This window comes from Podarcis muralis, chromosome 3 (genome assembly GCF_964188315.1).
Source record: "Podarcis muralis chromosome 3, rPodMur119.hap1.1, whole genome shotgun sequence".
NCBI lineage: Eukaryota > Metazoa > Chordata > Lepidosauria > Squamata > Lacertidae > Podarcis > Podarcis muralis.
In genome coordinates this window covers 12,572,488-12,860,845 of record NC_135657.1, presented here as the reverse complement: position 1 = coordinate 12,860,845, position 288,358 = coordinate 12,572,488, and the positions used below count along the sequence as shown (strand labels likewise).

Sequence of the window (288,358 nt, the reverse complement as noted above, 5' to 3'; positions counted from 1 at the left end):
CCTCCAAAGACGGAGACTCCACCACACTCCTTGGCAGCAAATTCCACTGTCAAACAGCTCTTACTGTCAGGAAGTTCTTCCTAATGTTTAGGTGGAATCTTCTTTCTTGTAGTTTGGATCCATTGCTCCGTGTCCGCTTCTCTGGAGCAGCAGAAAACAACCTTTTCCCCTCCTCTATATGACATCCTTTTATATATTTGAACATGGCTATCATATCACCCCTTAACCTCCTCTTCTCCAGGCTAAACATGCCCAGCTCCCTTAGCCGTTCCTCATAAGGCATCGTTTCCAGGCCTTTGACCATTTTGGTTGCCCTCCTCTGGACACGTTCCAGTTTGTCAGTGTCCTTCTTGAACTGTGGTGCCCAAAAAACTATCAACTATCATCTCATCTTCTACGTGCCTGCTATGCTAGCTCCCTAGCAGCAGCATCACTGACATTTACCTGGAGGCAGAGATGGTGGGGAGATCAGGGCTAGGCTGGTACACCATCAGAAGCAATCTCGTATAACCATCAATCAAAGCGGGTTATACCAGAGAACTCTGTGGACTATAGTTCGGCCAGGGAAATAAGTGCCTTCTAACTCTCTGCACCCTCCACAAACTACAGCTCCCAGGATTCCTCGGGGGAAACCATGACTGTTTAAAGGGGCATAATGCTCATTTAAATGCATAGTGCAGATAGGGCCCATGTCATACTCAGAGTAGCTCACTGTAATCAATGGACTTCAATTAGCCATGTTCCATCGATCGCAGTGAGTCTTCTCTGAGCATAGCTTAGTCAGATGTAGCCCATATTCTCTTAATGTTCTGTGCAGCTTGCTTCGCTTTTAAACTCTCCTCCTACAACTCCTTTTTTCCCCCCTGCCATCAGCTTCTCAAGCATATTTCTTCTGACGATTGCTGTCAGAGCTTGGCATGCACCATAGACTTGTAAACACCGCTGATGCCAATTTAAAAATGCTTCCTCGTTTGGTTGGTGGATCACTTCCCTCTTGTCTGAATTACCCAACTCATTAGATTGAATTAGTGCTTAATAACTGCCGAGTCCTTACCAGCATGGCAGCCGTTTAGGAGTCGACGTGCAACGCCGTCGCTGAGGCTAAGTGTGGCCAAAACCTAATACATTGGAACATTTATCGATCTGGTTGTTTTTCCACTTTTAATTAGAAATTGACTCTTTTTTTAAGTCATTTTACATTAGCAACAAATTGGAAGGATGCACAGACATCCCTCCTGGCCAGAAGAGAGAATACCTGCCAGACTATTTTAAGATTGCATTAACAATATGATGATGCCTCCTCCTGCCAAGAATACTTAGCAGATGACAAGGAACAGATTGATCTAGTCCCAGTCATTTTGGTGACCAGGATAAGGATAGGGAACTGTAGAACCCACTCCCAAAAAAATCCATACTTTGGTTGCAACCATAGTTGGCAAGCACTGGAATCATGGAGTTTAGGGGTGGAACTCAATGTTGCACAGAAGCGATCATTCCATCAGTGCAGAATGAAATAATCCACCTCTTTCCCCCATGTGTGGTTCTGGGGGTTCTCCCAGCACGCCAGTCTTTGGGTGCATAGGAGGGGGGGAGCCCCACTGCATCAGCAGAACTCACTGCGATGGCTCCTACTATTGGAACTATTTAGATAAATCTGGCCCCAGGTGTTTTGAGATTCGACACTATTAATCCTAGCAACAAACCGGGAGACGTCTATACTTTTAACGCATTTCTTGTTTTAGTGGACACAGCGAAAGCCACCAACTTGCACCAACTTTTTAGAAAGCATTACAGGCAACCACGTAGAACCCAGAAATGACTTTTTTTAAAGGAAAAAATGGCCGTAAAAGAGCCCAGAAAGGGCAAAAAAAGCAGCAAAAACAGCTCTGAGCAATCCCAGGAACCCTTGCACCGACCGTTGAGGACTGTGGAGAGTTGCAGTTTGAGCAAGGAGGTTTGGAGGGAGCGATTGTCGTGAGTTTGGCATCCGGGAGCATTGAGTTTCAGCAAGGGTCATCCTGAACACTTCCCCACCCCCAAAAAGTCACCATAGTGCCCCCCACCATTTTGCCACTTGCAAATGGGGCAGTGAAATAAAGGTTCCATATCAGCTGCCCGTGCCTTAACTCAGCGAAGATAACCATTTAAAACAGATGGCCCAATACGTGCCCAGATATATCTCCAGAAGTGCCACATTTGCAAGTGCCACATACTGTTCCTTGCACACTTGCAATAAATTGTTCCTTTAGTGTGGTACCAGCTATTCCCTGGAACTCCCTGCCTATTGATTTCAGGCAGGAACCTTCACTATTGTTTTCTGCAGCTGCTGAAAACACTCATATTTAGGCAGGCCTATCCAGATATGTAATTATATTACGTCCTTTTGTTGTAAACGTCTGTCAGTTTTATCTATGTCGTGAAAAAACTGCCTTGGGCCAGTTTTTCTCTCTCAGCCTATCCTACCTCACAGGGATGTTGTGGGGGTTAATGAGGAGGAAGAGAACCATGCATGCCACTTTGATCTCCTTGAAGGACTGGTGGGGTATTATTGCAATAAATAAATATACCTAATTGCACAAGCATCAGAAGCAACAATAATGCAACCTTCTACCGAGTGGAGTTTTTATTTTATTTTTCTTTCTATCTATCTTTTTTGGGTAGCGTTGATTACAAAGCCAGCTTTTAACCGATAGTTGTGCTGCCCTTTACACATCAGAGGCAAAATACTGAAGTGAGGCAGATCAAATGAAATGAATTACTTTTGTGCAGGGAGGTCTAAAATGTTCACAAATAACATCAAAGATACAGTGAAAGAAGAGGCCACGTTTACAATGAAGCTGTTTTTACAAAATGCAGATCATAAAAAGGGACAATGATAGGACAAGCTTCTTCTTCTTCTTCTTCTTCTTCTTCTTCTTCTTCTTCTTCTTCTTCTTCTTCTTCTCCTTCTTCTTCGATCACTCGTAGCCGAGTAAGATTGTCTTCCTTGAACACAGTCTTAACAGTGAGTCCATAAGTGACTGGGGAGACCAATTCTGGATCCACACGTCCTTCCACAGTGGGGACATAGGTTTCCAAGCGGGAGTTGATCATGGTGAGGGTTTGCCAAGCATGCCTTCCTCTTAGCACATTTCTCCCTTTTGTCCTGAGTTCTTTGAAGTGTCTTCAAAGCCTATGACACCTTTGGTAAAGGCTGTTCTCCAACTGGAGCGCTCACAGGCCAGTGTTTCCCAGTTGTCGGTGTTTATACTACTTTTTTTTCAGATTTCCCTTGAGAGAGTCTTTAAACCTCTTTTGTTGACCACCAACATTGCCCTTTCCATTTTTATGTTCGGAATAGAGTCATTGCTTTGGAAGACAATATTCAGGCATCTGCACAACATGACCAGTGCCAACGAAGTTGATGTTGAAGAATCATTGCTTCAACACTGGCGATCTTTGCTTCTTCCAGTACACCGGCATCAGTTCGCCTGTCTTCCCAAGTGATGTGTGAGCATACAATTATTGAACCAAAAAGAGGCATTGCCAAGTCCAGGCATTGCCAACCTGGTGCCCTCCAGGTGTTATGGACTACAATTCCCATCAGCTACAGCCAGTGTAGGTGCTTCCAGAAAGCCTTCAAACAAGGCCTGAAGCTAACAGTTCCCCCCCCCCATTCCTCATCCCCCAGCAACAGCAAACTGCCTCTCAGCATGACAGTTGAGGGTCCATTTAGCTGTCGCCCCTTAATTGCATGGCTTTATATCCAAAAGGAAAACAGTGTAGCTCCGGCATAAAGGGCTATTTGAAAACTGAAGAGAAATTGCATAAACGGACCACGTCACCTCACGACAAAGGTGCAGGCCGGCTTGACTTGGGAGATTCAGGAGCGCACGTTCAGAGCAATGAGGGGCTGCGGTTGGAATTATAAACAAAAGGCTGTTTTTCTTCTTCCCTCCGCTGGAGATTAAGTGAAGCAGAAAAAAATGTTTCCAGGTGTCGTGTTTTGAACTGACCTTCCATGAAAGAGAATTTGCCTGTGGGCTGTCATCACGACAGAGGAATCCAGTGGCTTAGCTCTTCCTCCCTTTTCGAGATCTCTGGCTTTGAACTGAACGCTGCAGTCGGGTTACTGCGGTGCCATTAACACCGATAGCTGTGTGGTAAATTGGCTTTCATGTGGTAGATTGGCTTTTGTGTGCCATGCCTTCGCTTGGCTTCCAGCTTGTTATAGATAGGCTAGGAGGTGTGGGGGACCTCAGGTTCGGGGACTGAACATGGCCCTCCACAATTATCCATCAGGCCCTCAGAAAGCTCCCCAGGTTACACTCCTCTTTACAACCTCCCTTTTGACTTTTTGGAATGGGTCCTGGAACTCTGATCATGGCTCTTGCTTGACTGGTTAGAAGAAAGAGGAATGCATGCAAAAACTAGCCCACTGTACAAAGGTATTGTTGCAGACCTGGGGTAACAGAGTTTGGGGGTGCAAGGGCACCCATAACTGCTAGAGTTAGTGAATGTCAGAAACTAATAAAGGGACTATGGAGAGAACCAGTTCTCCCATTCAGGAACTCTCTGGGAGCAATGTGCATAAGAACACAAGGAGAACTACTAAGGGCCAGGCCATTAAAGAACAATTGGCCATGCAGTTGCTGTCCTTCCCCCACAGCTGAGTGTTAGTTAGAAAAAGAGATAGAGTTGGGGGGTTTTGGCAAGGTGTTCTGGAAACAAGAATGAGAAAGTGGGAAGAACTCCATGTGGTACTGGCTGGAAAAGGCTACACCAAGAGACCAGGGGCCATGACTGGCTGCTGCTTCGGTCCCCAGCTTGGTGAAGCTGTGAGATTAGCCATGAGGGACATCTTCGGGGTGTAATGCTCTGCACCCCCTCCATTGAAGACTTTAGGTGTCAATATGTGTAAATATTTCTTAAAGGCATGACAGTTTCCACCACGCCTCTATTCCCAATGGAAACACAGCCCTGGGTGAGCACTTGGAACCCCTTGGTATTTTGCTACTACTCGCCAGAGTGTTAGAATTCCTGGCTCCGTGGTTGCAGTCATGGGATTTTTGTCTTTCACATGACGGTATATGTTTTGACTCCACAGAGTGGGAAGTGACAGAGACAGGATGTTTGTGTTACTGTGTTCCGTGGGGACTATTGTCCTTTGTTCTTTTTGTCTTTGCTGTCTGATGCTAGAGAGAGAGGGAGCCATGCTGCAGCGCTCTGTGTGTGTTTATATGTCAATAAAGTAGATTAGCCAAAATGCTGAGTTGCTGCACAACTGCACAAACTCTGCAGATCCCTAAGTGTGCCGATGTCTGTTGGCATCGGTCGCTGTGATGTTCGGGCAGAAGAAAGCTTTTGAAGCTCCCGAACGGAAGACCAGGAGAGAGTGAACATGCCAGTAGGGCATGTGTCTCTGCCAGGGTCCTACTCGAGTGTAGGCTGAACTCCTAACACAGAGATCAGGGGCGGCACACAACCTTTGCAACAGTATTTGATTTGTTTATTTCATAAAAATTATAAATGGCTTGATTGTAGAAAACTTGGAAGCAGTTTACAAAAAGAACGAGACAGCAAGATTATTAGTAAAAACAATTTAAACAAATTAAAAACCAGCAATAAATGGAAAAACCAGCATTCTAAATAGGTAGGCTTCTCCAAACAAAAATGTTTTCAGCAGGTGCCAAAAAGAATACAGTGAAGGAGTCTACCTGATATCAATAGGTAGAGAGTTCCAAAGTTTAAGTTCCACCACATTAAAAGATCGATTTCTTACCAATGCAGAATGGAAAGGTGACAGTTGCATTCATTGTTCCACTCACCTCCCTGCCACGTGGCCCTTGGGAGGCTGTTTAGGAGCGAATGTGGCCCTCGGAGTGAAAAGGCTTCTCCACCTCTCTGCTTGGCTTTATGCAGCTGCTGAAGAGGTGGTCAGCTGGAGCCCTAGCAGGACCATGGCCAGAGTTAGACTGAGCAAGGATGAACCAATGAGCTCCCAAAGGTGTTGGCGGCATCAGTACTGGGCAATACCACCTGTTATTTCTCAATTCAATCAGCCCACCATGACAAGGGACACCAGAGCAAATGCCAGGAGATATCCAAGCCCCCTCTGATCCCAACAGGAGCATATACGCCCAGCTGCAACAGAAGACAATCAAGGAAAGAGGATATAGCTCAGTGACAGAGAACATGTTTGGCATACAGAAAGATGCTGATTCAATCTTGGGTGGCCTGTACATCAGCCTCTAGCATGGAAGATAGAACACTTTCCACACCAGACGGGTTGTTTCCAGGGAGGGCGTCAGAGGAGCTATGTCAAACAGGGGTGACACTGGATGATGTTTTAGAGCTAATTGACAACTTACAAATTAACAAGTCAACAGGACCAGATGGCATTCGCCCAAGAGTCCTTAAAGAGCTTAAATGTGAAATCGCTGATCTTTTTGACAAAATATGCAACTTCTCATTAAAATCAGCTTACATACCAGAGGGCTGGGAAAGAGCTGGTAATGCAAACACCAGTTTTCAAAAAAGATTTAAAATGGAGAGTTGATGCACTGCAAACTGTCAGCCTAATTCCTGCCCTTGGGGGGATTGCTAGAGTTCCCCACTGCATAGAAGAAGCCTTGCTCATGACAAATCAGCATGGCTTTTGCAAAAGGCAGTATCGCTTCCCCAAACTTTAGAATTATAGGCGAAGCCTATAATGATAGTGAATGTTGGAATAGGACATGGGAGACCGGGTTTCAAATTCCCACTCTTCTATGAAGCTCACTGTGTGACCTTGGGCCAGTCAGTATCTCTTGTCCCAACCAGACTTCACAGGGTGGGTATGAGCATAAAATGGGGAAGGGAATCATGTATCCTACCTTAAGCTCTGGGGGGTGGGGATGGAGTGAAGGTGATATATAAATGTAATAATTAATAATATACACTTGTAGATATCCCAAGCATTTTTAGGAAGGGCCTTGCAGAGCCCAGCCTTTGCATACAGAAGGTGCCAAGTTCAATTCCCAGCACCTGCAGGAAGAACAGGGCAAGATGCAAATCTGAAACCTTGGAGAGCCTCTGCCTGCGTGGACAGCGCTTATTGCAGATATTATTAGTATTGTGCAGTCTGAAGCGACTGGATGCATAAAAACTGGCTCCTTTTGGAATGCAGCATTGTCCAGACCCATTAGATGGCTCAAAACTCTACTTGCAGAACTTTCTTCAAGAACAGAACAAAAACATCAAAGATGTGTCCAAATAATTCCATAAGTCATCTTGTGCTGTCCAGAACAGGCACAGCATCTTAGAAAATAGGAAGTACTTGAAACAGACCTATAAGCAAAGGTCTCTCTCTATTTACAGCCTCCAATAGCCTTCATTTACCTCCTCACTCTCACAGAGCCTAGGAACAAGGACCAAAGGCAACTCCCTTTCAAAATGGTGATGTGCAATTCAATACCTTAATCACCTGATCTAAGGTTAAACACTCACATCAGAGCTAGCAGCAAACAATAACAACAGTTAATTATCAGCTCAGCTAGAGCTCAGAGAGAGCTGCTTCTAGCTTAGTATGCTCCAATGGAATTTTCCTATGTTAAACCTTTAGCAACATACATGCAGATATTACAGTGTGAATGAAACATTTTTTGGTCACTACTGGAAACAGGATGCTGTCCCGGACCAACCTCCAACCTGAACCAGCAGGGTCCTTCTTGTGACCTGGAGTGCTCCAGGTTTGAGACTCATAGGGCCTGGAGGTAGCCAACAGCCCTGATTAGAAACAGAAGAAGAAAAGGCAACACTTGGGCAATATTGAGGATTCCTTGATAATCGTGTAATCTCCTTTCCCCAGCATTGTATCCTTGCAAAATCAGGTAAGCTTATCTCTCCAAAATGCCAGTGTGCTACTGAACACTGGGGAAATTAAAAGCATGGATTGCATGAGAAAAGGTGTGTGTGTGTGTGTGTGTGTGTGTGTGTGTGTGTGTGTGTGGTGACTTATGCTGTTTGATTAATCTCATCACTGTGCCTTGGGAAAGGAGGATTATCAGGCTGCCGTGACTCTGAACGTGTGTGGGTGAGTTCATTCTCTCCCCCACCCCGCCGAAAACCCTTATGCCAAGTTCAAATGGAGCAAAACAACTTCAGAGTCCTTTGCACATAAGCAGGAGAGGAGGGCAAGGGAACTTCTACAGCATCTCTCTGGCTGCTTCTCGGGAAATGTTCCAGAGAGAGAGCATTTTCTGCCTCAGGCAATCAGCTGCTGATGAACACTGAAGATGCTGCTCCAACTTGTATCCACCCAGAAGAGCTCTTTTACAATAATGGCACTTACTTTTGGAATCCTCGCAGCAGCCTTCTCCCACCTTGGAGATTTGGCATGCACAAATAGTGCTTGCCTTTCTTGCCACATGCCTAAAACCTATTTGTTTTGGAACAGGCCATTTCTGATCAGCAGTAATGTTGCCATTAGGTTAGGAATGGGAAAGGAATCTGATTCAGCTAAGGGTGCTATTCATTCATCATTTTATTTGTATGCTGCCTTTCCAGAGTTAAAACAAAGCTCAAGGTGGCTAATAATAATAATAATAATAATAATAATAATAATAATAATAATAATAGTATAATAATTTATTATTTATACCTGGCCATCTGGCGGGGTTTCCCCAGCTACTCTGGGCAGCTTCCAACAGAATATTAAAATACAATAGTCTATTAAACATTAAAAGATTCCCTAAACAGAGCTGCCTTCAGATGTCTTCTAAAAGTCTGGTAGTTGTTTTTCTCTTTGACATCTGGTGGGAGGGCGTTCCACAGGGCGGGGGCCACTACCAAGAAGGCCCTCTGCCTGGTTCCCTGTAACTTGGCTTCTCGCAGCGAGGGAACCGCCAGAAGGCCCTCGGCACTGGACCTCAGTGTCCGGGCAGAATGATGGGGATGGAGACGTTCCTTCAGGCTTACAACGCGACAAGATTTACATAATTACCAACATAACAAAAGTCATAAACAATAAATAAAAAACATCAGAAAGCACACAACCAAATGGAAAACACATTCCACATAAATCATAAAATCTAAAACAAAGAATACTGCATTAATATCAATCGCAATTTAAAATGACATAGATAAAAAATAAAAGCAATTTAAAAACAAAAACAAAAACGGAGCCCTCTCTGCCCAGTAATAGCAGCATTCCTTTGTGGAGCCTGTCAGGTCCCACCCCAAGCCAGATGGAGAGAAGCAGGGCAGGGCCCTTTAGGCTCCCAGCAGGTCAGTCCTGTTGTCAGGGGAGGTGGTCTGCTAGATGGTTTTAAAAGAGGGTTGGACAAATCCATGGAAGATATCAATGGCGCCTAGTCATGATGGCTATGCTCTGCCTCCATGGTCAGAAGAAGTGTGCATGTACACTAAAGCTCATACCAATAACAAACTCACGTAGTTGGTCTCTGTGGTGATCACAAGACATCACCTTGCCAACAAAGGTCCGTCGAGTTAAAGCTATGGTTTTCCCAGTAGTGATGTATGGAAGTGAGAGCTGGACCATAAAGAAGGCTGATCGCCAAAGAATTGATGCTTTTGAATTATGGTGCTGGAGGAGACTCTTGAGAGTCCCATGGACTGCAAGAAGATCAAACCTAACCATTCTTCTTTTTTTTTTTTATAATAATTTTTATTACATTTTCCAGTTACACATACAGCAGAAAACAGAAAGAACATAGAAAGAAAAAAAGAAGAAAAAAAAAAGAAAAAAAAAGACCCGACCATTTCAACAACTTTTTTCAAATTTCTATCGGACTTCCCCACATCTCCCGCCTAATGCATTCTTAGCAATAAAATTTATCAGCAAGTTGTACCCTTGTTTCGTGTGTTTCTTTGTACTTTCAATTGCAATTTAAGTTTAAATCCCTTATTCTCCATTTACACTAGAAATATAGCATATTATTATTTTTGCACGTTTAAACTTTGGTTCTTTCATAAATATTATCCAGTTTCTTATATAATCCACTCCCCTTGCTGGAGCTAACATTCCAAGTCATACGACATCTCAAAGTTCATATAACTTATAATACTTTTGCAAATAGTCCTTAAATTTTTTCCAGTCCTCTTCCATTGCTTCTTCTCCCAGATCTCGGATCCTGGCAGTCATCTCAGCTAGTTCCATGTAGTTCATCAGTTGCGTCTGCCAGTCCTCCAGTGTGGGCAAATCTTGAGTCTTCCAATGCTTAGCAATAAGAATCCTTGCTGCAGTAGTGGCATACATAAAAAAAGTTCTATCCTTCTTTAACACCTTCTGACCGACAATGCCCAGGAGAAATGCCTCCGGTTTTTTAGGGAAAGTGTATTTAAACACCTTTTTTAACTCATTATATATCATTTCCCAGAAGGCCTTCACTCTTGGGCAGGTCCACCAGAGGTGAAAGAATGTCCCTTCAGCCTCCTTACATTTCCAGCATTTATTATCGGACAAATGGTAAATCTTAGCAAGCTTGACTGGGGTCATGTACCACCTGTATACCATTTTCATAATGTTTTCTTTCAAGGCATTACATGCCGTAAACTTCATACCGGTGGTACATAACCTTTCCCAGTCCTCAGCCGTGATGTTATAACCAATGTCCTGAGCCCATTTTATCATGGCTGATTTAACTGTCTCATCCTGAGTGTTCCATTTAAGCAGCAAGTTGTACATTCTCGATAATAGCTTGGTCTTTGGTTCTAACAATTCTGTCTCAAGTTTCGATTTTTCCACCTGGAATCCTGTTTTTTTGTCTAACTTAAAAACCTCATTAATTTGGGCATAGTGAAGCCAATCTTGCACTTTGCCCTTTAACCTTTCAAAGCTCTGCAACCTCCAGTTGTCTCCAATTTTTTCTATTATTTCCCAATATTTCGGCCAGCCGGCCTCCATATTGGGTTTTTTCCGAGCCTTGGCCTCTATTGGTGATACCCACCTCGGAGTTTTGCTTTCTAATAAGTCTTTGTATTTTTTCCAGACCATAAATATTGCTTTTCTGACAATATGGTTTTTAAACATTCCATGTGTTTTTGCCTTGTCATACCACAGATACGCATGCCAACCTAACGAGTTATTAAAGCCTTCCAGATCTAGGACATCAGTGTTTTCTAACAAAATCCAATCTTTCATCCAGCAGAAGGCTGCAGCTTCATAATATAACCTTAAGTCCGGCAGGGCAAACCCCCCTCTCTCCTTTGCATCAGTTAGTATTTTAAACTTTATTCGGGGCTTTTTGCCCTGCCAGACAAATTTAGAGATATCCTTCTGCCACTTTCCAAAACATTCCACTCTGTCCACAATCTGCAAGGCCTGAAACAAAAACAACATCTTTGGCAAAACGTTCATTTTTATAGCTGCGATTCGGCCTAACAAGGATAGCTTCAGTCTTGACCAAATTTCTAAGTCTTTTTTAACTTCTGACCAACATTTCTCATAATTATCTTTAAATAAATTCAAGTTCTTGGAAGAGAGATTGACCCCCAGGTATTTCACTTTTTTAACAATATTTAGTTCTGTTTCCTTCTGAAACCCTTCTGTTTCAGTAGCTGTCAAATTTTTCCCTAGCACCTTAGTTTTTTGTTTGTTCAACTTGAAACCCGCCACCCGACCAAATTTCTGGATCAGTTCCAAAACTCTTTTTGTACTAGATTCTGGCTCCTGTAATGTTAAAACCAAGTCATCTGCAAATGCTTTCAGTTTATATTGTTTCACTCCGACCCGTACTCCTTGTACCTGCCGGTCCTTCCTTATCATGTTCAGCAAGACCTCCAGGACTGAGATAAACAATAAAGGGGACAGGGGGCACCCCTGACGTGTTCCTTTTTCAATCTGAAGTTCTTCTGTCACCACATTGTTCACTATCAACTTAGCTTTTTGTTCGGAATAGATTGCTTCTATTCCGTTCTCAAACCCCCTTCCCACTCCCATCCCTTCCAAATTTTTCTTCATAAATTTCCAAGAAATATTGTCAAAGGCCTTCTCCGCATCAATAAAAATTAACACTGCTTTAGTGTTAATATTTGTTTGTAAAAGTTCCAGAATATCGATAATATTCCTAGTGTTGTCAAACAAATGTCTACCTGGGAGAAAGCCTGCTTGGTCCTTATGAATTACTTCATTTAAAACCTTTTTAAATCTATTTGCCAAAATGTCTGCAAATATTTTGTAATCCACATTTAGGAGTGAGATGGGACGGTAGTTCTTAAGTTGAGTCTTTTCAGTCTCCACTTTAGGTATCAGTGTGATGAATGCTTCTTTCCACGTTTCTGGTGCCCTCCCTCCCCCCATAATCTGGTTACAAACCTCCATTAATGGTTGTGTCAAATAGTCCTTTAACATCCTGTAGTACTTGGAGGTAAGTCCGTCAGGGCCTGGAGATTTGCCTAGCTGCATGTTCTGTATGGCAACCTCGATTTCCTGTTGTGTTATTTTACAATTCAAGATTGTTCTCTTCTCTTGAGATAGTTCTGGTAGGCCATTATCTTTCAAGAACTGTTCTATCTCGGTCACTTCCTCAGGCCCTTGGGTGTACAGTTTTTTAAAATATTTCTGGAAACACTTTCTAATTTCTCCCGGTTTCTGGATGTTTTTTCCTTCAACTTCTAAGTTGGTAACATAATTTAATCTTTGTCTCTTTTTCAACTGCCAAGCTAACAGCTTCCCACATTTATTCGCAGATTCAAAAGATCTTTGGTTCATTTGTTTGATTTTCCATTCCACTTCTTGGTTAATCAATTTCATATATTGTGACTGGTGAAATTTAATTTCTCTTAAAGTCTCTTTTGATTTTGGATTCAATCTTAATTTTTTCTCTCCATCTCTAATCTTCTCTAATATCTTATCCTTTTTCCCATTCCAAAGTTTTTTCTTGATCGTGTTTTGTTGTATCAGAAACCCTCTCATAACAGCTTTACTTGCGTCCCAGATTATTCTTTTTTCCACCGAGGTGTTGAGGTTAATTTCAAAGTAGTCCTTTAAAGTTTTTTGGGCCTTCTTTAGAATCTCTTGATCTCTTAGCAGGTTGTCATTCATTTTCCATCTGAAGGAGTCAGCAGTAGTAAATCTCATTTCCATTTTCAGAGCGTTGTGGTCGGAGCATGTCTTTGGGCAGATTTCTACTCTTGTGGTCTTAGGTGCCAGCCCTCTAGTTGTCCAAATTTGGTCGATTCTTGTCCAAGACAGGTGGGCCTCAGAAAAGAAAGTTCCTTCTTTACCTAGGGGGTTTCTCGTCCTCCATAGATCAATCAAGTCCATATTGTCAGTTAGTTCGAAGAAAGTTTTTGGTAGTCTTCCATCTTTAGTCAAGTTCTGGTTCTGTGACTTATCCATATAGGTAGATACCACCCCATTCATGTCTCCCATCATAATGATGTTAGAATAATCCAGATAGTCCAGTAATGTCTCATGAAGCTTCTTGTAGAATTCTGATTTCCCCTCATTTGGTGCGTAGATTCCTAATATCAAAACTTTTTCTCCTTGGATTTGTATTTCAATTGCCAGGATTCTTCCTTGTTCGTCTTTAAACAAAAATTTTGGTGATAGATTCTCTTTTGCATAGATCACCACTCCTCTCTTTTTAACTCTGTCTGATGAGATAAATTCTTGGCCTAATCTTTTGTTTATTAACACTTTCCTGTGGAGCCTGGTCACGTGAGTTTCTTGCAGACAAATTATGTCCAAATGTTCCTTCTTCAAAATATGAAAGATCCTTTTGCGTTTTTCCGGGGAGTTTGCGCCATTGATATTCCAGCTATACAGCTGTAGAGACATCCTGTATCAATCTGTTGTTGCTCTTTATGGGGTGTCTTCTTTCTTGTCTAAATCCGAGGGTGCTGGCTCTTTCCCAGACTCAGGTGGGGGCCAAGGGACTGCTGTTCCCTTCTGCAGGTCTTCTCCGTGGTCGTGTAGAAACTTCTGGCTATCCTCTTTCGTTTTGATTTTAATCTTCTTTCCTTTGTAGTTAAATGATAAACCTTGTGGAAACTCCCACCTGTAAGGTATTCCGTTGCTTCTCAAAAGTCCAGCTAGGTCAGTGTAGTTAGATCTGAGATCCAGTAGTTGTTTAGGAATGTCCTTGTAGATTTGTGCTCTTCTGTCCTGGATCTCAAGTGCTTTATTGAAATGTAGGTCAAGTAGTTTGTCTCTCTCTTGCTTGGTCCTTAAGATGATCAAACAATCTCTAGGTCTGTCTTTCTTGGCAATTCTTCCCAGTCTAAATGCAGTTGTTATTTTAAAATCTGTATCTTCCTCTATTCCCCAGAATTTAGAGAATTCTGCTGTCAAAAAACCTGTCAAGTCCTCTTTCTCAATCTCTGGGATGGAGCGTAATCTCAAATTATTTTCCCTGTTTCTCAGTTCCACCATAGACAGGTAGGCCTGCTGGTCACTAATATGTTTGTGAAGCGGCCTTACTTCTCCTTTCAATTCATCCACTTTCTGAATTGCTTGACCTGCTTTTTCATTCGCAGCCTCTGCCAATTTCCGATTTTCAGATGTAGCGTCCTTTAAATTCCCAATGTCTTGTGAATGCTTAGCCACCTGTTCAGAAAGTTTGGTGATTGAAGATGTAGCTAAGTCAATTTTTGCAGTTTGGTCATCAACCTTTTTGTTCAAAATTGCAAATTGTTGTAGCATTTCCTCTAAAAAAGTGCCAGATCCCCCTGCTGCCATATCCTCAGTTGTTGGCTGTTCAGCTTCCTTAGATGGAGCTGTTGTTGAGGGTACAGCTCCCTGTAAGACAGCAGGGACTGAAGATCTGCGAGCCTGAGAAATCAGAGTTGTTTGTACTAATTGGCCTTTTCCTGCTTTCGACGCAGCTCTTGTTTTTGGTGGGCCACTCATTCCACACCTGTCTTTGGATTCAAGGTCAAACTGTCAAATGTTCCATGAGAAAGACAGCCTCAAAGTAGATAACCAAACCACAGAGAGTCAAAACAAAGTTGGTTCTCAGGAATTTGTAAATCCCAAGCTCCACTAGAGGGAGTGTTATTGCAGCTCAGGAAAGAAGAAAGAAAGTTTCAGACGCCATTAAAGTTCCTGCAGTTAAGTAAATTAACAATAGTCCTTAAAGAAAACTTTTTTCCACTGGCAGGGCTCTTTCAATATTGCCACAATAGTTTTTCTGAAGATGCAAGATACAGTTATTTAATTGTATCCACCAATGATGCCTCTATGTATCCATTTCAACTTTGTATATATATCCGCAAAGCAGCCTTTTTCCCCTGCCAGCCCGGGACTGGGGTTTTTAAAGTTTTTAGAATCCAGTAAAGAAGAGGGTCCTCAAATAGAATCAACACAATAGCAGATAGAAAAATAAAAGCTTGCCTTTCCATTCAATTACTAGCTCCACCAGACGCATGCTACTTCCCATTTTAAAGTCCCTTTCTATTGCTTCCAGCTTGTCAATTCCTTTGCCTTTGATCTCTAAGCACTACCGGGAGACGGACTTCCTTTTTCTCGTCTCCCGCTTTCAGCCAAATTTTCAATTTACAGTCCCGAAATTAATACTCTTCTTACTCACGAGTAAATGATTTAAAATCCAATTCTTAAGGAAGAAAGGTCGGCGCTCATCAGCAACAGCCGCGCGGCTTCACTCCCGCAGAAAGAGCGATGAATCCACAGCACCGCTTCCCCTCCGCGCTTCCGGACCCCCTTACGGGGACCCTTCTTCGTTTTGGGGGTCGCTCTAGGTGCCCGCCGGATCCCACGGCCACGAGCTCACTCTGCTCGTGGTTTATCTTAATGGGTCGTCGCTTTGCCGCAGCGAACGACCCTTTCCTGCGGAGCCCCTCTTCGCAGCGCAAAGAGGACCGCCATTACTTATTTCGCGCCGCCTCCGGAAGTCCTCCAAACCTAACCATTCTTGAGGAAATCAGCCCTGAGTGCTCACTGGAAGGACAGATTGTGAAGCTGAGACTCCAATACTTTGGCCACCACATGAGAAGAGAAGACTCCCTGGAAAAGACCCTGATGTTGGGAAAGATTGAGGGCACAAAGAGAAGGGGACGACAGAGGACGAGATGGTTGGACAGTGTTCTCGAAGCTACCAACATGAGTCTGACCAAACTGCGGGAGGCAGTGGAAGACAGGAGTGCCTTGCGTGCTCTGGTCCATGGGGACCAGAGTCGGACATGACTAAACAACAACAATGTGGTGATCACACAGGGTCCCCAGACATTTAACAGGCTATTGATCCCTGTGCCACCACTGTGCTCGCTTCCCCACTGCCACCAACCAGTTACTCTCTCGTAAAACACTGAGTCCAGTCAGTTGTTAAAAGTGAACCAAAAAACCAATTTTATTTTACAAACATTAACAAGTTTATGGTTTCTCAGATAATATCCCTGTCAGTATCTTAACTTTAGTTTCTTTACTGGCCTATACCTTCCTAATACCTTCTGACTATCTCAACTGTTTGACTGACTCCTCTTAACAAATTCTCTCACTCGCTCACACCAGACTAGCCCAACCCACAGACTTATCTTCTCTGTCTCTTCTAACTCCAGTCTTCTCAACAACTCTAACTCCCTAAAAAACCTCTGTGCTTAAACCTCATACACAGTTAACTCTGCCCCCTGGGTTCCCACTGGTTAGTCATTTTACAATTAGTTAACCCTTTCCTTATGAACCCAGTATGATGTCACATACATAGGAGGGCAAAGGCCACAGTCTCTAAGGTGCTACTGGAAGGAATTTTTTTTATTTTGTTGTGTCCATGGTCAGAGGCAGGAGTGCTTCTGAATACCAGCTATGGGAACCACCAGTGGAGAGAGGGCTCTTGTGCGTGGGTCCTACTTGCAAGCTTCCCACAGGCATCTAGGTGGACCCTGTGAAAAGAGGGTGCTGGACCCAGCAGACTGTTCTTATGTTCTTAGGTATCCTGGGGCTCATCCAGACTTCCTTTTGCATGCTTTCAAGCTTTTCCATGCTTTCAAGCTCTGCATCCAATCAGTTTTTGTTGTTGTTTTGTCCTGGCGCTTTCTCCCAAGGAATACCCACATTTTGCTACTGAATCAGAGGAAATGGCCAGTGGTATTTTTCTTTTTAAGAAAACGTTTAGGGCTACTCTCATTTTGACTCAAGAAAATCACCATTTTATAGTTCAAATCAGGAAAAAATAAATACAGTAAATGGGCAGAAGTACAAAGAACATGCATTACCTCATATTACACAGCCGACAGCTCACTGTAACTTCCACATTGGCATGAAGAAGAAGAAGAAAAAGAAGAAGAAGAAGAAGAGGAGGAGGAGAAGGAGGAGGAGGGGGGGAGGGGGAGGAAGGGGAGGAGGGGGAGTTTGGACTTGATATCCCACCTTTCACTCCCCTTAAGGAGTCTCAAAGCAGCTAACAATTTCCTTTCCCTTCCTCCCCCACAACAAACACTCTATGAGGTGAGTGAGGCTGAGAGACTTCAGAGAAGTGTGACTAGCTAAAGGTCACCCAGCAGCTGCATGTGGAGGAGTGGAGACGTGAACCCGGTTCACCAGATTACAAGTCCACCGCTCTTGGAGAAAAAGTTTTACAACTTTAATGGCGGACTTGAGATTTCTTACATCCGGCTTTCTGTCTCTTTGTTGTCTCTAACTTGGAAACTTTTAACTGCTCCCTCTTGAGGGCTAAGAGGGGAAAAAATTGCAAAGTACCTGACTAATAGTGGGATTTTCCATTGCAAGTTTTTCCTGTGAGAACGGCCTTGGGATATGAGTGGCACGGCAGAGGAGATAAGAACCAGATCTAAAGCTAAACTAACACAAAAGAAAAGAGGTTCAATCTCTGGCAACACAGTGCCTGCACCGGATAGTGTGACAGCAGCATCAATGGAATCTATGACACAGGCACTGCTTAAAATAAATCAATCCCTAGAGGCCTTAACAAAGCAATCCACAGAAAACTCAAAGAAATTGACAGAACTTACAGCAAGATTGGATTTAAACACTACATCAGTGGCAACAAATACAGAATCTATAAATAGACTGATCCAGGAATCTTCAGAAACGAGGAAAATTGCAGAGAGTGCGAAATCTGTTGCAGGTGAGACACAGGAAAGACTTGTGCCGATTGAGAAAAAGGTGAATGAGCATGAAGCGGCCCTCTCCTTACTGGAATTACAACGGAAAGAACGGAATCTGAAATTTAGACAGGTTCCAGAGAAAGAAGAGGACAATCTGGCGGAATTTCTCACAGAGGCAATTCTGGAAAATTGGCAAGGAGATCTGGAGGAAGATGAAGTGGAGATAACAACTGCTTTCAGACTTGGTAGAAAGCAAAGTAAGAAGTCAAGGGATTGTCTGATTACCTTTAGAACCAAAGAGGAAAGAGACAAGATACTGAACCTTCACTATCAAAAAGCTTTGGTGATTGGAAACATTCAAGTCCAAATCTTTAAGGACATCCCTAAATACATCTTGGAAGTGAGGACTTTTTACAGAGACCTTGCCAATTTGTTGAGGAAGAACTTTATACCCTTCAGGTGGGAATTTCCACAGGGGCTGTCCTTTAACTACAAAGGGAAGAAAGTAAGAATAAAAACAGTACAGGAGAAAGAGTACTTTTTGGAGAGAAACCTAGAGGACCTACAGAAAGGTACGGTGGACTTGGCAAAAGAAGGACAAGGATTAACACCAGAAGGAGGAGGGCTAACGGACATTGCAAATCTATCATTTGGACTACCACAACCGCCAACTGAAGAGGAAGAAAAGCTTGGAGCAGTCGGAGGATCAAACATCTAACAAACAAAATGTCTCTGCAACTTCTAAGCTGGAATTGCAATGGTTTGAACCATCCCAGAAAAAAACGACAAGTTTTTCATATTTTGAAAAGGGAACAACTGGATCTGATATGTTTACAGGAAACTCATATAACCAGAACACACAGGAAACTGTTGGTGAACAAAAGATTAGGACAAGAATTTATATCTTCCGATAAAGTAAAAAAGAGAGGAGTAGTGATTTATGCAAAAGAAAAATTGGACCCAAAATTAAAATTTAAGGATGAAGAAGGAAGATATCTGGCAATTGAAGTACAGATCCAGGGGGAAAAATATTTGATAATTGGAATATATGCACCAAATGATGGGAAGGCAGAATTTTTTAAGAAGTTGCATGAGACTTTACTAGACTATCTCGACTGCAAAATAATAATGATGGGGGACATGAACGGAGTGGTTTCTACAAATATGGATAAGGCACAAAGACAGACAATATCTAAAGAAGGAAGACTACCAAAGACTTTCTTCGAGATGACGGAAAATATGGACTTGATTGACATTTGGAGAACAAAGAATCCTCTCGAGAGAGAGGGAACTTTTTTCTCGGAATCTAAAATGACATGGACAAGAATTGATCAAATCTGGGTATCTAGTGTGATGGCTACAAAGATTAAAAAAGTAGAAATCTGCCCAAAAACCTGCTCCGACCACAATGCTGTAAAGATGGAAATGAAAATGACAACAACTGGATCCTTTAGATGGAGAATGAATGACTCCTTATTTAGAGATGAACAATTCTGTAAAAAGGCCCTAAAGACATTGAAAGATTACTTTGAGATAAATTTGAGAACAGATGTTGAAAAAAGAACAATTTGGGACGCGAGTAAAGCCGTGATGAGAGGCTTCCTGATACAACAGAATTCAATCAAGAGGAAAAAGCAAAATGAAAGGAAAGAAAGAATTTTAGAAAAAATGAAGGAAGGAGAAAAGAAGCTGAGGTCAAAACCAAAGTCTCAAGAAATTTTGAGAGAGATAAAATATTACCAGACGCAATATATGGAATTGACAAATCAAGAGATAGAATGGAAAATTAAACAAATGAGACAAAGGACTTTTGAGTCTGCAGACAAATGTGGGAAGCTCCTTGCATGGCAATTGAAAAAGAGGCAAAAATTGAATACAGTTACCTGTTTGGAGATAGAGGGAAAGAATATTCATAAGCCAAATGAGATAAGTAATTGCTTTCAAAGTTTTTTTAGGAAATTATACACACAAGGGCCAGTGAACGAACAAGAAATAGAAGAATTTCTTAAAAATTATGGACTACCGAAAATTTCAGAACAGGGCAAGTTGATTTTGAATGAGAAAATAACAGAACAAGAAATAGAGGAGGCCATTCAAAAGGCACAACTGGGAAAGTCTCCAGGACCAGATGGATTGACGGCCAGATATTATAAAGCTTTGAGAGAATGTTTAGTGCAACCACTGAAAGAAGTCTGCAACGAAATACTGGAGGGGAAAAAGGCACCTGAAACGTGGAAAGAGGCTTTCATTTCACTTATACCAAAGACCGAGACTGAAAAGAATCAGGTTAAGAACTACCGCCCGATATCATTATTAAATGTGGATTACAAAATTTTTGCAGACATTTTAGCAAAAAGACTGAAGAAAGTATTGATAGGCGAGATTCATAAGGATCAAACTGGCTTTCTCCCGGGAAGACACATGTCTGACAATGTGAGGAACATAATAGACATTGTGGAACTACTGGAAATGAACATTAACAGAAAAGCGGTTTTGATTTTTGTGGACGCGGAGAAAGCCTTTGACAATATTTGCTGGAGTTTTATGAAAAAGAATCTCCAAGGGATGGGGGTAGGCCAAGGTTTTGAAAATGGTATAGGTGCAATTTACTCTGAGCAGAAGGCAAAGCTAATTGTGAATAATGTGGTAACGGAAGAGATAGCTATAGAGAAAGGAACACGACAGGGATGCCCTATTTCCCCTCTACTTTTCATACTGGTCCTGGAGGTTTTGTTAAATATGATTAGAAAGGACCAGTTGGTTAAAGGAATTCAGGTCGGAGTGAGAGAGTATAAACTAAGGGCATTTGCAGATGACCTAGTTTTGACATTGCAACAGCCAAACACTAGTACAAAAAGAGTTTTAGAACTGATCGAGATATTTGGTCAAGTTGCAGGATTTAAATTGAACAAACAAAAAACTAAAGTCTTGGAGAAAAATCTAACAAATGAAGAAAAAGAGACATTCCAGAATGAAACAGGTTTGGAGATAGCAAAAAAAGTGAAGTACTTGGGGGTGAATTTGACAGCGAAAAATGTGAATCTTTTTAAAGATAACTATGATAAATGTTGGACAGAAGTTAAGAAAGATTTAGACATATGGTCAAGGCTGAAACTTTCCTTGTTAGGCAGAATTGCTGTTATCAAAATGAATGTATTGCCTAGAATGTTATTTTTGTTTCAGACATTACAAATAATAGACAAGATGGACTGTTTCAAGAGGTGGCAGAAAGACATATCGAAATTTGTTTGGCAGGGCAAAAAGCCAAGAATAAAATTTAAGACATTAACAGATGCAAAAGATAGAGGGGGTTTTGCCCTGCCGGACTTAAGACTTTACTATGAATCAGCAGCGTTTTGCTGGTTGAAAGATTGGCTGCTACTCGAGAATACAGACATTTTGGATCTTGAAGGATTTGATAATAGATTTGGTTGGCATGCATATATATGGTATGACAAGGTAAAATTGCATAAAGGTTTTAAGAACCATATGGTGAGGAAAGCTTTGTATAATGTTTGGATAAGGTATAAAGATCTGTTTGAAAGTAGAACCCCCAGGTGGCTGTCACCAATGGAAGCAAAAGAGGTGAAAAAATTGAATATGGGTTCTAATTGGCCTAAATATTTTGAAATTATAGAACAAGATGGTGAAAATGTAAAACTGCAGAGTTTTGAGAAACTGAAGTTTAAGGTGAGAGATTGGTTACATTATCGACAGATAAATGAAGTATTCAAACAGGACAGAAAGAAAGGCTTCCAAGTGGAGAAGTCAAAACTAGAAACAGAACTGTTAGAACCCAATACTAAAAACCTGTCAAGAATGTACAACTTGCTGTTGAAATGGAATACTCAAGATGAAATGGTGAAATCTAGTATGATCAAATGGGCACAGGATATTGGGCATGGCATTGAGCTTGCTGACTGGGAGCAGTTATGGACCACTGGTGTTAAATTTACGGCATGTAATGCCTTAAGAGAAAACATTATGAAAATGATCTACAGGTGGTACATGACTCCTGCTAAGTTAGCAAAGATCTATCATTTGCCCAACAACAAGTGTTGGAAGTGTAATGAAACGGAGGGAACTTTCTACCACCTTTGGTGGACCTGCCCGAAGATTAAGGCTTTCTGGGAAATGATCTGTAATGAAATAAAAAAAGTTCTGAAGAGAACCTTTGTTAAAAAACCAGAGGCCTTTCTCTTGGGCATGGTGGGCCAAATGGTGTCAAAGAAGGATAGGACATTTTTTATGTATGCTACTACAGCAGCAAGAATTCTTCTAGCAAAGTATTGGAAGACGCAAGATCTACCCACGTTGGAAGAATGGCAGACGAAGGTGATTGACTATATGGGACTGGCAGAGATGACTGGCAGAATTCGAGACCGGGGGAAAGAGGCGGTGGATGAAGATTGGAACAAATTTAAAGTTTATCTCAAAAACTGTTGTAATTTGGAAAATTAGGGGCACAGAGTTATGAGAGATAAAGAACTACAGTTGTATTAATAACTAACAGAAGTTAAATGTATGAAATATAACCAAGTTTATTATCAGAGGGTTGCTGAAAAATCTTGAAACAAGAATGCAGAAAAGGGGTGGTATGGGGAAGTCGATTTTGTGTTTGTTTATGTTTATGTTTTTGCTTTGTTTTTTCTATATTTATGGAAAACTAATAAAAATTTATTATAAAAAAAAAATACAAGTCCACCGCTCTTAACCACTACACCACGCTGGCTCTCGAGGTTGTGGGCACTGATATCTTCCCTCCTACTTCCAACTCCTACTTCACACATTAAATGCTAGCTTCCGTCTGAGACTCAGGAAACACCGTGACAGGAAAGGAGGCGGCCATCGGGGGTAGCAACAAAACTGGCGATTCACCGTGCTACAGAAGAAACTAAAAAAAAAATTAATGTTAGTTTCTTCTCCCGTTAGATTCACAAAATGTTTAGGGGTATGCGTACCCCTGAGTCCCCACAGAAAAAAGCACTGCAAATAGCAATCCACATAGATGAAATCCAGACTAATATTCACAAAGAAATGGGGGCAGGTTGGGCAGGATGGATGCTGAGCTATACTTAAAAGGACAGTATACAGTTAACTTGCTGTTCCTGAATTTAACAAAGCTATCACCTTCAAGTCCTGCTTCTAAACACCTGGAGGCATCTGGTTGGCAGCTCATACAAATGCTGGAAGAGATGGTCCTTGGTTTGATTCAGCAATAGTCCTTTTAGATTAATGGCATGGAGGCTGTGCATGCAGTTTTGCCCCTGTTGACAGCAGGCATCAGGTTAGCTGTGGTTACTACAGAGCTATTGTGATGTCATGGCTAGAGCTCTGGGCTAAGATCAGGGAGTCAAAGGTTCAGGCCCCCACTCAGCCATGAAGCCCACTAGTTGATCTTGGACCAATCACTCCTAGCCTTACCTACTTCCTTGGGTTGTTGTGAGGCTATACTTGGATACATAGCCCTGGGCTTCTCATACAAAAATGTAATAAATAACCTGGTAACCTGGTGAATGCTAATTACGGCTGCTTTAAGTCTCAGGCTGTATATTTTCAATAATAATAACATCAACAACAACAACAACAACAACATATTATTTATATCCCACCCATCTGGCTGGGCTTCCCCAGCCACTCTGGGTGGCTTCCAACAAAATATCAAAATACAATAATCCATCAAACATTAAAAGCTTCCCTAAACAGGGCTGCCTTCAGGTGCCTTCTAAAAGTTGTTCTCTTTGACACCTGGTGGGAGGGCGTTCCACAGGGCGGGTGCCACTACCGAGAAGGCCCTCTGCCTGGTTCCCTGTAACTTGGCTTCTCGCAGTGAGGGAACCGCTAGAAGGCCCTTGGCACTGGACCATTTTCCTTTTTTCTTTTTTTTCAAATTTTTTTATTGATTTTCCAGATTTTTCACACAGAAAAAAGAAAAAACATGACAAAACAGACAACAAAGACAATAAACTAAGCACATAAGAAAATTATTACTTCAAATACCTAAATCTCTTAACATTGGTAACTGACTTCCTGGAATCCCCTCTATCTGAATTTCATTATATCACCTGTATAACAGTTCTCCAATTTCATATTTCTAATAATATTAACTCCTTTCATTAACTAACCTCTTCTCCTTTATTATTATTCTAATCATTAATATTTACTACCACATATTCTTATTCTACCCCTAAGCCTATTTGTTACTTCCAAGAATTTTCTATTTATCTTATATTACAATATATAGCTAAATATTCTTTAAATTTCTTCCAATCCTCTTCTTTCTGGTCACGGATTCTTCCAGTCAGGTCAGCCAGCTCCAAAAAAACCAACATATTCATCTGCCAATCTTCTATTGTTGGTATTTCTTGCGATTTCCAGTTTTTGGCTAATAAAAGTCTTGCTGCTGTACAAAAACAATCTAACATCTTTTTGGAGCAATTCCAGTCCTATTATTCCAAGTAGAAAGCCTTCTGGTTTCTTAATAAATGTATTTTTCAACATTTTTTTCAACTCATTATAAATCTTTTCCCAGAAGTCTTTCACCTTAGGGCACATCCACCACATATGATAAAAAGTACCTTCTTTTTCTTTACATTTCCAACATAGATTATCATTTGTAAGATAGATCTTTGCTAATTTCCCCGGGGTTAAGTACCATCTATACATCATTTTCATAATATTTTCTTTTAATACAGTACATGCAGTGAACTTAACCCCTTTCTTCCACAACCTTTCTCAATCTTCCAACATTATATTGTGTCCAACATTTCTTGCCCAATCAATCATCACTGACTTAACTTGTTCATTCTTTGTATGCCATTCCAACAATAAATTATACATTTTAGAGAGATTTTTCACATTGGTGTCTAACAATTCTGTTTCCAATTTGGATTTTTCTATCGCAAAACCAATTTTCTTATCAAGCTTATACAATTCATTAATCTGGTAATATTATAATCATCCATCCAATCTATCTTTAATTTGATCAAAGGCGCTGGACCATTTTCAAGCAGTCCTTGATCAACGAATGAGTTCCTGATGAGAGCCAGCAATGACAAGAGATTTCCTTCTCATTTGTATGCCCACAAACATCAATCTCTTCCTGACCAATAACAGCAGAGTTAACTTTTAAAAAAAAAAATCGAACTCACTGATGCCTGAGAGAAAATGTAAATCTGAGGGACTCTGGATGAAAGTTCGCAAGAGTACAAAATGATCAATGGCGCCGAGAAACACTCACCCTTAAGTAGAAACATATATTTTTATATCCAGCTGACTTTCACTTGCTATCGTATTACTGAAATGAAAATGTGTTTTCATTCAAGCCAGCCGCTCATAATCACCCGCCATTTTTCAGCAATCTTCAGAGAGGAACAATCTGTTTCAAGGAGCGAAATGAGGAACCACTGAATAACTAGCTGATTGGAGAGGCAGAAATGTTTGTAATATATACGGAGGGCTTTTTTGAGGGGGCGGACGCTTTAGCAAAAGAAAGAGCGTTTTGAGAAAACATCAGTTGATCTAAGTTCTTTCACAAATGGAGCTTTGAGCAAAGTAGGGTTTCTGGCCAAGGAAGTTATGGGTCACATACAAAGCCCTATAAAGGCATGGATATAGTCCCTCCATTTAAATCAGTTAGTCTACCAGATCACTTAAACTTGGTCCTCAGCCCTCTCCTTAAAGCATACATCCCCAGCTTCAATCCACAAATATCCACACAGCTTCCAAAGGTGAAGTTCAACAAGCTTACCTTCACAAACATCAGCCTGTTTCAGCCTTGCCGCACCTACCAATTTCCAAATGCTAACTCAATCACCTTTTACCCACCAGCTCCTGCCAACTTGCTCCAGCTTCTGACATGGATATGCCTTCAAGCTGCAACCTCACTCAACTAGAGAACTTGCCTTCTCATCTCTCCACAGCACCCTGCTACTAAATGATCACCTCCTTCCATCTGCCAGTCCACCTACCTGTGGCAGGAGAACACCCAGCGCTGAATGTCCCTGTGTTCTGATAGGGAAGGAAAATGCTTTGCCCTTGGCTTTCCTCCTTCATACCCACTCAGCTGGCATGTGCTTTTGTGACATCACAAGTGTTCACAGCCAATGGCAACAGCTGGGGAGGCATCATTAAAACCTCCTCAGACCTCACAATGGTGGGCGCAGCTCAGCAGGGCTTTGTTCATTTGCCTGTCTGCAGCCCACCTCTTCCCTGTACTGACAACCAGGGAAGGGCACACCATGAACCCGGGGATGGGGACATTTTTCACTGACGCTAAAGAAAAGCAAAAAGAAATCTCTGAGCTTCTTCTTGGGTTGATGATTAGCTGTTGTTCTCTGGTAGATCTGACAAGGTGTTTAACTATAGATCACATGGGAGGCTACTGAATTGCAAACCTGCCATCTTGGAAGGGTGGTAGCTGGAATCTTTTTTCCCCCGGACTCTGTGGGATTAAGGATGTAAAGCTCTTCATGAGCACCCAGCCTCAGGCTGTAATGGGGGCTGGAATATGGGAGAGACAGAGTTTTGATCTCAATCCTGTTTAAAGTTATTTCTTAAAAGATGCTGAGCCTATGCTTGGCTAAGCATGTGTTTTAGGGAATTATCTGGATGTATCTTTGACGTTTTTGTTCTGTTTTGGAGAAAGCTCTTCAAGTAAAGTTTTGAATAACAGCTAACGGGTGTGGACAATGTTTCATTGCAAAAGGAGCCAGTTTTTTTGCATCCAGCCGCTTCATGCTGTGCAATATTAATATCTGCAATATCTACACCCCACGCCATCTCTCCATCCATTTAAGCAAGGAGCATTATCACAGATCAGGCAAAACCACTCAAAGAGAGGTAACAGCAAAGCTGGTGAGGTGCTTAGTTTGGGGAGAGTCCCAGAGGGCCGGACAGAGTGGCCCTCAGCCTCATGGCAAAATGGTTCTTCAGAAGCTCCTCTGGGTCCCTTGGTCCAGCTGGCTCAGGAGCATCTACCGTATTTTTTGCTCACTTTTTCCCTCCTAAAAAGTAAGGGGAAATGTGTGTGCATCTTATGGAGCGAATGCAGGCTGCGCAGCTATCCCAGAAGCCAGAACAGCAAGAGGGATTGCTGCTTTCACTGCGCAGCGATCCCTCTTGCTGTTCTGGCTTCTGAGATGCAGAATATTTTTTTTCTTGTTTTCCTCCTCCAAAAACTAGGTGCGTCTTGTGGTCTGTTGCATCTTATAGAGCGAAAAATACGGTACATTGACTAGCAGCTGCTATCCAGGGATTCAGGTGGAGAGTATTTCAAGCCTAGAGAGGTCAGAGCTTAAACCTGGGACATTCTGCGTGCAAAAGAGATCCTCTGCCACCGAACTATGGCCCTTCCCCACAACTGAATGACATGTGCCCACTAATGTGTAGCAATGCAACCCCCTGGGATTGGGTGTATGAAAGAAGGCAGGCAGGTGTGGGGCTGGCTGAAGGTAGGATGAGCTTGGTGGGGCAGGTGCCCCATTCATCCTGATGGCCCAGCCTCTGCTGGAGATAAGCCAAAGGAGGCAGAAGCTGGATGTGGTTGGATTGCTGGGAGTACATTGCAACAGCGTTCCATTGACATCGCAGCCAAATTGTACAAATCCGGAGACCCTTATTCACGCCAACACATCCAGAAAAGCAGGTCATGCTAGTCACCCAGAGAAGCAGCTACAATTTCAGGCACTTATCCAAACAGAAGAGAATCCCCCGACCTTTCAAGGCTGACCCATCACCAGCCATGATAAATGGCTGCGCTGTCTTATAGACACAATGCACTAGCTTTGCGCTTTCCACTGCCTTGGTCAAAGTGGATAACTTATGGTCTCAATTCTCAGCGTCTCGGGCAATAAAACATTCACTAAACTCTTCCCTTCCTCTGATGTTTTGCAGGCACCGAAGACAGCCCTGGTCATGAGTAATGGTGTGTCTCGCCGTCTGGGGCAAGGAGGCTTTGGTTAGTTCAGGACTAAGGTTGTTTGCCTTCCTTGAGGTTCCACATGGGTCAGGCCTGAAGCGTGTCTGCAGTCCCCTCTTCAGAACATCAGAGTGGTTTATGTTTTCCCTGGATTAGAGCAGGGCCCATTTCCAAAAGTCTTGACAGTTGACAATCAGGGAATGGTGGTGATGAATGTCAGGTTTCCTAGGCGGAATCTGCTGGTGAGCAAGCTTTGCAAATATAAAGTGGATTCCAATCTAAAGCAAAGGGCTTCCAAGCTCTGCATATTTCAATTTTGGAGTAAATGACACGGGTGCAAGCCCCTCTGCTCATCTCTCCCATAGATTGGTGTACACCCAGGTCTTTTTAAGAAAGAAAGAAAGAAAGAAAGAAAGAAAGAAAGAAAGAAAGAAAGAAAGAAAGAAAGAAAGAAAGGTGCCAGAACTCACATTGACGTTGTTACAGCCACACTTTTCAATAAGTGCCACACATTCCCCCCAAACATTTGAAAAATAAAGGTGCTGGTACCGCAGAATAGGGACGCGGGTGGCGCTGTGGGTTAAACCATTGAGCCTAGGACTTGCCAATCAGAAGGTCAGCGGTTCGAATCCCTGCAACAGGGTGAGCTCCTGTTGCTCGGTCCCTGCTCCTGCCAACCTAGCAGTTCGAAAGCATGTCAAAGTGCAAGTAGATAAATAGGTACCGCTCCGGCGGGAAAGTAAATGGAGTTTCCAAGCGCTGCTCTAGTTTGCCAGAAGCAGCTTAGTCATGCTGGCCACATGACCCGGAGGCTGTACGCCGACTCCCTCGGCCAATAAAGCGAGATGAGCGCTGGAACCCCAGAGTCGGTCATGACTGGACCTAATGGTCAGGGCTCCATTTACCTTTACCTTTTTACCGCGGAATAAAAGCACTGTGCATACCCACCCACCCACTCATGAGAAAGTACACAGACACACACTTTGTTCTTCCAAAGGAGCTGGCTAAAACTTGGATCTAGGAGAATTACTCTAAGCAACTGAAAGAGGAAGCTGGAAAGAACATCGCTCTTCCATTTTAAATAATAAAATGGCATTGCCCATCCAAAATGGAATGCAATGATAAAAACAGGGCTACGCACAGTCCCTCTATGCACCTCATTACTTCCATACAGTCATAGGAGCCAACTCCTAGGAGCCAAGATCCCTTCACCCCGCCCCATAAAATATTTCAGAGAGCTGCCCCCCCCCAAGTGGATGGGCATTGCCATTCAAATAGTGTGTGTGTGTGTGTGTGTGTGTGTGTGTGTGTGTGTGTGTGTGTGCGCCATGTCATGTGATCAGTTATGTGGGGCAGGGCTTACCTTCATAAGGCACCTGTAACTATGAATAACCACGATGGCTATGCTCTCCCCTCCACTGTTTGAGGCAGTGTACATCTGAATGCCAACTGCTGGTATTCAGTTATTCATGGACACCTGGTTGGCCACCAGGTCGCTGGACGAGATGGACCACTTGCCTGATCCCCCAGGGCTCTTCTTACGTCACGTCAAGCATTTTGTAAGAAGTGAGAAATAGATTCACCACTGAAGGAACGGCACCACCAAGTTCCTGGCCTTCAGCTTGCCCACTTCCTGCCCAAGATCCTTGCTTTCCCTGGGGCATGAGCACCCAGCAGATTGGATCCCAGAGCTATTGGAACATTTGTCCCAGTACGTTTCTGAGCACAATTCAAAGTGTTGGTGCTGACCTTTAAAGCCCTAAACGGCCTCAGTCCAGTGTACCTGAAGGAGCGTCTCCACCTCCATCATCCAGCCTGGACACTGAGATCCAGCTCTGAGAGCCTTCTGGTGGTTCCCTCCCTGTGAGAAGTGAGGTTACAGGGAACCAGGCAGAAGGCCTTCTTGGTAGTGGCGCCCGCCCTGTGGAATGCCCTCCCATCAGATGTCAAGGAAAGAAACAACAACAGTGGACGCTCAGGTTGCGAACGTGATCCGTGCAGGAGGCACGTTCGCAACCCGCAGCATTTGCAACCTGCAGCGCCACATCTGCGCGTGCACGGGTTGTGATTCGGCGCTTCTGCGCATGCGCAAAGCACAATTCAGTGTTTCTGCACAGGTGCGAGCGCCAAAACCCGGAAGTAACCCATTCCGGTACTTCTGGGTTCGGCGTGGTGCGCAACCCAAAAATGTGCAACCTGAAGCGTCTGTAACCCAAGGTATGACTGTATCTGACTTTTAGAAGACATCTGAAGGCAGCCCTGTTTAGGGAAGTTTTTAATGTTTGATGTTTTATCGTGTTTTTAATATTCTGTTGGGAGCCGCCCAGAGTGGCTGGAGAGGCCCAGCCAGATGGGCGGAGTATGGGTGGTAAATTATTTTTATTACAGTGGTGCCCCGCAAGACGAATGCCTCGCAAGATGAAAAACCCGCTAGACGAAAGGGTTTTCCGTTTGAGTTGCTTTGCAAGACGATTTTCCCTATCCCGTCTTGCGAGTCTTGCGATTTTTTTTTCGCTTCCCCCCCTTTTTCTAAGCCACTAAGCCGCTAATAGCCTTTTAGCCGCTAAGCCGCTAAGCCTTTAATAGCCGCTAAGCCGCTAAGCCGCTAAACCGCTAAACCACTAATAGGGTTGCTTCGCAAGACGAAAAAACCACTAGACGAAGAGACTCGCGGAACGGATTATTTTCGTCTTGCGAGGCACCACTGTATTGTTATTGTCCTAGATTTCATGGCTATTTTGTTCCAGTTCAGTTTGAAGCCTGTGGAGAGGTATTCTTCCTTTCTGTCTCACGCACACACACACACCTTCCTACACCTAATTATTTGTAGGCCGCACGGATCTCAACAGCCGCCCCATCTGCAAAGGCGCCATGACATTCTCCCCGAGCTACCTGTCTTTCACACTTAATTTTCACACCAATGTCCCCTCTTGCTGAGAACACCAGTGCGCTGCAAGCGCACCTGGAGCAAAATAAACACACCGCGTCTGGCAAACAAAGCAGGGGAACATATCCATTAATAGCTACACCTTCGCCATTTGCTTTATCTCTGACTTGCCTGGATGGCAGAACAGATTAAAGAAAAGGGAGAAGACACCGTCCACCCCTTCATGGTTCAGTGTTTCCTAATTGCTTCTGCAATCTGCCATGACATGTCACCCTACTCCGTTGAGGTGCAGAATATTACAGAATTATTTTCGTTATTTTAGTGCAGTGCTTGACAGCTACAAGCCTAAGCAACTGCTTTTGTTTTCTCGAGACGAAGAGAGCTGTCAGGGGCACGATAGTTGGTGCCATTGTTTCAGGGACACGGGCATGAATGTTTGCTCTCTCTCTCGAGATCAGTTCCTGAAACCTAGGGAGCCATCAAGAGCAGCTTTTTCTTCTGTCTCCACTGTCAGAGTTGCTAGGAACTGCCGATGGAGAGAGCAGTGTTGCATTCAGGTCTAGTTTAGCAACGCACACCTACAGGAGCCCAGCAACAGCTAGTAAGGGGAGAGGCATGTATACCGACCCTATTCAAGCGGGACATTCTGGAATTACAGAAGCCATCCCAGCTTCTGATTGGATCCCATTATGTCCCACCTTTCAGTCCAACGCTCGGGTGAGAGTCAGCTGCCTCACACCAGAGTAGCTGACCAAAAGAATGAGCGTCCCGATTTGGATCTCTTCCCCCACCCAGGATGTTGGAAGGTATGGGCATCCTGGTGAACGAAGGATTCACTATAGAGGAGGGGCCTCTGCTGAATGCAAGGGTATGTGCTTGTCATGCAGTGTCTCGGGTTACAGTTACAGTGGTACCTCGGGTTAAGTACTTAATTCGTTCCGGAGGTCCGTTCTTAACCCGAAACTGTTCTTAACCTGAAGCGCCACTTTAGCTAATGGGGCCTCCTGCTGCCGCTGCGCCGCCGGAGCACGATTTCTGTTCTCATCCTGAAGCAAAGTTCTTAACCCGAGGTACTATTTCTGGGTTAGCGGAGTCTGTAACCTGAAGCGTATGTAACCTGAAGCGTATGTAACCCGAGGTACCACTGTACATCCAAAAATTCTCGGCTAAAAGGGCTGGAGTGAAAGAGACTTCTCTGGGCCCTTCTGCAGGGCTGCCATACATCGGGGTTTTCACACACACACACACACAAACAAACAAACACACAGCACATCTTTAATGCGTTATAGACATGCAACACCAGGTGGTGCTGTAGAGCAGAAAACTTTTCTTTGCGATTTTACATAGCACTTTTTTTCTGACTTATTTATAGCGTGTGGTTTTGTTCCTCCAAGTGCTAAGGATGCGATTCCAATCATACCTGACAGTTAGTTGCACTTGCTGATGCGAATGGTATTTGGATTGGATCAGATTGTACGAGCACGGAAGAGGAAATTGGCTCGGTTCTCACTAAAGTCTGAACATACCTAAGTCACCCTTTCTGAAACAGTATGCAAACTGGGAGGAAGTGGTGGGGGGGAGTTATCTCTCTCTCTCTCTCTCTCTCTCTCTCACACACACACACACACAATTTCAAATCTAATACCAATATAGATGTAGGCTGCATTAGAGTGTGACAAGAAGAGAAGAAGAAGAGTTTTGGATTTGATATCCCGCTTTATCACTACCCTAAGGAGTCTCAAAGCGGCTAACATTCTCCTTTCCCTTCCTCCCCCACAACAAACACTCTGTGAGGTGAGTGGGGCTGAGAGACTTCAGAGAAGTGTGACTGGCCCAAGGTCACCCAGCAGCTGCATGTGGAGGAGCGGAGACGTGAACCCGGTTCACCAGATTACGAGTCTACCGCTCTTAACCACTACACCAAGAGACAGAACTGCAGAACCAGCTTTTCCAGATGCGAAGACTGCAAGCCAGCAAGACAGCAGGGGCGTGTGGTCAGTGGACATGGGGGACTAGGCTAGTCCTCTAAATGTTCCCCTGATGCCTCCTTTACAAAATCCAGGAAGTTTCTGCCCAGCTGAGGGAGGGAGGCCGGATGCTCATACGGACAACATCAGGATATCAAGACGTCATAGGCACGGCGACATTGCCCCCATTGCCCTCGCAAGCTGGTGCCTCTGGCCCTAACTGTTCCTCTACAAAAGAATTCACCGCATGCCACTGCGAGCCAGCACCAGGTGGATGAATTTAACCGGCATTTCTGCCTTTTGCAATCGCTCCTTAAGTCTATAGGCCAGTGGGGAACTGATGCATTCTTTTCTTCCAGGAGTATATTTAAGCACAGCTGGTTCCTTCCACAGTCACCACGGACAGTTTAGCAGTGACTACGCAACCCTTTATTTCCCAGAGCAGGGTATCGTAACATTGTGAACCATGCCAGCCTGAACTACACGGCAAATAATTATTCACCTGTTGGTCAGGAAAGCTAAAGCGATTCTTTTTTTAAATCCCCAGAGAGAGAGGCCCTTCCCCCAGAAGACTGGAAATTCACAGCTATATCTAAGGGTTGTGGAGAATTATTTTCTACACATACAGTCACAAAACACCCTCCAACAGGTGCTTCAGGGAAGATCTATGGGGAGTGCTTATCTAATGTCAAAAGACAACAGCATTACCAACTCTGCTTGTTCTTCCACCTCTCAGTCCAAAAACACATTGCACAGAGCTTTTTCCAGGGAGTTGGCACATTGCGTTTTTAAAACTTACATGCCTCTCAATTTTCAAAATACACTTGGGATGCTCCCAGACTGTTGCTGTTCTGTGGGTGCGATTCAATCACATACCAGCAAATTCAGGTTGTGCAGTTAACGTGCATTTAGTGTCCTTGTGCACCCAACAAGCTTCCAAAACAAAAAACCTTGTTGTGGTAAGGAAACCAATGGAAAAATAGCCTTGAAAATGTGGGCTAGCAATTGCTAGATGCAATGTCATGCAACCAGCCAGTGTGGTGTAGTGGTTAAGAGCGGTAGACCCGTAATCTGGTGAACCGGGTTCGCGTCTCCGCTCCTCCACATGCAGCTGCTGGGTGACCTTGGGCCAGTCACACTTCTGTGAAGTCTCTCAGCCCCACTCACCTCACAGAGTGTTTGTTGTGGGGGAGGAAGGGAAAGGAGAATGTTAGCCGCTTTGAGACTCCTTAAAGGGAGTGAAAGGCGGGATATCAAATCCAAACTACTACTCCTCCTCCTCTTCTTCTTCTTCTTCTTCTTCTTCTTCTTCTTCTCCCCACTAGCAAATCAGAAGGAAATGCTCAATATTTTCCAAAAAAAACTTTGTGCAAACAAATCAGGATGAATGCTCACTAAAAAGACCATCTGGAAGCCTTCGTCTTCCTCTTCTTCTTTTTCGGCGATCACTCATAGCCAAGTAAGATTGTCTTCCATAAACACAGTTTTAACAATGAGTCCATAAGTGACTGTGGACCCACACCTCCTTCCACAGTGGGGACATTGGTTTCCAGGCGGGAGTTCATCACGGTGTGGATTTGCCAAGCGTGCCTTCCTCTTAGCACATTTCTCCCTTGCGTCCTGAGTTCGAGTGTCTTCAAAGTCCATGAGACCTTTGGTAACGGCTGTTCTCCAGTTGGAACGCTCGCAGGCAAGTGTTTCCCAATTGCTAGTGTTTATACTACATTTTTTAAGATTTCCCTTGAGTGAGTCTTTAAACCTCTTTTGTTGACCACCAGCATTACGTTTTCCATTTTTAAGTTTGAATAGAGTAGTTGCTTTGGAAGACGATAATCAGGCATCCGCACAACAAGACCAGTCCAATGAAGTTGATGTTGAAGAATCATTGCTTCGACACTGGCTAACAATTGATAATGTCATGACAGCATTGTAACATATCAAAATCCTCAATTCCAACTCCAATCATAACGTCAAAATATCTTTTCTAAAAGAAGAATTCCAAAACAGCCATCTGACTTCATAAATGGCTAGCTGCCAGTTCAGGGTCCTGATCCAACTCTTCAATTTTCCTTGGCCCTCCAAAAACCCACAATACTAGCAGTGGCAGGGAAAGTAATTTTTTTTTAAGTAGCTGCAGGGTTGACAGATTCCAACACCCTAATAGGAATGTGAATAGCCTCCTCCTGATCATTTGATCAACCACTTGATGAATCGAGGGAGTGGGTACTTTGTGCCTGCATGTTCATGATGCGCCCACTTGTAGCCACACCCACCAGTGGCCTGCTGCCCCTGGGGGTGGAGTCAAAAAAGTTCAGCCACACCCACTCTGATTAATAGCCTTCTGCTTGGTCCTTCGTTTTCAACAGGCTAATTGTATTTTGCTTGCTTATTGCTTCCTACAAAACATCTCTGAGTGATTTAACAATAAGAAAACATCAACAATGAAAAAATATACAAAATGATTTCATGTTGTTTTAAAAACAATTTCATAACAAAAACAGTAACGTCATATACGTAAAAGACAAATTCGCATTCAGTACAGACACAGCCTAATGAGTTGCTTCCTGTTCAATCACCCTGCCTTTAGCAATCCTGAATTGCCATTAATTAGTCAGTTCTTGTCCTGGGGGAGGGGCCAGTCTCCGTTTGCAATTGCAATCTTAATAAATAAAATAGGAGAACACAAACTGACTAATTAGGGGCAATTCAAGAATGGCGTGGCCAGGGCTATGAACAGAAACTAATTAGCTGTTTTAAAAAGAAAGGGGCAAGGATGATTATACCAATTAAAGGGATATTTTGCAGGAAGAAGCAAAAGCTAAATGAGGCTTCCTTCTGAGCGAATGTTCCTACCTTTGGATGGGGAAAGTTGCACCACATTTAAAACACATTCAAAGCGCATACCAACTCCAAGAATTCTGGGAGCTGTAGTTTACCTATCACAGACCTACCATTCCCAGCATCCTTAACAAAAATACAGTTCCCACGATTCTTTGGGAGAAGGAGGCGGTGCCTTAAAGGTCTGGCGCATGGGTAGGCAAACTAAGGCCCAGGGGCCGGATCCAGCCCAATTGCCTACAAAATCCGTCCCACGGATGGTCCGGGAATCAGCATGTTTTTACATGAGTAGAATGTGCCCTTTTATTTAAAATGAATCCCTGTGACAGGGTGAGCTCCCGTTGCTCAGCCCCTGCTCCTGCCAACCTACAGTTCGAAAGCACGAAGTGCAAGTAGATGAATAGGTAAACGGCGTTTCTGTGTGCTGCTCTGGTTCGCCAGAAGTGGCTTAGTCATGCTGGCCACATGACCCGGAAGCTGTATGCTGGCTTCCTCGGCTAATAAAGCGAGATGAGCGCCGCAACCCCAGAGTCGTCCGCAACTGGACCTAATGGTCAGGGGTCCCTGTACCTTTACCTTTACCTTTATCTCTGGGTGATTTGTGGGGCATAGGAATTCGTTCATTTTCCCCCCAAAATATAGTCCAGCCCCCCACAAAGTCTGAGGGACAGTGGACCGGCCCCCTGCTGAAAAAGTTTGCTGACCCTTGGTCTGGTGTGATCCCAGCCTAAGTGTCAAATGGAACCACCCTTTTAATTCTGCTCTCAGCCAATTGCAGAAAAGCAATGACTCATCAGCGCTAAAGGGCTTTTAGTATGCAAATAACTGTGTTGGTTGATAGGCTGTCGTCCCAAACATCTGGATGTGTTTGTGCCATGTTGGGAAAGGTTGCTCTAGCCCAGGGTTTGCCAAACGTGGGTCTCCAGCTGTTTTTGGACTACAACTCCCATCATCCAGAACCAGTAGTCAAGGATGATGGGAACTGTAGTCCAAAAACAGCTGGAGACCCAAGTTTGGGAAAGCCTGATCTAGCCACTATAGAATACTGGTTTCCAGAGCCTGCAAATATATTTAATGAACAGATTTATCAGCACTTTTAGAGGTTCACCTGACCTGATTTCTAGGAGCACCACACCCCAGGTTTACAATAGCATATTTTATTTTTATTGTTGTTTCATCCATTGGGCAAGAAGAAGAAGAAGAAGAAGAAGAAGAAGAAGAAGAAGAAGAAGAAGAAGAAGAAGAAGAAGAAGAAATTGATTCAAGCAACAGTCCAATAAATACTAACTTAATCAGATACCATGGAAGAGAAAATAAGGGAAAATAAACCCAAAAGGCTTTCAATAGAGACAACTGCAGCCTTCCAGCTTTGGCTCCAGTTTCATTTCTCGTTCACTGGATTAATCAGATGATCATCTGCTAGAGATTATCGCACCCACCTTTCCAGAATCCTAATTCATTTCCCAATCAGCATATTCCTCAGAAAGAGGAGGTAAACAGAAGAGGCCGACTTGCAGACTGTGCCATTTGAAATTGGCTTTTTAAATGCATGGTGAGAAAACAGAAGGCATCTGAAGCAAATGTGGAATGCTCAGAAGCCAGAACTGTAGCACCACCGCCACTCCATCAATCATTTTGTACTTTCACGAGATCTGCCATTTTGTCTGCCCTGCCAACCACGATTTCAAAGTCATTTACATGCATGCTCTGACATGCTTCTGTGAATTAGCTACCAGGCTAGGTTCAAGTGCTGATACTGATGCACAAAGCTCTATGGAGGTTGGGAGAAGGACACCTAGAAGATTGGCTCGTGACCTATATACCCAACCAATCACTGCATTCTGCAGGAAAGGGCATCCTGCAAACCTCATCCTATCAGGAGGTTTGTTCCTGCATTGCAGGGGGTTGGACTAGATGACCCTTGGGGTCCCTTCCAACTCTACAATTCTGTGATAATATTGGAATCAGGCCCTACCCCTTTCCATTACATATCAGACAAGCACCTTCTCTGTTGTCCTCTCAGCACCTGCCAAAGACACCCCCTTTTCAACAAGCCTTCTAAGTGGAGATCCCCTTGGTATCTGGATTAGATTTGAGCTGATCCTATACATGTGCTGTTAGCTTAAATCATGTTATTATATGCGTATGTAATTATTTCTATACAGTGGTACCTCGGGTTAAGAACTTAATTCGTTCTGGAGGTCCGTTCTTAACCTGAAACTGTTCTTAACCTGAGGTACCATTTTAGCTAATGGGGTCTCCCACTGCTGCCGCGCAATTTCTGTTCTCATCCTGAAGCAAAGTTCTTAACCTGAGGTATTATTTCTGGGTTAGTTTCTGTAACCTGAAGCGTCTGTAACCTGAAGCGTCTGTAACCTGAGGTACCACTGTATAAGCAAATGTTCTAGCTGTTTTTATTCTGCACATGTTTTTATTCTATTGTAAGTCACTTCAGGGTGCCTCAGAGGAAGCGATTCATATATGATTACAGTCATACCTCATGTTACGTCCACTTCATGTTACATTCTTTCAGGATACATCCTGCGGAGACCCGGAAGTACCGGAAAGGGTTACTTCCAGGTTTCACTGCTCACGCATGCGCAGACGTGCAAAATGATGTCACGCGCATGCACAGAAGCGGTGAATCGCGACCCGTGCAGAAGCGGTTTGTGTTCTGCTCATGTTACGAATGGGGCTCTAGAACAGATCCTGTTCGCAACCAGCGGTACCTCTGTATAGTGTTCATAGAATTGTGGAGTTGGAAGAGATCCTCAGCATCACCCCCTGCTATGCAAGAACCTCTAACGTAGATCATCTCTGACAGATGGCCATCCAACCTCTACTTAAAAACTCTACAACCTGCTGAGGGAGTCCATTGCTGAACAGCTCTTACTGCCATAAAGTTCTTCCTGATGTTTAAAGGTAAAGGTACCCCTCCCTGTACGGGCCAGTCTTGACAGACTCTAGGGTTGTGCGCTCATCTCACTCTATAGGCCGGGAGCCAGCGCTGTCCGCAGACACTTCCGGGTCACGTGGCCAGCGTGACAAGCTGCATCTGGCGAGCCAGCGCAGCACACAGAACGCTGTTTACCTTCCCGCTGGTAAGCGGTCCCTATTTATCTACTTGCACCCGGGGGTGCTTTCGAACTGCTAGGTTGGCAGGCGCTGGGACCGAACGACGGGAGCGCACCCCGCCGCGGGGATTCGAACCGCCGACCATGCGATCGGCAAGTCCTAGGCGCTGAGGTTTTACCCACAGCGCCACCCGCGTCCCTTCTCCTGATGTTTAGCTGGAATCTATTTTCTTCTAACTTGAAGCCATTGGTCCTCCGGAGGAGGAGAAAGCAAGCTTGCTCCATCTCCCACCTGGTAGCCCTTGAGATATTTGAAGGTGGCTCTCATACCCCTCTCAGTCTCCTCTTTTCCAGGCTACACATACCCTTCAGTCATCTAGTCCAAGTCCCTGCAATGCAATGATGGTGATGATGGCGTTTGGTGGCTATTTAGGAAAGAATAAGATGATGCCCACTGGGCACACATCCCCCAAATGTTGATTTGCTTACTTATTCTTCTTTCTATTTCTACCCCAGCTTTCTTCAGAGGAACTCAAGGTGGCCTGCACGTCTCTCTCCCTCTCTTCCCCATTTCAAGCCCCACAACAACCTGGTGAGGAAGCTTAGGCCGAGAGACAGCAAGTGGCCTAAGGTGACCCAAGTGAGCTTCATGGCGAAGTGGGGACTAGAACCCACATCTCCCAGGCCTTAGCCTAACACTCTAACCACTACACCACACTGCTTGCAGCAGCTGGTCACGTCCCCAGGCTGTACCCTGTGCAAGAGGCCAACATAGATATTAAGTTCCTTCACGGAGTTCCTTCAAGCAAGGTGGAACCCTGATCTAGGACTCAAATGGAGAAGGCCTACACACAGAGACCCTGTATACATGCAGGTCCCCTTTTGCACAATATACAGCTAGGGACATAGAATTAAAGAAGGTGGAAGGGACCCTAAGGATGATCTATTCCAACCCCCTGCAATGCAGGAATATGCAGCTATCCCATACGGGGATCAAACCTGCAACCATGGCATTACTCTACGTGGGGCTGCCCTTGAGACTGACCCAGAAACTCCAGCGGGTGCAGAATGCTGCGGCGAGACTCCTTACGGGGTCCTCCATGCGGGATCACATTCACCCAGTGCTATACCAGCTGCACTGGCTCCCGGTGGAGTACAGGATCAGGTTTAAGGTGCTGGTTTTAACCTTTAAAGCCCTTTATGGCCTAGGAGCCTCATACCTACAGGACCGTCTCTCCTGGTATGTCCCACGGAGGACCTTACGATCTTCAAACAAAAACATCTTGGAGATCCCGGGCCACAGGGAGGTTAGGCTGGCCTCAGCCAGAGCCAGGGCTTTTTCGGCCGTGGCCCCGATCTGGTGGAACGCTCTGTCACAAGAGACTAGGGCCCTGTGGGACTTGACATCTTTCCGCAGGGCCTGCAAGACAGAGTTGTTCCACCAGGCCTTTGGCCAAGGCACAGCCTGACCCCCTCCTTTGGCAATCCTCACAGAACTCTAGCCCAATGGTTGCCACTAATTTGATTTGAACTGATTTTATAATGAACTGATTTTATAATGTTGTAGTATTTTACTGTTGTTAGCCGCTCTGAGCCCGGCTTTGGGTGGGGAGGGCAGGATATAAATTATTATTATTATTATTATTATTATTATTATTATTATTATTAGCACCACACTCCAACCAACTGAACTGTCCAGACACGGCCAACAGGCACACTGATACCAGAATGCATGTGAATGGGAATGATCCTGCTCTCCCTCAATGCTTCATTGAGTAACTTGGAGTCACGGTGTCCCATCCCAGTATTCATTGCTTATCTTTGGCTGAATCTAGTAATCAGGTTCTTTAATGGCTGTTTTGCTGCTGTTCAGAAAGGCAGCCAGAGAGCTCCACCTAGTGCATGCATAGCCCCAGTAGCTTCCCACAATAGCTTGCTTGATGGAATATAGAATTCACTCTCCATTAGATGATGCTAAAACATGGTGGGGCTGACTGCCTTGCTCGCTTTTGCGATTGCAGTGCCTTTTACAGACCACAAGGCAGAGGCCAAAAAGGACATATCGTTAAGGTTAAAGCCGTTACAGCTGTGAAAAACTGGTCAAGCAGAAGAAGATACATTTATGAATATCTTTGCACAGGTGTTATCAGTATGCAGGTGGCACACAGCTCAGTCTGTCTCTTTCATCAGAGGCAGGCGAGGCTGTGGACATCCTGATTCAGGGCCTGTAATGGACTGGATGAGGGGAAGCAACTGAGGCTCAACTGTTGTAAACAAACATTGCCCTTTTCCCTTAAGGGGTATCCAAGAGCCCATATAGAGTCCTTACATAGGTTCCCTATTGGTAGGAGAAGATAACAGAGGCCAACCAGAGAATATTGAGAAGCAAAGCAGCTAGTAAGCTTGATCTTTATTGATCTGTTGCAACAGGGTGCTCCCCTCACCCACAGGAGAGGAGGAGGAACCCAGAATAATAGCCCACAAGGCCTTATAAAGACTTTTGAAATTGCCCCCCTGTAGATCAAGACCACCCCCAGAAACATCATGCATACGTCACAGAAGGGGTGTAACCTAAGACCATCCCCCAGATACATCACACCTACATCACAGAAAAGGCGGTCTAAACAGAAATTTGAATGTTGTTTTTCTCCTGTTGTTGTTTATCTCTGGTCTGGCAGGTCACTTGACTGGATTTCCTGGGGAGCCTGGCTAGTCTTTTGTAATGATAAATACTTAGTTCCTGGGTCAGGTCACAGGCTCACACCCTATTCATATCTTAAATGTGCCCTTAAGACAGGATTTGTGAGGAAAGAGACAATGGGGAGGTTTCCCACTTTGACCTTGCAGAGAAAACATTTGCTCAGTTTAGGAATCAAAATGGTTCCAGGTCGGTCTTCCTGTGATGATCTATGTACGTGCTTGGTTGGTACACTTATGAACGTTACCATATATCTAAGACCATAAAATTCCTATCACAATATACAACCCAGACAAGACAGAAGCAAAAGTGGTAGCAGGTCACCTGCCCTGCATGCAGAAGTTCCCAGACTGAATCCATGTCCTGGTGAGCTCCTGCTTAGACTACTGCAATGTGTCGTACATGGGGCTGCCTTTAAAAGCAATACAAATACTACAGTTGGTTCAAAAAAGAGCCGTAAGACCATCAAGTCCTACATGCTGACAACTGAATCTGGAACTTTCTGCATGTAAAGAAGATGTTCAACCACTCTGCTATGGACTTCCCCCAAAGATTTGCAGGGAAAGCTAATCTTTGAGAATGTTGGTTTCTCAGCCATGCAAGGTTGTGTAAGTCAAAGCCACACCTTGAATTGGGCTGAGAAACAAAACGACAGGCAGTGTTGAGTATAATTGGTTTAATTGACACAGAAATGAAAGATGTGTGTATATTAATGAAGGTTCAAAATGGAAAATGGCTAAATGTAGGGTTGCCATATGTCTGGAATTTTCTGGACATAGTCGGTATTCAATCCTGTTAAGCAGTGTCCGGTAGTATAGATTTTGCAGATGTTCATTAAAAAAATACTTCAAAAGCTCTTTTGGGGGGTGGGGTTGAGATTTTGAAAAGGAAAAAAAAAGCACTCAATGGCTTTCGTGTCTGAATTTTCACTTGCCAGATTTTCACATGAAATATTGCAACCCTAGCTAAATGTGTATTGCTAACACTGGGGGTTTTCCACGGTAATTATCTAGCTGAGTTGATGATTAACTAATTGTTTTCTGCTAGGTAACATGTGAGTGTTATAACCTTAGATCAGGTGACAAAGGTATTGAGTTGCAAATCCGCCATCTTGAAAGGGTGGTAGCTCTTAATCTTTCTCTGAGCTGCATAGCCTTAGGAAGGCTAAGGCAGGCTGGAATGGGGGAAAGAGACACAGTTTGGATTTTTTGGGAATTATTGTTTATTTCTAAGGAGCTGAGCCTGTGCTGGGCAGCACAAGACATTGTATGGATGTTTTGGGTGTATATTGGATATTTCAATTCTGTTATGAAGATAGTTCTGCAAGAATAAATGGGAGTAATATTTTTTATTGGTCTGGACAAGGATTCCTTCCAAAAGGAGTCAGTTCTTATGCATCCAGTCACTTCAAACTGTACAATATTAAAATCTGCAATAGTGCAGGCAGCCCAGCACCAGTCCAAGGCAGCGCACCATGCAAAACATTGCAGGATTCTGACCTAGAGGTTGCCAGTACCAAAGCTAAGCTTTCCCCATCCAGATACTCATCTTCCAGAACAAAGGCAATCTACAATCATGACCATTTGATTGATTCTTTGAATGGCTGATTTACGGATTCAGAAGATTTATTATGTTCTGCCTTTCAGCATCAAGTAATGATTCTGATTTACCATGCAGGGATAGTGTGGGGATTAAAACCAGACAGTGGGTGTGAAAGGCTTTGAAACTGCTAACCAAATGTTAAGTGTTAAGTATTATAATGAAATGCTTCTGAGGCAGCTAGAAATGGGGAATCAAACCATCAAAGAGGAAAACAATAGATCTTCAATAATAATAATAAAAACAGCGATAAAAGCGGCAAGAATAAAAGCGGGAACATCACAGGCATGCACATTGATAAATACAATAATAAACAGAAGTAAATGCAGAAATAAACAGCAAGGCAGGGAAAATAATCTAAATTTAAGCTGGAAGAAATGTGATCGTTTTTACGACATTTAGAAGAGAATGTATCAAGTGAAAGTCAGTGGCATGGTGGGGGAATATCTTTACAGTGGTACCTCGGGTTAAGAACTTAATTCGTTCCGGAGGTCCGTTCTTAACCTGAAACTGTTCTTAACCTGAGGTACCACTTTAGCTAATGGGGCCTCCCGCTGCCGCCACGCCACCAGAGCACGGTTTCTGTTCTCATCCTGAAGCAAAGTTCTTAACCTCAGGTACTATTTCTGGGTTAGCGGAGTCTGTAACCTGAAGCGTCTGTAACCCATGGTACCACTGTATTAAAAAGGTAAAGGAACTTCTGACCATTAGGTCCAGTCGTGGCTGACTCAGGGGTTGCGGCGCTCATCTCGCTTTACTGGCACAGCTTCCGGGTCATGTGGCCAGCATGACTAAGCTGCTTCTGGCGAACCACAGCAGCGCACGGAAACGCCGTTTACCTTCCTGCTGGAGTGGTACCTATTTATCTACTTGCACTTTGCCGTGCTTTCGAACTGCTAGGTTGGCAGGAGCAGGGATCAAGCAATGGGAGCTCACCCCATCGCGGGGATTTGAACCGCTGACCTTCTGATTAGCAAGTCCTAGGCTCTGTGGTTTTACCCACAGTGCCACCCGCATCCCTCCACCACTGTATTAGGACCAACCAAAAAGTTTGGAGTATCAGAGAAGACTGAAGGTGTAATTAGACTGGCCAGTGTGCCAAGTAGATTTCACTGAAAGCTGTGGATACAAAGAGCTCCTTGAATTGTAGAGCTGAGTGGTGTAGTGGTTAAGAGCGGTAGAGTGGTGTAGTAGTTAAGAGCAGTAGTCTCGTAATCTGGTGAACCGGGTTCGTGTCTCCGCTCCTCCACATGCAGCTGCTGGGTGACCTTGGGCTAGTCACACTTCTCTGAAGTCTCTCAGCCTCACTCGCCTCACAGAATGTTTGTTGTGGGGGAGGAAGGGAAAGGAGATTGTGAGCCACTTTGAGACTCCTTCGGGTAGTGATAAAGCGCAATATCAAATCCAAACTCTTCTTCTTCTTCTGAAAGGGAACCTCCTTCTACTATGCAGGAATCACAGCTAAAGAATCCCTGACAGATGGCCATCCAACCTCGGCTTAAAAACCTCCAATGAAAGAGAGTCCATAGCCTTCCAAGGGCTGGTTGTCAGAGCTGGTGGGAAGGTAAGCTTGGTGCCCTCCAGATGCTATTAGACTACAACTCCCATCATTCCTGATCCCACCAGCCATTTTGTTAAAGGAGGGGCGGTGAGGGGCAGGGCCTGTGGGGAGAGGATGGGGCTGGGGAGGGAGAGAGGGTGGCCTGCAGGGAGTCTCAAGGGCCACATAGAGAGGCCACATTTGGCCCCCAAGGCCTGAGGCTTCTCACCCGTCCTTTCATAGATTATATACTGATCTTACGACAGCACATTTGCTGAGTTGTTGGGGAGACTAGGCTTTCTCATTCCTCACCTCCGATATAAGAAGGTGATGTTTTCAACCCACTGGCTGGCTTGTTGACAGACTCTCCCTGTTTTAATCATTACCCTAAACTCTCTTTGCAATACCTCGCTGCTGGAACCTTGTGTTTCGACCATCCTTGCCCTCACTTCTGTTTAATGCAAGCCATACGGAGAGGTCCATGTTGAAAATCCTGCTATCTGATCTGGCTTTCCAGATGGAATTAGCGGAAGCTAAGGGTTTGGCACTAAGTTTCGTGACACTGAGCAGGCTCAATAGATGCATTTGCTCCTATGGGGGGGGGGAGCAGGAGGGGTGAATCAATAACAAGTCCTGGCCAAAAGCACTTACTTCAACTCAGGAATTTTCAGTGCAAACCTCAGCAGACTCATTATCGCCATGATCAGATTCTAAAAGCCCAGATCTTGTTTCCCCACACACCCCACCCCTTTAATTGTTTCCTAGCCGTTAAAGGCTCGATGTCACCACCAGATCGCATCTTATCTGTGCACCTCAGTGAATGCAAACTTCTTCCTCCAGGAGAGAGGGATGGTAAACCCTTTCATGGGACAGCAAAGGACTGGCTTGGGATATTTTTATACTTAAGACTCCGTTTTGCCATGAAACATCTCAGTTGGTCACACTTTGTAGAATACTTCTCTGTGATTGAAATGCCCAAAATGCACACAAAAATCCTGGACATATATATAATATTAAAGAAGGAAATAAGAGAGCACAAAGTAAACCAGCCAGGATCAGCAGAAGCCATGCGAGTATTTTAAAGTCACCCGGGCATATTTTGGTTTGTGATAATGTCCTGGTGAAATCCTAAATTGCCGGTGGCGCTGTGATCTAAACCACAGAGCCTAGGGCTTGCAGATCAGAAGTTCGGCGGTTCAAATCCCCGTGACGGGGTGAGCTCCCGTTGTTCGGTCCCAGCTCCTGCCCACCTAGCAGGTCAAAAGCATGTCAAAGTACAAGTAGATAAATAGGTACCACTCTGGTGGGAAGATAAACGGCGTTTCCGTGTGCTTCTCTGGTTCGCCTGAAGTGGCTTAGTCATGCTGGCCACATGACCTGGAAGCTGTCTGCAGACAAACGCCGGCTCCCTCGGCCTATAGAGCCAGATGAGCGTGCAACCCCACAGTCGTCCGCGACTGAACCTAATGGTCAGGGATCCCTTTACCTTTTTATACTTCAGAACACTGAGGCCACATCTGAATCCTAGAATCATAGACCCAACCCCCTGCAATCCAGTAATTTCAGCTAAAGCACCCATGACAGATGGCCATCCAACCTCCGCTTAATAACCTTCAAGGGATGAGAGTCCAACACCTTCTGACAGAGTCTGTTCCACTGTCAAATAGCCTTCACTGTCAGAAAGTTCTTCCCAGTGTTTAGTCGGAATCTCCTTTCTTGTAACTTGAAACCATTGGTTCGAGTCCTACCCTCCAGGGCAGGAGAAAACAAGCTTTCTCCATCTTCCATGTGACAGCCCCAAATATATTTGTCACATGGAATGTGGAGCAAGCTTGTTTTCTGAACCATACATTTACGGGACTATTATACCCCTTTAACCGTCATGGCATCCTCCAAAGAATCCTGGGACCTCTAGTTTGTTAATGGTGCTGAGAGTTGTTAGGGGACCCCTGTCACCTCCACAAAGCTACAATTCCCAGCATTCCCTGGGAAGAATTATCTATTGTTAAACCACTCTGGACACTAGCTCTGTGAGGGGCAGATCAACTGCAGGAGTCCTTAAGACTCAGTCCTGGCAATCTATAGCCCTCTTATGCACACCGTTCAGTGGTATCACCTCTAGCCAGCGAAGGAGGTGAGGAAAGACATACGCCTTTCTAGGACGATCACCAACCATTAGCTCCTAAGGCAACAGGTCACCTGTACTTGGCCCTCTCTTTAGTCATGCGAAGGCCCATCCTCCCAGCCAAAGGGAATCTGCCGAGCTAAACAGAGTCAGCAGCTAAGCTACCGTATTTTTCGCTCCATAAGACACTTTTTTCTTCCTATAAAGTAAGGGGGCTTGTCTGTGCGTCTCATGGAGCGAATGCGTGCTCCCTGGAGCTGAATTGCGCAGGGGCAAAAAGCAGATCATGCTTTTTTTCCCTTCTTCTTTTTTTTAAACAAAGCCGCTGATCGTTTGCCAATCGGGGAGAGAGATAAGGGACGCTAGAGATAAAGGAGGCTGCCTGGGAGAGGGGGAGGTAAAGACAGCAAACTTACAAAGGGGGGAAACAGGAAGACTAAAGCAATAAGGAGAGAAATTAGAAGAAAAGGAGGAGCAAAAATCTGCTCCAGCTAAGGAAAAGACACTAAGGCAAACAAGAGGGAAGGGAGTGTTGAAAGGAAGCAGCTGATCGGTGGGATCGGGAGAGAGATAAGGGACGCTAGTGGAGGCTGCTTGGGAGGGGGGGAGGTAAAAGCCCATGGATCCTCAGGATTTTTACATTGGCTTACCCCAAATTCACCATCAGATCACATAGCATGTCCATGGCTACAGCCTGCACCAAAAAAATCACACATCCACTGTTTCCTGGGGCTGCAATGGTGCAAAAATGTGGTTACAAAGCATGGATCCACATGGATCCTCAGGATTTTTGCATTGGGTCACCCCAAATTCACCATCAGATCACATGTCTGTGGCCACAGCATGAACCACAAAAATAATATATCCACTGTTTTGTTCAGGATATTTTTTTTCTTGTTTTCCTCCTCTAAAAACTAGGTACGTCTGATGGTCAGCCGCATCCTATGGTGCGAAAAATACGGTAAGTCTTTAAGCAGTTTCTCTGCAAGCAGCGTAATAGGGTTGTGGTGTGGCTGAATGATCCTTAAGAGATAACTTGAACCACCCTCCAGAGCAAGAAACCTCACTGGCTTTCAACAGAAGCTTGACCCAACCCCACCAAGAGAGAAGGGAACTTTTGACATTTCAATCCGGCAGAAGTTTAGAATATTTCCTCACTTGGTGCCAAAGAATAGGAGCAATTTTTTCCCGGGAGCCAAAGGAAATTACTGGAGGTTTCTAAGGAGAATGCCAAGCTTTGGTCTATTACTTAGATTATTACCTTGGGTGAGGCATTTTCTCAGCCAGCAATTTCAAAGGTTTCTGGGCCGCTCTGGAAGGAAGATAAGTCTTCATAAAGCTGATTGACACGCCAAGCCATGTGCCTGAAAGCAAAGTGGCAGAATGGATTTCAAAACAGAGATCAGAACATTGTACCCTAAAATCAGCGCTGACCTCTTCGCACCGGCTTTCCCCTTTGCTATACTAAAAAAGGAAGCCTTTAAAAACCGGCATTTCAGGAGCTTTCAAGTCATAGAGAATAATATGTATCAGCAAAGACATCTTGTGTTGGTAAAGGGATGCCATGGGAAAAGCAACGTCCATGGGTCAAAAGGGCAATGACAGAGCAATCCTAAGTGAGTTAAGCTTGCATAAAAAGGTAAAGGGACCCTGACCATTAGGTCCAGTCGTGGCCGACTCTGGGGTTGCGGCGCTCATCTCGCTTTATTGGCCGAGGGAGCCGGCGTACAGCTTCCGGGTCATGTGGCCAGCATGACTAAGCCGCTTCTGGCGAACCAGAGCAGCGCACCGAAACGCCGTTTACCTTCCCGCCAGAGTGGTACCTATTTATCTACTTGCACTGGCATGCTTTCAAACTGCTAAGTGGGCGGGAGCAGGGACCTAGCAACGGGAGCTCACCCCGTCACAGGGATTCAAACCGCCAATTTTCTGATCAGCAAGTCCTAGGCTCTGTGGTTTAACCCACAGCGCCACCCACGTCCCTTTTAAGCTTGCATAGGTCACCCCTATTCCAAACTCCATTCAGGAGCAGAGCTGCTTCCAGCTGAGTCAGGCCAAGCAGCACGGTGTAGTGGTTAGAGATCTGGACTTGGAACTGGGAGGCAAAGGTTGTGATCCCCACTTGCCCATGAAGCTCACTGAGTGATCTGGGGCCAGCCACTGCTTCTCAGCCTAACCTACCTCAGAAGGTTGTTTTTCTGGGGGGGGGGGGGAATAAACGAGAGAACCATGTGCACTGCCTTTAACACCATGGAGAAAAGCTGGGGTGTAAGTGTAAAAATATCCAATGTTCATTCAAAACTTGCAATTGAACGTCTCTTTAACTTTAAAATTTTGATCTATATCAGGATAGACGGCATGGTGCCCTGCAGATGTTGTGGTCAGGGATGTTGGGAGTGTAAGAATGCGTATAGATGCCAGGAGAGGATATATTTATTCGATATTATCCTTCCTTCCTCACGTTTGTGAGTTCAGCAGAAGGCCATAGCCCTTTGCAGCTTAAAAGGGACTCTTAGGTAGGCTAGTTTTAGCCGTTTGGTTTAAGTAATCCAGAACGCTTTAAGGCAGACTGGATTCTCCTGGTATTTCCCCTTCAGAACAATAATCACACAAGCAGTCTTGTAAAAGGTAAAAATGACATTTACCCACTTGGTGTTTCTGGCTGAAGGATAACAGACACAGCAGCTTTGTTCAGGCAGGCTTAAAATGGTAATTCAGTTATACTAACACATGCTTTAGTCTAGCACAAGATGGAGTCTGAGCAGTGTCTCAGATTTAGCATGTGTTCCACATTGCTGGAACAAGGTCAAAGACCAAAGAGGAAGCACCCAGCCAGGTGAGAAGATCCGTATAGTTAAAGCCATGGTTTTCCCAGTAGCGATGTATGGAAGTGAGAGCTGGACCATAAAGAAGGCTGATCGCCGAAGAATTGATGCTTTTGAATTATGGTGCTGGAGGAGACTCTTGAGAGTCCCATGGACGGCAAGAAGATCAAGCCTATCCATTTTGAAGGCAATCAGCCCTGAGTGCTCACTGGAAGGACAGATCCTGAAGCTGAGGCTCCAATACTTTGGCCACCTCATGAGAAGGAAGAGAAGACTCCCTGGAAAAGACCCTGATGCTGGGAAAGATTGAGGGTACTAGGAGAAGGGAAGACAGAGGACGAGATGGTTGGACAGTGTTCTCGAAGCTACCAACATGAGCTTGACCAAACTGCGGGAGGCAGTGGAAGACAGGAGTGCCTTGCATGCTCTGGTCTATGGGGTCACAAAGAGTCGGATACAACTAAACAACTAAACAACTCCCCCCCTACCTGTCAGAGTTCTCTCTAGCAATTTTACAGGAAAATGCTGTGAGCTTCAGCTCCTATCATGTGCCTATCTAGCAAACATGCATTGTTGGTTTGACTGCATTGTAAATATACTGCAGTCAACAGCAGGTTCCCCATTCCTGGACAAGCCAGGTCCTTGCTGGGATCCACCAGATCTCTCTTTTTTCATACTCTTTCCGTTCTTACATTTTGCAAACCACTCAAAGAGTGCAAGGAGGTAGCATTTCATAAGGCTGACGATTTATAATCTCCGAAACAGCCAAACCTCCATATTTAATATTTTGTGGCAGCACTTTTATGTTTTTACGCCAGCCCTCCCATCATTCATAAACATGACTGTCATTATTCAGCTTGAACATTTGCATAAAAAAAACACTACCTGCCTCAAGTGCTTACAGGTTAAAGTCTCAATGAATAAGGGTAGTGAAATATGGGTGTTCAGGAATCCATTTGCATTATGCAAACTTAAACCAGATTTCTGTAAAAGAATTTGGTAACAAAAGTTCCATGGGGGGGCAGAAATAACTCATGAAAATTTAATCTGTTTTTTTAAAAAACAACAGGATGGAGACCAACTTTTTAAATATAAGAAACAATAAATATGCATAGCGCATGAAATTTTGATGACACGCTAACTTAATAGCTTGAGAGGCAGACTAGATAAAGGTATAAATACATTTTAAAAGACAGAATAATTTGATTGCCACAAATATAGCTCACGTTCATAAATATGTTTTGAGTTTCTCTTGCTTGTCTCTAACAAAGCCGACTGCAGGAGGAATACAGCGCTGAAAATAGCAAAAAAATAAATAAACCCGCGCATTGAAGAGCAGCCGTGGTTGACTAAATGCCAATTAAAATTCAGCGGTGGAATAAAATCCCATGTAACAAAATATGTGGGATATAAGCCTGCCAACATACACATACAAATTGCCTTTCTGGGTCAGACCAAGGTTTGCCTAATTTGGGGGTGGGGAACCTGTGAGGATGGTGAACTGATGTTGTAGGACCCAAACTCCCATCAATTCTAACTATTGGTCATGCTGGTTAAGGCTGATGGAACTGGAGTCTGAACGGCCAAAGGTTCCCCCCCAAAAAAAAAAAATATCCTAGAAACTATAGTTCATTACGGATTCTGGGAACTAGAGCTCTGTGAGGGATGGAGTACAGTTCTCAAGTTTTTTTGGCTGGGTGCTGTAATTGTTTATGCAGCCTTAGTCAAGTTCTCATATTTTCAACCGCTGTCGGACTTGAAATTCAAAAGTAAGGACGCGGGTCGCGCTGTGGGTTAAACCACAGAGCCTAGGGCTTGCCGATCAGAAGGTCAGCAGTTTGAATCCCCGCGATGGGGTGAGCTCCCGTTGTTCAGTCCCAGCTCCTGCCCACCTAGCAGTTCGAAAGCACGCCAGTGCAAGTAGATAAATAGGTACTTCTCCGGCGGGAAGGTAAATGGCGTTTCCATGTGCTGCTCTGGTTCGCCAGAAGCAGCTTAGTCATGCTGGCCACATGACCCAGGAGCTGTACACCGGCTCCCTCGGCCGGTAAAGCGAGATGAGCGCCGCAACCCCAGAGTCGGTCACGACTGGACCTAATGGTCAGGGGTCCCTTTACCTTTAAGGCTTATCCCAGCATTTTGTACTGGGAGGTAGACTGCCTCTGAACATGCAGGTTTCATGGTCATATAATGTTCATTCAGCATCTTGTGAATCGCTCTAAGATATACAGATGGTGGGGTGGTATATAAATTTAATTAATAATAATAATAATAATAATAATAATAATAATAATAATAATAATATTGCAAGGAGTTGGTCTTCTAGGAACTCCCTAGAAGCAGGCGTTGGGTAGGAATGGAAGAGAAAATTAGTTTGGTTCAGATCTCAATGGGAACATACCAAATCTGTACTTTCTGAAACACTTTGCAAATCGAAGAACAGCTATCCTTTGAAATGGACACTTTTCTGAATTTTTTTTATGCAGTTCTCCAGCAAAAGAGTGTGTCCATAAATGTATATGTCAGGAGGAGTGGAAAGTATGCATAAAAATGAAGGTAACATGTAAAATACATTGCATTGGGGAAATTGCTTGCAAAACACATACATATCACGCACAATTGCATACAAAGATATGTGTATTAGGAGAAATTTGTTCTAAAATGCGGGTGAATTTCCATGAAAATGCTTTTCTTAAAAAATAATGCAAACTGATGCAGAAATGTGGAGGCTTCAACTGGGAAAATGAGAAACAGAGAAACTGAAATCGATAGTTTTTTCCATCCATATGGTCACTCTTCCATCTTAGACGCCTGCTAGAATACTTTTTTATTATTATTACAAGTCCACTCAGACATATAATTTAGTTTTGCATACATGTTTTATTTTTTATTTTTTCCTGATTTTATCAGGGTATTTACCTATAATTATTTTAAATGATTTTCTGTTCACCACTTAGGAGATTTGTTTACTTTTGTTAAGCCATTTATACATATTTCAAAAGCGGGGTGGAAGCAGTTATGGGTTTAAAATTCAGTCCTTCCCAACTAGGCCTCGTCTCCACAGCAACCAGTGTGTGAGAAAGAAGAATCTAGGAAGCCCTCTGAACATACAGCCAACCTTCCTGAGCATACGCACCACAAAGTTTGACCTTTTCCTTCTACATTCAAAGCGCAAAGCCCAGCACACACACACACACACGACAGCCATGGAGAATTGTCTAGCTATTGTGGTTATTGCTGCATTTACTGTGCAATGCACTGGGGTGTTTTTTTTTATTATATTGGCATTCACGGGCTCTAAACTGCATTGTGTTTTTTAATGAAGAATGGTATATTTAAATATATATTGTTGGCACCCGTCTCTCTCTCAAGAGACAATGGAGTGCGCCTCCGGGGGGGGCGGTCAAATCGTTGGATTAGCTGCACCAAAGTGACTTTCCTGGGGCGCAAGCCTGGGGAGTGTGTATGGAGGTCCTGGGATGCCTGGACGTCAATGTCAGGAGCTCATCCTACACTCGAGTAGGACCCTGGCAGAGACACATGCCCAACTGGCATGTTCTTTCCCTCCTGGTCGATCATTTGAGAGCTTCAAAAGCTTTCTTCAGCCCGAACATCACAGCAACCGATGCCAACAGACATTGGCACACTTAGGGATCCGCAGAGTCTTCGCAGCTTGCGTGACAGAACTCAGCAACTCAGCATTTTGGCTAATCTACTTTATTTACATATAAACACACACGGAGCACTGCAACATGGCTCCCTCTCTCTCTAGCATCAGAAAGCAAAGAGAAAGAACAAAGGACAATAGTCCCACTTCACGGAACACAGTAACACAAACATCCTGTCTCCGTCACTTCCCACTCTGTGGAGTCAAAACATACATAGTCATGTGATAGACAAAAATCCCATGACTGCAATCATGGAGCAGGAATTCTAACACCCAAGAACCCGTTCTTGGCTTCCACATGTTCCAATTGGAAACCCACAGCCTCAAGAGCGCCAACTTGGGCCCCAGATTATGGGTGCCCAATGGCGCCCATGATGTAACATTACGTTAGCATGCCACAGCAGTGCTTCCAAGACCTCCAACACAACTTCCGTTTTTCTACTGGAAATCATGTTGGAGGCTTCGTAGGGCCTCAGACTTCACCTGGGAGGTCACGTCCGGCTTCCCGATGCAACTTCCAGTAGAAACTGGAATTCACGTCAGAGCCATGCGGTGTGGGTGCTGAGCGCCCGCAAAAAAAAATTGTGGGAGCCTAGGCACCCAGGGCCCCCTAGAGTTGGTGCCTGTGCACAGCATAACAATGGCCAGCAGTGGTCACCACGCCTCACTTTCTTAAAGGAAAAACGGTGTAAGGTCAGACCAAGGCTGGGCAGGGAAGCAGAACTGAGCTGAGCAGAAAATTCAGTCTTCCTTCTTTTCCTTGTCAGCTCATTCTGGAACATTCTGTGAATTTTTCCTGCCTTTTTTTTTTTTTTTTTTTTGGCTCTGACTCTCAGCGACGGAGGACCTTGGTCATTCCACCCTGTTTGTGTGGAGCTGCCACACATGCGTAATTCCCACAGGAGCGTGCGCGGTGCGCTCCTAACTCTTTGCACTGTGACAGAAATTTCAATCCTGAGGTGGTGGAGCCGAGGGCAGGGCAGGCAGATATCTATCTACAAAAATATTTTGCATATTGCTATGCCACAGAAAAATCTCAGAGAGGTTTACACACAAAAAAAAAAACCCATCCAATAAAAACCCTAAAGGTAATTAAAATAAGACATCAATTAACTATTGCGGAAGGATGTCTTCTTCGTTGCCTGCAGAGGAATAGAAAAGTTTTCATCAGGCATTTAAAAGTAGGCACAGAAGTTGCCCACTAAATCCCTCTTGGTAGATTATTCCACTGGACTGGACCAATGGCATAAAAGACTCCGTTTCTCATTGTGACCAAATGGCCCTCACCAACTCAGGGAATAACCAACGGAGCTCTGAGATATAAGGGTTCAAGCAATCCCTGAGGTACCCTGGACCCAAGCTGTTAGGACTTTGTAAATCAATACAAGACCCTTGAACCTGGACAGCCAGTGCAGCTGTTTCAATGATGGCGTCGCATGTTCTCAATCCCTCAACAATCTGGCCTCCATATTCTGTGCCAGCTGGAATTTTGAACAAGACCCAAGGGCAGCCCCACATAGAGCACACTACAGTAGTCCAGCCTCAAGGTTACCAACACATGGACTACAGTGGTCAAGGAACCGCCATAGTTGGTGAACCAGATGAAAACAGTAAAAGGCCTCTTAATAACATTTGGGCCTCTTAATAACAGACATGTATTCAGTACCCCCTGTTGTGGTTCTGGACAGCCAAGAGTTAACACTCCAGAAGCTGATAAACTGGGTGAATTGCCCACATGACCCGGGCATTTTCCTTTGATCTGTGCTCTGTGGGGGCTGAGCTCTCTCTGGAGAGCAGTCTGTCTATGTGAGCAAGGTAGTTTTGTTTTTGTTAGAGACAGAAAGCTGCAAGCATGCAGCTAGATTCTGTAGGTGTTTCTTTTCTGTTTTTGTATGCTTCTAAATAAAGAGTGTTTATTACTAAATAAAGAAAATAAACAAATTAAATAAATAAATAAATAAAGAGTGTTTATTACTAAATAAAGAGTGTTTATTATTTAGCCAACCTAGCAGTTCGAAAGCACGTCAAAGTGCAAGTAGATAAATAGGTACCGCTCCAGCAGGAAGGTAAACGGCGTTTCCGTGCGCTGCTCTGGTTTGCCAGAAGCAGCTTAGTCATGCTGGCCACATGACCCGGAAGCTGTACGCCGGCTCTCTCAGTCAATAAAGTGAGATGAGCGCTGCAACCCCAGAGTTGGCCACGACTGGACCTAATGGTCAGGGGTCCCTTTACCTTTAAATAAAGAGTGTTAGAATAGAAGCACTGGTGTCGAGTTGAGTTATTGGCGACACCACGTCGACACAGACAAACCATTTTACGCTGCGTGTGAACTCTGCTATCATCCAGCAACTGAGAAGAGTGGCAGCGCCCGAGTGGAAGCGTGTGGGCGCCATTGGAAGTTTGTCGGAGTGGCAATAAATCAAATTCATTATAGGGCCATTGCAGCAGACTCAGTGGGTCAAGGGATTTACGACCCACAAACTTTAACACCCCCAAACCCTTCAATTGCCCCATTTTTAGCAGGACATCCTGGATTTACATCCAGGCTTCTGTTTTGAGGCTGGACCAGAGAGGAGCCCTGCCCTCGCCTATGTGGGAATGTTGAGGGATGCAGGGGAGGATATATTGTCTAAGATATCCTATCCCAACTTTACAAGTTCAACAAAATTAGCAGAGTTAACATTCCTCTTTTTTAAACACACACACAGCAGATAGCTTGCTCAGACTCGTTAGAGTCTCTGTAAACATTTCCTGGTATTTTCCCCGTTTAATCCCTCCTAAATTAAGACGCTACACAGTCTTCTGCAAAGTACGGTGGTATCTTGGGTTAAGTACTTAATTCGTTCCAGAGGTCCGTCCTTAACCTGAAACTGTTCTTAACCTGAAGCACCACTTTAGCCAATGGGGCCTCCTGCTGCCGCTGCACCGCCAGAGCACAATTTCTGTTCTCATCCTGAAGCAAAGTTCTTAACCTGAAGCACTATTTCTGGGTTAGTGGAGTCTGTAACCTGAAGCGTATGTAACCTGAAGCATATGTAACCCAAGGTACCACTGTATAAAACGTTTACTCACAAGTAATCATCTGTTCATGGAGTTTTCTTGGCAGGGATACTGGAGTGGCTTGCCGGTTCCTCCTCCAGGTGGATCACGTTTGGTCAAAACTCTCTACTATGACCTGTTCATCTTGGGTGCCCTGCTCGGCATAGTTCATAGCTTCTCTGAGTTCTTCAAGCCCCTTCGGCACGGCAAGGCAGTGATCCATGAAGGGGACAGTGATCCATGAAGGGGTAGAGACATCACCTTGCCAACAAAGGTCCGTATAGTAAAAGCTATGGTTTTCCCAGTAGTGATGTATGGAAGTGAGAGCTGGACCATAAAGAAGGCTGATCGCCGAAGATTTGATGCTTTTGAATTATGGTGCTGGAGAGTCCCATGGACTGCAAGAAGATCAAACCTCTCCGTTCTGAAGGAAATCAGCCCTGAGTGCTCACTGGAAGGACAGATCCTGAAGCTGAGGCTCCAATACTTTGGCCACCTCATGAGAAGAGAAGACTCCCTGGAAAAGACCCTGATGTTGGGAAAGATGGAGGGCACAAGAAGAAGGGGACGACAGAGGATGAGATGGTTGGATAGTGTCTTCGAAGCTACCAGCATGAGTTTGACCAAACTGCGGGAGGCAGTGGAGGACAGGGGTGCCTGGCGTGCTCTGGTCCATGGGGTCACGAAGAGTCGGACACGACTAAACGACTAAAGAACAACAATCATCTGTTCACACAAAGGTTCCCAGAAGGCAGACTTAAAAGGTTAGAACATAGTTTAAATGTGGTGGCTATCTCCTTATGGGAGAAAGATAATAATAATAATAATAATAATAATAATAATAATAATAATAATAATAATATATTATTATTTATACCCCGCCCATTCTTCTCTTGGCCTGGAGCCAAGGGTGCATCTTAGTAGTGCTGTTGTTAAGATAGCATTGATAGGGGCAAGAGAGACAAGATGGTCGCCAGCCTATAGTTCTGGTTCTTTCTACTTCAGGAGAGGCCACGCCCATCTCAAGTTACACATGGGAAGTTTCGTCTCAGTCCTGGAAAGCAGGACGTTCCGGCTGGAGGACTGAGACAACCTTCATGTCTACTCTAGCAATGTTGTGTTTGACTGCACCTGATTCTTACATCCCACAGCCTAGCATGGTGGAAAGGCTCCAATTCTGGAGCTTCCAAGCTACACACCTGCAAGGGTAACTTACCTGAGAACCACCCACCCAAAGAGCTTCCGTCTTCCCAAGATGCAAGCACTCATACGGAAAAGGAAAACAAATTCCCACCCCACTCCCCTTGCCATTTTTGAGTGTCCCCCCTGCCTTCTGAGGTTTCGCCAGAGGCCGCAATGAAAGCAACAGTTAAAATATTTCTCCAGTTACTGAGGGGGAAAGCCTGCGGTATCTTCCACAGTCTCCTCTGAGCCATCCGTTCTAGTGCATTTTAATTTCAGTTTATCTGTTTGGTCGTTTAACGCAATGAACCAGGCATCGTAAACACACTTCCCACCAGGAAACCGAAAGCCGCCGATACACTTCCTCTCCTGAAAAGGTTTTAGTTCAAGTTCCTGAACAAATCAAATCAAACCAACACGGCAGGTTTTCACCTCCTTTCTCTAACATACAATAATCTTATTTGGAAAGCGGCTTAAGAGGGGGTAATGCGGGAAAGAGGTAATACTCCAACGTTGAATGCTGTGTGAGAGAGAAAATCAATTAAAGTGCATTTGAATTTCATTTTTCCCCCCCCCCTGTGTTTGCAGAAAGTCGCCCTTTTACAATTAGCCTTGATTGCGATCTAATTGTGAATGCAAATCATTTTTTGCCTTTTTGTTTTGCATTTATTTGGAACTTTTTATACGAGGGCTAAGTGGGAAATAATTAGCATAGGTAAAAAGCAGGCCTATATGATGGTGGGACTTGGGTAACACAGAGACACCTTTCGGAAATGAAATGAAAATTATTCCTTCACGTCTCCATCTGGAAACTGTGAGCCTAGATGAAACTGTGATGCAAAGATGAAAATATTAGCTGGCAGGATGGGGGCATTGGTGCAGTTTCAAATCCCAGCAGCTCTTATCTGCATATGCCTGATCCTTCCCCCCCTCCCCCATTCACTTCAAAGGAGGAATTAAATTGATTGGTCCAGAAATGAACGAGCTGCTTCTGGCCTAGTCAGTTTCACTGCTCAGTTTCTAGTGACTGGGAAGCAATTCTCCATTCACTTCAATGGTGTAGTGAGGGGTGGCACTCGATAGGAAATGCTTTGCTGGGGGATAACAAAATACGGGGAGTTGAGGAGGGTCAGTGAAGGAGGAGTAAGAAATTCCCCTATTTTCATCTGAGGAATGTTGGAGGGTATGCCAGCCTGTGGGGTTGCCTTGTCTGTCAACTGCCTCTTCCTTGGTCTTCCTTGCACAACTGAGCCCCATTATTATTATTATTATTATTATTATTATTATTATTAGGCAAGAGGAGGGGACAAATCTAGAATTAGTTGGCTCTGCCTGTCTGTCAAACCAAAATAAAACGTTCGAGAACGCCTGCAAACACCATCTTGGTAGTCAAGATAACCCCCAAACTAATTAGTATTTGTTGTGAGAATGAGCTCAGTACAGTGGTACCTCAGGTTAAGTACTTAATTCGTTCCGGAGGTCTGTACTTAACCTGAAACTGTTCTTAACCTAAAGCACCACTTTAGCTAATGGGACCTCCTCCTGCTGCCGCGCCGCTGGAGCACAATTTCTGTTCTCATCCTGAAGCAAAGTTCTTAACCCGAGCTACTATTTCTGGGTTAGCAGAGTCTGTAACCTGAAGCGTATGTAACCCAAGGTACCACTGTATATGTTTACGTTCCCTTGATTTGATATATGCTAATGGGCTTGCTTTGATGCTATGCTTCTCTGTGGATCTTGGGGTTCTGGGTTCTCAGCCTAGAGAGAGGAAAAGCTTTGGATGGCTGCCACCTGTGGCCTCACTGACCAGGTGTGATAGGAGGTTCTGGGCAAACTGATATGTGCAGCTTTGAGCATAAAGGCAGTATGCAGTGCTATTTTTCTAGAAAAAGAGGTTTCGGAACTCACCATGAACTTCGTTCTCTTAGAATGGCCACGGTGCCCACCTGAGGGGCGCCGGAACTGAGTTCTGGTGAGTTCCAGCTGAATAAAAGCCTTGGCTGTATGAACATTTGCTTGGGCATGGACAAGTCATGGCAAGCTGTCACTGTTGTGGGTTGCATCCTGCGTCTGTAATGGCAGCGAGGCCCAGCAAACTGATTTATGGCAAGCTTACGCCATCTGATAATAAATCACTAGAACAGATCACTCTGCCCTTTTTGACATCCTCCTTTGGTTTACGTGCACCAGACCATTCCCACAAGCTCCCCTTTGGCCTGCGGTTCAGAACACTTGTCATTGGCTATGGCAGACCCTCCAAGTGTCCCTATTTTCCAGGGATGTCCCTGATTTAGAGAAGCCGTCCCGGTTTCTGATTTGATCCCAGAATGTCCCACTTTTCCTTTGTTGTTGTTTAGTCGTTTAGTCATTTCCAACTCTTCATGACCCCATGGACCAGAGCACGCCAGGCACTCCTGTTTTCCACTGCCTCCCGCAGTTTGGTCAAACTCATGCTGGTAGCTTCGAGAACACTGTCCAACCATCTCATCCTCTGTCGTCCCCTTCTCCTCGTGCCCTCCATCTTTCCCAACATCAGGGTCTTTTCCAGGGAGTCTTCTCTTCTCATGAGGTGGCCAAAGTATTGGAGCCTTAGCTTCAGGATCTGTCCTTCCAGTGAGCACTCAGGGCTGATTTCCTTCAGACTGGAGAGGTTTGATCTTCTTGCAGTCCATGGGACTCTCAAGAGTCTCCTCCAGCACCATAATTCAAAAGCATCAATTCTTTGGCGATCAGCCTTCTTTATGGTCCAGCTCTCACTTCCATGCATCTCTACTTTTCCTTAGGATGTCCCTATTTACATTGGAGAAATATTGGCGGGTCTGCTATGGCTCCACCTAGTGTTCGTAGACTCTCTTCCTTCCTCCCTATCAATGGGCATCAGCTGGGAGCAAGCTTGGTTTGGGGATTCAAGATAGGCCATACAGCACACACAACTCTGCTCAGTGCTCCCATGCGCACACACCAGCATCCATCAACGAAGGAAATAGCTCACTCAGCCTAATGATAGGGCCGGCCCTGATATCCTGGGCTTGAACCAGAGCTATCTAGTGCAGTCCTCTGATTTACCAGCCACAGTACAGCTGCCGATGGCTGAAGCACAATCCAGGTAGTAGCTCCACCCGCACCATCCTGACCTTGGCTGACCACCATGATAAAGACGTCAAGAAGCACGATCAGCAGACAAAACGTCTGAGGAAACTGGGGCCCAGTGAGAAACAGAGGTGCCGTAATTCAAAAGCGTTGTTCTTGGCTGAAGCAGTTAAAGAAGAAAGATGAAAGGCAATTCCTGGAGGCTTCAACAGTTAGGCACCAGACTTATTACCGGATAAATGAGGTGGAAGGGGCATTGCCGGAAGCAAAACAACAGCGACTGCTGCCAAATTATAACATAGTAAATATGTTTGCAGTAGCAGAGTGGACCCCGCTGCTGACAGGTTCAAGAGGCCAGTCAACCCCTATTAATTTAGACCTTTGCAGGTTCATTCCCCGAGGTTAGTATATATACAGACGCTATTAACTACGTAGGGCCAAAAATGGCTCATATATATATATGTGGGTGGGTGGGTGGGGGTGGAAATTTGCAGGAAGCTATGCAACAGAGTTTTCCAGTAGTGATGTATGGAAGTGAGAGCTGGACCATAAAGAAGGCTGATCGCCGAAGAATTGATGCTTTTGAATTATGGTGCTGGAGGAGACTCTTGAGAGTCCCATGGACTACAAGAAGATCAAACCTATCCATTCTGAAGGAAATCAGCCCTGAGTGCTCACTGGAAGGACAGATCCTGAACCTGAGGCTCCAATACTTTGGCCACCTCATGAGAAGGTGGAAAAGACCCTGATGTTGGGAAAGACTGAGGGCACAAGGAGAAGGGGACGACAGAGGACGAGATGGTTGGACAGTGTTCTTGAAGCTACCAGCATGAGTTTGACCAAACTGCGGGAGGCAGTGGAAGACAGGAGTACCTGGCGTGCTCTGGTCCATGGGGTCACAAAGAGTCGGACACAACTAAACGACTAAACAACAACAACAATGCAACAGAGGCTGCAATTCTGCTTCAGGTTCTGGCTACTACGTTATGAGGACATTGACAAATGAGAGGAGGTTTCGTCAATGTGATGCCCTCCAGATCTTGCAGGACTTTAACACCCATCACCTGACATCTAGAGCAAGGATGGAATAAGGCATCATTTCTGCTCAACCCAGCATTCATCGCATGCAGAACTGTTTCCATCCCACTGCAATTTGTCTTCCACCAAAAACTGTGATGTTCATCTCACTGTCTGCTGTGTAGAAATTAATTACAGTGTGCATTGCAAGCAAACAAATGTGGCCCCCAGATGGTTGCTTAGAAGCGATTGTGGCCCTCAGACTGAAAAAGGTCCCCTATGCTTGCTTTGAGGGCAGAATAAGGGAAAGGGGACCAACATACATTGGCTTTCCCCGGGTTCAAACCAACCAAAGCCAACAGAACTCTTGTAGGTACACAGAAAAGACTGAAGGTAAGAAACAGACAAAGGTCATTGAAATCCTTCTTCAATGAGACTCCCTGTCTTTGTTCTGCATCAGCACACGGCAAGTCTGATAGCGTGTGTTGGGGATGGGGAGGAAGGAGTAAACATCCAAGAGGGATATCGCATGGAAAAAACATTTTTCCCCCAACCAGATATTCAAAACTGAGGTATGATGAAGAGAAAAATCAGGGTGGGGGTCCCCAAAGGGGGGGAGGAGGGGGGAGTTACATGCACATCAAAGCCTTCCAAGTTGTAACACATGTTTGCGCTTTGTGGCTGCGTTCGCTGCGATATTATCAGAGCCTCTTGATGTTCCCATCATCTTACACACCCTTCCCTACGTGAAGCATCTATCAGGGCTTCCTTGGTGGATAAGATACTGGGGAACTGAATACATTTCCACACATAAATGTTTTATTTCATATATAATGCACCCAACCTCAAAGCGGGGAAAGTAAGTGGGGTGGGGGTGGAGGGGTTAGGTACAGAATCTTTCTAGCATTATCTTTGAAAAGAGGCTTAAGTCAGACTGCAGCCTGTTTGATCTCAGAGGACGAGTGTAGACACAGGGGACGTGTGAGGGAACGTGTGGCCCGCTTTATCACATGCAACCGCCATCTTTATCCAAAATAAATTCAAAAACTCACGATGGGATGGGCCAAAGCATCATCATCATCATCATTAATTACCCATCCTTCGTTGAGGGAAAGTTACAACAATTAAAACAGAATATTATTTAAAAAAATCTTAGAAAGAAGGTGGGTTCTGTATATCTCACCTTCCCCCACTTCCCCCTATTCCTCCTTCTTCCCTCATAAATCTCTCCTCCACCTCCAAAGCACCTTGGATCTTCGCTGTTTCTCCTTTCTCCTGTTTCTACCTACCTGAGACATCTCCACATGCCAACCTTTTAACAGTCACCAGATGCTCTCTGCATCCACCAGATACTTTCCCACCCAGCTGGATTCCCTCACCCTGACATTAATTTCTTTAAAGGTAAAGGGACCCCTGACCATTAGGTCCAGTCACGGACAACTCTGGGGCTGCAGCGCTCATCTCGCTTTACTGGCCGAGGGAGCCGGCGTACAGCTTCTAGGTCATGTGGCCAGCATGACTAAGCCGCTTCTGGCGAACCAGAGCAGCGCACGGAAACGCCGTTTACCTTCCCGCTGGAGTGGTACCTATTTATCTACTTGCACTTTGACGTGCTTTCGAACTGCTAGGTGGCAAGAGCAGGGACCGAGCAACGAGAGCTCACCCTGTCGTGAGGATTCAAACCATCGACCTTCTGATCAACAAGCACTAGACTCTGTGGTTTAACCCACAGCGCCACCCGTGTCCCTTAATTTCTTTAGAGTGCTTATAAACCGCCCTTCCACCAAGCGAATCTCAGGACAAGGGGCAGCACAAATCTAGAAAGATTATTAGAAGGAGTCTTAGAATCATAGAGTAGGAAGGGACTACGAGAGTCATTGAGGCCAACCTCCCCACCTCCACCCCCCCCCCCCCCAGAAAAAACACATGGAGCTCAAAGCCACAACCCTGAGATTAAGAGTTTCATGCTCTAAAGACGGCATACAGCAAACGCCGGCAAAAGCGTAACACTAAAAGCTATTAGCACCTGGTTCACTGATTTAAGGGCTTATAAACTGCTTCCCGACAAATGTTCCCAAAGGGGTGTGTGGGAGAAATGTTGAAAAATCAACCGCTATACAGTGGTACCTTGATTCTCAAACTTAATCTGTTCCAGAAGTCCGTTCCAAAACCAAAGCGTTCCAAAACCAAGGTGCGCTTTCCCATAGAAAGTAATGCAAAATGGATTAATCTGTTCCAGACTTTTAAAAACAACCCCTAAAACAGCAATTTAATATGAATTTTACTGTCTAATGAGACCATTGATCCATAAAATGAAAGCAAGAAACAATGTACCACAGTCACACAATCAGTCAATCAGTAGCTGAACTGGGTTCCACACAGCTACAAAAACAAAACAAAAAGAGCCACAAAAACACAAAATAAATAGCAAAAACAGGCACCTCAGCGTAACACTCAAAACGGAAGTGTGGTGCTCAAAACAGAGCACATTCAGCTTCCGAAAAAAGTTTGGAAACCGGAACACTTACTTCTGGGTTTGCAGTGTTTGGGTTCCAAGTTGTTTGAGTACCAAGGTGTTTGAGAACCAAGGTACCACTGTAGTAAGAATTAAGCATATACATAATGTTCAGGCACCACAACTGCAAAAATGGCTTCACTTCACCTCTTCAATGGACCGCGCCTGATAACCATCTAAAAAAAAGCCCACCAGATAGTAAAATACATTAAGTTACAAGATTCTGTCATGATATACAATATAAAATGGCCAAGTCACTTGTGGCAGACTCCCTCAGCAAAGATGGAAGTCAGATAATATGACTGGGTTGAGGTGCTTTTAAAGCTTAGACTCTCACTTGAAGTATCACTTAAGAGATCTGGTGTGAACTGTGCTTGTTTGCTAATGTTCAGCAACAATGTCTTTTTACCTGTGTGAAAGGAAAGCCTGTGACCACTTGATCCTCATCCAAAGGATCAAGGTAAGGATGAGGCACTTTTGGAACAAAACTAGATATTTTTTCCTTATACACTCAATGGTGTTTATAGCTTAATAGTTACTCTGATAATTCAAAATGCTGTGTTTAAGTCAAAAGCTCTTAACAGACATATTTAAGCAAGTGTTCAGAACTAATTCCTCTTAGAATGGCTATTGGTCTTACTAAACCAGTAAAAAAAGGTGACTAATAATTATTATTATTACCATAATACAGTGGTATCTCAGGTTAAGTACTTAATTCGTTCCGGAGGTCCATTCTTAACCTGAAACTGTTCTTAACCTGAAGCACCACTTTAGCTAATGGGGCCTCCTGCTGCCGCCGCGCCACCAGAGCCCATTTCTGTTCTTATCCTGAAGCAAAGTTCTTAACCTGAAGCACTATTTCTGGGTTACTGGAGTCTGTAACCTGAAGCGTATGTAACCTGAAGCATATGTAACCCGAGGTACCACTGTAATAGCTACTATAACAGCTACCTGGGACAGCTCAGTCGGTAGAGCATGAGACTCTTAATCTCAGGGTCGTGAAATTGGACCGATACAATTGAATATTTTTTTTTAAAATTCTACAAATCTAATTATTAGAACATGGACTGTGAACCTATGGCCTCCAGATGTTGTGGGACTCTTAACAGCCATCAAGCTCAGAGACGGCTTGAACACAAGTGGAGGAAAGCTCCAGTCAAATGCAATCGAATACAGGTAAGGGCCCATCATCGAGCCTACCTAGTGGCAATGAAGATTGCATCCCCATTGTGCCATGCAGCAGAGTTTTTCTGGGTAGAGTGGGGCCTTTTACAATCTGGCCCAAAGGAGGTGACAGAGCCAAGTAATGGTGAAAGGATCCAAATACCTAAAGTACCATCTCTTCCCATATGACCTGGACCCTTTGATCATCATCAGAGGCCCTTCTTCATGTGCTCCCTCCATGAGAGGTCCGGAGGGTGAAAACACAAGAAAGGGCCTTTTCTGCAGTGGCTCCTCGCTTGTGGAATGCTCTCCCCAGGAAGGCTCGCCAGGTGCCTTTTAGTTACATATCTTTAGACACAAACTTTCCTCTTCTCCCAATTGAATAATCTATGGCCTTTTAAACTGAGTGTGTGTGTCCGTTTGTTGCTATGCTGTGTGTTTTTGTGTTTTTATATTGTAAACTTCGGTGTGATGCTTTGATGAAGGACGGTATAGAATTTTTATAAATAATAATAAATCAGTATCATCATCCCTGACCACTGACTACACTGGTGGGAGGTGGAATCCTGCATCATCTGGGCAGACACAAATTCCCTACTCTGGTGTCAAGACTGATCTGCAGTCCCCATGGGGTCAGTAGTCCATATCTGGTCCTCCAAGGCAGTAGGAATTGCGCTGCGGCTCAAACGCTTCAGAACGGCGGCAGCAACAGGCGCCAGATGTTCACCAGGATGCCATTTGCTCTGTCTTTTGACAGCAAGATGAATAAACACAGCTGCCTAATGTGTTCCTTGCACTTTCGCTGTGGTGCAGGAGTAAAGCTCCATCTGTGTCTCTTAGAGACCTCTGCTCTTTCGCTTCCATGCCAGAGGAAAACATTCGATGCATCCCACAAGAGCAATCTGTGGAGGAGCGAGAAATTTAATATCCGCTCATTTGTTCATAAAGCTAATGGGTGCATGACAGTCCGGGGGGGGGGGGAATTCTTGTAAAGTTTGCAAACAGTGGCCACTGGTGAGTTATAGACACACACACATACACTGTCGCCTGCAGGACTTACCGTATTTTTCGCCCCATAGGACGCACCGGCCCATAGGACGCACCAAGTTTTTTTGGGGGGAAATAAAGGGGGGGAATTATTTTTTTCCCCAGGCGCTTGTGGGGCCGGCAGCGGGGAGAAGCGCTCTTCTCCCCACCGCCCGCCTGCAGACCAGGTCCGGGGACAGCGGGAAGATGCGCTGCGCCTCCCAGCTGTCCCCGGAGCTTGTGGGGCCGGCAGCGGGGAGAAGCACTCTTCTCCCCGCCGCCCGCCTGCAGAGGCGGCGGGGCTGGCGGCGGGGAGAAGCACACGTCTCCCCGCCGTCAGCCTCCAAACCACATCAGGAGACAGCGGGATGGCGGAGTTCCGCCTCCCCGCTGTCCCCCGACCTTGTGGGGCTGGCGCTGCGGCTCTCCTGAAGCCTGGAGAGCGAGAAGCGTCGGTGCGCACCGACCCCTCTCGCTCTCCAGGCTTCAGCGAAAGCCTGCATTCGCCCCATAGGACACACACACATTTCCCCTTCATTTTTGGAGGGGAAAAAGTGCATCCTATAGGGCGAAAAATACGGTAGATTTCAGCATGCATGAGGAAGCACTAGAAGACGGTGCTTCTCAAAACAAGCTAAAAGCTGCAATCTCTGGGTGGATGTGGCGATGTGGTGGTGTCGCAGCATGCAAGCATTCCTCACAGTCACCACTTGTCCACATATGGCCATGGGACCAAGCCTTCCTCTGCCTTTATAGTGTAGAGCAGGGGTGTCCAAGACATAGATCACAATCTACTGGTAGATCCCTGGGAGGTTTTGGTAGATCGCTGTCAAACGCTGAGTCCCTTTCGTTACTGTTGGTAAAATTGAATCCAGCCCGCCCCCTCGCCCTGCCCTCCATTGTTGCATGATCTGCAGAGCAGAAGACAGAGCTTACCCAGTGTGGCTGTTTGTTTCCCCAGTGATTTGTTTGTGGGTGGCTGTTTCTCTTCTCACCCCCCCCCCCAAAAAATAACCCTTATAAACAGGGCTTTCCTTCTCCCTAAAAAAAGCTCATCAATTTTGCTCTGTCCCCCCCCCCCCAAAAAAATGGGGCTTTTCTCTTTTAATTTTCTGAGATTGCTAATTTGGGGTTTACATCAGCTGTACACCATGATCATCACAATTATAACAAATAAAGGCTTGACATAGCTCGCTTTGCATGTCATGAGTCCATCTCATATATTAGTTTCACCTTTTAAGTTGAATTACTGAAATAAATGAACTTTTCCACGATATTCTAATTTTCCGAGTTTCACATGTAGATTGCAGTCTCTTGGGAGTCGGCCACCAAATAATCTGGAGCGTGTCTCCAAATCTGAGGGTCCTGTGCTTCCCCCAGGCATCTGGTTGGCCAATATGAGAGCAAGATGCTGGACTACTGTAGACAGACCTTTATTCTGATCTAGCAGGGCTCTTCCAATGTTTTATGTTCTTACAAAGGCCAAGCTGGACATGGCATTAGTTGCATGAATCCAATTAACACGCATGGTCTTCCTTATGCAAATGGAGACACGGGGAAGTCTGAGCCCACCTAGGTCCATGGGGAGGGGACAGTAGCATTTTTATTCTCCTTGCTGCAGCCCTGACAAAAAAAAAAAAACCCTCTCCCAAGCTGCAATGTGCCTGTCACCAATGGAGGCTTTCCGTGAATTGCAAACAGCAGCTTTGGAGAGGCTATTTTTACTGGGACCATGGCAGGAAGAGAAAGGGTTAAACTTCCTCTCCATGCCCTGTTTGGTTGCAAGGCTGCTCAGGCTTCTATTTACATAACAAAATGACAGTTCACATTAATTGCACTCATGCAATCAACATCGCATCTGGGTTGGTCCCGAATATGTGAAGCAATGAAGAGGTGCATTCTTCCTTCTTCATAATCTCTGCATAAGTCATCGCCCATCACCATGGGGAGATACTAGCTCCTTTGTTCAAAGATCTAGGTTCAAGTTATTCAGCGCACAAGTAACACAAAGTGATCCTTTTATCCTCAGCCTGTCGTGCTGTTTCACCTTTGTTGTAGGAAAGACGTAGCAGGGCACCTGAAAATGTCCAAAGCAATGAGCGAGGATTTAGGAGATAGCTGTTGTTGTTTTTACACTGCCTCTCTTAGCTGGCAGATCAAAGCTTTCTGCCAATTGCTTGTCGCAACCTAAGAAGAGGCTTCTGTTGATTCACCAGCAGGACACCCTTCTACAAAGAAAAGGTCTGGCCAGGCTCTCATAACATCGAGCCTAGATCTCGATGGCAACATGTTGCGCACGGGGTTCCCCTTGAAGACCCCTTGGAAATGTCATGTGGATGGGAACCCACCTGGCTGATAACTTCTCGTGGAACATTAAAGATAGACAGCAGCATGAGTTTTGTTTCTGGACACAATTAAATGTGTTGGTGTTAACCTACCAAAGCCCCAAACAACAGCTGGTGAACCAGTGGAAATTCAGATGGCGCTGGACTACAACTCCCTATATCCCTTACCATCAGTCATGCTGGCCAGGGACTGATGTCCCACAACTTCAGGAGGGCCTCCACACCCTACCCTAGACAGTTCAAAGATGGGAACCCTAAAGGAAAGCTGTCTCGCATAAAAATCTACCTAACTTGTACTGCCTCCAAATGTTTAATGGCTGGTTATCAGAGGAAGGCCTTTTATGCAGCTGCGAAATTCCCTTTCCAGACACTTGCCCTTTTTAACCCTGTGTGGCTGTTTGATGGTTTTGTGTTTTGTGTTTTTTTGGATGATATTTGTGTTGTTGGTTTTTATCTTAGAAATGCATCTCAAGCACTATTTTGGGGAAATTGTGGCATATAAATCTGATGAATTTTATCCCAGTACAGATATCTGTTTTGGTTTTTTTTATAAATATTTTTATTGATTTTCAACATGAAAAATACATATCACACCACATTACAACTTTAACAAATTTTCTCGTTTTTGGACTTCCTTCAGCCTCTCTGACAATCATCCGAATTAAACTTTTTGATTACACATTTCCTAAATTAGCTATTGCCTTCTGACAAACCCTTCCACACCTATTTTTCTTTTTTACAACATTTCTTAGGTTTTTACAGAGCTTCTTTAAATGCCACTAACGTTATTTCATTGTCACTTATGCATTCCCAATATTCCACTAACTTTCCCCAGTCCTCGATGAACTTTTGATCTCGTAGATATCTGATCTTCCCTGTTAGTTTATCAAGCTCTGCATAGTCCATCAGCTTCATTCTCCACTCCTCCAATGTTGGTACTTGTTCTTGTTTCCAGTTCTGGGCCAGTAATATTCTTGCCGCTGTTACTGCATATTGGAAAAGTTTTCAATCCTTTCTGTTTATTTCATTTCCTATAATCCCTAAAAGAAAGGCCTCTGGTTTCTTAACAAATGTATATTTCAACATTTTTTTCAATTCATTATATATCAATTCCCAGAAGCTCTTCACTTTCTTACATTCCCACCACATATGGTAAAAAGTACCATCCTTTTCTTTACATTTCCAACATTTCTTGCATGTTTTATACATTTTTGCAAGTTTTACTGGTGTAATATACAGTGGTACCTCGCAAGACGAATGCCTCGCAAGACAAAAAACTCACTAGACGAAAGGGTTTTTTGTTTTTTGAGCTGCTTTGCAAGACGATTTTCCCTATGGGCTTGCTTTGCAAGACGGAAACATCTTGCAAGTTTGTTTCCTTTTTCTTAACACCGTTAATACAGTTGCGACTTGACTTCGAGGAGCAACTCATAGAACGCGGTGTGGTAGCCTTTTTTGAGGTTTTTAAAGCTTTTTGAGCTTTTTGAAGCTTTTCCAAAATTTTCCCGACACCGTGCTTCGCAAGATGAAAAAAATCGCAAGACGACAAAACTCGCGGAACGAATTAATTTCGTCTTGCGAGGCACCACTGTACCATCTGTAAATCATTTTCATAACATTTTCCTTTAACGCAGTACATGCGGTAAATTTAATATTTTCATTCCATAATTTAATCCAATCATTAAATTGAATATTATATCCAAAACCTCTGGCCCAATGTATCATAACAGATTTAACTTCTTCATCCTTTGTATGCCATTCCAGCAATATCTTATACATTTTAGATAAAATTTTATATTCATTATTTATTATTTCCATTTTGAATCCTTCTCTGCAAATCCATATTCCTCCCAGAACAGATATCTGATTCCCTCTCTGTAAAGTGCAGCATGGAAACTAGCCTACTGGAGAATTCAGGAGCCCTTGTGCTGGACAGCTCCCAAATGGTTCAACACTCTGATCCCAAGACTTCTCTGTCTCTCCATCTCCTGCCTAACAGCACCTGGTTGGACAACTCCGTTGACCTGCCTCATTGTTCCACACCTGAGGAAGCCAACATGGCGTCGCGAATTCCTCGCAGTGCTTTAGCAGAAATGCTCAGAGTCCCAGGTTCTTCAGTGCAGTATATTTATAGTGAGCTATATATATACACAAATATCTACAGGCTATAATACATGAGCAGTTCATACAGTCAGATAGAGTACCTGGCTGCACCTTAAGGCAAATAGGAAGACTCTCTGACCACACTCCTCTACATCACCACCTTTACTGCTGGACAGGTTTCCTTTTTAAACCGATGACAGCCAATCAACTGACAGCACATTACCGCTGAGTCATTCTGACCCAGCACCTCCATAGAAAGTATTGCAGGCTGATTGCATCAGCCAGTTGCATCAGCTAGCAACCTCAAGCCTGCAGACTTACTATCTCTCACAGCATTCTGTGGATCCCGGCACATGGTGCCCTCCAGATGTTGCTGTACTACAACTCCCATCACTATTGACCATTGGCTGGCTGTGGCTGATGGGAACGGGGAGTCCAAGGACATCATAAACCACTTAGAAATCATTTTGGCAAGTAGGCAGTAATAATAGTAATAATAATAATAATAATAATAATAATAATAATAATAATAATAATAATAATGAATGTTGAGCATACTGCCTTATGGAAGTAAGCTGTAGCAACTGCCAGGAGCAATACCTGAACACCTTCCACGTGTGCTGTATCAGGAAGATTTGGGGCATCCCATGGCAGGACAGTGTCTCAAAGATGTGCTCTCCCGAGCCCACATTCCCAACAAATTCACACTCCTGCCTCAGAGACGTCTATGCTGGCTTAGTCATGTCCACAGAATCGAAGATGGAAGGATCCCCAAACACATGCTTTATGAGGAGCTGGCTTCAGGCACCAGGCTCATTGGCAGAATCTCTCGCAGGCGTCCACAGTGCCTGGAGACAGACAGTCGGGTCATGTAGCCACAACAGCGTCCAGAGAGAGGAAATAACAGCTGGGAGGAGCACAGAGAAGAGACACGGCGTGGTGCATCTGCTGCAGCAGCACAACCGGACACTTTCATTAGCCCCGGCTGCAACAAAACATGTCTCTCCTGTATAGGTCTCGACAGCCATAGCAGGCGCTGTGACTCTTGAACAAAGGCACACTCCTCCATTGTCTCCCAAGGCAGAGGCTGTGTGAGCAGGCAGGGATGAAGCCGCCGCTGCCTCCTTTTGCAAACTGTCTCTGAATAATGAAGAGCCTCCGTGCTGGATCAGGCCAGTGGCCCGTCGAGTCCAGCATCGTGTTCTCACAGTGGCCAACCAGGTGTTCATGGGAAGCCCGCAACTGTGCCTGCCCAACTGCACAATGGTGCTGGAGTGCTTGGGTAGGTCTTTGGGTGCAAATCAGTGGCTCTCTTTAGTGACCCTGCCTAAACTGAAATGTACACAGATAGTACACACAAAAACATCCTAAGCATTGCTACCCATTGATGTGGTATGCAAAGCAGTCTGCATTTACAGCGGACGCTCAGGTTGCGAATGTGATCCTTGCGGGATGCACGTTCACAACCCGCAGCGTTCACAACCCGCAGCAGCGCGTCTGCGCATGCGCAGGTTGCAATTTGGCACTTCTGTGCATGCACAAAGCGCGATTTAGCACTTGTGCGCATGCGCGACCACTGAAACCTGGAAGTAACCCATTCCGGTACTTTCGTTTTTCAGTGCATCCGTAACCCAAAAAAACACAACCTGAAGTGTCTGTAACCCAAGGTATGACTGTATGTGCATCAGCAATATAGTTTTGTATAGATAGAGACAGACACACACACACACACACACACACACACACACACAGGGAAAGAAACTGTCTGAACTTTTTTTGAGGGAGAGAGGAAGAAACAGAGGGAGGGGGGGATGTAACCTTTGCATATCAACTGAGAATTTCACAAAGCACAAAACCTGATTATGACTAAAGCCTATGAATTATTCATCCGGCTTCAATTGAGAGAGATCAGATTTAATTACATTCCAAGGCGCAACTCCTATAGAATTAAAAAGCAGGGAAAACAAAAACACTCATAGGTCTAACACAGTGGTTTTTAAGCAAAGGCGTACAGGGAACTTTAAACGTCCATACATATGCATCTCGGAAGAGAAAAGCCAGCGCTCATTCACAAGCTAAACTAAGGGATGTAATTAAAAACATGTAAATGCTTCGTCAGTACTGCCCTCTGCTTAGAGGATGCTTTGATGTGAAATCTGATGAAAAGGTTGTCTCTTGAGCACAGAGTGAACCCTAATAAAAAATACCTGTAGCAAAAGCTGGCCCCGGGGGGGGGGGGGGAGGGACTTGATAAAATCTCATTTATTTTGCCTCCTACATTTCAGTGTTTTTAAATGCCTCAGAGTGCAGGTCCCTATGTATGACTACTCGAAAGCAAGGACTACTGAGTTCAGTAGGGCTTACTCCAAGGTAAGGGGGGCAAATTTCAACCTTAGGAAGGGTAAGACACCTCTTATTTTCCTACACTGCAATGTTTTGTTACAGGTTCCCCTTTGTACTTAGCTCAATACGGTTGTCACTGCAGTGATGGAAATCAATGTTCTACCGTAGCCAGCCTCCCCTCCATGTTTTCATTCCATCTGTGACTGCAAAGGAAGTGGAGCATTTAAGGGACATGGTCTGTTTTGCAGCATGTAAGATTATAAAACTTGCACGTCAGTATGTTTGGGGATCTGGGGCTAACTTGGTTCTCCTTTAGGTAGATCACACTGGACTGGTGGTAAACCCCTTTGAAGATATGATGGGTTGTATCAATCTGCCTGCAGTTGGGAATTTATTTCTTTTTGTAATCATTTTTAATAATTTTCCATTTTTCCAGTATTGTATCATAACAAATAATTCACTACTTCAAGAGTTTCCCCTCCCCCCTCAGACTTCCCTCAACCTCCTTCTCTGGTTTGTTTTAACATAGTATTATTTCCTGCATATTTTCATTCCATTTGTTTTTAACATTTGATCTTACGTTGTTGTTTAGTCGTTTAGTCATGTCCAACTCCTCATGACCCCATGGACCAGAGCACGCCAGGCACTCCTGTCTTCCACTGCCTCCCGCAGTTTGGTCAAACTCATTCTGGTAGCTTCGAGAACACTGTCCAACCCTCTCGTCCTCTGTCATCCCCTTCTCCTTGTGCCCTCCATCTTTCCCAACATCAGGGTCTTTTCCAGGGAGTCTTCTCTTCTCATGAGGTGGCCAAAGTATTGGAGCCTCAGCTTCAGGATCTGTACTTCCTGTGAGCACTCAGGGCTGATTTCCTTCAGAATGGAGAGGTTTGATCTTCTTGCAGTCCATGGGACTCTCAAGAGTCTCCTCCAGCACGATAATTCAAAAGCATCAATTATTCGGCGATCAGCCTTCTTTATGGTCCAGCTCTCACTTCCATACATCACTACTGGGAAAACCATAGCTTTAACTATACGGACCTTTGTTGGCAAGGTGATGTCTCTACTTTTTAAGATGCTGTCTAGGTTTGTCATTGCTTTTCTCCCAAGAAGCAGGCGTCTTTTAATTTCATGACTGCTGTCACCATCTGCAGTGATCATGGAGCCCAAGAAAGTAAAATCTCTCACTGCCTCCATTTCTTCCCCTTCTATTTGCCAGGAGGTGATGGGCCCAGTGGCCATGATCAGAAGGTCGGCGGTTCGAATCCCTGCGACGGGGTGAGCTCCCATTGCTCAGTCCCGACTCCTGCCAACCTAGCAGTTCAAAATCACATCGAGTGCAAGTAGATAAATAGGTACCATTCTGGCAGGAAGGTAAACGGCGTTTCTGTGCGCTGCTCTGGTTCGCCAGAAGCGGCTTAGTCATGCTGGCCACATGACCCAGAAGTTGTACGCTGGCTCCCTCGGCCAATAAAGCGAGATGAGCGCCGCAACCCCAGAGTTGGCCATGACTGGACCTAATAGTCAGGGGTCCCTTTACCTTTACTATGTACTGCTTTTCCTTAGGATGTCCCTATTTTCATCAGAGAAATGTTGGAGGGTATGGAGTTATCTGACTCCCGAGCCATCTGATGGCAGCTCTATATAAGGAAGTTTCTTAATGTTTAATTATATTTTTATATATGTTGGAAGCTGCCCAGAGTGGCTGGGGCAACCCAGTCAGGTGTGTAGGGTATAAATAGTACAATTATCATTATGGAAGGGGACATCCCTATTTTCCTTGGAGAAATGTCGGAGGGTATGCAGTAGATAACCCTGATGAATTTATATGCAGTGCAAGAGTAAGAGCTCATGTAGACAGCATTACCCAGACCAGTTTAAGTTTAAGGATTTCCTTGAATCTCTTTTCAAAACCAACGTGTTATAATTACCTAAACTGTGTGGACAGTATAAGCATCGATCTGGAACTCGCTGAGCATTTTCCCCAAAGGAACAAGGAGAGGAGAAAGGTTGCCATACCATGGAACAACAGCAATCTCCCTAAATTAATTACTTGGATGGGGGGGGGGGAGATTATGCCTACAGAAAATGACAGAGAGCTTAGTCACAAATCCCCATTTCTACTGCTTATACCTTCCTGCTTAAAATCCCCTAAAGATGTAATTTTGTTCCAATAATATATTTATTTTAAAGAATAATAAACAGTTTCCATTCAACCCGTATGTGATGAGTGCCTGTTTCCCTACATTTACTTCTTTAAATGTGTCAGGCTAATAATTGACATGGTTAGACATAGACTTCTTTATTTTTTGAAAAAGGCACATTATTATGTCTTTTCTTCCTGTCCCCTGCCACCTTACTGGGCAACTCAAATGCATGCTTCTGTTAATAATAATAATTATATATTTATATATTATAAATATATTTATTTATATCCCGCCTTTTCCCCACGTGAGGACCCAAGGCAGCTTGCACAAATGAAAAGGGATTCCCAACCAAGCTCTGATATTCTTTCTTTACTCAAAGTGATCTTGGTTGCCTAAATCAGTACATAAGCAATACTGTCTTTAATAATAACAATGTCAACCGGCCCCTCCAAAATTATATGTACTTACAAGCCCAGCCAATATGCTAGGAGTCTGCTTTCAATGTCAGCAGCTCGCACTGGTTAAAACCATGCATTCTTCTTATTGCAAACGGAGTGGAGAAAATGAAATATATAGTGTTTTCTACAAATACCCTTTTTTGCATAGGCACCCAGAGAGTAATTGAAACCATTCATGCACACACAGGACCATTGCTCATTAGACAGACTTAATTGAAAGTCTCTTTCCCATTCCAAAAATAATCAATAGGATAGCCTCCATTATTGCTTTCCCTAAAAGTAGCTTCTCTTAAGGCTGGTCCGAACAGCTGAGCCAGAGGGGAGGGGAAAAGATGTGTTCATTAGCGATAGCATGTTAACTAGCTCCCTCTGGTGGCTGGTCTTTGAATATTCTTTCCCTTCAAGTTTTCTTTCGAGATTTATAAGGATTACTCCCTAATTTATTTGCATTGCATTGATCTGTACAGCCCTAAAATGCATTCCTGAATGGCGTGTGCTGTTTGCTTCTTGGCTGGAGGAAAAGAGAGGTGACACCCACTCGTAATTCCCACTCCACTAAGCAAAGCCAAGATTATTGCCACCAGTAAATTTATTCACCAGTTGGACTGGCTGTAAATTCAGAAACAGCGGGAAAAGGCATTACAATGCAAGGAGATATTCTAGCGGTGCCTATAGAGGGGGCGTGGCTTGGAGGGAGTCCTGAGGACCACCGGGGAACGCCGGCCCAACCCTGAAATGCTCATTCCATTGGAAGTAAGCCCCACTGAAATCAACAGAGCTTGCTTCCTTTATACACACATGTCAGGGGCTCAGGAGCAGAGGCGCAGGGGAGAGAGGAAATGGAGAGCGAAGGGGAAGAATCTGAGGGCAGCGGAGGGCAGAATGACAGTGACCCGAGAGATTCCATAAGCCTCTCCAGTGAATCAGAAGATTCCCAGAAGGGGGCGCCGATGGCCAGGGCAAGGGGGGTCCCAGGGGGGACACACCAGAAGCAGGGGGCCAGCGGAGACTCCCAAAGCAGTAGCTGGAAATCAGGGCCAGCTTCCCCAACAGAGCGTAGTGGGGGGGAAGAGCCCCATAGGTCAGAGTCAGCGTCTCCTCCGGCAAGCAGGGAGGAGGAGTCAGACCCAGCTAGCATCCCCGAAGAGGGAAGCAGCGACAGGAGCAGTATAACGGTCAGAAGGAAGGTGGCAGGCTGGGCGCGCGCGCCAAGCTCAAATGTACAGGCGCGCGGGACAGCAGAAAACCCGGATTGGGAACCAGGTCCTAAAGCTCGCCGGAGGGAGGGGGAAGACTCAGGGGACTCAGCGTCAGAAGAGTCTAGGAAGGGCAAGACCTCGGCGGGCAAGCGGACCCAGAGGAGGAGGGAGCAGAGGAAGAGGTGGAACAAGGCTAGGGTCTTAAACTGGTGTCTGGGGGGAGGAGACTCAGACGGAGCTTCGGCGGTCTAGGGTTTAAGACGTAGAGCTGCGCGCCGTGGCTGTAAAAGAGAAACTGAACTTAAATAAAGACTATTTTATATAACAACAGACTGGCGTTGGTCCTCTGTGAGCTGGGACCTGAGGCAGCTCTGACAACACATATATAATTTTATTAAATTTTCTGTTTTACAATTTAAAGTACTCACTTTTACATCCTTAAGATATCAATGACTTCCCTTCTCCTCTTTCCATGGTTCATTTTACATATCATAAATCCCTGCATATTTTACAGAAACTATTCCATTACTACATCCATCGTCACTTATTTACACAGCTGAATTTGTTTTAATGCTGCCAGGGTTTTCAACTGTACACAGTTATTTCCCGAAAACGTTTTCCAGTCTTCTCTAAACATTATGTTGTTCTCTTATTCTGTATGTTAAGTCTGCAAGCTGCGCATATTCTGTTGACTTAAGTTGTCACTCTTCTTTGGTTGGGACCGTTTTCCATTTGGGGGCTAACAAAACACAGGCCGCTGCAATGGCATACATAAATAACCTTTTCCAACACCTGGGAATTTCAGTCCGAAATTATCCCCAACAGAAAGGACTCTGGGTTTTTGGGGGGGAAAGTACTTTTAAACATTTTTTTCAATTCATTATGAATCGTTTCCCAATACTCTTTTACCCTTTTACAAGTCCACCACATATGAAAGAACGTTCCCTCAACAGAGCTTACTTCAGAGCAGGCATGCACAGACCCTCTAAGTGTCCCAGTTTTCCAAGGACCGTCCTGGATTTACAGAAGCCATCCCAGTTTCTGATTTGATCCTGGAATGTCTGACTTTTCCTTAGGATGTCCCTATTTGGAGAAATGTTGAAGGGTACGGAGTTATCTGACCCCGGAGCCAAGGAGATAAGTAATTGCATAACCTTTAGAAGACATCTGAAGGCAGCCCTGTATAGGGAAGGTAAAAAGGGATGCAGGTGGTGCTGTGGTCTAAACCACTGAACCTCTTGGGCTTGCTGATCAGGTCAGCGGTTCGAATCTGCATGACGGGATAAGCTCCCATTGCTTTATCCCAGCTCCTGTCAACCTAGCAGTTCGAAAGCACACCAGTGCAATTAGATAAATAGGTACCGGGAAGGTAAACTGCGTTTCCATACACTCTGGCACTCCTCACAGTGTCCCATTGCACCAGAAGCGGTTTAGTTATGCTGCCCCCAAGAGTATTGTTAGCCCAGAAGTGGAAGCAAGAAGAAATTCCGACGAAAGAAGAATGGCAGACGAAATTAATGGACTATGCAGAATTAGACAAAATGACAGGAAGGATTCGAAACCTGCGGGACCAGAGATTTACAGAAGACTGGAAGAAGTATATGAACTATTTGAAGAACAATTGTAACCAACAAATTACACTAGTAGGACTACAAGAAGTTTTGTAAGGAGAAATATACGAAGTGTTACAAAGTAGAAAAAGATAGAGATATTGGTTCTGAGTTTGAAATGTAACAGGGAAAGTAAGAAATGCAAAGTAAGAGATTAGATTGGAAAATTTTCAGACAGGACTGATGGAAGTCAAAAAATTGAATAAGAGGTAAAAGTATGTTTAATTATTGTTGAAAATGGTATGTTAAAAAACTAAAAAAAATTTATATTTAAAAAAAATGTTAACCTGAAAAAGCTGTCTGTGTACAAAAACGCCAGCTCCCTCGGCCTGAAAGCAGAGATGAGCCCGTAGCCAAATGTGACTGGACTTAACCATACAGGGGTCCTTTGCCTTTTCATATACAGAGGGGAGTTTTTTAATACATACTGTTTTATTATATTTTTATATATGTTGGAAGCAGCCCAAAGTGGATGGAGCAACCCAGTCAGGTGGTTCTTGTGACAATCAGATGGTGAGAGTAGGATTGTGGAATTAAAACCTTTTAAATATATATATATATAAAATAAATGTTAGTAGCAGTAAGCAAAGCATTTTTCTCACATGTTAAACGCATTGCACATTTGATTCTGCCTCCAAAGGAGCCACACACAGAGCCCAAAAAAACCGCGAGACAAACAATGAATGGCTCTTTGGAAAACGACAGCAGCGTCTTGCGAGCAGTAATGGTTTTCAGGGCTAATTATCTCATTAATTTGCAGTCCTCTCCTCCCACAACAAGTTCTCGGGGATGTTACCGAGTGTCAGCTCATTCCAACCTCTCTTCTTTGTAGAAGGAAAAGACGCCAGCATGTATTCCTTCCACTTGAGCAAAAGTATTAATATGGGGATGCAGAGATGTACAGAGGAGACCTTTATTGACTCAACATAAACAGCCTGTGAAGTTTATTCCCTGGCCAAATGTCGAACATCCCTCAGCTGCGGGAACACTGGTTTTAACTGTCCTGAACTCTGGTTTCTGAAGTGGATTTATCACTGGTCAATAACCAGCTCCGTTTCCCCCATAAACTATAAAAACAAACATTTCCCTGTGCCAGTAAATGATTTCTCAACATGCAAAAGACTTGTGCTGTTAGGAAGAAGGCAAAGTTGCTCTCATGAGGGAGCATCATGAGGTGCTTAAAAAGGCTCAGGGCCTCCTGGCTGAGGCTGCTGGGATTTGTAGCCCAGTTGCACCTGGAATTAGTTGTCCATCCCTCCTGTATTTTAACCCCTTAGTCCGAGGACTGTTGCAATATATTTTGCAGCCTGTGGTGGAGCAGCAAGCACTCCTTCCCCCCAAATAATGATGCACAGGACCCCAAGCTGCTCACCCACCAACCCTGTGAATGCTGAGGAATGGTGGCTGAAGGTCACATGCACCCCAGTTAGGTCCTGGGTCAAGCGGGGATTCAAACTTGATTCTCTGTCGTCCTAATCTGACACTTTATTTAATCCACCCTTGCATTTAAGCACTAGCCTGGGAGAAACAGGCAACCAGTGATGCATGCAGGTGCAGGCTAGGGTGAGCCATATTAGCCCAAGGTCAAACACACTACAATGAGGTTCCTGATTTAGGGCAGATTTGAACCTGATTCTCTGTAGCCCAGGACGCGGGTGGCGCTGTGGGTTAAACCGCAGAGCATGGACTTGCCAATCAGAACGTTGGGAGTTTGAATCCCCGCGATGGAGTGAGCTCCCATTCCTCGGTCCCTGCTCCTGCCAACCTAGCAGTTCGAAAGCACACCAGCGCAAGTAGATAAATAGGTACCGCTCCGGCAGGAAGGAAAATGGTGTTTCCGTGCGCTGCTCTGGTTTGCTAGAAGCGGCTTAGTCATGCTGGCCACATGACCCGGAAGCTGTACGCCGGCTCCCTCGGCCAATAAAGCAAGATGAGCACCGCAACCCCAGAGTCGGTCACGACTGGACCTAATGGTCAGGGGTCCCTTTACCTTTTACTCTGTAGCCCGGATCAGACTCTTCAATACACCCTTGAATTAAGCACTAGCCTGGCAAGCAATGTTGACCAGGAAATGCATGTGAGTGAATGGTCTGGTAGAGGAGGAATAGGGTACTGCGTCCCTTTCTATGCCCAGCACCGAAACTAAATTGGCTGCTAGAGAACAACCAGGAGAAATCCATCCCTCCTCTCCCAAACTTCAGTGGGGAGTGGTTTTTTTGGTAGGCCAGTGACTTCTGGGGAGTTATTTACAAGGTTGCTCTAACCACTGCACTAGGCTGTTTTGGTGATGTCAAATGCAATCAGCACCATTCCTATAAAAAGCCAAAATACGCTACATTTTATTTCATCCCCCCCCCCTTTTCTAGGAGTGATAAATCAAGTCTATCCTAAAGGAGAAAGTCAGAATTTCCGCAGCACCATAAATTAATACCGTCGCACCACAAGTACAGAAAAAGGGAAGAAATTATTCCCATCTAGGTTCCCATCTTCTCATCTTCTCAGTCTGAATGGCGTATGAAATATTGATGCTCACTCCTGTTAGCAGAAAACTGCTCTCATTGCAATTTTTTCTGTCTTTCCCCAGAGTGGAATTGCAGCGTAAGAGGAGCCATTCTGTAAATTCAGGGATTTGGGAGCCATTTGCCATGCAAATCTACCTTTCTGTGCTAAGGAACTGAAGACTGCAAGAGGAGGAGAATGGGAAGGTCAAGGGAAACGCTCTTGAGTCTCAAGTGGTAAAGGTAAAGGTAAAGGGACCCCTGACCATTAGGTCCAGTCATGGCCGACTCTGGGGTTGCGGCGCTCATCTTGCTTTATTGGCCGAGGGAGCCGGCGTACAGCTTCTGGGTCATGTGGCCAGCATGACTAAGCCGCTTCTGGCGAACCAGAGCAGCCCACGGAAACGCCATTTACCTTCCCGCCAGAGCGATACCTATTTATCTACTTGCACTTTTATGTGCTTTTGAACTGCTAGGTTGGCAGGAGCAGGGACCGAGCAACGGGAGCTCACCCCGTCACAGGGATTCGAACCACCAACCTTCTGATTGACAAGTCCTAGGCTCTGTGGTTTAACCCACAGCGCCACCCGCGTCCCGAGTCTCAAGTGAAGATGCCTCAAAAGAAATGGTTGGAGCCAGCGGAAGTGGCTGGGGAGGGAAAGGGGTCGCAGAGATGCAGGCAGCCATTCACACCTCTTCCTTCCCATTTGCCTTCATAGAATCATAGAATCATAGAGTTGGAATAGACCACAAGGGCCATCGAGTCCAACCCCCTGCCAAGCAGGAAACACCATCAGAGCACTCCTGACATATGGTTGTCAAGCCTCTGCTTAAAGACCTCCAAAGAAGGAGACTCCACCACACTCCTTGGCAGCAAATTCCACTGTCGAACAGCTCTTACTGTCAGGAAGTTCTTCCTAATGTTTAGGTGGAATCTTCTTTCTTGTAGTTTGGATCCATTACTCCGTGTCCGCTTCTCTGGAGCAGCAGAAAACAACCTTTCTCTGCCAGCCTCCCTGGGAGGAGGCACGAAGAAGAAGGGCAGAGCCCCCCGCCCTCAAAATGTGGCCAGCAGGCTTCTTCCCAGGCCACTGCTTGAGAGCAAAAGAAGTGACCGGTGGCTGCGTCAAAGGTCATGCACAGAGGCTGTTGCCCTAAGGGTAGCTGCCTATAAGCAAGGAACTCCAGTGAGGCAGGACAAGAGACTATCACCATGTCGAAAGAGAAATTAATTCAAGTTCGTTCATCTCCCTACCTCCACAGAGCCCCCACGAGGCCAATGTAACACCCGATGATCGATAGGTGGGTGGTCCTGCCCACTCATCAAAGGTGGCCCTTGAGGCTAAAAGGCTACCCCCGTTATTTGAACATAACCAGCATTTCAGCCAGGCAACAAGAAGGTCTTGTGGGGTGTCTGGCCCAGAGAGAATACTGAAAGCCATCAGGGGTCTAGAGCAGGCATAGGCAAACTCGGCCTGCCAGATGTTTTGGGACTATAACTCCCATCATCCCTGACCACTTGTCCTGTTGGCTAGGGATGATGGGAGTTGTAGTCCCAAAACATCTGGAGGGCCGAGTTTGCCTATGCCTGGTCTAGAGGGACGCATATTGCCTCTGGGCCTGAGATTCTTCCCCTCTACTCTGGCCTACCTACCTGCTTGGTACAGGTCAGTATTACCTCCTTAAACCAGCAGTGGCTTTGCATTGTGCTAGTCAGGGTTTTGTCTGAGCCTTGATATCAGAGACAATTTATAACTAGAGATCCTGCATTGATAGTGGCTGTAGAATGAAGACCAAAGAAGCAATGCCTTTTATATCAGCTGCAGGAAAGCAACAATAGGATACCTTGTTTTATTGAGTGTGTTTTAATTATACGTAGGGGTTTTACAATTGGGTTGACACCTGTAAACTGTTTAGAAGCCACTTTGGCAATTGGTGGTATCTACATGTATTATAATCGTTAAAGCCAAGATTGTTTTGCGAGAACCATCTCTTTTGTTGAATCTGTGCTGCTTTGTTAGAATGGATTTTTTGCTTTAAGTGCATAGATTGTTTTACTTGTTTTCACAACTGTGCGACTATATTGTTGTAAACGAAGAGCTTTTATGCTCGCAAGACTAAATGCTTTCCCCTCCGCATGACTACAGGTAGATACTCGCAAATTCCTTATAAAGCCTGCCTGTGTGCCTGCAAACAGGGAGTGCCAGATTCACTGGACCATATTCTTTTGGACTGCCCTTTGCACAGCAGACTCCGCAAACAGATGCTGAGCAAGATGCTGGGCCTGCAACCCACGGCTCCAAGAAAAAGCCAAATGAGGTTCCTCTTAGCGGACAGGGACAAGGACGTTACTACCTCCGTGCCTTCCTTTTTAATCTCCATCTCACCCGAAAGGGTTCTTAATGAATCACCCCTCTGGGGCAGGCATAGGCAAACTCAGCCCTCCAGATGTTTTGAGACTACAATTCCCATCATCCCTGACCACTGGTCCTGCTAGCTAGGGATGATGGGAGTTGTAGTCCCAAAACATCTGGAGGACCGAGTTTGCCTATGCCTGCTCTAGGGAATAGACAGGTGTGAAGCAGAACAACCGAGTGCCTTGTGACCCTCGACAGCCTCACTCCTGTCCCTTTTAAATTTATCCCACGGATTTGAAATGTCTTTAACGCCAATAAAGGTTTGTATTGTATTGTATTGTATTGTATTGTATTGTATATTGTTGTAACACAGCCTAAGACCTTCTGGCAAAAAGCCAGGTAAGAAATAAAAAACAATCAATGACAATCAAAATAAAGCAACCAACTTTACAGGGAATGCGTCTTTATTTGGAATGATCCGTGGCAATATTTATGCCTTTGCAAGTGTTTTCATCCATTTGAATGTTGAACTCCTTTGAGAGAGAACGGCGCTTGGACACTTATCTGAAAGCCTCTGAGCAAGAGTTTAAAGAATCTCTGAAGAAAGGATATCCTATCCCGGGCAGCAGTGCAGAGGTCTATCATTGCATTGAGCACCACAACATGGTTCTTATGACAGCCAGAAGCCTTAAGAACTATGAGGAGCCTGCTTCAGTTCTCGTGTTTTCTCGTCTCTCCGTGTTTCCTGAACTGGAAAGAGGTGGCGGGGCATTCTGTTGGTACACATCGCCCAGTCTAAGCTGAGATTCCGAAATGGCATAGCTTCTCAAAACGTCTTTGTAAAGTAAGGCGTCCTGCAGGCAAGCAGGTAATGGCAGCTGGCGGATAAACTGGTCTGACCGTAAGCGATCGCTCGTCAAAAGTGACCGGATCTCCAGACGGCAGAGATGAGACAAGGGAGGGATGTGCTCTGTCGCAGAAAAATAAAACAGAATTATATGGGGCACAACAACTGAGAGGACTTCAAGCTCCCTTCTGCAATTGTTCCATAAAACCATCATAGTTAACATCCACAGGTTAGGCTGCCCCTCCATGACTTCGTCTTAGCTCCTTTTAAAGCCATCTAATTGAGCAGCCATCGCCACACCATGCAGCAGCGAATTCCATAAATGCATCATGCACTGTTTAGAGAGTGGAAGCCTTTCTTCCTTCTGCCCTGAATCTACTTAGCAGTCAAGACATATCTAATCTGCATAAAGAGTTCCTGAGCCCACAGACTTGCTTTGCAAATTCAGTGCAAACTGCATGATCTTGGGTTTTTTGTTTGTTTATTTTGTTTATAAAATTTAAAATATAAGACTGAAACCAGCTCCCTTCTATTAAATGGCACCATCTGCCTTATTCTTTAAAAAAATAATAATACTGCAGATCTTTTAAACAGACAAGAGAGAAAAATAATGAAAATATTGAGGGCGGGGGAGGGCCCAGCGAGTAAGTGAACTGAAGGGAGACCGCGAAGAGATGGTAATTAAGCAAATATTCAGACTGACCCACCCTGATACGTTTGCTGGCCTTGTACACAGGAGAGAAAAAGAAAGACATTTCCTGATCAGAGTCTAGCCTAACCTTTCTATTATTAAAAAATGGTATTTCACTCTCCCGAGTCTCTAGTTAGCAACTGACGATTCCATACTGTATCTGCGCTTTTCTTTCTCCCTGGCGGGTGGTCCTGAGTTTCACCACTGCCAGGAGTAATTGGCTGACCTTTATCTCCAGAGCTGGATCAAGCAGAACGACAGGATCATTTATATATACCCACTGATTTTGGAAGGCTAATTGGAAGAGCCGCGTTGTATGGACGCCTCTGCTCTGAAACCAGCTTGTACTGCATAGGAAGGAGTCTATCCACCAGTCATCTAGCTCAAAATTATTTACTCCGGCTGGCAATGGCTCTCTGGGTTGCAGCCCTTCTTAGCCCTCAAACTTACAGCAACATCCTACATTGAAAGGCAATGAGCTGCTCTCCACGTGTTGCTGGACTATGATAATAATAATAATAATAATTTATTATTTATACCCCGCCCATCTGGCTGGGTTTCCCCATCCACTCTGGGCGGCTTCCAACAGAATATTAAAATACAATAACCTATTAAACATTAAAAACTTCCCTAAACAGGGCCACCTTCAGTTGTCTTCTAAAAGTCTGGTAGTTGTTTTTCTCTTTGACATCTGGTGGGAGGGCATTCCACAGGGCGGGTGCCACTACCGAGAAGGCCCTCTGCCTGGTTCCCTGTAACTTGGCTTTTCGCAGCGATGGAACCGCCAGAAGGTCCTCAGCACTGGACCTCAGTGTCCGGGCAGAACGATGGAGGTGGAGACGCTCCTTCAGGTATCATGGCCCGGACTACAACTCCCATCATACTTCAGTGCACATCTAGAGATCCACAGGTTCCCCATCCCTGAATTCTAACTCCCAGCTGGGAGCAACAAGGCTAAATCGTGCAGTGAAGCCCCTAGCACACCCACAGACCTTGTGCCGACCAGAGTGCAGAATGGCAATAAAACTGCTGGTTTTCACCTCTCCAAGCTAGCCCGGCCCAGAAGCCTGGATCAGGTTTATGATAGAGTTGCAAGGGACCCCAAGAAAGTGGACCAGCTTAGGATGAAACAGATTCTTGGCTAGTCTGGCTCCACCACCTCTCTCAGCCATTTGTGGGGCGGGGATAAACTAGCTACCATTGGTGGGATACAGCTTCCGCCGCCACTGCCACCACCCCCACACACTTTCAGTGGGTGCCCTCTGCTTTAGAGGCCCCTGCCATCAGAGTAAAGCCTCTGCCATATCCTAACCTCCACCCAGCATGGCAGGTTTCGCGGTCTGCCTGGCAACGAGGCCTTCTACAGCGAAGCACGGATTTTTGTGAAACACAATTACTCTGGATCAAGATCCGTACCACTTCTTTTACAGGCTCCACATTATTTTGCCCAAGCGTTCGTAATGCATGTCAGCCCCAAAAGCAGTTTTGTCATCTATGCCATGAAATAAAACAGATTGCATAGAGTCACTTACTGAAGTGACTGCGAGTCACCCAGGCGGAGGTTTCTTTGTGGTCAGAAAGGATCTGCTCCACGTCCCAGGGTAGCCTCTTCCAGTTAGTGAACTCCAGAAGGAAGTTGAGAGTGTCACTGCTTACAGAGGAAACCCTACGTTCAAGCAGAACTCGGTTACTAGGAGAGCTTTTGCATCAAAGGCATCAAAGTCTCATCTCCAAAATCACATTGTACATCGTCCTGTCTGCTCAGTCCCTGAGCTTCCCCTGACCTGTGTTGATCAGGGAACATTCGGAGGGGGCGTTTACATTTTCACTTGACTGTGTGAACTCCCTCTGGGATGGGGGGACCCTGAGCCACCCTACTTGTGTTCCAGGTGAACACAAGAAAAGTCACTGCAGACCTTTCCTCCATTGCCGGAGGCAATATGCGTCTGAAGACCAGGTACCAGAAACCGCAACAGTACGGTTGCTCTCAAGTCCTGCTCTCAAGTCCAGTCTGAGAACAGAGAGCTGGACTGGTTGGGCCCATAGCCTCATCCAGTAAGACTCCTGATCAACCCAAGAAGGTCAGAGCTGGTGTCCATGGGGATGGATGTGCCCATGAAGCTTAGATCGGGGCTTCCTGATCATTGGCCATGCTGGCTGGGGATGATGGGAGCTTGAATCCAACAATATTTGGCTCCCAAACCCCTGCCCTAAAACACACCCAGGCCAAAAAACACACAAGCAGTTTGAACCAGGGCTTGCTAAACTTGTCGAAGGTGCAACGTACATATGGATTCTCCTGCCCGGTAGAAATCATCCTTCAACTAGAACATCATTTCATTTAGCTGAACAGCTTTGAGCTGCGCTTGGGGCCTGTAAACTTAGGCTCTCGACGGCTTGATGAATTCAGCAATACTTACTCTGCTCGCCCACTCCTAGTATTAAATTACACCCGGCAAGCGGGCTGCCAGTTGGAAACCATAAGCTTGTCCAAGTGCCATAATTAAAGGATTTATATTTTGCTTCCCTTAAGGAAGCAGCCTTCAAGGTACAGGGGTCTTTCCTAGAGATCGAAGCAGTTAAAAGAACCTTTTTCATGCTGCCTGCATCCAGTGACCTTTAATGTTTTGCTTCGGAATACAGGGCTCTTTTTTTATTATTTTAACCCAGCTGCAAGTCTTGTGTGTTCAGCAACGAGATGATTCCTGCCCTTTTACAGCACAGAAAAGGCATTTTGTGCCCCTTTCCCATAGAAGCGGGTCTGCACATGCCTTCCCTGCCCCCTTGCTGAAACCTTTAGAAACACAGTGTACGGCTTGTTTTCTCCTTTCACTTGACGGAGACAGACCTCCTGCCCTCGGTGATGAGTCAACACAGTTGGAATTCAACACCGAACACAAGTCTGTGAAAGATCCACACTATGTTCTCTCTGTAAGAAGGTTCTGCCGTCGCTTCTCTTCCAGTTTCACTGTCTGTCAACAATTATTCGCTTCTATTCCAAGCCTAGGGACACGGGTGGCGCTGTGGGTTAAACCACAGAGACTAGGACTTGCCAATCAGGAGGTCGGCAGTTCGAATCCCAGCGACGGGGTGAGCTCCCGTTGCTCGGTCCCTGCTCCTGGAAACCTAGCAGTTCGAAAGCACGTCAAAAAGTGCAAGTAGATAAATAGGTACTGCTCTGGCGGGAAGGTAAACGGCGTTTCCGTGCGCTGCTCTGGTTCGCCAGAAGCGGCTTAGTCATGCTGGCCACATGACCTGGAAGCTGTACGCCGGCTCCCTCGGCCAATAAAGCGAGATGAGCGCCGCAACCCCAGAGTCGGCCATGACTGGACCTAATGGTCAGGAGTCCCTTTACCTTTTTATTCCAAGCCTGCTTCTTTTTCGGACTTGGGGCTGGAGCAGACATAACGCTCTTGAAACCATGGTTAAGGAATTGGGCTGCAAGAGCATGCGCTTCCTTTGCCCCTAATCTCTCCCCCACAAAAACCCCCTTGGTGAGTCCTAATCAAGGCTAAAACCTGAACTTAACCCTAGTTAAATGCTAACCAGGATGTCCACTAGAGGCAGTTTTTCCTCAGTCGTAACCATGGTTAATTGATCAGAAATACCTTACTCATTCACTCCCCCTTTTTGTGCACGTGAACTCCTTGTCAATTTAACCAGTGTGCAATGTTACATCTGCCCTGAGATTCATGCCAACCACGATTAGCTTGAAAAGAGGATCTGAAGCTGGTTCACAAACCATGGTTAGAATTGGCCTTGGTGCTGACATAACACCACACCATGGCTAAATGGGAAAGGAAATTATCATGGGAAAGGAAAGCATTTGGGAGAAAGAGGCTACAGTCAGAGGAGTCTGCTTCCAATTACTGTACCGTGCTTATTTAACTGAATCAGAGAATTGGCGTTACCTGCAACAGGAACCATATTCTAAAATAGCGCATAAAGGCAAAATTGCATATAGTCAAGACACATTGGCTACAACGGCAGGTGAAATTGTCAAAGTTTTTTCCAGCCACTTTTTTTGTCAAGCACATAAAGCTGAATGCACACAAGTTAAACGTGCGTACGTTGCGGGTCTACTACATATGCAGATGACTGTCTCATCTAAGGCTTTATAGTAAAGGTAAAGGTACCCCTGCCCGTACGGGCCAGTCTTGACCGACTCTAGGGTTGTGCGCCCATCTCACTTAAGAGGCCGGGGGCCAGCGCTGTCCAGAGACACTTCCGGGTCACGTGGCCAGCGTGACAAAGCTGCATCTGGCGAGCCAGCGCAGCACACGGAAACGCCGTTTACCTTCCCGCCAGTAAGCGGTTCCTATTTATCTACTTGCACCCGGGGGTGCTTTCAAACTGCTAGGTTGGCAGGTGCTGGGACCGAGCGACGGGAACGCACCCCGCCGCGGGGATTCGAACCGCTGACTTTTCGATCAGCAAGCCCTAGGCGCTGAGGCTTTTACCCACAGCGCCACCTTTATGTTAAATGATAACACAACTCACAGGTGGGGGGAAAAGCCTTCATTGGCAAACTTTCATTTTTACATATCTGTTTCACTTGTAAAGGGAATCCTCATAGGAGTTAATACTTTACTGTTCCTTCGGAGTTGCACTGTACTTTTGTACTTTTGCCCTTCCAGGCTGTGATGTTCTTTCTTTTTGTTACAATTGTACTTCTTCTTAACAAAATCAATTCTTAAAATTATTTTTAAAAGAAGAAAGAAATGCTTGTGCCGACAGAAGAACCCAGAGCTATTAAGTGCAGCGCATCTGCAAAGTAAAAAACCACAAATAGAGAAGGTGGATGTGCATCTATATGCATGCATGTACACACAAGTGAATACATGCATGTGTGTATGCTGCTCACACGTGCACAGTGTATTTTATTTCCGATAATGCAGAGACCACTAAAAAACTTTGATTAAAAACAGAACAAGGTATAAAACAACACGGAGAAAATTCACAAATGTGGAAGACCTACAAAATCAGAATAAAAGGAAACGTTAACCCCTTCCCCCAAAGGCTTGCCTGAATAAATACATTTTTCACATGCACTGAAAACGATAGGTGAAGGTGCATGCCATATGGAGGGGGGGTGTAATCTGTATGTAATCTTGCTTACCATGATTCATTGAGGAGATGCACCGGATTGAACCCAGCCAACAGGAGGGACGGCAACCATTCTTTGTGCTTGTCTCCTGCAAGAATTGCATTCTTCGTAAATTCCGTCCGGTGCTCTCTGCGTGGAAGCTTACAGCCTCGCTTCAAGAAATGCTGAAATAAGGAGAACCTTCCATCATGCAGACAGAGGCCTAAATCTGCTTCGGAAAGCGTGATCCCATACTTCAGAAGAATGAGGATTAAGCCAGACCTGCAACCAATGTTCAAAAAACACACATTCGTCAATGCAGTTTTGTTTTTCAAAATGTCTGCACTTGAGCACCAAAAGGCCTACAGAGGAACAACTGCAAATCATACTGGGGTGTTGTTTGTGGTGGGGTGTTGTTGCTGGGTGAGTGCTTGCTGTTTGGTTTTCGTATCTTTATTTTATATGGGAATTGTTCAGCTTGCTTGTGTATTTTTTGATGTTTTATCAATTGCATATGAAACCTAAACAGCATCTTAAAAATCAGAGACATCACCTTGCCAACAAAGGTCCGTATAGTTAAAGCTATGGTTTTCCCATTAGTGATGTATGGAAGTGAGAGCTGAACCATAAAGAAGGCTGATCACCGAAGAATTGATGCTTTTGAATTATGGTGCTGGAGGAGACTCTTGAAAGTCCCATGGACTGCAAGAAGATCAGACCTCTCCATTCTGAAGGAAATCAGCCCTGAGTGCTCACTGGAAGGACAGATCGTGAAGCTGAGACTCCAATACTTTGGCCACCTCATGAGAAGAGAAGACTCCCTGGAAAAGACCCTGATGTTGGGAAAGATGGAGGGCACAAGGAGAAGGGGATGACAGAGGACGAGATGGTTGGATAGTGTTCTCTAAGCTACCAGCATGAGTTTGACTAAACTGCAGGAGGCAGTGGAAGACAGGAGTGCCTGGCGTGCTCTGGTCCATGGGGTCAAGAAGAGTCGGACATGACTAAATGACTAAACCACCACAACAACTTTTATTATGTTGCAGTTAGGTATTGTTTCCCCCATGTTGCAAGCCGCCTTGAGCATGGTTTGAACTGTGGGAAAGCAGCATACAAATAAAATCATGCGTGCATATGCTCCCCCGCAACCACACATTTCAGGAGAAGATCCACAGTGGTGGGCAAACTGTCTGAGAAAGCAGATCCTTAGTCAGAGGAAGCCCTGGGTCCCCCACAACACTTTGAAAACTGCTGACTTCCTTGATATATCACTGAAGTTCTAATAGTATTTATTGAATCTGCAACAAGCCATGTTACTCTTGCCAGACGTTAGCCATTTCCATTACTATGGGGAACTGGTTAAACTGCAAGTACGTCCTTCTTTACAAACTGGGATAATGCCTTTCTCACTGGTTACCCTCCTGTTTCTTCTTCGGCGTCTAGTTATATTACTGGAAGTTTAAATAGCTTTTGAAACTAAGCAGATAGGAAGAAAGTAAAAAAGCACCGAAAGCATCCAGGTTTTGAAAATACGAGTTGGTTCATGCATAGAATCATAGAATCATAGAGTTGGAATAGACCACAAGGGCCATCAAGTCCAACTCCCTGCCAAGCAGGAAACACCATCAGAGCACTCCTGACATATGGTTGTCAAGCCTCTGCTTAAAGACCTCCAAAGAAGGAGACTCCACCACACTCCTTGGCAGCAAATTCCACTGTCGAACAGCTCTTACTGTCATAGTGCAAAGCCAAACCCATGGGTTGCTGCTAATATGTGAGCATGCGAGTTCCTAGAGAGGAGACAGCAGCCATTTCGCTCTTCCTCCAGTAATGCTGCTGCTGCTGCGAGCTAAACAATGGTTTGGCTTATATACAATGGTTTGTCTTATAAACAATGGTTTGGCTTCTCTGAATCTGGGCTTCTGGTTTGTCTGCTCCAGACAAACCACAAGCTATAAGCCGAAGGAAAAAACCTTGGTTATAAGCCTCGGTTATTGTCTGGAGCAGAAGAAACCGCAAGCCTGCTCAGCCAAACCATGGCTTAGCTCACAGCAATGCAGCAGACACAGAGGAAGAACAAAGCGGCTGCAATCTTGTCTCCAGGAGTCCACATAATTTGGGCTTAGGGTTGTATGTTTGATCCGTCTCAACGTAAAAAGAATTTGTTTTTGGAAAACCAAGTCTCTTGTAACTTATGTAGGACAGTTCCCTGAGGCTGCCTGGACAGTTTCCCCTGTTACTTCTACCAAGGTTGTTAATTATCATAATTTCATAAAAAGAATATCTGCAGAGTGATGCCTCCCTGAATGCTCAAGGTGAGTTATGATAAAAGCAAAAATATCTCGAGAGAGACCATTAGAACAAAATTCAAAATAGGTAAAATATTAACATTAGCAAATGCTAATAGGAAAAAAACCCAACCTTTACCACACCAAGCAGGGCTTATAACTAGGGTTTTAAAAGAAATCCAGTTTATCTGATTTGTTTTTTTAGGGTTCATTAGAAGTCACTGCAATAAGACTGACAAAGGCAAGAATGATACAAATACACAATAAAATATGACAAAGGACTTTAAGACCTGCAACAGATACACATATCACGTTTGAGAAACTCTGGACTGACAAATGCATTTCTGTTTTAACGCATTTCAGAATTTCTCCTTTCCTGTAAGCTGGAAGAGGGGGAAAATCAAACTGCGTCAACAAGCATTCCTCCTGCACCCTCCGTGCGTAATACAGAAAGGAAACCCCAGCAGAATCCATGCTAATAACATTATCTTCTTTTTTTAAAAGGAAAATGAGAGATTGATATTAGGAGAGAATCAAGCAGCCATTTCAAGCAGAAGGAGATGGGTGGGGAGGGGAGAGAGAGAGAGAGTTCTATGCTAATTAAGAATATACTTGACTCAATTACAAAATCATGTCAAGTTCCCTAGAGACAGAGATTGCTGATAAAGACCCTTTGAAAGCAAGGAAATTAGACTGAATGTGTGTTCGACAAGCCTCTGCTTCAAAGAGGAAAACTTCCCCAAGGAAATCCTTGCCAGGTTCTTTGGATACGACCCAGAACTAGTATACACCAGGCAGAAGTGCAATTCTGTGGCCGCCTGTTCATCAGGAAGCCTCGTGGATTTAATTGGGCTTACTCCCAGGTTAGTGTTTACACAATTGCAGCCTGAGAGGGAACCCCTGTTTTTAAAAGAAAGCCCTAGAGCAGGAATAGCCAATGTAGTTCTTTTCAGATGTTGCAGGGCCACAGATCCTATCAACCTTGACTTTTCTCCCTGCTGGCTGGGGCTGATCAAAGTTGAAGGTCAACAACATCTGGAAGGTACCACGTTGGTTAAACCTGCCGAGGGCGCATGTGGAATTCCAGCACCGAAGTTCAGAAAGTCCATACATATGTTTAGCTCTACAGAGGGGGGAAAGACAGCTTCATATATTACACAGCAATATGGAACACAGTATATTACACAGCAATATGGAACCTTGATATATTACACAGCAATATGGAACCTTGCCAACAAAGGTCTGTATAGTAAAAGCTATGGTTTTCCCAGTAGTGATGTACGGAAGTGAGAGCTGGACCATAAAGAAGGCTGATCGCCGAAGAATTGATGCTTTTGAATTATGGTGCTGGAGGAGACTCTTGAGAGTCCCATGGACTGCAAGAAGATCAAACCTCTCCATTCTTAAGGAAATCAGCCCTGAGTGCTCACAGGAAGTACAGATCCTGAAGCTGAGGCTCCAATACTTTGGCCACCTCATGAGAAGAGAAGCCTCCCTGGAAAAGACCCTGATGTTGGGAAAGATGGAGGGCACAAGGAGAAGGGGACGACAGAGGAAGAGATGGTTGGACAGTGTTCTCCAAGCTACCAGCATGAGTTTGACCAAACTGCGGGAGGCAGTGGAAGACAGGAGTGCCTGGCATGCTCTGGTCCATGGGGTCACGAAGAGTCGGACACGACTAAACAACAATTTATTTTATGTCAGGTTCTGAGTGATCACTGCCACCGAATTTGTCCACCCTCTCCTGCCAGTTCCTGCTGATACCTACCCCTTTTGGAAAGCCAAGGGCATGGGTGACCTGCAGCCAAAGACTGGACAAGCCTGGGCATCTGGGCTGTAACCTTCCTTAAGCAATAACTCCAAGCAATCTTCATGACCGCCTAGGACTGCAGAGTAGACAGGGCTCACTTTGCCTTCGGCGCTGCCACAGAGCCGGTCAGTAACGGGTACGAGCAAGCGTAGTATACTAAGGATATGAAAAGTGCTTGTTATTGCTACAGGTTTCAGTGCAAGAGCAAAATCTTTCCTGGCACTTTCAAAACCAGCAACCCAACATAACCATCTTTCAGTGTTACATAAATATTAAAACAGTGATTCCAGGGTTTAAAACAGGTTGATCCTTAATGGATGGGGGGGAGTGAGGATCACACATTTGTAAATTACTTTAAAATATAGCGTTGAAATTAAAATGCAGTTACCGTATTTTTCGCTCTATAGGATGCACCAGATGATAAGACGCACCCAGTTTGGGGGAGAGGAAAACAAGGAAAAAAATATTTTGAATCCCAGAAGCCAGAACAGCAAGAGGAATCTGGCTTCTGGGATACCGTGTGGCTGTTCTGGCTTCTGGGATAACCGCGCCAAGCCTCTTCAGGGCAGCGGGATGAAGGCTCCCCCTGCCCGAAAAGGCTGCGCAGGGCTAAGGCAGAAGCAATGGCAGGCAAGTCGCTGAAGGGGTGCTGCACAGTTCTCCTTCTCTGCGCAGCACCTCTCCCGCGAAGGAGAGGCGCTGCGCAGAGAGGGAGAACTGCGCAGCGCTCTTCAAGCGAAGCTGGAGAAGGAACAGAAGGGTCTCCTTCTGTTCCTCCTCCGGCTTCACAGGACAGGCGCCTCGCTGCGAAGCGAGAGGAGGAATAGGAGTCCCTTCTGTTCCTCCTCCGGCTTCCAGCCAGGAACGTGGCTGAAGCGGCGCTGCGCAGTTCTCCCTCTCTGTGCAGAGGCGCTATGCAGAGAGGGAGAGCTGCGCAGCGCCTCTTCAGCGAAGCGGGAGGAGGAACAGAAGGGGCTCCGTTCCTCCTCCCGCTTTGCTGAAGGGGCGCTGCGCAGCTCTACCTCTCTGCGCAGCGCCATTCATTCCATAAGACGCACTCACATTTCCCCCTTACTTTATAGGAGGAAAAGGTGCATATGGAGCGAAAAATACGGTAAATCTTGGTTTACATAGATTTGAAGCGCAATCTACACCTAAGATCTACTTGGATGAGAGACTTTGCATTCAGCAGATTTGCTGAATCAGCCAGGGATGCGCCAACACATGTCCCTAATGCCAGTTCAGCCAGAGATACACTGATGTAAGCCCTGCAACCCAGCTCAAGTGTGGTTCTGGCCTCTGAGCCAGTGGAACTTCCTACCCCTGGACCTTCTGATCGGCAAACCCAAGAGGTTCGATGGTTTAGACCACAGCGCCACCCACGTCCCCACATTCGAATCCATGTGATGGTGGTGAGCTCCCATTGCTCTGTCCCAGCTCCTGCCAACCTAGCAGTTTGAAAGCACGCCAGTGCAAGTAGATAAATAGGTACCACTGCGGCAGGGAGGTAAACAGCGTTTCCGTGCGCTCTGGTTTCCAGCAGTGTTCCATTGCGCCAAAAGCAGTTTAGTCCTGCTGGCCACATGACCCGGAAAGCTGTCTGCGGACATACGCCAGCTCCTTCGGCCTGAAAAGCGAGATGAGCGCTGCAGCCGCATAGTTGCCTTTGACTGGACTTAACCGTCCAAGGGTTCTTTACCTTCCTACCTCTGGAGTACAAGGTAAGTCTAGTGACAACTTTGTTTGCTTGGAAATTGTAGCAGCTTCTTCTAGAACCTACTTGCTGTGCCCCATTTCTGCTGCAGCGTGGATAGGTAACTGCCACTCATCTTCATTGCAGTACAGGTTTGGATCTGCTCCGCTGGATAACAACAGCTCCGTGCATTCGTCATTGCCCTCCTGCGCAGCGATAAATAACGGAGTGGCCCGATCCTTGGCTTTACAGTTGACGTTTGCTCCTGATAGACAACAGAGAACCCAGTAATTAATGAATAAGAGAGGTGGATAAAGCCCAGCACTCTGCATCTTGCAAACATTCCTGCCGTTCAATAGGACCGCTGTAAATTACCTTTACTGTGCATGCTTGCTATGCACGCTCAGGGAGTTATGAAGTACACAGTAGGGTCAAACTAAGGGCCCATCTGGCCTTGCCAGATGCCTGTGAATGCTCAAAAGCATGTATGCGACAACGGCCGTGAGAGTTCTGGCAGCAGAAGGATGGAAGACTGAAGGAACCCCAACTAAAGAATCATGGCAAGAAAAATTGACAGAGTATGCAGAACTGGCAAAACTGACATATACCGTATTTTTTGCTCTATAAGACTCACTTTTTCCCTCCTAAAAAGTAAGGGGAAATGTGTGTGCGTCTTATGGAGCGAATGCAGGCTGCGCAGCTATCCCAGAAGCCAGAACAGCAAGAGGGATTGCTGCTTTCACTGCACAGCGATCCCTCTTGCTGTTCTGGCTTCTGAGATTCAGAATATTTTTTTTCTTTTTTTCCTCCTCCAAAAACTAGGCGTGTCTTATGGTCTGGTGCGTCTTATAGAGCGAAAAATACGGTAAGCTACGGGACAAGGATAACTGTGACTTTAAGGATGAATGGGGACCCTTTACAAAGTATCTGAAGACGCAACAAAGCGACCTGGACTCCTTGGCAGGTTTTGAATGAACATTCGCAAACTTTTTATTGATAACAATCAGCTAAATAGTTTGAGGATCTCTACAACTTTGTAACATGCAGAAAACAGCATTTTTAGAGAAATCAAAGACTGGAACTGAGGGAAGTCGGGGGGTGGGGGGCGGGTGGGTTTTGTGTGGGAGAGGGGGAGGGAGGAAAAATGGGGGGGGGGACAAGGATGATATGTTTTTGGATAATATGTCTTGTTTTAATTTTGAATTTAAAAAACTTAAAAAAAATGAATGCTCAAAAGCAGATTATGACATTAACAAATATCCCCTCTATATCTGATCATCAGAGATACACTGCCTACAAATGTGGAGGTTTCATTACAACTTCCCCGGCCCTTCAGTCATCACCAGGGGCCCTTCTCTGTGTGCCTCCTTTGAGAGAGGTTCAGAAGGTGGCAATGCAATAACGAGGGTTTTTTTCCCCAGTAGTGGTTCTCCATTTGTGGAATGTTCTCCCAAGGGAAAAACGCCTGGCATCAACATGGTCAGCTTTCAGACACCAGCTTTAGGACTACCCTTCTTGCCCAAGCTTCTTGGATTGCACCTTGATATGACTCTGGCCTTTACTAAGGTACTCATTTTCTCGTGGGGAGGGGTCGGATCTGTTCTTTCTAGAGTATTATTGGTCATATGGTTTTTTTTAGGAATTTGGTCTTATACAGTGGTACCTCGGGTTACATATGCTTCAGGTTACATACGCTTCAGGTTACAGACTCCACTAACCCAGAAATGGTCTTCAGGTTAAGAACTTTGCTTCAGGATGAGAACAGAAATCGTGCTCCGGCAGCGCGGCGGCAGCAGCGGGAGGCCCCATTAGCTAAAGTGGTGCTTCAGGTTAAGAACAGTTCCAGGTTAAGAACAGACCTCCGGAACGAATTAAGTACCTAACCCAAGGTACCACTGTATTTCTTGTTCTTTAAGATTGTAGTCAATATCGTGTTACGCATGTCAGTCCATCAGTGCCCAGATTTCTCCCTCGGCAACAGAACACTCTTCTATTCTCAACTCTTCTCTTCTCCTCTCATCACTTGCCCCCTAAACCTTTTTTGGTCCTCCAGAGCAGATTTGGGGATGATGCAGACATGCACAGGTGAGGAGAGAAGGGATACCTGGTTGCGCTGTAGCTAATTCTTGCATTAGTGCAACGTCTTAGTTAAATGCCGTCATTATTTTTTAAACTGTTTTGCATTTTATGGAGATGTAAATCTATTACTTTTCTTTTTATAATGCAACAAAATAACAACAACAAATCCCTCCATAAATTTATTTTAAAACTTTTAAAGGCTATCTAAGCTACAGGTCTCTGCTACGACCTGCAGCTGGTGGTCTAACCCTGAGCTACAACTCTTCTCCTTGAAACATTCACTTTGTTAATAAGCCACTTCTATTAAACAATACCAATACTGTTATTCACACCCCAGCATACACCAAGGAAATCTGCAGAAAGACAGCACTTCACAGAAACAGAAAAGGGTTACCGTATGATATAAGTATCCTTAAACTTTCCAGCTTCCCATACTGCGCAGCAACAAATAAAGGGGTGATCCCAAAATCATCCACACATTCTTTTTTGGCTCCATTGTTGAGGAGTAATTTCAATATCTCCGGGTAGTTCTGAAAGTGGGTAAAAAAGGAGTTCATTGTTGTTAAAAACAGAGCGAGATCTCGAAGTGTATTTGCATTGAGTACCGTGCCGTTGTTCGTGGTTCCCAGCGCTTAGTAGTGTCTCCCTCCCTCAACCACTCTGAAAATAGGGACGGAGGAGAAATTTATATTTAAAGCCTAATCTATCAAAGTCACGGGATTCTGCAAGGCCCAGCCCAGAACGCCCGCTGCTCTAGCAGTTCAGAGAGCATTCTGTGCCAAAGAACTTTGGAGGTTGGCTTGGGCAGGGAATTGCAGGCAATGAAACTCTCCAGCTTGTATTTTACCTTTTAAATACTGAAACTCCTCTGCCTGTTGTTTGAGGAGCCCCAGTGCATCGGGACAAAAGAATTATTTCAAGCAAATTAATGTTCAACAACAGATTTATCACCCATGTTATGCCTGATCATTTCTTAAAACACGTGTAATACTTTAAATATTTTAACATGCTCGCTGTGTTTAACGCTCGGCACAATTCCTGCCGTATTCAGAACGATCATTTGCATTTAAACTGACTTTTCTGCACCCGGCTGTCATAAATCACCAAAAGGAACAGCATGCAAAGACTACACAAAGCTGCCATTTTAAGAGAGAGAAGGAGAAAGAGTAAAACTTTATTTATATGGAAATGAAATTATGGATTTATAGATTACCTGAAAAGCAGCTTGGTGCAGAGAATTCCATTCAGACCAACAGTGGGGACCATTAATATTTGCTCCTTGTTGAAGGAGGAGCTTTATCACGGCAACGTGTCCATTTTGAACAGCTATAAACAGAGGGTTAAAAACCATTATTCTTATCAGCTGCACCACATACGTTCATCATAATCAACACCATCATCAGAATGCTGTTTTCCATCCACTACTGAAGTCAGAATTAATTCTCTTAAGTAGTCGTGCAGCACTGCACAACCCTCGACTTACCTGCATAAAAAGGAAATGTAAAAAAAAAAATCATTTCCAATAGATGTCTGCTTTGGAGTAAAAGATTTGCAACTTCCTAGGCAGCCAGTGAACTGTACATTATCAGCTTTCATCATATGGTGAAGACACACCTCTTTACCCTGGCCTTTTGACATTTGAAATCTGTACCGTATTTTTCTGTGTATAACACGCCCCCGTGTATAAGATGCCCCCTAATTTGGGGGACTCAGAATTAAGAAAATGGAGGGAGGTTGCCCCCGTGTATAAGACTACCCCCCTTTTTAGCATTATTTTTAGTAAAAAAAAACCTAGCCTTATACACCGAAAAATACAGTATATTTAAGACTCACTCTGGCTGTGCATGCTATCTGTTTTTAATGTTGTGTTTTACACTGGCAATCCACCCTGGGACCTTGTGGTGAAGGGTAGGTAATAAATACAGAAACAACAAGAAGAACATTGACAGAAGAACAACAACAACATGGAAGTGTTGAGCTCAACATATTTCCTTCACCATCCTCCTCTTGTGCACAAGGATGAGATCAGAACCTTTTGCTACCACTTTTAAACAATATGTTCCACTTTACCTCCAAACTCGGGAAACTGTGGTTTGTTTGAGCAGGCCAGAGTCCGAAACCACAGCTTGATCCTGGTTTTCTTCCAACAAACCACAGTTCCTCACATTCAGGTGTAATGGGAAATAGTGCTTAATTTTAAAGTGGAAACAAAAGCTTTTGGTTCCTTCCTTGTGGCTATGCAGTGCCGGATTTACGTATAAGCTAAACAAGCTATAGCTTAGGGCCCCACTCTCTTGGGGCCCCCAAAAAAAATTTAAAGGGAAAAAAAACTGGACGTACATTTCCAAAATATAAGATAAAAAACAAATAAATTAAAACCTACATACAGCAACAGTGTTTTGTGTTGTGTAGGCTCCTATGATGTAAGTAATGGGCCCCGCCTGCGAATCTGCTCCCTAAAATATCACTGGTTTGCTCATTTCTATATATAGGGTACCTGCATTCTGCATGTGCAACTGGCTTTAGATACCTATTAGGTCCATAAATTAGCATATAGCATATATTCAACACACACAAAAATGACAATTTGTTGCTGACAAAGGACAGCTGGACATATAAAGGGCCCCATTACCTTCAGTAGCTTAGGGCCTCATCAAACCTAAATCCGGCCCTGTGGCTATGTAAGGAAGAGGGAAGGGGAATGGGCAAGCGGGAGGCTCGGGCAGTAAGAAGAAAGCATGGTTTCCTGTTACAGCCCAACTGGTCCATCATCCTCTGCTTCTGCGGCCCATGGAGGAGATGAAGGTGGTGGAACCTGAGAGCTGACAGGTGTTTTGGGGACCTCCGGTCCTTGGTCAGGAGTGCCCAGATGTGATGGTTCCTCAGGCTCACGGACAGCCTTGACGGGAGGGTCCTGTTCCCCTTGCTGCTCATCTGAGGAGACCTCAGGTTCAAGGTCTGGGCAGGGCTAACCCCTGGTGCATAACTGTCATTTCCTAATTTTGACGAAATTAAAAGACACCTGCTTCTTGGGAGAAAAGCAATGACAAACCTAGATAGCATCTTAAAAAGCAGAGACATCACCTTGCCAACAAAGGTCTGTATAGTTAAAGCTATGGTTTTCCCAGTAGTGATGTATGGAAGTGAGAGCTGGACCATAAAGAAGGCTGATGCCGAAGAATTGATGCTTTTGAATTATGGTGCTGGAGGAGACTCTTGAGAGTCACATGGACTGCAAGAAAACCAAACCTCTCCATTCTGAAGGAAATCAGCCCTGAGTGCTCACTGGAAGGACAGATCGTGAAGCTGAGGCTCCAATACTTTGGCCACCTCATGAGAAGAGAAGACTCCCTGGAAAAGACCCTGATGTTGGGAAAGATGGAGGGCACAAGGAGAAGGGGACGACAGAGGACGAGATGGTTGGACAGTGTTCTCGAAGCTACCAGCATGAGTTTGACCAAACTGCGGGAGGCAGTGAAACACAGGAGTGCCTGGCGTGCTCTGGTCCATGGGGTCACGAAGAGTCGGACACAACTACCGTATTTTTTGCCCTAAAGGATGCACCGTCCCATAAGGCGCACCTAGTTTTTTGGGGGGGAAATAAAGGGGGGGGAATTATTATTTTTTCCCAGGCGCGGGGCTGGGGCGGGGGAGCCCCGAGCTTCCCCCGACCCCAGCCCCCAAAGAGGCAGCTCTCTGCAAGCCGTGGGAGCCCAGCGCTGGCTCCCGCTGCTTGCGGGGAGGTCCGCGAAGCCTGGACGCGCTGATCTCAGCGCGCGCAGGCTTCGGCATGCCGGCAACTCTCCGCAAGCAGCGGGAGCGCTCCCGCTGCTTGCGGAGAGGTCCGCGAAGCCTGGAGAGCGAGAGGGGTCGGTGCGCACCGACCCCTCTCGCTCTCCAGGCTTCAGCAAAAGCCTGCATTCGCCCCATAGGACGCACACACATTTCACCTTCATTTTTGGAGGGGGAAAAGTGCGTCCTATAGGGCGAAAAATACGGTAAATGACTAAACAACAATTTTGACCACTGCTGGATTTTAACAACCACAAAGCTGAAGAAGGGACACGTCATCAGCTTATCTCTCTCAGCAGATTCCCCATCTCCATGAGAAGAAATGTGATCGCTTTTCCTTCGCTCCCAGGCGACTTTGGAAACATCAGAGTCGTGCCCAATCATTTTCTGCGGCTTCATCGGCAGCTTAAGCCCACCTTTTACAGATGGCAGACACAATGACAGTCTCTCCTGTAACATTTTTTTTTTTAATAGAATATGTAAACCTGGCTCGGCGAGCGAGGATTTCTTTAACATTTTACTTCAGTAGTCCTTCGCTCCCGAGAGAAATCAAAAAGTCGGTCTGAAAAGGCCACAGGTAAGTAATAAAAATAAAAATCAATGTGTGTCTGGCAGCACTGTAAACTAAAACTTCGGGGGGGGGGGATAGGAAAGCTGTGATAAATAACATGAAAGAAATTGTGGGTTATGCCCTCCCAACTGCAGCATTAACTGTGCTATTAGGTTTTGTGAAATACTGTGTTAAATCGGAGCTCTAGGAATAGGACAAAAACTTATTGATAGCAGCAAGGATGACGGGGGGGGCAGGGGAAGAGATGTAATTCTAAGACTGGTCAAACAATAAATAACATCAACAGAGCAGAGCATTAGAAGTACAGCATAAATTGTATAATATAATTAACAAGTCATCAGCCAAACGATTACAATCTATAAAACACTATTAACAAACCAGCAACTTAAAAAACAAGCTAAACATCACAATTACAGCGGTAAGTCATACTATAGGGTTAACAAGTCAAAAAAGCATCTATAAAACAAAAGAGCAACTAAAATGTAAGTTTAACACTGCTCAGTTTATGCGCGTACATTTCTCTCCCCCCGCATGACTCATAATTTTTCATTCTGTTCCGTTCATTAAAATATACATGCCCATCCATTGTACAGGATGACCCTGGTCTCATAGAAATACCTACAACAGAGCCATAATTTAAAATCATTAGTTACTGATTTAACTCTGCCCTTCCAACAAGTGTTTAATGCAGTCAACAACAACAGCAAAAATTTTTTAGCAAAATTCAGTGTTATCCGTGAATAAAGCAATTTCCTTTAATTGGGTGTGGAAATATAGAAGACGACAGAAAGATGGAGCATTAATCTACGTAGCTCAGTATTTTCTATTGCGACTGGAAGTGGCTGTTTCTCAGTCATACCTGAAGACACCTGGGACTGAACCTTCTGTATAATAATAATAATAATAATAATAATAATAATAATAATAGAATGCAAAGCATGTACGCAGTCACTGAGTTACAGCCCTCCAGTCGCAAAGCTAGTTTGCTACTGGAAATAACGGCAATCTTTCATTTCTTTTTTTAAAAGAACAGATGTCCTTAAGACCAAAAAGTACTGGGAGAGGACAGAAGAGAGGAGGGGAACAAAATGTCTATTCTAGTTTTTCTTCCATGAAAATTAACTGAACAGGGTTGCCAACCCAGCACCTGTGGGTGCCATGTTGCCCATGAAAACTTCCAGGAGCCTTTAAAAGTTTAAAAGGCACAAGGAGATAGGATAATAATAATATATTAAGGGTGGAATAACAAATAAAGTGAATAACGCAACAATAACAAAAATAATAGTAGGTAAAGAAGATCGCACATGGGTGGAGGGAAGTACTGGGCTGTGGGGGAGGGAGGTGAAGGGAATAATTGAAATTGTTAAAGATTGGTATAGGATTTAAGAGATTTAAATTTTCATAAAGATTCTATAAGGAAAGCAGAAAGCAGCAAGAAATATCAAGTAAACGTATTGGAGAGGAGATCAGTGTAAATGAAAACATGAGACTTATGGTTTTGTTACATATGATTTTATTTTGGAGTTGTCTGTTTATTCTGGAGTTGTTTGTTGTAAAGAATGTATAACATGTGAATAAAATAATAAAGGATGATTTTTTTAAAAAGGAAGGGGGGAACTTCCAGAAGTGTCCCTTGGCAGGAACGGGAAACTCTGAGCTTTTGTTTCAAAATAAGTCAGTCTCTAGTAAGCATAACCTTGTCATGGGTGGTTGTCTCTCCAAGTTTGAGTTCGGCCAAATCTTCCCCATGCTGCCATTTTGTGTTTTGGCCTGTCTCTTCCACGGCAGCCATTTTGTGACCGGCGCCCCAGCACTCCCTCAAAATTCTGCCACAGACTCACACAACTACCCCTCTGGAAACAAAACATGATACGGCACGTACATTGAAGGAACAGCATATTTTTTTGTAACCCTGAATGAATTTTATAATCACTAATGCACAGACTTCTTAAAGACAGGTACTTTAACGGAACAGTCTCTGTGGAAGTATTTATTTGAAACCAAGGAAGGAAATAAACTCAGAACATGCCCCCTTTCTAAGCTTTTGCTTCTCTGATTCTGGAAATCTCACAGAACTGCCAAGCAGATTTCTTCTCCCTATTAAGCCAAGAATTTGCCTTGACTGTTCTCAACTTCCTCAGTGGACTTGACTCTTTTCATTGATCTATTAACTCTGCCGGCTTACAACCCAAAATCCCCACACATCAGGAGGTTAGAGAGTCAGAAATTCTTTGAAAACAGAATAGCAGCTGAGACATGAAAACAAAACAAAAAATCAAACAACAAAGCCAAGAATAGCAAAGAGACGTGAAGCAGGATTTGCAATGGCGCTCAAAAAGGAGTTTCTCCTAGGTCAACTGAAAGCCTATGGCTTTTGCTTTGCTTTTTCACCAGAGCAGCAAATTTGAAAAAAAGGTGTCTCCTTCCAACAGACATCTGTTGAGCCTTTTGAGAATATGCAGACAAACCATTTTCCGAAATACATAGCCTTTTCTTTTTCTTGGCCATACTTTATAGCCAAAAAACACCATCACATTTTTAAAAAACTGAGCATTAATAAAGATTGAGCTGGGGAGGAAGGCGTTTCTTTATTTTCTGTAATCTTAAGACAGAAAATGAAAAAGTGCATTTTGGTTTCTTTCAGTCTTTGATTCAGTTAACTGTATTTCGACACCAGTTAGCGATTGAAAATAAAAAGTTCTTATGAGAGTTCATCAACGCTTTAGTGCAATTTTCACCTAATATACACATTTTTCTATGCGATTTTCCCTCACATGCACATTTTTTGCAAACCAACAGATGAAATTTTTGTATGTTATTTTCACTAATGTGTGCGTTTTCATGCACACTTTACCACAGTATATTCATTTCCATACACCTTACTCAGCCAGGAACCTGAATTGCAAAATTCGGAGTTGTACAAATGTATTAACTTTACCACTGCCACCAAGTGAATCTCTTTCTTCTATTGCCACCTCCACTAAACGGCCCTTTAACCTTTCGGACTTCAACTGACCCAACCACTGAGCTATGACCCCTCTCCAGAATAATAACATAGGTGGCACTTTCTTGGTGAGCACTCAACAAAAGGACTTCCTGATTCAGGAACTAGGGACATTATACTTTGAAGCTGAGATCCAACAAGCTATTGTGAAGATAGGAAAAACTCTCATTACCTACACTTCTTCTGACGATCCAGAAGACTATGAGGAAGGTCTAAGGCAGTGATGGCCAAACTTGGCCCTCCAGGTGTTTTGGGACTACAACTCCCATCATCCCTAGCTAACAGGACCAGTGGTCAGGGATGATGGGAATTGTAGTCCCAAAACAGCTGGAGGGCCAAGTTTGGCCATCACTGGTCTAAGGCTGCTAGCCATAATGACTACGTCCCAACTCTGTTGTCAACTTTCTGGGAATCACAAGTGGAAAGAGAGCTGTTGTGGCCAGGTACTGCTAACAGGCTTCTTGTTGTTATCTGGTTGGCCACTGTTAGAACAGCAAGTTGGAGTACACAGACCACTGGCCTGATCCAACGGCCTCTTCTGTTTGTACCAGAGCCAGATGCAAAATGGTGGCTCAGGAATTTGTTGCCTACCACAACCCCTGTCTTATGCACTGGGAAGACCTGCTTATAAAACACTATCTGAATTAGGACAGTCGTGATTCCAATAGCCAAACTCAGGCGGGAGAGAAAGCCTTTGAGTTGCTACTACAACTGGGAGCCAGTTACACTTATTGATCTACTACAAGTTACCCAGAAATCCATCAGCAGATTCAAATCTATTATCAGTCTAGCCCTATCAGGTTGTAGAGGTTTTGGCTGGCTTGGGTAGCAGGCCCAAAATTTGTGGTAGCCGCTATCTTGACTCTCCCTCAACTTGGAAGATGAGTGGGTTTCATGCCCAAAGGGCTATGCATGGCCAGTAACCTTCTTGCTTCAGTACAGTAGCACCTTGGTTTACATTACCCTCGGGTAACATGAACTTTGGGTTGCAAAAGTGGCAACCCCGGAAGTGTTTCGCCACGTCCGCATGCGCAAAAGCAGTCCCTCCGGTTGCGGAAACCTTGGGATCCTACCAGAGCTCCAGAACGGATTCTGTCTGTAACAGGAGGTACCACTGTATCTCTGAAGCCTGGCATGAGGTCAGAAATGAGACCCCACATGTTTCTTCCTTTGCATTTCCCACAAATGTATGGGCTGAGCTAAGAAAGCGCAACTGCATTTGTGCACCCTTGCCGCTCCTAGCACTAATGCTTAAAACATTTTCTTCCTATTTAGAATCATTTCTTCAGCAAAATGTAAAGAAGAAGAAAAGATTACTGAAGAAACAGACATGTGAAGATACTCCAGTTTACACAGCAGACCCAATGGAGAGCATTGTCAACAAACCACATAAAAAAGGGAATATTTTAGAAGAAAAAAATATTCCTGGGAATACTCCAAAGGGCAGAAAATGTTAAACAGATGCGTTCCAGCCGCAAAGAAAAAAGGCTGTAGACGCCAAAACACCTTGTCTCAGCATGCTATGTTTTCATAAACATGGTTCATAAAAATGCTACGGTCTACAAAAATAGCTGAACGAGACATTAAAAGTAAAGGGTAAAGGACCCCTGGATGGTTAAGTCCGGTGAACGGTTGCGGCACTCATCTCACTTTCAGGCCGAGGGAGCCGGCTTTTGTCCGGAAACAGCTTTCTGGGTCATGTGGCCAGCAGGACTAAACCACTTCTGGCGCAACGGGAACCTGAGCACATGGAAACGCCGTTTACCTTCCCGCCACAGTGGTACCTACTTATCTTCTTGCCCTGGTGTGCTTTTGAACTGCTAGGCTGCCAGGAGCTGGGATAGAGCACAGACTCCAGGAGCAGGGAACCTTGAGGCCCTTCAAATGTTGAACTCCAGCCTATCAGCCTCAGGCAGACTGACTATGGTCAAGGGTGCACCTGCTTCTGTGAAACATTCTTAGCCACTGAACTCTCAGTCTTCCCAGCTGATTACTCCCCAGTTCTAGCCAAGCACTCCTACCAGTCATTTGTATACCAAAATTGCTGCAGTCCATCCCCACCAGTGGTCATATCCCCCAGTTGCAGGATCCACGAATACAGATTGGGGAAAAGGTCGGAGTTTATAGTCCCTCTCCCCACCTCCAGCCCAAGACCCAAACAACAACTCACCCCTAGGAGAAGATACCTCCATACAAGTTGTTTCAAAACACTGCAGCATTTTGCCATTCCTTGAGTAACACTGACATCTGCCGGTTCTCCACAAATACTGTCTAATTTTAGGTTAAGTAAATTATTTCAATTATTTTTGGGCCAGGGTATTTTCAGAATGGGGTGTGCTCACCTAAGAATAATGGTGTGCTTGCATCATTCGTAAGCTCATTGGGATCAGCTCCAGATTCCAGAAGAATAGCAACGCACTCCAAACTTCCTCGACTTGCAGAAAGATGCAATGGGCAAGTGCCCTCAAATGTCTTTGATCTTATGTAGCTATCAGAGGGTGCTGGAGACGATATAATAAAATAAAAAAGAGCATTGCAAAATAGCATTAGAAAACAGGAAATCCTTCATTTTGAAGTGGAAGCAGTAGGAGAAGATAAGCTTACATTGGCTTTGATGGGCTGGATGTAAAGAAGTGAGGAGCTAGGACAACTGATGACCTTCTCAGCTTCACAAGGCAAGTGATCTACCCCTGAGCCACAGTGAGGGAACCGCCAGAAGGCCCTCGTGCTGGACCTCAGTGTCCGGGCAGAACGATGGAGGTGGAGACACTCCTTCAGGTATACTGGGCCAAGGCCGTTTAGGGCTTTAAAGGTTAGCACCAACACTTTGAATTGTGCTCAGAAACGTACTGGGAGCCAGTGTAGGTCTTTCAAAACTGGTGTTATATGGTCTCGGCAGCCGCTCCCAGTCACCAGTCTAGCTGCCACATTCTGGGTTAATTGCAGTTTCCAGGTCACCTTCAAAGGTAGCCCCACATAGAGCGCATTGCAGTAGTCCAAGTGAGAGATAGCCAGAGCATGCAGCACTCTGGCGAGACAGCCTGTGGGCAGGTAGGGTCTCAGCCTGCGTACCAGATGGAGCTGGTAGACAGCTCCCCTGGACACAGAATTGACCTGTGAGCTGTGACCTGGACAGCTGTGAGTCCAGAATGACTCCCAGGCTGCGCACCTGGTCTTTCAGGGGCACAGTTACCCCATTCAGGACCAGGGAGCCTTCCACACCTGCCCGCCTCCTGTCCCCCAAAAACAGTACTTCTGTCTTCTCAGGATTCAACCCCAATCTGTTAGCCGCCATATTGCAAACTCCTAACTAGCTCTAACTTTTAAAAGGGTTTTAACAAATTATTACTTTCTTTGGTTCTATTGTGCAAGTTTGAGATGACTGCTAGTTGCGGTTTGTACTTTATGCCACCTTTTGGGTGAATTTACATAGAAAAGCAGCTCATGCATCAAACAAACAGCTAAACCCAATGCAATGTTGGGCATCCCACAAGACCTCCCTATGCTGAACCCGCCACAAAGCTATTACGGCAAGAGTTGTTTCATGAAGAAAAGCGGACTGATCACGTGACTGATCATAGGAGTTTGACTTGGAAAACCACAGCAGAGGTGAGATTTTAAACCAGAGACTTCTTGATTTACAGCAGTTTCCTATACAGCAATTCTCACCAAGTAAATCCTACTAAAAGGGACGCGGGTGCCGCTGTGGGTTAAACCACAGAGCCTAGGAGTTGCCGATCAGAAGGTCGGCGGTTCGAATCCCCGCGACGGGGTGAGCTCCCGTTGCTCGGTCCCTGCTCCTGCCCACCTAGCAGTTTGAAAGCACATCAGAGTGCAAGTAGATAAATAGGCGGGAAGGTAAACAGCGTTTCCATGCGCTGCTCTGGTTCGCCAGAAGCAGCTTAGTCATGCTGGCCACATGACCCGGAAGCTGTATGCCGGCTCCCTCGGCCAATAAAGTGAGATGAGCGCCGCAACCCCAGAGTCGGTCACGACTGGACCTAATGGTCAGGGGTCCCTTTGTTGTTGTTTAGTCGTTTAGTCGTGTCCGACTCTTCGTGACCCCATGGACCAGAGCACGCCAAGCACTCCTGTCTTCCACCGCCTCCCGCAGTTTGGTCAGGCTCATGTTTGTAGCTTCGAGAACACTATCCAACCATCTCATCCTGTCGTCCCCTTCTCCTTGTGCCCTCCATCTTTCCCAACATCAGGGTCTTTTCCAGGGAGTCTTCTCTTCTCATGAGGTGGCCAAAGTATTGGAGCCTCAACTTCACGATCTGTCCTTCCAGTGAGCACTCAGGTCTGATTTCCTTAAGAATGGATGCGTTTGATCTTCTTGCAGTCCATGGGACTCTCAAGAGTCTCCTCCAGCACCATAATTCAAAAGCATCAATTCTTCGGCGATCCTTTACCTAAATCCTACTGAATCCAACAGGGTTTACTCCCAGGTTAAGTGAGATTAGGATTGAAGCATTAGCTATCATGCTACACCAGCTATCGATTGCTACTCGACATGAATACTGCAAGGCAAAAGGTCCACTGCCAATTTGCCTTTGTTTATTGCTAGTTGGGGAAGGACTGTAGATCCGGGGTAGAGCTTGTAGGCAGAAGTTCCTGTGTTCCTAAAGCTGGGCAGGGCTGATAAAAAGCTCCTGTCTGATACCAAGGAAAGCTGCTGCCAATAACTCCAGACAATGCTCCACTAGATGCACTAGATTCAGCTCTGTATAAGGCAGCTTCCTATGTTCCCTCCCTAATTAAGAATGCATAGCCCATAATTTGTGTAGCATTTACCAGTAGGAGATGCCAGATACATTGTAGATTCTGAATTTCTGGACTCCAGTACAGTGGACCCTCCAGATACGAACTTACCATATTTTCTGCTCTAAAAGACTCACTTTTTCCCTCCTAAAAAGTAAGGGGAAATGTGTGTGCGTCTTATGGAGCGAATGCAGGCTGCGCAGCTATCCCAGAAGCCAGAACAGCAAGAGGGATTGCTGCTTTCACTGCGCAGCGATCCCTCTTGCTGTTCTGGCTTCTGAGATTCAGAATTTTTTTTTTCTTGTTTTCCTCCTCCAAAAACTAGGTGCGTCTTGTGGTCTGGTGCATCTTATAGAGTGAAAAATACAGCAATTTGTCCCAGGGGTCCATACTTACCCCGTAAAGTCTGTATCCAGAGGCACAGCTTCTGCCCACATGCGCAGCACGATAGAGCATGTGCGCACAGCGAAATGCGGAAGTATACACTTCTGGGTTTGCCATGTTCACAACCCAAAATTACGTTACCCGAAGGTAACATAACCCGAGGTACCACTGTACTGGAGAACAGTGGATCCTAAGGCACTGTTTTTGTATGAGATCGTGTTTTCCTTTACCTGCGCGAATTAAGAGCTTCAGACATTCACTTGCGTTGTGAAATGCTGCTTCATGGATTGCCATCCAGCCCCTGTTATCGGGGACATCAACACTATACCCCTGCTTGATAAGCTTCTTCAGTTGCTTGGCATTGCCTTCTCTCGCTGCAAGCCCAACCGCAGAGCACCTGTCGGAGTAAGCTTCCATGAAATCCATTTGAACAGAATCCTAGCAACAACAACAAAAGACAGAGGGAAAATGAAAACACACGTTGACAAAGTTAGCGCAGATCAGGATGTCGACAATAAGTTATCTCAGCAAAAAATTACACTTTTTGAAGTAGAAATTGCAAACTTATCTCGTTTATAAACTAATCTGAGGGAAGTGTTTTGAAGCCTGTGTGATAAAGATATCGCTTTGGATCTCATTGACATTTGAAGTCTTGCTTCAAAATGCACTGATGTCTGAGAACTGGCACGGACAAACCAGGCCCCAGATGAAAAAGGCGAGTGAAATTCTACAATTATGCTTGACTGACACAAGTTTCAAATGTCTCACGAATTAACATTTTTTTAGGCTTAACAGAAGCCGGAATAGCGTGTAGGACAACGGTGGCCCTGTATCTACACAGGGATAGGCTAAAATCTGCCATCTATGCTCTGGTAACCTCCAGGATAGATTTCCACAATACATTATAAATGGGGCTGCTTTTTGGACCGTTCAGAAAGTGAAGCTGCTGCAGAATTCAGCAGCTAGGCTGATCACCAGGGCAAGATAATCTGAGCACCTGAGACAATCTGACTACCTTTTAGTTTCAGGGCTCAATTAAAAGTGCTGCTTTGACCTATAAAACTTTACATGGCTCAGGGAACCTTACATACCTCAAGGAACACCTTTCCCCTGATGAACTACCCAGACCCAGAAATTGTCATTTGAAACCCTCCCAGAGGGTGGGCCTTTTCACAAGATGGCCTTTTCAGTGGTGGAATCCCCACTTGTGGACTGCTCACCCCAAGGAGGTTATCTGACATCATCTTTGTCTAGTTTTAGGTGCCAGGCAAAACCTTCCATTTTTATCCAAGTTTTCAGCCCTTATTTTGAAGGGTTTTAAAGTATTTGTGTTGTTCAACTCAGTGGACCTACTCACAGGTAAAACTAGGAGTCTTGTGGACCTCAAAGACTAATAAATCTATTATGGCATGAACTTTTGAAGTTTGCAAAATAGTATAGTCTCTTAAGGGTGCCATAAGTCTCATTTTATTGGTTTTGTTGTATGAAACCAACAGGGCTACTCCAGAAATTCTTACTTGTAGGTAGGCATGCACAATAATTGCACTGTCACCTCTACTGAGGGCCAAACAACACATTACGTTAAGAATGCATAAAATGCCACTTTTATTTTGCAATTGAAGCAGCCAATCCACAACTGTTGTCAGTGACTATTAACAATAAAATTATAAATAGCAACCTCTCTTCCCCTTCTGAACATATTAACAACTTGTGTAATGTGTGTGTGTGTGTGTGTGTGTGTGTGTATATACAGTGGTACCTCGGGTTACATACGCTTCAGGTTACAGACACTTCAGGTTACAGACTCCGCTAACCCAGAAATATTACCTTACTTTGCTTCACGGTAAGAACAGAAACCGTGCTCCAGCGGCGCGGTGTCAGCAGAAGGCCCTATTAGCTAAAGTGGTGCTTCAGGTTAAGAACAGTTTCAGGTTAAGAATGGACCTCCAGAACGAATTAAGTACTTAACCCAAGGTACCACTGTGTGTGTGTGTGTGTATTGCCCTGACATGCATCACTTTACACTTGTTTACACTGAATTTTACATTTCCCTGTTGGTGGAGGGACAGAACCACTGCAATACGGTCCTGACTGTTAACCTCCCATAGGCATCTCATTGGCCACCGGTGAGAACATAGATGCTGGACTAGATGGGCCTGTTAGCTTGATACAGCAGGGCTCCTCTTATAGGCAAAAAGAGGCACTGGCCGCTTCATCTCTGCTTGCTCACTCGCCCTCATACTGCGGGCAGCGCGATGGGGTGAGTGGGATCTGGGAATGCACTTGGTAGTCATATTTGTTATGGGCCCTACTGGAAACACGTTTCAGTACTCTCCCCCCATTTATTTTGATTCTATCCCAATATCCAGGCTTGTATCATCATTGTGAGCAGAAACTCAATGAAGTATGCTGTGCATATATAGGTAAAGGTAAAGGGACCCCTGACCATTAGGTCCAGTCGTGGCCAACTCTGGGGTTGCGGTGCTCATTTATTGGCCAAGGGAGCCGGCGTACAGCTTCCGGGTCATGTGGCCAGCATGACTAAGCTGCTTCTGGCGAACCAGAGCAGCGCACGGAAACGCCGTTTACCTTCCTGCCGGAGTGGTACCTATTTATCTACTTGCACTTTTGACGTGCTTTCGAACTGCTAGGTTGGCAGGAGCAGGGACCGAGCAACGGGAGCTCACCCCGTCACGGGGATTCGAACCGCCGACCTTCTGATTGGCAAGTCCTAGGCTCTGTGGTTTAACCCACAGCGCCCCCCGCGTCCGTGCTGCGCATATATATATATATAAATGAAATTAATAGATGCACCTTTGCATGTACTATGAATTGACATGATGAAGTTATGTTAGAATGCTGCAATTTAAATATTCTGTTTCTGGGTTTGGTTGGCCCCCTAGAGCCCGTGGGTCCTCCTGCACAGCAGGCAAGGTATAGCCGCGGCTGGGAACACTGGTAGCTGCCTTATACCGAGACCAGCGGCCCATGTAACTCAGCATGGCTCGCACTGACAGGCAGCAGCTCTTTCCCAACCCTATTCGGACATGCATCCACCTACACGGGACCTTCTGCGTGCAATGCGGATGCCTTTCCACCGCGCTTGCAAGAGGAGGACAAGGGGAAAGGGAGGAGAGCTTTGCAATTTACCGTATGGGTCCCCTCTCCTTAAAAGCATCCGCTGCTGACCAGCTGCGTTTCTCTTCAAAGGAAGGAAAGGGAGGGGGGGGAAAGCAACGGCCTTATGAAGCCCAGCCCTCCCGCATCGCCTCCCCCCCCCCGCACAGAAAAGGATGCTGGGAGCTGTAGTTCAGGCTGGCCAACCCAGCGTTGCCTTTGACCCGCAGGCTCAGCCGCCTCTAGCGGCGACAGCCCGAAGGAGAGGCACGTGGCCCGATCGGGGAGCCGGCGCTGGAGCCGCGGAGGCTGGGGGGCTCTCTTTGGGCTCGGTCGCTGGGCCGAGCAAGCCGCACTACAAGCCCCAGGGTGCCTTGCTGAGCGATCGCTGGCCGGGGAGAGCATGCAGAGCTCCGGCAGCCCCCAGCAGGGCCGCCCCCTGCCTCCCGATCGCCGGGAGAGCGAAGAAGGAGAGGAGAGCGGCGGCGCGAGAAGCATGTGGGTGTTTGGCTACGGCTCCCTCATCTGGAAGGTGGATTTCCCTTACGAGGACAAGATGGTCGGGTACATCACGGGCTACAGCAGGAGGTTCTGGCAAGGCAGCACGGATCACCGCGGAGTGCCGGGCAAGGTGAGCGGCGAGAGGTTGGGAGAGGATGGGGAAGAGGCAGGCAGGCAGGCAGGACTCGGGGGTACCTCGCGGTTCTCCTTCCGTGGGAAGGGCGCACTGGAGTTTGGCGGAGTTGCAGAGGACTGAATTGCGCCGCCAACTCATCGCAGAGGCGCTGGGCAGCTAGCCCCGCTGCCATTTGCCCGGTCACCGCAGGTACACAAGACGGCTGTCTCACAATAAGAGTGTCTCTCTGTTTTCCCCGCGCACAGAGAAGTCCCCAGAAACCAGACGCGCTTTCACACTTACAGCCCAGCGCTCATTACCGCTCGGGTTTACTCTTGTCAACGCACAACCATGTGGGTTTTGTAACCGTTCACTTTCCTGCAAACATTTTCCACGCAAATACACACGCAGGCTTTTCTCTCTCCATGCCACGCAAAAGCCGGTTAGCAAATCAGTGCCAACCACCGATGCAAGATGCTCGCATTTTCCTGATTGTGCTGAAAGGGGTGGAATTGAGCCTGGCACGGTTCATTTCCGAAGCCGGTACGAGAGGACAGTAGATGAACATTAGAGAGAACATTTGAGGATGTTGGCACAGTTCCCAAGACGGTTCTTCCTTGTGTACCTTTGCTTAATTGCTGTACATTGGGTCACCTCTTACATAAGCTATACACCCTCAGCCGGTTATGCTAGGCACCAAACAGGGCGGGTTACTATTAAACTTTCTTAAAAGACCAGGGTGGGTGTTGAGACAGACAGACACACACACACACACACTTTATAGTTAAGCAACTTTTGCAAACCTTTCAATGAGAAGACTCTGGCATTGTTCAAGCCTGGGGTTTGTCCCCTATTTTGGGGAGCACAAAGGATGGGTCGCTGCATTATGTCAGCATCTACTGCACCTACTTTTTCTTGAATATTTGTCAGGAAAAAGTGGAGTTTTAATCTGGGTATATCTGTTAGGGTAAACAAACAGAAGTCCTAGTTTGTTTGTTTTTCAAAGAACATTATAGATTCATAGCCCAATCCTCTGCATGTTTTCTCAGAAGTAAGTCATGCTGAATCCAATGGGGTATTTCCTGAGATATCTCAGATAGAAGGGAGAGAGGTTATGTTGGTCAACTTCCTTTTCTTAGGCATAAATAGGTAAGGTCGATGTATGTGTTTGGAAGAATCGCAGAGAGCACTGTAGTTAGGGGGGGAATGCTCTCCCTCATCAAAAACTCCCCACAACTGGAAACCTAGCACATTAGGGAAGGTTCTAGCCTAGTCTCATCCCTAAAATACTCATTCTTTCTGTGCAGATGTTTTGATGTGGAAAAGCAAGCTGCCATGGATGCTCCACCACTGGCTTCCCAAAGTGGCATGCTAACAGAAAAATACGATGCAATTCTTCTGAACGTGTAACTCAGTACTTACACCAAGAATCTTGGAAATAGCTATGTTGAATCCCATGTGGAATTGCAAGCTACTCCCTGGCTAAACTCCTCCCCCCCCCCCCATATTTTATTACAAGTGACATAAGCAGGTATATGGGTTTCCCTTCTTACGATGCTGGAGTTTGTTGAGGCCCAACGCAACGATTCTGTAGTTCTTGCCCCTAAAACTCCCCTTAAAGCACACCCTGTGCTCTCATTTCCCCATTCTTCTGTCAAGGCTAATGTTGCTGTTGTCAAAAATTCAGATGGAGGTGGGTGGTTCTCAAACTATTTTATTTCTTTGCATGGGGAGCTTGCTGTGATGAAGACACAGATCCTCCGTCCTCTTTTATTTTGTATTACCTGTCCAAATAGCTAAACTTAGTTACTAACATACCAGGTAATGTCGCTAATGCAGTTATCAGTACAGCTTCTCCTACAGTATTATATTCCTTATTTTCCATTCAGTACGAATATAATCCTGCCTATAATGTTGAACCCACTGCAAATCAATTTCATGAATGACTTCAACTTCAGATATTGAGTGTTAAGAGGAAAATAATTTCTGTATACTCTATCCACACCATTCCCTGCCTTTATAAGCTACTATCATGTCTCTCTCGCCACCCCTACATTTTTTTTCTTAATCCCCTCACTCTTTTTTAGAGATCCTTTTCAGAGTTTGCTTGGGATTTCACCATCCAGGAAAAATTGGTAGTGTACACAAACTTGTCTAGATCACTGTTCAGAGATCTCCTTCTCTCTAGCGAACATTGGCCCAATAACAGTGTCTTCTTCTTCTTTTTTAATACTAAAGTGCATTTAGAATCATAACCATAATTATATTTGTAGCATTATCTTCAGCTTCAGGTCACAATTGATAAAATTAAGGCTGTTAGCTACTAGAAAAATATCTAAGCAACTCACATCCATTCTAGCTAGTGTTTGTATGAGTTTCAGTATGCTATTAGCAGTATAAAGAACATAAATATTTCATCCACCCATCAGACGTTTGTGCATCCCAAATTTCTGAGGAACTCTCGGAAACTGTTCCATTTCATGAAAAGTGCATTTTTAAAGCTACCTCAATGGAAATAATAGATTTTAAAGTACTTTGAAGTACTTTGAAACCCGATGTGCTTCTCACTATACAAGGGCTATAGAGCTTATATAATTCTAAATAGCATTTGTTGAGCTAAGGAAACAATGGGGTCCAGAAACGTCCAGAAATCTAAGAGAATGGCATTGACAGGGCTGGGCTATGTTATTTACAGCTGCATATGCGGCAGATTATTCAGCCATCAGAAGTACTTAGCTGACTGTCAACATACATGAAGCAACACTTAGAAATAATCGGCATTATTTTGTGAATGAGAATATGCCATATTGTTGTTTATTACAGCTTGTGCCTTTCAGAACCCCTTACTTTACATTTACCAAATTCACATCTCTAACCTGTAGTCCTTAAGATAGACTTCTGGGGATCATTTTAAGGTGCATCACAATATTTTGTGAAAACACAGCCATAAATACAGAAAAATGCTAAATTGATATAATGTATGTTGCATTTTTTCTTTTGTTCTGCATGAACAAGAAGTTTGCAACCAAGATTAAGATTGACAATCTGACTCAAACTGCAAGGCAGACAACAGCTTGTTTTTTAAAAAGAAAAAACAGGTACAACATGCAATTCAGTTATTGTACAAAACATTATTAATGACTACTCTGGGTAAAATTGTCTCTTTAAACAGCCAATTGGATTAAACTGAGCCAAGTGTCGATTAGTATTTGATGTTCAGAAAATATATATAAATGACTGTTCTTTAGAAGAGCAGGGAGACAGTAACTACATACAAATTCTAGTGTACCTCATTCTTATTTCCATTTTGTTGACAACAGCCTTAGGTCACATAGTGAGTTAACTGAGGTTAGACATCAGCTAAGCAGCTAATCAGTTATATTAAGGCCGATTCTGAGGACTGGTTCAGATATAAGATCTGGTGCTAAATTCCTTTGCTAAATACCTGGGGAGGGTACCCAGTTCTCAGGAACATACTGTACATGCAAATACCACCAGTGAATGAAGTTAGCATACTGAGATTACTTTAATGAACCTGTTCTCAAACAACATGTCTGCACAAAGCTTTAATATTACCTAGGAATCAGGGTGTCCCCAACTAAGAGGAAAAATGTTTCTGGTGATAAAGACAAAATTTAAAAGTACGTGGTTTACTCTTTTATAGACCATGCTCAGAACTGTGTGTAACCTATGTTAAAAAATTAAAATTCTGCACCCAAGCACTTTTAGTTTTGCTCCCAGAAAAAAAAAAAATCACAGTTTTATTTTGTGTACAGTTCTGCAATGTCTGCCATTTTAGATCAATCATTATGGTTCTTGATTGTCACAGACAAGGCATTGACACACACATGCACACACATTCTGTCTCGCTTGTAGGATTTCAGCAGGTATTGCTCAATCACTTCCAATCATATTTCCATCATAAAGGCTAGAATTTTACTTTTAAAAAAATACAGGAAGCTGGGTTCTGAGCCCTTTACATTCTGGAACTTTTCTAGATTTAGTAATATCCAACAGCAAGTAATTGACTGCTCAAAAATGTATTGTGCCTAGTAGTTTTTAAAGGTTAAAACAAAAATCTGTTGCACTCCAACACTGCTTTAAACAAGCATGATACAACCTAAAAATGGGAGAATAAAAAATTATCAATGGCAATGCCAAAACTTTCAGGAGAGAAAATGTTAGCACAAGACTTATTTTATTTTTGGACTTGGGTTGCTGTCCTATTTTGTTTCCATAAAAAAAAAACACCTTCTGAAATGGGTAATAAAAGAACAATACTTTTTCATATCAAAAAGGGAAAAAAGCTTCTTGCTTCCCCTTCCCAATATAAACACAGAAAAATAATCAGAGTTACACTAAACCAATTTCTCTAGCACATACGGATTCCACAAAATCTGTATTTAAGAGTGCAATGCACTTGCCTCCTAAAAGGTAATACACTAAATAAAACAGTAAAAATAATAATTCCACGGGGGGGGGGGGGGGGGGCAGGTTGCAATATATCTACCACATCAGATCAAAGGTCCATCTAGTTTAGTATTCTGTTTTCTCCAGTGACCAATTCTATCTTGGCTTATTTTTTTCCTAATGGCAACAGAACTCCAGCAGCTGCACAGTAATCAGAAGTCAGAAATTGTTGTGCTAAATATCTCACATATACAGTAGTTCAAAAGAGTCCTTAAGAACATGTGAAACATAGGTGAGCATTGCAGTTAAAAAAATTGTAACTCCAATTTGTTAACCTGCCGGTTGGGTTTAACACTGCTTAGTCCCGCTGAAGCCAGCAAAATTAAAAAGAAATAAATCCAAATAATTAACTTCTAAGCAGTTTGTAGATTTGGCTCTAGGCACATTGGCATTTCTTCCACTCATGCCCATTTTTTTCTTTCTGATAGGCACTTTCAGTTGCTGTGAAGAGGACTGAAAGAGTATTAAATGATAGGAGGTCTAGAGTAAGGCTGCTGCCCTGCCTTCCATCATTGCTCACTTACAGAGAAGGGACAGGTGAACAGGCAGAGGTACAGCAGGTCCAGGGGACTCCCCATGTTAGCAGCAGACCCTAGTTATGTGCCCAGCCGTGTTATCCCATGATGCTGCCCTTTCAAAGACCATAGGGCACAATTCCTTCAGATGCATCCACGTCCTTCACCTCACTACCATTATGTTCCAGCCAAGCTGCAATATGGGCTCTGCAGCAAACAGATGGTCATAGTTCAGCTAGCTGGCTGCTACCCACCTCAAAGGGTCAGGGCATGTATGCCAACATTTTAAGCTGTGGCAGCTAGCCTGCCGCTCTCCAGACAACTGTTGGGCTACAACTCCCATCATCCCTGACAGTGGGCCATGGCGGCTGGAGCTGATGGGAACTGGAATGCAGCAACATCTGAAGGACTTTTAGTCACTTTTGGCTTAAGTAATACGCAGTTTGGCTCTAGTCTAGGGTTATCTTCTCCTTTTCTTTTCTCTCCTCTTGTATTCAAATGCACCACAGGGAGAAAGTAGGCCTGCTCATTCTAATCCAGAATAAGGACCCGGCCCAGTTTGGATATAGTTACCCATATTGTATGTGTCACATTTTAGCTGTCCCTTCTTCTAATGTTCTCAATGTGGTTTACATATTTCCCACCCCCTTATATCCTCATAACAAGTATGTGTGATAGGTTAAACCAGTAAGTGAACTAGTCCAAGACCAACCACTTCTGACTCAGGATTGAACCCAGTTCTCCCCAGCCCTAATCAGACACTGTAACAACCAAACCATGCTAGCTCTGTTATCCCTGGTTAGAACGGTAAAATGTAAGTCCAATCCGTAGTTGGGAAGAGGAGGGAGCATGCAATCCTGTGGTCCATTCCAGGTTTTTACTCCCCAATTAACTTTTGAGTTGCACTGCATCTGCACTAGCTTCAAGACACAACTTTTTGGTCAGTGTTATGTAAATCACTAGAGAAAGCGCTAGTAAGTGTTCAGCCTTTAACTGGGCCATGCAGTTGTCAGGCTCGTAGTGTGTCTGCCCTAAGCACAGATTTGATACAGTACCACGCAACATCAGAAATAAAGGTCACACTCTTCCAAAAGGATTGTATTGGTTTGATAGTCTTGTGGTCCTCTTTTTAAATATATATATATATTTCCATTTTTGCTACTGATTTAATACTAAAAACTTTTTACTGTGATATTTCTTTTAATTTTAGCCTGGAAGAGTTGTGACACTTATTGAAGATCCTGAGGTATAGTAGATTCTGTTTTTATATACCATTTAGTATATACATTCTTCCGGAAAAACTCAGAAGCATATTTTGATAATACTGTACAGCTGTATTTCTTTAATTCTGAAATACAGAAAAAGTAACATGGGCTGCAATCCTATGCACTTACCTGGGAGCAAGCCCTACAGGACACAGTGGGACTTAGTTCCGAGTAAACATGCATATAATTTTATAGTTAATAAAGCTTACAATTTTTATCCAGAGAAACTCAAGAACTATTTATTTAAGCCCAACCCGTTTCTTCAGATATATGTTCCTTCCCAACAGTACGCAAGACTGTTTAACCAGGGGTAGTCAACCTTTTGGAGCCCATGGGCATATTTGGAAAAATTATAATGGGCAGCATACCCAGGCACACAACATTACTTGCTTGCTCCTGCCTTCTCCACCATCAGTTAGGCCCGAAATAAAGTGTAATTTGCTTGAGAAATGCAGCTGGAGAGGGTTAACCCCTCCCCAGCTACAATCTCCATAAAGATCATCCTGTCTTGAGTTGTAATTATGCTTCAAGTAAGTTTTCCATTGGCTACAGAAGACTTCTTTGAAGCTTAATTGCAATGCAGAGCAGGATGATGAGGGGGCCTGGGAAGACTTGGCGAGCTGTGTGGCAACCACACAGTTTAACTCATTTCCCAGAGGAAGCTAGTTCATATGTCCTTGAAGAGGAGTCTCTTGATTCACACAGGCTGGCCTCTAATAAATCAATTCCTGTGCACTTTTGAAGACTCCTGTTTTCTGTACTTGAGCTTCCATGTAGGCCACACAGGAGGGGACTTCCTCTCCTCTGAAGGCAGCATGGCAACATAGGCTACTAGCCTCTTAGGAGGCTAGCAAAAATAAATAAATGCAGGCTACTGACTTTTGTGGCTGCAGTAAACCTAACAGTTTGACACTGCACCAAAAGAAATTATGACCTTCCCTTCTCTCAGTGATTTATGTAGCCACAAGACATTATATTGCAGCCAATGAGCCTCTTTCATCATGGTTGGGACATTATCTCAGCAAGCTGCTGTTAAGTCTGTGATTGCCCTCGGAGGGAGGGAGGGGTGTTTAAACATCTTCCATGCATTCAAAAAATGCTTCCTTGACCCAAACCTGGCCACGGCTATACAGAAAGGGAAAGAAGGCTTTGGCCTCATCCATCAGCCAAATGAACAAAAGCCACAAACAGCTGTTTAACACCAGCAAGGGAAAGACAGCCCGGCCCACACTAGACACCATTGCCCATATATAGCGTAACTGTCCTGGCTTGGAAGAAGTGATCTCCTCTTCTACAAATAATAAAAATACGGAAAACGAACAAGAATAAAAATGGCCAGTTCACCCTTTATTTTTCTTCTAATGTGTAGCTCTACCTGTAGATTTCAAAGGGGACTGGGGAGGAGATATGGCAAGATACACTCGCAATATTCAGAGACCACTTTTTTCTCTTGCCTAACCTGCTGGTTATCCAAGGCAGATTCAACACCCCCTCTAAAATGAAAGATACACTTTTGATCCATAATTCCAACACACACTTTAGTAGTTAGGTATACTCTTCATTTTAAACTCTTTCCCCATTCCTAGCATAGCTATCAACTTTTATGCAAGAACTTTGATATCCATACCTCCTGTGAATTTGCATGGTGCTTTAAAGGTATTTTTTGATCATTGCCAATGGCAGAATGCTTTTATTTTTATTACATCTGTTAAAATCTGCTTGGAATACAATGTGAAGAGATGAACAGAAAGGTTCCTTCCCTGTGACTTGCTGAATTAGGTGCAGTGTAGTAGCTATTACTGTAATTCTCTGCACCATGATAAGCCCTGGTGAACACTGTACTACTTATTCCAAGAAAACATGCCTAAGATAGGACAAAAAACAAGGGCCATGAAGTTTCTATTTCAAATTAGTGGTGAGCTTAAACCCCTCTTTCAGTCTATTTTCTGCCCATCTTTCCTCTTGCAATATGAAGGTGAAGGGTGAGCCATTTTACCAGACTATTGCAATGGTTACTGAGATAATGGCTGCATTCACATGTCATACTAAGCCATGGTTACAGTGGCGTAGCGTGTGTTGTCAGCACCCGGGGCAAGGCAAGTAATTTGCGCCGCCTAACCCGTGGATTTTAGTAGGGGCAGAGAGCTGCGAGTGCGAGTGCGCCCCCCCCAGATGTTGCGGCCGGTGCGGCCGGCCCCCCCTGCACCCCCCACGCTACGCCACTGCATGGTTAGGACACTGTATGAACCACACAAGCTGTGGGTTTGCATGCTTCCATCCTGCGCAGCTAACAGCAAGAATTGGGAAGTTCTTGCTTCCAATTAACTACAACTCCCTGTGTGATTTAAACCAAGAAATGTGGCTGTTGCTAGTCATGGTTAATTTAAACAAACCAGCTTCAGAAACCAAATTCAGAAGTTTGTTTGAAATTAATCATAGCTTAGCTTTTTAAAATAACATGCCTTTATTATCTTAATCAAGTAGGTCTCACCACAACACTCACAGTTTGTATCAACCAGTTTGCTATACAACCATGGTTAATAATAATAATAATAATAATAATAATAATAATAATTTATTATTTATACCCCACCCACCTGGCTGGGTTTCCCCAGCCACTCTTAAGGTTAAGGCAAAGTAAAAGCTTTACTCATCCTCCTGGCCACCAGGTAGGAACACACAAGCCTGGTGTTTGCTGCCACTTGTGCATGCCATGTTAAATCATGGTTTAGTATGTCAAAGGTGTAAAATTCAAAATAGCAGTATTGTTGTTCTTAATATTTTAGCATATTCGTCAATCATCCTTTTGTAATGTGGATGGTGTTGCATAACCAGCCATTGTTGCTCTCCCCTGGACTTTACCCACTTTCACTGTAGGCAGTGACACCACTCATTTCTAAATGTTAAGAGCAGATTTGAGTGCAACACAGCTTAGAAACTGAAACATGGAACTTTCCATTTGATCGGAAAAAAACTGCTTGAATCTCAGAAAGTTTCCCTGTAATGCTAACACTGAATTGAGATCAATGTAATAGCTGCTATAGACTTAAACCATTTTTTGTAGTTGACAAGGCCAGCAAAATAGAGCATAGTGTCAGCCATTGTGAATTTTCTGTACCTTTCTGGTATGTTTTTTCACACTGCTGTGCAGTTGGGACCCCATTATGCTAACAGACAGATTCCTCTATAAGCAAAGAATAGTTCAGCTTGTGTGTGTTTTCTCCCTCTACTGTATTTGTCCTGGTAAAACAAACTAATTCAGATCAATGCAAATAACAACTTTTATATCTATAGTCTGTAAACAATCTTCAATTATTAGTGTACCACTAAAAGTGCAGTAAAAATAAGAATAAAACTTCTAACTAGCAATTTTCTTATTTCATTTTAAATATCACTACACTAGCATAATCAGACCTGTTTCAACAGTACGTACAGTACTTACAGGGTTACATGTTAGCTTAAGCAGGGTGAAAAAGCAAGACAAGTCTGGAAAAAAACAAGAAAGGGGGATTTCCTAATATTTAACAGAGTTACTAACCACACACCAGATAAACATAACATTGACTATCAGTGTTTCCCAACCTTGGGCCTCCAGCTGTTTTTGGACTACAACTCCCATCATCCCTAGCTAGCAAGACCAGTGGTCAGGGATGATGGGAATTGTAGTTCAAAAACAGCTGGAGGCCCAAGGTTGGGAAACACTGGACTAAGTCACTTTTAAACAAACTAATTCAGATCAATGCAAATAACAACTTTTATATCTATAGTCTGTAAACAATCTTCAATTATTAGTGTACCACTAAAAGTGCAGTAAAAATAAGAATAAAACTTCTAACTAGCAATTTTCTTATTTCATTTTAAATATCACTACACTAGCATAATCAGACCTGTTTCAACAGTACGTACAGTACTTACAGGGTTACATGTTAGCTTAAGCAGGGTGAAAAAGCAAGACAAGTCTGGAAAAAAAACAAGAAAGGGGGATTTCCTAATATTTAACAGAGTTACTAACCACACACCAGATAAACATAACATTGACTCACTAAGTCACTTTTAAACACAGGTCTCTTTTAGGCCAGGACTAGATAGTACATGGCAATAGCTCAGTGTGGTGTAGTGCTGAATTATGGCTGCAGAGACCAGGTGCAAGTTCCCTCCCAGCCATGAAACTCACTGGGGGGCCTTGAGCCAGTTGCTGCCTCTCAGCCTAATCTACCGCACAGGGTTGTTCTTAGGATAGAATGCAGAGGGAGAGAGCTATGCACGCCACCTTGAACTCCTTGGAGGAAAGGTATAATATAAACATAATAATAAATAAATCTTTGCCAGGTAATACCTTCCTTCTGGTACCTTTCCCCCCTGATATAAGCCTGTGTGGGAGGATAAAGAGGGGTGTAGGCTCTCCATTTTCCCCTACAAATACCTGACATGTCGTCACCAGGATTACCCAGGAAATACGGATTTTGGAACATGTAGTTTTAACTTTTACACCTATTTCCTGGACATTTCATGAAGGAGACATCGCATGTATGCACTATGGATATAAACTCATCTGAAAACCTTTCAAGCAGGGATGTGACCCTCCAGATATTGTTGTTGCACTCTAACTCCCATCAGCCCCAAGAAGGATGCCAGGGGACAATGGGAGTTGTAGTCACACAACATGCAGAGGGCCAGATTCCCCATCCCTGATTTAAATTGCTTCCTTTTGCACCATTAAAGTGAAGTATGTTTTACCTTCCTGGTTGTGTTCTTCAACAGGGCTGTGTATGGGGTGTTGCATACAAACTGCCACCAGGACAAGAAGGCGAAGTAAAAGCATATCTTGATTTCCGAGAGAAAGGTGGCTACAGGACTACAACTGTCATTTTCTATCCGAAAGATCCCTCAGTGGAGCCCTTTGATGTGCTGTTATATATCGGAACCTGCGAAAACCCCAACTACCTTGGACCAGCACCTCTAGAAGAAATTGCCAAACAGATTTTTAATGCAGTTGGTCCCAGTGGAAGAAACACAGAATACCTGTTTGAACTCTGCAACTCCCTCAGGGATCTCGTGCCAGAAGATGTAGATGAACATCTTTTTACTTTAGAGAAACTAGTAAAGAAACTCTTAGAACAGGAAGAAAGCAAAAATGTCAATTCCATATAATAATCACCTTGTGGTTTCAAACAGTCTCTTCATCATCAGGAGAACGGTTTCACTGATGACAGTAGTATGATTTCAAGATGCTCCATGTGGACTTTGAATATATTAATTTTCATGTTTCATTCAGGGCGCTACTGTCATTGATCAGTAGAAAATTATGTTTAAAGCTATGTCTTCAGGAGTTTAAGGGAGGAGGAGCTTTGAATTTTGGTAAAATTTTAAAGAATGCATTTCTCACAGTTTCTCAGATATGAAGAAATAATTTATGCCCAATTTAAGTTTGAGGGAAATTTTTATTGATTTCAAGTTATTTAGATTTTTCTTCCTTTTAAAAAAAGATAGTTTGGGACTAGATCCTGCACTCAGACAGACTATGGATGCAATCCTATACATATGTGCTCAGGAGCAAGTCTCCTTAAACCAGGCATGGCCAAACTTGGCCCCCCAGATGTTTTGGGACTACAACTCCCATCATCCCTAGCTAACAGGACCAGTGGTCAGGGATGATGGGGATTGTAGTCCGAAAACATTTGGAGGGCCAGGTTTGGCCATGCCTGCCTTAAACAAAGTTAGACCTGCTTTTGGGAGTAAACTTACATAGGATTGAGCTGTATGTGTTACATTAGACCTCAACTACACTTATTTAAGAGCAATCCCAGTGGGACCAGTCTATAATGGTTTGTGGATTATAGCACTGACATGGAAATCCTATGTACACTTACTTGGGAATAAGTCCCATGGAAGTTCAACTGATTTCAAAGTAAACTTCATAGGATTGCACTGTAAGCAGCAGTTATTCCTATGCAAAGACTAGGATATTTTAAAAACAACTCACTACAGGATATTTTTCATTTCGTTCTTGAGTCAGCAGTTAGTTTATATATAAACTACCTGCCTTTTGATAAAATGAGCAAATATTTGCATGAGAAGGAAACTGCACTTTCCTTTTAGGATGTAGGAAGCAATGTGTAACTCAAAACATATTGGTGCCTTATATTTTCATCACAATACCTTTTTAAAAACAAGTTAGGGATATGACTTGAATTTACAATAGCAAGAATGTTCAGAAACTCCCATACTTAATCACTAGGCGTAGTATTTTCACAACTATCCTATGGCTAAGTGCACACACAACAGTGTGCAAGAATTCCCCCCCCCCCCGGTCTATCTTGGGTCTGGTCACTTGTCAGCTTAATCACAGATTTGTATTACATATTTATCAACACTAAATTATCATTAACACTAACTATACCTTCTCCAAACCAGGATTTGCAATCCCCTATTAATATGGGAACTATTGGTGCAGCTTTAATGCTGAACTATGGTAAAAAGCAAACAGGTGGGAGAAGTGCAGAAGCTCACAGCTCACTCCCAATCCATTATCCATAGGTAAGAGATCAGCAGTGTTATGTCTGCACTAGACCAAAGACTTCAAAGGGAACACTGCAGAATAAACTCTTTGAAGATTGCAGGTTACTAGTAAACTGATTTTCAGCAGCACTTACTCTCAAGTCAGTGGCAAGGATTTAAAGATCTGTTCTTTGCAGCCTGTGGTGCTTTGTACTTACATTTCTTAACGAGCACCCCACCCACCCCTATGGTGCATGACAAAACACTTCTGAAACTGGGTGAAGTTTCAAAAGTATTTTTAACATGTCATGGGGGATTGGTTTCAGAGCCAAAGTCAAAATTCCCACTGGGTAAGCACAGGTAGACTGTTGGGGTAGCCTAAAGTACCTCTTTGCATACAGACTATTACGTTTGGGATTGAGATCCAACTTGCATAGCAGGTTAATCTCAGCCATCATTTAGGCACTTCTGAAACTTCTACTCCATTTGCCATCCTTTGTCTGCACAACTTCCACCCAAATGGATGGGCGCTGTGTTAACTTTTCTAAGGGATAAATGATGGCCTCATTATTGCAATAGATTCGCAAAGGAGTTTCCGTCCCAACTGTGAATTTCCTTGCTTCTCATAGTTTAAGTTATTTTCTTTAAGCCTTCAACAGAAGCATATTTTTGTATTTTAATATATATATAGATATAAAGGTTCTCTTCCAAGTGTCAAGTGCTATTCCATTTTCTCATAACAAAATGTGATTCTGTATTTCTTTCCACTGTTCATACTGAAGCCTGTATGACTTTGCATCAGTAACAGAACAATTATTTATGTTTTGTGTCCATAAACCATCTCTCTTCCTTTTTATTAGTTGCTTGTAAAATGTTCCATTGCATTCCTTTGTGTGTGAGAGAGAGAAAGAATGTAACACCTGTTCAATAGACTGAGAAAAATATTTTTGTTGGGGAGTTGTTCTTAATGAGAACTATCTTACTACAGACCATAAATGGCTTCTTCAAACTACATGAAAAAAATTGCTTACAGATTATGTAAGGATGATGGCAGATAACCACTCCAGTCATTATAAAAGCATTTACACAAGAAGGTATTATAGGTTAGTCTTTACCCACTAAGGCTACAATCTCTTCCACTTAAATCAATGGGATTTTACCACTGATTTCTATAAAATGAGGACTTTATCCTAATACAGTATCTTTCACCATGGTCCAGCAAACAATTAAACCAGCAGTATATATCCTAAGAAGCTTCTAAAGTAGCAAACACCATGCTACTATTATTTTTTTCCCTAGCTGAAGGAGTTTTAAAAGCAGTTTGTGGTATGGTGCGGGGGTCTCCTGTTCAAAAGGGGTGGGATAAAAAATTTCATTAGGTGCACTGATTATAGGTGTTTGGATCAGCTCCAAAGAGTGTTTTCATGAATCAGATACAGAAGAAATGACTCAATGAGCTTCCATGCTTGTGTGAATGAGCCATCACAGACCTTGGCATCAGAGACAGAACTTTCATATTCTCTGATGCCATTTCAATTTGCAATACTTTTGAGCCGATTTCTCACATACTACAGCAGTCAAGAATTAAATAGTCAATTTTAATCTTCAGTGAGGCTCCCATACAAAGTGATTATCTAAATGCACCATTAGCAATTGGGCGCAAGCACAGAATGTCACATGAAAAACGTCCTAAGTGGTCAGTCCTAAAACACTCTGCCAAGTCAGTCATTCCCCCTGAAATCAAGGGGGGTCTGCATCTCAATAAACATGATTTGAATCAGGTGCATTGTATTTTCATGGATCCAGAATCACAATGCATGGTATATTATTTTTATCACACACAGTATAGTTCAGAAGCAACTGAATTCCTATCCACAATCTTAGATCACTATAAAACTTACAAGACACACTATGGGAGCAGCAATTTTTATTATATGTCTCAGAAGAACAGCAGACCTAACATATCAAGCACAGTGTATTTCTTTCTCTTCTGTTGAAGAATCGAGTTGTAAGAAAAGAGTCCCTACCTGCTTTGACACACACAAATGTTAAGTTAACATATGTCACCTTCAACAGTCACCGGCAACCTCCAGGGAATCTGAAATAAAGCACAGAAAAGATTGCATGAGCGGAGATAAACGTTTGCTTGAATTACTGTGCACAGATGGTCAGAAGGGAAATCCAGCCGATATAATATGCCCCTAATTATAGCTGAGCCAATTCACAGGGTACGATTGCATATATTTGCATCTCCCTTGGCTTCTTTTGGACTTTTGTGGCTGCATGTCTTCCATCCAGGATTCTGCTTAAGGGGGGAAATAATTGAGTCTGCAGGAACGGGCTAACTTGCTGCTTGCCATACTTCACCCTGACAGGAAAGAGGGAAAAAGCAGACATTTCTGCTCCTGTGCAAGCTATGCACCATCATGCTGACCTGCCGCAAGACCCCCAAATCTGCCTTTCTAGGGAAGCAGCCAAGTTCCACTTATATGGGAACGCTATTCCCTTCCACAAAACGCTGTGAAACAACCAGAAGGGAAGGAATTCAAGACATACATGATCCCTTGTAATCTTTTCTTTTCATGGCAAGGCGATTTGTATGTTCTTCCAAGGGGAAATACGACCCGTGTGACATCGACAGCATGCAAAATAAGATCCACAACACGAAATGCTTGAATTGGCTTAAACCTCATTGTGCAAGAAGATTGTGTACGTACTTTAATAAGTTAAGGGCAACTTACATCAACCCAACCACCTTGCAAGAGAGGGCTGGAAATGTTTATTTTAAAAAAATTAAAATCCTCAAGCAGGAAACGGGTGTTTACTCATCACTTCTCAAAGGCACAAAAGACTGGCCTTGAGCTGAAACATCTGTTGGAAGCCGCCCAGAGTGGCTGGGGAAACCCAGCCAGATGGGCGGGGTACAAATAATATATTATTATTATTATTATTATTATTATTATTATTATTATTATTATTATTGAGAAGGAGCTGTGAAATCTCTGCATTCAGGGCCTGGCCTGGCTGGGTGAAGGCCCATAAAATGTGTTTTAGCATCCTGACAAAACGGAGAGGCTCTTTGGGAGCCTCGTTTCCTACGCTCGGGGTTTTCCTACCCCCTTCATAAAATGCCACCAGCCCAGTTTTGGGGGAATACTTTGCCAAGACGGATTCAGAAGGCGAATTCTGAAAATCCTGAGGAAAACTTAGTTCTGTCCCGCCAAGGCCTGCGCAGACAACTAAGAATATACATCCTCCCCACAACGGTCAACTGACGTCTTGTTTTAATTTCCGGCTTTTGTTGTATTTGTCTTTTTTACGTGTGCTTGTAAGTCGGCTTGGTATTTTTATGTGACAAACAGAACCACGTAAAAGTATACGGCTGCTTCGATCACAAACAGCATTTCCCTCACGGGCTGGGAACGCACTGCGCATGCTCCGACGGGAATGTGACCGCTCCACACAAAACAGCGCCGAACGACCGAACGCCGTCCGTCGCCGGAGGAAAAAAAGGCGGGAAAACTAACCTTCGCGAAATTTTCCGGAATGAGCCGAAGACGGGCGGAGGCGAGGGAAGGGTCAAATGCTTTGCTCGCCTCCGTTCCACTCCCCCGCCCGCTCCTCGGTCTTTTACCTCGCGCCGTCTCCCCAGGCAACGCGCTTGCCGAGCCTGCCCCGGATGTTGATCCAGCTATTTTTTTTCCTCCCCGTCTCTTTTCCTTTAAGAACGGGAGGGCGTGGCCAACAACCGGCCGTAGTGACAAGGCGGGCTTCCAATTGGAACGTTCGGATGAAGCGCATAGAGAAACTAAATGTAAAGAGTGGCACAAACACATGGCAATGTGAGGTTCCGTGTTGTTGTTTTTAAAAAATTCTTTACAGCGCATGCGGGTAACCTGCGGCTGAACTACAAATCCCAGCAGTCCCAGCAAACATGACGGGCGACAAACGGATACGAGGTGCCAGTGCTTTTCCTCACATCTGCGCTTAACAGTCTTGACTGGGAACCAGCTGCTGCGACTGGTGGGCGCCTCTACATTTTTTACAATTGGATTAAAACCGACGCGACGGGCACCTGCGCGCCATAGAGAGGCGCGGACAGAGCGGCCCGCGAGACGGCCGTTGGTCCGTGCGTTGGGTTTGAAAGGGCCAGGAAGTGACGCAGACTTTCACCCAGCCAACCACCCTTCCTTCCGGAAGTAGACGTGGCCGGCTTCCCTGGGCGTCCGATGTTTGGTGCCTGTGGGGGCGCCTGTCGCCCGCGCCGGGCTCCGCCACACGATGGAGCGGCGAGGGAAGCGGCGGTGTCGGGGGCCGGCGGCGGCGCTGCTGCTGCTGCTGGGGGCGGTAACCATGCTGGGGGCGAAGGCGGCGGCCGGGGCCGGAGGAAGGTCGCTCCCTCAGTTCAGCGACGACGTCCCTTTCCGAGTGAACTGGCCGGGCATCGAATTCACCCTGGTAGGTGACCGGCCTGAGGGGAGGCAAGGAGGGCCAGGCGGCGACGAGGACGGGGGAGCGGGGAAGAGGCCGGATCCAGGGGTCCAGGCCGGAGGGAGCTGCCTCACAGCACCGTGGAGCGGGAAGGGTTCCCTTGGGGTCATCTAGTCCAACCCCCTGCAATGCAGGAATATCAGCTAAAGCACCCATGACCTCTGCTTTAAAACCTCTAAGAAAAGAGAGTCCACCACCGCCCGAGGCTGGCCGTTCCGCTGCCGAAGAGCTTCTACCCGGCCGGGGTAATGCAATTTCCACGGCACTGTATTTAGCCGAGAAACAGCTGCTATATTAATAATAATAATAATTTTTATTTATACCCCGCCCTCCCCAGCCAAGGCCGGGCTCAGGGCGGCTAACAAGCAATAATAAAAACAAGTTGAATGAATGCAACTTAAAAACAAGATTAAGATACAACATTAAGATATTGAAACATTAAAATGTGACATTTCAACATTACTCAGATGTGAGGGTGCAGGGTTTGGTTGGTTTCTGTTTTAATATAAAAATAGGCCAAAGAAAACTTCAGAGAACTTTATAAGTGTTTGCACTCTAATGTAAAAAATGGTGCCATAACGTAAAATGACTCTTTAGGAATAGGTGATCTCTTGATTTCAACAGCTCATCTCCAAGAGTATCCAGAACCCCTACTGTGAGGCAGAGGAATGAAAAGAGCTTCCTCAATTAAAGTCTCCTTTCTTGGAGGCAGGGCAAGAAAAAACAAAAACGAGTTTGTTGCCCCTTCTACGTGAAGGCCCTTAAGGTATTTGAAGACGGCAATGCAGGGTTTTGTCTTTTCTTTTTACTCATGACCCTGAGATCCAGCAATGGTGGGGCAAAAGACACATCCTCAGAATGAAATAACCTTGAGATTACAGCCCTTCCACACACACAAAAATAATCAATTTTTGGTCACCCTCAAGGTTGTCTTTCTTTCTTCCTTGGCAGTAGTATAACTTATGGGAAGAGAGTACTTTTCGTAACTATCATTGCGAGTAATGATTGCTGCAGGTTACCCAGAGATCAATCATTAGGCTGTATTCTATCTTCTGCACACCCGTCTTTAAAGAAAGCAATTGTGGTGGGGTTGATTTTGAGGGGACATCACAAATTAATGAGCAGACTTTAGTGTTCTCCAGGCACAGAAGGAATCCAGGAGAACTCAAAAACTTGCTCCCTAATTAGTGATGTTTCAGTTGACCCTTATAAATAACTTTGCTGTGGCTTTTTGAATCCATTGTTTCCCTTGATGGACCCATATGGACACCAATGATTTTTATGGCAGATGGTAAGTCTGTCAACAGCTGTTACATGTGATAACCAAGATGGAGCCTTCCAGAAGATGGTGAGGGACAGGCAGGATCGAGGGTGCTGTCATCTTCCTGTCCTGTTTGTGAGCTCCCTAGATACAAGTGATTGGCCACTGTTTGGAACATGGTGCTGATTCTCATGAACCTTTGATGTGATCCTGCAGGATGCTCTTATGGAGAGACTGCTGTCATTGAGAGCAGACCGAGAATGCTTGTCCTTCAGCATCTGCTATACCGGACTGTTTTAGCCCTGAATTGGATGGCTCCATGTGGTTATTTGGGTTGGGAGGAGATAGGCTGTGGTCTACTGGTGGAGCCACTGGCCAATCTCTAGTGAACACGCAGCGGTGTTTCTTCCAAGGATTGCTCAACTACATGTACCTCTCAGGGCATTTCTTTTGCTATTAAGCAAGAATGCATGCCTAAGACTGCTTAATGCAGATCAGATATGCTGTAATTGTCATGACAGGTTGAGTATATATTTACTCTTAGTTTTGATCACTTAAAATATATGAGTAGACCACAGGGGTTCCTATTAAGAAGTAAAAATTGACTGCCCAATATTTTGTTCTTGTAAATCATTTTGAGTTCACCTTTCTGGAGAAAAGTGACTAATAATGTCTTCTCATCCCTTACCAATAAGTACTAGTGACTACAGTGGTGCCCCGCAGGACGAATGCCTCGCAAGACGAAAAACTCGCAAGACGAAAGAGTTTTCTGTTTTTTGAGTCGTTCCGCAAGACGAATTTCCCTATGGGCTTGCTTCACAAGATGAAATGTCTTGCGAGTTTGTTTCCTTTTTCTTAAAGCCGCTAAGCCGCTAATAGCCGTGCTTCGCAAGACTAAAAAACCGCAAGACGAAGAGACTCGCGGAACGGATTAATTTCGTCTTGCGAGGCACCACTGTACATGCTCAGACAGTTTACATTTTGGCCATTTTTGAGTTACAGGCAGCCCTTTCTGCAAAGGAATATTGGAGGAATTTTGAGGGGTGAATTTTTAAAAAGAGGCCTTGACTGTGGCAAGAATGGGCATCGCTTAAGTGCAGGGCAGAGGGAGAAGATAACACCATCAGTATTGTATTGATTGTGTAGAAGCTATGAACAGCTGAAAGAGGGGAAAGAACTTAATGTATTGGAAAATTAGCAGCGTTGTTGATGTGCTAAAGGGGGAATTTACAAGATGGTGTACAGCAATTAAATCATTAATGTTTGTAAGGAGGGAAATGATTAAAACTGCATGGAGCTTAACAGCATTCTACATAACCACTACATGAAAAATCATAATGGCAGGCCGTACTGGACCAACGGCCTGGTTTGTTATAAAGCAGCTTCCATGTCCCTTCCATGTTCTTACGCTGACAGCCTACAAGATATGAAGACTGCTGAATTGAGTGAAGCAGGTTAAGTTATTATTCAAGCAGGTTTACTACACAAATAACTCTGCCCTTGTGAACATTGCGGGTGGAACTTCTAGGACAGCTCTCTTCTCTGATAAGAAAAAGCTGCGCCTTGTGTCTTCTAGTAATGAAGAGGGACAACTTTCTAGAAGTCCCTCAACATTACATTGCTCAAAAGATTGCTTGGTAAGCTGGTGGCAGTGACGTTACACAAGTTCAAAGACTCTTGAACCATATCTCAGTGCTTTGTAAAGGTGACTTGAGCAAGCTAATTCTACGAGTAACCCAGAAAGTGCTAAGGTTGAATTTTAAATGATGCGTATATTTATCTATGTTTGATGTCTGGGCTAATAGGCATTTTAATATGTTTGCCTGTGGCCACAAGCAATAAACACAGATTGTATTGAAATACTATTTTAGTAACTGGTCAGCAGACCCATTTAAGACTACATTTTAATATTTGCTTACATTTGAGGCATTTCCACCTTTTTCTTTCTTTTTAAGCCCACTGCTGGGGTTTTGTATAAAGAAGATCATTACATCATTATGACAACTTCAGAAAAAGAAAAATATAAGTGTATTCTTCCGATGTTAGCCAGTGGAAATGAGGTAAGTTCTGTGTCTTCTCTCTCTCTCTTAAAGCAGGAGTTTCTACAGCAACTAACAGAATATTCCTATGCATATCTACTCAGAAGAAAGCCCCATACGCCCAGATAAAAATGTGTGGGATTACAGCCCAAATTTATGTATAAAACATACCATCACCTTTCTATAAAATATTTAGAATGTGTTAAATACGTTAAAAACACAACATGTTAACCAAAAAACCTTCAGTGTGCTTGTTTGTCGAGAGAGAGAGTGAGAGATCGCAATTAGCTGTGACATAACAGGCAAATAATTTTGGCCTGACTTTGAATGGAAGCTTCATTTTTAATGCCCCTTGGACAAGAGGATCTCTAACATATCCTATTGGAGTCATGGTCAGAGCAAGGAGACATTGGGCAATTCAGTTGGTGTTGATGCATAGATACGTTGAATTTGAGTATAAGCTTGACCAGATTCCTGCTTCAAAAGCAGTTAAGTCTGTGGGAGCCCAGACCAATAGCTTTGGAACAGTCAGTCCAGATAGAACTGCTTTTCTTTTTAAGGAGGCTTCCAGTGGGTTAGTCTGAATTATTTTTCATTGATTTCCTTATTGCTCTTGTGCCTTGCCTTCTTCCTCCTTGAAGCTCAGGATAACTAAAAGCTAACCTTAAAATCATACAAATGCAAAGACTCATAATACAATTAAAATTGCAGCCAATTAATAGCCACTTTATAGCAGTAGCAGCAAACAGACTCTCGGCAGCAGTGCGGCAATTAACCATTAAATGCCTGGCGAAATAAAACTGTTTTAAGGTGGTGTCTAAGTGCCACAACTGTAATCTTAGTCAGCAGGGAGTTCCCTAAAGGGAAGCCCTGCCTCACCTCACCACCCCACAGGTCTCTCTCAGCAGCAGCAGCACAAGCAGGTAATCCCCTGGAAGAACTTATCACGTAGCTTGGGGGCTCCTTCAAGTGCTTGGGTTCCTAGGTCATTTAGGACATTATACACCAGTGCAAATACCTTGAATTGGTCTAGTGGCTTAGAAATCCCATGATTGGAGCAATATGTTCCATCCTCATTGCTCCAGGTGGCAGCCTGGCAGCAGCATTCTGCAATACCAGCAACCTCTGGACCATATTTGAGGGCAATTCCATGCAGAGCATGTTGTAATAGTCCAAACAAGAGGTTATTCAAGTGGATCACGCCAGGCTGGCAAAGCCAATGAGTGGCCAGAGGTGGGCATAAGCAATCCTACGCCACAGATTACCCGGGTCTGCAACAATAGCTTTAGGTTGAGGACTACTTTTAATTACAGTGATACCTCGGGTTACAAACTTAATTCATTCCAGAGGTCCGTTCTTAACCTGAAACTGTTCTTAACCGGAGGCGCGCTTTCACTAATGGGGCCTCCCACTGCCGCCACGCCGCCAGTGCGCGATTTCTGTTCTCATCCTGGGGCAATGTTCTCAACCCAAGGTACTACTTCCGGATTAGAGGAGTTTGTAACCCAAAGTGTTTGTAACCAGAAGCGTTTATAACCCGAGGTACCACTGTACTTGTATATTTTAAATAGATTGTATATATGTATGTAGTTTTATTTCTATCAATGTTTAATGGGTTTTTATTGGTTTTTTAAAAAGTTTTTAGCAATTCTTGTTTTTATCTCTAAGACATCTTGAGTCTAATTAAGGGGGAAAGGCAGAGTATATATGTATAGAATATTATTATTATTATTATTATTATTATTATTATTATTATTAATCCCAAGCTGCTATTACTCATATTTTGATAACCTGAATTATTGGGACTATTAAATTGATGTTTATATGTTAGTTGCTGTCTTGTATTTGCCTAGCTGTGGGTGTGGGGAGGAATGAGTTGTGGTTTTGTAAATTGCTTGGAGGAGATGTTCACTTAGGCAGGATACAGATTTAATTATGCATACACGTGCATTGGAATTCATATAAAGATACATGTTTATCTAGAATATACTTAATGGTATTATTTTATCTTATGGCCTTAAGCACAAAAAAATAGTCTTAGATGTGTTACTACTCTGCAAGCCACTATAAAACAGTGTCGTTCCAGAAATACTGGCACATAAACAATAAGTTAATGAATTTGAACATCTTTTTCTGTGTACACACACACACACAAATATATGTGTGTGAGAGAGCAGAGAGGACACATTCACATCAACAATAAATCAGAGCAGAATCGTAAGAGCTACTGTATTTTCCCGTGTATAACATACCCCATGTATAATGTATAAAATGCCCCCTATTTGGGGGTACTCCAAATTAAGAAAATCAGGGGAGATTCCCCAGAGTTGCTAAGCTTTTGGGGGGGTTGACGAAGATCGCTTACCCGTCTGACCTTCGCTACCACTCGCACTCATTGCAAAAGCCACCTGTCCCCTGTCCAGTCACCAGCAGAAGCCGCCAAACATCCGCCCAATTGCCGTAGTGACAGCCATTCAACAACAGCCATTGTGGCGGCCAGACAACCCCCAATTTTTAACATACTTTTTTAATTAAAAAAAAAAAACCTCGTCTTATACACCGAAAAGTACAGTACTTAGATTTATGCAAGTGGCTTGTGGTAGCTTAGTAGAATATGTTGCAGCAGAAATTCCCCTTGATTCCAAAAGCAGTTTTATGTAGTGATGAGAAGCATAAATTCCTCTTGGGTCCATAGAACTACTTCTATATTTCTGTGGACCTTGGCCTGTGTGGTTTCTTTTCCAGACCTTAAAGAAAACCAAATGGGACTTTTAAGTATATGGTGTTGACAACAAGTAATTACTGCCTAGAAACCACAAATATAAAAACTATTTGGGGATTATAGCCTTTGTGTTCTGGGTCGTATATGTCAGCTTTTTAAGGAACTTGCGAAAATAAATGAATGTACCTAGCTCTGTGTCCCTCCATGTAATAGTGACATCCAGCTGTTCTCGTTTTAGGAGGAAGAAAAGGACTACAAAGGGCCCAGCCCTGCAGAATTGTTGGAGCCTCTCTTTAAACAAAGCAGCTGCTCTTACAGGGTATGTCCACTTTGAATTTGAGGCGAAAGGCTCCAAATCCTGACATCACTCTATACGCTATAGCGTGGATAAGCTCGGTAGAAGTGCATGCTTTATTTCCAGTAAACCCACCAGCATAATATAGACACATTGCCGTTTCTGTCTGGCGCCAAATTTTCCTGCAAGTCAGTGGGCATTATGGATACCCAACCATGGACACAATTGTGGCTTCAAAATGGAAATTATTGTTTTTGAATAATTCCAACTGATGCCTGTTAACCGAATGAATACAGGGTGGAAAATGTGGTGTGCAGCGTGTCTGCCTGTGCCCTTTGGAACTGAAAGAGCACAGTTCCATTAGGCCACCTCATTTAATTCAGGGCACTGATAGATTATGGCGATGTTAAGCAGCCATGGGGCGCTGTATCTCACCAACCCAAGCTCAAGAACCAAGGGCTAACCTGGAGTGAATTCCATAAATGCCTGAGAAGTTTGCCTCTCAAATAGAGTCTCCGATTACATCTTGCAGCTACTTTTTCCTTTCTCTTTTCATTTGCTTGCTATGGAAACGCAACACATTTCAACATGTCCTGAGTCCTTGATCTGCAGGCTGCAAATCTAAATATTCTTACCCATCCATCTTGCTGACGTGTTCCCTTATCGCAAGAACAGCCTTGAGTACCATTAGTAACCAAGGATTCTCTAAAGGACTTCCTGCATGGTCTGAAGTAGCAAGGCCACTGCTCATAATGCAACTTAATGGAGCCCAAAGTTTATATAGGAAGGGCTGGAGTTGGATTCAGCTCTCTGCTTGATCCACAGGTTGCAGTGGGAACATTAAAGACATTGCACTGAAGCGCGTTCCGTGGTTGTTGACTTTGACAAAACCGGTTGGTTGACATTTCCCTTACATAAAGACTTCCTTCATTACATTAAAACGATGGTGACATCACCTTTTATATACCGTATTTTTCGCTCTATAAGACGCACCAGACCATAAGACGCACATAGTTTTTGGAGGAGGAAAACAAGAAAAAAATTATCCCGAATCTCAGAAGCCAGAACAAGAGGGATCACTGCGCAGCGAAAGCAGTGCCCCCTCTTTCTGTTCTGGCTTCTGGGAGAGCTGCGCAGCCTGCATTCACTCCATAAGATGCACACACATTTCCCCTTACTTTTTAGGAGAGAAAAAGTGAGTCTTATAGAGCAAAAAATACGGTATATTAAGACCCCAAAAATGTGGGAAAAACCTAAATGCTTTTGCTGTGAAGCTATAATAAATAATCACCTTTCATGATTGTCGTTTCACTTGGGCTGCGGCTTTGTTTTTTTAAAAATAGATTTGCCTGTGCTGTGTGTGCCAGTTAATGCCAAATATATATCTCTTTAGATTGAATCCTATTGGACTTATGAAGTTTGTCACGGCAAACACATTCGTCAGTATCATGAAGAGAAGGAAACTGGGCAGGTATGTCTCATTAAAACTTTGGACCTCAAGGGTAAAATAAAGCTTAAAACTGACGTTTTTATTGTTTTGTTATCATGACAATGATTGAAGCATTGGAGGAGAAACGGTTGTTGTAAAACAAAAAAGTGAAGATGTATGTCTTTTCTCTTTTTTTGTGTAGAAAATAAATATTCAAGAATACTTTCTTGGGAACATGCTACACAAGAGCCCGATACTTGATCCAGGTTTGTTATTTTGCTTTTAAATGTCAGTGGTCAGGAAGAAGATACCATCCATTCACTCAACTAGGGAACTCAGCTAGGGAAAGCACTATGTAATTTATCCCATTGCTCACCAACAATCAGCACCATCCAAACATTCAGTGTGAAGTTGTGAGAAGAACCTAAGCACACATAACACACACAATGCTCAGCTCTCACTTTTTGGGATTTAAGACTACACAGATTTGACCAATGTGTGCTTTCTATCCCCCTCCCCCCATTATAGAGCATGGTCAATCATCTTGTCCAAACCATTCACGTGAGTCAAGTTCAAAGGCAGCTTAGGTGCAGTTGGGTGCAGTTCCGCTTGCCGCTGGGTTTATAGGGATTGAGCAAGAAATTCTTCTGTTATATCTGCACAGGTCATGGCACTTCAAACACTGGGCTATTTTCCTACTACCTGAGACTGAAAATAACCCCAACATAGAGAAACCAGGCCCTCCTTTAAATCTTGCCTGAAAATGTCCCGCTTCTTCATTCATGCTTTTCAGTATTCACAGGCTGGCATGTAGCTTATATTTGAATGGCAGTGTCGGATCTCTCAATCAATACTGAATTCTTAAGTCAGATTTACCGTATTTTTCGCCCTATAGGACGCACTTTTTCCGCTCCAAAAATGAAGGGGAAATGTGTGTGCGTCCTATGGGGCGAATGCAGGCTTTCCAGGGCTTCCTGCAGCTCTGCGCCACCCTCCGGATCCTGGCGCAACGCCGCGCGGGGCTCCGGAGGGTCGCGCAGAGCTGCCTGCATTCCGAAGCCTGGTGCACGCTGAAGAGCGCGCCCGGGCTTCGTGCACCTCTCCGCAAGCCTGGGGAGACCGGTGCGGCTCCCTAGGTTTGTGGATAGCAGGCTGTTCTGGGGGCTGGGGTCGGGGGAAGCTCGGGCTTCCCCCGCTCCTGCCCTGTGCTGGGGGGGGGGGATAATTTTTTTTTCTTTATTTCCCCCCCCCCCCAAAAAAATTAGGTGCGTCCTATGGGGTGGTGCGTCCTATGGGGCGAAAAATACGGTATATACAGAGAGTGAAAGGTCTGTTGAGAGAATCTTTGTTTCAGCAGATTTGCTTCCTGGCTCTGTATTGGTTTCTATATAGCAAACTGTGACTAAAATGTGATTCATGTCCTGCTTGCAATGTATTCCAGAGCAAGAAGAGAAGGAAAATGAGAAAGACAGCGCAAAAGAGGCAAGTAGGAAAAGCTTGCCTTTGCTCTCCTGCTCCATGATCATTTTAATTCATATCTGTATCTAGATCAGCCTTCAGGAAGCTAATGCCATTCAGATGTTTGGGTCTGAAGCTCCTCATCAGCCCCAGAAAAGGCTGATCTAGAGTGCTGAAGCTCCCTCTCTCTTTTTGAAGTTGATGTGTTCTTCCTTTTCTTGCAGATAATATTGTTTGATTCCAGTCTGTTTCTATTAAGGGAAAGCAACTGTTTTTGTTAGCCCTGATGCTATACACTGCATTGCCAAATTAGGTTGTCTTTTGTCCCCCTCCCCCCCCCCCCCGCCCCCCAACAAGATAGTTTCTACCACGGCTACAGAGCAGAAAATCCACCGAATGCAAAGTAGACGTGCTAAAGAAGAATTCGCATTTAAGCAAACTGAGTAGCCGCCCAAAGTAATACTTTCATTTTCCTTATTTTATTTCGCTAATATAGATTCCTATGAAAAATATAGAAGGGCAGATGACCCCATATTATCCCATTGGGATGGGAAATGGCACACCTTGCACCCTGAGGCAAAACCTGCCCAGATCAAGTTCAGTCATGTATGTCTGCCATCCTGAAGCCAAGCATGAAATCCTTTCAGTGGCTGAAGTTACTACATGCGAATACGAAGTGGTCATTTTGACCCCTCTCTTATGCAGTCATCCTAAATACAGGTAAGGAATTCAGGCCAGTGCTGCATCCAGGTCAGGCCTTCTAGTAGCCACCTGGAACAATATTTTCTGAAGAGTTCCCTCTCATTTCCTCTCCTCGCAGAATTTTCATCTGTTAACCTAAGGGAGGTTCCAGGCTGAACGTCACACAAATTTGTACATCTTGCTAAATCATGCAGAGGCCGGAACAAACCTTGGACTCATGCACTCCCTTCTCCTCCTCCTGTGCAGCCAGGGTGAATCCTTCAGCTGCAATTTTATTCATTTACACTGAATCTCTGCTTGCGTTTTGTGTACAAGACAGGGATTTTGATTTATAGCCAACTCCGATTAATGCAATCAGCCAGCTTCAGAAGCCTCTGTTGGAAGTTGGCTTGTTCTTAAAATGACCACTGTCTGTTATAAGGCACAATTCCTGATTTGCACAAAATAAGAGAAATCAGAAGTAAATACGGCTAAGGCAGAGGTTAGCATATGGGTCCAAGACTCCCTTAGCTCATCCTATCTTGTAATATTGAACTAAACCATGTTCTAGTGTGACATTAAGTGAGTTATTATACCTGAGACAGGCTGGCTACCAGAAGAGGCATTTCTGTATCAGATTATCTCTTCCCCTGTAAAAATGTTGGATAACCTATCAGCATTGCAGTATATTCACCTTCTGTGCTTCTTTGCCTCAGTTCCACATCCTTGGTTCAAGTACAGAAAAATACACAGGGTGTTGACGTTATGACCCAAAAGGTCCTACCTATAATGAGAGAGGGGGGGGGACTTGATATGGGGTTCTGTTTACAGTGACAACCCTATGTTTGGTGTAATGTGTAATTCTGCCCCCAGAAACTTGGTGTAGATATGAGCTTTCTAATATTAGTGTGAACCAGGAAGTAAAAATGATCTTTCTTTTTATTTATTTATTTATTTATTATTTATTGAAAAACTTGTGGTGGGACCTTGCAGGCACAGAGCCTTTTAGCATAATGGCACCACAATGGTGGTTCAGTTAAATTTCTTTTTTAAAACAGTTTTGATTTTTTTTTTTTTTTTTGTATATGGTATACAGTGGTGCCTCGCAAGACGAAATTAATTCGTTCCGCGAGTTTTGTCGTCTTGCGATTTTTTTCGTCTTGCGAAGCACGGTGTCGGAAAAGTTTTGGAAAAGCTTCAAAAATCACCAAAGTCTTCAAAAACCTCAAAAAAGGCTACCACACCGCGTGCTATGAGTTGCTCCTCGAAGTCAAGTCGCAACTGTATTAACGGTGTTAAGAAAAAGGAAACAAACTTGCAAGTCAAAAAACCAAAAACCCTTTCATCTAGTGAGTTTTCCGTCTTGCGAGGCATTCGGCTTGCGAGGTACCACTGTATTGGGGCCACAAAACCTTTCATGCGGGGGCTGTGCGTGAACCGCCCCATGATAAAAGTTCGCTGTTGTTTGCACAGGTTCAGAGCGTCCCCCGTGAATGACATATTTTGCCAGTCGCTGCCAGGAGCCCCACTTAAGCCCCATAACTTGCAAAAACTGGAGCAGCTGGAGCAGGAGCACCAACAGCAGCAAGAAATGATGAAGCCACCTTATAGAAGAGGCAAGGAGGTAGGAGCCCAGAGACGTATTGCGGATGACACAAGTGTGGAAAATCCCGCTATTAATCTACCCTTTCTGGATGGCAAGGCTTGACTTTTGCTGGGGAATTCTGCTACACAAAATTCATGCTGGGATTTCAGTGGCCCAAAAGCGGTGGCCTGCTTTATCTCTCTCCCCCTGCCCCCACGCCAAACAGGTTGCCCAGTTCTGCTCTGACTATCTTAACCTAATTCAGAAACCAGTAGTGTCTTTCAAGCTGCAGGTATTAAATCAGTCTATTAAAGCTAGAAGAATTGTGTGATCACCAGCTACTGCAACAGTTTAAGGCTGCTGTTCTTTTCTCACATACATTTGAGATTGGTTTAGAAGTCTCACAAGCCGCATATCTCATATGGTTGTGGCTTTTGGCCACGCTGTGTTACCTCCCCCCCCCCCCCCGTTAAAGGTAAAGGGACCCCTGACCATTAGGTCCAGTCGTGGCCGACTCTGGGGTGCGGCGCTCATCTCGCTTTATTGGCCAAGGGAGCCGGGGTACAGCTTCCAGGTCATGTGGCCAGCATGACTAAGCCGCTTCTGGCGAAACAGAGCAGCGCATGGAAACGCTGTTTACCTTCCCACCGGTGTGGTACCTATTTATCTACTTGCACTTTGACATGCTTTCGAACTGCTAGGTGGGCAGGAGCAGGGACCGAACAATGGGAGCTCACCCCATCGCGCGGATTCGAACTGCCAACCTTCTGATCGGCAGGCCCTAGACTCTGTGGTTTAACCCACAGCGCCACCCGTGTCCCTGCCTCCCCCCCCCCTTACCTGTGCTATATGTGTGAAACGTGTGAATCTGCCAACTGAGGGTCAGTGAGCCTGTAGTATTCAGCCTGCCTTTGACAATGTGCACATTAGTGCACATCACAATACATCTGTTAATCCTTAACATAGAATGTGTCTCTTTCTTTCTGTTCTGTAACAGACTAAGAGGGCTATCCTCTCTAAAAATCAAATGCCCAGTACCATCTAAATCTGCACATATTTTAATTTCAGGAAGAAGTGAATTCAGCAAAGGAAGAGAAGTTTTCCTCCTTCCACAAGCCAGTTGCCGTCGGAACGCCACATCTGTTAACGGTTGGAACGACACACATTTCCAAACTGACCGACGATCAGCTCATAAAAGAGTTCCTTAGCGGGTCTTACTGCTTTCATGGGGTGAGGAATCAATTCTATGCACTGGGCTCGACTTCACACGTGTAGTTTGCCTTCTCCCTCCCATTATTTCTCTTGATTCCACCCAGAACCCCAGTCATGTTAACTTCTGTATTTTGTCTTCCTGCAAATGTTAAGCAAAGCAGTAAAGAGAGTGGGTCTCAGCTTGGACCTTGGAAATGTACCTGCTCCACCACCACCCCAGTCTCAAAACTCCTAGCAGTGCTCTCATGTTATATCTAGCCTTTCTATGGAGATCTGAGGCTTAGAAACATACATTGACTTGTGTTTGCTTTTTAAAAAAACCTGATGGGTGTCGTGCTTCCTGGAATCAGCTTGGATTGCTTGAGTATTATTGCCTTCTCTTCTTCCTAGGGTGTTGGCTGGTGGAGGTATGAATTCTGCTATGGCAAGTATGTTCATCAGTATCACAAGGTATGTAGAAACAGCCGTTGGAAGGTTCTGCCGCTAGGTGGCCACATACAGCTTTTTAAAATAAAAGTTGCTGCTGCACAGGAAAGATCTTGAAAGCAGGGCTGCAGAGTTAGTAAAATTCATTGGTGCCTTTGCTACTGCTGCTGTGTTTTATTAGGCTGCTGTGCAAGGGGTTTGGGGAACTTGCAGCCCACCAGGACATTTTGGGCAGACCCATGCCCACCTGCCTTGCACCTGAGGGCAAGGAAAAGCAGGGCTGGGCTTAAAAGGGTTGCCTGCCAAGCCTCACTTGGGAGGTCTTTTCCCAAGTTCCCAACCACCAGCTGGGTGTTTGGCATTTGGGAAGCACTGAGCGCATGCATTGCAAGTAGATAGATAAACTTTATTCGCATTAGCCAATGGCCATATCAACATAAAACAAGCAATATATACAATTAAAAAGACAACAATGGCTAAAAAGGACAATCAAATGACCAAGATTATCGTTCAGATAGTGGCCCTTAATCTCATTGCCCCCTCGATAAACCTAGCAACCCTTGCTATTGTCTGATCATTTTGATCTGAATGCATTGCAAGTAGGGCTGGGCAATATCTGGTTTTCAACATCGCGATATATCACCAACTAAACATCGCAGTCGTACCTCTGCTTATGTATCTTTCTGCTTTTGTAAACTTCGGGATATGTAAGCAGCAAACCCAGAAGTGCTCTACTGTGCGCAGAAGCGGTCCCTCCGGTTGCGGAAACCTCAGGATCTGACTGGAGCTCCGAAACGGATCCCATCCGCAACCGGGGGTACCACTGTATACTTATCTTTTGCAATGTCTAAAATAGGTATGGAACTATGTAGAGACATTGGCTGGATTCATGGTTTTTCCCACATTGTGATTTTTGCATACACACACACACATCATGGTTCGCAATTTATTGCCAGGTCAAAATTATGAAACCGATATCACGATATGGACTTCAAACCAGTTTTGGATGATACATCGCCCAGCCCTAATTGCAAGGTACTTTGCACAGTGCTTCCAACCAGCTGGTGGTCAGCGCTTAGAAAGCATTGTGCAAGGGACTTTGAAAGGTCTCTGTCACGTGACAGTGTTGTAACTTCAGGTGATTGACAGGTGGTGGTCCCACCCACCTGCCAATGTTTGAAGTGAGGGAGACATAAAGATATGGCCCACTGGGCTGGAAAGTTTCCCCATTCCTTTTTTAAATCAATTTTTCTTAATAGTTTTCAACATAAAGTAAAAATCAGACTAATCTAGAAAAGAAAAAAAGGAAGAATAAAGAAAGGAAGGAATTGAAGAGAAGAACAAAAGGAAATTACAGAGCCCTCTCTGAAAATTTAATCTTAACCTTAATTCCACGTGCAGAAGAGTGAACCCTCCTAGCTGTCACCTGGGAGCTTCCCCCAGTCTCCCTCCCTGGGAGAGCCCATCTATCCTGCCTCTCACCCTTTTCCTCTTCAATCCATCACTTTCCTGCATGTTTCTTCCTTAATCCAAGATCGAGAACTTCAAATCACAAAACAAAAGGTTAATATAAACAAAGTTAATGAAAACGGAGAATCATAGAAAAGTAAGGTAGAAAAGGAACTCAAGAAAAAGAAATACAGTGGATGCTCAGGCTGCGAGCGTGATCCGTGCGGGAGGCACGTTCGCAACCTGCAGCGCCACGCGTGTTCATGCGCGGGTCACGATTCGGCGCCTCTGCGCATGCGAAAAGCGCAATTTAGTGCTTCTGCGCATGTGCGAGCGCCGAAACCCGAAAGTAACCTGTTCCGGTACTTCCGGCTTCGGCACAGTGCGCAAAGAGAAAACGCACACCCTGAAGCGTCTGTAACCCGAGGTATGACTGTAATGAAAGTTTCCCCATTCCTGGAACAGGAACAATGGAAGCCGCCCTATGCCACTGAACCTCTGGCTCATCTAGCTCAGTTTTGTGCACTGACTGGGAGTGGTTCTCAAATGCTGCAGACAAGAACCTTTCCCTCCCCTATTGGGAGATGACGGAGACCGAACCTGGGGCCTCCTGCGTGTAAAGCACGTGCTTTACCACTGAGACGCAGCTCCAGATCACCCTCCTTGCCTCATAGTGCCATCCCCACGTTCAGTGATTTAGGGGCAGAAAATGTTTCACGATATGCTTGTGATCATTTCCTGACAGCCCAAAAACCCCAAATGGTCAGAATGGAAGCTATTCTGCTTTTTGCATGTGATGCACACATAGGACGTCTGCCTATAATGGCACTCGGGTTGCAAAACATCCTGTTCTAGCTCTGACCCTGTAATGGTCTCATGCTATGCAGAAGGAAGTTGTGTTCAGGGAAGTTTTTAATGTGTGACATTTTAATGTATTTTTAATCATTGTTGGAAGCCGCCCAGAGTGGCTGGGGAAACACAGCCAGATAGGCGAGGTACAAATAAATGATGATGATGATGATGATGATTTGCAAGCAGCTCTGGAGAAGGGCTGTAGCTCAGTAGTAGATCACATACTGTGCAAGCAGAAGGTCCCCAACGCCTCCAACTCTAACGTGAAAAGACTTCCATCTGGAGCCTTGAAGTGCGCAGGGCAGCTTTCTGTGGATGGGAACTGGAGAAGTGCCCTCACACAGTTTCCAGTCATTTTAATGGGACTTGACAGGAGAAGATTCTGCTGGACGTTCTCTTATTTATTTGTGGCTATCTGACTGTGAAAGGGACGGGGTGGCGCTGTGGGTTAAACCGCAGAGCCTAGGGCTTGCTGATCAGAAGGTTGGCGGTTCAAATCCCCGCGACGGGGTGAGCTCCCGTTGCTCGGTCCCAGCTCCTGCCAACCTAGCAGTTTGGAAGCATGTCAAAGTGCAAGTAGATAAGTAGGTACCGCTCCGGTGGGAAGGTAAACTGCATTTCTGTGCACTGCTCTGGTTCGCCAGAAGCGGCTTAGTCATGCTGGCCACATGACCCGGAAGCTGTACGGCGGCTCCCTCGGCCAATAAAGCAAGATGAGCACCGCAACCCCAGAGTCGGCCACGACTGGACCTAATTTCTTTACCTGTCCTAAATCAGCTTCAATGGATGTGCACAAGTTCTACTGTACAACTATTATAGTTTTATTGTTGCAGCTGATCTACCACTGAGCTTCACATTCACACACTGTCCTGGAAAAGAAAGAAGTTGCAAGGGTTTAGAAACAACCCCAGAGTCGGCCACAACCCCAGAGTCGGCCACAACTGGACCTAATGGTCAGGGGTCCCTTTACCTTTTATCTGACTGTGAATTTAAGTTCCCTTCTATACAGAAAACCATCAGCAATTGTGCCTATGGACAAGCCTCCGTTAGGTGAATTTCATCTCTAAGAGTTTTGTTTTTATTCACTGTCTTCTCAAAAATTGCAAAATCCCATCTTTTTTTAAAAAAAGTTTTTTTGCAGTATTTTTCAGGCTATTTCAATGGAGTTTCTTTCCTGACAGCATGAATATTGCTTCTTGAAGGATTTATGAGTTTGAGTGAACTGAGTTCACTTCTTATAATACAGCCACTTGCCATTATACAGATTCAGCACATATCAAACAAATCTTACCCATTTGAGTCTCGGAAATCATGACAAAGAATAAATCATTTAAAATAGGCGATCGTGCAAGAAGAAAAGGGGTCTGTGTAGCATTTTCATCTCAGTAACAAGGAGAATTGTTGTCCTCTTTCAGGATAAAGATAATGCCAAGACGACCATAGTTGTGGGCACGTGGAACAAGGAGGAACACCTTCAGTGGGCGCAAAAAAACGTGGCCAGAGCATATCACCTCAAAGACGACGGTCTGCAAACAGTGAAGTATGCCTGAGTTGGTTTTTGAATAAAACCTCAGAGATGGGGCTTGCCACGTCGTTGCAGCTGGTTTTTAAAATCAGTTATATAGCAGAATTGTTTTCCAAGTCACCAATGCTCACTGTCTCCAGCCTTAGTCTTGGAATTAAAATCTCTGCATCTTGAATCCATCCCATGCTTTTTAAAAGTCCAGACTTCCCCTCACTGGGCCAACAGGCCTAAAAAGGTGTGAGGAGAGAACCCATCTACTTTATAAGAAGCTCTGCCACGATGCCATTTTTTTACAGAGCACTCCACCCGTTCCTAAAGCTGGCAGAGGGCCTTGGTAGTGGTGCCCACCCTGTGGAACACCCTCCCATCAGATGTCAAGGAAATAAACAACTACCTGACTTTTAGAAGACATCTGAAGGCAGCCCTGTTTAGAGAAGTTTTTAATGTTTGATGTTTTACCGCTTTTTAAATTATTATTAATATTCTTTTGGGAGCCGCGCAGAGTGGCTGGGGAAACGCAGCTAGATGGGCAGGGTACAAATAATAAATTATTATTATTATTTTATTATGCTTGGGAGGATGTGATTTAATGCTGCATTGGCTGTTCACCCTGTTCCCAGTAGGGAACAAGACTGTACAGCCAAGGCAGAATTTATTCTCTGCTCATCCTCTGACGAGTGAGGATTAAAGCCCTGTGCAAAAGCTCTTTTTGAAGCAGCTGGTGCTTCTCCTTTAAGCCAGCAAGCCAGTGGCAGCAGCAGGGTAGAGGGGCGAGTCTTCTCCATCCCCCTGCTACCACTGCCTACACACTTAAAGGAGAAGTACAAGATGTTTCAAACAGCATCTGCCCCCACACACACAAAAAGATGCCGCAGCAACAGGAAGGTGATTCTGCTTGGTCTGGATGCCATCACAAGCTCTCTGTGGGGAGTTCTTGCACACATCCAAACCCAGTGCTAGAGATTGCCCACCATGGCAATCCTGTTTGGTCCAGGTGTGTGAGAGGGCTCTCTGTAGGAATTTAGCAGACAGCAAAGCTAACAGGAAGGCTTTTTTCCCCTTTGAAAGCAAGGCGGGGAAAACTGCACTTTAGTAATGTCTTGCTGCCTATTTGGTTTGAAGGACCTGTCGCATGGAACCAGAAATGTTCCACACTCCTGCGCTTGGGAGACAGAGATTCTGATCCCTTTGTGATCATTTGGCTGTTCATTATTTCCCATCCAGATCCACCTTACAGTTTGCTGTAAGGGTAAAACGGGTGGGTGGGTGGGGGGCATTTACTGATTTTGAGTTCCTTTGTTATTTCCAAGCTCAGAAGAAAAATGCCTTCAAGTGTCAGACATTGTGCAAGCGTCAAATTCCAGAAGGCAGCACACAAAATTCAGCCCTTTTTGTTATTTTTGCTTGGGCACGTTGTAATACTTGCATAGGTACCAAGTAGTGAGTTGACTTGAGCTCTTAACGTTCTAACTGACCAAGCTCTAATTTTGGGACTTTCCGGCAGAATGGTGTCTCACTACTACGGAAACGGAGATCTTTGTGACTTGACTGACAAACCTCGACAGGTGACAGTGAAATTGAAGTGAGTTGGCCCCCTTAAAAATTATCCTGTTCCAGGCTGACTTGATTTATATGCTTTGCCCTAATGGAAGGCTTTAAAAATGTATCCAGCTGTACTTTTAAGGAACTGCATGACTGTATCTTTACTAACTGGGCACAATCCTGAGATCTTCTTTAAGCATGCCCAAAGGTTTGCCTGTGCTCTGCAAGGGATTTTAATTATTTCCCCGCTTCAGATAACTCTCCATGCTCAGAAGCGCTTTTGCTAGAAAATGCCATGTCTGCTGCTCAGAGTGATAAAAATCTCAGCCATCTTCAGTAGATAGTGAACCCTTTGAATGAGTTTTCTGCTTGTGGCTTCTGTAGTAGATCTTGTACATAACTCTCTCAATTTTTGGATTATTAATATACGATTTAGAACATAGAATGGTGTTTGTTTTTTAGTGTTTTGTGTGCCGCTTATGTGCTGCTTCTGAGGGACGCGGGTGGCGCTGTGGGTAAAAGCCTCAGCGCCTAGGGCTTGCTGATCGAAAGGTTGGCGGTTCGAATCCCCGCGGCGGGGTGCGCTCCTGTTGTTCGGTCCCAGTGCCTGCCAACCTACCAGTTCGAAAGCACTCCCGGGTGCAAGTAGATAAATAGGGACCGCTTACCAGCGGGAAGGTAAACGGCGTTTCCGTGTGCGGCTCTGGCTCGCCAGATGCAGCTTGTCATGCTGGCCATGTGACCCGGAAGTGTCTCCGGACAGCGCTGGCCCCCAGCCTCTTGAGTGAGATGAGCACACAACCCTAGAGTCTGGCAAGACTGGCCCGTACGGGCAGGGGTACCTTTACCTTTTTTATGTGCTGCTTACTTTATACTAGATAGTGAACCTTCACTAGATAGCAGTCTAGTGTCTGCTGATGCAAGTGCCCATCCCTGCCTTGTGTTTTCCTGGAGAAACAAGCTTCTGTGTGTTTCTCTATGCCTGCTCTGCTGGCTTCACGGCATCCCCAACCCATCAACTTTAACATATCTGCCTATCCCTGCTTAAACCAGGGGTCGGCAAACTAAGGTCCACGGGCTGGATCAGGCCCAATTGCCTTCAGGATCCGGCCTGCAGACTGACTGTCCGTGGATCGGCATGGGGATTCTGTTCATTCCGGCTGCTCCATTTCCCCCCCCCCCTGCGCCATTCCTTTCCCCCCCCCCCCCACACACACACACTGCAGTGGCACCTCCTCCCTCCCTCCTCCTGGCTTCTCCCTGCCCTGCCTAGAGGAGGAAGGGGGCTGGCTGAGTGCCATTTTAAGCAGACCCTCTCCGGAGCCAGCCCTTTCACGCCGCTCATCTTCCCGCCGCCGCCCTGGTGTTCCTGTGGGTCAGAGAGCAGAGTGGACGAGATCTCTCTGCCTACCTACAAGAAGCTCTGAAGAAATGAACCTATGCTGCCAGTTCTCGTAGTAGACCAGTATAAAGTAAGCAGCACACCCTGTCTAACTCTTGTGCGGAACACCACTGACACTTCATTTGATCAAACATATCCTCGTTGATATCTACAAGAGCCTGGCTAAAGGAACCGTTAATGACTGAATCTTCCTTTTGGACACAATTTGAGTGAGTTTTCTGTTTGTGGCTTCTGTAGTAGATCTTGTACATAGCTCTCTCAATTTTTGGATTATTAATAGAAGATTTAGAACGTAGAATGGTTTTTTAGTGTTTTGTGTGCCGCTTATGTGCTGCTTACTTTATACTGGTCTACCCACAAGAAGCAGCAGTGGTGGTGGCAGCGGCCGCCCCTGGGAGGTAAGCGCTGGGGGTGGGGAGGAGGACTACTAGCCCCCCTCGCCTCTTCTCCCCCCCCCCCATGCTGCCTCTCCAGCCCGCCACAAGATCTGAGGGACAGTGGACCAGCCCACTTCTAATTTTTTTTGCAAACCCCTGGCTTAAACCGATACGTTCGTATACCAACACCAGGAAATGTCACACAGGAGTGTGACATTGTGGTGGTATTTCACCCAAGCCTTGCACCTTGCACCAACCCTTTAGGGTTTCTTGACAGACCTGACACATCCTTGGCAATGGACGTTAGTCTGTTAAGCAACTATTGTTCTCTAGGTGCCGGTCACCCACTAACATCTATTTCTGTCTTAAGGTGCAAAGAATCGGATTCTCCTCACGCAGTCACTGTCTACATGCTGGAGCCTCACTCCTGTCAGTACGTCCTCGGGGTGTGTATTTCTGACCTTGCTGCTAGCCCCGCTGACCTCTAGGAAGACACCTTTTCCTCTGCAGAAAAGGGCATTTCGCTTACAGAAAACATGGAAGCTTTGAAACAGAGCTTTCGGTTTCCCATCCGTCTGTGAGACGAGCATTTTATTTTCTACAAAAGCTTCCTTCAGGACCCAGTGGCCAGCCTTTCTAAAGTGCATATTGGGGCAGTGTACTGATCCTACCTATGAGGCAGACCCTCAGTTCTGGACTCGCTGTTTTCCAAGAGCTTTTATTTATAGGCCTAATTGGAAGATAATGGCTCCAGATTGATCTAAGAGAGCTCATTAAAACCATTTTCTGTGCCCTTCTTCAAGGACGCCTGCGAATGCCGGAGTGGTCTTTAAAGGCACTTTACATTTCAAAATCAGCAGAGAGGCTGGCTAAGATGCTGCTGTTTTCGATTCAGATTCCCTTCACCTCATGCGATACTAAGCACAGTAGCCTTCGTGCTTGAGAAAGGGTTCAAGAGTCGAGGTTATTCTGATGATAGAAATAATGAGAAATCTGTTGGCAGGAGTAATGTTTTTGTCCAGAATGTTCTGATTAGACCACACGCTGGGAGAGTTGAAAGGCAGGCCTAGGTTTTGAGATGCAAATGTCCTCTCTCTTTTCTGTTGGGCAAAAGTTATTTTCCGCGACAAGATGATTTTTTTTGGAAATGCTAAGAGCATTGGGTACAACCCAACCAAAAGTTAAAGACTTGGCAGGCCTTACTGATTTAAATGGGAGAGAGGTGTGTGCACATCTAGTGGGGTGTTTCAGATGAAATAAGGTTCTTCATTATATTTATTTATACCCTGCCTTTCCCCCTGATGGGACTCAATGATTTTTGTTCCCCTGCCACTGAGAGAAGAAAAATCTGCTCCAAAACGTTAGTGAACTCTTTGAAACAGTGGCAGTGGGGAGACACAAGGGGCTCCTGAGAGAAGAGGGAATGAGCCAAAATTGCTTCTCCCCTCCACTTTCTGCTCATGGAAGCCTCCTCTGGATCTGCCAGTGGAGAGATACACACAACAAAATGCAACTTTTGTTTGGGCCATACCTATTAATGTTTTGTTTTCTTACAAAAGGATTGGAAGTCTGGATTCCTTTGGACATCTAAAAATCCGAACCCCTCCCAACTCTGGTATAGGAAAGGGAAACAATTTTGTGCTGGGTTGGCATTGTGGGATAAATGCTCAGTAATAATGACGAACGCGGGTGGCGCTGTGGGTAAAACCTCAGTGCCTAGGACTTGCCGATCGTATGGTCGGCGGTTCGAATCCCCGCAGCGGGGTGAGCTCCCGTCGTTCGGTCCCAGCGCCTGCCAACCTAGCAGTTCAAAAGCACCCTTAAGTGCAAGTAGATAAATAGGGACTGCTCCGGCGGGAAGGTAAACGGCATTTCCGTGTGCTGCGCTGGTGCCGGCTCGCCAGAGCAGCTTCGTCACGCTGGCCACGTGACCCGGAAGTGTCTTTGGACAGCACTGGCTCCCGGCCTCTTAAGCGAGATGAGCACGCAACCCCAGAGTCGGACACGACTGGCCCGTACGGGCAGGGGTACCTTTACCTTTACCTTAATAATGACGAGCATGCAAAGGGCTTTGGATAAGTCTGCTTGCCTCGTTGCTGCCCAAAGGCCTGCCACAGCAGAGTGTATACAGAGCATGTTAGCAAACCTAATTCCAAACATTGCAAGGACCCTGGGCGGAGCTCAAGGGGAATGTCTTGCCTTTTGAGGTCCCGCTAAATTAGTGTGAAACCCACATCCTGTCAGAGCTGTGGACAGACTTCATTTCATTTTCTGGTGCTGGGCTTGCCTTTTCCCTACAGGAAAGGTTTGCAGCTGTTTGTTCTTATACGGGGGAAAGTTTAGGGTTGCCCTGTCCCCAGGAGACAACAGTCTTTCATCTTTATGGCTGGTATCTGCATAGCCTCATTCTGGCTTCTACAGATGCTTCTATGGAATATAATGTTACGGTCTGCTATAAAATTGAAGTAAAATACATGTCTCTGCTCCAAGGAACTTAAAAGTTCTCAGAACCATAAGCTGTGAGAGATTGTAGAACTTCCTCTTTCTTTTTTAGGCATTTGTTCATTCCAGATTTTAAAAGCCAAGACACATCTTACATTAAAATAGTGCCCATAAATAGTCTGCTTGCAATCATTATTCACTGCACTTGAAGGGTACTGGCTGTTAATAAAGGAAATGGCTGGCCATTATCCTGCACATCATCATTCCAAAATGTAACCCTCCTCATTTTTTGATAAACTGAGTACCTGCCATTATTTCTTCTTCGCCTTCTGTCAATATTGGGTCAGTTTTCCAACATATGCCACGAGTCAAGCGCTTTGTAATCCGTTCTGTCGTAGAAGGTAGGTCTGATGTTGTTTTCTTCCTCCTGTTTGATGCTTATCACCATTGTTTTGTGTGTATATTTCTCCCTTCAGGTGGAATCGCCAGTTATCTGTAAAATTTTGGATACAGCAGATGAAAACGGAATGCTTTCAGTGCCTAGCTAATAATAGCACGTGGGATTCATTAAAAGTTCGGGGCCTTGAAAGCCGACGAAGGAGCACACCACTGGGGTTCTCCACTCTGAACCAACGGCAAGGAGAAGGACCGGCAAGACCTCACCAGCAAAGAGCTACTATCATGAACCACTTTGTGAATATTATATGTATATAAGAGGCTATTGATAAACTTTTAAAAATTAAAAAAAAGAATACCTTATCTTGAAGAACTTTTTCAGTTGCCCTGTAATGTGGAGCAGAGTCTGGTTTTTCCCCCCTAAGTTGTTGCAGTGTCTGTTCAAGTGGAGAAATTGTCACTCTCAAGGGAAGAGTAGTTCCCCAATTCCCTGGAAGGGGGATGAGAATGAAGCTGGGAACATCTTCTACCCTTAATCTTCCAGGAAACGCAAGTAAACTGCTGTTTCTAACATGAGTAAGCCACGGTTTCTGCTCAAACGACTACCAAATGCAACTCCTGGCTGCTGCAGAAGATTTTCCCAGTGGCCTCTATCAAATCATGTAGCCTACTGTGACATTCCTTCACTTGGCAGAGGAACGCAAGCTCTGCACCTCTCCGCCTGCCATCGGACAAGGTGGGGGAGCTGTTGGCGTAGGAAGGGAATGGGGGTGGTTGTTTTTTTGTACTATTAAAACACGGACTCACCCTCACACACATCAGAACACCTGTTGCAGCATCTCTGCTTGTTTCAGGAAATGCCCAGCTTCAGAAAAAGGGCTCCTTCAGGGCTGGGTCTCCTGGACTCGGCCGTTAAGGTGCACTGATGTCTTTCAACTCAAAATGGGAAAGCACCCATCACAGCGGGGCGGGGCGGGGTAGGAGACCTCCAAGCAGAGCTGGGTTCCTTCCCAACTGGAGCAAATGAGCCTCAGGCCGGTCAACCTGCCATCGCCACCACTCTTTGGTTGGAAGTACATGTGTGAGCTTTGAAATGAAAGCAAGCTACCCTGGAGCTTATACAGTGGTACCTCTGGTTAAGTACTTAATTCATTCCGGAGGTCTGTTCTTAACCTGAAACTGTTCTTAACCTGAAGCACCACTTTAGCTAATGGGGCCTCCTGCTGCCACTGCGCCACTGGAGCACGATTTCTGTTCTCATCCTGAAGCAAAGTTCTTAACCTGAAGCACTATTTCTGGGTTAGTGGAGTCTGTAACCTGAAGGGTATGTAACCTGAGGTACCACTGTATCTTGGGCCCAAAGGCAGGGAGCCATTAGCCATTGAGCAGCGCGCTTTGCCAGAGGATACTCACCTGAGATGACACGTACCTGGTAACACCTGTCCTCTTAAGGTCGCCTTCCTCCCCATCTTGAGCTATCAGGGAAGTACCTGTAAGTCTGCTTGCTTCCCTTCAGTCTTGTCAAACCACCAAGCGGGTGAGCCTGTGTGTTCTCCAACCATTGAATGACCAGGAGGTGGGTCTGTGTGTGCAGCTCTGTGTCCCTGCCAGTTTTTTTGTTTTGTTTTTAAATAGCAATATTGGGCTCTCCTGCCCTGTCCTTTTGTCTGCTTTGCCACCTGATACACCTGCATGCGGAGTATATGCCCTGTTCCAAAAAGAGGTGGGGAGATGAACGGTGTTGAGCGTTCCTTGCATAGGTATAGAGCCATCCTGCTTTTGAGGGCAGCGAATTATACAATGTGGACTGATCACCCATGTGGACCTTTGCTGGGAGGGTGCTGTGTGATGAGTGGAGAGCCTGTAGCCCTCTGGGTGCTGTTGGAGTATTATACCTCTCCCAGCATCCCTTTTGCCTCACGTTGGGCAAAAGATACCTGTATTGCACAGGTTTGGACCAAATGACCCTTCTGGTCCCTTCCAGCTCCACAATTCTGTGATTCTACCCCATGCCTTGGTGTTCTAGCTCACCAAAGCCTGCCACCATCAATAAAATAAAGTGTCGTCTCTCAGCAAGAATTCTACCACTGCCTAAGCAGACCTTGAATCACTTAACAAATAGGGGCAGCTTCTTAGAGCATGAGAAGAAGAAGAGTTTGGATTTGATATCCCACTTTATCACTACCCGAAGGAGTCTCAAAGCGGCTAACATTCTCCTTTCCCTTCCTCCCCCACAACAAACACTCTGTGAGGTGAGTGAGGCTGAGAGACTTCAAAGAAGTGTGACTGGCCCAAGGTCACCCAGCAGCTGCATGTGGAGGAGCGGGGAAGCGAACCCGGTTCCCCAGATTACGAGACTACCGCTCTTAACCACTACACCACACTGGCTACAATGAGATGATGATGATGATTTATATCCCACCCATCTCCAGCCACTCTGGGCAGCTTCCAACTCAATATTAAAATACAGTAATGCATCAAACATTAAAAACTTCCCTAAACAGGGCTGCCTTCAGATGTCTTCTAAAAGTCTGGCAGTAGTTGTTGTCTTTGACATCTGGTGGGAGGGCGTTCCACAGGGCGGGTGCCACCACCAAGAAGGCCCTCTGCCTGGTTCCCTGTAACTTGGCTTCTCGCAGTGAGGGAACCGCCAGAAGACCCTCAGAGCTGGACCTCAGTGTCCGGGCAGAACGATGGGGGTAGAGACGCTCCTTCAGGTATACAGGACCGAGGCCATTTAGGGCTTTAAAGGTCAGCACCAACACCTTGAATTGTGCTCGGAAACGTACTGGGAGCCAATGTAGGTCTTTCAAGACCGGTGTTATGTGATCTCAGCAGCTGCTCCCAGACACTGAATCTCGGGAGTTCAAGCCCCATGTGGGGTGAAAAGTTCCTGCATTGCAGGGTTGGATTAGAGGATGACCCCCATGGTCCCAGCTGATTCTACGAAAGGTGCTGCTCTCTAGAGCAATTCCTTCATAGATGTGGCAGCTATCTGTTAGCGTACCTCTGCACCCAAGAAACCAACCTCAAACAAAATGGCCTTTTTAAAAAAAACACCCCAAGTCTTCACACACTTACCCTAGGAGAGGTGGCTAAAAATTTGTCACTAGCTTATGAGGCTGTTGTAGGCAGAACAGCTCACCTCACTGTGCAGGCAAGGAGCCCAATGTCTGCACAAAAGTCCTAGGCCTCAAGCCTGTTCAAGTAAAATAATAATGTTCACAACACATAGCGGGTCTTTTACAGTTCGTCCTGCAAACTTGGATTTCCCACTTTATAAGACTTTCCCTCGCACCCACACCTATGATGTATGAAAGGAACATCCATATGATTCAGCATCAATTTAATGGTGATGGTATTCTGGGACAAATTGAGCTTTGCTACATTCGTATTTCACCATTATTTCTGTGGGATGGTGGGACCACAAACTTCCGGGTGCCTGCAGATAAGTGCTTGAGGGAACCTGCTACTCGGAGAAACCACTTCCTTAAAAGAAGATGTCTCCATCACAAGCGGGCTAAAATAGAAGCACTAACACATGACTTGAGGGATGATGCAAGCTATATCTCATAACCTTTAACTGGGTTCTATCAAAAAGGTTGTTGTTGATAAGAAGCCTTGAAATCCCATGGAGATGGTGGAAGAACTGCCTAGGGAAACTCTCAGAACTACGAACTGACTGCATCATAACAGCAGCAGCGCTGCTATAACGAAGCCCAAAATCTGTCATTTTGTTGTTGTTGTTTAGTCGTTTAGTCGTGTCCGACTCTTTGTGACCCCATGGACCAGAGCACACCAGGCTCTCCTGTCTTCCACGGCCTCCTGCAGTTTGGTCAGACTCATGTTTGCAGCTTTGAGAACACTGCCCAACCATCTCGTCCTCTGTCGTCCCCTTCTCCTTGTGCCCTCAATCTTTCCCAACATCAGGGTCTTTTCCAGGGAGTCTTCTCTTCTCATGAGGTGGCCAAAGTATTGGAGCCTCAGCTTCAGGATCTGTCCTTCCAGTGAGCACTCAGGGCTGATTTCCTTCAGAATGGATACGTCTGATCTTCTTGCAGTCCATGGGACTCTCAAGAGTCTCCTCCAGCACCATGTGATTTTATGTGTGCACAAATGTTGATTAAATCGATGAAAAAGATGCATTTGATGAGGCCCGTCTCCCTGGGCTGGATTCAACTTAAGTAATTCTGCTGGCATGCACCGGTTACGTGGGCTCCTGCTAGCACAATGGAGCTCCCACCACCACCCACATCCCCAAAGCGACTTTTTTTTGGGGGGGGCGGTCAAGAGAACCAGAACACTGTGCAAGGAGGAGGCGAGACCAGACACACCAAGTTGTTTGCATTGAGGGAACATTTTGTTTTAGAGCACGGTTCCCCAAACTTGGGTCTCTAGCTATTTTGGGGACTACAGTTTCCATCATCCCTGACCACTGGTCCTGCTTAGCTAGGGATGATGGGAGTTGTGGTCCAAAAACAACTGGAGACCCAAGCTTGGGAAACACTGTTTTACAGCGATGTTGCGTTCCTCCCATAATCTGTATTTGGAAAGGGCTGTAGCTCATTGGTAGAGCATCTGTCTTGTCTGCAGAAGATCCCAGATTTGGTACTTGGCACCTTCAGGTAGAGCAGGGAGAGATTGCTACCTGAAACCCTGGAGAGTCACTTGTCAGCGTAAACATCCATGAACTAGAGGAAGTCTGATTCAGTGTTTTTGCAGGGGTTGTTCAGGGCCATTTGCAGGGGGAATAATTGGATGGGAACCGATGACCTTCCAGATGTTGGTCTCCAGGTCCCATCAGCCTCAGCTAGCACAGTTAATGATCAGAGAAGATGGGAAGGGAACATCTGGGATGCTACTGGCCTTCCCTCTTGCATTTCCATTTGCTCAGGGCCTAAGAACATAAGAAGAGTCCTGCTGGCTCAGGCTGAACCTACTACTCCGTCATCCTGTTCTCACAATGGCCAACCATAGGCCTATAAGCCGCCCCCAAGCAACACCTGAACACAACAGCACTCTTCCCCACTTTTGCAACACGGCAACAGAGACTTCTGTTTCCAACAGGTAGATGATCACTCTCAGGGATGGTAGCCACTGACTGAGCAGTAGCAGTAGCTACTACTATGCCGTAAGATCCACTATCCTGTAATATCACATATGAGCTTTAACTACTGGTGAAGCCCAGGATGGCGAAACAAGGCCAATATTCCGGAAATCCTTGTCTTAGACTTTGTGAAAGGATTCTGCAGAACTGTAACAACCCTTCATGTGGATGGTTTGGACTTTATGAACAGACAGGTGGAATGGACACCATTACACGGATGGACCTTATGCATGAACTGACTAGAGAATGACCTGATCCACTGGGTCTTCTGCTTTGTTCGTTTGTTGAACTTTATGAGTTACTTCTGTTGAAATTTACAATTTGATACTATGAATAGTGTATCTTATTTATCTAAGAACACAGCCGGTTACGTCTCATGTGTTTACTGACTGAGCAGTAGCAGTGATTTTTTTCCCTAGGGGATAGGTACTCAAAAAGGGACGCGGGTGGTGCTGTGGATTAAACCACAGAGCCTAGGACTTGCCGATCAGAAGGTTGGCGGTTCGAATCCCCGCGACGGGGTGAGCTCCTGTTGCTCGGTCCCTGCCCCTGCCAACCTAGCAGTTTGAAAGCACATCAAAGTGCAAGTAGATAAATAGGTACCGCTCCGGCGGGAAGGTAAACGGCATTTCTGTGCGCTGCTCTGGTTCGCCAGAAGCGGCTTAGTCATGCTGGCCACATGACCCAGAAGCTGTACCCCAGCTCCCTCAGCCAATAAAGCGAGATGAGCGCCGCATCCCCAGAGTCAGCCACGACTGGACCTAATGGTCAGGGGTCCCTTTACCTTTACTTTAGGTACTCAATGGTACACAGTACTGACACCTCTTTTTTCCTATAAGAAAAGCCCTGAGCAGTAGGGTCACTGACTGTCTTCCAGTTACATGAGCCTCCATCCTTAGGGACTCTCCGCTCTATATTCGGACTTCCTTGTTCATGACATAAAACTCTTTTCCTGTGTCATAGCCACACACTTCCTCCTTAGCCGACAGAATCTGCGCAGGATAAAGTGATGGGATAGAGCTCAGCAAAGGCAAATCTCAGCGGGGCTGCAGTTGGGGCTGCTTCCAAGTGTAGATTTCCACTTTCACAACAAAAAGGATGAACAGGTAAGTGCGCTACAGGACAAGGAGTGGCTGGGGCAACCCAGCAAGACGGGCGGGCTATAAATAATAGCATGATTATTGATTCAGGTAGGTAGCCATTTTGGTCTGACGCAGTCGAAATAAATAAAAATTGTTCAGTAGCATCCTAGGGACCAACTAAGTTTGTTCTGGGTATAAGCTTTCATGTGCATGCACACTTCTTCAGATACACTGAAACAGAAGTCGCCAAACCATGGGTAGGCAAACTAAGGCCTGGGGGCCGGATGCGGCCCAATCGCTTTCTCAATCTGGTCCACAAACGGTGCAGGAATCAGCATGTTTTTACATGAGTAGGATGTGTCCTTTTATTTAAAATGCATCTCTGGGTTATTTGTGGGGCCTGCCTGGTGTTTTTACCTGAGTAGAATGCGTGGTTTTATTTAAAATGCATCTCTGGGTTATTTGTGGGGCATAGGAATTCATTCATGGTTTGTTTTTTTCAAAATATAGTCCGGCCCCCCTCGAGGTCTGAGGGACAGTGGACTGGCCCCCTGCTGGAAAAGTTTGTTGACCCCTACACCAGACCCTAGTGGGAGGGTAGGGTGGGGTTTTTCTCAGAAGGGTACTGAGAGATGGGTGATACGCTAAAGCTATTTTTTGTCATCTGCATACCATCCCTTGCTTTTCCTGTTGGACTAATTGCAGTCCTTAACAGTCGTTAACAGGTTTACCATACCCATTGAGTCAATCACCCATTCCCACCACCCTACCCTCTCACTAAATATAAGGGTCTGGTGACTTGTGTTTCAGTGTATCTGAAGAAGTATGCATGCACACGAAAGCTTATACCCGGAACAAACTTAGTTGGTCTCTAAGGTGCTACTGGACAATTTCATAGAATCATAGAATCATAGAGTTGGAAGAGACCACAAGGGCCATCGAGTCCAACCCCCTGCCAAGCAGGAAACACCATCAGAGCACTCCTGACATATGGCTGTCAAGCCTCTGCTTAAAGACCTCCAAAGAAGGAGACTCCACCACACTCCTTGGCAGCAAATTCCACTGTCGAACAGCTCTTACTGTCAGGAAGTTCTTCCTAATGTTTAGGTGGAATCTTCTTTCTTGTAGTTTGGATCCATTGCTCCGTGTCCGCTTCTCTGGAGCAGCAAAAAACAACCTTTCTCCCTCCTCTTATTTATTCTTATTCTTTTATTATTCTTATTCTTATTCTTTATTATTCAAAGTTGGAGGATGGTTGTGAGATGTGGTTGTGAGATCTGTCCCTGTCTTGCCATCTTTCTTTGTTGCATATTTCTCTGTCTTTCCTTTCCCTGGCGCAGGGGTGGTTAGCCTGGGGCCGATTGTTTTGGACCATAGGAGCCAACACTTAGGGGCAGGGGTCTCTTTGGTCTCCTAATAAAATATTTGAGGGGGCTGCCCCCCGAAAAGTTGGTGGGCATTGCCATTCAGATTGTGTGTGCGCGCCATGTCATGTGATTGATTTTCCGGGGCGGAGCTTACCTGTGTTGGACTTTCCAACTCCTGGCCAATGGGATGAGAGGAGTTGGAGCCAAACAAAGGACCACAAGCTCTCCATCCTGGCCCTTGTGGATACCAAAGAAGGCTTCAGCAGCAGCTGCTTCACCCTTAATATTGACTGTAGAGACAGACCCTGCCTCCATCAACTGGTGATGGTGTCAGGATAGGACCTGGGAGACCAGGGTTGAAATCCCTACTTGACTATGGAGCTCACTGGGTGAACTTCGGCTAGTCACTGCCTCTAGGCCTAACCTAACTCACAGCTGTTGTGGGAAGGAAATGAGGACAGAGGAGGAACATACATGGCACTTTGAGCTCCTTGGAGAAACAGTTGGGATAGAAACACAATGGCATAAATACATTTTGGGGCCTAAAGGTAAAGGTAAAGGGACCCCTGACCATTAGGTCCAGTCATGGCCGACTCTGGGGTTGTGTCGCTCCTCTCACTTTATTGGCCGAGGGAGCCGGCGTACAGCTTCCGGGTCATGTGTCCAGCATGACTAAGCCGCTTCTGGCGAACCAGAGCAGCACACGGAAACGCCGTTTACCTTCCCGCCAGAGCAGTACCTATTTATCTACTTGCACTTAGGGGTGCTTTTGAACTGCTAGGTTGGCAGGAGCAGGGACTGAACAACAGGAGCTCACCCAGTCGCGGGGATTCAAACCACCAACCTTCTGATCGGCAAGTCCTAGGCTCTGTGGTTTAACCCACAGCGCCACCCACATCCCACATTTTGGGGCCTAGTGGATTGCAAATTTCTTCACGTGTCATATGATGTTTGCAGCGGCTACCAACGATTCAGAGGAAGATACGGAGAGCTGCAATCTGGTCATGTGTTAGGAGTGTCCAACAAGTCGAATTCAACAGGCTATATAGAGATTTTAGAAAATCCACTGATTCTACATAAGCTGACGTTAAAAACAGCCTTTTCCTGTGGCAGCAGCGCTAATAGGTGCCAGTACTCACCATGAAGTTGTTACAGTAAGTGCCACTCTTTTTAACAACCACAAAAAGAGGGGCCGGTAATGTGCTCTTGAGTACCCCCCTCGGGGGGCAGGGAGCACTGAGTGGCAGTATCCCACAAGTAAAAATGTGGGCTTAGATTCTTTACCTTTGTTCTGCCAGTGAAAAGCAGGACAGGAGAGCTCTTTGCCTCACAGCTTGTTTATAGGGTTCCCAGAGACATCTGGTTGGCCTCTGTGGGAAGCAAACACAGACCCTCTGTGTGCCTGTTTTCCAGGGGCAGTCGCAGATTGACAGAAGCCATCCCAGTTTCTGATTTCATCCCAGAATGATCCCCAAAAAGATTTCCTTAGGTAAAGGTAAAGGGACCCCTGACCATTAGGTCCAGTCGTGACCGACTCTGGGGTTGCGGCGCTCATTTTGCTTTATTGGCTGAGGGAGCCGGCGTACAGCTTCCGGGTCATGTGGCCAGCATGACTAAGCTGCTTCTGGCAAACCAGAGCAGTGCACAGAAACGCCGTTTACCTTCCCGCCGGAGCGGTACCTATTTATCTACTTGCACTTTGAGGTGTTTCCGAACTGCTAGGTTGGCAGGAGCAGAGACTGAGCAACGGGAGCTCAGCCCGTCGCGGGGATTCAAACTGCCGACCTTCTGATCGGCAAGTCCTAGGCTCTGTGGTTTAACCCACAGCACCACCCACGTCCCTATTATTATTATTATTATTATTATTATTATTATTATTATTATTAGGACGTCCCTAATATCATTGGAGAAATGTTGGAGGGTATGGAGTTATCCAACCCCTGATCCAAGGAGATAATAAACTTTACAACCTTTAGAAGACATCAGAAGGCAGCCCTGTGTAGGGAAGTTTTTTTTAACGTTTATTGTTTTCTTATGTTCTTATATATGTTGGAAGCTGCCCAGAGTGGTAGGGGCAACTCTATCAGATGGGTGGGGTATAAAAATAATCATAATTAATTAATTATAGTTGAACAGAACATCCCTATTTTCATTTGAGAAATGTTCAAGGGTATGCAGACAAGAAGCTGTGGCCCAATTCTTTTACATTTGTTGTACATTACTAACTGCTTTGAGTGGAGGGGTTAAACAGGATAAAAATACTGTTATTTCTATTACATTTACCCCCTTATAATTTTTAGTTTAATTTCCCATAATTAAATGTTACTCCCAATGTGAGGAATTGTGCAAATGTATCTAAAACTATTCTTTGATCAGAATAAAGAACAATCAAACAGTATATGCATTTTATGAAATAAAATATTAGATCATTACACTGATTGTTGTTTCCTCTTCTCCAGGATGGGAATCTTCACCAGAATACTGTATTTCTGTATTTCTATTCTTTTCTGTGTTGGAGAAGGTGGATTTCAGCTTCCAGACAAGGTCTATGTCTCCAAACCCTCAGATAATTACTCTGCAACTCACTCTGAATTACAAACTCCAACAAGAGGCCATAACTTCTCACACAGCTTTCTGAAAAAAATTGCAGGAAGGAAAGCAGAAGTCCCCACTATTCAAGGTTTAGTTCCTCAAAGCAATCAGAGTTTCAGAGTTTTACTTAACAGCCCACCACAAGAAGTGCCACTCCCTAAGTTCTCACAAATGAATGAAATGGTGAATTCTCCACAAACTGACCCATCCTTATGGGGCACCGTGGGGTCTCCTTTTCCAGCAGAGAAGCACAAAGGACCTAGTCGTCTTCTAAATGTCCATTTGATACTAAAAAGGACTGTTCTGGGTTATGAAAGTCAAGATGAGACCGAAACAGTATTTCCACCTCCTGCGCTGAGGATGTCTGCAGTTTGTGGCAATCTGGTGGGTGGGGTGTTTGATCTATCTGACAGAAACCTGTCTGAGGATGATCTGAGGAGGGAAATGGATCCTAGGCATTGCAACACAACGCTGGGAAAGGTTGTAGAGCTGGATGCCAGTCACAACAATCTGCAAATGGATTTAGGGACCCTGCTTTCACTGCTCCTGAAAATGGAGAACGTGCAGTCCATCGACGTGAGTTACAACAGCATAAGTGTGTCAGGTGTGCTTGTACCCAACAGGTGTGACTTAAAGCACAGCGAGCTGTTGTTCTTAAATCTCAGCCACAACCCTCTTACCACTTTGAAAAGCATCTGCCTCCCTTCGAGTCTCAAAGGCATTGATTTGTCCTTCACACGCATTAACCAAATACCACGTGAGTTTGCCAGAACTTACTTTCATATAGAAGAGATGGATGTTCAAGGAAACCATTTTATATACAATCCTGAAACGCTGACGTCTCTCTTCAAGTCTATACCAAAAACCAGGATAGAAAGCTTGTCGATTGTCAATTTTCCACAACGCAGCCCCATCGAAAGCCTCCCCGTGGAAGGGAGGCGTCTCGTAATGTCAAACTGCTCCATCGTAGAACTTCCAGAATGGTTTGCAAACACCATGAGGAAGCTTCTCTTTCTAGACCTGAGCAACAACCCCTTGCGCGGTTTTCCCCAGCCGCCAACTTCTTTGCAGAACCTAGATTTAAGCAACAGTAACATCCAAGAGATAGCTAATCTTAACATCTTCCCTAATTTGACAGTGCTTAAGATTCCAAGCAATAAAATAAAGGATCTTCCACCTGTGTATCTTCCAGACTCCTTAAAAGAACTGGATATCAGTAAAAATCAAATACCCGTGTTCCATTTATGCAGGGCGCCACAAGAGCTGGAATTCCTTAATGTTTCTAGAAACCTCATAACGCATCTGAATCTAAACCATTCTCACCGCCTCACCAGCCTTGATGCAAGCCACAATTTAATTACAGAACTGCAGGACCGCACTGGAATATTTCTGCCGGAACTCAAATATCTGAATCTGTCAGGAAACAAGATCTCTTTTTTGCAACCGGGGTCTCTCCCCCAATCTTTGCTCGAGTTGGACATAAGCAACAATGCCATCACCATTATTATGGAAGAGACCTTTGGCCGGTTGACGAACCTGAACATCTTAACCCTTCAAGGGAAACATTTCTTCTGCAGCTGTGACTTGTATTGGTTTGCGAACGCGTACCTTGCGAGCCGGCAGCTGCAGATAAATGGCCAAGAGGAGCTTTTGTGCAGCTTTCCTCTCAAGAAACGGGGCCTTTCGGTGGAAAACAGCAACCTAACGATGCTGCGTTGTTCTCTGGGACTTCAAATGGCAATTACGGCTTGTGTGGCCATCTTGACAATGTCCCTCTTAACAGGCCTTTGCTGGCGTTTTGACGGCGTCTGGTACATTAAGATGGGATGGTACTGGTGCATGGCGAAAAAGAAACAATACAAGAGGCCAGAACACAAAGCGTATGACGCATTTATCTCATACAGCGAAAACGATGCGCTGTGGGCTAAAGAGACCCTGCTGGAAAAACTGGAAGCCCTCGAGTTTAGAGTATGTTACCACGAGAGAGACTTCACGCCAGGGCACCCGGTTGTTAGGAACATTTTCCACTGCATTGAGAACAGCCACAAAGTTCTCTTTGTGCTGTCGCCCAGCTTTGTCAACAGTTGCTGGTGTCAGTATGAGCTGTTCTTTGCCGAACATCGGGTCCTTAGCGAAAACGAGGACTCTCTCATTATGGTTGTGCTGGAAGACCTGCCGCCCAACAGCATCCCGCAGAAATTCAGCAAGCTCCGGAAGCTGCTGAAAAGGAAGACCTACTTGAAGTGGAGCCCAGAGGAACACAAACAAAAGCTCTTCTGGAGCCAGCTGACCGCTGTTCTGAAAACGACAAACGAGCCGATGGCTTTGACAGAGGGAAATGGGCTGTGCTAGGAAGAGGAGGAGGCACGTGGGAAATCGAGGGCGCATGGATGAGGAACGCAAACGTTTCTGGACTGGTGCATGCTGAGATGTCGGCTTGGGGCTGTTGCTAAGAAAAAGACTTGATTAAATACTGTCAAATGGCAGCCAAGTGTTTAAACATTTTGGTTATGTTACCGGAATTTAGGGAAAGGTTTTATCCTTGGGGGGAGGGGTTGCCCATCCTGCGGACATCATACACACACACACACCGTCTACCAAAACCAACACAATCACTCCTGCAAATGGGGAAAAATTTAGAAAGCCATATAAAATTGCTCCCTTATAGGATTTGCATCGTTCCAACTTTGTTCTGCTCGGGAAGGAAATGGCTACCAAGGGAGGGGCAGCCATAATTTCTGAACCCCGAGACCAGGTACTCAGCAGTCTCCTTGCCAGGGTGATAATCGCTGACATCCTGGCGCCTGAGTGCCTGACAGGTAGCCATTCCAGAAACAATAGGAAACCCAACCTCAGTTTATTAGGAGCTTGGCCAAGACAAAAGGGTGTGCTTAACTTGACCGGAGAACAGTAACATGTACATACTCGACTTAATGGGTGTGAAATGGAAGTCAAGGGATGTGTTTGTTATGTGCTGAGCTTGGATCATAGAACAATAGGCAGGTAGGATCCTAGAAGGGAGCAACCTGATTGGTCTGCAGGAACCACCCAATCTGGCTCCAGGAGGGGAGTTGAATCAGCCAATCACATGGGACCCATTGTGTAAATAATGTATATATAGCCAGAGGTTTTGGGGGAAAGCACTCACTCAGTGTTTACCATGAGCTGAAATAAAAAGCATGAAATCAACACTCAACTCCTAGTATGTTTCAGGAGGGATGGGGGCAAACCTGAAGATCAGGTTTCTGCCAGAAGACCCCTCCCAGATTATGACATTGTTGTGATGTATATATGATGTATGTATGATGCTTCACTAAGGGTGTTGTGGGTAAAAAGGGAAACTTCTATAAAAAAATAAAGGAGCCATCCTTTGTTCTGGGCTTCTTCCTGCTTCTTCTGTGTGGTGGCTGGAAGCCTTGTTGCAACAATAAAAATCAGGCCTACAAGCTGCTGTTTTGCTCCTATATTCTTAGCTGGTGTCTTTGTTTGGCAATCCAAGTGAGCCTGGAAGATTTTCCTATGGCAATTATTAGTAAGGCTGGGCAGTATCTGGTTTTCAACATCGCAATATATCACCAGCTAAACATCGCGATACACTGATACATCACTGAAATAGGGATGCAGCTATATAGAAGCATTAGCTGGCTTCATGGGTTTTCCCCACATTGTGATTTTTGCATAGCACAGGCACACACACACAGTTTCACAATATATTGCCAGGTCAAAAATTACTAAACCTAGTATCACGATATGGACCAGTTTTGGACGGTATGTCAATAGATCACCCAGTCCTAGTTATTAGAACAGGGACAGTGGGCAGAGAGGCTTTGTTGTTGTTGTTGTTTAGTCGTGTCCGACTCTTCTTGACCCCATGGACCAGAGCACGCCAGGCACTCCTGTCTTCCACCGCCTCCCGCAGTTTGGTCAGGCTCATGTTTGTAGCTTTGAGAACACTATCCAACCATCTCATCCTCTGTCGTCCCCTTCTCCTTGTGCCCTCCATCTTTCCCAACATCAGGGTCTTTTCCAGGGAGTCTTCTCTTCTCATGAGGTGGCCAAAGTATTGGAGCCTCAACTTCAGGATCTGTCCTTCCAGTGAGCACTCAGGTCTGATTTCCTTAAGAATGGATGCGTTTGATCTTCTTGCAGTCCATGGGACTCTCAAGAGTCTCCTCCAGCACCATAATTCAAAAGCATCAATTCTTTTGAAGAGGCTTTAGTGAGATAAAAAAACGAAAACATACTGCTTTTTAGAGGACTCTTCTGCACTATGCCAAATTAATCAGAAGCATTATCCCAAATCAATGGTAACCTTGGCTACTGGGTACTTGTGCGTCCCTGTGGACCAATGTACATGCATGTTCTGGTTAATTATTTCGGTGTACAGCTAAGATCTTTTGTAATGTAGGCTTGCAAATGCAGACTGCAAACGGGTGGGGGAGAAACTTGGTCGGCAAATGTATGTATTGGCACAGTTCTCCCCCCATCGAAGGCAAGTGGCCTAGTTCTCAGAAACGACAGAGGGAGGAGGTAAAATGGGTGTCTGGACAGTACTGGACAGAAAGGGGACTCACGACAGAACATTCCACCATACCCTGGTGTATCCCTGGATATCAGGGAGGCAAATAGGCTAGAAGTTTTCTCTGTGTGTGGATGATTTGTTGGGAGTTCAGTCCTGTGAGCCCTCACCTGAAGAGGTCTGAAAAGGTACAACCCAGAAAATAGCTTGGTGGTTGTTGTTTTTACTACCTCATTGAAAGAAAGAGGCTGAGCTAGGAAGCAGCAAGTCCCCCCAGTTCAATCTTTGTAAGCCGCTTAGAGGTCTTTGGTTTGGTTTTTGAACCAAGCGGTGTAGAAATCTTGGGAAATAAATAAATACCACCTTTGTCCATTAACTCAGCTGCGGTTCACATAACTGGCTTAAAACACAGCGGGGTCATTCAACACACACCCACAACTGCATTTCAAGTCACATTTGTACATGGTTATTATGATAAACCACAGAGCCTAGGGCTTACCGATCAGAAGGTTGGCAGTTCGAATCCCCGTGACGCGGTGAGCTCCCGTGGCTCGGCCCTGCTCCTGCCCACCTAGCAGTTCAAAAGCACGTCAAAGTGCAAGTAGATAAATAGGTACCGCTCCAGCGGGAAGGTAAACGGCGTTTCCGTGCGCTGCTCTGGTTCGCCAGTAGCGGCTTAGTCATGCTGGCCACATGAGCCGGAAGCTGTCTGTGGACAAACGCTGGCTCCCTCGGCCAATAAAGCGAGATGAGCGCCGCAACCCCAGAGTCGTCCATGACTGGACTTAACTGTCAGGGGTACCTTTACCTTTACCTTTATTATGATATACATCAGTATGGCTTGTGGGTGGGTTTCCAAGTCAGCCGCTGCCTGTCCACACCAGAGGGTGGAGAGAGGGGGTTTCAATGTCGTCCATGTGGCTTACGCTTTCAAATTGCATCGCAGCTGGTTGGAGGCGGTGGGAAACATATTAAAACACTGCATTTCTCAAGAAACCACATGATAGATGTGTATTGTGGCCAATAAACGGTAAAGGTAAAGGTACCCCTGCCCGTTCGGGCCAGTCTTGACAGACTCTAGGGTTGTGCGCCCATCTCACTCAAGAGGCCGGGGGCCAGCGCTGTCCGGAGACACTTCCGGGTCACGTGGCCAGAGTGACAAAGCTGCATCTGGCGAGCCAGCGCAGCACACGGAAACGCCGTTTACCTTCCCGCTAGTAAGCGGTCCCTATTTATCTACTTGCACCCAGGGGTGCTTTCGAACTGCTAGGTTGGCAGGCGCTGGGACCGAGCAACGGGAGCGAACCCCGCCGCGGGGATTCAAACCGCCGGCCTTTCGATCGGCAAGCCCTAGGCGCTGAGGCTTTTACCCACAGCGCCACCCATGTCCCTTTTTCTTATACCAATATTTAAAAAAGACAAACTATATCGGGGGTTGGTCAAAACATCACAGAACACGGAGACTCCTTTATTGTAGGAGAACACATTAAGTATGAATTGGCACAGAATAGAAGGAAAAGTTTGATCCGTATCCTTAGATATCCTTTTATGATCATGACAGCATGTGAAATTTTTTTTTATATGTAAAAAAATACACACACCCTAAAATACCAAAGAAACACAAGGGCTAACAGCAAGTTCTTCCTCTAATGTTTTGGGAATGAGAAAATGACTAACGTGAAATATTTTAGCAAAATATTACTTCCCTAACAGATTCTGCACAACCATCATTCACATACTGCACTCAGTTTTGCTTGTGTTAGGTCTTACGGTGCCTATGATTATCTAGCAAAAAAATAATAATTAAAAATTAAATCAGTCCTTGATATTTTTTCTAGAATGGTCATTTTATAAGCACCGATGCTTGCGTAATACAATTGGTCTGCAATTATGAGACAGTTATTGCAAAAGACACATATAATCATGTAACAAGAAGAGATTTGGCTCTTGCAAAGAGCATTTACATTATGCAAGAATGAGAAGTGCGGAAATCTCAACTTTTAATGGGGGGCGGGGGGGAGAGAGAGGGCAGGCAGGGAGTTTGGTTACTTTCTAGCCTTCGTGATTTGCAAGAGTTTAAAATTGCATGTGCGTGCCCAACCCCTCACCATATCTAGAGTTAAAACAAGCGAGCAGAATTCCTCATATGCTGCAGTTGCGTTGCTAAGAGGTGGGATTGAATGCTCTTGCCAAAGTAACACAATCCCCAGAGACTGTTCTGACTGGAGGATAAGAACAGGCCTATATTAGAAGGGGTGGGGGTGCAGAGAGATATTTTTTAAAGGGCTCATAAATAGCCATATGCTTTGTCGCCAGTGACAAAAAATCATAAGTGTGTTTGCCTTTCATGTCATTCACGAATCAAAGCGCACTAAGGTTTTGGACAAATCAGCGAACACAAAAACGCTGTGGACTAGTAACTTGGAATTATTTACAAGACTGATGCAGATCTTGCCTGAGAAGAAGGCATCTCCTGTCCTCAACATAAATAAAAGTTGACATTTCTTGTTAACAGTAAACCCAAGGATTTAAAAACACTTTCTGTGAAGTTTCCCCAGTGCGTGTAGCTTTCGAAATTATTTCAAAACGCAGCGAAGCAAAACTGTAAAATAAACTCTGGTCCTGACAGAGTATATATATATACAACTGGGGATAGGAGAGGATTCGGCGCATGGGCTGTATCCTTTCACAGAAGCTATGGCCCTGACACTCTGAGGAGCTCACCTTCTGACAACTTTTAATTAAATAATAATAATAATAATAATAATAATAATAATAATAATAATAATAATAATAATAATAATTAATTACGATGGTAGTGCTGAGCAGCTTCCAGCCACCATCTTGGGCAGGCATAGGCAAACTCAGCCCTTCAGATGTTTTGGGACTACAATTCCCATCCTCCCTGACCACTAGTCCTGTTAGCTAAGGATCATGGGAGTTGTAGGCCAAAAACATCTGGAGGGCCGAGTTTGCCTATGCCTGATCTTGCGTGTCCCATTCCACCGCCCACTCCCACAATACCCCAGAAGTTGAGTTAACACAGAGACTATGGGATGGGGGAAAAGGAAGTGATATGGTTGCTGCCACAGTTGGGAAGCCCACTGCACTGTGGGGGGGAAATTAAATTAAAAGGAGGTCCAGAACAGGCATCAGCAGTAGGGGGTCCGCCGATGCAGGGGGCGCTGAAAGCCCTCTCAATCTTGGTCCCAATCCTGGTTTGGGGATAGGGTTTGCTACCACTCCACATGCTTTGCCAACCAGCACAGTTAAACACTCTTCAATAAATAAATAGAAAAGCAAGGTTCCGCATCAAACCAGTAATATATATATATATACACACAATTCGGAGTAGAAACTTTTAGAAAGCTCTGCCAATGCTTAAAACCGTGCACTTTCATGAGGATACCACACACACACAAAAACGGTAAAACAATACCCGGTCCAGTCTTAAAGCAGAGCTGCCACAGGTGATTTCGTGGTTGGCAGCTGTTTTGACAGAAAAAGCAGTATTGTGTTTGAGGGTGGTGGAGGGAATACTTCGGGCAGGGTGGGGGAATAACACCCACTGAGTCTTGAGGACTAGTAACCAGAAATCTTGAAAGAGGGGGGGAAAGAGTACTAGAGAGATAGTAGGAAAACATGTGGCCAACCTGCGAAATAAAATATCAGAAGCAGGCCGGGACAGGAGAGCTCAGAAGCCTGGTTGAGGCCTAGCTACTCCTGTCCCATCGTGCGCCAGCTGCTCAGCAGACAGAAGGCAAAACTGCCCTAGAGCCACCCTGGCACCCTCCAGTTGTTGCTTGACTACAACTCCCATCATCCCTGGCCAGTGTGGATGGGAGTTGTAGTCCAGCTTCTGAAGGCCACCACCGCGGCTATCCCTGCTGCGATGCGTACGAGAGGGGCACGAAATCATGCTTTGGATGACCCGTGGGGGCATATTTGCCGCACGGGCACACACACACACAAAGAAAAAGGTCGGCCGTCACTGCGGTCGGACGTTAAAGAGTCTCAGCTCCCGGTAGCTACACCGAGGGAACCGGTATCTGCTTAGCAGAAGTACTGTCGAAATCCCTCACCACGTCCGTCATGGCGTGATAGTGCATGGCGATGTAGGAGTTGGCGAATCCAAAGGGAGAGTTTGTGGGCTGCAGGCTGTTGGGAGTGCTCACCTCCTGGGAAGGGCAGCTGTTATAGATGCTGTAATAAGGTTCGATGCGAGTGTTCATAGGGGTAGAGCTGCTCTGGGCCGCGTAATGCTGGCGGCCGGCGGAAGCCTTTGGGCTCAGCATGCTCTCCTTGGAGTGACTCGGGCCGCAGGCCTGGTCCACAAACTTCTTCTGAGGCTTCGGAGACAGCATGTAAGCGGAGTTGGTCTCGTGGTGGGACGACTTGTTGCGGTTGGCCTCCAGGCTCCCTTTGCCCACGGCGCGGAGCCGCGTCTTCTGCTTGCAGCAGAAGAAGACGAGGGCGAAGTACTGGAGGCACCAAAGGACCCTCCTCCTCAGCCCAGCACTGTTCCGGGAATATATGAAAGGGTTCAGCCCGGACTTGAAGAAGATGAGGGTGAACCCGCACAGTTCGAACTGGTAGAGGATGAAGCCGCTGTTCCGGGACAGAACGTCCTGCACCAGGGAGATGCCGAGAGGGAGGCAGCAGACTAACACAGAGAGGACAATGACGACACACGTCACCACGGCCTTCGAGTCCTTGGCTGTCGACAAGTTCACGGTCGACACCAGCTGGAACTTGCTGGCCGCAGTTGCGGGCAGCTGGCTGAGGTTCTTTGTGTACGCGTGGGTTTGGATGTGCTGCAGCTTGTTGTAGTTTTGGTTTCTGTAGAGGGCGGGCACGGCGCACTGCACGCCATCAGCGCACCCAGCAGCAAGGGGTCCGATCAACGGCGGAGGCCTGGATGCATCGACTGTGATGATGGGGGGACATTTGCGCACCTGGGCGTTCTTCCTCAAGGCCTGGGCGATCATGATGTAGGAGACGGACACCACCGCCACGCAACAGATGAAGTCGATGACGTACAAGTAAGGGACTACCTTCCCCTCGCCGATGACCAGGCTGGAGATGGGGAGGCAGAGGCGGGATTTCTGGGTCCTCATGGTGGCCAGCGTTGCAAGGGTGAAGCTCATGGACCACAACGCCAAGGTGAGCAAAAGGGTGCAAGGGAAAGAGGCCGTCCGGTTGGGCTGCTTGCCCAAGACCATGCGGAGCCGGTGAAGGGCGATGACGGCCACCGTCTTGAGGGACATGATGATGAAACCGGAGCTGGTGAGGTGGAAGGTGAAGCAGAAAGCGTCAGGGATGCCAGCCGCCGAGTCCAGGAACAGGGCGAAGGTGAACATGGGGGCGGTCACTCCACAGATGAAGAGGTCGCAGAAGGACAGGTTGAGGATCATGAAGTCAAAGTTGGTGCGGAACTTCCGGAAGGCCGGGTCGAAGAAGGACAGGAAGACGATGAGGTTGCCGTAGGAGCCCAGGCAGAAGATGACGGCCAACAGGAAGGTGCACGTCACCAAGGTGGCTGTGTGGATGATGTCTTGGAGGTCTCCTTGGAAGGAAAAGGTGTCATTGCTGCCCCGAGGGTGTGGTGCCGGCGGCTGTGCAGAGGAATTGGAGCGGTCTGTCCACTTCGCCTCAGCCCAGCCCGTCAGGTTCATCCTCACAGGAAGCAACGCTCTGCGGTTCCGGCACCTCAGAATCAATCACCTCCCATTAGAAGCTTGAAGTCCATGGTGGGTGAAGCCTGTTTGTATAAGCAGAAACACAAGCCCCGTCCAAACGTAAGTCAACAGATAGCTAATATTGGGCCTTCAAGTCTTCTCCTGTGTACTTTTAACAGCCATGAAGTGCTATGAAGAGGAAACTATGTCTGCCAACTCGATCACTCTAAATCTGCGGAAAATCTCACAGAGTAATTGTACTGAAACTTGATTTGCTCTCAACCACTGCTTTAACACAGAGAGATGTTATATATATTTAATGAGTATATTTTTTGGCTGTTTTTAAAGCCTGTATTTATCACTATTCTTTAAAACCAGTATTCTATGCTGTTATGTGAACTGCTCTGTTACATTTTTGATGTAACATATGTATCTTGCTGCTTAAAGAAAATCAAATGCGGACAGTTCACACCCAATATTTCGACTGCTGATTATTTAATTCTGGGGGCAGGGCAGAAGGAACCATTGTTTGCCATTAAAGATTGTTTCTGTGCATTGGGGGGGGGGGGACAAGATCGTTAAAGTCCCTGTTTCAGTTCCCAGCATCTACAGTGAAGAATTTGGCCCCATCTTACATTTAAAGAAGCAAATTCTTTAAACAGATGTGGCTCCCACCGAGGAAACCGTGGGAACTGTAGTTTGTTAAAGGTGCCGAGAGGTGTTAAGAGACCCCTGTTCCCTCACGGGGCTAAGATTCCCAGAATGGTTTAAGAATCAACCCTTCTTCCCGGGGAAGAATTGAGGCTCCGCGAGGGGATTTTTGTTGTTGTTGTTGGACTGTGCCTCTGGGGGTTGTGTCAAACCGCTGGAGAATCACAGCGCCTGCTGCCTCCCATGTTGTTTTTCCTGCATCTGCAGTGCCAAACTGCCCTCTCCAGGAACAAGAGTCTCCTAACAACTCTCAGGTAGGGACGCGGGTGGCGCTGTGGGTAAAAGCCTCAGCGCCTAGGGCTTGCTGATCGAAAGGTCGGCGGTTCGAATCCCCGTGGCGGGGTGCTCTCCCGTTGCTCGGTCCCAGCGCCTGCCAACCTAGCAGTTCGAAAGCACCCCCGGGTGCAAGTAGATAAATAGGGACCGCTTACTGGCGGGAAGGTAAACGGTGTTTCCGTGTGCGGCTCTGGCTCGCCAGAGCAGCGGTGTCACGCTGGCCACGTGACCCGGAAGTGTCTCCGGACAGCGCTGGACCCCAGCCTCTTGAGTGAGATGGGCGCACAACCCCAGAGTCTGTCAAGACTGGCCCATACGGGCAGGGGTACCTTTTAACAACTCTCAGCAGCAGGGAACAAATTATACTTGCCAGGATTCTGACAGTAAGCGCTGTTTGACAGGGGAACTGACTCCCTCAGGAGGTTGTGGACCCTCCTTCCTTGGAGGTTTTCAAGCAGAGGTTGGGTGGCCATCTGTCATGGATGCTTTAGCTGAGATTCTTGGCATTTCAGGGGGTTGGACTAGATGACCCTTGGGTCCCTTGATTGTTGACTCTATGATTGTTGGAGTGCAAGGACACAGTGCAGTCAGGCAAAAGCATTTGGGTGGGGGTAGTTTTGAGGGCCAGAACAGGGGGAAAAAACCCCAAGAGGGCTACATTTTAAACAGATGTGTACTCAAGTGCCATATTAAGCCCTGTGGAGGCCCCTAGGCAGTTCAAATCTCCGGGGGGCCCATGCAAATTATCTCCTAATAATTGACCGTAATTTTCTTTCAAGATCAAATCAATATTATTTAGATCCGTTGTCGCAGGGCTCCTAAACGGCATGGGGCCCATAGTTTGGTGCCTACTCTGCCGATTTGGTGACCTGGCACAGACATGGCCATTCGAGGAGGCCCAAGGCAGCTTCTGACAGGTGACCTCAAAAGAGTTAAGCAGCGTGTCCTGAGATAACATCCCTAAGGAAAAGAATGCAGCGATGGAAAAATGGAGCTGTACCCCAAGCTCTTTAGGCCTGACCCAACCTGGTTGCCTCCAGAGACTTAGCCAGTTCCTGCGGCACAGATTCCTTTTTGGAGTGGGGGTAGAATAAGAACTACCTCCAGACTGTAAGAAGAGCCGGGCTGGATCAGGCCAAAGGCCCACCCAGTCCAGCACCCTGTTCTCCATGGGGGCCCCCTCTGCGCAACGAACCTCTTGCCCACTCGCCATTCTGCCATTCAAGGTGTCATAATTCTCATTAACAAACGGATCCTCATCCCAGGTCCGCCAAACCCCTTCCAAAGCCCCACGACGGGAAGACGCGAATCCCACCCCACCGCCTGCTTCCCGCGCTCCCCCCCCCCCAGGCCCCGGCAACGGACAGGAGCAGCGGAGGCGCCCGACGCTCCCGGCCGCTCCGTGGCGCCATTACGCGCCGGGCTGCGCCTTGAGGGTCCGGTTGGAGAGGAGAGCCCTGTGCGCTTCGGGCCAGAGCGGAGGCCGAGGCCATCGCCCGCCATCCCTCCTGGCCAGGACGCACGAAGCGCGCCCAGGGCGACCCACCTTCCGCCCTACCCACCAACCCCAGGCAGCGTCTCCTTACCCAGCGCCGGCTCCGGGGAAGCAGCGGGCGCCGCTCGCCTTGTGCCTCGGCGCGCAGGGAGCGGGGAGCATCTCCTCCCGGCCGGGCTGCCCAGGGCAGCTCCGGAGGCGGCGGGCGGACGCTGAAGTCATCGCCGACGTGCGGGAGAGGATGGACCTCGCTTGTGCATTGGAGGGGGGGATGGAGAGAGAGATGGGAAAGGAGGGAGGGGGTGTCGCCGCCGCCACCACCGCGAAGCCCGCACCCGATGCTGCCCGGTTGGCGGCGCGCGCTTTGCTGGGGCTCTCCAAATGCGCAACGGCGGCTCCCGGCCAGGGGGGGGGGGTCCTCGGGTTTGCTCGCCGCGCAGCCCCCGAGGGATCTTGCCCACCCCGCCTCCGCTCTCGCGCACGACCCCAAAAACAAGGGCCGGGAGGGGAAGGGAGGGCAGCGCGCGCGCGCGCACCTCGGCGGGAGTGCGCGCGACTGCACCGGAGCCGCACGCGAGGCACGCAGCGCAGCGGTTGCGCATCTGAGCGAGCGGCTGGGAGGAACCGACGCGCTCTTTTTCTCTCTCTCTCTCGCATTTCTTTTCTAAATAGACCCGGGCAAGCAGAAGAGAGGCTTCTGTATCCGAGTGAGAAAGGCTTCGGGCGGCCCGAGGCGCGCAGGGAGGCGCCTTTTGCTTACCAAGAGCTGCCTTGGCTTTTTGGTACCCGGTTTCGCCAGAGCACAGATTCAGGCCGCTCGCGCATCATCGCTGATTTGTTTTCGGCGTTTGTGGGAGAGATACAGGAGGAGGAAGGGGAGAGAAGCCTGTGCGGCTCAGCTCTCCCCGCACCCTGTGCTGCTGCTGGGAGAAAAAGGTGGGATGTGTAAATGCAAATAAATCCATCAGCAGGGTTAGCGGGGACTTTGAGCTCTAAGGCAGCTGAAGCCAAATTGAAGACTCCCGGGGGCTCCTCTTGAGCAGGTTGTCCTCTGGGATGCTCTGGGGCATCCTCAGGTGCCCCAGGAGGCTGGGTTGGAGTCAGGGTGGGATATCTCTTAAGGATGGCTATAACTCCCAAGTACTGGACAAGAACATGAAAGGGGGAAGGAAGGCCTGGATAGTTACTGAGAGCGGGCCCTGCCACCTGCCCCCAAATGCCAGGTTCTGGTGGCACCTGGGGTCAGACCTTTGAAGGGAAGCAAATGAGAATCATTTGTGCCCCTGTGCCGAACTGCAGGCACACAGGTGTTCTACGGAGAAAGTACTGTGAAATGCAAGTAACAGGACGAGGAAGAGTGGGGACTTTGTCCTACATTTCTGCTGCTCCTAAACAGGTTCAGAACATGAGTTCAAGACCTGTTCACTTCCACCCAGGACCACAAGATAAAGAGGTTGTATTCCAAGTACAGTGGTACCTCAGGTTAAGTACTTAATTCGTTCCGGAAGTCCATTCTTAACCTGAAATTGTTCTTAACCTGAAGCACCACTTTAGCTAATGGGGCCTCCCGCTGCCGCTGGAGCACAATTTCTGTTCTCATCCTGAAGCAAAGTTCTTAACCCGAGGTACTATTTCTGGGTTAGCGGAGTCTGTAACCTGAAGCGTCTGTAACCCGAAGTACCACTGTACCTATGACACAAGGGGACAGGGGGTGGGCACTTTTGACTCTCAACTGGCCTGGGGGGGGGTCTCCTACGCATATTTCCTGCCACGGCAATGCTTCTGAGAGCCCTGAGAAAGGTCAAAACAGAAGGCAGAGGTTCTGCCAGTGCTCCCTCTTTGACTTCAGTGGCCTTGGTTTTCAGACACAGTAAATCTAGCAACAGGAGACCCTTGACCGGGGGCATACCTAGGTGTTAGGTCAGGTTGGCCTGCCATGGGGGCAGACCCAGGGGTGCACAAAAATTGCAAAGGAAGACAGAGAGCGCCGGTGATTGTCAAGGGTGCAAGGGACTAGAAGGTTGGCGGTTCGAATCTGCGCGACCGGTTGAGCTCCCGTTGCTCAGTCCCAGCTCCTGCCAACCTAGCAGTTTGAAAGCACGTCAAAGTGCAAGTAGATAAATAGGTATCGCTCCAGCGGGAAGGTAAACGGCATTTCCGTGTGCTGCTCTGGTTCGCCAGAAGCGGCTTAGTCATGCTGGCCACATGACCCGGAAGCTGTACGCCGGCTCCCTCGGCCAATAAAGCGAGATGAGCGCCGCAACCCCAGAGTCGGCCACGACTGGACCTAATGGTCAGGGGTCCCTTTACCTTTCTTTACCTGTCCTAAATCAGCTTCAATGGATGTGCACAAGTTCTACTGTACAACTACTATAGTTTTATTGTTGTGAGGCAGGGAGAAAACCCATGCATATCCCTTCCGCCATGTTGCAGCTGATCTACCACTGAGCTTCACATTCACACACTGTCTTGGAAAAGAAAGAAGTTGCAAGGGTTTAGAAACAACTCCAGATTGGATCCCTTTCTAGGCTCAACTGAAATATTTGCTTTTTGCAGAGCAGGTGATGCTGCCCAGTGGAAAAACAAGTTCCCTGAGAGATGTGCTGCACAACTGGAAGCAGACAGGTGACATGTTTTCTACTAGGGACCAATTTGATACACAGTAGGGCTAACAGCTTTTCCCCCTTCATATCCTCAGGTGAAAGGGCTTATCTTGAAGAAACTCTCCCCTGAAAAACAAGACACCATGCGCGCACAGATCTTACAAACAATTCATTTATTCAGCTTTAAACTAAGTACACAACTGAAAGGAGAAGGCGGCATTTTGGCACTATGCTATACATTAGTTATTTCTGTGTATCAGCTCTCAGGAGATACTGTACTGGTTACACTGCTGTGCTTTAAAAACATGGTGTTGTTTCCCAGCAGGCAGAGGATTGAAGAGAAAAAAATGTATTCCTGTTTTTACAAAGAAAAAAGTACAGGATGTGCAGAAGATGAAAACACACACAATTCTCAGATGATTTTTTCCCCAACACGGGAGGCATTCTTGTACTCTATAATTTACCACACACCAGAGTATGTTTGCTTGCATTCCCAAAGTGAGGGAGCGGGTGGGGGCAGAGTGGCAGAGATTACGTAGTAAAAACCAACAGATTCACTAAAAAGTCAAATGAAAAATCAAGCCAAAAACTAAAGTCACCTCATTAGAGGGAGGGGGTAATATTAAAAACCAGAAGAAATTGGCATCGAATCAGATACAAAAAGCTGAAAGCACTATTATCAACACCTAAAAGTGCGATTGTTTAAAAGTTAATTCTCACAAATGAATTATGTAAAATTTTTGCAAACTGTACAGTGCTTTGCCAGTGCAGTGCCTCTACAATTTATACAGTCCTTTACATCTATGTAACACATATTGAACATGTTGTGAAACAGCCAGCCAACAGCCACCAGAGTTGCAGAACGAAAAGGAAATTGGGATGGGCGGGCAGGCGGAGGGAGATACAGTACTTCTGGTTTTTTTTAAAATGCAAGTTACATATTTGTTCCAAGATGAGGACGTGAGGCAAATGGAAAGATGTGTGACTAGCAAACAGGGAATATTTAAAAAGTCTTTAGCCACTCATTATTAACATATGTACATACTCTTTTGTTCTCTGAAATAAAACCAGCAGTTGAGAGACACTCTTGTCTGTGGGCTCTACTGAACTGAGGACAAAAATAACAAGACTGCCGCTTACGAAGGCAGGCAAAAGTTAAGGTTCAGTACCTGGCTGGAGAATCTTACTTAAAAACCTGTCAACAGAAAGGACAACTCTATTGCTCTGATGTGGACAGCAATAGAGGGGGAAATATTTGCTCAGCAGGTAAGACTTCAAAAGAAACCCAACTCAAAGTTCTGCATAGCCTGGTATTGCATGGGAGCTGGAAAGAGACAGAACAATGTTATGGGGGACATTTTTGGCCTACGCTTACAAGCGAGTGGTCAGCAGTTCACAGATGCACACTCTTGCAGGCAGATCAGATGGAGAGTTTGAGCACCCAAAATTGCAGATAATTAGGTTCGAAAGTCCATGTATGTAATGTGAAGTTGCAGCATTAGCCACCTGCACAGAATAAGATTTCTTTTTAAAGGGCTTCAGGTTAATGCAAGGAATTTACATGAAAGCGTGGAAAAAAATCATGATTGCTCCCTTCAAACACAAAGACTTGTCATGCTGTGGCAGCCCCCTCTCCCCAGTGCAGCAGAAATCCTCAAGAGTCCTTCCCACAGAGACTTAAGGTATGTACTTCCTTAAAGGATTCCAGCGCTAAGCCTCAGAGTTACCATATCCAAAAGGGTTCTATACACAATAAATTAGTTTTGAGTTTCCTTTATTTTTGCGGAAATGGCAGTGGGCCCTCCTTTTTCCGAGAACCTGCAAGACAGAAGGAAACAAGAAAGGAGAGCTTGGGTCATGTTTTGCAAGAAAAAGAACGTGTGCACCTGCGCTAAAGCTTGCATTTAGAATATATATAATCACTCCTCCCTGTTTTCCTCTCCGCAACTGCCAAGGACGGAAAGACGAAGCCAGCTATACCCTTGCCCTTTGGCAAAAAGCTGCTCTAGCGGAGGGAGACTGGGATGGAAGCAGGGATTCTCCACTCGCCAGGAGTTTGGGGAAAGGGGGCAGTCAATTTCCCCAGCACTCTCCAGCCTTCACACAGTCAGTGGATATGAATGGCAGCTTCTCTCTTCAGGAGGATCGGGGCTGTCTTATATCTGGAATGTCTTATTAATGTGAAGCATGCCTTTAATCGTGGGACGCGGGTGGCGCTGTGGGTAAAAGCCTCAGTGCCTAGGGCTTGCCGATCGAAAGGTCGGCGGTTCAAATCCCCGCGGCGGGGTGCGCTCCCGTTGCTCGGTCCCAGCGCCTGCCAACCTAGCAGTTCGAAAGCACCCCCAGGTGCAAGTAGATAAATAGGGACCGCTTACTGGCGGGAAGGTAAACGGCGTTTCCGTGTGCTGTGCTGGCTCGCCAGATGCAGCTTTGTCACGCTGGCCACGTGACCCGGAAGTGTCTCCGGACAGCGCTGGCCCCTGGCCTCTTAAGTGAGATGGGCGCACAACCCCAGAGTCTGTCAAGACTGGCCCGTACGGGCAGGGGTACCTTTACCTTTATGCCTTTAATCAAACCCCACTGCTGCTGCTCATCACCCCCAGGCTGCTTTCAATTGCAACCTCCACCCAGCTCTGCCAGAGGTGCTGGTCAGTGTTAGTCAAATGCAGGGGTGGGAACCTCTAGCCCCCCCCCCAACCACATTTGGCACAGCGCAGATCCCAATTTGGCTTGCAAGGCCCTATCCCCCCCCCGCAATCACACCCACATTTGCTACAACTAACATCCTACATGACATCAGGTGTGGGGGGCAGGCACAGGTCTGGCTAAATCAGCTGCACGGCAAGGGGAACTTGATTGCAAAGCAGTGTTGAACTCACTGCCCATCACAGTGTCAGGTGATTTGACAGGCGGGTTGCTCCATGGAGCTGGGGATCAGATAATCATATAGCCCACCAGGCCAAGAAATATTCCCTACCCATGTTCCATCTTGCAATGCAAGCATGAAAATACCCCCTTGCTAGGCTTTAACTGAGCTGGGAAGCAAATTTAATTTCATGATAATGGAGCTGTAAACACATTAAAGATGCCTTGGTTTTTATGCCACAGCCCTGTTATCTATTTAATTTCAACGTGTCTAAAATCACACCTCTTGCCATTTTAGAGCTGGGTTTGCACAGTGCCCGGCTGGATAATCTAGAAAAGCTTTCCAAGAAGCTATTATTGGCCCACAATGCAATCTCACCTCATTATGCATAATAGCACGGCGAAACCAAGAGGTCAGTAAGGACTAGAAGCTGGTCATCAGTGAACTGCTGCTTGTGCTCTTGCCAGTTATCATGGTGGGTCCTCCGGAAATTGGACAGAGTTTTTTTCACTGTCATCTGTGTGGCGAGAAGCAGAGATATGGATCTAAACAGCGTATTTAAAACAACTATCATCCTGCGTTGGCAGAGGCAAAAAATAATAATAATAAATAAATTTTAAAAATCCATGATAAGCCAACTTATTCTCAGTTTTCTTTAAGGACTCAGCTATGAATTAGTATCTTTACTTTACATGCTCTGTTTTGAGTATATAAAATAAAACAAGCCATACATCCATGTTATTCTGAGGGTTCTGACAAATAATTTCAGTATTATCTTGGTTCTGTTGGTCTTATCCTAAACTAGTCATTCTGCATTTCTCTATTAAGTGGAACCAGGGGGGAAACATTTCCTAGACTGTACCATCTGACAAAGCTAATGCATATTTGAGTGTTCCTCGTAGGAAAGGACGGGGGATAAAATCCTGCACAAATGAGGGGGAATGATTTAGACGAACTTCTCCAAATTCACCACTAGTTGTATTAGTTTTCAATTGACAGGGGAGCACGCTTTCTCTCTAAGTATATAAACAAAGTACCTTCTCAGTTATCTTCAAGAGTCTACTATGTAAAGCTTTAAACTTTTTATAGTTACGATTCATGTTTGCAGCACCAGAGATCAAATGCAGCTTCTGATCTATTGCAGACCAAGACCTCACCCCAAAGGTTGCAACTTTCCAGACATTCCAAACCCTACCTGGAAACGCTGGGGATTGAACCTGGAACCTGCGTTGTACAAAACAGATGCCCTGCCAACGAGCCCATCGGTGGAACAAGGCATGCTTCCTGGGCCAGGAGATTCCACAGGATCAGAACTACCACTGAGAAAGCCTTGCTGCCAGGGGACGCGGTAAGAGGGCTCTTACCTCAATAGGCTGAGGGTCATTCAGATGTGCACTAAGGTCCATTAAAAGCTGAGGCATCCAGTTGGGCACGTCGTAAGGACTGGATAAAATGCACGCGCTAAGTCCCAGCACACCAGCATGGCGCTTCACCAAATCTGCAACAGAGAAAGGCATTGATGCTTTCTATGTACAAGAAACAAAGCATTGTGTTTGTGTGTGTGTGTTGGGGGGAAAGGGCCCTTTCTTTCTAAAGATTTCCTATTAAATGGGTCTACTATACAATGGGCGGTAGCCGGTACCTTACTCACAACGTAAACTTAACAAGGCCTCCCCCGACTGACCTCAAAAGTAACAACAACAACAACAACAACAATTTATTATTTGTACTCCGCTCATCTGGCTGGGTTTCCCCAGCCATTCTGGGCGGCTTCCAACAAAGATTAAAAATACAATGGTACCTCAGGTTAAGTACTTAATTCATTCCGGAGGCCCGTTCTTAACCTGAAACTGTTCTTAACCTGAAGCACTACTTTAGCTAATGGGGCCCCCTGCTGCTGCCGCTCCACTGGAGCCCGATTTCTGTTCTTATCCTGAAGCAAAGTTCTTAACCTGAAGCACAATTTCTGGGTTAGCGGACTGTGTAACCTGAAGCGTACGTAACCTGAAGTGTATGTAACCCGAGGTACCACTGTACATTAAAATGCCACACATTAAAAACTTCCCTGAACAGGGCTGCCTTCAGATGTCTTCTGAATGTCAGGTAGTTGTTTATCTCTTTGATATCTGGTGGGAGGGCGTTCCACAGGGCGGGGGCCACTACCGAGAAGGCCCTCTGCCTGATTCCCTGTAGCTTTGCTTCTCGCAATGAGGGAACCACCAGAAGGCCCTCGGCACTGGACCTCAGCGTCCGGGCAGAACGATGGGGGTGGAGACGCTCCTTCAGGTATACTGGGCCGAGGCCATTTCAGATCTCCCTTTCTTTTCTTTGATGGAAAGGAGGGTTTGGGGCGCCTTGGCGTAGTACAGTATCCCTTCTGACTCTCCACAAGTCAAAGCAGGAAGGGAAAAGGGAGATCTGAACTGCATGTGACTTTTCAGTCCTTTCCCAACAGCTCCTGCGCTTCCAAGTTTGGTGGCAGATGGGAAGCAGAAACAGCAGGCCAAAAACAAACGAACACCACCTAAGTAGCATGCTGCTCCCAATTAACATGGCTCACTGCATTGCAGTTACAATCGAGTAGCTTGCAAGGACATAAGCATAAGCTGCCAAGAAGCCCACCTGTGTGCTCACAAGCCTTGGGCTTTGCACCTCCTAAAACTTCATGCTTCTAGCTTCCTCCTCCTACTTCCTGCTCCCCTTGGCAAAGTATCCTCAGTTGTGAATTTGAGTTTACTCTGGTTTGGTTCTCCCGTCCTCAGTCACTGCGCCTGTGTTGCCTTCCTGTTTCCTGAACCAGCAGACCGACAGCTTCTAATGCAGCACCTTTTCCACTGCTTTGGACTGAAACCACTTCCAGTGGTGGCGAACTAGTCTCAGGCATGTGAGGACACCAAAGCCTGGACGAAGACTCTCTTAAGAAGCCATCATGTATGCCCCCCCTCCCTTTACCTGCAGGAGGAATGGTATCCACCACTGTGCTGAGGTCTCTTTTCCTCTTCTTCGGGAGTCTCCTCTTACAGAGCTGCTCAAAGTGAGTCTGCAGGGGGTCATCAATCGCCAGGAAGTGGCACTGGAGCAAGCCGCTCAATGTGGTGGCCGCCATCTCTCTCACCTAGGGATGGACGAGGAAACCAGTTACTCCAGTGAACAAGTCTGCTCGACAAGTCGGCATTTGCTTCACTGCGGTATCTTTCTCAAACGACCCCGTAGTAAGTCATGATTTCAGTGATTGGCTTGCTTGGTATTCCTTGCTGTAGGAGTTCCTGCAGTGAATTCAGCTGCAAACGCAAATTTTAACGTATGTGACGGGATGTCAATGAAAGCGGTTCGGTGGAGAGTTTGCTCACTCCGCAGCCAAGTCCTCTGACCCTGGGGTCTGTTAGCACTTCACCTTTCAGCTCAGCAAAGTGTGTTTAAGAATGGGCTCTATAGGCTCATTGCTTAACACAAATTTGAGTAAGGTAAAGGTAAAGGACCCCTGACAGTTAAGTCAGTCACAAAAGACTCTGGGGTTGCAGCACTCATTTCGCTTTACTGAGTGAGGGAGCCGATGTTTGTTCACAAACAGTTTTTCCGGGTCATGTGGCCAACATGACTAAGCCGCTTCTGGTGAAACCAGAGCAGGACACGGAAACGCCGTTTACCTTCCTGCCAGAGTGGTACCTATTTATCTACTTGCACTTTTTGGCATGCTTTCGAACTGCTAGGTTGGCAGGAGCTGAGACTGAGCAATGGGAGCTCACCCCATCACAAGGATTCGAACCGCTGACCTTCTGATCAGCAAGCACAAGGCTCAGTGGTTTAGAGCACAGCGCCACCCGCGAAGTATAAAAATGAGAGGAAGTTGATCTCAAGTGCCTGTTAACTTCCTATGCTCATTTATTACGGGGTCTGCAGGCTGACTTTTAGCTTTGTAGAACTTTAGAATATTATGTTCAAGGGTATAATTTAAAGTGCTGGTTTGGATGCAGAGTGTTGGCAGGTGCTTGTACTCTGGAGAGCCAGTCGCAAATGTGCCGGTGGATATCAACTTCTGAATAGTGTTAACTATGTGTTTTAGATTCTTTACGCTTTTATCACTTATACGGGGATTTAAGGAGCGGCGCACGACATGATCAGAGCAACTGGAAATCCAACAGGAGTCCAGAGAGGAGGAAATTGCAATAGTTTAGGCAACAGAGGCCCAGATCACGCCAGGGATCTTTGAGAGAGCAGTTTCAGAACAGCGGGCAGGGACTAGATTGAAGGATGCATGAGCAGAGCTAGAGGAAAAGTCAAGGCAGTGGGAGTAAGAAGGGGCTCCAGGGATTTGGAAGTGAAGCAAAGAAAGGGGTCAGACCGATAGCTGGGTAGGGAAGGTGGGTGGTTTGAGAATGGGGGAAACAGTGGCATATTTGAAAGTACAGTCGTACCTTGAACATCTTAGTACTTGGGACATTTTGGCTTCCAAATGCCGCAAACCCAGAAGTGAGTGTTCCAGTTTGCGAACGTTATTTGGAAGCCAAACGTCCCACAGGGCTTCTGATTGGCTGCAGGAGCTTCCTGCAGCCAATCAGAAGCCGTGCTTTGGTTTCTAAATGTTTTGGAAGTCGAACGGACTTCCGGAATGGATTCCGTTCGACTTCCAAGGTACAACTGTAGTTAGAAAGGAGCCAGAAGAAAGAGAAAGAGGGAATTTCACAGGAGAAAGACACACCATTAGTTATTGGGGAAGACAAGGTCAAGACAGTGCCCAAGGAAGTAGGAAGAAGGGACTTGATACAAAGAATAAAAGCCTCACAGAATGAATTTGAAAAGGTAAGGAAGCAATGGGATGTGGGAAGGGCAGGGGCTGGAACAGGTAGGATTTGAAAATATTGAGGCTCACCCCAAGAACACGGCTGCCAGGGTGAGGAGAATAGGATATGTGGGGCATTCAAAGGGGAGAGCAGCTTTTCTTTATGATACCTTCTATTTAAATCAAAGCTGAGAACCAAAATGCTGGGAAGGAGATATGGGGGAATCCACTATTTCCTTCACCCTAAACAACCATGCCAGGCACAACCTAGCCTCCCCTTGATGGCAGAAGCTGCTCTTGTCTCTATGTAACACACACACAGAGAGAGAGAGAGAGCGCAAAACATCACTGGAGTAACAAGTGAGCACCATTTTAGGGCTTGCCAGCTCAAGGCAAGGAAACGCAAGATTACCACCACCGCAAGATTTGAGGTTTCCATGGCAACCAGGTCACAAGAGATTACACACAAGGAGGTGCTTTGCCGATCTGTACTGCTGTTTTGCAAGAACGTACTATTCATCTGGCGATTTGCAAATTTGCTCTACAAATTAGTTCCGCAAGTCTGCATTGCTGCTAAAGAGGGAACAGCAAACAGCGGGGGGTGTTTGCTTGTTTTAGACGGCAGGATAAATGTTCCAACTAACAGCGGTAAAAGGATGCTAGTAGCATTCATAGGATGCAAGCAGAACTCATGGCTATGTAACATTGAAGCAAGAACCAGAGACTGCTTCAAATTCAAAACACCGCCTTCCTGCAGCAGTTAGGTCACTAGCAAACCTGCTTCAGGAACTACCATTCTGGGAAAGAAAATGTTTCAGAAACCTCTCTTATAACCAACAGTAAAGTTGCCCTGGTAACCTATCGCTCAGTTCATTTGCCTCCATAAATGGTTATTTCACTCACACATGAACAATGTTATGTTTGCAGCTTCTGTTTCATATAATCAAAATATCGCATGAGAGCACTAGCGACCATAAAACAAACTTATGCTGGCCTCTTAAATATACAGTAGATACCGTATTTTTTGCTCTATAACTCACTTTTTCCCTCCTAAAAAGTAAGGGGAAATGTGTGTGTGTCTTATGGAGCGAATGCAGGCTGCTCAGCTATCCCAGAAGCCAGAACAGCAAGAGGGATTGCTGCTTTCACTGCGTAGCGATCCCTCTTGCTGTTCTGGCTTCTGAGATTCAGAATATATTTTTTCTTGTTTTCCTCCTCCAAAAACTAGGTGTGTCTTGTGGTCTGGTGCGTCTTATAGAGCAAAAAATACGGTAATTAAAAATGCATTCAGTGCCTGGGCAAAGTAAAAGACAATGCTGTATCAGAGAAAAGGAGGAATGTCATGACAAAAGAGCATGACAAAAGTGAGGCATATTCAAGGCCCTCTGGTTTCAAAGGGGAAGACTTAAGAATATGCTGGCCTGATGGTAGCAGCAAAGAGTGTAATTGATAAAACTGGGAAATCGAATGGACCTTTGCAGAGCAAATGTAAGAAACAACAATGGAAAAGCTTTCGTGTTGCTGAAATGGACAAGCTAACTAGAATAATCCAGGTGTGAAATGAACATGGGAAACGTAATAAACTGCTATCAAGTGTTTTCTGCTGATGATGTATGGTTTTTGCAGTGTTTGGTTCATATATGGATCAGATTATTAAAAGAATAAAGCTAATTCTTCCACCAAGACCAACAGAACTTTTAAAAGTGATTAAACTTTGGGCAGGATGGTGCCCCGTTACCTACGAAGCTCAACTTTTGTTTTGCAAACATGGATTTTTCACAGGCTGTCAAGAAAAGCAAGCGCAGGTATATTGTTCACCTCAAGCTGTTCATCTTCTAGCAGTCTTATAATCAGCCACCTGATGTCATTTACCGCTTCTTCATTGTTTAGGAAGATAAAAAGATTATAAAAAACCATGGTCTGGAGGTAGGTTAGCACTGTGTACCTAGCATGCCAGGAACTATTCTTTGCTGTCTGCAAAATAACAAAATAGCAGCAGTTAGAAAAAATTAAATAAGCAATTCTTCAAGTGGAAGCAAAGATCTGCCTGCATTTAAACCACCTTCCATATACAGAGAAAGCAAAAGCTCTCCATAGCTACATTTCATAATTTATCTACAAGTAGTCATAGCTGGTCTTTTGCTCTAATGCTCATTTGTCCTAACACTCACTCCTATTTCCATGCCCAATCCCCTCTCAATTCCTCAGATGACAGCTTAACTTCTGGGCTTGTTGCTGGCATCCGTCTGTCTTAAGAGACAATGGAGTACGCCTCTAGGGGTGAAGTCAAACTACTGTGTTAGCCACTGGGTTAGTGCCCTTGCTTGGATTGTCTGGCCTGAACCCTGTAAAGGTGGGGTAGAATTCAGTAGGTCTCCATGAGCAGAGGCAGCAGAGATGCACTGCACCCCAGAGGGGGGAATAATAATAATAATAATAATAATAATAATAATAATAATAATAATAATAATAAATTATTTATATTCAGCCCTCCCCAACTGAAGCCAGGCTCAGAGCAGCTAACAACAATAAAAGTAACACAGCATTCTAAAATCAATTCATTTTAAAATCAATTCAAAATCAAATTAATGGCAACCATTGGGCTAGAGTTCTGTGAGGATTACCAAAGGAGCGGGTCAGGTTGTGCCCTGGCCAAAGGCCTGGTGGAACAGCTCTGTCTTGCAGGCCCTGCGGAAAGATGTCAAGTCCCACAGCGCCCTAGTCTCTTGTGACAGAGCGTTCCACCAAGTCGGGGCCACGGCCGAAAAAGCCCTAGGCTCTGGTTGAGGCCAGCCTAACCTCCCTGTGGCCCAGGATCTCCAAGATGTTATTGCAATAAACAGGTCTTCCCTCCACACGCATACCACCTGCTATAGGGACGGCCATTTTGGTAGTCATCAATTAATTCAGAATTTTATAAGAGACCCCCCCAAAGTATTGAGGCAGAAGGCATTTACTGTCAACGGTTGCCTCGAGGGAATGCTGACACCACGAAATATGCTTTTGTTGTTTACACAGCTTAAGAAAGCGCCACGTACTTGTTTTAGCACCTGAAGTACCAAAGGCACTTGTTGAGGGTACAGCAATCCCTGAGACATTAACGACAAGCACATCTTAGCATCTCTCTTAAGTTCATCGTAGCTGTTGTCATTTTCTACAGGTGCGATCTGTGGAAGGAAGAACAGGAAAGGTGAGTGGACACAGGTTGAAGACCAACAGCCAAAGGTGGTTTCTTTTTTGTACAATGAATACAATGCAGGACAACAACGGGGGAACGCCACAGAGCTTTTCAGCTTCTCCAACTAAAAAGATGGGATCAAGGAAATATTCAAGCCTAAAGCCCCTAAATGCTGTATTGAAGTACATTCACAAAATAAGCAACAGCTGAAGTGTGCTGCTTGTTTCGCTATTAATATGCCTACTCCAAGGACACTGAGTAGATGTCACTACTATGATCTTCAGGTGTTATATAAATTTACAAAGAATAATAATACTTGGCTCTGAGAATCTAGAAATATACAGGGATTTGGACAATGAAATTGAGATTTTAAAGCTTTAAAGGGAGGGGAAATTGCCTCCCTGAAATATTTCTGTATTATCTGTCTAATCCCCTTAACTGAAACAGGGCTTAAATAGGACAAGTGTTTGGTGGATTGCTCCCAGAAATGGAAACCTTTGGTAGGTTTCATCTGAAGCATACAAAGAAGTGAATATATGCATTGAACTCTCAGCAGTATTAAACCTGAAAAGACTTCCCTAGCTCAAGGCTTGTCATCTTTTACAATTGGGCAGCGAGGGTGAGTTATGGCAATTTAAAAAATACAATATTGAAAATAGTTTTAAACAAATTACAGTCACAAGAGTGGATAATGAAAAACCACATGCAGTGCCTCATCAAGCCCATCTTGCCCTTAGGGAAGCAGAGAATTGAAGAGTTGTACAATCTCCTAAAGAAATAGATGTCTTTCAATTTCACTGCAATTTTGTGCCAATCTTTGGTATACTGCTTTGTGAGTCCCACCTGAAAAGCAGTACACAAATACCTTCAAACAATCAAAGAGTAGGTGTAAAAGCCAAAATAAGACAAATAATTTCTCTCAATAGATAAATTGGATGTAAAAAGAACTGTTTTAGGCAGAACCTGTTAATAAGGCATGAGTTTCTATGTGTAAGTATTTAGACAGAGAGCAGTTGAAAAAAAGAGAGTTACTTTAAGTATTATGTTGTTGTTTCTAACAAACTTTTCATACTTGAGAAATGGAAGAAGTGCTTGAAGAAAAATAAACGCAAGTGTAAAGCTTCCTTAAATTTGAAAAAAAGAAACTCTAAGATTTATCTGCTTCCACTGGTATGCTTTTGAACTGCTAGGTTGGCAGAAACTGGGACAGAGCAACAGGAGCTCACTCCGTCGTGTGGATTTGAACTGCTGACCTTCTGTTCGGCAAGCCCAAGAGGCTCAGTGGTTTAGACCCCAGCACCACCTGGGTCCCGCTATTTGTCAAGCATTGTTGGTTTAATGTGTTCAGACGTTACCATATTTTTCGCTTTATAGGATGCACATTTTCCCCTCCAAAAATGAAGGGGAAATGTGTGCATCCTATGGAGCGAATGCAGGCTTTCGCTGAAGCCTGGAGAGCGAGAGGGGTCGGTCCTGCTGCGCTCCCCGGGCTTCAGGCAGCTATCCGCAAACCGTTGGAGCGCTCCGCAAGCTAGGTGCACCCTATGGTCCGGTGCGCCCTATGGAGCGAAAAATACGGTACCTCTGAAGCCTAAAGAGAACTAACAAACCACGTACCTTGAAAAACAACGGCAAGAGCTGAAGCTGTTCCGCAACAGCTGTGGAAAAGGCTCTCCCCGCACTTGCCATCAACCACTTCAGAACTGTCAAAGGGAGAAGAAAGGCAGACATAGGCACAAGGTCAAACAGAGCACAGCAAGACACCGGCATGGTTCAAACTAATCTTTTCCAACTATCAGCTACCTTAAAAACACAATGGTCGATATTGCCCATTTGATAATGAATTTAAAATGTTGTTAGCATTCCCAACAGGAATTATTTGGATTGTCATATTATGTTTTATTATCTCGCTGCATTTTGAAATTACCAATCATTTAAAAGCATTTATAAATTTCTTAATATTTAAAAAAAAATCTCTCTGAGTGAGGCACAATATGAAAACAATCAATATTAGGCTGCTTGTTGTAATGATGCAGCTGTATATACATTTGCTGTCGTGATTTGAGTTACTTTGGGTGACACTCATGTGGAAAAGCGGAATGAAAATTGAAATAACAACTCTCAAATAAGTACAGCTGGGCATTTAATTTGGTGTGCGCAAGTTGAGCACAGGCACTTACTGGTTTTCAAGAGTTTAATGCCCTGAGTCCGCTCATCTTCATCTCCGACTCCGTTCTCTTCCATAACATGATTCTGAATTTCTTCATCCACTTCCGTAAGGGGTTTGAGTTTTTCAAGTATTCGGGAAGTGAACTCATGGACATGGGGAGATTTTGTTGGAGCGGTGTTTGGTAAGGAAACATCTATCATGAAGATGTATGTCAGAACGCTACACGAAAGAAAATGAAGTATACACGTTTAATATTTTCCTTTAAACCCTATTTAAAGAGAAGAGTTCACAAATTTGTTACAGAAATCTCCACTCATTCTAGTTCCTGGGGAGAATCTGGCAGCTTCTATAGAAATCTAATGGCTAAATAATACATTCACAAGAGTCACACAGTAGAGCCTACTTGAGTGCGTTCAGATTATTATGTGAGAAGTGGGTTGTACGTTTGAATGCTCCATGTAAAAGGGTCCTTTTGTGAGGAACTAGCATCTGAGAGAGAAGAATACTAGCTTAGCCTGATGTGCTATTTTTCTATGAACAGAGAGGGTTTTGTTGTTGTTGAGGTGGGGCATTTAATCATACAACCTCCAGCATTCTGAAGGAAAGACATATTAATATTTGACTCGGAGGGCCTTCTGGAGGTTCCCTCCCTGCGAGAAGTGAGGTTACAGGGAACCAGGCAGAGGGCCTTCTCAGTACTGGCACCCACCCTGTGGAGCGCCCTCCCATCAGATGGTCAAGGAAATAAACAACTATCTGACTACCTGACAGCAGCCCTGATTAGGTAAGTTTTTAATGTTTGGTGTTTTCTTGTGTTTTTGTATTTTGCTGGAAGGCGCCCAGAGTGGCTGGGGCAACTCAAGTCAGATGGACGGCGTATAAATAGTAAAATTACTATTGCTATTATACCGCATTAAAGGCTTCTGCCTGACAAGGTCACAACCCAAAGGAAGAGAGCTCCCATCCTCTGACTTTCAGCTGAGGGACTAAAAACTATGCACGGACATGAGAACACTAACCTTCCTATCCTCTCTCGGACATTTTTGTAAACTTGGGTGAGTTTCGGCTCTAGGTACTTCAGCAATCTGTGCAGCAGCTCTGGTACTCGCCATTCTTGCTGTGCAAGACCTCCTTGCAGGACATACAGTCGACTAGGAAGGGGCAGGGGAATGGGGAAGGGAGCGGGGAAAGACAGAAAAACATACAGTAAGGTCATAACTTAGGGAAGCACACCTTTATCGCCTCCCAAAGACCCCAAGGCACGACACAAACAATTCTCTTACACTTCATTGCTCACAAAAGGTAGGCCAATGACTTAATTTTTTGCTTACAATAAACCAAGGGAACTAGCAACAGGCATAGGCAAACTCGGCCCTCCAGATGTTTTGGGACCACAACTCCCATCATCCCTAGTTAACAGGGCCAGTGGTCAGGGATGGTGGGAGTTGTAGTCCCAAAACATTTGGAGGGGCGAATTTGCCTATGCCTGAACTAGCAGCTCCTCATATAGTTAAAAGGGGTGGCGGTGGCCATAGGAACACCTTCGCTGGAAATGAAAACCACCAAAATTGCAGTAGTACAACCTGCACGGATATTAAGGATAGTTCCAGCGGCTCTTTAATGGTGTGCGCATGTGTCTGCTTTTGGATGCAGCTTTGTCACTGGAAGTCCAGGCAGCTTCAGTGGGTGGGAACATCTCTTACCGGCTGCATCTGGTAAGAAAGTCATGACCGTTCCCGGACCGGGAAAGCTTTGGCTGGGTTAGTTCATGTACTGGCTATTTCAATACAGTGGTACCTCTGGCTGCAAACAGGATCCATTCTGGAGGCCCATTCGCAACATGAAAAGAGCGCAACCCGCAGCGGCGCGTCTGCGCACGCGCGGCTTGCGACTCGCCGCTTCTGCGCATGACGTCCTTTTACACTTCTGCGCATGTGCAAGCGGTGAAACCCGGAAGTAACCCTTTCCGGTACTTCCGGGTCGCTGCGGGACACAACCTGAAAGAATGTAACATGAAGCGGATGTAACATGAGGTATGACTGTATTGGATTACTGCAGTGCACCCTAAGTGGGGCTTGATCCAGAAGCAATTACTGCAGTATGCTGTGGTGCAACAGCTGACAAGAGTGAGAACCCGTCAGCACAGGAACAATCTGTTCTGTATAAATATGAGCCCCACTGTCTTCCACACTCTGGCCTATGACAAATAGGCAAAATTATTATTAATTTATTATTATTATTATTATTATTATTATTATTATTATTATTTTACCATGCATCAACAAATGATCCTCCTTCACCGCTCAACGGAGACTCCAACAACAATTCAAACAACCAGTGCAATTTTCGAGGGTCCCTGCTCTCCTGTATTAACAATTTTAAAAGGCAAAAGGGGCAAAATGATTTCTGGCAAGTGAAATCTTGATAAAGCTTTCTGAAAGACAATTCAATATCCAACATTTGTGCTGTTAAAAGAGTGGGTTCTATTGCATAACAACATGTTTTGTTTTAAAAAAAAAGCAAGCGAGAAATAAGAATCCAGACAGAAGCCCTCATCAAAAAAAATATTGCAGCACCAAAATGCCAGCTTTTATAAAATGTTCTTTTTGCCCTGAGCACATACCCGTTTTGTCTCTGAGCATACCAAAGCTTTGATCTAAGCCTTATCGCCAATCCTAAGCAGGTTACTCAGAAGTGTCACTAAATTCAATGGTATTTATTCCCAAGTTAAGAGTGCACAAAACCCCATCCCTGGGCTATAATCCTTTATACAAATTTGCTAGGGAGTAAGACCAGAAGCAAGACTTACTTCTGAGTAAACAGCCAGAGGGCTGAATCACAGGTCTTCAAAAGTTTTCATCCAAATTTCTAGGTTCATGTGAAAATTAAGACTCAGCAGCCACAGCTGTAATTTCCTGTCTAACTAAGGCACTATTTCCCCCGATGGTCACAGGACGAGCCAGAGAGAGCCAATAATTAGATAGCAGCTTTCTCTTGGATTGCATAACACGTCACATTTGCAGCACCCCAAAAAAGAGAAAACATAAGAGCAAAGTCCAAGCCTTGCCCTGTGCACACCAGATGGATTACAGAGAGCAAAAAGTGGGGGGGGGGGGGAATGACTGCAAAGGGGAGAGGCATGGAGAAAGGGGAGCAAAAGTGAAGAAGATTGAGAAGACACCTTGCCCTGTAGCAACCTGAGCTTAGGTGGTGACAGAACCACCTAAGAACTGAACAGTTCCTCCCATACCTCAGAATAAAAAGGAAGAGGCTTGGTACCCACCTCACTGAGGAAAAAGAAGAGAGGAGAACTATGCCGCGTTCTTTCTTTTTAGATACAGCAAATTAAAAAGGAAATATGCAGGACTTACACATGACGTTGCTATACAGGTACCCCAGTCATTGTAGGTTTCCACTGTTATGTTGGATAAAGCTGTCCTAAGAAGCGGACACAGAACTTTCCAGAGGTTCTCTACCTGTACAAAAAGGAAGAACAGGCAAATAAATCATGAGAAGTACGTAGGCACGTCCGACCCGCCCATGAGGCTAGGCAAGGCAGCTGTCGCAAGTGGCACCCTCCAAGGCAGGGGTGCCAAACTCAAATTCATCGGGGGCCGCATCAGCAGTTTGATCACCCTCAAAGGGCCGGTTGTATCTGTAGGAGGTTTCCTGAATGCATGTAAAGTGGAGGTTTCCTGTGTAGAACGGCTGGCACCGCTAGAGGGCAGACGTTCTCTGGCTTGTAGGCTGCCGCGCACGCGCTGAAGAGGCCGCTTTCTTGTGTCAAAACAAAAAAAGCGAGAATAAAAGGTGAAGGCCGGCGGCGGCTACACGGGCCACATGATGAGGTCTGGCGGGCCGCATTCGGACCTTGTGTTTTATGATTTATGTGGAAATAGTTTTCCATTTGGTTGTGTACCTTTTGATGTGTTTTATTTTTTTATGACTTTTGTTATGTTAGTAATTATGTAAATCTTGTCATGTTGTAAGCTGCCTTGAGCATTGTTTTAACTATGGAAAGGCGGCATACAAATAAAATGATGATGGTGTTTGACACCCGTGCTCCAAGGAGTGGCATCCTGTTCTGCTTTGCTGCTGGTCTCTAGGAGCAGAGAGGGGCTGGCGGCAGATAGGGAGGGGAGATCTCCCCTCCCCCACGAGAGGTGGTGTGATGGGGCTTTGCACCTGCTTCTCCTGAAGGGGGGAGCTGTTGCAACGCCTCACTGCTGGGTGGGAGGGGTTATCCAAAAAGGACCTCCTCTTTCCCCCTGCCCAGCAGGCGAGTCTTCTTACGGTGTTTGCTCTCTCATTGTGGGGGTGGCAGCAGGTCTCAGGTGCTGAAACACCTTGAGCCACCCCTGTACATATGACACATGGGCTCTCTCTTAGCACTGCCGCTGTATTTTCATGTTTTGTTTTCTTGCATACTGCTCAGATACTGCTTAAGTTTAAGCCGTCTCAATTAAAAAACCAAACAAAAAGCTCAACAAAATTTAATTTCTTACAAGGATGTGGCAAGGTAACGTTGCCAGCATGGAAATCTGAAATAGAGCTCCTGTCAGAATCTCTGCAGCCTAAGATCTGGAGGAACCCAAAACCAAGAACACGGAATCCTTAATATTTTGGGCCAATGGCCAACCTTAAAGGATCAGAACAGTAGTTCATTCTTAATTTCAGCTACTCATGATTCTGATGCTAAGGGGTAAATATACTGTAGCAATTCCATGTATTTGTTTAGGAAATCCCAGAAACCAATTAATATCAATGTACAACTTTTACACCGGGGTGGAGCAGGCTTAAAAAAAAACCAATGATTTAAAACTGGTATTATTTATATATTGTACAGGAATTCAAGGTAGCTTTCCTAACCACCTTGGGATTTCACAGGTTTACATTCTGTGTGCACTGGTTTTAATTATTGCATTTTTTTTTTGCTCTACACCACCCTGTGACACTTATGATGAAGTGTAGTATAAAAAAAACCACCTAAATAAATATAGTTCCGTCATCACAAGCAATGGCTCTTTTCCTAAATCTGTTCTGGGGGTTTCCACAGCCTTCCGGATCCTATTTGGCGGACACTGTGGGGGACATGCAGGGGGGTGAGAAAGTGGTAATCCTTTTTGCATGCGCAGCTGTTTCGTTTTTGCAAAAATTAAGCGAAGTACACACTACCTTTTCAAATGTCCAGTGCTTCGATCCTCTTATCACACCAGCTATAATTTCAGCTATGCATCGTTGGGGACTTTCGTGAGAATCTATTGCCAAACGTTCTAAGTGGGGTTTCAGTACAGGCAAGAAGGCATCATCAAAGTTTCTGAACAAGCCCTGTTAAAACAAGACTCATGGTTTAGTCTTAAACTCATCACTTTTACGAAAAGGGCTTGCACAACCCCTAATGTAACTATTACAAAGTGTTAATTCTAGAAAAACATGAAAAATATAATCAAAAGGGGTACTTTCCCATCCATTAATACAATGCACACTTTCCAAAGTTGTATTAAAAATAAAATAAGGCATGCTGTAGACATAGATTAGGATAAAGTGGTACCTCGGGTTACAAACACCTCAGGTTACAAACACTTCGGGTTACAGACTCTGCTAACCAGGAAGTAGTACCTCGGGTTAAGAACTTTACCTCAGGATGAGAACAGAAATCGTGTGGCGCCAGCGGGAGGCCCCATTAGCTAAAGTGGTATCTCAGGTTAAGAACGGATTCAGGTTAAGAACGGACCTCTGGAATGAATTAAGTTCGTAACCAGAGGTACCACTGTACTGGTCTTAACTTTAAAAGATGCATAAGCCATGAATGAGAGAAAAGCAACAGAGACTTGTGTTGGGAGTGTTGCAGTTCTGTGCCACCCCCCCACCCCCCAGGAATAAGAGAGAACCCCCCCTGCATTTGCACATGCCTACATAGGTGCATGAAATTATATTTTCCAACATTTCCCTCAAAATATATTTGCAAGCAAGCTCCCCAAAAGCATATACAGTGGTACCTTGGGTTAAGTACTTAATTCGTTCCGGAGGTCCGTTCTTAACCTGAAACTGTTCTTAACCTGAAGGACCACTTTAGCTAATGGGGCCTCCTGTTGCCGCCACGCTGCCGGAACCTGATTTCTGTTCTTATCCTGAAGCAAAGTTCTTAACCTGAAGCACTATTTCTGGGTTAGAGGAGTCTGTAACCTGAAGCATATGTAACCCGAGGTACCACTGTATTGCCACTTTTATAGGGTCTCTTTTTAAGTGGGCATCTGTCTGCCACAGGAGACAATAGGAAAAAAATGCCAATTAGGAAGAAAGTCAAACCGTTGGAAAGTTAGACCACCTGCTGTTGCTGTAGAATCTCTCTCTCTCTCTCTCTCTCTCTCTCTCTCTCTCTCTCTCTCTCTCCCCCCCCCCCCCCAAACGTAAGTCTTTCAGAAGGCAATACAATGAATATAAGCACAGCAGATTCTGGGTTGTCCGGAAATGAAAACTCTGGCTCAATAAAAGTCAGAAAATAAGCTCCAAAGAGGTAAGCAAAGAGAAGAAGAGGAGTTTGGATTTGATATCCCGCTTTATCACTACCCTAAGGAGTCTCAAAGCAGCTAACATTCTCCTTTCCCTTCCTCCCCCACAACAAACAGAATAGAGGGGCTAAAAAGGGGAGGCAACAGACCCCTGGACGGTTAAGTCCAGTCAAAGGTGACTATTGAGTTGCAGTGCCCATCCCCCTTTCAGGCTGAGGGAGCCAGCGTTTGTCCACAGACAGCTTTCCAGGCCATGTGGCCAGCATGACTAAACCGCTTTTGGTGCAACGGGAAACTGTGACGGAAACAAGAGCACATGGAAATGCTGTTTACGTTCCTGCCACAGCAGTACCTATTTATCTACTTGCACTGGCGTGCTTTCAAACTGCTAGGTTGGCAGGAGCTGGGACAGAGCAACAGGAGCTCACCCCGTCATGGGGATTTGAACTGCTGACCTTCCAATCAGCAAGCCCAAGAGGCTCAGTGGATTAGACCACAGCGCCACCTCCCTTTAATAGAGGGGCTAAGGACAACTTGGTCATGGTACTCATTCACAGCTTCATAAACTATGGTTTAGGAGACCTTGGTTCAATTGTCCAAACTGGACCAATATGCGGAATACAGAAGTTTAACTGTATGGGTCATATATTATAGAGCTTTTCGCCAAGGATTTTATCATTTTCTAGAAGGTGTAACTAATCAAAGAAGTAGATAACTGGTTACCTTGAAGAGGCAAAATCTGCGAGGATTAAATTTATCCTTTCCTTTTCTGTCTTCTAAAGAAAGAAACTTGATTAACTGCTCAACAAATTTCGGATCAGAAAAATGATCATAAATGATCTGTTCCGCCTGTAAAAAAAGAAAGAAACAAGAGCACAATGAAACTAAAAGGCTTTTTTGGTTCGTACAACAGTCAAGCGTCGTTCTGGAAAAAAGTCTGCATAGTTTATGGTCTCAGATATGTGACACCTTAACAAAAACAGGCATTTGGGGTCAAAGGAAACATTATTCACGAGTGCAGCTCATTTCAAAGCAGCTGCATTTTGTGCAAATACCAATAGAAATCTGGGTTCCTGTGAAATTAATGAGAGCCAGGACATCAGTTGCTGCAGCTCAATTGACAACCTTTGAACTAGCCTCATTTTTCCATGCTCATTAGAAGAACTGCAAGACTTTCAGAATCCTGGCAAGGACAAAATACTCTTAAATCTTAAGCTTTGAAAGACCTTGTGTAGCTTTCTACAGCAATGCTTTTCCTTTTGCTAACTTTCCATCCTCGGTTCAGCAATCATTTTGAGTTGACAAGACAACCCACATGCTTCATAAACCAGTGTGGTGCACTGAAAACGGGTGTCGCTAACATGGTGTGCTCCAGATAATTTTTTGGGTCTACATCACCCCTGACTACTGGTGATCCAGGCTAGGACTGATGGGAAAAACATTCCAATAACATCGGCAGAGCACCAAGTTGGCTGCCTTTGAAGTAAAGTAATAGCCAAAGCATCCATAGGGGTCGCCAGAAATCATCAGCTTTTTTTGAGAGATATTTTTTCCAGAGATATTTTAAAAAGCTATACACTCAAGGGCCACAAGATGAAACAGAGATTACACAATTTTTGAAGAGAAATGGACTAGCAAAGCTGTCAGAAGAAAACAGAACAATTTTGAATGGCAAAATAACACGACAAGAGATCGAGCAGACCATCCAGAGTTTGAAACAGGGCAAATCACCAGGACCAGATGGACTGACCTCTAACTACTACAAGATATTGAAGGACTACTTGATACAGCCACTGTTGGAGGTCAGTAACGAAATAATGGAGGGGAAGAAGGCGCCTGAATCGTGGAAAGAAGCATTTATCACATTGATTCCAAAGTCGGAAACTGAGAAGACACAACTTAAGAACTACCGTCCCATCTCCCTTTTAAATGTGGATTACAAAATATTTGCAGATGTTCTGGCACGAAGATTTAAGAAAGTTCTAAGTGAGATAATCCATAAAGACCAGGCAGGCTTTCTCCCGGGCAGACACATGTTTGCTAACACAAGGAACATTATAGACATATTGGAACTTTTACAAACAAACATAAACACTAAAGCAGTCTTAATTTTCATAGACGCGGAGAAGGCCTTTGACAACATATCCTGGAGATTTATGAAGGGGAACCTAAAAGAAATGGGAGTGGGACGGGGGTTTGAGAATGGGATTGATGCAATATATTCAGAACAAAAGGCCAAACTGATAGTTAACAATGTGGTTACTGAAGAGTTCAAAATTGGAAAAGGCACACGACAGGGCTGCCCGATTTCCCCATTACTGTTCATTTCGGTTCTGGAAGTGCTACTGAATATGATTAGGGGGGACCGGTTGGTGGAGGGGATCCAGGTCGGAGCGAAACAATATAAACTTAAAGCTTTCGCAGATGACCTAGTTCTGACATTACAGGAGCCGGAATCTAGTACGAAAAATGTATTACAACTGATACAAAACTTTGGTCGAGTGGCCGGATTTAAGCTAAATAAACAAAAAACTAAGGTGTTGGGGAAGAACTTGACAGATACTGAGTTGGAACGGTTTCAGAAAGAGACAGATTTAAATGTGGTTAAAAAAGTCAAATACCTAGGGGTAAATATAACAGCAAAAAATCTGAGTCTATTCAAAGACAATTATGAAAAATGCTGGTCAGAAATTAAGAGAGACTTGGATAGTTGGTCAAGATTAAGACTTTCTTTGTTAGGCCGAATAGCTGCCATCAAGATGAATGTATTACCAAAAATGTTATTTTTGTTTCAGACATTACAGATTGTAGATAAGACAGAGTGCTTCCGGAGGTGGCAGAAAGACATATCTAAATTCGTCTGGCAGGGCAAAAAGCCCAGAATTAAATTTAAAATATTAACAGATGCAAAAGAAAGAGGGGGCTTTGCCCTGCCAGACTTAAAGTTGTACTATGAAGCTGCAGCTTTCTGCTGGCTAAAAGATTGGCTACTTCTTGAAGATACGGATGTCTTGGATCTGGAAGGTTTTAACAATGCATTTGGATGGCATGCGTATTTATGGTATGACAAAGCTAAGATAAATAAGGCCTTTAAGAACCATATTGTTAGAAAATCAGTTTTTAATGTCTGGATAAAATACAAAGACTTACTGGAGAACAAAACTCCGAGGTGGCTGTCACCCCTGGAGGCCAAGGCTCGAAAAAGAGCCAATATGGAGGCCAACTGGCCAAAATATTGGGAAATACTAGAAAAGGATGGAGACAACTGGAAATTGCAGAGTTTAGAAAAGATGAGAGACAAAGTGCGAGACTGGTTACACTATGCTCAGATTAAAGAATTGTTTAAAAATGACAAAAAGTTAGGATTCCAAGTGGAAAAGTCAAAGTTAGAAACTGAACTGTTAGAACCTAAGACTAAAGTACTTTCAAAAATGTATAACTTGCTGCTGAAATGGAACACACAAGACGAAATGGTAAAATCAACAATGATAAAATGGGCTCAAGACATTGGGCATAATATTATGTTTGAAGATTGGGAAAGGTTGTGGACCTCTGGGTTGAACTTCACTGCATGTAATGCATTGAAGGAAAATGTGATGAAAATGATGTATAGATGGTACATGACTCCTGTTAAATTAGCCAAAATATACCATTCGTCTGATAGTAAATGTTGGAAATGTAAGGAAAATGAAGGAACATTTTTCCACCTCTGGTGGACATGCCCTAGAGTGAAGGCCTTCTGGGAGACAATATATAATGAATTAAAAAAGGTGTTTAAATACACCTTTACCAAAAAACCAGAGGCCTTTCTCTTGGGTATTGTAGGCCAGGGTGTGTTAAAAAAGGACAGAACATTCTTTATGTATGCAACAACAGCAGCAAGAATACTGATCGCCAAGAATTGGAAAACGCAGAAGCTACCCACTGTGGAAGAATGGCAGATGCAGCTGATAGACTACATGCAGTTAGCCGAAATGACCGGCAGAATTCGAGACCAGGGAGAAGAAAGGATGGAAGAAGATTGGAAGAAATTTAAGACTTATTTACAAAAATATTGTAATTTGGTTGAGTGCTGAATCGGATGCCAGAGCCGAAAATAACTGTCTATCACTAAATTAGATCTAAGGATGAATTATATGCTAACTAAATCAAGATTATGAGTAAAATAATAATTTGTTTGAAACTAATTTAATAATGATGCAAGTGTATGTGGGAGGTGTGGGGGAGTCTTATGTAACAATTGAAAGATGCTAAATGGACAATGTTGATATAATATATGTTTTATGTGAAAAACTTTAATAAATATATATTTAAAAAAAAAAAAGAAATCATCAGCTTTTTTTGAATGGAAAACTGCTCATCGCTTATATGGAGAAAAACAGACTGTGAGTGCCTCCTGGCTTGGGAACGGAAACTGAAGGGCAGGCACAAATGGGAACAAGTAACACTAATTCATGGCAAACCGTTGCTTATGACTTCTTTTATATGTGCACTGGGTCACATAAATGAGATTCTATAATGGCCCATGCAAGAATCGCTTCATGTTGCAATTACAGTGGTACCTCGCAAGACGAATGCCTCGCAAGACGAAAAACTCGCAAGACAAAAGAGTTTTTGGTTTTTTGAGTTGCTTCGCAAGACGAATTTCCCTATGGGCTTGCTTCGCAAGACGAAAACGTCTTGCAAGTTTGTTTCCTTTTTCTTAAAACCGTTAATAGAGTTGCGACTTGACTTCGAGGAGCAACTCATAGCACGCGGTGTGGTAGCCTTTTTTGAGGTTTTTGAAGACTTTGGTGATTTTTGAAGCTTTTCCAAAACTTTTCCGAAACCGTGCTTCGCAAGACAAAAAATTTGCAAGACAAAAAAACTTGCAGAACGAATTAATTTCGTCTTGCGAGGCACCAGTGTATTGTTAAAAAACACATGTGTGACACACTCAAGAGAACCTGTGTAGCAGCTGCTTTTAACAAATGCTCCCATTAGGTAAAATGATCAAGCTATTACATTTATCATTTATAAACTGAATCACCATGGGGGGGGGGCAGGCAGGATAATGTGAAACATGATCAGAATAACCATTATTACCAAAAAGTTCTATGGTGTATAGGGCAGTCATTAATTGCATTCTTGTTTTGCCTAGGCTCTATGTAAAATCCAGATTACACATTTTGGCTTTGGAATTGTTCAAACGTATACAATCACAACAGGAATAAATATATATATGCTCAAGCTTGAATCAGTCCCAGAAAATACTTTCAGTGGAGTTTTAAAATATCACATTCACCTCTGAAAGCTCATCTCTACTCCTCCCAAGCTTTGGTTGCTCTTCAGCAGAAGCATAAATCTCCATATTTCTAGAAATTGTGAAGAGAGAAAAAAATAATCAAGATAGGCTTCAATATTTTTGAACAAAAAAAATGTAGGTACAGCATTTCCTGGGTCATTGTTCCAGTATAGCAATGACGAAGGGAGGCAAACTGTAAGAGCTCAAACATGTTCTTTTTAAAAAGGTAGCCTGGCCAAATCAAAATTTAGACCCCACTGCAACTCACTGTAGCAAAATGTGTTAGGTAGATAGGTAAGATCAAACTCCAAAGAGCTGAATATGTTTAAAAGGTATATTGGAGAAATAATGTTGCTGCTGCCCGAAAACAAGAATAAGCAGAGTATGTATACTGTTGTATATCAGAAGAAATGTCTCCGCCGGCATCGTTTAGCCCGGACACTGAGGTCCAGTTCCAAGAGTCTTCTGGCGGTTTCCTCACTGCCTGAAGGGAACCATGTAGAGGGCCTGATGCCCTCCCATCAGATGTCATGGAAATAAACAACTATCTTAAGAACTTAATTTGTTCTGGAGGTCTGTTCTTAACCTGAAACTGTTCTTAACCTGAAGCACCACTTTAGCTAATGGGGCCTCCTGCTGCCGCTGTGCTGCCACTGCACGATTTCTGTTCTCATCCTGAAGCAAAGTTCTTAACCCGAGGTAATATTTATGGGTTAGTGGAGTCTGTGGTCGGGACGCGGGTGGCGCTGTGGGTTAAACCACAGAGCCTAGGACTTGCCGATCAGAAGGTCGGCGGTTCAAATCCCCGCAACAGGGTGAGCTCCCGTTGCTCGGTCCCTGCTCCTGCCAACATAGCAGTTCAAAAGCACATCAAAGTGCAAGTAGATAAACACGCACTGCTTCGGCAGGAAGGTAAACGGTGTTTCCGTGTGCTGCTCTGGTTCGCCAGAAGTGGCTTAGTCATGCTGTACGCCGGCTCCCTCGGCCAATAAAGAGAGATGAGCGCCGCAATCCCAGAGTTGGCCACGACTGGACCTAATGGTCAGGGGTCCCCTTTACCCTTTACCTAGCGGAGTCTGTAACCTGAAGCGTATGTAACCCGAGGTACCACTGTATAGGGATGTTTTTAATGGTTGATGTTTTGCTGTGTTTTCATTATGTTGGAAGCCTTCTAGAGGGGCTAGGGCAACCCAGTCAGATGGGCTGGATATATGTACTACTAGTAGTAGTAGTTGTTATACCAGCAAGACAGCTGTTAGAAGGCTGCTGACAGAGGCAACAAGGGAGCTTTAAGTCTCGCAATGGGGAACATGTGGCCCTCCACAAATCCTTGAACTTCAACTCCCATCAGCCTCCACTAGCACAACCGGTGGTCCATGATGATGGAACACCTGGAGGGCTACAGGTTCCCCATCTGTGCCCTAGCCCCTTCCAGGTTCACCAGAGGAGGAGGGGGACAAGCCCGTACTTACCGAGGCCAGGTGTAGTAACCCCAGTGTGTTTTCTCCACGAAACGACAGGCCTCCCAAGTTTCTTTAGTCTTTGGTAACCTTGCACTGTCATAATGCAGCCACTGGTTGTCAGGTCTGTCGCCGGCCCTGATCTCAGGAAGCTGAGGGGCTCCACCTGCTCACACACACAAAAAGAGAAAGCAACTGTTACTGTACAGTGGTACCTCGCAAGACGAATGCCTCGCAAGACAAAAAACTCGCTAGACGAAAGGGTTTTTTGTTTTTTGAGCTGCTTCGCAAGACGATTTTCCCTATGGGCTTGCTTCGCAAGACGGAAACGTCTTGCAAGTTTGTTTCCTTTTTCTTAACACCGTTAATACAGTTGCAAGTTGACTTCGAGGAGCAACTCATAGAACGCTGTGTGGTAGCCTTTTTTGAAGTTTTTAAAGCTTTTTGAGGTTTTTGAAGCTTTTCCAAAACTTTCCCGACACTGTGCTTCGCAAGACGAAAAAAATCGCAAGACGACAAAACTCGCGGAACGAATTAATTTCATCTTGCGAGGCGCCACTGTATATTATTGACCCTGTGATTCAGTTCCTGTGACTGGAACTATTTTATTTCTTTATCAAATTTATATACCGCCTGTCAGGGTTGCTTCAAGATCCCAGCTCACAGAGGATCACGCTAGCCAACGGTCATTAAGTAAAAGTCTTTATTGAGTTACAGTTTCCATTCTCAAGCTGCTGCGTGCAACTCTACGTCTAGTAGCTAGACCGGCGAAGCTCCGTCTGAATCTCCGCCCCTCGTACACCAACTTAATATCCTAGCCCTGCTCCACCTTTTCCGCCTGACTGTTCTTCTCTGGGTCCCTCTGCCCCCCTGGGTCTCTTCCTTCCGGGATTCTTCTGACGCTGACCCCCCGGACCCTCCTGTCTCCTTGCGCCGGGCTTTAGGACCCGGCTCCCTTTCTGGGCTGCCCACTGCGCCGCCTTCCTGTGCATTTGAACTTGGCGCGCGCGCCCAACCTTCCACCTTCCGTCTAACCGTCTCTTCGCTCCCAGATGGAGGTGTGGCCACTCCTGACTCGTGCCCTCCCTCCTGTTGTGAGCTGCCAGCGCTTGCCCCCTGGCTCCCTTCCTCTTCTCTGTTCTCTGGCGGTGACGCTGGTCCCGATCTCCAACTGCTCTCCTCTGAGTCCCCCCTGGCTCCATCTTCCTGGGGTGCCCCCCTAAACTCCCCCCTTGCCCTGGCCACTGGTGCTCCTTTCTGTGAATCCTCCGATTCACTGGAAAGGCTCGGAGATCTCGGGTCGTCGTCATCGCTCATCTTTTCTTCTGCCTCCTCCCCTTCGCTCTCTGTTTCCTCCCTTGCCCTTGCCTCTGCTCCTGAACCCCTGACATCCATCCCCCCCTCGAAGCCCTCCACTCCCCCTTCCCCTCCTTCCGGTGCTGGAGTTGGGTGCTGCTGTGTCAAGGGGACGAATGTCGGGTACCGTTCGCTTCCCGTAGTGGGCCTCCTTCCGAAGTCTTCCGGTTCTTCCTCCCTGCTCTCGTCGACGACGGTCACCTCTGCTTCCATCTCTGTGCCGCCGTGCTCGAAACCAGGGTCGTCCCCGAAAACGTCCATGTCCGTCTCTCCCTCACTTCCTCCTGGCGGCGTTGCTCGTCCTGGACCTTCTTGCCACTTCCTGCGCCACTGCTCCTCTGGTCTGTCGTCCCACCAATACGAGGGTTCTGAGGCAGATCCCGAGGGTGACCCCTCCGGGGAACGGACGTCTCGTGTCGGGTCCTCGTCCGAGTCGAACCCCCGGAACGTGCTGGCCGAAAGCGTGGGCGTGAAAAGCCAGTCGTCGAAAAAGTCTGCTGGCATTGGTCTATGTGGGAAGAGGGCATGAAACTCGTCTTTGAGCAGAGGTTCGTCCAAGGCGTAGCCCGGCACCCAGCTGTTCGCACTGGCCGGGGTGCCCTCCTTGGCGAGAAAGTATTCTACCCCTTCTTCCCCCCATCTGGAATCCAAAATCTCTGTGACTTCGTTGATGCGCTCCTTCTGTGCCCCTCCTGCGCGCCCTGTTCTGTCTCTGACCGGACTCGGCGCCGTTCCGGGTTCCTGAAACCTGTGCGGTGCCTTCTAGGGAGTGAGCACCGATCTGTGGAACACCGGATGCATTCTGGAACCCTCCGGAAGCGCCAGCCTGAAGGCCACCGGGTTGATCTGCTCTTCGACTTGATAGGGCCCCAGTTGCTTATGCCCTAGTTTCTTCTTGGCCAACGACCTGGCCGGCACTGCGTGGGCTGCTAACCAGACCCAGTCTCCCACGTGGAGCTCTTCGCCAACCCTTCTACTTTTGTCCGCTTGTACCTTGTATGCGTGCTTGGCCAGCTCCAGGTGGCGCCTCAGCTGATCGTGGACTTCCTGCAGCTCCGACGCGAACGCATCTGCCGTCTGCGGCTCCCCCTCCCCCAGCCTTTCCAGTCCCGGAAAAGTTCTGGGGTGCCTCCCGTTGTTGGCGAAGAACGGCGTGATCCCCGTGGACACGTGCTTCGTGTTGTTGTAGGCGAACTCGGCGAGCGGCAGGTAATCCACCCACGTCGCAGGCTGTTGATTTGCATAACACCTCAAGTACTGCTGCATGATGGCATTGACCCGCTCCGCTTGCCCGTTGGTCTGCGGGTGTCTCGCCGACGCCAGGTTGATCTTGACGTTCAGGAAGCCCATCAGCTTCTGCCAGAAATTCGAGATGAACTGCCGCCCCCGGTCGGACAGAATAGACCGTGGCAGACCGTGAACCTTGAACACATGGTCTATGAACAGTTTGGCGGTTTGCTCCGCCGTGGTCACCTTCGCACACGGAATGAAATGTGCCATCTTGGAAAACAGGTCCACCACCACCAGCACTGCCGTCTTGCCCCTCGAGCTGGGCAGATCCGTGACAAAGTCCAGGGCCACTCTCTCCCAAGGTTCGACCGGAGTTTGCAGCGGTTCCAACAGTCCGGCCGGCGGTCTATGCACTGGCTTCGCCCTCTGGCAGGTGTCACACCTCGCCACGTAGTCCGCGACCTCCCCTCTCATTCCAGGCCACCAGAAATCCCTGGCGACTAATTCCACCGTCTTCTCCTTGCCGAAGTGCCCAGCCGTGGGCGCGTCGTGCAGCTGCTGCAGCACCTTGGCGCGAAGTTCGTCTCCCGGCACGTAGATGGCCCCTTTACGGATGAGCAATCCATCTCTTAGCTGGAAACCGTCGGCCGCTGCCTTGCCCCTTTGCACCTCTGCCATCTTTGCTTGTGCGAAGGAGTCCCCCTGCAACGCTCGTCGCACCGCCTCCAGGTCCACGGTTGCCGCGGCACACGCCCACACTGTTGGTGCGAAGATGTGCATGGCGGCCGCTGGCGTTGCGTCCTCCAGATACTGTGGCTTACGAGAGAGAGCGTCCGCCATGATGTTGGTGTCCCCCGGGACATACTCTATTCGGAAGTCGAAGTTCGCAAAGAACTCAGCCCAACGTATCTGCCTCTGGTTCAGGAATTGTGCCGTGCGCCAGTGCTCTAGGTTCTTGTGGTCCGTGCAAACCTGCACCGTGTGCTTGGCGCCGATCAGAAAGTGCCTCCACGCCTTGAACGCTGCATGAATGGCCAGCAACTCCCTGTCCCATATGGTGTAGTTCTGCTCGGACTTGCTGAGCTTCCTGGAGTAAAACGCTCCCGGTCGCCACACCCCTTGCGGGTCTTTCTGCAGCAGGACCGCCCCCACGGCTCTGTCCGAGGCGTCTGTCTCCACCCTCATCGGCTTGCTGGGGTTGACGTGAAGCAGCTGCTCTTCCGACGCGAAGAGACGCTTGAGTGCCTGAAAGGACTATTCCGCCTGCTCTGTCCAAATGAACTTCTTTTTCTTGGAGCTAAGCGTGTCAGTGATGGCCGCCGTCTGCATAGCGAAGCCCTTGATAAATTTGCGATAGAAGTTCGCAAAGCCGACAAACCGTTGGACCTCCTTCCGGTTGCGCGGGCTCTTCCAATCCAACACCGCTTGAACCTTGGCGCTGTCCATGGCGAGCCCCTTGTCAGACAGCTTGTAGCCCAGAAAATCCACCTCCGTCACGTCAAATTGGCACTTCTCCAGCTTGGCGTAGAGCCTATGTTGCTTTAGCCTGTTCAGCACTTCCTTGACGTGTTTGTCATGCTCCTGTTGCGACTCCGAAAAGATCAGGATGTCATCTAAGAAACAGACGCACGTCTTGTAGAGAAGTCCCGCCAACACGTGATGCATGAATGCTTGAAAAACGTGGGCGCCATTTTGCAATCCAAACGGCATAACTCTATATTCGTAGGTCCCCAGTGGCGTGAACATGGCTGTTTTCCACTCATCTCCCTCCCGCATGCGAATGAGGTTGTACGCCCCTCGCAGGTCCAACTTGGTGAACACTCTGCCCTTCCGCACCTTTGCGAGGAGGTCGTCAATTCGGGGCATGGGGAAGTCCGATGGCTTAGTCACACTGTTCAAGATCCTGTAATCCACTACAAGTCTCTTTTGGGGCGTATCCCGCTTCTTAACGAAGAACACCGGACTGCCTCCCGCTGCCTTGGACTCCCGGATGAAACCGCGCTCCAAATTATGATCTATGAACTCCTTGAGTTCTTGCAGTTCGTCCTCTGACATGGAATACAGTCTCCCCTTAGGCAGCGCCGCCCCTGGCAGCAGGTCAATCTTGCAGTCATATGGCCTGTGAGGTGGTAGCCGGTCTGCCTCCTTCTCGCAGAAAACTTCCAAAAATTCTGCGTACTTGTGGGGAATCGCTTGCAGCGTGCCTAGCAGCAGCTGTGACTCCTCTTCCTCTCCTTCCTGCCTGGGCACGATGCAGTGTTCAGCACAAAAGGAAGAGCCGAAGGTCAGCTGCCTCTGGTACCAAGCCAGCGTTGGGCTGTGCTTGTCCAGCCAACTCATGCCCAACACAATGGGCGTGTCCGATAATTGAGTGACGTTGAAGCTGATGACTTCTTTGTGATTCCCAAGTCGCATCACCATTGGTGGCGTTTGCTGCACCACTTGCCCCCCTAGCAGCTCCCTGCCGTCCACCGTGACAACCTGCAGGGGCAGTGTGGCCGGCAGCAACTGTATAGCATGCTTGTTGACAAAGTCCTGCCCTATAAAGTCCGCATTGCTGCCTGAGTCAATGGTGATTGGCACGTCCATGGTGATGCCATTGGGCAGCTGGAGAGATGCGGTGAGCCTCACCACTGGTTTGGGCGGGAGGGGGTTCACGGGCTGTAAAATCTCTGGGGACTGCATCATTAACACGTCTGGCTGGGCCCCAGTGCCTCTTCCTCCAGCCAGACTGCGTCGTTTCCCTGCTGTGGTCCTCCTTGCTGCGTTGCTGCAGTCACCATTGCTGAGGCTGCAGTGAGCTTGTTGAGCCTCTGGGGACACTCTTTCGCCATATGCCCTGGCTCCTCACAGACGTAACACTTCCTGTTCCCTCTAGGAGGCTTCGCTTTCACTGCTGCTGGTGCTAGGGCTCTGGTTGCTGACTGAGCCCTGGCACCTCCAACCTCCATAGGTTCAGCTCCTCCTCCTGGCGGAGGCGTGGATTGCGTACGCGCTGCTTCTCTGGGAAAGAAGGAGGAGCCCCTGGCTGTTTCGCGCCCTCCACGCCCTTCGTCCCTGCTCCACGGACGTCCTTCCAGCCGCACCCCCACTGCCAGCGCCCTCTGCACGACCTTCTGGGTGGTTCGGGGTCTCTCCCCCCTCGCAATTTCATCTTTCACAGAGCTGTGTAATCCCTCCCAGAACAGGTCTCTTACAGGAGTCGAATCTCTGTCCCATTCTAGGGCACTGGCCAAGGCGAAAAAGCGGGCATGGTACTGCCGTACGCTGGCCCTTCCCTGTTTCAGTCCATGAATCTGTTGCCTAGCAAGATCCACGTCAATGCTTGATAAAAAACACGCATCCATCGCTTTAATAAAGGCATTCGCATTTTGGAGCGCCGGATCGTTATCCCTCCACAAATTGCGCAGCCATGCTCTGGCATCCCCATGCAAATAGGACATGATGAATCCCACTTTCTCTTGCTCATCTCTAAAATCTTTACTCAGCAGTTGCAGTGCACACAGTACGTCTGCTCTAAAATTGGGATACTGTTGCAGGTTCCCATCGAAGTGAGAGACCAGACCGCCTGTGCGTCTCCCCAACCCAATCCCCTCTGGTTTGGGTGTCTGTTGCCCTTGCTTCGTAAGCACTTCCAACCTGACCTGGAGATCCCTGTAGGCGGCAGCTGCGTCCTCCTCTCTCTTCCTGGATGCGAGAGCCTCGGCATTCAGCTGTGACACTGCTTCTCTGAGTTCCGCTATCTGCTGTTCAGCCGTCATGTCGGCTGCCGTTCGTGAGCTCGCTAGTAGGCACCTGCTTCTCTCCTCTCCTCGAGGCTGTAGATGCCCACAATTCTGGAGACGGAGCTTACTGTCAGGGTTGCTTCAAGATCCCAGCTCACAGAGGATCACGCTAGCCAACGGTCATTAAGTAAAAGTCTTTATTGAGTTACAGTTTCCATTCTCAAGCTGCTGCGTGCAACTCTACGTCTAGTAGCTAGACCGGCGAAGCTCCGTCTGAATCTCCGCCCCTCGTACACCAACTTAATATCCTAGCCCTGCTCCACCTTTTCCGCCTGACTGTTCTTCTCTGGGTCCCTCTGCCCCCCTGGGTCTCTTCCTTCCGGGATTCTTCTGACGCTGACCCCCCGGACCCTCCTGTCTCCTTGCGCCGGGCTTTAGGACCCGGCTCCCTTTCCGGGCTGCCTACTGCGTCGCCTTCCTGTGCATTTGAACTTGGCACGCGCGCCCAACCTTCCACCTTCCGTCTAACCGTCTCTTCGCTCCCAGATGGAGGTGTGGCCACTCCTGACTCGTGCCCTCCCTCCTGTTGTGAGCTGCCAGCGCTTGCCCCCTGGCTCCCTTCCTCTTCTCTGTTCTCTGGCGGTGACGCTGGTCCCGATCTCCAACTGCTCTCCTCTGAGTCCCCTCTGGCTCTATCTCCCTGGGGTGCCCCCCTAAACTCCCCCCTTGCCCTGGCCACTGGTGCTCCTTTCTGTGAATCCTCCGATTCACTGGAAAGGCTCGGAGATCTCGGGTCGTCGTCATCGCTCATCTTTTCTTCTGCCTCCTCCCCTTCGCTCTCTGTTTCCTCCCTTGCCCTTGCCTCTGCTCCTGAACCCCTGACACCGCCCTTCATAAACGATCAGCTTTTTTAAAAAAACAAGACAGACAGTTTTAAGAATTTGTATACATACCATTTCCCCCCCACCCTTCCCTTTTCGCATGAATTTCCAGGAGAAATCTGACAATTCTTGGGCGATCTACATTTTCTATATAAAGGAAAGCCATGCAGTTTGCTTTCAGATGACAATAAAACCACTAAACCTGCATTACGAACCCAACTTCTTTTTGCTTCGTCGAATCAAAATAATTAAAACAAAAAGCAAGCACAAGTATAATTAAAACAAAAAGCAAGCACCATCAAAATGTACAATATTACTGAAAATTAGCTCAATCGTTGCCTTTGTCGCTGAAGAACACCAAGATTTACCATCTTGGGAAGGCGGTAGGGTTCCATCTTTGGCACTTTAATGGGGACAAAACTCCCTGCAGCAAAGATCTACTGGAAAGATTTTAAGCTTTGATAACCAGCAACCTCTGGAGGGCCCTACATTACACAGCCCCGCTTTCCCTGCTCTAGGGTACGGTTCAATGAGTGAAGCATGCAACTGTCTCCACCCATCCTCAAGCCGCCATTTTGTTCCCTGCTCTGAATGATAGATCTTAGGGTTCCAGCAGAAAGAAAAATAGATCCTGCAAGCTTGAAATCTGGCACCCCCATATAACACAGTACAGTGGTATCTCGCAAGATGAATGCCTCGCATGACAAAAAACTCGCTAGACGAAAGGGTTTTTTGTTTTTTGAGCTGCTTCGCAAGACGATTTTCCCTATAGGCTTGCTTCGCAAGACGGAAACGTCTTGCAAGTTTGTTTCCTTTTTCTTAACACCGTTAATACAGTTGCGACTTGACTTCGAGGAGCAACTCATAGCACGCGGTGTGGTAGCCTTTTTTGAGGTTTTTGAAGACTTTGGTGATTTTTGAAGCTTTTCCAAAACTTTCCCGACACCGTGCTTCGCAAGACGAAAAAAATCGCAAGACGACAAAACTCGCGGAACGAATTAATTTCGTCTTGCGAGGCACCACTGTACATAGTTCACATATACACACTACATAAAAACTTCATGGGGGGAAAGCAACTTGGTGCTTGCAGCTGTTTTTGCTCAGGACACTTACTGATTTGGAATGGGCAGATGGACAACTTCTTGTGAGGCCTCTTCAGCTGCTTGAGGATGCCAGCCACAGCAGAAATCGCCATCTTTTTTAAAAAAAGGGAAAAGAAAAGTTTAGCTCATGCGTTTTAAAAAGTCAGTGCAAGCAACTGCTTCATTGCTGTCTTAAAAAAGAAAGCTGCCCTCCCTTTCTCTCACTCCCAATATTACAGAACTACGCAAAGAGTGGACTCCTGCCTGTTCATCAATAGGAAGAAGTGGTGTCCTTCCAAAACAATCTGCACCCACGTTTTCATCCCATCCGAAGGAAAATAACTTTCTGGTTCACCCAGCAGCTTTGAGTAACAGAAGAAAGCAAGCATAAAAGCTGGACCCCCCCCCCCACTTCATAGCACTAAATTTGACCCACTACTCTTCTCGTTTATTTTCTCCTAATGGTTCACCCTATGCTTCCTGTGGTTCAGGGAGGAAGAGACTAGAGTTCAGTGGAGGAACTTGTGTCCTGCACAGGGAAGGCTCGAGGTTGCAGAACCTCTTTTGGAATTTTTGTGTAAAAGGAAAATAAATTAATACGAGTCATTTGGGTTGGAAGATTGTGGAAAATATTGCCTCACAGAAAGCAGATCAGTTGGATGCCATTCTTGAGTTTATATTTTGAGTAATTTATTTCATGTGACTGACAGACGGAAAATCGGAAGTACTTTTTATTTTTCCTTTTTCTCTCCTCATTTCTTCTATCTTTTGGTTTTCCTTTGCTGCTTTCTTTTCTCTGTCTCCCTGTTTTTGTTTTTTTTATTTAGATTAGTTTCTTTGATCTTATCGTATTATGAAAAAGCTACAACAAAATCTCACAAACCGAAGGCTCCGGTTTCAATGCCTGGCATCCAATGACCAAGCAACAAATGATGGAAAAGATCTCTCCTTAAGACCCTGGAGAGCCACTGTAAGTTAGAGAAAACTAAAGGTAGTTGCACAGTTAGTCTGGCCTAGTGTAAGGCAGATGCCTATGTAACAATTTAAAAGGTAAAGGCAAAGGGACACTTGACAGTTAAGTCCAGTTGCGAATGACTCTGGGTTTGCAGCGCTCATCTCACTTTACAGACCGTGGGAGCCGGCGTTTGTCTGCTCCGCAGACAGTTTTTTCAGGTCATGTGGCCAGCATGACTAAGCCGCTTCTGGCACAGCGGAACACTGACACCAGAGCAGCACACGGAAACGCTGTTTACCTTCCCGCCCGAGCGGTACCTATTTATCTACTTGCACTTTTTGGTGTGCTTTCGAACTGCTAGGTTGGCAGGAGCTGGGACCGAGCAACGGGCGCTCACCCCTTTGCGGGGATTCGAACAGCCAGTGGCGTAGTGTGGGGGGTGCAGGGGGGGCCGGCCGCACCAGGCGCAACATCTGGGGGGGCGCGCTCGCACTCGCAGCTCTCTGCCCCTACCTGGCTCACTCACTCAGAGTGAGAGTTAGGGGGCGCAAATTACTTGCCTTGCCCCGGGTGCTGACAACCCACGCTACGCCACTGCGAACCGCCGACCTTCTGATCGGCAAGCCCTAGGCTCTGTGGTTTAAGCCACAGCGCCACCCGCGTTCCATGATTTAGTATGATTTACTAAGGGCTAATTCATCCCTTCACTTTGGGCTGCAGTGGAAGTCCAAAAGGGAATGTCAGTGGTGGTAGTTATCCATAGTGGTTTCCTTTGCAAACTGGGAAAATCAGCAAGCCAACATGTGTCCACCAAGTCTGACCTTTGCCCAGGATGTGGTAGTGTGGAAGCAAAATGCGTATTAACCTCATTTACAAGAACAGCAGCGAATATCACTTTGACATGTGTGAAAGCTATCATGTGACTCTGCCTTTGGGTTAAGAGGAATGGGATCAGCACTGGCAACCAACCACTTTAAATCCATTTGCCATTTTCTTACCTTGCGAACCACTAGGGCGTCGTGGTTGAGACATTTCACAAAGAATTTGATGGCTCTCGGAGGCAGCACCCTGTCGTCTCTTAACAGCAGGGACAGAAAACCGACGCCAATGTGCTCAAACTTCCAGGGGCTGAGGAGGAAAAGGAGGAAATGGAATCAAATAGCCTTTTGGGACAGAGGGAATGAATGCAGTTATCAAGCACAATTTAGGGCCAAACCAATTCCTCCGGCCACTGTGAACAGCTCTCCACTCCAGCATTTGCACACAAGAGGCCCAACTCTCATTTGGACTACAACAGCTCTAATTTTAAGGTGGTGTGTGTGGTAGTAGAGATATATGCAATTCTAATATCCACACGATCACATTTTATACGCATTTAACTTGCACAATTTCAACTACATGCAGTCGAAGGCCGGCTGTTTGAAACCCCACAAATTAAATGCAGTCTCGTTGCTAGGGAAGGGCCTTACTCAGGAAGCAAGGCTCCCTCATCTCACTGGGACTGGGATGCTTCCACGAGATCTCGCAAGAGCACCCCAGGGCTTCTGGAGCCAGCACGCTGGTTCTGGAAGGCCCAGGCTGCTCACACAGGGGTTCAATTCCAAGGGTTTGAGTATACAGTGGTACCTCGGGTTACATACGCTTCAGGTTACAGATTCTGCTAACCCAGAAATAGTAACTCGGTTAAGAACTTTGCTTCAGGATGAGAACAGAAATCGTGCGGCGGCGCGGCAGCAGCAGCAGCAAGCCCCATTAGCTAAAGTGGAGCTTCAGGTTAAGAACAGTTTCAGGTTAAGAACGGACCTCCGGAACAAATTAAGTACTTAACCCAAGGTATCACTGTACACGGTTTTGCTTATACACTGAACCACTGGAACTGAACACCTGCATAAGATTGTAAGATACGATTAATCATAATTTTACTTAAAGGCATGGAGTTTCCAAAATTTAAAAAAATAAATCCCCAAAGGGGAAGGAAGATGAAGAATGTCAACAGCAGCCTTCTATAATGGCCAAAGAAGAGAGATGAGATACGAACGAGGACTTTCAACGAGTTGAGGATTTACTTCAAGATAAGAACGTTTTTAAAAAGAAAAACATGAAGAGTCAAGAGGTGGTGCCATGATCCATCTTCAGACGATTTACAACAAAAATTCAATCTACTCAGAAGCAGCTACTGAGCAAAACATTCAGAATTTATTGTTAGCTAAAGCACGGATGGAGGACCTGTGACTCAGCACACGCAGGACTATAAATGCCATCATTCCTAACCATTGGTCAAGCTGGCTAGGGCTGGTAGGTGTTTGGCATCCAACAGCATTTGGGGAGGGTACAGGTTCCCCATCCCTGAGTTAAATTATCACATTATTCAGCTCTGATCCCGTAAGACCTGTGGGGGTGTGGTACTGTCGAGTGTCAAAATATCTGGGCTGAATCTTCTTTTGATTTCCTTTTATACGAACAGAAACCTTGAAAGAAAACTGTTTTATCTGCCACAGAATTTAGAATGGGGATTGGGAAAAGAATCACATAGAATAATCTCACAATCCTGTCTAAAAGTCTCTCAAAGCCAGAGCACGATTTACGTTTTGGAAATGAAACACGCGTACTTACAGATTTCTTTGATCCACACAATCTAACAGTTTGTTAATCAGGTTTTCATAGTTTCTGAAAATCAAAAGAAACATTCCGATATTAATCACATTTAGGACCTTAATAACATGCAGCGTGCCTCCTCTGTTTCTCCCCCTGTTAAAATAATACAATTCTTTGTGGCAGCTGCAGCATAGGAAAGAGTTGCCACAAGGTGCCTTACAAGGAAAATTTAAACTGAACACCACATTTTCCAGTTTGTCTATCAACCCAAAGACAGACATGTTGAAGTGTTCGTGAATAGACAAGACAGTCATTAGACTGTTGTTTTCTTAGAAGCAAAAGGGGAAAAGACTGATGAAGAGCAAATGAAGCTTTATATACATTCTGGAAAAGTGAAATTTCTAGCTATTTACTTATTTTACTTCAAAATAAAATGAATAGTTAAGACATATCACTGCAACGTTAAATAAAGTGTTAATTTTATACTATGGCCCCGGTGCACTTACTGAGAGGACTCAGCATTCCTTTCTTTCTGTCGCTGAATTCCCTGTTGGAGCTCCTCTGAACTAAGACTCGTCCAGTTGTTCTGCAGAACCCCTGACTTCTGCATGAGGACAGCGACCTCAACACATTTCTCCGGAACCTGGCAAAGAAAGGGAGATGCAAATGAAGTCTCTGACAGAATAAGGACATTCCTCCCTAGGGAAACACGTGACGTTTAATGGATTCGAAAGACCTCCACTGCCACATAAAAAACTCTCAAAAATATATAGAAGAGGAGGAGGAGTTTGGATTTGATATCCCGCCTTTCACTCCCCTTCAGGAGTCTCAAAGCAGCTAACATTCTCCTTTCCCTTCCTCCCCCACAACAAACACTCTGTGAGGTGAATGGGGCTGAGAGACTTCAGAGAAGTGTGACTAGCCCAAGGTCACCCAGCAGCTGCATGTGGAGGAGCGGAGACGCGAACCCGGTTCCCCAGATTACGAGACTACCGCTCTTAACCACTACACCACACTGGCTGGATGAATATTCCAAAAGCCCAGTAATCCTAGCCCCTTGTGCTTTCCTTAATTTCTGCGATCATCTACATATCTGCACTGCATCTTCCTCTCCACTCTCCCAAAGGAATTCGGCCTTTTTGAAAACTGTAACTGCACAAATGCTTTAAAAGTTATGATATTTTCACATCCTTGCCAAAAACACCTCATATAACTATCCTCCAAATGTTCTGTTCCTGTAGTAATTATCTTAGAGGCACCTTGTCATTAGCTGCGGCTCCCCAACACGTAACAAAATACGTGTCATGAGGGCTTCTTCCTGCTCCGAGTAGCTCCACAATTCACCACTGCTGCATGTACCTGGGTGTTCAGCTATGTGCTTCCCACAGTATCTGGGCTGTGAGTTCCATGGTAAATGCAGACAGGGCTTTAAAGTGTGGGCCTCATACTTGCCTCTTCACGGGTCCCTGTGGTATTTTCCTCTGCTTTGCAACCAAAAAAGGCTCCCAGAGCAGGTTACAAAGATCTGCTGATGCGTCACCCATGAAAACGCAGCATGATCTGGAAGCTCCTCAGCTGTAGCACATCCATTCCATAGCAAGCCCCACACTAGATGCAAGCCTATTTGGCCCATTTTTGTGCATTGCCACTAGCAGCACACAACCATCCAGCAGGAACACAAAAACCGTGTGGGGTCTATTCTGGATGGTAAATCAGTTGTGAGGAGCGGCTGGTACACATTTCTCTGCTGGCATACAGTCCTGAGCCCACAGTTTCATGAATCCCGCGCGAGCTGCTCAATTTTTGTGCACAAAAATTACTTGGTTGCCTAGCATGCAAACGGTTTTCATTCATGACGGCAATCACTCTGCAAGGCGTAACGTTGGAAGCAGAAATGAATGAAGCACTACCTTGAACCCAGTTCGATTGGCCCTGGTATAGCATCTAGATCAAGGGAAGTAATAGTGCCACTGTATTCTGCTCTGGTCAGACCTCACCTGGAGTACTGTGTCCAGTTCTGGGCACCACAGTTCAAGAAGGACACTGTCAAACTGGAACGTGTCCAGAGGAGGGCAACCAAAATGGTCAAAGGCCTGGAAACGATGCCTTATGAGGAACGGCTAAGGGAGCTGGGCATGTTTAGCCTGGAGAAGAGGAGGTTAAGGGGTGATATGATAGCCATGTTCAAATATATAAAAGGATGTCATATAGAGGAGGGAGAAAGGTTGTTTTCTGCTGCTCCAGAGAAGCGGACACGGAGCAATGGATCCAAACTACAAGAAAGAAGATTCCACCTAAACATTAGGAAGAACTTCCTGACAGTAAGAGCTGTTCGACAGTGGAATTTGCTGCCAAGGAGTGTGGTGGAGTCTCCTTCTTTGGAGGTCTTTAAGCAGAGGCTTGACAACCATATGTCAGGAGTGCTCTGATGGTGTTTCCTGCTTGGCAGGGGGTTGGACTCGATGGCCCTTGTGGTCTATTCCAACTCTATGATTCTATGGTGGCCCACCCTCAAGACTCGCACATGCCGCTACCGGGTTCCAGGATCATCATGCAACCGCTGGCAATCCCTTCATCCAGTTATTCCTAACCGTTGCTTTAGTGAAGTGGACCTTTCATGCTTACTGTAAAATCCAATCCTATTGTTTCAAACTGCCGATGAATCTTCTCTGCAAGGTCATCAAATAGTCGGACTATGGATGGTTTTTCCAGAGACATTGCTTTGCTGAGTCCAGAAGAGACTATTGCAGGCCAGGTTTGGACAATGCAGTCCCAGTCATGAAGATTTGCCAGGCACACCCCACTGTGGTTTCCAAGAAGGCAATACAAGGCACCCTACAGAAAAGAGGTTTGAGGACACAATTGATTGTATAGCTTCAAAGAACTGCAGTAAAGTATGTGTACTGTTAGGTGCCTACAGAGTCGTCTATACAGTTGTCATTTCAGAAACACTAATTTAAGTGATTTATTCTATGAGGTAGCAGCAAGGAAAAGTTCCTGCATCATTTTACCTAACAGTAAATATGCAGCATACTCAATAGGGACAGGGTTCCTAATGTGCCCCATCAGAAGCCCTGTGCCAGGACTTCTGCTTGTATAACGGGGCTCCTACCACTCAAAAAATTGGCTTTTGGGGGGGAGGGGTTTGAGAAAATCTCCAGAACAATGTTCAGGGGGATCATTCTATCTGGCAAGCTGCAACGTTTGCATAACGGAATGCCCCTAACACCGTGATGCTGAATTACACCCCATACGCTTCTGACATTACTTTATAAAAGCAGCTCTTTCATCTTAGAAGCACTTGCTTCACTCTTCCAAGGCTACAGACACAATGCAAAAGCTTGTTCCTTTAAGCTATTGCTCTGCATTCAGATAATATTCTTCTTCACAACTAACTAAATGGAAAAGAGGAGATATTTGCAGTTGCACGTCTCTCAAGCCCATAAGCCCCCAACTAATGCAAAAAGTTGAGGGAACACAGTTAATGGAATGAATGTGGTTTTAAAGAATTGGTTGTTTTCCCCATGTTGTTTTCCTTGTCATCTCATTTTCCTCTGTGGCGTATTTTATATTGTATCTCATGAAAGCCACTCTGGGCTTTATATTTTCAGCTGAACAGCAGAGTAAAAATAATGAATGACTCCCCTTTACTGAAACGTTGTTCCAGTCCTTTTGTTACCGCATCCAATCTAATGCATTTCATAACTAAGGGTTTAACTAAATAAGGAAGACTAAGTTCCTTGAGCCCGTTCTACTGGATAAAAACTCCACCCTCCCATCTCACCCCACATTCAAACCAGTCCATGTTACAATGATTTAGAAAGGTGTCTGTGCTCAGGGTTTGCAGAAGGTATTAATAAAATGGCAGTCTCTGAAGAACGTGGGAAACACGTAAGATTCAGGGGGGAAGGCAAGTCTTCGGTACACTGACATTAGTGTCATTTGTTTTTCATGATTACTGCAGTTCACTACATCCTGCTACTTACAAGTCATGCCACCACTTCAAAGTCATGCTAGCACAACTTTAAGGTAAAGGTACCCCTGCCCGTACGGGCCAGTCTTGACAGACTCTAGGGTTGTGCGCTCATCTCACTCTAGAGGCAGGGAGCCAGCGCTGTCCGGAGACACTTCCGGGTCACGTGGCCAGCGTGACATCGCTGCTCTGGCAAGCCAGAGCCGCACACGGAAACGCCGTTTACCTTCCCGCTAGTAAGCGGTCCCTATTTATCTACTTGCACCTGGGGGTGCTTTCGAACTGCTAGGTTGGCAGGCACTGGGACCGAGCAACGGGAGCGCACCCCGCCGCGGGGATTCGAACCGCCGACCTTTCGATCGGCAAGCCCTAGGCACTGAGGCTTTTACCCACAGCGCCACGCGCGTCCCTAGCACAACTTTACAAGCCCATTAATATGTGCATCACATAATACAAAACAGGAGCCTGTGCAGAGACTGAAGAAGTGCCTGGCTTACTTTAAACTGCTGCTGGGTGACATCGTGCCCATCTGGCCGCAAAAACTCCAGAACCAAAGGAATGATGTCCCTGCAACAGAAGTTGTAAGTCCCCAGGGCTGTGAAGAATGCGTGCTGAGCTTTGTTTCTGACCTAAAGAAACAACAAACACAGACAATTGCACAAAAGCTGAAGACAGGAACTATAAACTTCAATTAATGAATGTTCTTCTGCACTTGCTTGTGTTTCAGGCTGACTCCTGGCATGTTATGAGTCTCCCCCTTTGGATTATGCCATGAGGGGCAGGAACCACTAGCCATTAGCCATTAGCCCAGGCTTCCCCAAACTCAGCCCTCCAGATGTTTTTGGCCTACAACTCCCATGATGCCTAGCTAGTAGGACCAGTGGTCAGGGATGATGGGAATTGTAGTATCAAAAAACATCTGGAGGGCTGAGTGTGAGGAAGCCTGCATTAGTCAAGCATCTGCAGATGAGATGGGCAATCCCTATGCCATGTGAATGGAACTGCCTTGTGTACATTGCCCATCTCCCCCCCCCCCCTTTTCAACAGCTTTCGGGGTTCCTCTTTTTGAAATATGGCAAACCCTAACAGAGCTGGCGTGATTGCTCCTGACGAGAATGGCAGTGGTTGAAAAAGTGGCCAGTCTTTTGCCAAACCAAAAGAATATCATTGACAAGAAGAAAGCTAGCACACAGTGCCTTCGTGTAGGTTTTTGCCCTAAAAACAGAACTGTATTACCTGCAAACACCAGTTTGAAAGCCAACCCCATTAACACCCTGACTGCAGAAAATTGACAGACCCAACATATGCTTACCTGGCCGTATGAACTTGTGGACAAACGCAGGAGGTCCCTGATCAAATCTTGGTGTACTTTTTTATACTCACAGCCTTCAACAGTGAGTGTTCTTAGCTAAACAGAAAAGGCTAAATTAGAATATACATGCGTTTGTGTGTTCACATGTTATAAATGTAAGGAATATGCGTAATAAATACAAGGCTTCAACTTTTTTTCAAATTCAAAGGTAACCAACAAGCAAACACTGGTTGTAAAGAAAGGCGCATTACCTCGTGCTGCAACATGACTCTGTCAATCAGCAGTGCTCTGATATGCTGTTTTTTGCCTTGAAGCTGAAAACAAGCAATCAAACCCATTAAGTGCATGAAAACAGTTATACATGTTTGAAATCAGCTTCCTGCTTTTTCCTCATTTTCTCAAGTTTGTCTTCCTCAGTATCTCCTACCGGTTACCACCAAAGAAAACCTTATTCAAAGATGGCAACTTGCAGGTGAGATAATCAGCTGCTGCTTTACAGTGTCTAACACTGACAGAGCAACAGGAGCTCACTCCATTGCACTGATTCGAACTGCCAACCTTCTGCTCAGCAAGCCCAAGAGGCTCAGTTGTTTAGACCACAGCACCACCTGCTCCCCCTTCAAGTGCATAGAGTTGGTCAAATTTTCTCAGAAAATGTGTCCTCCTTCACAATGGGTCTGCTGCAATGACTGGCAGCTGTGCAATTAACAGCTGTTTAATTCAGTATCAGGGACGCGGGTGGCGCTGTGGGTAAAAGCCTCAGTGCCTAGGGCTTGCCGATCGAAAGGTCAGCGGTTCGAATCCCCGCGGCGGGGTGCGCTCCCGTTGCTCGGTCCCAGCGCCTGCCAACCTAGCAGTTCGAAAGCACTCCCGGGTGCAAGTAGATAAATAGGGACCGCTTACTAGCGGGAAGGTAAACGGCGTTTCCGTGTGCGGCTCTGGCTCGCCAGAGCAGCGATGTCACGCTGGCCACGTGACCCGGAAGTGTCTCCGGACAGCGCTGGCCCCCGGCCTCTTGAGTGAGATGGGTGCACAACCCTAGAGTCTGTCAAGACTGGCCCATACGGGCAGGGGTACCTTTACCTTTTTTTAATTCAGCATCAGCCTCCTATTCTGGTGATGGCCAAACTTGGCCCTCCAGCTGTTTTTGGACTACAACTCCCATCATCCCTAGCTAACAGGGCCAAGTATAACTATCGCACAACAACTATATTCCTACCCCACCCCCACCCCCGCTCTCCTGACTTCTGAATGTGGTTCATTTATTCGGAAAGATTGTATGACAACATCTTGACATTAATATGAATACATTTCTTTCAACGTGAACTGCTAGGATATTTTCCTGAATATCATTGGGGGGGGGTGTGGTGTTAGTGCTGAAAAAATTACCTACCATTTGCTTCGTAAACAATTAATATTAAGTTAAGGTCCTATGTAGCCCATAATTTCTTCCTGGAAGCTTCAGAAATGCCACTTAGGTTTTGATAGGCTAAAATACAAACCCTGTTCTCCATTGATTTTTTCACCAAGTTGAAGCTTTTCCATCGGGAATCAAACTCATGCTTGTGTGACCCTTGGAAATGTAAAAGGTCCCCAATGATCTGCAAAACAAGAACTTGCATTATATAGAGCAAATCCACCCGCCCAGCTTAAAATGTTAGAAAACATGCCAGACGTTATGGCTTTACCTTTATGATGAGAAACAAAGACTTTGTGTCATCCTCTGAATGGTCAAGTATATAATCTGTCATGGTAGAAAGGAAAATCCAATTCAGTAGGACAAGTTAAAAGCGTTAGTTCATACACTACTGGACACTTTATTTAAGCTCAAATGTTTTATATAAGAATGGAAGCAAGTGTAAATCGTGACTGACTGTTCATTTCCACTTCCATCGCCAAAATAAGATTTTAAATCTGCATTGAACTACAAACCTTAAGCAATCGTACGGGTGCAGGAGGACAAAAAGAAATGACTAAAAACACACTTACGCAGCAGTTTCCTTGTGACGTTGCTGATGGATTCCCTGTAATTCGCTCTTGACAGATCTAGACAAGGTAAGACCAGTTGTTACTCATAGTAACATTACTTATAGCTCTACATTACATGATGCTGCAAGATGCAGGTCACTGGAAAGCAGACATGCCGAAATAAACACAAAGGCAGATTTCATCGAACAGTACTAGATGGAGGGCATGAAAGGATTCATACAGACACACATACATGCATGCCTATGTTCATTAGGCATATTTTACACACACACACACACACACACACACACACACACACACACACTATCTCCAGTGCACACATGTCCCTGGTATGTAAACGGGAACTTCCCCATCCTTTTCAGTGTCTGATATAACGCCACACATGTACATCTAGGTGTCCCAAATACTGGAGTAATTCAGGCCGATTACTTTTTGTACTGGTACGCAACACAAAATGCAAAATATGGAACCAACTTACCATAGTCAACACCAGTATAGAGTTTGATCTCTTCTAAAGACACTAGGCTTGGGACCCTGCAGGACATACAAGGCATCCGCACCGTTGAAACAAAACATCTGATGCACTTTCCCAAACGCGTTTAATCATTGTTAACATTTATGAAGGCTGAGAACAGCTGCTACTATGATTTTCTGTAATTGAATAAAAGCCTTAAGAAAGCTGGCAAGACAGAGAGGTCAGGCCAGGCTTCAGTTGCTGGGATTCTTATATGTTATGTTTTATTGTTTTTAATGCTCGTGAGCCACTATACAAGTTTTTTGTGCTGTCCAAGAGACAGCACAAAAAACTTGTATAGACATCAGTTTCATAACACTTTTAATTAGTATTCATCTGTTGCTTGTTTTGTTTCCATTTTTAAATTTTACTTTATGTTTCTATTTTTTATAAACAAGCCTTAAAATTATTCACAAACAGCAGTTTATGAAAGCATTAAAAAAAGAATGATTCCCACAAATTGTATTTTGGTGAGATGTTTGACCAGTTTAGGTCTTCGGCAATAGTTATGTGCTAAATAAGGAAATTATGGCAGCACCTTTACAAGAAAGTTTCCTTCCATATGAGAAGCTTTCTCCCTTATGGGGTCTATTACTTATTACCTGCCACAGCTCAGTGAGTGGACAGGTGAACATTTGTGTAGGACAGACATCACTATATCCTTCAAATACCCTGAGATAGCAACTACAAAACAGACACATAAATAGATTGTAAAAAAAACTAAGTGCAGGAGGCATTATTTCTTTACGAGAAACCAATGTAGGCTGCAATCCTATGCCCACTTTAAGTCCCACTGAACTCAATGGAGCTTACTTCTGAGCAGGCAAGAGGAAGAGCTCAGTTGGTTAGAGCATGGTGCTGATAATGCCAAGGTTGCAGGATCGATCCCCTTATGGGACATCTGCATATTCCTGCATTGCAGGGGGTTGGTCTAGATGATCCTCAGGAATTCCTTTCAACTGTAGTGTTCTATGTATAGACTGAACCATCAGTTATTCAGTGGCTTTGGTCAGGAGAAAGTTTTCAACCACCCAGTGCGAAGAGAACTTGCTGATGAAAAGCAGAGCTTCAAAACACTGTGACTCTCTCTCTCTCTGACTAGTCACTATGGGATGTATTGGGCGTTCTGAGTACATATGACTCTAGTGTAAAACTAATACAAGTTTTACACAATCCTTTGTGACATCGACAAGTATCAGCCTGTGATTTTTTCCTCTAGGCCACTCTACGCATGTATTACCTGTGCAAAACAAAGTTTACTTACAGGTGATCTACTCTGTTTCCTTTCAGAGGTGGCAGAATGTTCCCGGACCCGATCAGGCAATTGTGTACTATAGAAAGACACTGCTGCACATCATCTCTGAAAGCAAATGTTAAATGTATTTCAATATTTAAGGTAAGCAAACCTAGTTTTTGGTGGAGAGAGGGTTATTTGCTGACATGCCCGCTAGAGGGTACTCTTGGGTAAACTCGCAATTCCTGAATCCCAGAAGTCTGGAAAATATGACTATTGCAGCTACAAACTCATTTATAGCACAGTGCATAATCTCCCAGATCCGAAGCGCGCACGCAAACCACACACCCCAGCAACAACTGGGATTTTAAAAGAGCATTGGAGATTTTTCAAACTTAAGTTGCTGGAGGGTTGTGTGATCTCCCAAGGAGACTGCAGTGTGAAGGGACTGGCAGGATGAGTGGTGAGAGGCACATGCTGGGGAAACCCCAGGGGAGGAAGCCTCAGAGCCAGGGGAGAGATGAGGGGACACAGAGGAGAGGTCAGCCTGAGAAGATTGGGAGAAGGTGCCGGATGCTGGAGTGGCAACAGGGTTTAGAGAGCAGGAAGAGCCTGTGACAGGGAGCAGTTCAGACCTCGAGGCTGAAGAGGAGGAGGGGGTTCAAGAGGCAGCTGAAGGATCCCTTTCCTGCAGCAACAAGTTCGCCACTCCACCCCACCCCACTCCAAGGATGCATGGAATAATCAGGAGGGCAGGACAGAAGCCAGAGGTGCGCAAAGGCAGTTTAATCCAGCTTGGGAAACATCCAGGCAAGGAGGAGCCTTGTGGAGAGATGTGGAAGGCAGGGGCCTTCATTCCTGGCAACTGCTCCAAAGGGGCAAGAGCTACTGGGAAAGGCCACAGAATTGTAGATCCATTTCCTTTAATAAAAAGTTAAACTTCACTAACAACTGGCTCTCTCTCTCTCTTCATGCTGACCTGCATCCGACTCCAGCCCTGACGGGAGAATTGTGTGAACCCTTCCCCCTCCAGATGCAACACCACTCTGAACCTGCCGCACGGGCGGCAACTAGCTTGAAAATATTGTCCCACTGACTCCAAGAGAGGAGGTTCTCAAGCCTAATTGCCACACTGGAGGGCAGGGCAAGCAGGGGATGGGGATGCCCAGAGGGGCACATCTGGCCCACTGCTCAGAGGCTTCCCACCTCTGGTTACTTAGAGCGTAAGCTCTGTTGAGAAAACACACAAAGTAGCATAAACAGGAAACTTGATTTAAATCAACTAAGCACTAGCAAGCTCCATGACTGAGCAGAAATTAGAACCTGGATCTCATTTACCTGGACAGGTATATCCGCATTAAACCACACTGGCTCCCTATATAGGGTCGCATCTAACAAAGTCATCCTATGATCGAACTTATGCAGAACAGATTTTGGGGTGGGGAGTGCGGGGGGCAGAGGGGAAGCTTCGTTCTTTAAGTGGAAGTCCTCGTGTGAACCCGTTATGTGGCAGTTGGGGATGCTCCAGTTCAAACCGGGAGCCACACACAATTCATTACAGGAGGGCATTTCACAGGCTACATTTTTGATATGCAGGTACAAATGTTCTGAACTATGAAGTCCTCATCTCAACTACAAACTCACCAGGAGGACTTCGGCAAGCCAAAATCTTCAAGAATCAAAGCAAAACACATCCACACAACAGATAAGCACATATTATCAAATAAAAGCATATGCCAAGAAGCTGAATTGGCTGAACTGCGCAATGATGTTGTGTTTGCAACCACATCACGTTTGCAGGACACCCACCAAGCCCCTCTGTAAGCTGACAGCCAGTCTACCTGTGCAAATATTGCCAACCCAAAATGCGCTTGTCTGTTAAACTCTTGAGGAAAAACCCAACCACCAGATACACTTCTACGAACCTGGACATTTCAAGATTTCCATCTGCGTAGCTCCCTAGCTTGTCAAGTTCTGGCTGCAGAAAAGAATCCAGCAACTCAAAGGAAAAAGCGATCTCTTCGGCTGAAGGAACATGCCATTGGATGTCAAGTTTCCATAGATCCCCAGGCTTCCCCCAGTCCTGTAAACACAAGAGAAGAGAGCGCATTGCGCACTTAGTGAGAATGGTAAACATATCACATGTTACACATGAGGGTAATATTTACTATAGACAAAAGAGGGTTGGCACCACGTGCCCTGGGCAAGAGGAACGCATCACACACAAAAATATCTTAGAAGGTAATAGTTTGGGATAACTGAGAGGAGAGCCTTGCAGCAAATTTTGAAAATAAAGCTCACTAGCCGCCTTTTTTTGGCCCGGGGGCCACAATCCCTTCTGGACAGCCTTCCAATGGCCACATGCAAGTGTTGGGTGGCACCATAGGCAAAACTGGGTGGAGCTAATAATTTAAATGTTACCTTTGTATAGTAGGCTCCACCTCCCATATAAACAAACAAGAGGCATGATCACAGTTCAAGGACATGTTCCAGCCAGAATAATGTTCTCAGACTTTGGAACTGCCTCCCCAGCAAAGTTAGACTGGCTCCCTCCTTGTGGTCCTTCCACCAGCAGATTAAACGTTTTTGTTCCAATAGGCTTTTGGGAACTGACTGCTTTTAACTGCCTTTATTGCAATTATTCGTATGATTTTTATAGATTCTATGTGGTTTTACTTCTAAAACTGTTTAATTGCTTTTAATTATTGCTTTTTCTGATTTTACTGCTTCTCATTTTTATACGTGAGCCACCTTGAGTCCCATCAGGGAAAAGGGTGGGGCATAAACAAACAAACAGTGCAGTTTTCGTCAAGGGCCAAAAAGCAGGCAACCAGTCCTTGAGTTTTTCAACCAGTCCTTGAGACTTTTCAAGAGACAAGCAGGCCCCTCAATTGCCAGGTTTCAGCCTGTCCAAGGTAGCATCAATTATTTTTCATAAACACTGCTGCCTAGTTGACAACACTGTTACTGGCCACATATTGCCACCTGTTTTTAGTTCCAGTGAGAACCAATGTTGCTGTCACTTTATTTTGATTTATTAATCTTTTGTGTTTTAATATCATGCTTCGCTGTTTCTTCCTTGGGCGTTCAACCATTTTATCACAAAAAAGTATCAAATATAACAGGTATATTAGGACTGTACAAAATAACCACCAACGGCTAAAGTTGATGGACGTGGGAGATCATTTCAGAGTCAGCTGTCATGAACCCACTGTGGCCTAACACAGTAAGCAGGTTCGCCCTATGTTTTTTGCACTGACAAGAAGTCCTAACCATCTTTGGACATGCACTCACACTGGCAGCGTGTAAAATCTGACAATCATGCCGGAAACGATGCCAACATAATGGTGAAAACTGCTCCTGTCTATACTGATTACATTACACATGCCTAGGAATGATCTGGACTGCAAAGGTGGACAAAAGGTATCACTTGAATTGGTGAAAATTAACCGGAGCCAGCTTTTGATTTGCACCCTAAAGTTGTGTATGAAATTGGGCGCTCCAAGCAGCTTCACATGTTACAAGACCAATAGGTGCACTTTGTGTATACTGTCGTACCTCAGAAATTGAAAGGAATCTGTTCTGGAAGTCAGTTTGACTTCCAAAACGTTCAGGAACCAAGGTTCAGCTTCCGATGGGCTGCAGGAAGCTCCTGCCGCCCACTGGAAGCTGCGGAAGCCGCAATGGACAATCACTTCAGGATTTGCAGCTTTCAGGAGCCAAAACGTTCGCCTCACAAGGCAGTCAACTTCCGAGGTATGACTGTACTGCAGAGTATTATACAATACACAAGAAGAAATCTTTGACTGACAGTATGCTGCATATAACTTCAATGGAGAACTGGCACACATGCAGTAAAAGTTGCATCCTTTTCACACATTGTGGAGAACAGTGCAGAGACATTGTTTGAGGCAGCCCCTAGATAATGAGCTGATTGACAATGCATTTAACTTAAGCTTTCACCTCTAGAGACTATTTTTTTGGTGCGCTAAAATGCCCATTCCCTTGAGGTGGCATGTGCTAGAGAGAGCAAAAGCAGAAACATAAATTTTTTGTTAAAGATTGGCACTGCATCTTTTAATTACACTTTCCATAGCTGCTGGGGGTTAGGTGAATCCTCAAATAAACACAAATAAAATAATAGTTTAGAATTCTTTTGAGAGAAAGAGAAAGAGAGAGAGGCGGGGGAAAGGGGAATTCTCTAATCCTAAGTAAGTTAAAATCCTTGCCTTGATAGGAAAGTATTCAGAAAGAGGCTTGTCAAAGCCACCTGGCACACTGCAGTATTCTGTGGGGTAGATAAGTGTAGCAGAACGAAGAAGGTGGTGCAGTAGGTTACAAGACAGAATGTAACCCTGCTTACAGGTTAAATGGAGGGTTCGCTGTAGAATCTTCAAAAGCTGCTCCCTGTATGGCAGCAACTTCTTCCCATCCACACGAGTGATCTAGCCAAAGAGTTGAAACATCAGAAATTAAATATATCATCAACAAAATAGGAATGCGACACACATGAACGCAAGCTCTTGAAGAGAAAATCAATGCATTTTTTTGCATTTTGAGCCCCGTAGCTACTCTAAATAGGACCCAGGTACCAACACAGCCCCACCAAATGTGCCCGTTGCAAGTTTTGCCTGACTTTATTGGAGCCCTTTGCTCTTAACTGAATCTGTCTGACTCTCAGGCACCCCCTGCAGCACATGGAACTGTTCCTGGAACGTGGCTTTTGCATTGCCCCAAGGATTTGACTTCAGACCCTGGCCAGACCTTGCCTTTTAGATTGCCCTCGTGAGTGAACTTAGGACTGCTAGCTTTGGCTAAAGCAGGACAACCCCACCTGCAAACTGCATGTATGCTGTTTTGAGCATCTCAGTTTAACAGTTGGATATAAAGGTAAAGAAGTAGTAGTAGTAGTAAGTGAATTTCCAAAGGAAATCCATTGCAATGGGCTGAAGGAAAAGGGTGTGGCAATGAAAAGTTTTCATGTGCCATTATGTTCCCCACAGGATAAACATCTGGCAGCAATGCTGCAGCTGCTGTTTTCCCACTTAAAGCACTGCAGCTGCAACCTTGATAGGGAAGCTTTTGTCTCCCCGCTCGTCCTTCAGGATAAAATAAGGATCTAGCTGTCACTGCTCAAAACAGGACAGCAGGCACTGCACTGGGGTAATCTGACACAACTGTCTAGACAGTTTATTCTCAGTCACAATGCTCACAGGCTTCCCCTTGTGTATACATCACATAGAAGGTTCTGCATAGAAAAGCATTTATTTAAAAGTACTCGATTTTTATTTTTTTTTACCGAAACTAAGTATGGATCAAGTACACAGTTGGCAAATAAAGCATTAAAAGTAGCATTCTCCATAATACCTCCGACAGAAGCTGAAGGTTCCAGAGGAGCTCTTTATCTAATTCTTCATCACGCAAGACATCATCATCTAGGGGGGGAAAGCATCAAGTCCACTTTCATCACCAATTTCTTATGGTCAACATAACAAGTTGTTGTTGTTGTTGTTTTAAAAAAAGCATATTCATGGCTTTTGCACAGGATGGAAAGAAGCCAACCAACAAATCACATAACAGAGATGTGGATCCAAAGGCAACACGGGATGTGATGGTGGTTTAAGGGGATCTCTTGTAAAAATTATAGCTATGTTGTTGTTTAGTCATTTAGTCGTGTCCGGCTCTTCGTGACCCCATGGACCAGAGCACGCCAGGCACTCCTGAATCAATGTTTTTGAACAAACTAGCAACACTAGAAAGCACTAAATTTGTGATTATTATTTTTGTACAGTTCAGTCAATGAAGGCCGATGTGATCTGTGATTTGATTTGCCAGAGTGTGTGCAGAAAACCCCCCACAAATCTTCAAAAGGACCCATTTCACTGGGTCCGGCATGTGTAGTCACTTTCTCTCTGGCATACAAGCAATTCCTTTCGTGACTCCGGCAGCACCATACTTCCAACGCCTCATCCCACCCACCCCGGTTTTCCTTTCCCCTGTCTCCCAGATCCCTTTCCCTCCCTACTTTCTCAGTCTGCTTAGGTACTGATCTGAGCCTAGAAAAGCAAAAGAGTGTTGGCTTCTGTCCCAACTTCCTCCTCCAGCAAAATGAACTTTCTGCGGCGAGGGGGAGAGGTAGCCACACTCATCACCTCATAACAAAGGCGATGGCAACAGGATTCACAGTCATCAGGTGAAGTCCTTAAGGGCACCACTGTGCCTGCAGGCATGACAACGGCAACTCAAACCTTAGAAACTGAAGAAACCCAGTTAAAGGCACCCTTTCCTGCTCTCAGTTGTCTTCCACAATGGCACTCACCTGAAGTATTAGTCATTAGACAAAATAGTGCCGGCACTTCAGCGGCTTTGATGCTCTAAGGCTGTTGCTGGCAAAGCTCGTGGTTGTTTTGGGCAAAGTGTCTGTGTGGATAGCTTTGGTTTTAATTTGTGTACTGAAGTCTCTTTTTCCTACAAAGCCCCCTAACAGATGCACTCCCGCCCCCATTAGGTTCAGTCTCCCTCTTCTTCTACTGCCCAGAAGGCAGGTGGGATGGGGGGAATGAGAACTTTAACCAGGGAACCAGGCAGAGAGGCTTCTCGGTAGTGGCGCCCGCCCTGTGGAATGCCCTCCCACCAGACGTCAAAGAGAACTACTACCAGACTTTTAGAAAACATCTGAAGGCAGCCCTGTTTAGGGAAGCTTTTAATGTTTGATGCATTATGGTATTTGAATATTTTGTTGGAAGCCACCCAGAGTGGCTGGGGAAACCCAGACAGATATTATTATTATTAATTATTATTAATTATTATTAATTATTATTAATTATTATTAATTATTATTAATTATTATTAATTATTATTTTAAAAGGTGGGAGGACTACTCAAAAACTGTTGCTTATGAATGCAACAAACATGCGTTCATGTGTACATGTAGCACACCAGTACACTTGTCCTGGGACCAAGACTGGCTTGCAACTCTCTGTCAAAGGTATACTTGGTTGTAATGCCAGGTTTGCCTCTGAAGACTGTGTGAAATGGCTTTCAAAGCACTTGTGTCTAACATGTTTCCTGCTGTGTATTAAGACGTAAAAAGGTAAAGGACCCCTGGACAGTTAAGTCCAGTCAAAGGCAACTCACTTCTCACTTTCAGGCCGAGGGAGCCAATCTTTGTCCACAGACAGCTTCCCGGGTCATGTGGCCAGCATGACTAAACCACTTCCGGTGCAACGGGACACCGTGACGGAATGGGTACATGAATTAAGGAACTGGGAATGGCTGCAGCTTTCTCCAGCCTATAAACTGAGTGACAAACACGTTTGCTGCCATGTGGTGCACACATGACAGGAGCGCTGTGAAGCAAAGATAAGGGTTCGAGGCAAGAAGTGTGGAACAGCTTATCTGAATCTCTTCCTTGCCCAGATGCTGCTTTGAAACTGAAAGAAATGAAGTCCGTCGAAAGAGCAGGTCCCAACCATGCTCCCTTTGCAAGCCGGTAAGGCAGGACCAGGAAGCAGCATCCAATAATCTGCTACCGTAAAATAAAATAAAAAGGTGTGAGAACCCTTTTTTGGCTTTAGCTACAGTGACACTCAGCTAATCTTCTGGAATTACAGTAGTTTAGTATTTATTTGTTTTATTTATATACTGGCCTTCATCACTAGATCCCAGGGCAGTTAGGAAGGAATTGCACATGAAAACAAGAAATAAATGATGCCAGAGTGCAGGTGTGGTTAGAGTGCTGGATTTGAAATGGGGAGATCTATGTAAAAATCCCTGTGGGTCACTGGGTGAGCATGGGCCACTGGAGCTTTCGAATCCTCACCTGCTTACAACAGGAGTTGTCATGATAATAAAAATAGCAGGTGGAGCCGTGTATGTTGCCCTGAGCAGCTTGGGAAAACAGTGAAATATAAACATGCAAAATATCCTCCAGATAGCAGTAAGTTTTATAAACAGGCAAACACACACAGTCAGACACAAGCCAGTCACAAAACAATGTAAAATCACTGAAACTTACTGAGAGTAAGATGTGTTATAACACTGCAGCAATGGGGTACAAAGAGCTTCAAAGACTCCTCAGGACAGCACTGAAATGTCACAAAGAATCAAGTTCTACATTAAGATCTCTTTGCAAGCATGGAAGTTTGTATGCTTTAAAGATAATGAGCACCCTACAGCATTAATTAGAAATCTGCCTCTGATTACTAGCCTTGATTCTGGAAGGCATGAATGGCTGGGTAAGATAATGTGCAATTTAAGGCCCACAAGCACAGAGAGAAGAACCAGGGCCAGCAAAAACAGAGCAGCTAAGGTTAATCCTTGGTTTGCATCTCAACCAAGAAAGGCTGAAAGGAGGGAAAGAATAAGGTCTCACTTTCACGGCAGCTCGGCACATGTCGGCCACCATCCGTCCTGCTACTCTTGTCTCAAATATATTCGAAACGGCAAAATTGAAAACCTTCTCCAAGGCAACCTAAGAGAAACGCACAAAAGAAAAAGCGCAATTCAATCATTCAGGTAGGAAACACCGCTTTATGGGCAGATATATATATATATATACTGATTTAAATGTAGAATTGATGGCATTCTCACAGTGCAGGCAGAGGAGCTACGTGGAATCCACTGCAAGTTCAGTCTCCATCATGATGAGAAAACCAGAAAGGAATAAGGAAACCAAGAGTTCACCAACGCCATGTGGCAAACCACTTTTGGCAAGGGCATTGCAAGTCCAACACTTAATGAGATAGTTCCGCTCTTGCATAATCTACAGGGAACATGCAGCTCCTGGTTCCTGGAGGCAGCAGCACAGTGCTAGAAACGCAGGATATATGACTAAGGGAGACACAATAGTTCTTCTCTGGGCATGTCACTTTCACCTACTGCCTCTGCCACAGATTGACCACCCACGATTAAAAGAAACATGCTAGTAATAGGTCTGTGAAGCATCCAGGGATATGGAGACAGCTTAGGCAAGTCCAGCAGATGACTTAGGTAAGTCACCCACCCTTCAGAATACCATGGAGTCTATCAGCTTTAGCAGATAGGAGAGAATAATAAAAGGGTGCTTAAGAACCATTTGATTTCCTAAGGCAGAACACAGGAGTCATGTACATATTGAAGAAGCTGCTTATTAAGGAGCTAAAAGATACATGAAGAAGGCCTATGCCCTCTGAGGGGGGGTGAATAAAGAAAAATACAACGCATTTAACTTTAAGTCTGGTGTTGTCTTAAATCAAGCTACAGTGTGACTTTCCTCTTACAGTCTAGATCAGGACTCAGCAAACGTTTTCAGCAGGGGGCCGGTCCACTGTCCCTCAAACCTTGTGGGGGGCAGGACTATATTTTTTGGGGGAAATGAATGAATTCCTATGCCCCACAAATAACCCAGAGATGCATTTTAAATAAAAGCACACATTCTACTCATGTAAAAACACGCTGATTCCCGGACTGCCTGCGGGCCAGATTTAGAAGGCGATTGGGCAGGATCCGGCCCCTGGGCCTTAGTTTGCCTATCAATGTTCTAGATGTGATTTAAGTCAGAAGGAAGCAGGCAATTCCTTGTCCTAGTTTCCACTAAGGTGATAATCCTGTGTCTGGGTTATACCCCTTCAGATTGCAGGTGAGAGCTCAAATGGATGCATTTCCTCCATACAAAAACATGGCCTCCACACCCGAAATGGAGAATGTCACAAAGGAAGAAGGTTCTATAGCCCAGGTGCAGGTTTATCATCTCAACGGAACTAGGTCCTTAACATCAAGCTTTAAAAGAAACCAAAAAACTTCATGGAGTTGTGACATCACAAAGTCCGCTCTTGGCATAGAAAACAACATCAGCACAGATCTGAAGAACTATGCTATTAATTCTGAATGTCCAAGGGGGCTTTGGGCTTGTATGTCTCAAACAGTCATTCTCCTTCCATGCCGCTTGGTATGCCTCTTTTGAAATTGACACGTTTCAGAAGCAGTTTGCGGTACAGTATGAGGTTGTGCCATTTTAAATAGCAAAGTAACCCACCCTCTGTCCCCAACTAAGCATGTCCAAGTAGATCTTGGGAACCCATATTGTATATTCTGCTTTAATTGTGTGCTACAATTTTACAGTGCTTTATGATTGCAGGTTAAGCAAATGAACATCTACACTGGCCTTTTAATGTACTTCCTTGCCTAAACACAGAACAGGGAAAGGGGGGGGAAAGAATTTTGAAACCATCTACAGTTCCACAAGCTTTTGTTTTACAAAAAAAAAAAAAAAAAAAAGTGAGGCAAAGAAGTTGAACACTTTTCCAACTCTTGGTGACACATACCTTAAATATCTCTTTCGAACACTGTGTGAGAATTGTGCTGAAAGTTGAGGACAAGCCTAATTCCACTAAACTCTCCAAATGAGTCATCTTTTCTGTTTCAGTCTCTTCTCTTGTTTGCTCCAGTGTGCTGCTTTCTATGAGTGCAAAACACCTGCACAATAAAAAGTCAAAGAAAAAATATTAGGATTTTGTTTTGTTTTTACCATCACTGACGTCTCTCCACACACTGTCTGCATAATAGGTTTGCCTGGCTTATAAAGTCAGTGCTTGATTCATCTTCAAAGAAATCTTCAAAGCAATCTAAAAATCAAGGAAGCGGAAGAAATCTGCCACAAGAAAAGACAGGAGTGTCTACTGGGCTAAAGAAGCACAGAAGTATCATGTTTTTTGGCTGCAGGCTTCAAAGTGCACAGTGCCAAATCAGAAAACTGAGGAGGAAGGAAAGAGCTGTACAGCCACTCATTTTGCAAACAGCCCTGGAGAAAGGCACTGGGATGCTGTAGCAAGATATATCCATGCTCATGGCTTTTGCTGTTGCAGTTCTGTCACTTGAGCTCCCTGTCTCTCTCCATTCATCGCTGGTTCTATATCTGCAATCCCCTTCATAGAACGTTCATGCACCACAATCAACGCTCTCGCCCTCTCTGAGCAAGTACCAACCTAAAGAACAGAAGTCTGTGAATCCTTCAACTTATCATTTCCCCCAATTTTTAAACGTGATTTAAAATGTTTAATCTTAAGCATACATCACGTGGGTGGTGCTATGGGTTAAACCACTGAGCCTAGGACTTGCAGATCAGAAGGTTGGCGGTTCGAATACCTGCGACGGGGTGAGCTCCTGTTGCTCGGTCCCTGCTCCTGCCAACCTAGCAGTTCAAAAGCACGTCAGAGTGCAAGTAGATAAATAGGTACCACTCCAGCGGGAAGGTAAACGACATTTCCGTGCGCTGCTCTGGTTCGCCAGAAGCGGCTTAGTCATGCTAGCCACATGACCCGGAAGCTGTACGCCGGCTCCCTCGGCCAATAAAGCGAGATGAGCGCCGCAACCCCAGAGTCGGCTATGACTGGACCTAATGGTCAGGGGTCCCTTTACCTTTACTCTGTATGTAGCCAGGTACTATTAAAAGCATTTATGTACTGATCTGCCCTGTGACTAATGGAATTGGGAACATAAATTAGGAGAAAACATCTGATGGGCAAGACTAAGTTTAGAAACACTTGGAAAGCCAGCAGGGCAGTTATCACCTCACCAGTGCACTCAGTCTCCCACCACAACTTGCCTGTCCATAAACTGCAGTACAAAATCTTCAAATTCAGCAGTCGCAGAGCACAGTTCTCTCTCCACCTATGATGTCAGGGCACAACAGGAAATAAAATACTTTAGTTTCTAGTCCTTCCAAACTATGATACACTTTCCAGGAAGCTGCTAGAAACCTGAGAATGATCTTACATATCCCTTTTAGTTTAGCTAGGCCATAGACTCAAACGAAAACAGAACCATCAAAATACAGTTTTATTAAATTATTATTTTCTCCAAAAAATCATTATACTGTCTTCTAAACATTCTGCCCCTCAGTTACCCATGCCACAATCCTCATTCTTATCAAACAGGTTAAAACTCCAAATCCTGGGATCAGAATTGAAAAACTGTACAAAACCAAAAACTTTCATTTGCAAATTTGGGCCATATATGTAATTTGATTCTTCCAGGTGCAAAGCAAATTTTTTGCTTGTGAAGTATAGACAAAAGAATATTATTTCCCCTTTCTTGAAATGGGCTTTGACTTATACAAACATCTTTTCCCCTCTCGTATTTACACTTTACATATTTTTAAACAGTTCAACATGCAACAGCTTCTTACACTTAAAAAAAGCATATAGTAGCCAAGAGATTCTTACACTAAAGAACACTTGAAACAGCATATATTAGCCATTTAACATCTTACCTCTGTGAGGTTATTTCTCTCTCGTAGTACAGATGAACAATCTACTAAAGGCACAAGAGTGGAAAACGTTGCAATAAACTGGAATGTGATCTATTGGAAGATGCAAAGGAAGTTTCAGTGTGAATCACTTATACTGAAAGACAGCATGTTTGTTTTTTGAACTGTAATGTGAAAAATTGAAATAGGCGGTAAGGCAAACCCTTGTGTCAGGGCTGGGTCAAAACGTCTGCCCACTCATCCCAAACCTCGTGTGTGAGGTAACATGCATCGCACCACAATAAGTGCATGCTTACTTTGAATTCCTGCTGCTTTATACCACAACTCCTTTTTAAGGTAAATGAGCACAAAAACTGCACATATGACAACAAAGGATGAGTACGGGATCCCCCGATTTCAAATGTCCAGACCAAACCAGAGGGTTGCAAGATGAATTACAAAAAGATGTCTGGCACAATGTCTTATTACGTTGAATATTTTGTATGAACTGCACTCTGTTCATATTTGTGTGTGTTAGTTTAAATTTCCAGAGTCTTTTAAACACTCGGTATAACACATGGAACAACCTGGGCAAGTAATTTATCACCTTTTATTATATAGATTTACTTTATAGATTTATATTTTATACATGTGGTAGTCCCACCCCATGCACTACCAAAAATAAAATAAAATGCAGTAGTCCCTTGCTAAAGCTGCCCACTAGGTATCATTTTTTCTTCCTTGTTCCCTATATCCTGAACAACCACTATTGATAATTTCTTTCCAACAACGTTAAAAACACTTAGGCAGAGTGGATAGGTAAGGGAAAACAAAGCCATCAGAGAGTTATGCATTCTTTCATAGTTTTATTACATTACAATACAAGCCACCATACTGCACTCATTTGGGCAGTGCTGTGTGCACTGTGCCCTTCACCCCTAGAACAGAGCTGGTCTGGGGTCCTTATGAGGGGAAGAAGTGGGAGCCTGGAGAAAGGGGTGGGGGGTTGAAATATGACAACAGGACACATGGCAATGAAGCTGTGAAAAAAATTGACTGTGCCGTAACTGTATGTGGAAGAGAGTTTACTCACCATGCATTTGCTAAAGTCGTTTGGATCCACACCAGGCAACGCTCTCATCAGCAGAGGCAACATGTGCGTTGGACCTTCGGGAAATGACTGGCCCCCAGATACCAGGCTACGAGCTACTCCTATTACACAGCTTAAAGTGGCTGTGAGTTGGTGAGGTTCTGTTAAAGTCTCCAGTGCAGGGTATGTTCTATGCATTTTTTGTGGAAGAGAAAAATTACAATTACATGAGCTCTCTTCTATGGCGACGCAGTGCGTCAATGAAATAATTCTTTGCATTTCTACTCATGTAGGGATATAGGGGGGACGCAAGTGGCACTGTGGGTTAAACCACAGAGCCCAGGACTTGCCGATCAGAAGGTCGGCGGTTCGAATCCCCGCAACGGGGTGAGCTCCAGTTGCTCGGTCCCAGCTCCTGCCAACCTAGCAGTTCGAAAGCATGTCAAAGTGCAAGCAGATAAATAGGTACCGCTCTGGCGGGAAGGCAAATGGCATTTCCGTGCGCTGCTCTGGTTCGCCAGAAGCGGCTTAGTCATGCTGGCCACATGACCTGGAAGCTGCACGCCGGCTCCCTCGGCCAATAAAGCGAGATGAGCGCCGCAACCCCAGAGTCGGCCACGACTGGACCTAATGGTCAGGGGTCCCTTTACCTTTAGGGATATAAGGAGCTACCTTATACAGTCCGCTGGGTCCATCTAGCTATGTATGATCTATAATAACTGCCATTAGCTCTCCAGAGTTTCAGAAAGGGGGCATTCCCAACCCTACCTGGAGATGATGGGGATCAAGGCTAGGACCTTCCACATTCAAAGGAGTTTCTCTACCAATGCGCTATGGCCCTCAACTACAACTGTACTAAATATACGGCCCATATGCAGAATGTGCAAAGTAAGTTCTCAACCAGGCAGCTTTGTATGTTAGAATCCAGGGTCATTCAATAAAGTTGGAAGGTGGGAGGATTGTGGCAGACAAAAGGGAAATAACTTCTCCACAAAGCACAACTTTAGAGACAACTTTAAAGATGATTAGATGGGCTCATGAAGGACAAGGCTATCATCAGCTACTAGCCATGATGACTTTACAGTGGTGCCTCGGGTTAAGAACAATTCGTTCTGGAGGTCCGTTCTTAACCTGAAACTGTTCTTAACCTGAGGTACCACTTTAGCAAATGGGGCCTCCCACTGCCACTGCTGTGTGATTTCTGTTCTCATCCTGAAGCAAAGTTCTTAACCCGAGGTACTACTTCCGGGTTAGCAGAGTCTGTAACCTGAAGCGTATGTAACCCGAGGTACCACTGTATAAGCAAGGGTAGTCAACGCAGCACCCAACAGAGACACACGCACTCTGAGAGGACTTCCCTGGTGCCCAAAGCATCCCCTCCCCTCACAGTGAAAGGCGAGGCTTCAACATTAGCCTTGGGAAAAAAAGCATTCTACGGTAGCCAGCAGGTATGTGCATGGTGTCCACAACGGCTAGTCCAGTTTACGAACGTAAACCCGCAAGCCCAAGAAGGTTGGTGGCCTTTGCTGCGTAAGCTCTCCAGAATCAGATGCTGGAGATCAAGAGTGGGAGAGGACTATTGCCCCCCCCCCACATGTCCTGCTGGTGGGCTTCCCAGAAGCATCTGGTTGACCATTGCAGAAAACAGAATGGTGGACAAGGTCTCAACCAGTCTGGCTGTATGCACTTGACATCTTAGTGCTCCATGCTGGCAAATAAGGCATTAACATTATTTTCACCTGCAGGAGCTCTCATCAGATGTATATTTTTATAACAAAATAAAAAAATTCCTTCCAGTAGCACCTTATGAAACCAACTAAGTTTGTTATTGGTATGAGCTTTCGTGTGCATGCACACTTCTTCAGATACCACTGTGCATGCACACAAAAGCTCATACCAATAACAAACTTAGTTGGTCTCTAAGGCGCTACATGAAGGAATTTTTTTATTTTGTTTCGACTACAGCAGACCAACATGGTTACCTACTTGTATATTTTTATAGTTTGTCTATATGAAATATAGACACTGAATTTCAAACAAACCCTATACAGGCTATGTAAAATAACAATAAATATCAGCAAAATGACATTGCATTGCGCTTCTTCCTACTCGGAACCACATGAAAAAACCTACAACGGGAAATGCTTAATATCGTTCAAATTTGCAGCCGATCCTCTGTTTTGTGGCAATTATAAGCTGCCACATTTGAATGGCAGTATTATAAATTTTTAAAATAAATCCTTAAAATGGAAGAGAGGCAAGAGGAACGCATCGTGCATCTGAACAGGAGTCCGATGTTCCCTTGCCAAATTTGAGCTTTTCAGCTGCAGAAAGGATGCAACACTTTTCTTGGCCATCTAAAACATAGACGCTAAACCATTTTTTCCAAATCCTATTTGGACTCACTTTTCAAGTACTGGTGGGATTACCAACTCAGGGCGCATCAGTGCGAGATTCTGCAGAGCTTGGGCTGCTTCTAGGCTTCCAGTTTTGCTGAACATTGCTAAAAGAACAGGCTGAATAATACATTCTACAAAGTCTGTTATATCCTGGTCGGTGAGTTTATGGCTGTCAGGCACAGGAGTAAGCCAAGTCGTCTTCTTGTAACGCTCACGATGCAATCTTCTGACAACGCTACTGGGTAGCCGCTGAAGCAGCTTCATTAGCTTATTCTACCACCATACAAAAAAGACAAGAGAATCCATTTCAGTGACATAGCAGTAAGAAGAGCTACAAAAGCTATTTTGCCCTCTCTACACTTAAGTGCATTAACAATCAGTCAGTTTCTGGGCTATTTGTCAAGTGGTCTAATTTATCCTATTCCCTTAAAATACATATCCAGGGCCAGCTGACTAAGAGCCTATTTGGACATTCAATTTATTTTCCATGTAACATGACCAGATTATCCTTGAGAGACAATTGAGTGGAGGGCGTAACTTGTAGCCAAGCTGGCCAGATACAGCCAAAGCTACTTGGAAACAATGTATTAGTTAAAAGTTTTGTATTTATGGGCGTCAACGACCACACCTTTCATTTTCCACCACGATGGTGGTGTTAAACTAAGTTTTATTCACATCAGAACCACTGCAAGTAAGGAACTCAACTCAGTCATGTTCATTAATTTGCATGGGTCTTCTCTAAATAAATCCTAGTTGAATATCACCCAGTATTTTCAACGTCTGAATCAATCTAAAAGCAAGTTTAGACAAAACTAGTGTGCAGCTATACTAGTACAATTAAATAAGATGGCCTAGTCAGAATACAATGCATCAGTAGCTGAAGAAAATGAAAAGAACTAAGATTCCACTCCAAGACAAACCCTGAAGTGCTTGCTGTCAAGATTAGAAATATATATATAAATACACATAAATCCTTACCAACCAGCGGCCGTTATTTGAGGGATGGTAAAAAGAGGCAATGCTTTTGAACAACCCAGACAAGTGCTTCTGTACAAGCTTGCTTGGTCCACCCTGTCCAGAAACAAAGATAAACCAAGTTATTTGATACAACTTCAAAGAACATGAACAGGGCCAAAATGCAGTTATAAACCACTCAATTTTAATGGGCCCCAAGATAAAGGATTAATAAAGGGTTACAGGTCGCATCATGTTCTTTTCAGTGGCAGTGAACATACTGAGGTGGAAAGCCAAACCCAGCACAAAATATTTTTATGGAAGTGCTTACCCAAACTTGCAGTTATATAAAATGTTTGACAATCACGTGTAGGGGAGACCAACCTTCTCAGTTATCTAAACTGTGCCCTCAAAAGGTTTTCAAATATATGAACTACAGAAGTTCCAACTTCCATAATGGAAGGCTGGAGTTTACAGATTCACTGTGGGGCAGCTAGGACCAAAATCCACACAAATCAGATGCAATGTACTGTATGTCGTTGTCCTGTTAATTCACCCCCTAAAAACAAGTATCTGACCTATCTGTCCAGTACTAGTTAAAACAAATTCAAAAACATTCTCATACTAGTTTATAATTCAGAGGATCTGAAGGAGAAACTTCCTTTTTCTTGTTTGAATCAGAAAACTTCGTTTCGATCTGACTCCATTTTGTATCACACTGGTGTATGAACTCTTAGCTAACCCTTCCTAGTAGAGAAAAAATGTTCTTTGGTAGGAACGATGAGAAATCGGTGTCCTGGTACATTGACAGAATGTATCATTAATCTCTGAAGACAATAACCATAGCAACAACTGAAGGAATGCTAGGATAGCAGCTAGGTGGAACGATTGCATTTAATCTTGAAGTCAATTGAAGAATGGATATATTAATCAAAAATAAACGAAAGAGGAAGCTAGCAGACAGCCTATCTTCTGCTGTGTATGCACTGGTAACCTCTAGGTTAGATTACTGCAGCACATTATATGTGGGGCTGCCTCTGACGGCAGTTCAGAAACTTCAGCTGGTGCAGAATTCAGCAGCCAGCTTGCTCATGTAACACCAATCCTGGCAGTTTAAGTATATAACACCAATCCTGGCCCAACTTCACTGACTGCCAATTAGTTTCTGGGTCAATGCAAAGTGCTGGTTCTGACCTATAAATCCTTAAATGGCTCACCAAAGCAATACTTTAAGGACCACCTCTCCTCATATGAACCAACCTGGATCCTGCAATCATCATCTAAGTCCTTTCATTGTGTGCTCCCTCCACAAGGTGGAATGTTCTCCCCAGAGAGGCCTTCATTAGACATCTTTAAGAGCCAGTCAAAAACATTATGCCTCTCCCAGGACCTTGGCTAATTAAACAACTTATGGCCTTTTAAACTCCGGGGGGGGGGGGGATTCATTTTTTGTTATTATGTTACATATTTTTGTTTTTTTTTAATATCATAACCCACCCTGTGTTCCTCAGACAAAGGGCAGTATGGAAATTTAATAAATGAAGAATAGGGTAAGTAGTCAAAAGTTAATAATGAAAGACACTGATGAATCACATGTAATCACATATTAATATAATGAAAGGTTGGGGAGGGACAGGCAGAGGAGCCATAGATTTCTGATGGGCTTAGGTTTCACAAAGTGGGTTGTAACTGCTATAGAATGTTTTGTTGTAACCGTATGACTAACAGTAGCACCGAAGTGCATAAAATTATATCACGTTGCAGTCTTCCTGTAATTTTTGCGTGTGCTTGCAGCAATAAAAGCCTAGTTTTTACTTCAAGCCTGTGTCTGTTTGGCATTCCATTGGGGACCCCCGTCAAACAGAACCCTAGGAATCTCTCTGTCAGATCAGCCGTGAGAGCGCTACTTTTTAAACACGCAAGCATACAGAGAGCAAAGGACATGCTCTCATAATCTACAACAGATATCTGTGGAGGCTCCCTGACACTTCGCTAACATCAGATTAAGCAGTTTTATCTGACCCCAGCAGCCCTGCCAAACTGATTATAAACCAGTATGTGATTAAGAGGTTTGCTGACAGTTTCACTCATGAAGGAAAAGGTTGTTTTCAGGAGTGAGATAAATCCCACGTGTCTCTTGGGGCTTTTTTGTGAGCTCCTAGGCAAACCAGAGGACATGATGGCTCCTGGGATGCTTCCAGCTACGTGGTCATGGCTTAATTACTGAGTATGATCACCTACGGCAGGATTGATTTGTGTAGTAAGAGCCCAGGACAGAATGCTCTCCCCTAAGAAGCTAGCCACACCAGGTCTTGGTTATATAGCACAACTTTATTGATTCCCAAGCTTGTGGGCCAGCCAAAATATTTATCATAATAAACATGCTTAAATGCCAGTGTTTGGCTAACTGGGGAGAGGGAGGGAAGGTGTAGAGAAAATTAAAGGGTCCTACCATCATGGCTGTAATCCACATGACTGCATGCCCAATGTCATATGCATTTGTTAGGAATCGTGGAACTAACACTTGGTTGCTTCCCACTGGAAGATTCAAACTTCGCAGTATTCTGGTAAATATCTGTAGAAAAAGTAATTGCACAATCAAATAAACGAAATACATTATGAACGGTGTTTGGTATTTCTTACAGAGTGTAAGAAAAGTGGCACAACACTAGCACGGTGCTTTCAGAATGGATCCTGGAAAACTTTCAGGTAAGGAAGTGTCTGCAACTTCATTTCAACAGAACAATCTATTGCCCACCTGAGCCATCTTGAAATCTCCCTCAATTTCTGTGCTATTGCACAGAAAGTCTCTACAAATTGGTTTGGAATTTCTCACTGCTGCATCCCTTGCCAGCATCCGCAAAGCATCTGCTTATGAGCTGCTGAAAAAATTAAGTCCCGCCGTGCCTCCAGAAATTATCATTTCAAGTCAGTCAACTAAAGCTAAGCAAAAACCCACTTTCTCAGCAGTGGCCACTAAATCTCATGCCTAAGCTTCCTACAGTACTGTGCACCCTGAGAGAGGCTTGGTAGTAAGCTAATATGTTCCAGAAGAGTTTTTAAACTATGGAACAATTGTTATGATTAAGTAAGGCTTAAAGGGCCTCAAGGCCTTTTTACAGAAGCAATTTAGGACAAGCTATAAGAATGAGAGATGGTAATTAAAAATTATAATTAGGGAGTCACAAACAATTGCAGCAGGCAGGGGAACAAAACAGAGGGAGGGATGTAGTTCCTCCCCATATATCAGCCTTCTCCAACCTAGTGCCCTCTGGATGTTTAGGGATACAAATCCCATCAGGAAAGGACTATAGCCCTTATGTCTTCTTCTTCTTCTTCTTACCTCCTTAGGCAGGGGTTGTCAGTAAAGTAAAGTAAAAGTATACTAAACAAGCAAACAATTTTCATGTTATCCTTGTTTTAATATTATTCCTTGTATATATTAGATATTACCTTTGGAATATAGGGATCCCAGTCGATGTAGCCTATGTTATCAGTGGCCAAGCGTGCAAAAAGGTTGACTAGGTGCTGGAAAGAAAGAAACCACAGAGAACTTTTTCAGTACAAGCTTTGCTCCTCCTTCTTCCCTTAACTGAACAGAGGTCATACAAGAGAACTTCAGTACATACAAAATGGGATTAACAGCACGTGGCCAAAAGTTTCAACCAACCAAATTGCAAGGGTACTTGATCAAAAGGTAATTTCAACTTTAGCCTGGGGGGTGGGGTGTCAAACTCTCTTAGCCCGCACTCCCTCCTCCTCCTCTATGGTAAAAGAGGAGAAATTTTGGAGATTTCCTTTCTAGTTTTAGTTATATGCAGCTTGCAACATTCTCACTTTTGACTTTCAGGTCTCTCGATTCGACAGTCATTTAATAAGTATTTACATTGTTGTACATTGTCCTGGCACTAAGTGCGTGGTACAAAAATACTTTTGTAAATACTAAATTATAAAATGTAATCTGGGAGCAGAATTATGGTTAATACTACAGTGGTGCCTCGCAAGACGAATGCCTCGCAAGACGGAAAACTCGCAAGACGAAAGGGTTTTTGGTTTTTTGAGCTGCTTCGCAAGACGATTTTCCCTATGGGCTTGCTTCGCAAGATGGAAACGTCTTGCAAGTTTGTTTCCTTTTTCTTAACACTGTTAATACAGTTGCGACTTGACTTCGAGGAGCAACTCATAGCATGCGGTGCGGTAGCCTTTTTTGAGGTTTTTGAAGACTTTGGTGATTTTTGAAGCTTTTCCAAAACTTTTCCGAAACCGTGCTTCGCAAGACGAAAAAAATCGCAAGACGAAAAAAATCGCGGAACGAATTAATTTCGTCTTGCGAGGCACCACTGTAACTAGGATTAATTTAAACAAGCCAACTTTAGGAATCATGGTTTGTAATTTACTTGTTTGAAACTAATCATAGCTAGAAGCAAACTCTCCCAAACTCCTCCTTCTGGCCATAAGGGAGGAAGAGGTGTGCATACCAAAGACTTCTTGCTGCTTCTGCATGTAATACTAAATGACAACTTAACGCAGGGGTCAGCAACCTTTTCCAGCTGTGGGCCGGTCCACCGTCCCTCAGACCATGTGGCGGGCCGGACTATATTTTGAAAAAAAAAAAAAAAGAACGAATTCCTATGCCCCACAAATATCCCAGAGATACATTTTAAATAAAAGGACACATTCTACTTATGTAAAAACGTGCTAATTCCTGGACCGTCCACAGGGCGGGTTGAGAAGGTGATTGGGCTGCATCCGGCCCACGGGCCTTAGGTTGCCTACCCCTGGCTTAACGTGATGTTCACATGCAGCCTATGTCTGCCCCAGGCTTGAAAGCTAACACAATGCTGATGTGAGAAATACAAAATTCAAGGGCCTGATGTCATGCTTTACAAAACTCTGACTAAAAACAGTTCAATAATATTTATGGCAAACAAAAATAGAGCCCTTTGCCAGAGCCATATGATTTCTCTGCAAATTAAAAGATCGTAGTAAACTGGTATGATTTGAAAGAATTAGAAAGTACACCCATTTCAATGGCCTAGATTTTGACTTTCAGCTTGGAAAAACATTACAAAAAGGTTACAAAATGAAATTTTCACAAGTAACAATGTAAACAGGAAGAAGAACCCAACCAACAATGGGCTTCTTTATTCAACTACTGGGCACATACGAATCCTAAATAATCACAGCCCACCCTATAACTAATATTCCTGGTCCAATTGCAACACTTTGGTGACCAGGGGGAGTGGGGGAAAGAAGCCAAAGCAGGAATACTTACTCCTTCCCACTGCGGAAGATTCTGAACTGAAACCCACAGGCCTAGAAACTCATCAAACCAGAGCCTGCAAGGCAATGAAATCAAGCAATCAGATTTGTTGCTACGCCAAATTCATCGTTTCCATTCTTAATAATAAACAATGCTCCCACCCTGATCATAGTAACAATTAATGCTCGGTATTCAAAATATGAAGTGCTATATAAATATTAAATGGCACACATAATTATCTCAGAAATCATTACACCATCCAATAATGTCAGTCATTATTAGTTATCATGCAGATGGTAGATTGTTAAGAGCAGCTTGCTTAAGGCCAGTCAGAGAGCATATGGATGAAGAAGAAGAAATTAAAATGGGTGTTTCTGACTCTGACTGAAAGTTTCAGGCACTTTTCCTAGTTTCATACAGAATGTCATCAAAATATGTCCTGTAGGAAAAACCTTTTTTTTTATCAGTGGCCCCCAACTCCCAATACTGCTTTATCCCTTGGCACTGTTGTCCCCCTTCCCACTCAAATAATTTCTAAACCCACAGTTGGATAATTGAAATTTGATTGTTTTACAGCTGCTCCAGACTCCCATTGCTATATACATACATACAATATATACATACATACAACTATATACATACATCCCATTGCTATATACATACACTGGCGCATGCCTATTAAGAAGTATTTGCCACTACTGGTCACAGAGCGTTTGAAACAATGGCAAGGTGCCGCTTGGAGAATCCACTGAGATGTTCAATCACTCAACAATCAATCACATCTGAAGGAGGAAACTCAAACGGCAACACACCTTCAAGCCATGCGGCAAGGCTACCAGGAGAAAATACGATAGGAGAAAGCTGGTATTCAGAGACTCAGGAAAGGGAATGACTTTTTGTCGTACTAACCATAAAGAGGTCATTTTATGTTCCATTTTATAGAGATGGTGACATGCCTAAAGCAACTCAAAGCTCATAAACAAGCAAGCATAAATCTATAGCGCATACTGAACTTGTCAATTTACTGGCTTGCAAAATAGCCACTGTCTGGTCACCCATGACAAGTAAGAATTGCCTCCAGGTGATCAGGTGGGATATGTTACAACCGTTAGGGTGTTTTGTTTTGGGTTGGTTTTTTTAGGTTACAAGTGGCGTATGTATGTATGTATGTATGTATGTATGTATGTATGTGTATAAGTGCTACTAACGGTTTTGGATTTGTAAAATTGATTGAGGACTTCAAAGAGAGGTGAGATGCCAGCAGCACAAAATCACTTTTCCATACAATCATTCTTGTACCCAAACCTTAGAACCCTGTGCTTGGAACTAAGTCCTGCTGGCTGGAAGGGAGCTTACTTTGAAGGAAGTGCTGTCAACATTAGAAGCTAAAAAGCAACAACGTAAGCTCAGTATACGACTTAAAAACAAAGCAAAAGCCTCAAAATGCACAAAATAGCAAAGTATGGTAAACAATATGACTGACACACACACACACACACACACACACAGAGAGAGAGAGAGAGAGAGAGAGAGAGAGAGAGAGAGAGAGAGATAATATCAATAAACCAGAGTGAGTCCATATGGAAAAGGCACCCTCCTTGAATCTAGGAAGTCCAAATATATATATATAACATTTGCTATGATGGGGTGTGGCTTATCAGTGTTTGCCACCCATCAGGATGAAAGCAACCACTTATAAAGCTATGCAAGGAACTCAAGGATGGGACACAGTCCAGAGGAGAGGCATTCTGGGGACAGGCACTTTAGTAAGTGTGGCTTAATATGACCTTGAAGTGATAAGCCCAAAGAGAAACAGAACTGAGATATGAAGCCACTTAATGAGAACATTCAAGGACAGCCTGAAACAGCTTGGAGATAAATATGGTGCTGTCTCAATTGATGAAGGCAGAAAATATGAGGAAGCATAGTTTCTGAATGTCTATTACGCCTAGCTGTACAGTTCGCTATCCAACTTTTGACTGTATTCCATAGCCGCATCTATATTAACACACGCAGATTGATTTTGTTCTCTCCACTCCCTACCATGTGATTTCTAAGAGATAATTTCAAACTTATTGGAGACATATTCTGCTAAGAAATCCACTGGGGGGGAATGCTCCCACCCATCAACTTCTAATTACTCCCCAGACATACGTATATGTACAAATATTCCCCCAATCTTTTAGCAACAGTTGCTTGATAAAGAAGCTGCAAATTCTGAAGGAGCCAGAATAAAATACACTTATGCCAAAGTCTGCAGCTTAGGTACATTGGGAACAGATCCTGATCACTCAAGAAGCCACGGCTGAGATACAATGAGCTTCTGTAAGTGTGGCCAACTTCTAGGGCATGACTAAGGCAATATTTTTACTCTCCGCCCCCCCCCGCCCCCCCAAATTGCAAGCCTCAATGTCACATCACAAACTGCTTTTGAAACTCTCCTCATTCAAAACAAGCTTGCCTAGTGGCACAGGGATATGCTGTTTGAGAAATGCAAGCCTGAAGCACCTTTGGACGCAACTAGTCATGCAAATACTTGCATCAATGCATGGTTCCCTTAAACCTGCTTTGTATTTCCTTGCTGACAAACTAAAAAAAGATTCAAAAGAGCCACAGTCCAATCATTAGAAATTTTAACCCTTGGCATCATTATCATAGCACTGAAATGTGCAGGAATTGAAAGCCAAATTGAAACATGCCAAATCTATTCACACATGTCAATGACCGGAACCTCTTTAATCAAAGGAATGCCAGCTCCAGGATTGTGGGAGTCCATGAACAAAGCAGGGAACAGGTAAGTTAGGAAAACAAGAGTTCTCTCATGCTGCCTCTGACCTTCCTAAGCACATCTTGCAATATGAAAAAAGTAGTGCACTTGGGATAATGGGAATTTTGCCAGTTTTGAGCTACCAGCGAATGCACAGCCTTACCTCCCTTTGGAGACAGGCACTGGAGCCTGAACCAAAAGTCTAGACATTAAAAGGCTTGGTTTGTTTAAGGCTTAGGGCTCCAATATGATTCTGCACCCAAATCAAGTTATTACAGTTGGTACATCAGTCAATAAAAAGCAGTATTATTGCTGTAGAAATAAGAGAGTCAGGCAATGCTGCTCAATATCAGGAACTCATTTGCTTCCCACTCAAGAAATAGAACTTTAATTGAAATACACACACACACACACAAATAGTATCAATTGTAAGAGAGTTAATTCTGGAGATCAGCTCTCAGGTAAACTGATTAGATCATTCCTGTTACAAACAGGCATTCAGAATGTAACTCTACAATGAAGTACACGGTGCAGTTCATTACATATATAATTTATTCAAAAGCCTTCCATGCAATAGATTGCTCGGTGAGAACATCTTGAAGTAACTAAGACCAACTCACCTAAAACCTTTGTGGTGGAGTTCTGGAGGAAGAGTGGTAGGCAGAAACAGTTCAAAGTAAGTGATGGCCTTCTGCATAGTAACATCAAAAGGGCACATTAGTGGCCGCCATTCATCTAGCATCTCGGCTGTTGCATTTTCGGGGAAATAACTAAAGGGAAAGAGGGATGTGATGGGTTGGCTCATATGCACAAGTGGTACTTCAGCAACATATATAATCAGATTGATAGAATTCACTGACATCATTATTATTATTATTATTATTATTATTATTATTATTATTATTATTTATTATTTGTACCCCGCCCATCTGGCTGGGTTTCCCTAGCCACTCTGGGCGGCTTCCATAGAAACCAAAAAACACTAAAATATCATACATTAAAAACTTCCCTGAACAGGGCTGCCTTAAGATGTCTTCTGAATGTCAGGTAGTTGTTTATCGTTTTGACATCTGATGGGAGGGCGTTCCACAGGGCTGGCGCCACTACTGAAAAGGCCCTCTGCCTGGTTCCCTGAAGCTTTGCTTCTCGCAATGAGGGAACCGCCAGAAGGCCCTTGGTGCTGGACCTCAGCGTCCGGGCAGAACGATGGGGGTGGAGACACTCCTTCAGGTATACTGGGCCGAGGCCGTTTAGGGCTTTAAAGGTCAACACCAGCACTTTGAATTGTGCTTGGAAACGTACTGGGAGCCAATGTAGGTGCAGTGATAGAAGCCACTAAGATCAGGCGTCATTTTAAACAGCATTGGAGAGAATGAAGGAAAGGTGATCATGGTAGCTAAACAGGACCTCAGTGTACAGAGGCAATAAGCCCTGAAAACCAGTAACAGAGGGAGGGGGCAAAAGAAGATGGGAATGCCATCACTTGCATGGCCTGACTGTGGCCATCCCTAAGGTATCTGGCTGGATGCTATTCTAGATGGACCTTTGGCCTGTTGCAGGAAGACAAAACAGATGTTCTTTTGAGAACTGGAAGCAGGAGAAAGATAGAGAGATCATGCATTAAAAGAGTGCATGAGGGGATTGTAGTGATGTGCAGGCAGGTCTCCCAAGCAGAGCCCAGAAGCTATGCTCCCACCCTACAGCCACACATTTGGTGAAAGCCAAACTCTAACTTTGCTCATAAAATGTGTGGCGGTATAGATAATCTCACAATAAAGAATAGTTTGTGTCACTTAAATATTTAAGTGTTTAATTAAGTATTAATTAGGAAGATTAAGTGTTTTTTAATGTACGTAAATTTGCTTTTTCTTCTTTTTTCTGTATTTTCTTTTTTCTTAATTGTTTTTTCTTTAATTTTCTTTTTGTAGTATGTACATGAAAGGGTTACAGTATGTCAGATTAAGATTAACCTGACCCAACTACTTTTGTTTATGAATGAGATGGAAGTAGTTCTTAACACAAGGAGTCATAGAATCATAGAATCATAGAGTTGGAAGAGACCACAAGGGCCATCGAGTCCAACCCCCTGCCAAGCAGGAAACACCATCAGAGCACTCCTGACATATGGTTGTCAAGCCTCTGCTTAAAGACCTCCAAAGAAGGAGACTCCACCACACTCCTTGGCAGCAAATTCCACTGTCGAACAGCTCTTACTGTCAGGAAGTTCTTCCTAATGTTTAGGTGGAATCTTCTTTCTTGTAGTTTGGATCCATTGCTCCGTGTCCGCTTCTCTGGAGCAGCAGAAAACAGCCTTTCTCCCTCCTCTATGTGACATCCTTTTATATATTTGAACATGGCTATCATATCACCCCTTAACCTCCTCTTCTCCAGGCTAAACATGCCCAGCTCCCTTAGCCGTTCCTCATAAGGCATCATTTCCAGGCCTTTGACCATTTTGGTTGCCCTCCTCTGGACACGTTCCAGTTTGTCAGTGTCCTTCTTGAACTGTGGTGCCCAGAACTGGACACAGTACTCCAGGTGAGGTCTGACCAGAGCAGAATACAGTGGCACTATTACTTCCCTTGATCTAGATGCTATGCTCCTATTGATGAGGCCCAGAATTGCATTGGCTTTTTTAGCTGCCGCGTCACACTGTTGGCTCATGTCAAGTTTGTGGTCAACCAAGACTCCTAGATCCTTTTCACATGTACTGCTCTCAAGCCAGGTGTCACCCATCTTGTATTTGTGCCTCTCATTTTTTTTGCCCAAGTGCAATACTTTACATTTCTCCCTGTTAAAATTCATCTTGTTTGTTTTGGCCCAGTTCTCTAATCTGTCAAGGTCGTTTTGAAGTGTGATCCTGTCCTCTGGGGTGTTAGCCACCCCTCCCAGTTTGGTGTCATCTGCAAATTTGATCAGGATGCCCTTGAGTCCATCATCCAAGTCGTTGATAAAGATGTTGAATAAGACCGGGCCCAAGACAGAACCCTGTGGCACCCCACTAGTCACTCTTCTCCAGGATGAAGAGGAACCATTGATGAGCACCCTTTGGGTTCGGTCAGTCAGCCAGTTACAAATCCACTGAGTGGTAGCATAGTCAAGACCGCATTTTACCAGCTTCTTTACAAGAATATCATGGGGCACCTTGTCAAATGCCTTGCTGAAATCAAGGTAGACTACATCCACTGCGTTCCCTTCATCTACCAGGCTTGTAATTCTGTCAAAAAACGAGATCAGGTTAGTCTGACATGACTTATTTTTCAGAAATCCATGCTGACTATTGGTGATCACAGCATTCCTTTCTAGGTGCTCACAGACTGTTTGCTTAATGATCTGCTCCAGAATCTTCCCTGGTATTGATGTCAGACTGACTGGGCGGTAATTATTTGGGTCCTCTCTTTTCCCCTTTTTGAAAATAGGGACAACATTTGCCCTCCTCCAGTCTGCCGGGACTTCGCCTGTTCTCCAGGAATTCTCAAAGATGACTGCCAGTGGTTCTGAAATCACATCTGCCAGTTCTTTTAATACTCTTGGATGCAGTTCATCTGGCCCTGGAGACTTGAATACATCTAGACTAGCCAAGTATTCTTGTACTATCTCCTTAGTTATTCTGGGCTGTGTTTCCTCTGCTGAATCATTTGCTCCAAATTCTTCAGGTCGGGCATTGTTTTCTTTATCGGAGAAGACTGAGGCAAAGAAGGCATTGAGGAGTTCAGCCCTTTCTGTGTCCCCTGTTTGCATTTCACCATCTTCTCCTCTGAGTGACCCCACGGTTTCTTTGTTCTTCCTTTTGCTACGAACATACCCATAAAAGCCTTTTTTGTTGCTTTTAACCTCTCTAGCAAGCCTGAGTTCATTTTGTGCTTTAGCTTTTCTGACTTTGTGTCTACACGCGCTGGCTATTTGTTTGAATTCCTCTTTGGTGGTTTCCCCCCTTTTCCATTTTTTGTACACATCCTTTTTTAATCTTAACTCAGTTAAAAGTTCTTTAGATAGCCACCCTGGCTTCTTTAGGCACCTTCCATGTTTCCGTCTCATTGGTATTGCCTGAAGTTGTGCTTTTACTATCTCCCTCTTAACAAACTCCCAGCCATCTTGAACTCCCTTTCCTTTTAGTATTACTGTCCATGGGATCTCACCCAGCACTTCCCTAAGCTTTATGAAGTGGGCTTTCTTAAAGTCGAGAAATTGAGTCCTAGTATGCTTGGCTGCTCCTTTCCGCTGTATAGTAAACTTCAGAAGAGCATGATCACTCGCGCCTAATGATCCTTCCACTTCTACCCCACTAACCAGGTCATCAACATTGGTTAGGACCAGATCTAAAATGGCTGTTCCTCTTGTTGCTTCTCCCACTTTCTGGACAATGAAGTTGTCTGCAAGGGCAGTGAGGAATCTGTTTGACCTTATGCTCTTGGCTGAGTTTGACATCCAACAAATATCCGGGTAATTGAAGTCCCCCATTACTACTATCTCCCTTCCTTTTGCATGCTTGGCCATCTGATCCAGGAAGGCATCATCTATGTCCTCCGTTTGGCTTGGGGATCTATAGTAAACTCCCACAATGAGGTCACTGTTATTCTTCTCTCCCTTAATTTTGACCCAAATGCTCTCACTTTGGCTTTGAGGTTCTAAATCTTGGATCTCTTCACAGGTATACACATCCCTGACATATAACGCCACTTCTCCTCCTTTCTTGTCTGGTCTGTTTCTTTGAAATAGATTGTATCCCTCCATTATTACATTCCAATCGTGGGATTTATCCCACCAGGTTTCAGTGATTCCTATTATGTCATATTTAGTTTGCTGTACCAGGAGCTCAAGCTCATCTTGTTTATTTCCCATGCTTTGCGCATTAGTGTACAGACATTGAAGTCCATTAATCATTCCCCCGTGTCTCTTATTTAAGGATTTTCTCCTCCCACCACTAGGTCTGCATGCTCTTTGCTCCATTCGGTCTATGACATTTGGATGATCATCTTCATCAATTGATAGACTCCTACCTTCAGGAGCACTGTCTCCCTCCCCCACATTAGTCAGTTTAAAGCCCTCCTGATGAGGTTTCTGAGATTTTTTGCAAAAACATTCCTCCCAACCGTTGTGAGGTGCAGCCCATCGCTTGCCAGAAGTCCATCTTCAAGAAACTGCATTCTGTGATCTAAGAATCCAAACCGTTCCTGTTTGCACCATTTGCGAAGCCAGTTGTTCACTTCCACTATTTTTCCCTCTCTCCCTGGGCCACGTCGTTCAACTGGGAGGACAGATGAGATGACAATTTGTGCATTTAATTGCTTCAATTTCCTGCCCAGAGCCTCGTAATCTCTTTTGATCTTCTGGAGGCTATTGCTTGCAGTGTCATTGGTTCCCACATGAACCAAGAGGAAGGGGTATTTGTCAGTGGGTTTTATGATTCCTTGCAGTCGTTCAGTTACATCTTGGATCTTAGCCCCGGGGAGACAGCACACTTCCCGAGACATCTTGTCAGGCCCACAGATCACTGCTTCTGTTCCCCTCAGTAGGGAATCCCCTATCACCACTACACGCCTCCTCTTAGGTCTGGTCGGGGTTCTTCTGTGAGCTGTCGGTTCCAAGGTCGCCTGGACATTCCCAGAGGACTGCCTTTGCTCCTCGTCTTCATATACCTGATCGACTGTAATGAGGGAGAGATCCTCAAATGGAGTCTGCTCTTCGTCTTCCATGCTAGGGGAAAGGACCTCAAAGCGATTGCGTATTTCTAAACAATCAGAGCGAACCCTGGGCCTCCTACTTCTTTGAGTCACGTTTCTCCATATATCTGGCTCCTGTGTTGGTGAACTAGCCACCTTCTCAGGGGAGTCCCCTGTCTCTTCCTTGGTGGAGACGGTGTGCTCTGTTGCTTCCAAGAAGAGTTCCAGCTCTCTAATTCTTTGGAGCGTAGCTACACGTTCCTCCAGTTGCTGGACTTTGTCTTTTAAGAGGGCAATCAACATGCAATTGCTGCAGGTAAAGCTGCCTGCAACCTTTGGCAAGATGGCAAACATTGCGCAGGAACCACAGGCAACTGCAGCTGTTCCCTCACCCTCCATCTTGGGAACGTGTCGTTGGGGGTGACTACAGAGGTCCTCTATCATAAAAAGTGTGGAGACAGGACAAATAAATCCCTCCCAAAAAACCTAGGTCTCCCCCAACAAATGTTTGAGACTAGCTCCCCTAAATCTAAAATATGGATCAAACTGCGCGCGCCGCTAGGCGCGCGCCACTGCCCTAAAGCTCTGATAAGCTCCTCCCACAGCTAATCACCTACCTCAACAGAAGCCCTGCCCCCTCTGACCTTTGCACAGAGAGAGCAGCTAAACAGCCACAAGAAACTCACACCTACCTCAACAGAAGCCCTGCCCCCTCTGACCTTTGCCCAGAGAGAGCAGGTAAACAGCCACAAGAAACTCACACAGGAAAACCCTTTTAGAGTCTTCTAAACAAAAATATGTTCATGTCAAAACTGACATATTTATTAACCACAAATAACTATAGTCTCCACTACTGAGTAAGCGGGATGGGAGGCCTAAAAAAACTTACACAATTCTCAGGAATGCATGTGTTCTATTTTCCACCAGTAGCTTCATGAATTTAAAAGTGCAGAATCTGAAGGGCTTCTGTTGCCCACTGCTGATGGCAAAACCCCATAAACACACAGGACTTCCCCCGCTTCCATAAAAGGCTAATGGGAATGCCCCCTTACCCACATGCAGAGCTATTTTGCCATTTAAGGCTTTAAAGAGAAAATATTTCTCTTTAAGAAATACATAATGGCTTTGAAAGCTGTTAAAAGTACTTACGGTCTACAGTTTTTCACGAGGGTTTTCAAAACACTTTCTACAGAGCTAAAAAAAGAAAGAGAGGGAGAGAAAGGTTAGGTAAATTACATCATCCTATTTCAAGTGAAGTATATCAAGACAATTGCCTGATTGGGCAAAGATTACGGTGATACTGATGCAATTAGACATCTTCTTGTGTGCATGCAGCAGCTAATCTTCCTTTACTCTACAGACCTAATTACAAGGATTAAAGCTGATCTGCCCGATTCCTGACTCTGCTCTTTACTTCTCCTTCAGTATCTGTTGGGACATATAAGAGGAACCACCAATATAACAACTTATTTGATTGTATGAAGTTTACGGCATGCAATGCCTTAAGAGAGAATATTATGAAAATGATATACAGGTGGTACATGACTCCAGTCAAGCTTGCAAAAATCTATCATTTGCCCAATAATAAATGTTGGAAATGTAAAGAAACTGAAGGTACATTCTTTCACCTTTGGTGGACGTGCCCAAGGATTAAGGCTTTCTGGGAGATGATATATAATGAAATGAAAAAGGTATTTAAATATACCTTCCTGAAGAAACCAGAGGCCTTTCTCCTGGGCATTGTCGGCCAATTGGTGCCAAAGAAGGATAGAACTTTTTTTATGTATGCTACGACAGCAGCAAGAATTATTGCAAAGTATTGGAAGACACAAGATCTACCCACTCTGGAAGAATGGCAGATGAAGGTGATGGACTACATGGAACTGGCAGAAATGACCGGCAGAATCCGAAACCAGGGAGAAGAGTCGGTGGAAGAAGACTGGAAGAAATTTAAAGACTATCTACAGAAATATTGTAAAATTAATGAATGTTAAAATGATGTTGGATGGAAAGTTATGTGGTTTTTAGCTATAACGCTATAAGGAGTATGAAAAAAATGGGCTATCAACAGTCAAAAATTCAATGTTACATATTATTTTAAGATTAAAGAGTAGGATAAACAAAGAGGGGAAGGATTTGCTGAACTGACAAATTGAACTGGAATACAAAAAGGGAGGTGTGAGGAGGTCCGGGAAATAAGCAAATGAAAGAAAGTGATGGAAAGATGGAATTGTTTTTTATCTATTTTTACTTTGTATTTTTATTTTTTATTTTTTCATTTTGTAAAATTCTAATAAATATCTTTTTTTAAAAAAAACTTATTTGATTGTGTCATGTTCTGAACTAAGCAACTGTTTCAGGTTTTGAAAGAGAGAATGAGAAGTCACGTAATAGTCGATAAGAGCTCTGGGATAAAATAAGTTGACTAAAAAGTATCTTGCATAAGGTATATTTCTAAAATGCATCAGCTCAACCTAATACAGAAAATGTGTCTATCTCCTGAATAAGTCATCCCTGGACCCTGATAACAGCTATTGATGGACTGCAAATACCCTCTTTATTGGACACAATGCTTCTCTTAAAGAGTAATTAAGTTACTATAAAATAATCCGAATAAGAGCATGCTAGCCCTCGAAGTTAAATCTTTAAACTGAATCAATGCCTCTACCAGACAAAATGAGCCAAGAGAGACATTTCCGTGTAAAGAAGAAGCTATTTAATAATTTCTCTAACAATAATAGTTTACACTACCTACCAAACATGCATTTCATTTTCACCTGATGAAAATAACCTGCTCTAGTTGGTTTAGTAATTTGACGCATCAGTCATGAGTATTTCATTTTTACTTTTAAAATTTCATTTTCATTTTTGCTTTGTTTTGGCAAGAATGGAGCTGGACGAAGGCAGAGTGAAGCAGAAAGAGGCAACGCTAGAAAAAATAAAAGACAAAATGGTCCAGGTCTCAGATTCATGTATTCCTAAACCAGGGGTAGGCAACCTAAGGCCCATGGGCCGGATACAGCCCAATCACCTTCTCAATCCGGCCAGAGGATGGTCCGGGAATCAGCATGTTTTTGCATGAGTAGAATGTGTGCTTTTATTTAAAATGCATCTCTGGGTTATTTGTGGGGCCTGCCTGGTGTTTTTACATGAGTAGAATGTGTGCTTTTATTAAAAATGCATCTCTGGGTTATTTGTGGGGCATAGGAATTCGTTCATCCCCCCCCCCCCAATATAGTCTGGCCCCCCACATGGTCTGAGGGACGGTGGACCGACCCACGGCTAAAAAAGGTTGCTGCCCCTGTCCTAAACCTTACAGGTGACTAAGATGATAAGAGCTTGTGGATGGGGTAAGCACTCCTGCTTAAGAAGAAGGGTCATAGTATGGAAGATCCTTTTCTTTCCACCTTCGTCTATGGCCTTCTATACCTCAAAGTGCCTTTTCTCATCTATGGTTGGTGTGCCAGCTATACCCTTTCTTGGATAAAGATGATCTTGCCACAGTGATTCATGCTCTTGAAATGTCAAGGTTAGATTGTAGTAACATGCTAAGCAAAGGTCTAACTTTGAAGAGTGTTTGGGTAATTTTAACTGATTCACAATACTGTACGTTGACAATGTGATTGACAGGATATACTGCACTGAGCACATTACATGAATATTGAGAATATAGTTATCCACATTTCTGTCCAATTTTAAATGCTGTTTTTGATCTTTATAGTCCCAAGTTGTTCAAGACCGGAGCATTTTAGTTGCTGCTCGTCTGTTTAGCATTTATTTTGGGTTTTTAGTTTGTTTTAGGTTTATGTACAAATATACAAAAACTGAACTGATGCTGTTAAACTGAACTGTGGCAAAGCTGGGCAGAGATGCTTAAAAACAAATCTACCTGCCAATGTTTCTCACTTTTAATTCACTCATTTTTCTACGCTTTGTAACCAGAAGACATGGACACATATACTATGACATCGGCTGTTTCTGTCCAATAATTATAAACACAGAAAGTTTAAGAAGTGCAGAGTGTTAGCCCTCAATGTCATCTATGAACTACTAAAGTTACATAAAAAGTAGAGTGAAAATAAGCAGTAATGTGATTATCATTGCTATTCAGAGCTACACTGTAGTGCATTTGTGAAGGTGAAATCTTTGACAGTGGTTGACTCAGATTATTCAAGCTGCTAAGCACACAAAGCAATTTTTAATTCAGCTTCTCTGAGGAAAGGGAAAGCTGCCACTTCGGGGGAAATTAAAACTTCACGGAAGTGATAGGCAGAGACTAGAAATTTTGGGAGTTAAGGAAGCTAAGCAATAGAGTGTGGTGGCAAGAAGGCTGAAAGAAGGGCCCAAATGCAGAACCATTTGAGTCAATAAATAGTGGCTGATCATGCAAGTCAAATATCTTGTTTGGCAGACCCTGACTCCCCTCTTGCCATAGTAAGAGGGGTGAGCAAGATCAAACCCTGAGAATGAACAAAGGATTGAGAAAGAAGGAAGGGTGGTTGTTGTTTAGTCGTTTAGTCGTGTCCGACTCTTCGTGACCCCATGGACCAGAGCACTCCAGGCATTCCTGTCTTCCACTGCCTCCCGCAGTTTGGTCAAACTCATGCTGGTAGCTTCGCGAACACTATCCAACCATCTCGTCCTCTGTCGTCCCCTTCTCCTTGTGCCCTCCATCTTTCCCAACATCAGGGTCTTTTCCAGGGAGTCTTCTCTTCTCATGAGGTGGCCAAAGTATTGGCGCCTCAGTTTCAGGATCTGTCCTTCCAGTGAGCACTCAGGGCTGATTTCCTTAAGAATGGAGAGGTTTGATCTTCTTGCAGTCCATGGGACTCTCAGTCTCCTCCAGCACCATAATTCAAAAACTTTAGAATGAAAGGAGGGACATAACAGATGCAGCAACATCCATTATGCGACTAGTAAAGTGTTTGAAACAAGGTATGCTTTCAAACAGGGCAAAGTAAGATAAAACAGCATGGCCATATCAAGATGTACTTTTCTTCTTTGTTCTGAAAGTCATGGTGGATTTCTAGCAAAGCCTCAAGAATGTGGAAGAGCTAGCAGCATTTTAAACAACTAGTTGGTGCAATAGAAGATCTCACATCACCTACTCATCTGTGTCTCATTTCATGGTATCTATATGGTTATAAACACTGTGCTCTATGAAGGACAGGAAGAGCTTATACCTCTCAACAGCTGCTCATGCTCGTCTATCACCATGGAATTGAAGAATAGGAACCCTGCCTCCTCTCACCTTTCCATAATTAAACATACTAGTGGAGATGTCTCAGAGCTTATGAACACCAGATTCTACTTACAAGTGCTGCCATAATAGTCTGCTGAAGCACAGCCAACAAAGACTTTGGGAGCATCTTAAAGATGAACTAATTTATTATGGGGTACAATGGAGTCACAACATGCCATGAGACAGATAGGCTGAAGCACACCAGATTGTTAACCAAGAAAATTCTAGAGAATTATAGGTTGGGATAATCCTTCAGGAATACTGGAGCAATCCAATAAAGATTATATAACTAGGCTCCTGAAAAATATTTAATAAAGACTCCCACGCAAACTTAATCATCATAAGATAGGAGGACAGGTCGGAACTATAACTGGTCGATGAACAGGAAGCAGAGGGAGAGAGTAAACCAACAGATCTCACAAGAGAGGTAAACAAGCATCGGTGGTCTGTACTGAGTCATACACCATTTGACATTGATAAGTGATTTGGAGTCAGAGGTGAGCAGTGACATAAGCAAATTTATAGATGAAGCCAACTTATTCGTGACGGTGAAAATGCAGGTACTCTACAAATAGCACCAAAGATCTTTCCAAACTGGGAGAAAAGGGGAAGAAAACTGCAAACGAGGTTCAATATAAATAAGCAAAAATCCTAGACTCAAGCATTCTGAGGACGTGGAAATGTTTTCAAAATATGCATAGTCTGGGGGGCGGGGGGAGATTCAACTAGGACCAGAGATAACCAGATCCAAATCCCCACTCAGCAATGAAGTTTTGGGTGACCTCAGGCCAGTACCTACCACACAGGGTTGATATAATGATAAAACGGAGGAGAACACGCATTATGCCCTAAGCTCCCAGGGAAAAGCTGGAGTCACTCAGCGAAATGGAATGTCCAAAGATTTCAAAAGTCTTTTAATTGTTTTTTATATACCTTATTACCGTCAAAAGATGTGATGATAGCCAACTGGCTATTGTTGTTGTTGTTGTTGTTGTTGAGTTGTTTAGTCGTGTCCGACTCTTTGTGACCCCATGGACCAGAGCACGCCAGGAACTCCTGTCTTCCACCTGGCTATTACTGGCTATTACATGGGGCAAATTCATGGAGGAAACTGGCTTCACATGGGACAAATTCATGGAGGAAATGGAATCACCATGTCCAGAGGCTGTATGCCTTAGAATGCTAGTTGGTGGGGGGACAAAAACTGTGGGAGGGCTCCTGCCATTATGACTTGCCCTGTTTGTGGGCTTCCTCAAAGCACCTGCCTGACCACTGTGAGAAACAGGACACTGGACGAGATGGAACCCTAGTCTGCTCCAGCGACACTTTTCTACCAAGGATGCTTTAAATATATAACTTACTTCGATATATTTCCCAGAACTGAACCTGCAACTTTGGAAATTACTAATCCCATGTATGTCAAACAAATGTGTAAATATTTCATGTTTAGTTAATGAGTTCTGGGAAAGATGCTGCTGGTTTCCCAGTACTGGGGGGGGGGGGGGACTTGCTTTAGATAAATAAAAAAAGGAATGGCTCCGGAAAAAGGTTGATGGAACACTTTTTGGTTGTTAACGTGAACAGAGATTTTACAAACTACAGAACCTTCTCTAGCAATGTCAAATGTTTTTATTTTAAGGCTGGAATCCTAAACATACTTACCAGGAAATAAAACCCATCAAACTAATGCACAGAATTGCACTGCAAGTCTTAACCCAAAAATTATTTTAAAAATTCAACCAACTCTCTTCATCATTCTTTCTCTTTTAGCATTCCACCAAGCTTTGTGGAAAGTTAAATTCATGCATTTCTAAGCTTTGTGCAAATTATGGCTAATAATTAAAGCACTACATTCACCATAACTTTTAAATTTACTAGTCAACAGAAATTAGCAGATAGCCATATTTTCAGCCACTTCACACAGAATGTATTTTCTCACAAGTAGGCTTAAATACAGTGCGACATTCCCATAAACTGTGGTGTAATGTTAACATTGGGGGTTTTTTTTCCAGTTTTAAAAAAGTTACATGTATGTGACAAGTGTTACAACTGAACAGGCCATGCAAGAAGATAATGCTTCGGCCAGAACTAAATAAACAAAAAAAAAATGTGTCCTTACCACCTATGTAAAACATTAAGCACAAATGTTTTAGGTGAAGACAAGCCTGGTCGACATGAACTGAACATAAAGAAGAAAGGTTTAAAAACAAACAATGAAAAAGGAAATTGTAGAATTGTAAACAAAATGACTCAGAAAACAGGCACATACAAACCAAATTATTCCAGTCCTATTTCTTTCATTTTCTATTTATCCTTCTCAATTTACCAGAAGGGGCAACAATGAAATAAGATATTTTAAACAATGTTGCCAAAACACCATGAGAGAAAAAGTCGCACTGCACAATTTTAAATTCTAGTCTAGTCAACCTTAATTTTTTCCAACGGGGCTTACTTCTTCCCCTCAGGTCTCTTTTCCAATTTACACACTTTTTTTAACCTAAAACATTTTGAAAATGCCCTGCCCTGTGCTTTTACATCAGATGCAATATAGCTTGGCCACAGCTCACAGAACTATGAGTCAAACTCCAACACATGCTTGATTAAAAAGAACCTTCCTCTAGTAGTGCCTATGCGCGTGCACACTAGAAAGAAATTAACAGTACGTACATGGGGATCTGTTCCTCAAAGATTAGAAGTCAAACTGGGCACACCAAAGATCACAGGAGTACCTCAACTAGCTTTCCAGATTGAGGTGTGAGATTAAATTTGGGGGAGGTGACGTAGCTCAAAAGTTATAGCTCATGCTTCACAGTAAGAAGTTCAAGATTCAACCGCTGGTATCTCTATTTAAAATAGAGTTGGATGACCTGTGGCCTTCCAGGTGTCATTAATTCCAACTCCCATCAGCTACAGCCAGCATGGCCGAAAGTCAGGGATTATGGGATATATAGTCCATCAAAATCTGGAGGGTCACATTTTAGGCACCCCTGGTTTAAAAGACCTCAAGAAGCAAGTTGGGAATGTTAAGTCATAAGGGATCCTAGTTATCAAACTGAGGGCCTTCTTTGAGTGTGTCGTTTTCTGTTTGTGAATGGCCAGTTTTCACTCACAGTTTACAGATATCAAACAGTATTTTCTAAAACCTTAGACTAGTCAGATTATTCATCTCATGAAATGTAATCATGTCACTTGTTTGTAAACCAGAAAAGGCACAAGAGTAATGGAAGACATTGTGAGCACCCACAGTAAAACAAAAAGCAGAATTTAAATCTTGTTATCTTCAGTTCAGATGACTGAAGAAAATATATTTGACAAACTGCACAATTAGAGCTGAGAAAAACCAGCAAGTTGAAATTAATATTTGATGGTTGGGCTATTTTAAGTTTTTAGGCTTTACACATTGAGTTTCTGCAAGCTGTCCCTATATAAGTTAGTCCTACAATCAAATTCTGACTTTTTGTCTGTTATCCTTGAGGATCAACAAAGCGCCATCCCGTTAGTATCTTATAAATATGTTTAAAATAAAAAGGTAAACCTGTTCTATTTCACATTTTTAAAAACTAAAACAAAAATCTTACTTTGGAAACCAATTTAATCCTAGATGTTCGGTCTTAGAGTACAATATCCGTTCCAGCATTTCATACAGTGGCCTCCAAGGCAATTCTAAGTCATCCCTTGAAAGAAGTTCTTTTTTCCTAAGTTAAAAAAGCAGTTTAAGATTAATGATTAATTACAACTGGATGCATCTTTCATACCCCAAAATAACACAACAGAAAGTCTGGCTGCAACTTTGCTTTAGTCATCACCCCTTTCACACAGCTTCCTAGTAATCCATAACATGCCAAGAAAATTATCTCATGACATTCTCTAGACAAAGTTGAAGCAATCGTTTAAGATGTAGATGCAACTACACATTACATAGCACTAACCAGGTTTCTCTCTTAATAGGAATTTGGAACGAAGTTAACAAATTCTGTTTGAAGGGGAACTATTGTTTGTTTGTGCTGATAGAATGCTTAATCATAGTTTACAAGTGGCAGAGAAGGGAATTTACACGTCAGAAGGGAAGGCACATGTACAGACCACTCTTAACCTTAGCTGAGATTATTGCCAATGTTAATTCAGTGTTACATTAACCAAGCCAGTTTGTTTTGGAGGAGGTCACAAATGCCCCTCTTTTAAAGTGCTGAGTAAAAAAGTGAGAAATGGCGTTGGACCTTGTGTTGGGCCTCAAATGCACTTTGAAGCAGCAAGACTGAGCGACTTCAGGAATCTGCCGCCCTCCTTCTGCCAGACATGGGGAAAGGGCAGGGAACACCTACTCCTGCTATCATGCTGGATTTTTGACACTTCTGAGTACCTTCAAAATCCAGCATGATGAAAAACACAAGCCCCCAACAAAAGCCAATCCAAATTTTGGGCCTGTTTAGCTAAAAAGGCTTGTCTCCAGCCTCAAAGTCAGCTATTTTTTTTCCAAGTTACTCTTCCACAGGACGTAAGATACTTCCGTTACACAGGAGCAATGAAAATGGTAACTTACTTCAGCAGGTTTATCAAAAGACGTGCAAAACCTTGCATCATGCTGATCTCCAACTTTGGAATAGTTACTAGCTCGTACAAGAGCTTGATAAAAAGGACATGGTCTTCTTTGCTAAACTTTCTCCCATAGAGCCGGAGATACCTTTAAGAAGAAGAAGAAGAAATACATAATGTGGAAAACATTTATTTATTTATTTAAATATGCCACCCTTCAACAAGCAAGCTCTCTTGGAAGATAAAAATATAAATATCAAGACAACATGTACACATAGCACAGCAGAAAAACACAACAAAAGCCAATGTTTTCAAAACATACTGAAAGGTTTGGGCAAATAAAAAGGTGCAGAGACATTGGATTTAATAATAGGTGAGCCTCCCTGAGATAGGCATTCCAAATGCTGTGTGCCACCACTGAAAAGGCTCAGCAACTTCTGGTACCATCAACTATGGCATCCTGCTGGAGCAACTGTCTGAGTTAGGGATGGGTGGCACTGCCTAGCGGTGGCTGGGTGGTCATTTCCAGAGGGTAATGCACGGGGGGGTGCACTTTGGCCCTGTGCAGCCTTCAATGTGGGGTTTCTCAGGGTTCGATTTTATCCCCTCTACAGGAAACCACTGAGTGTGCTCATCCAGAGTTCTGGCATGTGCTGTAAGCAATATGCTGATGGCACACAGCTCTACTTCTCCTTTACATCTGCAGGTGTAGGAGGAGATATGCTGGACTGTTGTCTTTCCTTGGTAATGGACTGGATGAGAGCCAACAAACTGAAGCTCAATCCAGATAAGCACTGAAGCACTGTTAGTGGGCAGTTCCCTAGACTGGATGGATTGGAGGGGTTACACTCCCTCTGAAGGAGTAGGCACGTAGCTTGTGGGTACTCCTGGATCCTTTCCTTGTGTTTGTGGTAGGTGGGGGTTATTGGTTTGTTTTTGTGTTATTATTTATTTTGTGTTCTCATTTTGTAATTCCATATTATGAACTCCCCTGACGGGTGATATACAAATTAATTAAATAAATAATAATGATAATGATAAAGAAGAAGAAGAAGAGGAGTTTGGATTTGATATCCCGCTTTATCACTACCCGAAGAAGTCTCAAAGCCCTTCCTCCCCCACAACAAACACTCTGTGAGGTGAGTGGGGCTGAGAGACTTCAGAGAAGTGTGATTAGCTCAAGGTCACCACCCAGCAGCTGCATGTGGAGGAACAGAGACACGAACCCGGTTCACCAGATTACAAGTCTACCGCTCCTAACCACTACACCACACTGGATATGGATAAAGCCATATCCAACTGCCCTACACCTGCCATCATGTAAAATATCAGATGATGGGTAGCTTGGACAAAAGGGGCTTTGCAGAGATTCTGCACGAGGCACTTTGGAAACCCTGCAATGAGTTCATGACCACAAGGCTTACAAACGCCATTGCAGGGCACTTCCAAAGCACACAATAACAAGCAGGTTCTAAAGGAAGCCATTCATAGCTGCCTTCTCTTCAGAAGGAAGAATACTCCAGTTTTAGGAACATTTTTCCCTCTGCGGCAACTGCAAAGGGACTCCCAACTGACTGATCATTGATTTAAAGAGAGCATCTTTGGCAGCACACTCATAGCACCAATCCACTGGTTGGTGCTGAAAGGGCATCTTCAAAGGAGGTTGCTCAACGATCAGTAGTTATGGCGACCAATTTTGAGAGCTGTCAATCACCTGCCATCACTATGACATCATAGTAACAGGTGGGTGGTTCCATTTGTACTTTTTATGTTAAAATATTTAGCTACTTGCTTTGATTGCTTAATCCATTCAATTGTAACTATTCAAGCTTTTTAACTTGTAAATTGTAACTTTGCTTTATTTTTAACTTTCTTCACACAGTACCAGGGAAATTCCCGGCGCTCAGAAAATAATACTCCCAATATGATATCATAATTAAGAAACTTATTTAAGGATATTGTAAATTTATCTTAGGTATGAGAACCATTATTTTAAAGCCATCATTGATGGCTTTTCATTCTCTAACCTATCTTTTTATTTTGAAGCTGTGAAGCTGCCAGTGCTCTAAACCTCTTAGGCTTGCAAATTACAATCGTGATTTGTGAGACAACAGTGGCTGACTCTGCTGTTTTCCTGGACAGCCAGCATTCTTCAGCCATAATTTTAAACATCAGCTATTTTAAATTTGGGGAGATTGGAGAGATGCACATAGCTTGGTAGCAGCATCACCAGTGCTGAATATATTTTCATAAGGTTTGGACTGAGAGTCCTCTTTGTCCAACATTTATATTCTGTACTCATGAAAGGGTGTTGGGAATTCAACACTTAATAGAAGGAAAAGGTTGAAATGTAAGTGCTATTGGAGCAGCATATGTTTAAAGGCTTACATATGTTTATAATCCTTTGCAATCATCTATGACCCCAAAACGTGAAGGGTTAGAAGCCCAATTTCTAAAACTGCTGAAGGAGCAGGGTGGCGTTTGCTGTTTCATATGCCTTTTTTCCAGCCTTCCTTGGGTGGGATCCTACTGACACATCTCATCAGTACAAAAATTTCTACTTGTGAAATGGAACTCTCCCCCACTTTTTCTAAGTTTCCTAAACCCTAAAGCAGATTTAGAGAGCGTGCAGGGCACACACCTGGAAGCAGGTGTGGAAGTTCTATTGCACATGTGTAAATCCTTGCACTGGTGGGATGTGTTAGTTGGATACCGCCCATTATCTCCAATTCTTCAAGTGCTCACTCAATTTTGTTTTATATTACAGGCAATACTTTCATAACAACATTTTGGCTCAGCGTACTGTTGCTCAGTATCCTCTATTAAACAGAAGGTGCAGATTAGCAGCAGCCCTCTAGCTACTATTTCCCCTGAGCGCTTCAGCGCTGAACAAGCCATGTGCCCTTGCACTAGGGTGTGGAACAGAAGTGTCAGTGTTCAGGTATGCCATCAAATTGCTGTTCCCTCAAGGCAGAGTTATTTCCTGCTCTTTATCATGACACACCAAATGGTGAACTGGAGGAGCAAGTTTGAAGAGTTTCCAAATGCAAGTTCAACATTCATGAAGCACAGTGCGTGTCACTTTCAATTTCCTAGCCATGATTTCCCCTTTTAATTTTGAAGCACGCCCTCTCAAATTATTTTTCTTAACTTATTCACCCTCTAGACCAGGAGTGAGCAGCATATGGGGCTCTGGGTTGGCTGTCATGCAGTGGCTCATCTAATTTCAAAAGCCATCTACAAGCAATTACTTCACACTTTTTGTCAAGAGTGATCTGCTACTTCCTCTTGTCAGGTTCCTGGATAGGAAAGAAGAGGGAGAGAGAAGGGTGACCCCATCTGCTGCTGCCTTTGGCCCCACCCACTGATGCAAGCAACTTCTGACAGATTGCCCACAAGGAAATCTGGTCATGGATAGAAAGAATGTTGCTCTGCCATGTTCTTCCTGTAGAACTGCCAACTCAGATTGCATCTGTGTATGGCACAGAGTCAGTCAATTAGCATGGTATACCACTGAAGCAATGCATTTATATGTAATGCTACCTATATATTGGGATGCGGGTGGCGCTGTGGGTAAAAGCCTCAGTGCCAAGGACTTGCCGATCGAAAGGTCGGCAGTTCGAATCCCCGCGGCGGGGTGCGCTCCCGTTGCTCGGTCCCAGCGCCTGCCAACTTAGCAGTTCGAAAGCACCCCCAGGGTGCAAGTAGATAAACAGGGACCGCTTACTGGCGGGAAGGTAAACGGCGTTTCCGTGTGCTGCGCTGGCTCACCAGATGCAGCTTTGTCACGCTGGCCACATGACCCGGAAGTGTCTCCGGACAGCGCTGGCCTCCGGCCTCTTAAGTGAGATGGGCGCACAACCCTAGAGTCGGACACGACTGGCCCGTACGGGCAGGGGTACCTTTACCTTTACCTTACCTATATATTGCTAGCTATTTATAAGTAGGGTTACTAATTTTTGTTGATTTTCTTGTTTAATCTTTTGGTAAACCACTTTGAGGTTTTTTACAATCAATACATTTTATGAAATAAATAAACAGAAACATTGTAAATTATTTAAACTAGACATTATAAAAACTAAATCTAATAAATAAATAAATATGAAGAAAGAGTCTGATCTATGAAAACTATGCTGTATTACGATATTAAGTCACAGATTTTAAACAACTGTTTCAGATTTTAAACAACTGTTAAGTAGTATACCTGCCAGGACTCTGATCATCATGACATGGAGTTTGTAAACATTAAATTACAAGCATCTTGCAATGGACTATGAAAAACAGAGCTCTTAAAACATCTGGATCCAGCCACTACTGCAGGCTTCCTCAAACTCAGACCTCCATATGTTTTTTGGCCTACAACTCCCATGATCCCTAACTAGCAGGACCAGTGGTCAGGGATGATGGGAATTGTAGTCTCAAAAACATCTGGAGGGCTGAGTTTGAGGAAGCCTGCACTACTGGATGCAGGATACTGAGATGGGTACAAGTCTAATTTCCCAAACATAACATACCAAGCCATACTGCTTGATCATTCCATTACTTCATACGGACCTCCAGAACGAATTAAGTACTTAACCTGAGGTTCCACTGTACTAACATCATCCATAAAAACAGAATGACAAGTCATATACTATCATAATACACTGCAAAGGGTTAAAGCTAGCAGGTTCTGATGTCTTCTAAAATCACATGGCTTTTCAGAACCCTGATGATTTTGTTAGGCAACATGTTTTGACAGCATTACCACATAACTCCTACTAGAATGAAAACAGGCCTCACTGTAAACAACACTGAGGTAGCAGCAGATGGTTAAAAGGAAAAACAGTGTCACACTATGTCTACTCAAGTTCAAGATGTCTTGTAAGGCAATCATGTGAGTCATGTTATATCTCCTGAAGTAATCCTATCTAAGAATCTTTCCTAGTAAACAAAGTCACTTCCAGTGATGCAAAAGGCAGATTGATATTCTGCCAAACAACCCGCCCCCGTCCCCCAAAAGTTTCTTTTTACTAATGTACATTGCCAGTTTCCCAAGTTCCATTACACTCTGGTGTGACTAAGAAACAGATCTGGAACACCAATATGTCAAGTGCGAGGGCTTGGAGGACTGCTGTTCCCGCACTGACTCTTTTCGCCAGCCAAGCTGAACCGAGCTAAGGGCCAAATCCAGCTGGGCCTGGGGAAGCAAGGAGCCACAGCCATGCCCTTCAGAGGCTTCGACAACTATCCTGTCTCTGACCCGATTTTCAACCAGCCGCTTGAACATCATCAACAACAGCAATGCCGTACGGACTGCTATCTCCAGGCATATTGGGAACATTGGAAGCACAGTAGCTTTCATTCCTCTGATGCTGTTTTGCTGCATCATCTCTAACGGTGATGAAATGTCTAATGGTATTCCTGGTCCCTAACAAATCACGTGACCTGCACATGAAACTGGGAAGACTAGACTCATCAGTCTCTGGTGGCACTTGGACCAAAGCAAATTAAGCTGCCAGCAAAGGCGAATAAAGAATAAATACTAAATGGAGTACCAAAATAAGAATTTCGAAGTATGAATTTACATCACAAAGTCCTCATTTGCAATACAGTATTTATTATAGGTCACCTTAAGTCTATATGAGAAAAATGGGGTGTAAATTTTCTAACTAAAACTCAGGAGGACACTATGCATGCAGTAGCAGGGTTGATTCTTAATTGCTGTATTTGAACAATCACATCTCATCTTAATAAGATGGCATATGAACAAGCTTCATTCCCCTGCACACAGTTGGCTGCTCTTCCCTTCACACACTAGGATGCCTCAGTTTAATTATAAAATCAAAGAACTGTAGAGTTGGAAGGGACCACAAGGGTCATCTAGTCCTTCCAATGCAAGAATCTTTTGCCCAACATAGGGCTTGAACCCACGACTCTGAAATTAACTCTCATGCTCTACCACCTGAGGTGTCCCAGCAAGTTAGTTCTATTAAAAAATATATTAAAACAATTAGAATGCCTTTTGGCAATGAATAGCCTAAGAGCAAACAATGCTGTGGTATTTTTATGTTAGTGTGGACTGAGACATAGCCCTTATGGGAGAACACTAAAAGACCTCTGTAAGCAGTTTTGAACCTTCTAAAAATAAGCAGAAAACAAACATGGTTGAAACATACAAAAATACCACAAACTGGAAACCATTTCCATTGAACAGCTGACTTCGACATGTCTAAACATAAGCAAGTGACTGTAAGGCTCAATGAAAGGCACTAAGTTTTTATTGTATGATTGATTATTGATTAATTTCTATACCACTTAATATATTTAAAATATCTCTAAGCAGTGTACAAAAAACTGAAGGAACAACAATATAAGCAAAATATTACAAAAATTGAGTTGCATATTAAAATGTTCCATTAATACAAATTTTCTAATATATATAAATCTATATCAATTCATTTTACTTCCAACACACCCTCCCTCTCAGCCTCCGGGTTCTCACGCAGGGCTCAAACAAACTCTCAGATTACGGTACCCATAGCAGTCTCACAATGAGAACAGTTCCTGGAAACAGCAGGCATCACCCTAGTCTCTTACACAAGACTTGCTTTTTATGGGCAGGCCCAAGGTGGATGGTGCATCCTCAGGCTGCCCACAATTGTGTCCCATTCAGCTGCACTCTCCACACCCAGTTCCAGGTGTAGCAGGTTTGTTGAGCATGCTATAGGCACAATACCGAAATTTTGCTTGCTGTCAACACCTGCTCTTTACATTATTTTTGAAAAATACGTAATAGCAGAAACAGATTCAAAACAGGCAATCTAGTATACCCTGCGCCCAACTAAACCTTTGCCTTAGTTTTCTCTCTTTAGTAGTGTAAAATGTTAATGAAACGTATCCTCACAGTCCATTTTATTTTAAGTCACTATTAGAAAGAGATTAGGTCTAGAACTGAAGTGGCAGAAAGTGCTGTGGTACCTTTGTTAGATTGTAAGCCTTTGGGTATGTCCATCATTTTAGTCTTACTTTATTGATTGTATTCCAAGCTGTGGTTTGGGTGCTTAATAGATATATTACCACCTTGACAATTATCTGGTTTGCTGCAGCAGCAGTTTTTGTAGTCAAGTCTGTTACATTCATCTACTAGAGAAAGCAAGATATGTATTCCAAAGAATTCATGTCACAATAAACTAGTCACGCCTCCAAGATGCTATAGCAGCAAGGAAAGAAACTGCTACAGACTAACACAGCTTCGCTTTTAATATTTCTCTGTAGGGACAGCACAATGACAAGGCAAAAACATTTTATCAGTGCCCCAGAAGACAAAGAAGTCCTTGAACTAGAAGTTGGTGCTTTTGCCCTTGTCCAGCTCAAAACACACTTTTCTTTTTCCTTTGCTGACACAGCAGTATGAACAAACGTTATGTGAGATGAGTAAGAGATTAAACTCTGCAAGTTACTAGCTAGGCTTTGAACCGTGAAAGTGAAATGCAGTGCTTGTTTTGGAACTAAATGCAAATGCTATTTTGTAATCTAGTTTAAAAAGGCAAGGACAGTTGCAAGTAGCTTATGAAGTCACTGAACAAAACCTATGCGCTAGTTTTGGCAACAAAGAGTGATAAACTATTTTTAGGAGTAATGAGCTGCGTATGATTTATTAGCTGCAAAAGTAGAAAGCTCAGGGAACGACTACCATCACTAAAGCTAACAAAACCCTCCTCTTCCCAAAGTCCAAGACTCAAGCAGCCTTGAAAGATGACACTTCCCAAACACAAGCCCACAGAGGAGGTTGCACAAACAGAAGGGGTGGCTGCTCATTCCTAAAAAAAGGTCCCCAGAGGCACATGCCCCAGTCAGAAGATGTCCTTCAAAAGCAAAGCTGCAATCTTACAAACACTCAAAGCCCAACCAAGCCCCCTGCTGATCATAACCTTATAAAAATAGTGCCAGACAAAGCCTTGGGGAAGCTGGAGTCATGCAGACAGCAGCAATGGTAGACACGTGGCACAGAACTAAGTTGCTGAATGTAAAAGGAGTAGCACAGACTACTCCTTCATCCACGGAAGTGTAGAACCTGGGTGCCACCAGACACTGCCCCAAACAGAGGCCAGTTGCTCATCTGCCTCAGGGGCCAGATTTGAAAGAAACGGCTTTTTGAAATACCCGGGGCCTTAGATGTACGGTTATCTTTGCTACCAGAAACTGGCATAGGTAAGGAGTTAATGCAGTGTTTATTCATCTCCCATTTTAACAATATCTACCTTCTGTATGGGGGGGGGGGGAGGACCGGATAAGGTGTGCCTTAAGCCACAAATTGTCTAAGCAATCAAAGGATGCCCAACGAAGTGGAACTTCCAGAGAAGGGAGAATCAAACATCATTTTGCCAATCACTGGCAGATTCTTCAGGCTGCACCGCTCACAGTTACCCCGAGGCACCCAAAAAGTTTGTTAAGGACACGTAGGCTGTTTTTTCTGCATGTGTTTTGATGACTTAATTGCTTTATGTGTTCTTACCTGCCCTGACACTTCAGACACAAGGCAGGTTAAAAACCTTACACCCTCTCACAATTATTTGTGGTCCTGTCACTTAACAGAGCACAATGGGGACAAAACAGAGGAACTACATCTCGGAAGAATGCATACCCCACCAAACCCTACTACCCTCATTTGGGGTGGAGGGGAGAGAGACAGCCATATTACCCCAGTACAACTGACACACTGCTGCCATGCCCTCCCAACAAAGCGAAACACGAACACCAGGGAAACACCGGGCGGCTGTTAGGTTTCCAAGCACCACAGGACTCTTTTGTCTACAATCCAGAACATATTTCTTTTCCACGGGAAGCTTAAATCCCAATGCAATTGCGGGGGGGGGGGGGGAGCTTAACTCCCTAGAAACCCAGCTCAAAACCGCCTGCCTGGTTCCTTCCAGCTATTAATTATAGCAACTGTTCTTGTGGTTCATTAAGGCATATTTACGCCGTTTCCTAAATCTCCAGATTACGAATGGTGGTGGGTGCTCTCCCCTTTTCCCTCCCCACTCCAAGGTTGCCTGATGTAGGGTGAGGATGAAGTGCCACCCCTAGACTGACCCCCCCAGCCTCAGGGAGAGAGAAGAGAAAGAGAGAAGAGGGAACCCCACCCACAAGAACAGAGGCGTGCCTTTTTGTAAATTAAAAAAAGGGGGGTGCATGGGTGTAGCCAAGGGAGGGGGGGACAACCAAGTCAATAAATAAATAAAAATACTTCTCTAACTAGGGTTCTCCCTCCCCCCACCCCACAACATAAAGCCTGCCTATGGGTGGGTGTAAGTGGGTGGCATTGTGTTTCCCCAAACCCCAAAGGGGGTGTGTTTCTTACACCAAACACCGGCAAAGCCCAGAGAGAAAGAGTAGGAGGGAAGGGCTGGACACCCCCCACCACCTTTCAGAGCGTCCTGACCTAGACGGTTCTCCCCCCCAAAAATGAACCCCAATAATAAATATTGTGGTTCGGATTTGATAGATAGAAGATAGGGCTCAGCAGAAAGGGAGAAACAATAACCCCGGGGTGGAGAAGGAAGGGGAAGTCGACAAAATGAAGAGGCGACTGTGTGCTTTGACTGTTGAAAATGTTGAAACTTAATTATGATGAGGGGGGGAGAAACAGGCCCCCCCCACTAATCCTCCCCACCCCCACCCCTTCGCCCCACTCACGTGGAGAGCTTCCTGCTCCAGAAGAGGCCTCCGGGCCAGAGCTCCTGGAGCTGCACGGCCCAGCTGAGGTTGAGCTTGATGCGGGAGAGGAGCCGGCCGGCCTCGGCCTCCAGCTTGTCGCCATAGGGCAGCAGCTTGTTGTAAACCAGCTCCTTCTGAGGCGGCGGCGGAGGAGGAGAAAGAAGAAGGAGGGGAGGCGGAGGTGGCGGCGGTGGCCCGGCCGCAGCGCCGCCGGCCCCGGCCATGGCTCCGGCGGCCGGCCGCCTCGCCCCTTCCTCGCTCCCTTCGCCCTCTCCGGCGCCCCTTTTCCCCCCTCAGCCGCCGGCGCTGCCACCCGAGAGGGCCTCGCCTCCGCTCCTCCGGCCACCGAACTCGCTCGGCTCCCTGGGGCGTCTGTCACACAGCGGCGCCTGGTGACGAAGCGGCGGAGCGAACGAGGCAACCAGCGCCGGCCTCCGCCGCCAGGCACTGACGGCAGGCAGGCAGGGAGGGAGGGGGAGGGAGGGAGGCGCCGAGGTCACTTCCGCTGTGGGGAGGGGGAGGAGAGGGAGGGAAGGCGGCGCTGACGGGAGGGAGGGGGGGCTCGGGGAGAAGGAGCGCGCGGGAGGGGGAGGAGGGCGGCCGCTGATTGGATGCGACGCCTGAGGGGGAACCGCGGAGAGGAGGTTGTGCGCGAGCGGCCTTCGCTGAGGGGGCGGGAAGCAGAGAAGGCAGAGGAGGGGACTTTTTAATAATAATAATAATAATAATAATAATAATAATAATAATAATAATAATAATAATAATAATAATAATAATAATAATCCTTTTAATCATCATCATTGTTAATAATAATAATAATAATAATAGTAATAATGGGCCTTTTTAATAACAACATTTTAAACCTATCAGCAACTATTATTATTTCTGTGTTGTTGCTGTTGTTATTATTATTTTATAATAATAATATTTTAAAAACAACAAATATTATTATTATTACTTTGTTGTTGTTGTTTTAAACCCCACAGGCTGCCCCACAGCTGCCTCTGTGGGAAAATATCTTTTCATTTTTTAAAATTTCTACATACACATACTCCGCTTGTTATTTATTACATACTAAATTTCTATCCCGCCCTTTATCCATGGATCGCAGGGCAGTTTACAGCATAAAAACATAAAAAGTACACATCATAGTTAGCAAACGAAAAGAATAACCGTTCACGCGCACATCATCATCATCGTTGTTATTACTAAATTTTTATCCCACCTTCATCTGAGGCTCACGGAATTTTAGAGCATAAAAAAAAAATTTACATGCCATAGTAGCAAAGAAAAGCAACATCCTTGCCACTTATACACTAACACACCCTAAACACACACTAATGATGATGTTGATGATATACTAATTTTCCATCCCACCTTCATCCGAGGATCACGGGGCGGTTTACAATATAAAAACACAAGAATGGGGAAGGGAGACTGCGATATTTGATGTAACAAAGGGTGATGTGGAACCCTCAAAGGCAAGGGTCAGCAAACTTTTTCAACCACTGTCCCTAAGACCTTGGGGGGGTGGACTATATATTGGGGGAAGAAAAAACAGCAACGAATTCCTATGCCCCACAAATAACTCAGAGATGCATTTTAAATAAAAGGACACATTCTACTCATATAAAAACACGCTGATTCCCGGACCGTCCATGGACCGGATTTAGAAGGCGATTGGGCCAGATCCAGCCCCCGGGCCTTAGTTTGCCTACCCATGCTCAAAGGGTTATGGAGAGTTGGCAAGGCATAATTTAAGCCAGGGATCAGAACTCCCAAATCTATACTCTGGATCAGGGCTCATCCTGGGAGCTTGTGAAGTACCGTATTTTTTGCTCTATAAGACTCACTTTTTCCCTCCTAAAAAGTAAGGGGAAATGTGTGTGTGTCTTATGGAGCGAATGCAGGCTGCGCAGCTATCCCAGAAGCCAGAACAGCAAGAGGGATTGCTGCTTTCGCTGCACAGCGATCCCTCTGGCTGTTCTGGCTTCTGGGATTCAGAATATTTTTTTCCTTCTCCAAAAACTAGATGCGTCTTATGGTCTGGTGCATCTTATAGAGTGAAAAAGACAGTAATAATTGAGACAAAAATGACTTGGATAACTTTTAGAGTGTGTTTCATTCACACTTAGCAATCACAGCGCATCTGTGCACATTTGAAGTGGAGGGCATGGTTCCTGGTCAGGCAAGTTTTAGTTCTATCTGCTTTCTCTCTACCTGTACGCCTCTCTCTTTCACTCTCTCTTAGAAATAATAACCTTTTGGACTTTGCCACCCATCAGTGAGGCAGTGGATCCAAGACTGGATTGGCCGCAAAGAAACTGTCACGTGCCTGTTGCCTCAACTAGGTAAGACTGAGTAGCTATGTAACTGTAAGGATCAAACACATTTATATTGAAGGCAGTTTCCTTTGGGTGGCAGTTCATGGTCAAGGTTCATGCACCCTAGCTCTTAGCCCCTGGTTTAGCTGCTGGAGCTATTTCCAGAACTACCATTGTTTATATGTTGATTCATCATTTATTCTGAATGATCATTACTGAAGACTCAGTAGCAGTTCTTTGCACCTTGATGGCGCAAGCATGAAAGGGGGCAATGTGGACAGTCCTGGAGAAACTACTGCTGCGTTCTTTAAGGTTCTATAAGACTCATTTGTTTTTGCTGCAACAAACTAAAACGGTTACCGCTCTAGAATATGTTACTCGTACATTGTTATGGCAGACAGTTAAACCATAGTACCAATTATGTGACTCATTCTTTCACACCTTGTTTCTCAGCATCCTCAAGCAAGGAGAAGTGTTTGCCTTGAATCAAAAATAACTTCCACTGAGCAAAAGTAAACCATAACCTAAGTTCCCTGAACAAAGCCAGGCTTTTTTTAACCTAACATAGTATGTATACTCAGTTCTTCTTGCACCTGAGGTCTAAAAAAGACTAGCCAACTAGTTCAGACAACATGAAGCAGCTACCAATTTTCATTTTAGTGCCATACATTCACCTGGTTCAATAAAAGGCACTCTTACCACCTTCCTTACCCAGTTGTTTATTATCTGGGACTAACCTAGTCAATTAACAGAAAAAAATCACATTATTAGGGAAGTGTACCTACTTGTTCTGAGGCCGTTTGTGCTAACTGCTGCAGGAATCTCAACTACAGTCTCCATGAGAGTTGGCCATCCAACCTCTGCTTTAAAACCTGCAGGGAAGGAGAGTCCACAACCTCCGTTCCACTGTTGAATAGCTCTTACTGTCTGAAAGTTCTTCCTGATGTTTAGCTGGAATCTCCTTTCTTGTAACTTGAAGCCATTGGTTCAAGTCCTACCTTCCTTCCACAGCAGGAGAAAACAAGCATGCTCCCTCTTCCATGTGTCAGTCCTTGAGATATTTGAAGATGGCTATCATATCTCCTCTTAGTCTCCTCTTTTCCAGGCTAAACATACCCAGCTCCTCATAAGGCTTGGTTTTCAGACCCTTGATCATCTTGGTTGCCCTCCTCTGTACACATTCCAGATTGTTAACATCCTTCTTAAATTGTGGTGCCCAGAACTGGGCACAGTATTCCAGGTGTGGTGTGACCAAGGCAGAATAGAGTGATACTATTACTTCCCTTGATCTGGACACTATACTTCTGTTGATGCAGCCTAGAATAGCGGCATCACAATGTTGACTCATGTTAAATTTTTGGTCCACCAAGACCCCTAGATCCTTTCCACGTGTACTGCTAGTAAGCTGGGTATCCCCCATCTTAAATTTGTGCATCTGGTTCTTCCTGCCTCAGTGCAGAACCTTACGTTTGTCCATATTGAAATTCGTTTTGTTAGCTTGGGCCCAGTTCTCCAATCTGTTAAGGTCATCTTGAATCCCAATTCTGTCAATAGCAGTCAATACCTTCCAAGCATGAACACACACTCTATTCCCAGAATCACTTGCACAGGACAATATCTTTTAAAAATACGTTCATGGAATGTGTAAGGGGCTGCACCCTATGTTTCTTAGCTATGTGGATGCAGAATTGAGGCCCCATTCCACAAGCAGAAATGGAGCAGAATAACAACTGAATAACAACCGTAGGGACGCGGGTGGCGCTGTGGGTAAAAGCCTCAGCGCCTAGGGCTTGCCGATCGAAATGTCAGCGGTTCGAATCCCTGCGGCGGGGTGCGCTCCCGCTGCTCGGTCCCAGCGCCTGCCAACCTAGCAGTTCGAAAGCACCTCCGGGTGCAAGTAGATAAATAGGGACCGCTTACTGGCAGGAAGGTAAACGGCGTTTCCGTGTGCTGCGCTGGCTCGCCAGATGCAGCTTTGTCACGCTGGCCACGTGACCCGGAAGTGTCTGCGGACAGCGCTGGCTCCCGGCCTCTTGAGTGAGATGGGCGCACAACCCCAGAGTCTGTCAAGACTGGCCCGTACGGGCAGGGGTACCTTTACCTTTACCTTTAACAACTGAATGGATTCAGAATAACAACTGAATACATAAAAAGAAACTGGTCACCTCCAATTAGTTATCCATCAGAGGGTTTGAGCAAGAAAATACTGTTTGTTTGGTTCCACTGGAGAAAATAAAACGACCCCCCCCCCCAATAAACAATGTATAAATCTGTTTCAGGGCAACTATTCCATGGAAATCTGCCTGAATACCTAACATTACTGACCGGTCCCAGAATTCTTAATGTTTTCATGTAGGACTTCGTGTTTCTTTCACCTTTGCAAGTAAGGTTTTTGCTTGAATACTTGCATTAAAAAGTTAGATTCTCTTCTCTCTTTCTCTCTCTTCTTAAATAGTGCTTCTGCCAGATTGACCCAGTGTGACAAAGAGTATGTGGGAGTGTACGTGCTCACCCTTCTCTCTGCATCTTGCATACAAATATGGTATTAATGGCTGCAAAAACCGTCATTCTCTTCTGTGTGGAAACTAAAGCAGCACGATAATTTTTCTAATTGCAAATTTTGCTGACAGAATTACTCAAACTGAATGGCACAACGGGGGTGAAATATCTATGAATCATCCCTTGAAACTGCATTTTCAGGAGAGCTGAATTAACCAATGCAAGATTGTTAAAAATGAAAATAAGGGTTTGTTGAAAATCTGGCCGTGGGTGTGGAATAAGAGAGGCTGCTAAAACACGGAGCCTGATCCTACCAACGTTTACTCATCAGTATGTCCCACTGTGTTCAAGTCTCATTATTATTATTATTTTATTTATAGTTTTCCATTTTACAACAAATACTACATTTCCCACATCGGATTCCAATATTCATGAATTAACATAAAGTCTCATCCACCTGACAAGGTGAGGTCTACCTGGAAAGTCACAATGATCACAGGAAAACAGTCAAAAATTCAAGAGAGGCTGGCTTTGAGAAAGTAAGAAGGAAGTGGTGATAAACAGTGCAATGTAATGGCAAATCTTGTCTCAGATGCAAATTTCTAGCTGGTCTCATGCAATATGGAGAACAACAATATTGGTATATCAGTGTTGGAGTCAGACACAGGTCAGCATGGAAGAGGCAGAGCACCATTGTTAGTTAAGTTAATTCTGTATTCCAGGAAATGAACATACAACTCAGAAACACTTCCCAGTAGGTCTTGCCCCTATGGAGCAGTTGCCAGGGCTGAAAGTCACTGCCTTCAACCCTTTCTAAGGCTCCTCCTCTCCTGAATGTTTCCCAAGCAGGTGTATCTATGCACCTCTGGTCTCTGTTCTGCCAAGCATATAGAAAAAGAGCTGATTAAGATACTACGTAGGAAGAAATAGCAGTAATTTAGACAGGTTCAAAGCTCCAAAGAACATTTTCAGCCATTTAATCAGAACAGCAAAGAACTTCATGCCATAGCACAGGGATTGGCCCCGTGAAGCCAAATGTGCCACAACAGCTCCAATACCACAAATGCATCATTTGTGTTGGCCCGGTGTGATGTACTGAGTTGAATAGGATCCAAAGCAGTCTGACTGGTCCTAGAACAATAGGATCCAAAATGCAGCAGTCTGATTGGTCCTAGAACAAGAGGACTCAGAATGCAGCAGTCTGATTGGTCCTAGAACAATGCAGCAGTATGATTGGTCTGCAGGAGCCACCCAATCCAGCTCCAAGTGGAGATGAATCCGCAACCTGATTGGCCTACAGGAGAATCCAGGAATTAGCCAATCACGTGGGGCCCATTGTGTAAATAATGTATATAAAGCAGGTATTTTGGGGGAACTTTCATTCCTCACTACTATGAGCTGAATAAAGAGCATGAAACCCATACTCGACTCCGAGTATATTTCACCCAGATATGTCTCCGAGTTATTCTGAGACTTCAGAGGCACTCTTCAGTTGCAAAGTATCCTAAGTTTTGAAAGAGAGTTGGTTTTGTGCCTGGGAAACCCAGGTTTCATGTTGCCGCTGAGCAGGTAGTCTTGGGCAACTTGCATTCAGTTTAACCTAAAATGAGGCTCAAATGAGACTAGGAAATATTATAACCTGCCGTGTTCCTTGAGGGCAGGACAGGAAAGAAAATCTAATTAAAATGAGCATGAGCACATCTCGGTTATTCAGCTTCAGGTCTGAATGTACTCGTTGCAATCACGTCGGCCTCGTTAACTTTCTGTGTGTAACCACTGAGGGTTGTATGCAAGTACATGCTGTTGTCGTGTTAGTTATTACACTTTGCTGCTCACTGCTTCCCTCTTCCATCGTTTGCAAGCATTTTTGGTGATGTATGAAAATAGACAAGCCATACGCTGAATTTTCAGAGGCACTCAGTTTTTCAGAGGCACAATTTTTCATAGGTGATTTTCAGAGGCACTCAGTCCTCACACCCCTCATTTAGGATTTTATTTAAAGAGGAAAAGTCTTTTCTTTACAGTTTAGCAGGGACCAGTTCAGCAAGATTTTGTTGGCCTGAACGCCAAAGGCGCACAGATAATATACACCTTCTCTCCTTACTGCAGCTGAGTGTGGGAAGAACCCGAAAGTATTAATCACTTGGAATCCCTCTGGTTATTGTTAATACTTCTGCCAATCTATTGCATTGGCAAATTCCTTTACGTATCACGGTGTTTAATAACACCTTTTCTATAAGAATGGGGTGGGACAGGTGAGAGAAAAAGAAACCCGATAGCTGAAGAGACACACAATTTAATATGACAACAACAGGGTGAAGAGAGATTAAACATTTTAGGCGAAATCATAACAGGTTTTTCACCAGTGGTGTGACAACATCCTCTCCCCTCATAGGATGCTTTTAACGAGCCAGACTATTGGTCTGTCAAGTGTTGTGGTAACAGTTTTCCAAGGATTCAGACAAGCATCTCTCTGAGCCAGCCTTGTGGGTAGATGCTGGGGAATTGAGCCTGGTTGGGGACTGAGGGGTTGAGAAATGTTCCTATTTTCATCTGAGGAATTTTGGATGGTATGGTATGCTATCTTATGGAGTGCATGCGTATCTGCTATTACAGTGGTACCTCTGGTACGGTATTTAATTCGTTCTGGAGGTCTGTTCTTAACCTGAAACTGTTCTTAACCTGAAGCACCACTTTAGCTAATGGGGCCTCCTGCTGCTGCCGCGCCACCGCTGCGGGATTTCTGTTCTCATCCTGAAGCAAAGTTCTTAACCCGAGGTACTATTTCTGGGTTAGCAGAGTCTGTAACCTGAAGCGTATGTAACCTGAAGCATATGTAACCCGAGGTACCACTGTATGCTGCCTTTCTAAAATGAAAAAAGAAAAGCCTGATAAGTAAAATAAAATGTTTTTAGCAAGCAACAGAGAAATGAATACCTACTGTTTATCATGAAGCACCCCCCCCCTTTTTAAATGCTGCTTCCGAGTAGCTTTGCACCCACCTTGAGTGTTTTTGCCTAGCTGGAATGCATTTCTGAACTCTAATATGGCACATTGCTTGTCTGGATAGAGAGGAGTGTCTGAATGTAGAAACTAGCCTGCTGTAAATTGCACCTGTAGCTCCATACAATTTTGCTTCTGGACCCACCCACCCCGTCATACGGCCCTTTAAAGATTGCCCAGATGGGAATGTGGCCCTCAGTTTGGAAGAAAAAAACTCTCTACCCCTGCTCTAAAACACTGGTCTTCAGCTTTCCCTTCATTTCTCTTGGCAAAACAAAAATTTAAAAATCCTTCCAGTAGCACCTTAAAAGGTAAAGGTACCCCTGCCCGTACGGGCCAGTCGTGTCCGACTCTAGGGTTGTGTGCTCATCTCGCTCAAGAGGCCGTGAGCTGGCGCCGTCCAAAGACACTTCCAGGTCACATGGAGTAGCACCTTAGAGACCAACTAAGTTTGATGCTTTTGAATTATGGTGCTGGAGGAGACTCTTGAGAGTCCCATGGACTCCAAGAAGATCAAACACATCCATTCTTAAGGAAATCAGCCCTGAGTGCTCACTGGAAGGACAGATCGTGAAGCTGAGGCTCCAGTACTTTGGCCACCTCATGAGAAGAGAAGACTCCCTGGAGAAGACACTGATGTTGGGAAAGATGGAGGGCACAAGGAGAAGGGGGCGACAGAGGACAAGATGGCTGGACAGTGTTCTCGAAGCTGCCAGCATGAGCTTGACCAAACTGCGGGAGGTAGTGGAGGACAGAGGTGCCTGGCGTGTTCTGGTCCATGGGGTCACGAAGAGTCGGACACGACTAAACGACTAAACAACAACAACAACAAGTTTGATATTGGTATGAGCTTTCGTGTGCATGCACACTTCTTCAGATAGCACACGAAAGCTCATACCCAGAACAAACTTAGTTGGTCTCTAAGGTGCTACTGGAAGGAATTTTTTTATTTTGTTTCGACTACGGCAGACCAACACGGCTACCTACCTTTCTCTTGGCAGATCAAGATGAGTAGATGACAGCAAAGGCTGCAAGATTTTTAGCTGGGGCAATCAGAATATGGTCCACTATTTGACTGCTGAATCAGGACCGTAAACTGTGTTTTATATAATCGACTTTTTATTTCTGTTCTTTGTATATCGCATTGTTCTTTTGTTGCTATGGCCAATGGCTGATGCAAATAAAGTTTCGTTCATTCATTCATTCACTGGCCTTCAGCCGATGGTTCAGATCCTACAACTGTGTGACCCACCAACATGACTCTTGCCAGATGTATTGATTTTCTTTTTTAAGGCAATAGCTCCCATTATGCATTTTCAAGCTGAAGGTGGGCCCCGGTCTAAAAATGTTGAAAATCAGTGCTCTAAGGTTCATTAAAAATAAGCTGCACTAAGTACTATAACAATCACCTTGTTTTTACAAGTTGGGAACTGTTGCGTTACAGTCTGTCAACAAAAGTGATTATTTGGTGGTGGGGAAACAGAACTTATCCCATCCTAAAAAAAAAAAATCACCAGCATATTACATTATTAGTGCAAAGTGAAAAATGAGCAGTACTGTTCTGGGGGGCGATGCAGCTTAAAATGGATGACAGCAACAGGTGCAGCTCAACAGTGTTCCGTTGCAAGTTTAGACAAGGACATACTACGGAAATTTAGGTCAAAAGCTGCTGTCAATATAAGGCTATGGCTGCAATCTTAAGTATACCGGTTTGGAAGAATAAAGCAGGGCATATTTAGAATCAAATGACTGCAGGTTTTTTTTCCTTGTCAGAGGGTGCAACGGAAAGATTTTCAGAGGTTGCTAAAGGGTGGGTTTGTACTGAAGGTTGGTTTAGGATTGAAGTCAACGTGTTTGAAAAGTTAGGCAAATGAGGAAGATTCAGGACAGGCAAAAGAAAATAACGTCACACAGCACATAGTTAAACTCTGAAATTTGCCCCCGCAAGAGGCAAGGATGGCCAGCTTGTATGGCTTTAAAAGAGGATTAAACAAATTATTATATTTATGTTTGTTTGTTTGTTTGTTTGTTTGTTTGTTTGTTTGTTTGTTTGTTTGTATACTGCCCATCATCTGTAGATCTCAGGGCGGTTCACAACATAAAAGTACAATATAAAAAAGACAAAATACATAATAAAAGTAAGAATGAAAACAAACCCATAACACCCCCTCGCACAACAATTTAAAAGGGCAATGGATGTAAATCAGCCAAAGGCTTGGTTGAAGAGGAACATTTTTGCCTGGTGCTTAAAAGATATATACTGCATTTTTTTTTAGATTTGTCTTGAGAGAGTCTTTAAACCTCTTTTGTTGTCCACAAGTATTTCCTTTCCTCCACAGTCACTTATGGACACACCATTCAGACCTTGTTCTTGGAAGACAATCTTACTCGGCCACGAGTGATCGCCAAAGAAGAAGAATAAAGATTTATAAAGAAGGCGCCAGGCGAGCCTCCCTGGAGAGAGCATTCCACAAAAGGGGAGCCACCGCAGAAAAGGCCCATTCTCATGCTGCCCCCTCCAGACCTCTCATGGAGAAGGCACACGAAGAAGGGCCTCAGAGGATGATCTCAGGGTCCACGTAGGTTTGTATGCAGAGAGATGGTCTTTGAGGTATTGTGGTCCTGAATCAGATAAGGCTATCAATGTCTATAAACCCTGATGGATTTGTTTCTACCTCCACTGTTGGAGGCAATATGCTTCTGAATACCAGTTGCTGGAAACCACAGGAGGGGAGAGTGCTCTTGTGCCCAGATCCTGCTTTCTGTTAGGTACCTGGCTGGCCCGATCCAGCAGGATCTTCCTATGTGGAACTGAAAAGCACCATGGTTGATACCTCTCCCTGCCTCTTTATTTGTGAATGCTGCTTTAAATGAATACCATATTTTTCGCTCCATAAGACACACTTTTTCCCTCCTGAAAAGTAAGGGGAAATGTGTGTGCATCTTATGGAGCGAATGCAGGCGGGAGGCTCTGCTCAGTGCTCCCTTTAAAGAGCCGCGTGGAGCGTGTATGCGGCTCTTGGGGACTTTTCCCCGAGGAGGGAGAAGGGCAGCCCGTCAGTCCCTTCTCCCTCCTTGGGGAAAAGCCCCCAAGAGCTGCACACGTGTCCTGCGCACTCTTTAAAGGGAGCAAGGCTTTTGCGGGAGGCGGGGGAAGGGACAGAGGGCAGCCCCTCACTCTCTTCCCCACCTCGCGGAAAAGCCCCCAAGAGCCGCACTCCCTTTAAAGAGCCACACGGAGTGTGTGTGCAGCTCTTGGGGGCTTTTCCCCGAGGAGGGAGAAGGGCAGCTACCAGTGACGGGCTACCCTTCTCCCTTCTCAGGGAAAAGCCTGCAAGCGCCACACAGACATTCCATGCGGCTTGTGAAAGGGAGCGCTGAGCAGAGCCTGGGATGCATACAGGCTCTGCTCAGTGCTCCCTTTAAATAATATTTTTTTTCTGGCATTCCCCTTCTAAAAACTAGGTGCATCTTATGGTCTGGTGCGTCTTATGGAGCGAAAAGTACGGTAGTTTAAAATTTCATAAACATAGGTTGCAATATTTTAACAGGTATTTTGGAAACTGGTTATGAAAACACCATAATTTAATAACACAAGGAGAGGCTGCTGAATCAATGGCCCATCTAGTCCAGACCGTGTATTCTTCTGTTGTGTAGAAATACTGCAAATTTTGTTGATTTACTCCTTTCACATTCATACCTTTGTGCAAGATCATCATGTCCCTTCCTTGGTTGTTGTTGTTTTCCTAAACTAAAAAAAAACCACCTTAGGCTCCCCACCCATATTAACACTTGCATTCCATACATCAACATGTTAATTCATATCTTGTCATATGGAAGATGAAATAAGCCCTGGATAAGTATCCT

At 44.8% G+C, this 288,358-nt stretch overlaps 6 protein-coding genes and 1 long non-coding RNA gene across 12 annotated transcripts; 4 read left to right on the top strand and 3 right to left on the bottom strand.

Annotated features, from left to right (window-relative positions):
- Positions 1–83,678: 83,678 nt before the first annotated feature.
- On the bottom strand, positions 83,679–130,732 carry ASB3 (ankyrin repeat and SOCS box containing 3). Of its 4 annotated transcripts, none has more exons than XM_077925444.1 (11): positions 130,247–130,732; positions 128,747–128,817; positions 110,469–110,676; positions 107,436–107,594; positions 98,940–99,052; positions 98,121–98,256; positions 95,735–95,912; positions 93,913–94,110; positions 89,890–90,138; positions 86,303–86,436; positions 83,679–84,202 (listed from the first exon to the last, which is right to left on the bottom strand). In XM_077925444.1, the coding sequence occupies exons 3-11, from the start codon at positions 110,662–110,664 to the stop codon at positions 83,928–83,930; spliced, it is 1,638 nt and encodes a 545-aa protein (XP_077781570.1). In that variant the 5' UTR covers positions 110,665–110,676; positions 128,747–128,817; positions 130,247–130,732; the 3' UTR covers positions 83,679–83,927. The 4 variants fall into 4 exon arrangements, with proteins under 4 accessions (XP_077781570.1, XP_077781571.1, XP_077781573.1 ...); XM_077925445.1 differs by having other exon boundaries at positions 128,787–128,817; XM_077925447.1 differs by lacking the exon at positions 107,436–107,594.
- Positions 113,622–126,664, top strand: CHAC2 (ChaC glutathione specific gamma-glutamylcyclotransferase 2). 2 transcript variants are annotated; one of them, XM_028725074.2, is made up of 3 exons: positions 113,622–113,986; positions 120,167–120,202; positions 124,983–126,664. In XM_028725074.2, exons 1-3 carry the CDS (start codon positions 113,759–113,761, stop codon positions 125,370–125,372), a joined length of 654 nt encoding a protein of 217 aa, XP_028580907.1. In that variant the 5' UTR covers positions 113,622–113,758; the 3' UTR covers positions 125,373–126,664. The 2 variants fall into 2 exon arrangements, with proteins under 2 accessions (XP_028580907.1, XP_028580908.1); XM_028725075.2 differs by lacking the exon at positions 120,167–120,202.
- A 138-nt stretch (positions 130,733–130,870) lies between the features above and the next one.
- Positions 130,871–154,666, top strand: ERLEC1 (endoplasmic reticulum lectin 1). The gene is made up of 14 exons (XM_028725072.2): positions 130,871–131,177; positions 134,427–134,531; positions 137,471–137,551; positions 138,921–138,998; positions 139,159–139,222; positions 140,398–140,438; positions 140,911–141,134; positions 142,569–142,719; positions 143,749–143,910; positions 144,283–144,342; positions 148,035–148,159; positions 149,649–149,726; positions 151,836–151,911; positions 154,384–154,666. The coding sequence occupies exons 1-14, from the start codon at positions 131,001–131,003 to the stop codon at positions 154,453–154,455; spliced, it is 1,494 nt and encodes a 497-aa protein (XP_028580905.2). The 5' UTR covers positions 130,871–131,000; the 3' UTR covers positions 154,456–154,666.
- A 5,560-nt stretch (positions 154,667–160,226) lies between these two features.
- Positions 160,227–167,897, top strand: LOC114594867 (toll-like receptor 2 type-2). Its single transcript, XM_028725077.2, has 2 exons — positions 160,227–160,516; positions 164,319–167,897. Exons 1-2 carry the CDS (start codon positions 160,509–160,511, stop codon positions 166,801–166,803), a joined length of 2,493 nt encoding a protein of 830 aa, XP_028580910.2. The 5' UTR covers positions 160,227–160,508; the 3' UTR covers positions 166,804–167,897.
- A 2,508-nt stretch (positions 167,898–170,405) lies between these two features.
- Positions 170,406–177,699, bottom strand: GPR75 (G protein-coupled receptor 75). Its single transcript, XM_028725080.2, has 2 exons — positions 177,222–177,699; positions 170,406–174,731 (listed from the first exon to the last, which is right to left on the bottom strand). Exon 2 carries the CDS (start codon positions 174,643–174,645, stop codon positions 172,999–173,001), a length of 1,647 nt encoding a protein of 548 aa, XP_028580913.2. The 5' UTR covers positions 174,646–174,731; positions 177,222–177,699; the 3' UTR covers positions 170,406–172,998.
- Positions 177,700–179,887: 2,188 nt separating this feature from the next.
- On the bottom strand, positions 179,888–277,121 carry PSME4 (proteasome activator subunit 4). 2 transcript variants are annotated; one of them, XM_028725082.2, is made up of 48 exons: positions 276,645–277,121; positions 266,974–267,114; positions 266,012–266,128; positions 264,553–264,612; positions 258,341–258,385; positions 252,149–252,298; positions 248,774–248,837; positions 246,952–247,026; positions 245,951–246,073; positions 243,523–243,615; positions 242,552–242,817; positions 240,149–240,335; positions 239,080–239,169; positions 238,414–238,478; positions 237,134–237,284; positions 235,204–235,302; positions 234,847–234,916; positions 232,197–232,264; positions 231,059–231,274; positions 228,755–228,912; positions 226,860–226,955; positions 225,560–225,615; positions 225,082–225,138; positions 224,781–224,836; positions 224,595–224,693; positions 223,344–223,406; positions 223,093–223,188; positions 222,278–222,409; positions 220,433–220,642; positions 218,314–218,450; positions 217,826–217,879; positions 216,211–216,340; positions 214,289–214,370; positions 205,996–206,149; positions 204,524–204,593; positions 199,963–200,088; positions 197,903–198,055; positions 196,099–196,203; positions 195,000–195,091; positions 193,747–193,878; positions 192,738–192,946; positions 192,175–192,260; positions 190,418–190,546; positions 189,198–189,353; positions 185,552–185,714; positions 183,964–184,097; positions 182,978–183,116; positions 179,888–181,551 (listed from the first exon to the last, which is right to left on the bottom strand). In XM_028725082.2, exons 1-47 carry the CDS (start codon positions 276,887–276,889, stop codon positions 182,982–182,984), a joined length of 5,595 nt encoding a protein of 1,864 aa, XP_028580915.2. In that variant the 5' UTR covers positions 276,890–277,121; the 3' UTR covers positions 179,888–181,551; positions 182,978–182,981. The 2 variants fall into 2 exon arrangements, with proteins under 2 accessions (XP_028580915.2, XP_028580916.2); XM_028725083.2 differs by lacking the exon at positions 264,553–264,612.
- LOC144327203 (uncharacterized) lies at positions 275,022–287,563 on the top strand. Its single transcript, XR_013392111.1, has 3 exons — positions 275,022–275,159; positions 278,917–279,016; positions 286,831–287,563. It is a non-coding gene; the product is annotated as an uncharacterized LOC144327203 (long non-coding RNA).
- The last annotated feature ends 795 nt before the right edge of the window (positions 287,564–288,358 follow it).

Excerpts from the sequence above, each read along its gene's own strand:
- ASB3 (XM_077925444.1), bottom strand. The coding sequence starts at position 110,664 with ATGGATTTCATGGAAGCTTACTCCGACAGGTGCTCTGCGGTTGGGCTT. Across the intron at positions 107,595-110,468 it reads GAAGCTCTTAATTCGCGCAG|CACCCTCTGATAGCTACATA; the intron begins GTAAAGGAAAAC and ends TATCGTCTCCAG. Across the intron at positions 90,139-93,912 it reads CCCTTGGCTTTCCAAAAGGG|GTCTGGCTTAATCCTCATTC; the intron begins GTAGGTATCAGC and ends CATTGGTTGCAG.
- CHAC2 (XM_028725074.2), top strand. The coding sequence starts at position 113,759 with ATGCAGAGCTCCGGCAGCCCCCAGCAGGGCCGCCCCCTGCCTCCCGAT. Across the intron at positions 113,987-120,166 it reads ACCGCGGAGTGCCGGGCAAG|CCTGGAAGAGTTGTGACACT; the intron begins GTGAGCGGCGAG and ends TTTTAATTTTAG. Across the intron at positions 120,203-124,982 it reads CACTTATTGAAGATCCTGAG|GGCTGTGTATGGGGTGTTGC; the intron begins GTATAGTAGATT and ends GTTCTTCAACAG.
- ERLEC1 (XM_028725072.2), top strand. The coding sequence starts at position 131,001 with ATGGAGCGGCGAGGGAAGCGGCGGTGTCGGGGGCCGGCGGCGGCGCTG. Across the intron at positions 140,439-140,910 it reads AGAAAGACAGCGCAAAAGAG|ATTCCTATGAAAAATATAGA; the intron begins GCAAGTAGGAAA and ends TCGCTAATATAG. Across the intron at positions 141,135-142,568 it reads TGCAGTCATCCTAAATACAG|GTTCAGAGCGTCCCCCGTGA; the intron begins GTAAGGAATTCA and ends TTGTTTGCACAG.
- GPR75 (XM_028725080.2), bottom strand. The coding sequence starts at position 174,645 with ATGAACCTGACGGGCTGGGCTGAGGCGAAGTGGACAGACCGCTCCAAT.
- PSME4 (XM_028725082.2), bottom strand. The coding sequence starts at position 276,889 with ATGGCCGGGGCCGGCGGCGCTGCGGCCGGGCCACCGCCGCCACCTCCG. Across the intron at positions 216,341-217,825 it reads TGTGTGGATCAAAGAAATCT|CCCCTGGAAGTTTGAGCACA; the intron begins GTAAGTACGCGT and ends TTTCCTCCTCAG. Across the intron at positions 189,354-190,417 it reads TACTTCAGGTGCTAAAACAA|ACAGCAAAGAATAGTTCCTG; the intron begins GTACGTGGCGCT and ends GTTATTTTGCAG.